The sequence below is a fragment of the Zalophus californianus genome, chromosome 11 (assembly GCF_009762305.2).
Source record: "Zalophus californianus isolate mZalCal1 chromosome 11, mZalCal1.pri.v2, whole genome shotgun sequence".
Taxonomy (NCBI): Eukaryota; Metazoa; Chordata; class Mammalia; order Carnivora; family Otariidae; genus Zalophus; species Zalophus californianus.
This window is the reverse complement of record NC_045605.1, coordinates 67,560,448-67,796,557: the sequence shown is the minus strand read 5'-3', so window position 1 is coordinate 67,796,557 and position 236,110 is coordinate 67,560,448. Positions and strand designations below refer to the sequence as shown.

Genomic DNA, 236,110 nt, shown 5'->3' with positions numbered 1-236,110 from the left:
ATATGGAAATGGTTCAAGGAACTCACCTTCTAGTTATCTCTTGCCCTACAAATGTCTTCTTTCAGGAGACCTTTCAGGAGAGTCCAAGCCTAAAATATCTGTGGAGGGTGCGGACAGTTTGATGGGTGTTGAGTAAGAGAGAAGTAAGTTATGCTGAATCACACTGTATAATTTCATGGACCAGGCACAGAGTTGAGTTGAGCCTTGACGTATAGGAAAAACTTTCCTGCAGAGGAAAGGAGGGGTCATTCCAGCTTTAAGAAACAAGGTAAGAGGTTCCTAGACCTAAGTGTAGATATATGTTGCATATGTGTAGCATTGGAGAGATAACCTGATTGGAGATGTGCATGGAAAATTTAGGGAACCATGCAGAGCATCTTTAGAACTTGGAATGGCTTTAGAATTCTAGTCCACCATTCCCTGAACTACATTTCTTAGTACACTTGTATCCCACTAAATAGTAATAAATGTCTCCCAATTAAAAAAAATTAAGAACTGTGCTCAAATCCACATGGTGAATACTGTTCAACAAGTGTTTATGGCAGGATGTCTCAAAGTCTTCATTAAGCAAATATGCTTTATGAATCTCTGAAGGGAGATGCAGTATCCAATATTTCTCTACCTTATTTGGCCATGGAGTCCTATTTTCAAGAAGATTCAAGCAACATAGTCAAGATACAATGTTCCATAAAGTACAGACAGTAAGATGTTGATCTAATCCAACTCTCTTACTTTTCAAATGTGGCATGAGGGAAAGAAGTGTATCCTTGGGGCACCTGGGTGGCTCAGCTAGTTAAGCATCTGCCTTTGGCTCAGGTCATGATCCAGCGTCCTGGGTTCAACCCCCACATCGGGCTCCCTGCTCAGTGGGGAGTCTGCTTCTCCTTCTCCCTCTGCTCCTCCCCCTGCTCGTGCTCTCTTGCTCTTTCTCAAGTAAAAAATAAAATCTTAAAAAAAACAAGTGCATCCTTAAGGTCATAGATTAAGTCAGAGTCTGTGCTGGTACTAGAATCCAGGTCTCCAGACTCTGGATGAGGACAAATTGTGGTGGGTCTTGGTTGCTGTGTATATCAGTTGGGGAAAACTTTAGGTACTGTAACAAACAACGCCAAAATTTCAGTGTGTTAGCTCAACAGAAGTTTATTTTTTATTCATGTGGTAGTCCAGTATGGGAGTTTGTGGTCAGTGGGTAGTTTGCTTCCCTGGGGCTAACTGGAAACTCAGGATCCTAGAAGAAATGGTGTGGCTCTATTACCCCTGGGGTTGCAGACTGGACAGAGAAGCCCCACCTGCTCTTTAAAGGCCCTGACCCAAGAGGAAAGATAGTGCAGTAGTTCAGAGTATGGTCTCTGGATTAGATTTCCTGGGCTGGAATCCCACCTCTGACTTACTGGCAGTTTTCTTCTGTATTATTCAACTATTCAGACCCTCAGTTTCTTCATCTGTAAAATGGAAACAATAGAAGAACTTACCTTATAGGATTGTTATGTGCAGTAATGAGTTAATGTTTGTCACTTATTTATACCTTGCACATAGTATGTACTTATAAGTGTTTTCTTTTCCTTTAAAAAAAAGATTTATTTATTTATTTTGAGAGAGAGAGAGAGAGAGAACGAATGGGAGAGGGAGGGGCAGAGGGAGAGGATCTTTCAAGCAGTCTCTCTACTGAGTGAGAAGCCGGATGCGGGGCTCAGTCCCACGACCCTGAGATCATGACCTGAGCCAAAACCCAGAGTCAGATGCTTAACTGACTGAGCCACCCAGGTGCCCCTGCTTATAAGTGTTTTTTAAATAATGTAAACAATAACAACCATCATAGTATAAAAAAATGTACTCCTGCTCTATACTTGGCGGCAAAGAGAGCTGGGCAGCTGTTTCCTAGTGGCAACTCCACACTCTCAAAGGGGAAAGAGGATTTTTTAAATTTTTGTTAGAGAGCTAGTCACCTTTGCCAATCCAAACATTAGAATTTAAATCTGAACGGATAACTAATGGAAATTCTGAAGGTTTTGAGCAGAGAGGTGAAATAATAAACCACTCCAGATAGTTCCTTCCTATCTCAAATATCTATCTGATTTAGTAAAATTTGAGTTGGTAAAGATAAAATTATGGATATCATCCTAGACAGTGAATATGTCTGAGAATATGTGAACTTTCAACTATTACAAGGAGTTAAAAATAAAACAGGGGGCACCTGGGTGACTCAGTCAGTTAAGGGCCTGGCTCTTGGTTTCGGCTCAGGTCAAGATCTAGGGATGTGGGATCAAGCCGCCCCGAAGATTGCTCTCTTTTAGGCTTCAGTCAGCCTTAGAAACAGAGGTGACTTATAGCTCTGCTTGGCAATCAACATCTTCCCAGGGAAAGACTTGACTTTTCCTCTGAATATTTTTTAAAAATCTAAGGCTAATTATGTTTAATGCACTGGTACAATTTGGTTATTGGTTTATTGGATATTATCTAATTGATAGGATTTCTTCCTATTTTGTAGACTGAAATCTCTTTAACATGATAATTATTACTGGATAATACAGTATTCAATTTATTCTGCAGGTAATCATGCTGTAATATCAGGCATTGCTTTTTGCGATCAATGGAGATTATTTTTTTCATTATAACAGAAAGAAATACTAATTTTAGGAGCCACAGTAGAAAGATAATGTCCAGTGGAGCCATTATTGGTTTAGGCACCTGATTTCAGATCACTAGCTAGTACTGTTTGCTGAATCACAATAGAGTCAGGTGCCAAAGCCATTTGTGTAGATAAAGATACTGATGTAAAATACACACCTAACCTGAGGGAATTACTGAATGAGCCACATGCTTTCCATATATCAGCTGAAATACAGAATTGGTCCCGCTGTCTTCTTGGTCTGTAGATAATTAGATTGGGAAAAAGTCTTCATAGACTCATCTGATATCCAATATCCGGTGTCTAAGTTTAGTATATGATCACTTGTCACGTCCCCAAATCACTAATGGACATGTATGGGAAGGTGTTAGTCCTTTTGCGGACATGATATTTATTATTTTAAAAATTGCAAAGAGAACTGGCTTATGAGAGTCAATTCAGCAAATACTTTCTGAGCACCTACTTTTTCTGCTGATTATAAGCAAAAGCCCTCACTGCAATGGATGTGCTTCCTCTGGAAATGAGGGGCAGTGAGGGAGAAAGATAGAATTTAAGTGGTATGCTTATCAGGTCCCCTTACACGCAGTAAAATTTTTAAAATGCTGCCTTAGAATTCAGTTGTATTGGGCACTTGGGTGGCTCAGTTGGTTAAACGACTGTCTTCGGCTCAGGTCATGATCCTGGAGTCCCGGGATCGAGTCCTGCATCGGGCTCCCTGCTCAGCAGGGAGTCCGCTTCTCCCTCTGACCCTCTTCTCTCTCGTGCTATCTCTCATTCTCTCTCTCTCAAATAAATAAATAAAATCTTTAAAAAAAAAGAATTCTGTTGTATTATGAATGTGTTTATATTTGTGGCTTTTTATTGACCTCTAGTTGTTTAATTCCTCCAACATTGTTCTTTTTTTTTTTCTCAAGTTTTTCTTGGCTCTTCTCAGTTTTTGCTTCTTTATATACATTTTAGAAATGGCCTGTCAGTTTTCCCTAATAAAACATTGGTGACACCTTGGTCAGGATTGGATGCAATTTACAGATCAATTTGGAGAGTATCGGTGTCTTTAAAATGTTAAGTTCTCCATTCATGAAAATGATATATCCCTCCATTTATTTAGATTTAGTTTCATTTCTCTCAAAAACATTTTGTGGTCTTCAGTGTAGAGGTCTTGCACACCTTTCATTATACTTATTACTAGATACTTGATGTTTCTCGATGTTACTTTTGGTAGGCTAAAAAATGGTCCCCCCAATGATGTCAGGTCCTAATCCCCACAGATGTGACCTTATTTGGAAAAAAGGTCTTCATAGATGTGATTAGGTGAAGGATCTTGAGGTGAGGAGATTGTTCTGGACTATCTGGATGGGCCAGAAATGCCATCACAGGTATCATTATATGAGAGGCAGAGGGAGGTTTGACGAGGCACACAGAAGAGAAGGTCATAGGAAGATGGGAGTCAGAGAGATCTGAAGATGCTGGCCTTGAAGATGGGAGCGACATCACCAATTGTCCAAAAATGCCAACAGCATCCAGCAGCTGGAAGAGGCGAGGACAGATTCTCTTCTAGAGCTTCTGGAAAGAATGCAGTCCTGCTGACATCTTGATTTTGTCCCAGTGAAATGGAGTTCGGACTTCTGGCCTCCAGAACTGTGAGAGAATGAACTTTTGTTATTTTAAGACACTTCTTCTGGAGTTGGTGTCTCTAGGTTAAAGAGGCCCCGAGGTCCTTGCTGCCTCCATGTTTCTGTCCTCTCCTGCATCTTTGTCTAGCAGTTCTTGGTTCTTCACAATCTTAAGTAGGTTTAAAATTTTTTACAAATCCATGGGCACCTGGGTTGCTCAGTCAGTTAAGTGTCTGAGTCTTGATTTCAGCTCAGGTCATGATCTCAGGGTTGTGAGATCAAGCCCCCCATTGGGCTCCATGCTGGGCATGGAGTCTGCTTAAAGATGCTCTCTTTCCCTCTCCCTCTGCCCCCTTGCACGCACTCTCTCGCCAAAAAAAAATTTTTTTTTGTTTACAAATCCAGCTTTTAAATATGTTCTCAGCAGAAGTGTGGTTTTATTATCTAGTCCCACACTAACCTCACCTGCCATTTTCTTGTGCGTATTATAATTTTTAAAAGTTTATTCATTTCTTGGATTGTTTCTAACTTCCCTATATTACTCTCTTTCACTTCCTTTGTTCTTCCTCCTGTTTCTTTGTTTTATCACAGTCTGTTATGTTAAAACATAAGCTTTCTCCAAATGTCTGGTGAGATTGTTTTTTTAAAAAATATGTATTTTTAAAACAAGGCACTAAATGTAGTGGAGATGCGTGTGTGCATGTGTGTTTGTGTGTGTGTGTGAGAGAGAGATATTGTTAGTAGGCTTCTTCACTGATCAGGGGTAACCTGGCAATTTTCTTGAGGGGACATCAGAATGGCAGTATATGTAGGTTTTCCCTTGAGCGGGGCTACACTCCTGGCTTCCAATGTCCTGAGAAGTCTCACCATTCAGTTTAATGACTTTTCACTTATTTTTTCAATATTCAGTCCATTTCTTCCCCACTTTTTTGAGTTGTTCCTGAGTTTAGATTACCTGAACCGGGAGGTAGAGTCTGACCAGTTCAATTTTAGGTGTCCATTTTCCAATCAGCTGTGATGGGGCACCTGGTCACATAGCATATAGGGCTGCCACTTTGTACTGAGCCTACTATTCATAAGGCACATTTTACATCTTGGCTTGCTTTCCTTGGAGCACTTTTGAAAGTTCTGAAATCTTTATGTTTCCAGAGAAACCACTCCTCTTGACTTGGGTGAGTGAGGAAATAATCAAGTTCTTTTTTTTTTTTTAAGATTTTTATTTTTTTATTTGACACAGAGAGAGAGAACACAAGCAGGGGGAGTGGCAGGCAGAGGGAGAGGGAGAAGCAGGCTTCTGCCGAGCGGGGAGCCTGATGCGGGGCTCGATCCCAGGACCCTGGGATCATGACCTGAGCTGAAGGCAGGTGCCCAACCACTGAGCTACCAGGTGCCCCGATCAAGCTCTTTTGGATCATCAGCTTCTTTTCTTCACAGACTTAGAAGTTTTCTTAAGGCCAACCTGGGACACCTTCCAGGTGATGCGATGTCCATCTGCTCATGGTGGTTAGTACCTGGGCTCTCTCAAAGCAACATCATCTGTGGCATAGGCAGGGGCAATAAGATTAGGGCAGAAACTTGCTTCATTCTTTGGGTGAATTCTGTTCCAAATTTTCATGAGGAGACTTGGGGAAAAGGAGGATCCTGCTATCTGTGCATATTCCTTGGTAGCAACTTGGTAGACTGGAACAAGAGGGAATCTACTTTAATCAAAGAAACTTCAGTTTGAAATGGAGCCACTCACTAGCTGTATGACCTAGGACATGTTTTTAAACTTGGGGTTTCAGGGGCGCCTGGGTGGCTTAGTGGTTAAGCGTCTGCCTTCGGCTCAGGTCATGGTCCCGGGGTCCTGGGAACGAGCCCCGCGTCGGGCTCCCGGCTCCGCGGGGAGCCCGCTTCTCCCTCTCCCACTCCCCCTGCTTGTGTTCCCTCTCTCGCTGTGTCTCTGTCTGTCAAATAAATGAATAAAATCTTAAAATAAATAAATAAATAAACTTGGGGTTTCCCCTTTCTTGAAAAGGGGAATAATAAAGAAACTTTGTTCTGCTCATCTGCTGTGAAAACAGTAATGCACCAAACACCTGTAGTTATTCCTTACACTCTTATCTTACAGAATTCCAGTGACTTGAAGGCATCTGCAAAGTTTTCGCCCTAGCAGGAGACCCAGCTTGATTCTGCATCCTCTTCTGCTGAGGACCTTGCTAGATGGGGATATAGTGTCCAGGAACTTGGGTCAATGTTGAAGTATCATCCATAAAAGAGCTGAAATGGATGGTCTGAAAGAAGGGCTAGAGAGACATCAGCTTACAGGAAAAGCAAATTAAAAGCTAGGCAGTCAATCTGTCAATTCAAAGGAGCTGGGTCAAAAGTAAGAGGCTCGGTTGTGTACAAACTGGACTAAAACTTGAAAAATCAATCATGAGCAAAACTTTGAAGTGGCCTTGGGAGGCAGAGTCTGGAGTAATTCCCAGAACCAGGAGGTACGGCTCCTCTGCTCTAGGCAGCACACAGATTAAGGGCTGAAAGCCCAGGCCCCAAAATAAGACAGCTTTATGATTTTTATTTTTTCTATTTATTTCAGTGAAAAATCTAACATCTACATAAGCCTAAGAAGTGAAAAGTAAAAGCCTAGATCTCTCTTCCCCCTTTTGAATCCTATTTCTATGCATTTACGTCTACAAAATATTTTTTTTACATAAATGAGATCAACCTGTACATAGCATTATTTTTTCATCTAATAATATTCATGACCTTAACAAATATTAATTGTGCACTATTTTAGGTGAAAGAGATGTAGAATACAACAGAAGTCCATTTTTCCATATTGATCTGTGTCATTTAACACTAGCAAAGTTATTCTACTGTTTAAGGGATATTTATTGTTTCTCTTAGTCTGAGTCTCACCTTTTCATTTCAAATGGTGTCTTTCAAACCACAGCTTTCAACTTTGATTAAGTTCAATTTGTCATTTTTTTTCCTTTTATGATTACTGCGCTTTTGGTGTTTTAAGGAAACCTTTCCCTATTCCGAGGCTGTAAAGATTTTATCATGTTCTCTTTCAGAAGTGTAATGGTCTAGGCTTTATGTTTTCTCTCTCTCTGAGTAGGACTTGGCCTGGTCTGAATCACAGAGATTGGTCCAGCAATGGGCAGCCACAGCTCAGACTACTGCATGAGAGGCTCCTTACCTTTTGGGGTGGTGAATTCTGTGGAATAAATCCTGAGCTGCCGTTGGCTGTCTTTGCTGCCCGAGAACGAAGCCTATGTGGAGGAAAGCAGAGACAAGAGATGGGAAGAGGCAGGTCCCTGATAACATTGTTTGAATACCTGGATCCCATTGTACCTGAAGCTATATATCCTTGCATCAGCTACAGGATAAACCTGTATTTCGACCTCGGGCAGTTTGAGTTGTATTTATTTCAACTTTGAAATAAATTGAAATTTGAAAAACAGTTGAATTTTAGGAGACTAATCTAACAAAGTAAGGATAACTAATCTAATCAGTCTTTTATAGATGGACATTTAGGTTGCTCCACATTTGAGCTGTTAAGTCTCTAACTTTCTGGGGCCAAGGGGAGAAGGAGAATGGATGAAGAATTTACAGAAATGGAAAGGCTTTGTTTTGAGGGAGATATGGTGAATTTCAAAAGAAGAACAAAGTCAGCAATGGGCTACTTTGAACCTGCATAGCTTAGCCAAGGAGAGGGAACTGTTTCATTAGACTCTCCATTAGAGGGCTGCAGTCCTCTGCCTGGGGCAGAGGAATGGCCTGGAAGAGATGGGGCCTCCTGCCTCAGCACCAGTGCCGGGGAGGGGAGAAGGCAGGGGCAAATGGCTGTTGCCATTGTGAGTGCTCCTGCGCTGGGCTCTGATCCAGCCAATGCCATGCTCATGATCATGGTCCTGGTTCCTGCCCTCTCCACAGATCTCTTCCTATCACACACTGCCCTCTCTGGAGGGGACCGTAGACCCTGAAACCTGGGGTCTTTCTGTGACCTTGATATAATCTTTTTCTTTTAAAGATTTTATTTTTTTAAGCAATCTCTACACCCAACATGGAACTTGAACCCACAACCCTGAGATCAAGAGTCGCCTGCTCTCCTGACTGAGCCAGCCAGGTACCCCTCTCTTGATATAATCTTGGATGTAAATAATCATTTGAATTACTTTCAAGTTTGCAAGGCAAAATATCCGACAAAGGCATCACCATCATCATTACCAAGGCTTATTTGAAAAGTGAGACTATATTGGAGATAGGAAAATACTTCAGCATATACTGTGGAGTCAGAATGATTTCAACGACTCTACTGGATTTAAACCTTGGGCAAGTTGCTTCCTCTGCCTCAGTTTCTTAATCTATAAAATGGGGATAGCAAACAATTGCTTCATGTACTGTAAGGATTAAATGAGATGATTTTTGGCAGCATGACACATGGAACAGAGCTAGTGAATGGTAATAGTCATCATTAATAAACAAAGGCTCAGAAAAGTAGAGACATGCCCGAGTTCTCCTATGTAGGGAGAGTCCTGAACAGTCCTGAATGCATGACTTCTGCCTCTTGTCCTTTCCACTGCACTACACAGCTTCTGAAATGACTCTTTTAAAAGGACACAGGGGGCAGACACAGAATAGTCTCTCAGCCAGGGAGGGGAGATTGTGGAGATAACAGGATGTTCCCTAATTCCTTTCCCTTCAGCACTGGACAATTTTCCTTTCTCAAACCTTCTCTGAATCCTGGTCTATGTAGAATGAGGTCCTCGCAGGAACTGATGCCGGCCACCTCCATTTTCCCATTGTGTGGAAAATGTCTCCAGAGTGTCCAGCTCCCCAGAGCTCCCGGCCCAGGCTCCCCCTAGTGGCTGCTGCGAGGCAGGCCCAGTCCCCAATGGGCCGGGAGGCCTTGGGGCCCATGGAAGAGAGAAATCATTTTCTAAGCTCAACACCCTTCGCAGAACATACCCAGCTGTGATGCAGTGCTTCCCCAGGGGGAGGGTACACTCACCTGTTGCTCTCGGATTCCAGAGCTAAGGGGATAAACAGTGATAGGGGACTGAGCTGAGGTCTTCCTGGAGACACATAGCTGAGGACCAGGGCAGAGGAGGACAAAGCCTTTGTGACCCCTCCAAATCTCACATGGCTCACCCATATTGCTCAGGGTCTCCATGCCTCACCAATCGTCTTAAGGGACATTCGCATCCAATCTGGACCTGCCCCTGGGGGACTGGCTCCAGAGCCCCGTCCTGCCTTTGCCTTTTCTAGGTCAGCATTCAAGCAAACTCCTGTCCTTGAGAACCGTGTCTCTAACACTCAATTTTGGTGGAAACCTGTGCTATTTGATCCCCGAGAACACCCCTGTGAGCTTGGTTCTTCCATTATCCCTGTCTTCGAGATGAGGAGACTGTGATTCAGAAGCCCTCCCTCTCCTGCCAAGGATCACACACCCAGGGAATGGAAAAGCTGATGTTCGAGCGCAGCGCTGACAACTTCAAAGACTGTTCTCTCTCCACCAGGCTACCCTGCACTGAACACAGTAATTATTTGTTACCTACAGACGCTATCAATCACAGAACTGAATAAAAAGCTTGGAATCGCGGCAGAGAGGAAAAGCCTTATTATCCACAGTTCTACTTGTGTCTCCTTTCCCTGCTCTTGCCCATCTTCCTCCCTCTCTCTGGTTTGTTCTACACGCCTTCTTTTTATCTAAGAACTGCTGCCAAGCCACAATTTCCTGTGTTTTGTCTTGTTATCCAGGGACGAGAGTAGTGTCTGCTGGCCTGATCCGTGACTTGGGGCCATAATTACTTCTGGACTGTTTGGGTCCAAAGGGCTTGCTAAACATCTCAAAGAAATGCCACAGTTTTCCGGTTCTTTCATCTCCCCGGTAGAAGTTAAATAGAAGAGGATTAACGTGATTGGAACACTGTTAAATATCCTATTCTGAGGGACAAATATATATACATTTATTCCTCATCACAACTATCAGTACTTCCACTAGTACAGATGAGAAAACTGAAGATCTTAGAGGTAAAATGGTCTGCCCAGGTCACATCTCTGGGATAGAAAGCGCTGAGATTTGAACCGAATCTGTCTGAATACCAGTCTATAATCTCTCTTATACCACACCTTCTTGTTAAAATATTTTTTTTTCTTAAGTCAACTCCAATGAGATGTAATTAACTTACAATAAAATATCCTCATTTTAAATGTACAGTTTGATGAGTTTTGACAAATGGATATACCTTGTAACTGCTACCATATCAAAATAAAAAAAATATTCCCATTATCCTAAAACGTTCCCTTGTGCCCCATTGTGGTCATTTCCACCCCCAGCACAGGTAACCATTAGCCTGCTTTCTGTCACTCTAGATGAGGTCTTTTCTAGAACTTCATGTAAGTGGAATCATACAATATTGATACTTCAACACATGAATTTTGGGAGGGCATAGACCTTCAGTTCAGAGCAGTGTTTAGTTATAAATTAATTCTTAAAAATAGGCTATAGGTCTATTCAAATTTTCTATTTCTTCTTGGGTCAGTTTTGGTAAGTTGCATTCTTTTAGGGCATCTGTCCACTTCATACATAAGTTGTCGAACTTGTTGATACTATGTTGTTCATAATCTTTCCTTATTATCTTTTTAATAGTTGCAATATCTATAGTGATGTTCCCTCTTTCATTCTTGAATTGGCACTTTGTATCTACTCTTTTTTATTCTTGGGAAGTCTAGCTGGAGTTTTTTCAATTCTATTGATCATTTCAGAGAACCAGTTGTTATTTTCATTGGTTTTGTTTGTTGTTTATCTGTTCTAAATTTTACCATTTTCTCTTGGTTTTACTATTTCTTTCCTTCTGCATTTTTTGGACTTAATTTACTCTTCTCTTTCTAGCTTCTTAAGGTGGAAGCCTAGAAAATTTACGTTTTGTTTGCTTGATCTTTCATCTCCATTATTGTGTAAATATTTTCCCCACTATTGCTCATTCTCCTATTATTTTGGAACATGTCTTGTTTTGTCTACTCTAATATCTGTTTTGATGGATTTAATAGATAGAACTATACTTTATTCTTCTTTGCATCCTGCACAAATATTAATGTAATGTTCTGCATGTAGTAGGTACTTAATAAATAATTATTAAAATAAATAATATTTCAGTGTGTTTCCAAGCACCAGATACAAATGGGTGGAGGACAGGGCATATAAGAGGGTTTGGGCTTAATATTACTGTTTGATCATCAAAAGTCAGCCCAAACATCTCTTCTTGGAAGCAGACTCTACTGGTGGAGAGCATTATTCTCTCATTCAGTTTTCTTTATTGTATCATAATATTTAAAATGTTAGTTTATAAGTCTGTCTCCTACTCTAGTCTTAATTTTTTGACAGCAGGGCCCCTGTCTTGTTCCTCTGGGCCTAGCACAGTGCCTGACATATAGAAATCACTCAATAAGTGTTTATTGGGTAAATGAGAGAACAAAAGGCCTTCCTCTGCCTCCGGAGTCTGGTGAAACATGCAGAACATATGTAACAATCTGTGCATTCTGCTGTGCTATATTTCAGAGGATAAGCATGCAGGCCTATTGTATTTTTGAAATGCATTTTAAATGGAAAAACATTCAGCATATGTTGTAAGTTACTGCTCTCACTCAGAGCAGGGTCCGGAATCAATCAATGCCTGGGACCCAACAGCAAGTGGACACCACCACCGCCCCCCTTTCATTGGTCTGGATAGAAAAGAACTGGCTGAAACTAAATGAAGCTCTCCTGTCTTTTTTTTTTTTTAATTTTAAAAAAATTTTTTATTGTTATGTTAATCACCATACATTACATCATTAGCTTTTGATGTAGTGTTCCATGATTCATTGTTTGTGCATAACACCCAGTGCTCCACGCAGAATGTGCCCTCTTTAATACCCATCACCAGGCTAACCCATCCCCCCACCCCCCTCCCCTCTAGAACCCTCAGTTTGTTTTTCAGAGTCCATCGTCTCTCATGGTTCGTCTCCCCCTCCAACTTACTCCCCTTCATTCTTCCCCTCCTGCTATCTTCTTCTTCTTCTTTTTTCTTAACATATATTGCATTATTTGTTTCAGAGGTACAGATCTGTGATTCAACAGTCTTGCACAATTCACAGCGCTCACCATAGCACATACCCTCCCCAATGTCTATCACCCAGCCACCCCCTCCCTCCCACCCCCCACCACTCCAGCAACCCTCAGTTTGTTTCCTGAGATTAAGAATTCCTCATATCAGTGAGGTCATATGATACATGTCTTTCTCTGATTGACTTATTTCACTCAGCATAACACCCTCCAGTTCCATCCACGTCGTTGCAAATGGCAAGATCTCATTCCTTTTGATGGCTGCATGATATTCCATTGTGTATATATACCACCTCTTCTTTATCCATTCATCTGTCGATGGACATCTTGACTCTTTCCACAGTTTGGCTATTGTGGACATTGCTGCTATAAACATTGGGATGCACGTACCCCTTCGGATCCCTACATTTGTATCTTTGGGGTAAATACCCAGTAGTGCAATTGCTGGATCGTAGGGAAGCTCTGTTTTCAACTGTTTGAGGAACCTCCATACTGTTTTCCAGAGTGGCTGCACCAGCTTGCATTCCCACCAACAGTGTAGGAGTTTCCCCTTTCTCCGCATCCCCGCCAACATCTGTCGTTTCCTGACTTGTTAATTTTAGCCATTCTGACGGGTGTGAGGTGGTATCTCATTGAGGTTTTGATTTGGATTTCCCTGATGCCAAGCGATGTTGAAGCTCTCCTGTCTTTGTTCCCAGAGGTGAGGACTGTTTCACAAAAAAAGGAGGGTCTGCATCTCCATTATCTCAGAAATACTGAATCCAGAGCAATTACATAATAGGAGATGCCCCTCAACTCCAGCCAGATCAATGTGCTCCCCTTCTGGGGCTGCTGTCACAGTGCCCTTCCCAAAGCTCTCAACTTCATAATCTTGCACGTGCTTAGTTCTTGTTTTCCAAGCTCCTTCCCACCCATTACCTTCTCCAACCATCACAACAGCTGCTATATGTTCTGGAGGGCACTGAATAAAGGAAAAAGATCCAGCTGGAGCCAGACAGCACTGATTCAGCTTCTGCTCAACCACTTACTGATGGGTGGCAATGGGCAAATATCTTTATCTCATCAAGCCTCGGTTTTCTCACTTGTGAAATGGTGGTGATAACACTCACCTCACAGGCTTGTGGTGCTTGGAGCTAATTCGTACAACCCATATGTTTGGCACCTGTTAGGTGCTTGATGGATGGTAGTTATTATTTTCGTGTTTGCAAATGTTGTAATTATTTTGGGTTCTTGTGGCAATTCAGGGTGAGATTAAACCAGGTGCAGTAAAGCAATGCAAATGGACATCATATTGCTGCCAGTTTACTGCCTCCCAGAACAACAACTTCTATGGGCAAGAACAGAAGGAACTTAAACAAAAACAAAAAACCTTCCTCCAAATTAAATGGAACAGAGGGAGGCCCTGTAACTTAAATAATGCTGGAGGGCTGCTCAATCCATCCTGGAAGCTGTATAGACCCTGTACTTAAAAGTGATTGCTTTGGAGAATTTGGTATTAATCGGTTTCTATGAGTATCATTTTTTTAAAAAAGATTTTATTTTTTTGAGAGAGAGCACGAGCGAGAGAGCAGAAGCAGGGGGAGCAGCAGAGGGAGCAGCAGAGAGAGAGGGAGAAGCAGGGAGCCCGATGTGGGGCTTGATCTCAGGGCCCTGGGATCATGACCTGAGCTGAAGGCAGATGCTTAACTGACTAAGCACCCAGATACCCCTCTATGAGTATCATTTAACAAAAATTGAACTGGCATCTCCTCTGTGCTAGATGCTATGGTTAGGGAGATAAATGAATGAATAAATCAGTAACTGAATGAACCTTCACTCTCCAACAGAAGGCCATACAAAGAGCACAGATGGACTCACTAACTTTGTCCAGGTGAATTGGGGAAGGGTCTACAGAAGAGTTTTGGAGGATAGGTGGGTTTTTCTCAGATGATGCTATCACTGAGTCTTAATGGCCTGATGAGATTTTACGAAGGTCGGCTATGGGGAACAATGAAGTTGCAGGGATTAGCTGGGCATGATAGTGGAATGTTTGCTCTAGATTAAACAGAAATGAGTGAGAATCCATGCTCTGTCATTGTTGAGCTGGGAAACCTTGGAGAAGTTGGCTCAGTGCTCGTGTTTACTCAACTTAAACTGGAGATACTAGTAATGCCTACTTTGGGGATTTTAAGAGATTAATAATTTCCCATCTTTCCCATATAGGGTTGAGCTAATTGAAAGGGCAGAAATTAGATAGGCAAATATCAAATGCTGCTTTATACTAATAAAACTGTATTCAAAAACTTGGATGTTTAGAAATGAAGGGCTTCCTAATACTGTGTCCCAACATTAAACATATTCACTAGGCACAGGCAGAAAAGGAAACTACCAGACCTTCTCCTATGACAGATCTGCTCCACTAAGCTTACTCTGAGGCTTCCCAAGCAGACCAAAATACATCCTTTCTTTAGGAAGGCAGATCAAAGTGTGGTCTTGGATGTGGCTGAGCCATGTGTGTCTAGTTCCTTTTTCCCCAACCCGCCAATGGGATGAGTGACTTTCCCCAGGGAGATGAGGGAGTGAGCAAGAGGCCGTAAGTTTTATTCTAATGGAGATCCTTCCACATGAAAACATGAAGCCACAGAAGGGGAGGCTGCCTCCAACCCCTATGGCAAAGTGTTATTGTGAGGATGAGCATGACATAGTATCTACAAAATACTAAACACAATGCCTGGCATACAGTAAGCACTCAACAAATGTTAGCCTTTATGATTGTTGTGATGGCAGCAGATTAGCAGGGTCATGCATATTTTCTGGTATTCTTCCATTAAAATATCCATGGAGATATGCAAAAAGACAAACATTGGAAGCTAAAGAGAAGACCATATGCCAATATCTGAGGGAGAATTTCCCCGTTGTACTGTTCATAAAGATACACATCTGGACTACACTCTCCTTTAGAAAACATGGAACCTCCTTTGGGGAAGGAGTCTAAACTGACCCCAAATATCAATAAACACCACGCAGCTACACCCCTCCTGCATTTGGGGATTATCTTTTGACCTTGATAAATGTGGTCCTCTCCTCTCATTTCCATAAATTTCACCCCACACATATCCAAAAGCCACAATTCTCAGGATGTGTGATATATTTCTTCCTAAAATGAGTAGTTATCCAAGAAAAAACATTCTGGTAGAAATGGTAGAGTTTGGGGAACAGTGTGGTAGGTAGAGCTGGGGTAGTGGTGGAGGCAAAGGCAGGATAAAGGATATAGTCTTTTATGCTCTGACAAAATAATTAATGGGAGCATCTGACCCAAACATCAGGGAGAGAGGAGAGCTCACCTCGGTCCTGCTCGGTCAATGAGAGGCTCACCTCCCCAGCCCCGGACTAGGGGCTGTGTACATCTATCCCTGTTTTAAGTCTAGATCTTAGGGCGCCTGGGTGGCTCAGTTGGTTAAGCGACTGCCTTCGGCTCAGGTCATGATCCTGGAGTCCCGGGATCGAGTCCCGCATCGGGCTCCCTGCTCGGCGGGGAGTCTGCTTCTCCCTCGGACCCTCCCCCCTCTTGTGTTCTCTCTCTCTCTCTCTCATTCTCTCTGTCTCAAATAAATAAATAAAATCTTTAAAAAAAAAGTCTAGATCTTAAAGAGGAACACTCTAGCACTCACGTGCATATGGAGAGAAATCAAGGAGATTCCATGGTTCCCACCTGTTGGCAAAGATTGGGCCTTGTCTAAGGATAAGACAACAGTAAAAAAGGAATCCTATACAAATTATTATAGCATAAAAGACATGGAAAATTATTCTCTAGGCACAGAGGAAAATCATAACTCTAAAAATTACTTACTACAGGAGTTGGAAAAGGTTTTGAAAGACATTCCTTTATTATTTTCAGTAAGATCCAAGAAGTCATGGTCTCTCTGAAAAGAGATAAGTGAGTTTTATCAGCAATGGTTGGGGATAAAAAGGGAGCTTGCAAGTCAACTCCAAAAGTGAGACTAAGAATAATATCAGTGTTGGACATAATTTTATAAAATCAAATCATTCCTGAAGAAAAGATGAGAACAAATGAAACAAAAATAAGAATCTAACTTTTTTTTTAAAAAGATTTTATTTATTTATTTGACAGAGAGAGAGAGAGAAGAGCAGGGGGAGAGGGAGAAACAGGCTCTCCACTGAGCAGGGAGCCCGATGCAGGCCTCGATCCCAGGACCCTGAGATCATGACCTGAGCCGAAGGCAGACATTTAACTGACTGAGCCACCCAGGTGGCCCAAGAACCTAACTTTTAAAAAAAAATTTTTATTGTTATGTTAATCACCATACATAACATCATTAGTTTTGGATGTAGTGTTCCATGATTCACTGTTTGTGCATAACACCCAGTGCTCCATGCAGAACGTGCCCTCTTTAATACCCATCACCAGGCTAACCCATCCCCCCACCCCCCTCCCCTCTAGAACCCTCAGTTGGTTTTTCAGAGTCCATCGTCTCTCATGGTTGGTCTCCCCCTCCGATTCCCCCCCTCATTCTTTCCCTCCTGCTATCTTCTTCTTTTTTTCTTAACATATATTGCATTATTTGTTTCAGAGGTACAGATCTGTGAAGAATCTAACTTTTAATCAAGAAGCTATTCTTCAGTGGGAAGACAGACAAGTGATTGGAGATCAACATGGTTTGGTATGTTCCAGGTGACATTAATATTCATTCTTGATGATATTTTTTGAATTTTAAGGAAAACAAAAAAAATTCTGTAAGAATACATGCAAAATAAACAAATAAAACAAAACCCCAGATTATCTACAAAGGAACCAAAAGCAGATTTCTCTTTGGCGGCACTGATTAACTTAAGAAAATTGAGCAATGTCTGCATAGTTTTAAAGGGAAAAATGTTAACCACGTTTTTGTCAGAGAAACCAAGTGAGAGATGAATCTAAAATAATCCAAGAATGTTAAATTGTTGTACAATAGGATAGGTGGTAAGCATTAAAAACAAAGTTGAACATAAAACACTGAGCATAAAAACTTGACTTGTCAGTTAGGGTCCTGTCGGGAAGCAGTAACCATCTAGGCATTTCAAACAGAGGGAATTTAATACAGGTGATTTGTTTCTTAGGGGATGGTCTTCTTGAAGACGCAAATAGGCCACTACTTCTCAAACTTTAATGAGTATTCAAATCACCTGGGATCTTTTTCAATGCAAATTCAAATTCAATAGGTTTGGAGTAGAGCCTGAGATTCTGCTTTTTTAAGAAGTTCCCAAAGTCAGTGCTGCTGGCCCATTAACCACTTTATGAATAGCAAGGAAACAGGGGAAGCTGAGGCAACCAGAGATTAGGAATAGCAGGAAGACATACTTTTCCTTAGAACTGAAAGGAAAACTGGGAGGAGACAATGCTTCCAAAGCCTCGAACTTTGTACCATCAAGGGCTAGCTAGCAACCTGGTCAGGCCTTCCTGATGGGAGCTAGGATCAAGGGGGAGGGGTTATCTGGCAGGATCTGAAGTTACAGTGGAGATGCAGCTGCTGCTGGAGACCCAGCTGGAGGCAGAGAGATAGGAAATAAATGCCCTGGCTTATGCCCTCCTTCTAGCCTCTGATCTTCTGCAAGCTTTTTCTACTAGCTTGAAGTACCTTCCCCAGTATGGCATGCAGCCTCACTGGCTCTCAGCTTCTCCCTCTGGGTCACTGTTAAATTTCCCATTCCTTTAATGTCCTGAACAATTAAGTTTGATTTCATCTTGGTTCCAACTTCTACCTCCAAACTGGTGCAAGTCAAACATATCACAAAGGGTTCTTTAGGGTATAGGATCTACCCTCTTAGAAAGAGTTGGAGAGGTGGTGTAGGGAATGAATGTGAGGGAAATAGCAAATATAGTTGTTATTAATAACAAATGTAGTTTTTCTTTTATGCTTATTATGCTATGTGGCTCCTATCCTTCAGGGCCTTGAACACACCAAGCTCTCTCCCACTTCAAGGTCTCTGTAAAGGCTGATCCCTTACCATGGAATGCTTTTCCCCATCTGTGGCTGGTTAACTCTTGCTCACCATTTAGATCTTAGCTCAAATGTCTCTTATTAACAGAAAGCTCCCTAACACTCCAGACTAGGTAAGATATGCCTGAAGTAATTCCTCATAACATCTTTTCCTTGCTTTTCAACTTCAGCATGATATTATATAGTTCTCTGATTATAATCTGTGTTCCTTTCCCCCACTAGGCCATAAGTTTCATGAGGGCAAAACTTGTCAACATTGTTAAATGCTGTATTTCCCATGCCTGGGAAACTAGAGTAATAAATGGGTGTACCTTTCCATTGCATTTCTATGAAAAAGCGAGCTGGGTGTTTTGGTGGCTAAAGGGCAAGTTCCTGCTTTTAATATTTGCATGTGAATATTGAAATAACGTAAAAAAAAGAATGTGATTTTTGGAAGGCACTTTGCCTTAGTAATGAGCTGGTTAATCAGGAGCTGATATTCTAAACTTTCATATGTTGAATCGTGAGTGTACCTACCTAAAGCTGGTGGATAATAGCAATGGATGATTGCAATTTGGATAATGGATAAAATGGATGAGAGCAATTTACCATTTGAACACTTACTCAGTACCAGACACTGTGCTGCTCTGTAGACATTATCTCATTTAATCTTCACAACCACCTGTGAAGTTGTTACTACTCCCATTTCACTAATGAGGATATTAAAACTCCGGGAGGCTGAATGATGTCCCATAGCTCATAAGTAGAAGAATAAGGATTAAGACCCATGTCTTTTTGTATTAATCAACCAATATAATTAACTTTTACAACTTCTATATAACTAGTTTTAGGCTTAATTTAGTAGGCATATTTCTCCCTTTTTTCTAATTCAAGGGAAAAAAGGGAAATGACCTAAGTTATGAGTACAATAGAGTCTTCGGGAACTTTATTGCTTGGATGAGAAAGGTAAGTGATGAAGGCACCTGTTTGTGCAGAGTATGGCAGCCTCCAAGGAATCCAGTGTGGGGTACATAGGTCTCCCACCTGCAAAGAGTCAAGAGAAATCTTGGGAAGTTCAGTTCAAATTGGAACCATGAAATATCTTGGCAGATTGAATTCAGTGGTGTGCCAGCTCATAAGAACTGACTGTTAAATTTTGAGGAACTTTGTGAGCTGATTATTAGCTGTAGCCTTTATTAAAAATTAAATTTTATAAAGTTATAATTTAAAACTATATTAACAATGAAGATAATATAAACTTGAAACTCAACACTTCCTAATTATTTTACTACAATTTTCTATTATCTATGCTTTTGAATTATTTGTATCTATTGAAACAGAATGGTAAAAATACATGTAGTGATGTGCCACTCTGCCTCTCTTCCTAACTCTGTGTTCAGTGATATTATGGAGGTCTCTTGCAGTGGCCTATTGTGGAGTATTTACACCATGAAAGTCAACAAATGGTACAAATCAGCTTCTGCCCTCCTGAAATCTGGTTGTCAAACATTTATGAGGACACTATTGCTTTAATCCCTGGGAAAAGGGCAAAGTTCAAAGCCAATGTCTAAAGCAAAAGAACAGTAATGATTAAAACTGCAGTTGCCTGGAAAAAGAAATCAAGAAAACAGTCCTATTTACAATTGCTCCAAAAATAATGAAGTACCTAGGAATATACTAAACCAAGAAGGTGAAAGACCTGTACTCTGAAAACTATAAAAAACTATGAAAGAGAATAAAAACACAAACAAATGGAAAGATATTCTATGCTCATGGATTGGGAGAAAAAAAATATTGTTAAAATGTCCATACTACCAAAAGCAGTCTATAGATTTAATGCAATTCCTATCAAGACCAACAGCATTTTTCACAGAACTAGAACAAATAATCCTAACATTTGTATGGAATCACAAAAGACCCTGAATAGTCAAAACAATCTTGAAAAAGAACAAACCTGGGAGTATCACAATTCCAGGTTTCAAGATATACTACAAAGTTGTAGTAATCAAAACAGTATGGTACTGGCACAAAAACAGACACAGAGGTCAATGGAACAGAATGGAAAGCCCAGAAATAAACCCACAATTATATGGTCAATTAATCTTTGACAAAGGAGGCAAGAATATCTTTTCAACAAATGGTTTTGGGAAAACTGGACAGCTACATGCAAAACAATGAAACTGAACCACTTTCTAACACCGCCTACAAAAATAAGCTCAAAATGGATGAAAGACCAAAATGTGAGACCTGAAACCATACAAATCCTACAAGAGAACACAGGCAATAATTTCTCTGACATCACCATAGCAACACTTTTCTAAGGCAAGGGAAACAGAAACAAAAATAAACCATTAGGGTTACATCAAAATAAAAAGATTTTTCACAGCAAAGAAAACCATCAACAAAACAAAAAGGCAGCCTACTGAATGGGAGAAGATATTTGCAAATGATACATTGGGTAAAGGGTTACTATACAAAATATATAAAATATAAAAACTTATGCAACTCAACACCAAAAAACCAAATAATCCAATTAAAAATGGGTAGAAGACATGAACAGACATTTCTCCAAAGAAGACATACAGATGACCAACAGACACATGAAAAGATACTGCCATCACTAAGCATCAGGGAAATGTGAATCAAAACCACAATGAGATATCACCTCACACCTGTCAGAATGGCTGAAATAAAAAAGATAAGAAACAACAAGTGTCAGCAAAGATGTGGAGAAAAAGAAACCCCCATGCACTGTTGGTCATAATGCAGCCACTACGGAAAGCAGATATGGAGGTTCCTCAAAAAATTAAAAATAGAATTACCATATGATCCAGTAATTCCACTACTGGGTATTTACTCAAATAATACAAAAACACGAATTCAAAAGGCTCTATGCACCCCTATGTTTATTGCAGCATTATTTACAATAGCAGCCCAAGTGTCCATCAACAGATGAACAGATAAAGAAAATATGGTGCATATATATACAGTGGAATATTATTCAGCCACAAAAAGAATGAAACCTTGCCATTTGCAACAACATGGGATGGATCTAGAGGGTATAATGCTAAGTGAGACAGGTCAGTGAGAGAAAGACAGATATATGATTTCATTCACATGTGGAATTTAAGAAATAAAACACATGAACAAAGAAAAAAAGAGACAAAAAAAATCCAGATTCTTAACTATAGAGAACAGCCTGGTGGTTACCAGAGGGGATGTGGAGAGGGAATGGGTGAAATATATGAAGGGGCATTAAGAGCACACTTAATTGTTGAATCACTGTACTCTACAGTTAAAACTAATACAACACTGTATGTTCATTATACTGAAATTTAAAAAGAAACAAACAAAACTGCAGTTGCCTGTGGTTGCTCCCCTCTGTTACTTGGGATAACTAGCCCTCAGAAGGCTGAGGAATGGGGTTTTAGTATTTTACCAACAGAAATGTTTGGTATAGATGTCCTGATGAGAATGCAGTTATGAAGTAGAAATTATACACTCTTAATACAAACTCAATTGGTAAAAAATGTTTAGGGGCTGGAGAAATCTCATATTAAGTAGTTATAGATGGGATGATGGGATTCGTTTTTTATTAGACCTGATTAAACTTAGAGGTAATGTGTGAAGTTTAATCTGTGTTTACAAATTTTACACTTGTCACATCCTGCCGCTATCTGGCTATAGTCCTGTTGTCCATGACTATGAAGGGTATAAGTTGTTCATGTTTATCCTCCTGCTTCCTGTCTTTTACTAGTCAACATTTACCCCGCTGGAAGTTCGCTTTCCCTCACTTCTGGGTTGCATTATCAGGCTTTCTGGCTGCTGTGGGCAGTCAGATCCCATAGCCTGTGGAGTGGCATTTCATCTGAGTGTGCAGGTTGTGGGAGGAGCCATAGACTCTAGGTAAGTGGCTGGCCAGCCCCAAGCAGCAGATCCACAAGGTCCTGCCTGAAGTTCTTTGGCTGGCGTGGTGAGTGAAGCAGAGCAGATGTCTGGGAGCCCAGGAGACAGGTGAGACTGAGATACTATAAGGACGTACAAAACTAGGTCAGTTTATAGGGCTACTACTAGTATCTACATCATGGGGCTTAGTGTGTGGATTAAATACATTACTAATTGTGAAATGCTTAACAAAGTGCCTGGTACAGAGTGAGGTCTCAGATACTATTAGCTAAAATGCAATCCAATTTATCATCTTTTTCTCCATAGGCACTGATCTTTGTGAAATGCTCAGAGAAGTCCTCTCCACTCAGCCATGATAAAAATAGCATCCATCTGGATTTTATTTTGGCACACGAAGTGAGGTCAGAATCATGCTTTATGTTTTTCCAAATGACTTGACACCAGTCCAAACACCACGCACTGAATATTCTGTATATCTCCCTTTGCTTTGAAATTTGATTTGTAATATATTAAATTCGTATATTTATTTTCTAATTTACTAATTTTTAATTTTTTTCTATTGACATGTCTATACATTCTGTTGTACTATTTTAAGGATTGTAGCTTTATGATAATGTATTGTAGGACATGATCCCATTTCTGCACTTCTTTTTTTAAAAAGGATTTTCCCAGCTATTTTCACATGTTTATAATTTTAGATGAAGTTAAGAATCATTTTTTCAAATTCCTTCTTCCAAAAAAATCCTGCTGGGATTTTGATTGTGAATACATTGAATTTATGGTTTAAGTTAGGGAAAATTTATGATGATAAGATTTACTTTAAAGAAACCAAAATATTGCTCTACATTTATTCCAGACATAATGTTTCTTAGTAGAATCTTGTGGTTTCCTATAAATCCCAAACATTTTTTATTACATTATTCCTGGATAATTTATAATTTTCTGTAGTTGTGAATGGAATGTTTTCTTCTATCATATATTTAACTTGATTATTTGTTTGTATATCAAAAATTTATTAACTTTTAGTTATTGGTTTTTAAGCAGCTTTACTGAGCTAAATTTATAATATTGTTGAATTCACCTATTTCAAGTGTGCATTTCAATGATTTTTAGTAATATTGCTGAGTGACGCCACTGTTGCCATAAATTAGATACATTCCTTTTTCCAATAAGATCTCACATGCCAATTCACAGTTAATCCCAGCTCCCATCCTCAGTCCCAGGTGAACAGTAATCTACTTTCTGGCCTTATAAATTTTCTGGATAATTCATATAAATGGAAATATGTAGTCTCTTATGTCTGGCTTTCTTTCATTTAGCATAATTTTTTTCAAGGTTCGTTTATGATGTTGCCTGTGTTATTGTTTTTTTTTTTTTTTTTCCTGCTGAATAGTATTCCACTGTGTATTTATATCACATTTTCTCTATCCATTCACCAACAATGGATATTTAGGTTGTTTTCAGTTTTGTGCTATTATGAATAATGCTACTATGAACATTTGCATGAAGTCTTTGTGCGGCCATATGTTTTTATTTATTTTAGGTAGATAACAAAGGAGTGGAATTGTTGGGTTGTATGGTAATTTCATGTTTGACTTTTTGAAAAGTTGCCAAACTGTTTTCCAAAGTGACTACGCTATTTTATATGCCCACTAGCAATGTATGAACGTTCTCTATTGACTTTAAAATATTTATCTTGTATGTGACTACCTTATTGAATAATCTTTTACTTCCTGATAGTTTTTCTCTTGGCATTTGTATTAGTATATACTCTCAATTGCAAGTGAGAATTGCAGTTCATCATTCAGCATTCCAACTCAAACTAGCTTAAGGAAAAAAAAGAAATGTATTGGTTTATGTAAATAAGGACAAACGAAGTGATCATATACAATTAGAATTCAGAGACTTAAAAGATAATGAAAAGATCTCTCTCTCTCCCCCCTATCCTTTTTAAATATTTATCAGTCTTGAATATCTTGATGGATGCTGAATGGCGATACAGTTTTCCTCCTTTGATTTCTTTCTAACGGATTATGTTAATCAAGCTCTTGCTAGCATACCATCCTTGATTCTCTAGAAGCAACCCCAATTGATCATATTGTATTATTATTTTATATATTCCTTCATTTTATTTGCTAATACTTTGTTTAGAATTTTTCTTTTTAAATAAACAGGCAATCTTGATCTTCTTTGTTTTGTACTATCTTTAACCAATTCGGTTATTACAATGTTTGCTAATAAGATGAATTGGAGAGTTCTCTATATATTTATGTGGCTTGAAATAATTTGAATTAAAACATAATTTGAATAGAATTGTTATAATTTGTTTGCTCAGTTCTAAACCCATTTGGACTTAGCGCCATTTTCAATTGGTAGATTTCTTGTAATTTTTCAACTGCTTTTAAAATTTATAATTTGAATATGAATTTACGTCTGAATCTCACTGGATTTCCAAAATTGATTTTCTACAGGGGATTTTAATAGAACCCAGAGCTTCACAATACAATATTAAATTATCCAGGATATAATCTTAAATTACTTAACATACAAAGCACCAGACAAACGTGGTCAATTCTCAAGAGAAAAGGCAACAACAGATGCTAATCCCAACATGTTTAAGCAGCCATTATAACTATGCTACATTAGGTAAAGGTAAACATTCTTGAAATGAATAGAAAGGTAAATTGAATATTCAGTCTTTTATTTTTAAAGATTTTATTTATTTATTTGACAGAGAGATAGAGAGCACAAGTAGGCAGAGCAGCAGACAGAGGGAGAGGGAGAAGCAGGCTCTCCACTGAGCAGGGAGCCTGATGCAGGGCTAGATCCCAGGACCCCAGGATCATGACCTGAGCCGAAGGCAGATGCTTAACCAACTGAGCCACCCAAGTGCCCCTTGAATATTCATTCTTGAAGTGAATAGAAAGGTAAAAGTCTCAGACAGAGAAATAGAAACTGCAAGAAGGACCAGTTGGGAATTTTAAAACTGAAAAGTATAATATCTAAAATAAAAAATTCACTGGATGAGAAGATGACAGAGGAAAGAGTCTGTGAATATGAAGATGGAGCAATAGAAATTATCCAGTTTAAAAAACAAGAAAAAAAGATTGACAGAAAACAGAACAGAACTTCAGGCACCTGTGGGATGATATCAAAAGGTCTAATATTTATGTCATTGGATTGCCGAAAGAGAGGAGAAACGATGGGTTCAGAAAAAGTATTTGAAGAGATAATGGTGAAAAACTACCTAGGCTTGGTGAAAGACATAAATTTGTATTTCAAGAAGATCACTGAGGGGTGCCTGTGTGGCTTAGTCAGTTAAGCGTCTGCCTTTGGCTCAGGTCATGATTCCAGGGCCCTGGGATTGAGCCCTGCATTAGGCTCCCAGCTCAGTGGGGAATCTGCTTCTCCCTCTCCTTCTGCCTGCCATTCCCCTTGCTTGTGCTCTCTCTCTCTCTCTCTCTCTCTCTCTGTTAAATAAATGAATAAAATCTTGAAAAAAAAGATCACTGAATCCCAAACAAGATAAACTGAAATAACCATGCCCATATATCCATCATAGCAAGACTTCTGAAAACCAAAGAAAAAGAAAATATCTTGAAAGCAACCAAAGAAAAGTGACATATTTCAAACAAGGGAATAATAATCTTTAAGACTGTGGATTTCTTACCAGAAAACTTGAAAGCCAAAAAACAGTGGAATGAAATCTTTAAGGAAAGAAAGCTGTCAATCCAAATTCTATATCCGGTAGATATTCATTAAGGAGGAAGGTGAAAGAAGATATTCTCACTTGAATAAAAACTAAGAAAATGGATTCATCACTACTAGACCTGGTCTTAAAGAAGTGTCAAGGAAGTTCTTCAGGTTAAAGGAAAATGACACCAGAGAGATCCTTGGAACTTCAGGAATTAAGGGAGAGTAACAGAAATGGCAAATATGGTAAATATCTCAATATATGGACTAGATGATTTTTCTTTCTGTAAGTATTTTTTTTTTTCTTCTCTTAAATTTTTAAAAAAATGTCTGGCTGCTGAAATTAAATATTATAAAATTGTCAGTGCATCTAGATGTAATACATATGACAACCGTAAACAAGATAGAAAGGTAATGGTTGTAAGACATCTACATTTTACTTGATATGGTGAAATATGTATTCTAAGGAGCCTATGAAGTTAGTCATGTACATTGTAATCCCTAGAGCAACCACTAAATGTGAACTTATTTATTCCTGGAAACATTCATTGGCCTGAAATCTACCCTGTTAAAAGCCACTCCAACAATCTTCGAATTAGTGTTTGCATGGTGTATATTTTTCCAACTTTTAATTTCTAACTTCTTTTCTTTAAAGATTTTATTTATTTATTCATAAGAGACAGAGAGAGAGAGGCAGAGGGAGAAGCAGGCTCCCCGCTGAGCAGGGAGCCCGATGCGGGACTCGATCCCAGGACCCCGGGACCACGACCCGAGCCGAAGGCAGATGCCCAACCATCTGAGCCACCCAGGCACCCTAAACTCTAACTTCTATTATCTCTTTATATTTGAAGTGAGTTTCTCAGAGGCAGCACATAGCTGGATTTCACATGTTTTTATCCAAATTGATAATTTTTGCCCCTTAATTAGGACAATTAGACCATTTACATTTAATATGATTACTCATACAGATAGGTTTAAGCCTATTATCTTCCCTTTTTTCCCCTATCTCTACCATCTATGCTTTGTTACCTTTCTTCTTTTGTGCTAACTTCTTTTGGATTAATTGAATATATTTTTGTAATTTCATTTTATCTCCTATGTTAGAATATTAGCTATGACCCTTTATTGTTTTAGAGATTGCTTTAGGGTTTATAATAGACATCTTTAACATCATATTCTAGCTTCAAGTGATGTTATACCATTTCATATATAGAAAAATAACATTTCAAAATAAGCTTCCACTTCTTTCCTTCTAAGCTTTGTGCTATTTTTGTCATATCTTCTACTTTTACATATGTTGTTAAACTTTCATTAAATAGTGATGGCTTTTGTCTAAACAGTCAATTACCTTTACAGGCATTCATATTAAGAAAAGAATCTTATATATCTGTGTATGTAGTTACCATTTGCAATACTCTTGCTTCCTTTGTGTACATCTGTATTTTCATCGGATATCTCTTTGCTTCTGCCTGAAGGGTGTTTAAAAATATTTCTTGTAGTGTGGGTCTGCTAGTAGAGAATTTTTTCAGCTTTTCAATATCTGAAAAGAATCTATTTCACTTTCATTTTTGAAGGATGTTTTTGCTGGGTATAAAATTCTAGGCTGACAGTTTATTTTCTTTCAACATTTTAAAGATATTATTTGTTGTTTTCTCACTTAACATTGTTCCTAGCAAGTTAGCTTTGTTTCCACATAAGTTATATATTGTTCTGTTTTATTTATTATTTTTTTTAAACTGCTGCTTTTAAGTTATTTAGTTTTATCACTGGTCTTGAACAATTTGATCATGATGGGCTTTGGTATAGTTTTCTTCATATTTCTTGTGTTTGGAGTTTGTTGAAATTCTTGTCTCTGTGGACTTAGAGTTTTCATCAAATTTTGAAAAATTATGGCCATTATTTCTTTAAATATTTTTCTACTATCACATTTTCTCTCTTTCAGGGACTCTAATTACAAGCACAGTAGCAACTTACAGTTTTCCCATAGCTCAATAAAAATTTTTTCTTTCTCTGTTTCTTCTTTTGGATACTTTTTATTGTTCTATCTTCAGGTCACTGGCTTTTTCCTCTGCAAAATCTAATTTGCTATTATTTCTATCCAGTGTATTTTCTATCACGCATGTTGCAATTTTCTTCTCTAGAAGTTTTATTTGGTTCTTTTTTTTAATCTTTATATTTCCATTTAATTTTTCTTAACATGAAGAATATAGCTGTAGTAACTATTAACATTTGCTAATTATAATATTTGTGTCAGTTCTGGTTGGTTTCTATTAACTTATTAATTTCTCATTACAGGTCTTATTTTCTTTCTCTTTTATATCTGGGAACTTTTGGTTGGATTCTACACATTATGAATTTTTCCTTAATGCATGTTGAATTTTTTTATTCTTCCCCTTTGTTCTGGGGCATGCTTAAGATACTTGAAACAATTAGATCCTTTCAGGTATTGCTTTTAAAATTTATTAGGCAAAACTGAAGTAGTGCACAGTAGAAGACTAATAATTCCCCACTATTGAGATAAGAGACTTTTGTATACTTTATCTCACATTCTGAGAATCGTAAAGTCTCCCAGGTTAGGTGCTGGGATCAGGCACCATTCCTAGCTATAAGTTAGCACTGGCTACTGTTATTTCTAAATCTTTTAGGAAGTTCTTTCCCCAGCCATGGCTAGTTTTGTCACACAGGTGTGCTTATACTCAGCTGAAAACTCAAGGGAACCCTCTGCAGATCCCTGCTGTTCTCTTTCTGTGATACTCCATTTTCTCTTTACTCTGTCCCACAGATGCAAGCCACCTTAGTTTCCCCAGGCTCTCAGCTAAATATTCTTAACACAATGATTATTTCCTTTTGATGAACTGACCCCTTTAGTCCCTCTTTATCCATGGCAATAGTCTGTGTTCTAAATCTTGATATCATTACTGATATGTCAGCTTTCTTAGTATTCTACTCAATGCCCTGAATTGTGAGGGTTTTCATGCTGGCTGGCAGGAAAATGAACTATTCCTGGCTTTCTGTGAGCTTTGGGGATTGATCTCTCTGCTCTTTTTGGTTGATTCTTTCCCCAGCTTTTGGGTAGATTCCTCACAAGCACAAATGTACTCAGCTGAAGACTTAAGAGGCTCTGATGATCTCTGGAGCTCACTCTTGGTGTGTCTTTCTCTTCTCTGGTTCCTTGTTTTGTGTGCTCTAGCCACTCAGCCTCCCTTTCTCCCAGCTCTCTCTTCTCAACTCACAGAGTCTGCTAACCTCCACCTTAATTCTCCTTTCCTCTGTTGTGGCCTGGAAATTCCCTCCAAGCCATAATCTGTGGCAACTGTTGGGCTCCTTTTCTATGTTCCCCTTCTCTCTGGTGTCACTGTCCAGAACTAATGTCCAATGTAGAAAACCATTGTTTATTATTTTGTCCTTTTTTTTTTTTTTTGGTTGTTTCAGATGTAAGGGCAAATCCAATTTTCTGTTACTCCATATTGGCCCTAAGTGGAAATTTTTATCTTTAATAACTTTAGAAGTATCTGTTTTATGGATACACCATATCTAAGGTTTTTGTATTCTAGGCGGTGCATACTATTGTTCAATTATGATGATTTATGTTTTCGAGTGTTTAGTATTGTTATTTTTTATTAGGAGCTCATCTTCAGTTGTGGTTTTTCTTTTCTTTGGGTCAGAATCTTGTGCAGCCTGCATTGAGAGCATCTCTCTCCAGATAGTTTTGTGTTCCCTTCTACCAGATTATGTTAACTTCTCAACTCCACAGCATTCCCACAGATAAAAACCCATTAAAGATGGACTCACAAAATATGCAAAATAATCATTTGTAGACATTGGACATCATCGGTGTCCTCAGATCACGTGGAGAATGTAGAGTCAAAGTCCAAACCCATGTATGGTGTGGGCCTACATTTTTGCATTGCCAAGAGAAACTTTTTCTTTTTTCCATCCAGAGCCTAAGACAACACAGACAAACTTTCTTATGATCTTTGCATGCTGATATTTTGTTTTGTTTTGTTTTGTTTGCTAGAAGGTGGATATTTTATTTATAACTCCTAGTATTAATGGGGTTTTTCTGTCCTCACAGAAAGTTAAAACCCAAATCCCTAGATTACTAAAAATAACATCTCTTTCCTTCCTCTAAAACCTTTGCATAGTCAGTTCCCATATTTATTATTCCAATTTGCAGTTTCCTAAGATGTAGAAATTTCTCTTTATTTCTTATAGTGTTAGCTATTTAAAAAATATACATTTGAAACTATTTTATAGTGTTAACTACACACACACAGACACACACACTTTCCAGATAACTATATATTTTCTATAGATAACTGTATTTCTTATCTTTTTTCCAGATAACTATATTATATATTTTGATTGCTAGTTATTGGCAAAACTTATTGACTTATTGAGGCTTCCAGGCTTAAATAATTTGAAGTTAAAGAACAAGTATCTAAATACAGGTAAGAGAAAGGATATTAATAAAGATATTGCTAGAAATTAAAGGAAATGGTGATTGGGTAATGGTACCAGGGAATGAAAAAAGCAAGAACAGAAGAATGGGGTCAAGCAGATGAGGATATAGGTGTAGTAAACCTAATAATCACCATTTATTGGGTGCCGACTATGTGCAGGGCACTTTACATGTGGTGTCTTACTGACACTTCCTTTAGGGAAGATAATGGTAACCCCAGGGTCCAGAGAAGGGAACTGGAGCCCAGGGAACCACAATGTAAGAGAGCTGATTTTAATTGGATCCATTTGCTTTTTCTATTAAACTGTGCTGCCTCTCAGGTGTGTAGAGCACATTGGATTCTTGTGAGAAAGAAGAATAAAGGTAAGATTATTATATTCTCTTTGAATGAACATTTTGTTCCTAATCTTACTGTAATTTTGTAATAAGAGTATGCTACTATACATAATACACATACATATATAGTTGACCCTTGAACAACACAAGTTTGAATTGCGTGGGTCCACTTATATGCAGATTTTTTCGATAAATATAGTACTATAAATGTATTTTTCTTCCTTATGATTTTCTTTTTTTTTTTTTTTAAAGATTTTATTTATTTATTTGACAGAGAGAGAGACACAGCGAGAGAGGGAACACAAGCAGGGGGAGTGGGAGAGGGAGAAGCAGGCTTCCCGCCGAGCAGGGAGCCTGATGTGGGGCTCGATCCCAGGACCCTGAGATCATGACCTGAGCTGAAGGCAGACGCTTCACGACTGAGCCACCCAGATGCCCCCTTATGATTTTCTTAATAACATTTCCCTTTCTCTAGCTTACTTTAAGAATACAATATATAATACATAAAACATAAAAAATATGTGTTAATTGATAGCTTATGTTATTGGTAAGGCTTCAGTCAATAGTAGGGTATTAGTAGTTAAGTTTTGGGGGAGCCAAAAGTAACATGCATTATTCAAGAGGGGTCAGTCCCCCAACCCCTGCATTATTCAAGAATCAACACTACATATATATGTATATACGTGTTCACATACATATATACATAGATACTTATTATTTATATGATAATAATGATAATTTTATCTGTATCTATATCTCTATATCTCCAAAGCAGGATTTTTCATGGTGATCCAGGCAACATTGTGCTATCATGTCTGTCTGATTTTGTTAGTGGGAGTCAGCTGGATGCCAGGCCTGAGCACTCTTGAGTAGGGCTCAGCAGAATTTTTAAAGGGCTAGATAGTAAATATTTTTGGCTTTTTGGCCCATGTGTTCTTTTGTCACAGCTACTCAATTCTGTTGTAGCATGAAAGTAGCTATAAACAATAGCCAGATGAATGGGTATAGTCATCTTCCAATTATATTTTATTTACAAACTAGACCATGGGCCAGATTTGGGTCTATGGGCTGTAGTTTGCTGACCCTTGCTCATAAGTCTATTCCATGATGAAATGCCATGATCACATACATGCATTAATAAACCAAGGCTTCCATTGCACACATGAAACTCTCAGAGGCTGAGTCAGGTAGAGAGAATGTAGATGGCAACTGTTGGAGCTCCCAGAGAGTTGAAAGAAAGTGAGATGGAACTCTGACACACCAGAGTTGTTGTCTTATCATAGCCTGACTGCAGAGAGAAGGTGAAAAATATTGGTATTGGCCAGGGAGCTTTTCATAAAGATAATGATAATATTCCATAGACTTTTGGAATCATCCTTGTCATCCCAGAGCCTGGTGGGCCTGGTAGAATGACAAAGTGAGATTATAGTTTATATTTATTATATGTTAGAAAAGTGTGTAAGTTTTAAAGTCTTTTTTTAATAGTTAGACTTAGTTTTAATATTAATAGTTAGCTTAGTAATTTTATAAAAAGACAAGGTGGCTAGGCCGAAGAGTGATTTTCTAGTTATGATAAATTCACTTTTGAATGTCACTGATCTTAGTTTCATCAGGGGTGTAACAGGCTGGGCTGAATTCAAATTGGGATCCACTGACCTGACTTGGCTGCTCAAGAATCTAGGACTCTGAGAAGAGATGGGTCCAGAATAATCCTGTTCTAAGCAACAAGGTTAAATGGAGTCACTGTGCATATAGTATACCATTTACAGAGAGCAGTGTGAATTTTAGTTTGCTTCCAGTTTGGACCCGGACTTTCTTATACAGCTTTTTTGTTTCCTTCCTAGAGTTTCTAATTACCTGTCTTTGTGTTTCTAATTTCTATTTTTGTGTTGACATGAGGATAATGTGCCTTTATCTTAGAATACAATCTATCTAGCTTCCATTTTTAAATAAAAATTTCTATTTAATTTTTTGAATATGGGATACATTCCCACAAGCCAAAGATCAGGAATTCTAAAACAATCCCCTTCCCAGTTCATTCTTATATTTGCTCAGTTCCCACAATAGGTAGCTACTTTAATTAGTTTCTTAATAATCCTTTCATTGAATTTTTCTTTGTACTTAAGCTGGAGCACCTAATTATTTTTTTTTCTTTTCCCCTTTATTACACAAGGGACAACATAAATATTTTTCTGCATCTTACTCTTTACTTAACAGTATATCTTGGCGATCCTTTTGTGTTAATCCATAAAGAGCTTTATCATGTGTTTTTACAGCTGTACAGTTTTCCATTGTATAAATAATCATGATATATTTAATTCTCAGTTTATTGACATTCTAATCTTTGGCTAATGCTGATAATGTTGCAACGAATAACCCTGTCTGTTTGTCATTTTACATGTGCCTAAGCACATGATAAATTCCTAAGAGTGAATTTCTGGAGCAAAGGTTGTGTCCATTTGAATTCTCATAATTATAGGCAATTTGTCCTCTCTACGGGTCGTACCATTTAAAATTTCTGGTAGTAATATATGAAAATACACATTTCTTCAGCAGCATCACACTATTCTAAAATCTTCTGGATTTTTGCTAGTGTGATGGGTGAGAAATAGTATCTAAGTATAGGTTTAATATACATTCCTTTTATTATGAGATGCTCAAGTTGAGCATCTTCTCATGTGTTTTGTGAACCCCTTATATATTTTTTCTGTGAATTTTTATGTCCCTTAAAAAATTTTTTTATTAGAGTTTAGCCTCTTTCTTGTCTATATCTGGATATTTTATATTCTAGAGAGATTAGCCTTCTGCTCTCATGAATTGCAAATATTTTCCTGATTTGTCATCTATGTTTTTTTTAATTTAAATTTGATTAGCCAACATATAGTACATCATTAGTTTTAGATGTAGTGCTCAATAATTCATCAGTTGTGTATAACACCCAGTGCTTATCACATCATGTGCCCTCTTTAATACCCATCACCCAGTTGCCCCATTCCCTCACCCACCTCTCCTTCCATAACTCTCAGTTTGTTTCCCAGAGTCAAGAGTCTCTCATGGTTTTTCTCCCTCTCTGATTTCTTCCCATTCAGTTTTTCCTCCCTTCCCCTATGATCCTCTGCACTATTTCTTATATTCCACATATGAGTGAAATCATATGATAATTGTCTTTCTCTGATAGACTTATTTCACTTAGCACGATACCTTCCAGTTCCATCCATGTCAATGTAAATGGTAGGTATTCATCGTTTCTGATGGCTGAGTCATATTCCATTGTATATATAAACCACATCTTCTTTATCCATTCATCTGTTGAAGGACATCTTGGCTCCTTCCACAGTTTGGCTATTGTGGACGTTGTTGCTATGAGCATTGGGGTGCAGGTGCCCCTTCATTTCACTACATCTGTATCTTTGGGGTAAATACCCAGTAGTGCAATTGCTGGTTTGCAGGGTAGCTCTATTTTTAACTTCTTGAGGAAACTCCATACTGTTTTCCAGATTGGCTATACTAGTTTGCTTTCCCACCAACAGTGTAAGAGGGTTCCCCTTTCACCACATTCTCACCAACATTTGTTGTTTCCTCTCTTGTTAATTTTAGCCATTCTGACAGGTGTGAGGTGGTATCTCATTGTGGTTTTGATTTGTGTTTCCCTGATGACAAGGGATGTTGAGCATTTTTTTAAATGTGTTTGTTGACCATTTTTATGTCTTCTTTGGAGAAATGTCTGTTCATGTCTTCTGCCCATTTCTTGACTGGATTGTTTGTTTTTTGTGTGTTGAGTTTGATAAGTTCTTTATAGATCTTGGATACCAGCCCTTTATCTGATATGTCATTTGGTACAAGTGTAAGTCAGATCGATTCCTTAATTTCTCTTTCTTCAGTCACATTGTTAGTGTATAGAAATGCAACTGATTTGTGTGCATTAATTTTATACCCTACCACATTGCTAAATTGCTGTATGAGTTCTAGCAATTTTGGGGTGGAGTCTTTTGAGTTTTCCACATAAAGTATCATGTCATCTACAAAGAGTGAGAGTTTGACTTCTTCTTTGCCAATTTGAATGCCTTTTGTTTCTTTTTGTTGTCTGATTGCTACGCCTAGGACTTCTAGTATTATGTTGAACAATAGTGGTGAGAGTGGGCATCCCCATTGTGTTCCTGACCTTAGGGGAAAGGCTCTCAGTTTTTTCCCATTTAGAATATTTGCTGCGGGCTTTACATAGGTGGCTTTTATGATATTGAGGTATGTTCCCTCTATCCCTATACTTTGAAGAGTTTTAATTAAGAAAAGATGCTGTATTTTGTCAAATGTTTTTTCTACATTAATTGAGAGAATCATATAGTTCTTGTGTTTTCTTTTATTAATGTGATCTGTCACGTTGATTGATTTGTGAATATTGAACCACCCTTGTATCCCAGGAATAAATCCCACTTGATTGTGCTGAATAATCCTTTTAATGTACTGTTGGATCCTATTGGCTAGTATGTTGGTGAGTATTTTGGCATCCATGCTCATCAGGAATATTGGTCTGTAATTTTCCTTTTTGTTGGGGTCTTTGTCTGGTTTGGGGATCAAGGTAATGGCTTCATAGAACGAGTTTGGAAGTTTTCCTTCTATTTCAATTTTTTGAAACAGCTTCGGTAGAATAGGTATTGTTTCTTTTTAAATTTTTGGTAGAATTCCCCTGGGAAGCCATCTGGCCCTGGACTCTTGTTTTTTGGGAGGTTTTTGATTACTGCTTCAATTTCCTTGCTGGTTATTGGTCTGTTCAGATTTTCTATTTCTTCCTGTTTCAGTTTTGGTAGTTTTAAGTTTCCAGGAATGCATCAATTTCTTCCAGATTGCCTAATCTGTTGGCATGATTGCTCATAAAATGTTAAAATTGTCTGTATTTCCTTGGTTTTGGTCGTGATCTCTCCCCTTTCATACATGATTTTATTAATTTGGGTCCTTTCTCTTTTCTTTTTGATAAGTCTGGCTAGAGGTTTATTGATCTTTTTAATTCCTTCAAAGAACCAGCTTCTAGTTTCACTGATCTGTTCTGCTGTTGTCCTGGTTTCAATTTCATTGATTTCTGCTCTAATCTTTATTATTTCTCTTCTCCTGCTGGGTTTAGGCTTTATTTCCTGTTCTTTCTCCAGCTCCTTTAGGTGTAAGGTTAGCTTGTGTATTTGAGATTTTTCTAATTTTTTGAGAGAGGCTTGTATTGCAATGTAGTTCCCTCTTAGGACTGCCTTTGCTGTATCCCAAAGGTTTTGAACAGATGTGTTTTCATTCTCATTAGTTTCCATGAATTTTTAAAATTCTTCTTTAATTTCCTGGTTGACCCACTCATTCTTTAGTAGGATGCTCTTTAACCTCCAAGTGTTTGAGTTCCTTCCAAATTTCCTCTTGTGATTGAGTTCAAGTTTCAAAGCATTGTGGTGTGAGAATATGCAGGGAATAGTCCCACGTATTTGTTGTTGGTTGAGACCTCATTTGTGACCCAGTATGTGATCTATTCTGGAGAAAGTTCCATGTGCACTCGAAAAGAATGAGTATTCTGTAGCTTTAGGATGGAATGTTCTGTGTATATCTGTGAAGTCCATCTGGTCCAGTGTGTCATTCAAAGCCCTTGTTTTTTGTTGATCTTCTGCTTATATGATCTGTCCATTGCTGTGAGTGGGGTGTTGAAGTCCCCTACTATTAATGTAGTATTATCAATGTTTTTCTTTACTTTGGCTATTAATTGGTTTGTATAATTGGCTGCTCTCATGTTGGGGGCATAAATATTTACAATTATTAGATCTTCTGGTTGGATAGACCCTTTAGGTATGATATAGTGTCCCTCTTCATCTCTTACTACAGTTTTTCGTTTAAAATCTAATTTGTCTGATATGAAGATTGCTACCCCAGCTTTCTTTTGAAGTCCATTAGCGTGGTAAATTGTTCTCCACCCCCTCACTTTCAGTCTGGAAGTTACTTTAGGTCTAAAATGAGTCTCTTGTAGACCAATCTGATATCCTGTGTCTTTTGATTGGAGCATTTAGCCCATTTACATTCAGAGTAACTATTGAAAGATATTAATTTAATGCCATTGTATTGCCTGTCAACTCTCTGTTTCTGTATATGGTCTCTGTTTCTTTCTGGTCTATATTACTCTTGGGCTCTGTCTTTGCTTACAGGAACCCCTTAATATTTCTTGCAGGGCTAGCTTGTTGGTCACAAATTCTTTCAGTTTCTGTCTATCCTGGAAGCTCTTTATATCTCCTTCCATTCTGAATGACAGCCTTGCTGGATAAAGAATTCTTGGCTACATGTTCTTCTCATTTAGTACCCTGAATATATCATGCCAGCCCTTTCTGGCCTGCCAGGTTTCTGTGGGTAAGTCTGATGTTAGTCTGATGTTCCTCTGTCTGTAGTTTAGGTGCCCCTTGTCTCAAGCTGCTTTCAGGGTTTTCTCTTTGTCTCTGAAATTTGCAAGCTTCACTATTATATGTTGAGGTGTTGATCTATTTTTATTGATTTGGGAGGGGTCCTCTCTACCTCTTGGACGTGAATGCTTGTTTTCTTCCCCAGATTAAGGAAGTTCTCAGCTATGATTTGCTCAAATATACCTTCTGGCCCTCTTTCTCTCTCTCTTCACCCTCAGGCACCCCAATAATTCTGATGTTGGTATGTTTCATGGCATCACTGATTTCTCAAAGCCTCTCTTCATGAGCTATTAGTTGTTTTTCTCTCTTTTCCTCAACTTCCTTCCTTTCCATCAACCTGTCTTCTAGATCACTTACTCTCTTTTCTGCCTCATTCACCCTAACTGTTAGAGCATCCAATGTAGACTGCATCTCAGTTATAGCATTTTTAATTATGGCCTGATTAGATCTCATTTCTGTACTAAGAGATTCTTTCGTATCTTTTATGCTTTTTTTCAAGCCCAGCTATTATCTTTATATTTGCTATCCTGAATTCCACCTCTGACATTCTACTTATATCCATATTGATTAGATCTGTGGCAGAGAACATTACCTCTGGTTCTTTATCTTGTTGTGAATTCCTCCTTCTAGCCGCTTTGCCCAGAGAAGAATGGATTAGTGAGTGAGCAGAATCAAAAATATCAACCACGACCCAAGCAAAATACACACTAGACAAATCCAAAGAGGTCAGAAACCAAAGCAGAAAAGCAAACAAAAACAAAACAAAACCAAAAAAAAAGTGGGGGGGGAGAGAAGAGAGGATATAATCTTACAGTGTGGATAAAATAGGGTGATCCACTTGTTCCTGAGTGAATTTTGTCTGTGTGTTAGAAGATGCTAAATCCCAAAATTGCAAAGAAAGGAAAACTTATATATATATGTTTTATATATACATATATAAGTTTTATATCTATCTACACAAAAATAAAATTGAACAGAGTGAAAGGAAGCCAAAACTGAAGCGTATATCTATAAAATGGTAGATGTAAAAATAAAAGTTAAAAAGCAACTTAAAAACAAAGAGTTGATAAAATAAGAAACTAGTTGAAAGGGGAAAAAAGAAAAAAAGAAATGGAAAATTTTAGACTGAAAGATAAATGAATCATGAGAAAAAAACCTTGAGTTCTATATACTGTTTTTCCCCTAGCGCTGGAGTTTTACAGTCTTGTGGGATCCGTAAACTTGTGCACCTGTTCTTCCAGTTGGTTTTTCTGGGGGAGGGGTCTGCTGTGCAGCTTCTCAGGCACCTTTGCCTGGGAGGAGTTGCACTGCCCCTTGTCAGGGGACTGGGCTCAGTGTAAGCTGGTCCTCTGTGTGGCTTTTATTCCCTGAAGGCTTTCCACACCTCTTTAGAGGATCAAAATAAAAATGGCCCTGCCCCAATCTCCAGCCCCAGAGCCAAAAGATCGAGGTCCCCTAACTTCAGGGAACCTTCTGGGACAAACAGTCTTCACCTTTGTGTGTGCCAAACTCTGCAGACTCCTGTGATGCATGCCCACAGCCATCCTCCCAGAAGGAGTCCGAGTGTCACTCCTTACTGCCCTTTGTAGGGCCCTGGTGCTGACAGCAGTTGCAGGATGGTGTGCGTACCCGCTCTGCCAATCCCGGGGGATGGCAGACAGTCCCTGAATTCCAGTCTGCTTCTGGATGCTCAGGCAGAGAATGGTCACTGGATTTGGCCTGGCTCGCGGTTTATGGCGAACCAAGCTGAGAGTCCCCTCGTGGTATAACCAGTTTCCTCAATCCACTGCTTGGGCACTCCACCGGCTCAGACACCCCTGTTAGTTCTGTAACTCCTGGGGTCCTGAGACCACACTGACACACCATTCATCTGCCCATTTCATCCCCTGAGCCCCTTTCAGACAGATGTCTCTCGCTGGAGCAGATTTCCAAGGGTTCCGATTTTGCCCTCCAGAGCTGTATCATTTTCCAGTGGCCAGCTTAGGGAGGCTTCCTCCCCCCTCCATTTATCTTCCAATATCTCCCATCAGACTCACTTCTCTGCACCTCCAACCTTGCAAAAAGCAATTGCTTTTCAACTTGTACAGCTCCAGATATTTTTTTCTTACATCTCAGGCTGAATTCATGGGTGTTCAGGATGGTTTGCTAGTTATCTAACTAAATTCAAGGGACCAGGTGAAACAAGGCCCCCTATTCTTCCACCATCTTGCCCTTGTCATTTATCTTTTGCTATTTTGATTATTTAGTAAGTTAAATTTGACTTTCGTTATAGTAATTCTTTTCTTGCTTTAGAGTAGTTTGTTGTTGTTGTTTGTTAGTTTTTACTGTAGTCAAATTTAACAATCTTTATTTCTGGCTTTTAGATTTTATGCTTTAATTAGAAAGGCCTTCCCCATTCCAAGATCCTAAAAAAAAAAATCACAGTTTTTTCCTACAACTTTATGATTATTTTATTATCTGATCTTTTGGAATTTATTCTGGAATATAGTGTGAGATATGGATCTAACTACAGTCTATTCTTACTACTCACAGATACAGTATATACAAATTCACTTCCTTTTTAAAATTCATTTGTAACCCCAAATTAATACTTGCAGTGCCTTTGTTGTCATTTGCTGACAAGTATTATAAAAAATCTGAGTTGCCTGACACATGCATGTTCCCAGCTGAGGCTGAACAAGGTGACACTCAGCCGTCGTATTTCAGCTTTTGAACTGTGAACAAGTGTCCTTCTTGTGGTCTATTTAGTGCTACAATTTTTACATCTCTGCACTGTTTGTTGGTAAATTTTGCAGTTTAAAATGGCCCCCAAGTATAGCACTGAAGTGCTGTCTAGTGTTTTCAAGCCTAGAAGGCTATGATGTGCCTTATGGAGAAATATGTGTGTTAGATAAGCTTTGTTCAGGCAAGAGCTACCGTGCTGTTAGCCATGAGACCATGAGTAGACACTGTGTATTAACAAGGTGTCTTTAAACAGAGACACCTAAAACAAGATGTGTATTGATCAGTTGATAAAAACGTTGTGACCAGAGGCTTGCAGAAACCTAACCCTTTATTTCTCCCAGTGAAAATGTTTCAGTATTCACTAATTTAGTGTTTGCAGCGTCTTTATAGAATAGCACTACTGCTAATGAGAATTAACTATATGTGGATTTTCCAGATGACTACTAACTGCCCCAACACCTCCACTGGATAGTTCATTTTTCCTTACTGGTTTGATATGTCACCTTTATTGTGCATCAGAGGTTCATTTCTTGCTCTGTTCTGTTGGTCAGTCTGTGAGTTCATGTACCAAGACCACATTAGGCTTCGTTAAAAACCTAGCATAACTCCTGCCTCATTTCTTTTCCAGGATATGTTTGTTTCTGTCTTTCACATAAACTTTTAGGGTCTCTTTATCTGATTCTGAAAAACTTATTGAAAGTTTTGTTGAGTTAATTTACAAGTTAGCTCAGGGATGATTGACATCTTTATGATATTGAGTCTTGCCACTCACTTAGGCAAATATTTTATTTCCTTTAGGAGATTTTTAAAGTTTTCTTCATATAGGCATTACATGTTTCTTTATTATTTTTTTATTTTTACTACTATTCTTTCACTGAGATTGTCAATCTCAGAAATCTATGGAAGATGGGAAAAAGTATGTTCTGAGCCTAATTGATGTAAATATTTTCACATAATTATTTAAAGAGAGAGAAACATAAATAACAAATCAATTTTGGAATGATGTGGGGAGATTAATGAAAATGTAGGAAAGGCTTTATGGATCATTTTACTTATTTTAGCAAATACTTCCAGGGCTTTACTATATGTGTCAGGCTGTCCTGAGTACTTTAGAATTATTAATCCATTGAGTCTTACAACAACTCCATAAAAATGGGTATATTATCATTATCACCCCCATTTTACCAATGAAGAAACTAAAGTGGACAGAAACTTGAGGTTGAGCTGGTTGAGGGGGCAACTGGGTTCAGGCACAGCCAACTGACCTTCAGGGCCATGCTCTTCACCAGATGCCTCACTGCATTATATGGAGAAACAGTTGGAATGGGGACTGGATCATTATGGCCCCAAATATTGAAATACCAATGTATAGAGGTAACTTCCAGAACAAATTTGATATGATTCTTCAGAACTTGAGAGGACCTCATGGTATCATTGACACTGTGGAGACTAGAATAGAATATGGTGACAGAAGAGTCACCTTTATTTCAGGAGACAGCAGGGATAGAATGTGGGTCATCTGGGTGAGAATCAGCGAGCCTGGGAGTGGTGAGGATATCTGTGGGAGTCTGTGGCTGGCCACATGGCCATGGGGAGACATTGAATGATGCCATTTGACCCAACCAACAGAAAGGACACAAGTGGCACATGTAGCCAAGATAGGGAGGGAATCACCTCTCTGCATCCTTTCCCACAACCTCACATTCAGCTGCCAGCAGGATGACTGACAAGCAGATTTGTGAATGAATTCATCTCCAAGAATTCTAAGAAATTCAACTGTTTCTTATTCTGATCAATGAGGCGAGATTGGCTGGCTTAATGGGACTGGGAGGAAGCCATGTTATATATAGCCATAACGCTGTAAAAATGATTTGGTCAAGTGACCATGTTATCTCACTTCATTAGAGATTAGGGTAGTCAGATGTGTACCCTAAAATTCAGGGTGAAAGATTCTAAATAGATAAAAAGCAACATAGGCATGAATGTATAAATTCAAACTGTGAAAAAGAAAAAAATACAGGGAGGTTATGAAGAGATGAAGAAGATAATTGATGTTAATTATGTGCCAACTGTGCCTGTCTGCTTTACACACATGTTGTGGCTCAGGAATAGACCATTAAGACAATGAAGCATAATAGAAAGTCTAGAAACAGACTCTTGTATTTATGGAAATTTAATTTATGACAAACATAGCATAGCACATCAAAGAATAGTGATAGGAACACTGGGTCTCCACTTAAAAAAGTTAGAGCTGAAGTTACAAACTAAAATAGGTTCCAGATGGAATATAGAGTTAAACATAAAAATTAAATGTTAGAAGAAAAGAATAAGAATATTTTATCATCATGAGTAGGAAAGGACACAAAATTCAGAAGCCATATGTAGAAAGAAACTGATGGATTTGATTATGTCAAATTTTAAAAAACTTTGGAGTAACAAAACATATCAAAAAAACAGCCTAGGTGAAACGTTTTGCCACATTTATAATAATATTCAGTGTTCCTAAAAATCAATAACTAAAAGACAGAGAACCCAATAGAAAACATGGGCAAAGAAAATGAGCTGGTGATTCATGGAAAAATACAAATGGACAGTAATCAATGGATAGAAGCGCAATGTCCCAGTAGACCAGGAAGCACGAATTAAATGAATAATGAAATATTATTTTTTTACCTATATGTTTAAATGACTTTAAAACTCATAACACCCATTATTGGCAAGGGTATTGGGGAGCAGGTGCTCTCAAATGATGATAGAGTGAATTAAATTGATGCAGAATTTTTGGAGTGAAATGTTCTTTCTCTCAGACATAACAATTCAACCTTAGAATATTCATCCAAATGGAGGAGCCCAGTGATAGGAGTCTGACCTTGCCTTTGGGAGCAAGGTAGCCTGGGGTCCAAATCATTGCCTGTTCGCTTATTCCCTGCTGAGTTTTTTGGCGAGTCATTCAGTCTCTTTCTCAGTTTTGTCATCTAAAAAATGGGAATGATAACAATAGCACCAAGCTCAAATGGCCGTTGTGGGTATTAAGTCTGTTAATGCATATGAAGTGCTTATATTACCATAGTTAGCCCCCAATTGTGATAACTATTGTTATATAAACACAATGGAGCCAGGACCTTCACAACAGTATTATTCATAAAGGTAAAAAAATTGGAATAACCAAAATGGTTGCTTTAATGGGAGAAAGGTTGAATAAATACTAGTGAAGACCTGTAGGCATTAGAAGAACAAAGAAGCTGGTTATTCATTAGTTAAATCTTTCTTTACTGAGTGTGTGACAGGTACTGTTCTTACTTATGTGACAGGTACAGTTCCAGCGCTGGAGATCCAGTAGTGGATGGAACAAAGTCTTCTACTGAAAAGGAAAATGCTCTGGGGAGTGTTGTTCAGAAGGCAGCTGCAGAACCATGTGCTTAGAATGAATCTATTAATGATCAAAACTAATAACCATACAAAAGTCGACAGATACGTGGAATGCTGAGAAAATATTTGGAAAGATACTCAACACACTGCTACATCTGATTCCATCTTTTCACATCTCCAAAATGGGGATGTGTCTTACAATTGACGGCATTTCAGCTAGCATAAAATAGGGCACGAGCAAGGGTTATTTTGGAGGCAGGACCTAAGGCTGGGTAAAGATGATAAGAGACTTCTGTATTTATTCTATATCCTTTTATATTGTTTGAAACTTTACTAAGAGAGTGCGTGTGTGACTTACTTGTGTAGGAAAGCAACAACAACAAACCTGTTGGGGTTTGAGGAGGGCAGTCCAGACCAGGTAAAGTGTTGCAATACCATCCCGATGCTCAGATGAACAACCTTACCTTGCAAATCTTACCTGAACTCCCTCTCTTCCTACCTTGGCCTGTGGGCCTTATACTTCGGCTTTAGGCAATGTTCTTCTGGTTATAAGTAACCCAAACCCACTCATATTAGCGTAACCAAAGAAAACGGGGAGAGGGATTATTATAAGAATAGGTGGAGAATCTAATCCTTGAAGAATCCAAGGATGTAACCAAGCCTGAACAAAGATGCCTTTAGGAGCCAGGCTCAGGGTCTTTCAGGGGCTCTTGCTCTCTCTGTTCACTGGTCAGTTCATTTCCCTCCTTCTCTCTCCACAGAGAGGGGTTTTAGGCTTTCCTATCTACAGGATAGAAGACGAATTCCCCATGGCTGCCAAATTACATCTCTTTAATTCAAATGATGACCTGGTACGTCTACCATCTCTGGACCCCAAATCTAAACTCCTGTGAGAGAGAATCTCATTACTCAGTTTGGGTCAGGTGTCCACTTATGATCAATTATCTCGGGGGTGGGGAGCAAGGGCTATGTTCAGATAATATTATAGCCAAGGGCTACTTTTGTGGCCAAAGGACTGCAGCTTCTCTGGAAGGCAGATTATGGGCAGAGCAGAGGACTTCACCATTATAGCTCATTGATGTCATTTCCATGCCATCATATTTCCTTGATTCTTTCTGTTCTGGTCCTAAAAGGCTTATAAGGTTTTGGTGCCCTGAGGTACCAACAAAGTCAGGATGCTGTTTCCCTCCCTAGATGCTACTGTTTCTCCCCAAAATGGTCCCTTCCTTGTAAGATTCTTAGCCTGGCGTCTTGGCTTTGGGAGAGACTGCTAGTTTTACTTTCAGGGGACTTAATTAGGTAAGACTTCACTAACAAAGCCAGTGACCTATTGGTTTGTCTCTTAGCCTTTGGATATGGAATGGTCATTTTGCAAACAGCTTCCAATATCTCCATTCCCCCATATCCTAGCCTAATGGTGCTGGGATAACACAGTCTTTTCTCAACAGCCCGAGTTACTACGGAGAAGTCTGTTCAAGTGCTACCATTCACTGGTACCAATGCCACGGAGTAGGGGGCGGATATCAGGCCACAGGGCTCCCTTCCCTGAGCTGGAGAATTTCTCCAGATGACTGGTACCAGAGATATTTTGGGGTACACACAGAAGTCTCTAGGCTTGAGCTTCTCTTTTAGTGTGGTGACAAGAAATTTTCTTGTGAGCTGCTCTCTGAGGGTGACTGCGAACATCCTAGGTTTCTAATTTTAAATGGAAAGTAACATCCATCATCATCATCATCATTCTAAAAGCCCGAGCGAGTTGTAATGTGGAATTTTAGTGACTCACCTGGTCTCTGGAGTGCGTGTTAAAGGATACAAGGAAGTCCTTGAAGAAAATGAAAATGCATTGGGTTTGAGTCCTTAGGGACAGCTGCAGGGTGGGGCAGGGGAAAGGAGGGGTGGAGGGGGGGGTTGGGCCAATTCCCTTCAAGTCATTTTCTTTAGAAAATAGAAAGTGGAACCGAATCTAAAGATCAGCTGAAGAAGTGGGACTCCTTGATGAGATTCTTTTAATGAACTCATATCCGCAGCGGTGCTGGAAGTGGCCTGTACCATTCAAGGCCTGGGCAGCTGTAGGAAAGAACTGGACAAGCCAGTTCCTGTCTCTATTTTCAATTTGAGCAAAGGCGGAGACTTTGCTGGTCCTCTGCAAAGCATCCTTGGACCAATGGCGCTCCATGCATTTTTCTGAGACTTTGGATCATTTGCAGTTTGCTCCATAACTCCCACACATTTGCCTCTTCGTGTCCCAAAGCTCTCACTGCTGCAACGTTCCCATAGGAATGTGGCCCCCTGCCAAGCGACCTCATGAACATTCCATTCATCTCCTTGGCTGGGAGGCAGCAAGGAAGCCAAATTGGCTGGTTGTTTAACCGTTTGGGTCCCAAACTCACCCTGAAATGAATGGTCAAGCTTGTTGGCCTCTTCCTACAATCATACAGAAACACAGAAGATAAAACAAAAGAGAAGTATTTATTTATTCTTATGGTCCCATCTGAAAAACAGCTATTTTTAAAGGTAGCCTAATGAAAACCACATTCTCTGGTTCTCCTTGTTGTGAAATCATCTTCCACCAGAAAGGCATTTTGAAGTAATGAGGCTTTGTGAGGTGTGACTAAAAACAACGTGACTAATTTTTTTTTTAAAGCCAACACAGCAGAATAGAGCCATCTAAATAAAGGTTGTTGCCTTCCAAGTAATCTCAGTGGGGCATTATCCTGCAATTCCAAGATGCTCAGACATGTATAAAATTCCTTTTAAGGAATTACTGGCTGAGTCTTGCTCTCACTGTTTTGTTTTCTGTTTATCATTTGTTCAGCATGTATTAGACACCTCCTGTGTACCAAGCACTCTGCCAGGCCCCGGGGACAGAATGATGAGATGCACTCTCATTGAGTGTTGGATAGGAGAAGGTCCTCAGGGACCAGAGGAAAAAGTTAGCTTGACCCAGGTTTGAATCCCGGGTTAGCCTGCTGCGAGTTGTGTAACCTCAAGCAACCTTCCTAAACTCATTGCATCAGTATCCTTGTTTCTAAAATGAAGACCGTAAAACCTACTTCTTAAGATTGCTTTGAAGGGAAAATCAGATGAAATGTGTAAGTAACCCTAACACGAGGCCAATGCAGAGTAATTGCTCAGCAAATGAGAGCTCTTGTGATTATAACTGTTTGAATGATATAGTTAGTTGGACCATCTTTCTTCGGGCTAGACCCTGAATGCAGTTTTTGAAAAATCAACCATTTTATCATCATGTATGTGGGTAACACAAGGTACAAAACTCAAGAGTGTACAGAAATGACATAAACTTCTTCTTGAGCCTCTGGCCCTGGTTCTCCTCCCAGAGATGATCAATACGACCAGGATCTTGTGTATTTCCAGATTTAACTGTTAACTATATTTCTTGGGCACTATTTCACAATAACACTTATTGCTTATTCTTGGTGAATCACTTTAGAAAAATTTTTTAATTACTTTTTTGTTTTTTTTCAATTAATCAATACATAATGTGTTATTGGTTTCAGAGGCAGAGGTCAGTGATTCATCAGTCTTACGTAACACTCAGTGCTCATTACATCACGTGCCCTCCTTAAAGTCCATCACCCACTTACCCCCTCCCTCCACCCCTTTCCCTCCAACAACCCTCAGTTTGTTTTCTGATTAAGAGTCTCTTATGGTTTGTCTCCCTCTCTGGTTTTGTCTTGTTTTATTTTTTCTTCTCTTCCCCTATGATCCTCTGTTTTATTTCTTAAATTCCACATATCAGTGAGATCATATGATAATTATCTTTCTCTGATTGACTTATTTCGCTTAGCATAATACCCTCTAGCTCCATCCATGTTGTTGCAAATGGCAAGATTTTTTTTTGATGGCTACATAATATTCCTTTGTATATCTATATCCCACATCTTCTTTATCCATTCATCTGTCAATGGACATCTGGGCTCTTTCCACAGTTTGGCTATTGTGGACATTGTAAAAACATTGGGGTGCAGGTGCCCCTTCAGATTATCACTTTTTTTTTTTAATGATTATATGCCATTCTATTGACTGGATGTGGTATCCTAATTGATTTAGCTAGTCCCCCATCAATGAACACTTGTGTCTAATCTTTGGCCATGGCAACAATGCAGCCAAGACCATCCGTGTGCCTAGCTCTGACTAAGGATGATAAACCAAAGGCATGCAAAAGGCTCCTAAGGCAATATCATCAGAATAAAGTACCTGATTGGAGGCAGGTAATGCTGATCTGATTGGACACATTCTGGATCGTTTTCTCAAAAAAAACTTACTCTTTTAATTCCTAGAATATTTATACCACTCCCCAAATGCTACCTGTTCGAAAAGTGCAGAGTCTTCATAATATTATAAGAACGGTGGTATTTTAGCTCAGACGGGATTGTCTTAAGCCCCTTCTCCCCCCAAGATATATAATACAGGGACAAGTTTTTCTTTGGTTGACACCAACAGGTCAAGGATGCAGAGATTCCAGACAGCCAGTCTAGGAGCAGCTGTTAGGAAGATTCACACTCTAAATTTGCTGCCACAGCTTGAGACGGTGAAATGTATTAAAATGTACCACATCAGTTAACATGGCCTCAATGAGATGAAGGCTGCCAATTTGGAAGTAGGGCAAATGTTCTCTGGCGGCCATCTTTGCTGATGCTCAGGCCCACACAGGCTCTGTGTGGAGTTGAATCAGAGAGAACCTATATGTGAGGTTCTGGCACAATCCATGCACAACTAAGACTCAGGGATTAGTTTTCCTGGGTGGGTAATTATTTCTGAATCATGAGAAAGCACACAAGGAAAGGAGGCAGGGGAATGGAAGTCTTTCTAAGAAGTCTCCACCGTCAGAGGCGCGGATCCTCAAATGAGCTCCATGCAAATGAAAACCGGTCCCAGCGACATCTCGAGCCAAAGAAAATTCTTGGTTGGGGTTGAAAAAAATGTCAGATAAATAGTTTTTCCTTGCTTCTCAGCAGGCCCCAGCTATCACTGCAATCCAGATCTGGCCTCTGAGCAGTTCTGGCAGGTTTATCTTGGACCAGCTGCTGTGATGAAATCGCAGTAATTCCAGGTTTCCCTCAAATCCAGACTGAGCCAAAGGCAATCCGGGCTTCTAGCATCCGGTTTACTTCATTGCCCTCTCTCCAGTCCCTCCTCCACTTTCAAGCTTCTGATTTTTTTTTTTTTAACTTAATTTCTTAAAAAATTTTGAAGTAATCTCTACAATCAACCTGGGGCTTGAACCCACAGCCCTGAGATCAAGAGTCACCTGATCCACCAGCTGTGCCACCTGGGCACCCTGCTTCTGATTTTTTTTTTTAAGCCAAGATAAGGGTGGTAGAGGAAACCTTCCAGGGCAGCCTGGAAATCTAGAAATGTTTATTTCAGATTAATTCAAGAAACCTCTATTGAGTGAGTCTACTTAGGTGGGCTATGTGGTATGGGGCTGACTACTATGGATTGTATATCTGACAATATGCCAGGCTTCCTACACAAAAGATCCCACTTAATCCACCTAGCGCTATGAGCTAGGAACTATTATCCCTATTTTACTAAAGAGAAAATTGGGTCTTAGAAAGGTTGAGTCTCTTACCTTAGGACTCACAGCTGAATTTGAACCTGTGACCTGAATCTCAGGCGTCTGCTGATTCTTGCTAGGCTATAGCACTGGCTGTGGGCAAGAAGGTCTTATTTAGAGTCCAGGAAAAGAGACTGGGACAAGAAAAACTAAGGCAAACAAAAGGGAGGAAACAGACCCAGATGAGAGAAGGTAGAGGTAGATGGGTACAGTATATGGAAAAAATGACAGGCTTAGGAAGGACTGCTTATTGAATTTCTTTTTCTCTTAAGCTTTTATTTATTTATTTGAGAGAGAGAGAGAGAGAGAGCAAGAGAGAGCACAAGCAGGGGAGAGGGAGGGAGAAGCAGACTTCCCGCTGAGCAGGGAGCCCGATGCGGGGCTCGATCCCACAACTTGAGCCAAAGCAGATGCTTAACCGACTGAGCCACCGAGATGCCCCTTTATTGAATTTCTTATAATTTCTTTGAAACAGCCTTCCTGGGCTAGATGGCTCACTGCCTGTCCCCTAAATTCTGGGCTCCCAGGAGGATGGCAGCAAATCTGGTTTAGGGCAAAAAGCATCCTCAACTCAGACAGGGAGATGGACTCTGAGCAGAGTGCACCTCAGCAACACCCAGCAACTTGTGTTGGTGACAAAGAGGAGGGTGGATTCATAGTGGAGCTGGGGGATCCTGAACCACATGATGTGTCAAGAAGGACACTTCTGAGCGAAGCTGGTTAATAAATGACTTTCTTTTTCACCTGTGGCAACTTCGAACATGTTCTCTGGATCATGCTGAGGCAGCTCCAGAAGGCTGCTGGTAACAAAGGTCTAACATTCAAAATGGAGGAATTGCTGGATTCCAGAAATGGAATGACCTGAGGAAAATTCATTATCTAAAAAGTAAAGAGAGAAGAAGAGTCCCACTTCCCTGATGGTGAGTTCTTCCTGGCAAAGTCTCCAGCCAAGGGAGAGGAGATATTTTAATCTCTTGATTATTTTGTTAGAAACTTAATGTGAGGTATTAGAAGTCAGAAGAAAATAATAAAACTGCCCAAGTTTGCATGTCCTGGTAGGGGAGGGGCAATCTCCACTGCGTAGAGCAAAAAAGACAAGGAGAGACAAACAAAAATCGGACTTATGATAACTTTTGGGATTTACATATCCATATACTGGCTTAATATTATGTTTTTTTTTTTTTAATTAGTAAACTAGAGCATTTAGTAGGTTGAGAGGCACAGAGAATACAGTTGGTAGAAAGAAGGTGGTCTCTGACTTAGGTATACGTGAATTTGTTCTTGGGTCTGACACCCATGAACTGTGAGACTTTGGGCAAGTCAGTCCTTGTCCCTAAGCATTCCTATCTGCCAAACAGGTTACAAAAATTATCCCGAGCCCCGGCATGAATGTTCTATATTTCCAAAATGTCTAGCATGTTATGTGTGCTGAGTAAATGTTGGTTGAAAATAACAAGAATAGTACTATTTAATAATGATGATGATGATGATGATAGTGATAACTACAAGGTATCAGATGATAAGCTCAAGGGCAGAGGCTCTGCCTTGGTCACCGCTGTATCTCCAGCACGCTACCAACCACGTGGCACGTAGAAGGCAACCCCTATGTTTGTTGCATTAAACCAAGCTGGTTGGTTGAGCACCATCTACATGCATGGTTTTGAACCCTCTTGGAATTATAGCAGTGAGTGAGATGCAGGACAAAGTCCAATAGACAAGGATTCAAGTCATGGAGTTCTCAATTTTGGTGATTTTCACCTGCAAATTCGAGAAAAGAGTATCCCCCAGGGTCAGAGAGAGTTGGTCACCTCCCCAGCCACCCTCTCCTTTTTCCTCGCAGACAGAATCCCGGTTGTACTTAGGGCTCCAGGCCCCCTCTCCATAATTCAGGGAGGAGCAATCCTCACTCTTCAGGCCAGTCTTTCTGGTGATCTCATTCCCTTTGCCTGTGAGTCGTGGCTTCAGGGTGGCCACGAGGCTCTGTCCTGGCCAAGGAGACACGGGGAGGGAACGTCACTAAAGGATGCCAGGAAGAAGAAGACACATAGGATAAACAAACTCTCACCCCCCCTCCCCCCAAAAAAACACCAAAAAAACCTGTCCGCCCTCCACTGGCTATCGCTGAGGCTGCCTATGAAGCCTGGAACGGAAGCAGCCATTGAAAGCCCATGTGGAGAAACACCGACCCCCTGATGGGGGGCCGAGCCTAATGCGGGAAGGAACCTGGGTTGCTGACGACATCATGGAGCCACTGAATTAACCAGCGCTGGACTTCTTGTTACGTAGATGAGTTTTCCTTATGGTTTAGTCCAGTCAGGTCAGAACTTGTACTTTTTTGTAGGTGAATGCCACCTAGATAACACACTCCTTCCTGGCCTTGTTAATGTTGATTCCCCTCACTTCCTCTTCCGGGAAACAGGACATGCATCCGCCAGGAATATTGTCGGAGCGATTCCTGCCTTGTGTGGGGAAATGCAGCAGGTCCCTTCCAACCCTGGAATTCTCTGTTCCTGTGCTCTGCAGAGAGGAACTCTGCACAGCCTCTGGAGGGAGTTTCTCAGGGAGATGGCAGGCAGTGGGGGGGCAGGAGGAGTGCGGGGTTTGGAGGCAGACATCCTGAGGCGCATCCTGGTGATTCCATTACCAGTCCTGCAGCTCTGGCTGCATCACGTAAGCTCTCAGAAACTCAGTTTTCTTACCTGCAAAATGGGGATAAAATTAGCCCCTACCTCAGGATGAGGATTAAATGAGAAAACCATCAAAGTGCCTTTCCTCGTGAACTCCTATTTATAGATAATTACTTTCAAGAAAAAGCCAAAACAAAGAGCAGAAACGAAAGGCTTTTGTTTACCTCACTGGAAACAGAGAAGTGAAATATAAACACATTTGTTGGGAAACAATTTGAGGAAAATGATGGTCTTCTCCAGGCAAGATTTCATGCTCTTTCCCCCACCAGCTTTTCCAACAAACACCACTCTTGCTCAGTGCTTCTAAAGAGCAGTACAGCTGAGAGCAGACGAGAAAGAGGAATCCCTGGACAGTGGCCTGCAGCCCCACTGCTACCAACTATTAATAGCCCATAAACCTCTGGAGTGGAGCCCCGGCCCCTGCCACCCCCCGGGACAGCAGAGGGGTCAGAGCGCTGCCTGATACGGTCTCAGAACCCTGGTGACCCCTGGGATTCTCCCAGTTAAGGGACTTTTCTCCTGCTGGGCTGGGCCTGGCTGGGCTTCCTCCTGCAGAGACCCCAGCCTGAACTGCTAGTCAGGTTCACATGCAGCAAGCATGAACTGACCTCCTTCTGGGTCCCCAGGCCACATACTACCTGCCTTGACACACATGATCTCATTGTACCCTCACAGCAATGGGCACGGCTATCCTCTGGAAATAGAACCCAGCTCTGAAAGGGGTCACGGCCTGTTCAAGGTCATTCAGAGGGGAAATCTGGTTCTCAAACCCAATTCACCTATCTCCATGCCAGGACTCTCACATTTGTGTTACACTGTGAAGCCTAGTGGACTTCTGGGTCTTCAACAAGACCATCCAAATCCCCTGGTCATGCTGGCAAGGAGGGTGATGGGGGGTAAACTGAGTCGGAGAGCAAGGGCAAAGCCGGCCTGGCCCCTGGACTCTGGACTGGAGAAGCTGACCTGGCGCGGCCCTGGTGGCTAGGGAGCCACGGGCTCAGAGAGCAGGTGGGGCCCCTCCTTCCCTCTCTGATCCTATCCCTTCCCCACTTAGACAACTTTAGAGACCCTCTCCGGTCCCTGAATGGGGGACAGTGATAGTCCCTTAGCTTGACGTTTGGGGTCCTTCATGACCGAACTCCTGCTCTTCTTTCAACGTTTACTCCTTTTCTGTACCTTCTGTTCCCACCCACACCTATTGCCAGGGGCCAGGATAGCATTTTGAGGGCAAGGATCGAATCTTAGGCCTTTTGGGGCCCCCAGGTCCTGGCCCAGCATCCAGAGCAGCTGTGATGCCCAGGAACTGCCAGAAGAACTGCCTCTTGTCAACTGGGTCCAGAGAGCTGGAACAGGAGAGATGGGGCATAGGACGTAGGGCAAGGAGGCCACACACAGAGGAAGGTCCAGACTGCCCCTTCTGACTCCAGGGCTGAGTTCAAGAGATCCTGGGCCTGGGATGCTTGATCTTCTCTCCTTCAAGTTAAGTTCTAGCGCCTGGAGTTTGGTGCTGTCGAGGGCATTAGGTCCAGGCTGTTTCCAGGAGTCCTTCTCCAAAGAGTTGGGCACAAATAATAGACTGTGAGTGTCCGTCTTCCCGGGTGCGGATGCCAGTGCATCCTACTGAGGAATGAGAGCACAAGCAGTTCCTGAGTGCTGGCAAGGAGCCAGGAATCATTCTGGGAGCCGGTGGCCCAAGAAGCACACCCAGAGAGGAACCAATCTAACTCAGATGTCATTTTTCCCCGACAAAGAGTAGGAAGGGGCTTCTTTTCTTTCCATGACCATGGTCCTCAGAGTCTGGGGGCCTGGATGTTTGTGTTCTCAGTTCCAACCATGTGTGTTCCCTCCTGCTCTGGGTTGGGCAAGAGATAGCTCTTCGCCGGGGCCTCTGGTAGGAGAAGTCATTTCTCCACTGTGGCTTCTCTGTGGTTGCAGCCTCGGGGAGCGCTAAGAGCCATGGCATGGCCATTGGATCAAGCTACGCCCTCGGTGGCGTACTCTCTTCCATGGTCCCTGTGCTCTTTCTGAGTCCTCTGGGAGGCTATTATCACTCTTATTCTGCAGGTGAGAGAAGACAGAAGGAGCCTCAGGGAGAAGCCGGAGCTGAATCGGGAACCGCAGGCTCTGTCCAGAGCTGCTACTTTGGTACTTGTGTCCCTCATCCAACTAATGAGGAGTTGGCTCCTCACCCAGAGGACAGTAAAAGCTCCAGGCTTTGCCCTCCATGCCTGGCCCAACCGCCAGGGTACCTGGAAGCCACTGGTTGCCCTTTGAAAAAGCATGTGGTCACTGAGACATGATGAGCCAGCTGCCAGGGGACCTGGGGCTTTGGCTGGTACATGCTTTGGACGACGGACAGTCCTGTTCCACCCCAGGCTGAGTCATCTGCAGACAGTCACATCGGGTCACTCTACGGCCTCATGTTACTTGATTTATAGCATTTCTGGGGTTCTTGTGGACCTTCCCAAACCTCCTTTGGGGGACCAGTTTCATAGGCAACCCCTACTGAGCTCACTTGCTTTTTCACTTTTATTTCCACCGCTCCTCATTATGGCTGTGCCATTTCCTCCCATAACCTGTGTCCCTAAGAAAGGAAAGAGCTCCTATTTCAGGAGAATACCTCATATGCCAGGCATGGTGACATATCATCTCTTTGAATTTAATCCTTATAACAAGCCTCTGAGAGTTCATTCCCGTTTTTACAGTTCAGGATGATAAGACAGAAGGATTTAGTACCTTTCCTTATACAGCTAGTAAGGGGCAAAGCCAGAATTTGAACCTGGCCTTCTAACCCCACCTATACTTTCCCATATACCCACAGTCCCCTAAGGAGGTTGGCTGCTACTCTGGTGGCTACTCAAGCTCAAACTCAAGCTTGACCTCTGCTATGGCTCCAGATTGGCTCTACTGAGCTTCCAGACTCTTCTGCCCCAGGTGCTCTGCTCAGTCCTTCTTCCTAGTGATTTTATTTGCTGAGAATCCTAGGCTCTGAGAGCTGAACAGGCCTTCAGAAGTCAACCAGTGCCCCCTCCCCTGGAGCCTGAACCTCTTGCCTGATCCTCACAGCTTCCTTGGAGGTAGGCAGGACAGGTATTGTTTCCTTCTTTTTTGAGTAAGAAAATGTTTTCAGAGAGGGCATGTGGGGTATTCTCCATTTGCCCCTGCAGTCCTGCTTTCAAACTTTCCCTACCCTTCTCTGTGCTCCAGGAGGCTGCAACAGCTGGCCTCCCTTGGCCTCTGGGCAGGAGGCTGGAAGACTGGAGACTAGAGTAGAAAGGAGGTTGTTCATGCTCTCTTGCTTCCTCCCTGCCTGGCCTCAGTTTGCTGGTGGTAAGTAGATTCCTTCACCAAAAGCCAGAGCTCCTGTCCAGCGGCCCCTTCCTTGCAGCTATCAGTCTCACTGGGTCCCCACAAGACCCCTGTGCCCCTGGCCCTGGCATGGTACCGGCTGCCCAGGGCTGCTGGTCTCCAGCATGTCACCACCCCTCAGTGATTCCCTCAGGCCTGCCCCCAACTTTGAAAATCATTCCTTCATTAAATTCCCATGAACCATCTCATTGTTAATCTTGCTCACTCCTTTGGAGTGGTCCATCCATTTCCTGCAGGAACTCACCTGAGACAGAGGTGAAGTGACTCACCCAAAGTCTCTTGGCCACTGAGAGGTGGAGTTGGTTTTTGAACACGGGGCTCAGGACTGCTTATACCTGGGCCAGCCATGCTCTCCAGCCTGAACCCTCTCTGCCCAAGACCGAGCACAGGTCTCCTGCGTGCATTCCTGGGGTATACCATTGCCTACTCTGGGTTACTTTTTGGGGACTGATTACCCTTGGCTCTTCTTAGGTCAACATTACTGAATGCAAGAATACCCCTGGGTCAAGACCCTTCACTTTTCCCCCTGGTTGGCCCCACCTTCTCAAGGGCTATCATTGCTGACCCAGATATAGTTCAGTCCTTTAGCCTAGGAGTCAGAGCCCAGCCCTTAAGGGCCTTTCCTGGCCCGGGTCTCAGCCCTTTAAGGATTTCCCTGAAGCTTTGAATCTGCCAAGCTCCTGGTCACTAGCTAGGCAGGGGGTCAGAACCATCCCTCTCTGCCTGATGTTGGATATTAGCCACCACGATTGTCTCTTCCCAGGCCCACCCCACCTAAATCTTGTCTGAGCTTCTGAAGCCACAGTGCTTGCTGCCTCTGACCACCATTCATGGTTGGGCTACTGATCGCCAGAACCCTGCTGTCATCCACAGTGGCGAAGTTCTGGGAACTCTGTCTCCTTGAGGAGGACCACAAACAATGGCCAGATTTTGGAGCAGATACCGACATCCTTTACTCCTGACCACTAGTGAAGGGAGCCCTGTCTGGGCATGCTGTCAGAATCTCAGTCAGGCCGTGTGGACTCATAATCAGTAACAATTCCGTGGGGAAATAAGAGTGCCAGGAAGGGAAACTGAGGCAGAACTCGGGTGTGTTGGAGGAATGGTGATCGGCCACTGCTCAGATCACAGCCTCTTAGGCCTTGGCCACTAGGCATGAGTAAAATAATGTCACTGGGGCGCTGAGGGTGCCCCCTGTGGGCCCTGGGCCTGAAGGAGGCTGAGCGTGTGCGTGGAGGCCTCCTTGTCTGAGGTGCACATGGTCCAGGGGTGTGTTTGCACGTGTGGGAGCACAGCAGTGGCCTACAGGGACTGGTGGGCCTGCCCACCTGGTTTTTTGCCCATTTCTCTTGTTCCCCTATGCAGGGGTAATCCCTCCCTTCTCTTTCCCCGCTGGTCTATCATGAAGCTTTTAAAAAAAAAAACTTATTTATTTATTTATTTATTTATTTATTTATTTATGCATGCCCCCAACATGGGACTCAAACCCATGACCCGAGATCAAGACCTGAACTGATATCAAGAGTCAGACACTGAACCAACTGAACCACCCAGGCGCCCCTATCAATGGGGCTTTTATATTCATATCTCCCTCATCAAATGTCATCCTGGAAGGATCCTACTGCCTCCTCATCGAGCCCCGTCTTGAGTTGCAATAATTCCGACTTAGTCTAGTAGATAGAGCATGAGTGTGACATATTTCTATCCCCTTTGGGGACATCCCTAGGGAGCTGCTGGGCATTTGATTTAAATCCTGACCCTGCAACCCCTGGCTCCCCTGGGCTGGAAGGGCAGTGGGCAGGGCTGCCCCAAGGAATGGGCAAGAACTTGACCTGCAGAAGGAGCGACTCTGCCCATGGGCCACATTTGGGCCAGGACCCACGTGGGTCTTGCATGGGTCATGAACAAGCCGAAGACTCCATTGTCCCACAAGAGCTAGAAGCAGTGTGGCTAGTGCAAAGCACATGCGCTGGAGAGCAGTGCAGACCTGAGCTCTACTACTTTGGGCTGTGCAACCTGGGGCAGCTCATTGACATCTGCAAAATGTGATGCTAATTACCCCTCCCTTATGGGCTCGTGAAGATTAGCAGAAATGCTTATAGACAGAGTGGGTGTCAAGCATGTTAGCAACTTGAATATCATCCCACAGAAGCAGAGGGCAGTGAGGTCAGAGGCCCCTAGGGCCACCTTAGCTTAGCCACCAAGGGGCTCTGTGGCCCTGGGCGGGGCTGTCCACCTGCGAGCCAGCAGGGCTGGATGCGGTGATTTCTCGGTGCCCTGGCTGCAGCGGGCCAGGGTCCCGGGCAGCAGGCTTGGAGATGCAGGGAGGCCGCACGAGGCAGACAGGGGCACAATGGCAGGAGCACCTGTGAGCGAATGAGATACACCTGTCGGGAGCACAGATCACAGGACCAACAGCTGTGAGGGACAGCCCCTATGAGGAGGCAGCTGCGGTGAGGCCGGGGAGAGAAGCCAACCTGCCAGGCGCCTGCCAGAAGGACTCAACCCTCTCACCGGAGCGCCGAGACGCCCTGGATGGATGGAAGCAAGGTACCGGTCCTTGTGTCCCTGGGGTGGGGAGGCTTCCTTGTCTGAGGTCGCTGGTGCAGTGGGAGCACCTGGGGGAGGTTGGGGAGAAGAGGGGAATCAGCGCCAGGTCCGGAGGGAGATCTGGGTGGGCGTCCAACACCCTCAGCAACAGCCTTGCCCTCCTCTGGCCATTTCTAGAGGAGAGACTTGGTGTGCTGGCTTCCCGGTCTCGGGGCTGGCCTGGCCTGGCCTTCTGCGGCAGAGGAGAATCAGTGTCTGTCCGTGAATACTCGCCCTCTGCACGGGGCTGCCAGAAATTCTGGAGGCAAAAGCTGAGGAATTCGAAGCATTTATGACTTAGCGGGATTGTTCCCAAACTGCAGGCTTCTCTAAAGAGCCTTCTGGATTTCATTGTGGTTGCTTCTCAGCTCTTAGATCCTGGCCAAGGGCTCCCTGGGTCTCACTTTTCAGGGCTGGCCTCTGGCTGTAGGGTCTGGGCCTCTGTAAGGTTGGCTGAGTAATGCGTGGGTGTTTGCAAACCTTGCTGCCTGCCCCAAGGTAAAAAGCACAGAAACTGAAGTTAGCAGTTCTAGCCCTTTCTTGGCCACACCACTTAACTTCTCCGGGTTTTTTGCTCATCTCTCACATGGCTCGCTACCCCTGAGAACTTTGGGTAGTGTCTTTTCTAGAGGAGCAAAATCTGAGTAGAATAACATGCTTTTTTCTAGTAGCTGTTTCTCTCGACTTTGAATGGTAGCTACTATGTTCTTACAGATTCTGCCTGTTACCCTTATCCCCAGTTGCAGCTAATTGGCCCAGGGGTGAGCATCTGACCCACACAGGGCTAGCATTCAGGCTCTTATTTGGAGCCCCACGTTGGTATCCTAAGCTATAAATACTGTGCACAATGGCCAATAGCTTTCTTTTCTACATTTTCACTTCCCTCCACTCCACTGCAGACATCAATGGCCAGGAAGAGTGCTGGATTTGCTGGATTGATTAGTAATGTCTGCCACAGGTGTGTGAGGAGCACAGTAAGCATGCCGCTATTTGCCAACTCTGGTCCTGTGCTTGGAGCAATAACAGCAGTGAGAATTCATATGTGACACGAACTCTCAGCTTTACCCAATGTCCACAGCAACACTCTCGTTCGGTCCCCTCAACAAGCACTGGGTGATACAATGGTCCTGCTCAGGCTGGGATGGTCACTGTCAGAGTTGGAGCACAGCTTCAAGCCCGAAGAGGGTGAGGGGGGAAGGAGACACCTGAGTCAGGCAAGCAGAACCAAACCCCATACTTAACATGTGATAGGACCCCCTTATTATCTCACTACAAAGAAAGAGGCTCAGAGAGGTAAAGTGACTTGCCCAATAACACACAGCTAGCAAGTGCCAGGCCTTGAGCCCAGGTGCTATGTTCTAAGTAGAAGTTTCCAGGGCTTCTGACTGTACCTAAAACATGTGCTTCTGCACTCTCACGTGGGTCCATCCTGGGGCAATATAACTTGATTCCCTGACACTTCGGGGAAAATGTCGAAGAAGATGGCTGCTCAGTGGCTTGCTTGCTTTTCCCTGGAATTCCATTTCGAAATCTCTCATGGAGTTATTGTAAATATGCATGGTCGTGGCACCTTCAGCTTACAACCAGCACTCACACAGAGGCCAGCGTGAGTAATCCTGGTTGTGAATGGAGGAAGCAGAGACTTTCGGTGGAGGGGCATAGGCCAGGCCGACAGAACTGTGCGCTCTATGCAGGGTGGCCGGGCCCGGCCTGGATGGTGTGCCAGGATGGCTGTCACCACGCTGCTTTGGTTGCCTGCGGCTGGGTCCACACGCATTCCCTGAAGCAGATGCAGGAGCCACCCCCTGACCACGGGGTGGGTGGGGGGGACAGGGAAGGGAGGGAGGTTGGAAAGGGTGGAGAGAGGGCTCACGGGCAGCAGCTTGGCAGCCCTGGAGAGGCTTGGTTGCTAAAGACCCAGAGTCTAGCTGGAGCACCTGGGCACCTTGATGGCAGCGCCCTCCTCCCTGGCTCTTTTGTCCAGCTCACAGGCTGAGCACCTGCCTCCATCCCTGCCCTGCACTGCGGTTCTCCACCCCACCCCACCCCACCCCACGGTGGGGCTCCGAGACCAGCTTGTCCGTCCCCTCTGTGAACGATGCCCTCTGATCTCAAGCCTTGCTTACTGCCCGGGCTCAGCCCTATCTGCCGGAGTCCTCCTGCCTGAACCGTGTCCAGCCCATGGGAGCCTCACCTGTGAGACATCAGCGGTTCTGGCTGCTCTCCTGGGCACAGCAGTGCTCAGCTGCCCTAGCCCCCAGGCCCCTTCCCTCCCTCCAGACACAAGCCTCATGCTCAGCCTGTCCCCGGCTTTCTGCCCAAGGCCAGACAGCCCCCCAAATCCCCACTCCAGGGCAGAGGCAGGCCATTTCTTTGCTGGAGAGAAAATGAGGCTCCCTCAGCCATTAACACCTGCGCCCCTTCACAGAGCACCCCAAATAACCAGGTGTTTGGCAAGAAAAGACACAGAACGGACCTTCAAAAGAACACCTTTAGAGTTTTGTTAAATCCTTCTTCTTTCAGAGTTTCCTACAGTTAGTTAAGGAACGCTGCACCATTCCCCCCTCTGCCAACCAACTAGATAAATACATGAAACAAAGTCAAGAGGAAACACAGTATTTGAGATGTGAAAAGGAACACTGATCCACAGTTGGAGTCAAACTCCACTGATCTTGCTCTTGACCCCCATCTCTAGCCTTTGTGGCCCCAGAAATCTAGGATGCTAGGAATATGGAGGCAGCAGGGAATTGTGGGAGAATAAAGCCTTCAGAGTCAGAACCAAGTTTGAGTCCCAGCTAGTGAACTTCCGTTTTCTCTTCTGTAAAATGGGGATAACAGCTGCCCCTCCCTGAGAGGGTGCTTGCCCAGTTTTCTGCAAAAGCCAGCCCTCTGCCTAGACACAGGGTGGCAACACAACAAGAGTTTGTCTCAAGTCTTTGCTTGACCTCTGGAGCTCATCTCTGACTCACGGCCTCCTGACCACAAAGGGGCTTGGAGCTGAGCTTTCCTGAGAGGGAGCATCCGTCCCCTGGCAACACCCTCACAGCGTTGGCAAAACATGGGTTGTACCTGACATGCAAAGAGGGTCTGAGCCCCCTAACTCCCTAGCAGGGACTGTGGCTGGAGGGGGTCACGCAGAAGCCTGGGAGGAGATGTAGCCCGGTTCTGTGTGGGGTCTGAATCGGGGGGTCAGAGGACAGTAGCAGGGTTTGGAAGTCACTCGACTGTAGGCACATGGGGACGAGGCCATGCCTGTTTTGTTATCTGCAGTATTCTGCACCTCGCACAGTGTCTGGTGGCGCAGGCAATATTTAAATCTTTATTGAACAAATGAATAAATGAATGACAGCCTTATCAGTCAGAGCCTAGTTGCCTCAGGAATTCCTTCTAGAGACAAGGCAAAGGAGAACAGCTCCTGGCAGGAAACAGAGGTCCTCTGGCAAACAGACGGGTCTGTCTGGATGCAGGGAGTTAGTGATTGGTCAGGCAGCATAGAAGCGGGTTCTAGAGGCCTTGAGCAGGGCAAAGGAATTCTGGTCTATGGACAGGCAAACCGCTGAGGGGACCGAGGAAGACCTACTGAGTTCAAGAGGTTAGAACCTGAACGCTAGAGCCTGGCTGGCCGGGTTCATGGCCCAGCTCTGGCACCCGTGGGGCACATGACCTGTATCAAGTACTGAATCTCTGGGCCTTTAGTTTTCCCTTTGTAAAATGAGGATGGTAATAGGATGTACCTCACAGTCTTGCAGAGGGGACTCAATGGGATTATTTGTAGAAAGTCCACCCTGTAAGCGTGCAATAAGTACCACTGTTAGTATTATTGGAGAGGGGAGTGAGATGATCTGAGCTGGTTTTCAAGACCTGGAGGCAGGGAACGGGTGCAGGATGGATAAGCTCAAAGGGAGACTGGTTAAGAGGTCATTGCAAAATCCAGGCATGAGGGGATGAAGCCTAAATTAGGGGAATACTCGGGGTTTGAAGAGGAGAGCAATGCAAAACAGGTGGTTCATGAAGAAGCAATCGATAGAACGGATTGGCTGTGGTTGGGGTTGGGAAGATCAGGGGAGGAGAAGCAGAAAACTCAGAACTCCTTTGTGTATCTGAGAGCACCTGGGAAGGAGATGGCACCTCTGGAAGAGATAAGGGATGTCTAGAGAAGGGGCAGGTATGGGGGGGGGGGGCAGGTAAAGATTCAGTGTGGGTGTGCGGAGGGGAGATGTGAAGCTGGAAATGCCCAACCGGCTGGGTGACTATGTCGGGGCTGGGGAGGAGACAGGCCATAGTGGAAGCCAGGCAGAGACATAAGAAGTATGGAGGAGGGTGCCTGGGTGGCTCAGTTGGTTAAGCGACTGCCTTCGGCTCGGGTCATGATCCTGGAGTCCTGGGATCGAGTCCCACATCGGGCTCCCTGCTCGGCGGGGAGTCTGCTTCTCCCTCTGACCCTCTTCCCTCTTGTGCTCTCTATCTCTCATTCTCTCTCTAATAAATAAAATAAAATCTTTAAAAAAAAAAAAAAAGTATGGAGGATGCCCCTAGGCAGCATTCACATTTGTGGAGCCGGAGAGATGGAAAAAAGCCCAGCTAGGAGCCAAAAGAGCAACAGAGAGCGGGAGAGAAGCAGAAAAGTATAGTCTGTGCGACCTTTGTAGCTGAGTTCCTGGAAGGAGGTAACGGCCAGCAAGGTCAGAGGCTGCAGGGCCAAGAGAAGAGGTGTCGCGGCCAGCCCTGGGTGTGAAGAGCTGACCACGCAGAGAGCAATTTCAGCCGCTGAAAAACTAGTAGTGGATTCTCGGGGTTCATAAAAGGAAGGGGGAAGGGAGGAAGTGGAACCAGCTTGGATCTGTATCCCTCCAGGAGTGTCCCAGAGAAGACGTGAACCGGGGCAGACGGTGGAATTGCCTGGAGAACTGGCTCAAGTGCCGGTTGATTTTCGCTGTAGGAATCTGCATGGTTTGGAGCGAAAGCCCAGATGCTGGAGGAGAAGGGGGGCTAGGCCTGGAGGAGGGGCAGCAGCCTGAGAACTGGGACGGGAAGACGTGAGAGGCAGTGAGATGTTGGGATGCTCTGAAAAACACAGGAAGAAAACGGCTTTGATTTCTCAGTAAAGGAAGAGGTGAAGACCTCGTGCAGGGAGGAAGTAGGAGGAGGGGTCTGGGGAGAAGGTAGGGAGTGGGTGTTTGGGGGAGGTGAAGGGAATCCATGAGAGAGACAGAGGACTCAGAGAAGGCAAGGAGCATCTAATGGCAATTGCGTAGTCTGCTGGTATGTGTCCATTCTGTGATTTGCTGCAGCAATTCTATGCTGGGGAACAAGAATAAAAATGTCCACTAGTGGAGCTGACCAGAAGGTGATTTGGAGAGGCAAGGAAGCTTTGAGTGCAAGGACAGAGTTCAAATGATTGGCAATGGAGCCCGGCCTGGACTTTGGGGGACTGACTGGCTGTTTGCAGAATAAAGACAATGATTTCTCAGCAACAAGTATGACTTTAGACAAATGACCCTAAATCTCCATTTGGCTTTAGGGTGAGTTGTGTGTTCTCTTGTAGCAACAAATCTGTCTGGAACATGAAATTACTGATCCTGGGGGCAGACGCCCCTAAAGATTATATGGCAGCTGGGGCTGGGTTATTTTCTGGGAGAATCTACCTAGGGCTACTCAGAGTTATCTGGTCCTGTCTTGTCATGTCGCTGAATTATTTTAAATGAGCTGCATCTGTCGCCCACCTCCATTGGGATGGAGGAATCCATGTGGGAAGGGACCCTGTACATCCCGATTCCATTTTGTGCATGGAAAGGGGCTGAACTCAGAACAAGGATTCTACACATATTCCCCGACTTGATTGCATTCTGATCCTGTGCAGTTTGGGGCCTGGCCCAGGGAGTTGACTGGGATTCCTATTGTCCTCTGGTGTTTGGTGTCCCACTCAACAATGCCAGGGCATACTCCTCGTGCGGGGATGGGAATCCTCGTGAAAAGAACCAGAGAGAAAGCTCTCTATCTTACTGACAAATAGCACCGAAGGCATGCAGGTCAGGAAGCCATTTAATCTGGATGGGTGAATTTTATGAATGAAATAAATTTGGCAGGTCCCCTGATCAGGGTGGTTGCTGGTGAGCTTGGTCTCTCACAGGCAATGACAGACCTGGTTATGGGTCTGGAAAACAAGTAATTCCAAAATGTGAGAGAGGGATATTATGGGAATGAGCTGCAAGAACTGAAGATGCAAGAAGTCGAGGCTCAGGGATAGCACATAGAAAGCCACCACCCACGAGTGCACCGCATTAACTGCAGACTCAGAGCGTGGATGAGATGAGGGTTCTGTGGCCTCGGGAACCTAGCTTAGCGCATGCTCCCTGGTCACCATTGTTATTGTCCATTATTTCAAGCCAACTGCCCCCAGTTCCATGAGAATTTGTATTCTCCAATATCATGACAAATGAGGAAAGACGGGGTAACCTCTGAAGTTTTGGAGTGGAAAAAGGCTTCCAGAAGCTGCTTTTCAGAAACACTGGCAAGTGTTTGCCAAGGGCGGGCCCTGTGTTTCTGTGGGCAGTTGGCGAGGCCATTGTCAGGGTTTCCGGAAAGACATGTGAGAGCCTCAGAGTCGCGCAGTCCCAACCCTGTCTCCCATACCAGGCCAATGTGTAACAGATTAAATGTTTATCTATTGTCCTGTCTTTCTCGATAAAACATGGCAGTCTTTAAAACGGCTGTCTTAATGACGTTTGTGTGTCTTGGAATGTGGCCCTGGGCTAGCAAATCGCATCTGAAGATGTGAAAACATGAAAATCGATAACAAGAAATGAAAAGGCTGTTTCACTGATAAAACCTCATTTATCTTAATCTGAGGGGCTTCTCAGAATTTCCTAAGTGCCCTTTGAAATGCCAGCGTCAAAGCCAGGGCCCACGTGCACTACGCGCCAAGGCCTGGGTTGCTCAGGCCACAAAAGCCTCCTGAGAAGTGTCCTTCGGGGGCAGGTACCCAAGGCACTGGTTTCCCGCCAAACTGCTCCCCAGCGGGGGTTTCCAGGGCTATTTCCGGGATTTCAAAACTCCCAGTGAAAATAACGTACCATAGGAATGAAAGGTATTTCACAAGACCCTAACCGTGAAGCCTAAGTGATCCACTTCTGGTGGCTTTATATAACGTGGTGGGCACGCTAACAGTAATTCATGCTGACTAATGTGAACTGGGAAAATGAAATTATTATTCCACCTCCAGGAAGCCTATACCTTGTCCTGCCCCCAGGCTGGATGACCGCATTCCTGCCTCCCCCGGTCCCCTTCCACTTCCCTCTCCCTCCCCACCCCGTCCCTCACTGAATCCGCACAGGGACCAAACAGCAACAGTCCTCTGTGGTGACAAGGTTGGGGGCACTGGGCCCCAGGGATCTGCTTTCTGGCTGTTAAGTCCTTCCGTTTGCTTCATGCACACAGCCCCATCCTGTCTTCTGGTTCCGGAGCAAAATGCAGGAGGCTTGGAGATGGCTTAGGTCCTCCTGCCCTGCCAGTAGCCCCAGGAGGGTGAGCCTTTCCTAAGCACACCCAGGCTTCCAGCTCGGGCTGGAGACCAGACTGGGGCTGGGCAGGGGCTCCATCCCCTCTCCTGGTCTCCTTTGTTCTCCAACTGTCATCCTGGTTTGCAGATGGAAGGCCAGTCTCAGACCCCCTACGCTGACTGCTTTCTCCAGTTTTCTCACACACGGGCCAGAAGGCTTTTATGTATACATTGCTTGCCATTTTTCTGATAAAATCCACAGGCCTCTGCTACCTCCAGTCTGGTACCTCTTCTCCCTGCCTCATTCCTTGTCCTCTAGCCATCCTGGCATTCTGCAGTTTCCTCCAGGGAGCCAAGTCTTATCCTGGCTTGGGATCCTCACCTGAGCCGTCGTTCCCTTGAACGGCGAGCTCTTCTCTTGTGTAGGTGTCCCTTGAAAGCCTCACTTTGCCAGAGACCTCTCCTGACCTCAAAACCTGAATGAGACCTCTTTCATAGACTTTTGTATTTGTTCTCAGCGGCCATCACCATTTGTAGGTACCGCTGATCTGTGATGATTTTTTGTGCATCTCTCTGAGTGAGCTCCGCAAGGGAGCCTCCTTCACCACTTGGGCACAGAACGACTAAGACGTCATAGAGGCCCACTGGCTAAATTTTATGAACCGAGGAGTTCCACAGAGCACTCATTCTGCAAATTTCTCAGGGGGCAAACAGGTCCCAGGGTCAGATGCAATCCGGATGTGCCCTAGTCTGTCTCCCTGTAGAGGGTCATAATATACGTCCATGCAGGAAACTGAGATGCGCTCCAATTAGAACACAAAAAGCCAAAGATAAAACCAAAGCTGTAGAAAGCGAGTTTACTTTTCTTTAGCCTCACATTTCCCAAACGTATTTGAATGTGACATTTTTTTCACTTAATATCTACTAACATCCTGCAAATGTACTTTAAGACATGCTTCACTGGTGGCTTTGGACTTGGGAAGTCCGAAACTCCAGATTGTCAGGCTTGGGTGTGGGGGCTGCTCATCCTGCGCTGAGCACCCTCATGGATGCCCAGGCAAGTATTCGCGTCCGCACTCACCACCCTAGTAAAGCAGGGGGTGCGAGCAAATTGTGGAGCTAGCCTGGGCTTAGATTTTTCAGGGAAAAGAGAGGAAAAAACAATCTAAATTTGGTATTTGCAGATATAACTTGGTGTTTGCAGATACGGTCTTTGGAGTTATAACAGTGAGAAACCTGCACATACGAACTTGTCTTTTGCTGAGACTTGAATCTGCAGGTGTTGGGAAGCTGGTGGGTGGACACGGGTCCCTTAGTGGCTGAGAGAGTCTACCTCCTACATGGCATTTCATTTCAATTCAGTTCTCCTGTTCTTAGTATTCTCTTGAATTTTCCAATAGACCTAAATGAATTTTATGGGGGGGGGGCGGTGATTGCATGCCATATTAGCATGAGTGGAGGCTTCAGGACCTATCCCTCTTGAATAGCTAGGATGTTTTATGTAGGTAGGGTTCCTGAGGTGGAGCTGTAGTAGATGCAGTGGGTCTCAAAGTATTTTTGATCAGCCCCTACTTAGGGCAAAACTGCTTGACCTACAGACTCCATCTAGTCTCATTTTCCAGTGGAAAAATAAATTAGTGATAATTTGGGGGAAGTGGATTATGTATACATTTGCTTTAGCACTGGAGTATGGACAATTCATATTTGGACCACAATGTATACATGTCTTAGAGTCTGGTTATCGGACAATTATAGTTCCAGAAGACTTTTGATGCAAATAACTTTCAGTACGCTATGTAGGGTTAACCAAGCAACCCACAACAAAATAAACTGATAATGATAAAGCCAAGCTAACAGTAATTCATAATTAGAAAGGACTGACTGTAGCCATTGCAAATCGCAACCAACTCAAGGCCACACTGATGAAGTGCTGATAAAGAGCCTTCTCCCAGATTTTGGGCACATCAACTCTGGGTCTGCACACGGGAAATGGAAGTTTTCTGATAGAACAGAGGAGCATTGCTAGGCTTGTAGCAGAATCCACACAGTATTTAGTAACCATTAGTACTTTCTTAGTCGACTACAAATTAGTAGCCGTAGTTATATGTACAAATGAAAACTTAATCAAACGGTACACATTCAGCATAATAATCTAAAGGACGCCTTTCAAAAAAAAAAAAAAATTCAGAGGCCGCCTGGGAATGTCTCTGGTAACATACCCCTAACCCCCAACTACTACCCACTAGATCACAGTTTCAACTTTTGAGATCACTGTCTAGGCAGCATTCCCTCCTTCCCGGGGAGGGCTTTCATTTCCTAGCTCAAGCAGACCAGAGGTGTGCATTTGGATTTATAAAGTATTCATAGTCTCACTTGAAGAAGTTTTACTATCCAGTGTAAATCTCCAAGATACAACATTAAGTGAAAAGAGCAATGTGCATGGCAGTATATATAATAGGCTATTTATGTAAAAAAAAGATTTTATATGTGTGTTAATGCTTTATGTGGCCTGAGAATCTCTGGAAATGAATATGCAAAACGGATTCAAATAGTTGCCTCTGCGGAGGGTTATTGGCTGCTAGGGGAGGGGAGGGAGGGAGGCAGACCGGTTTTTTTACTAGATACCCATTCATGCTTTTTGAATTTTGTACCACTTATATATGAACTATTAAAAATATCAATGAATGTAAAAAAATAAAAATATCAATGAATGTAGAAAAGGCACAATAACAACAGAAAACCCAGTAAGCCCACAGAGACTTGATTCTTGGTTTCTTTTTCTTTCTTTCTTTTTTTTTTTTTAAGAGGTGAGGCTGAAGTTTGGTTTCTTTATTGTTCTGATGCCTTTCTCCACCTCCAAAAACACCGTTGTGTATTAAGCAGGAGATTCTAGAATCTAAAGGAAAATCTCCAGGCGAGGGGAGATGACAGACCCAGGCCCTAGGCCTCTGGACTGAGGCAGAGACCTCTGTCTGGTTATTTAAAACCTTCCCAGTGTTCTGATGTGTTTCCATTACCATATAAACGCAAAATACAAAAGGGGTGCTCTTAATGAGGCCCCTTGTACTTCGTACATTTGCAGCTTGAATGTAAAGAAAAAAGGACAACAAAGGAGACAAAATTCGCACAGCAAAGCATGTTTAAATGAATGCATTCCTCTTATTTCATCCCGCTTTCGGACTGCTCAAAGAGACAAAGCAATGGTTTATCTTGATTTGCTATCAGGAATTTAAATGAGCGCAAACAGAAATATTACACTATTTAGTGTTTCCTAATGAGAAAAATGTAATATTGCGTTAATCATGTAAAAAGAATTGTGTTCTTTTACATAAATTGGCACAAGAGAGTGCATTGTCTTCCTATCTTAAAAGCTCATTATATGCTGAGTAACAATTATTTCTTAGAGCAAAATATCCCCAGAAATATGCGGTCTATCTAAACTTTATGGGTTCGGAGTTACAGCAGGTAGACAGAGCAGGAAATGTTTCGAAGCTGGAAGGAAATGTTTTGGACCATATGGGAGGCCTAACTTGGCAGGGTGGGCGGTGATGGTGATAGAGATCAAAATTAATTCCTCTAACTGGAGGTGGCTTTGGGCAATGATCTGAAAGTAGTGACAAAGCAGGCACAGACTTCGGGTGGGTATCTAGGCTGGTGTCCATCTGGCATATTTAGGAAAATTCTATAATGAAGTTGTAGTAACAGAACGGTTATTATTTACCCCAAGGCCTTAGGCAATTTAAGGGCAACTGTTAAGTACCATAAGCCCCATCTCTCTGTCTGGGCGTATCCCCCCCCATGTCAGGTGTGCAAATGCTTCCCCACGCCTCCTGTCCTTCTGGGTCCTCCCATTTCAGCCCCTTTCCTATTCCCAAGGAACACAGCAGCCTGGGACAAGCAGAGCCCTGTATTTCAAAGCTGGGTTCACGGAGAGGGGATACAAGTAACCACAAACCCACGAGTAAACCCACGCAAGGAGACTGCTCGACTTGGGTCTAAATGACTTACATTTTTCCTCGCCTGAATTAGCCGGTAACTGCATGTGGGCAGACTTAGCCAGAAATGGTCTAAATGATCAATTAGAAGGCAAAAAGGAGTTCCTTTCTTTAAAGTTCAAGGGTGCCTGTTGAAGAGCCCTACTTCCTAAGCCCTGCTCATATGGGCCTGCACCCAGCTCTCCATGGTGCCTGAGTATATTGTACATTTGCCTAATGATAATGAATTGAGTACTTATTTTGCAGGAAAATATAGGGCACTCCCATTACATGCAATCAAGCAAAAAGGCTGCAGAATGTGCCACTCCATTAATTTTAAACAGAATTCTTCCCAAATGTCACTCTGAAACCAGAGTATGGGGTTATTACAAATCTGAAGGAATTAAGAGTAATTTTCATTTGTACAAAGTAGTTGAGGGACAGGACTCCTACCACACACACACACACACACGCACACGCACACACACACTTAATTGAGTTAAATTGGATTAGCTGATGTCTGTGTGAGTCACTAAGCCCCGACCCAGCCCGCCTAGTGGTGAGATGGGGGGGCGGGGGCTCTGCCGTCTTTGAGAGCGCAGGTGCACACCCCACCCCCCACAACTATAGAGCGTGCAGCGTAATGTGATGGGCTCGTTATTAACAAACATGTTCAAGGAAGAAAAATGCCAGCCTCTGGCAACTCACTGAACCTCTCTGAGCCTCAGTTTCATTGTCTATAAAAGGGGATTATACTACCTGCTTTAGTGGGAGTCATGAGTACGTCGGAGAGCTTAGCGTGGTGCCCGGCACGTAGTTTGCGACCATTAAATGGTAACTATTACCTTTATTTTCATTTTCTGAGGGGAGTCTCTTGTGCCTAAACTGGTTCCCAAATCACACTGAGGAAATCTGAACCTGGCCCCAGGGTGGGAGCGATGGTCCGTCAGTCCCCAGGGCCTGGGAGGTGCGAGTCAGCCCACTGAGTTACTGAACCTTTCCTTCCTAACTCCAGCCTTGCTGTCCCTGGGCGGGAGCTGGGTCGGCGGGAGAGCACAGAGCTGGACACGGGAAGAAGCAGGCGAGGGCGGTGGGGGAGCGGGCCGGTGTGCCCCTCACTCCATGTTCCGGTACTTGGTGAAGAGGTTGTACAACACTCGGAGTGTGGATTTCAGGTCACAGTTGACAATGTCTGCATAGAAAACAAAAACGCACGTGGCTTCAGTGGGGCCACACAGCCCCCTTCCTTCTACCACCCACCTCGTGTGTCCGGCATGGCCCTGGGGCGGGTGTCCCGCCCCCTCACCCCCAGGACATCATCTGGTGCTCCTGAAGAGCTCCCAGTGCTGCTGGGAGAGAAGAGCCTCCCCCACCAGACAACCAGAGGCGGGGGGGGGGGGGGGGGCGCTGAAGGCTGGGCAGCGTGTACAGTAAGAATTCGGAGCAGGGGGCAGCAAGGCGCCGAGGTGCTGGGTGCAGGGGGTCTCACCTCTCACTGAAATAAAGCAGACCCTGGAGCCTCCAGGTTTTGCTCTGGAGACATCTCCAGGTGGGGGGGCCCCCTGCCCTGTCTCCTGAGTCTCACTTGTGTCCGGGGCTCCTCTGCCTTCAGCCTCTGCCACTGAGCCAGCTAGGAGTGGTGGGGAGCAGCGGGGGCGGGGGGCTGGGGCTACAGCGGGGGGCACCAGGTGGGGAGTTAGGATGGAGCTGCCTCTCCTACCTAAGGAAGGGAGGGCCCTAGGGGCACAGAAGCCCACCTGGCAGACAGTACTCAGTAAACAGGTGGCATCAGGGGACAGACTGCTTCCGGTGGAGGACAGAGCAAGGCAGCTGGGTTTGAGGCTGGGAGTTTGTGTTTTCAGGAGAGTTCTGCCATGGGTTCCCCAGCTTTTATACAACCATTTCCTCCCTCCCTCCCTTCTATTTACTGGTCACCTTCTCTGGTTGCCCCTTGAGCCCTCTGCCAGCTCCTCTGCCCTACAAGGCCCCCCCTCCCTAGTCTTGTCCCCCCACACTCACTCCCTTGGAGAGCTGTCCGTGGAGAGAACATAAGAATCCTGTCTACTACTTAGGAGTGCGTATTTAGGTAAAAAATAAGGAAAAGTGAAAGAAAAAGAAGCAAAAGGCAAAAGCCCAATGACCATAAAAGTCAGGACAGCGGTTACATTTAGGGAGAAGGCTGAGGATTATGTAGCTGGAAGGAGCACCTGGGAGCTGGATGGTGGTTACACCGTGGCTTGTGGGATGGTACTTCACGGACCTGTACAGTTATGTCTTATGTACCTTTCTGTATATGTGATGTTTTGCACAGTAAGAATTTATTAAAAACCTGTGTAGAAGGTCAGATGAAGTAAATGTTGTAAGAGAAAATAATACTCTGGGATTCAGAGGTGGGAGAGCTCCCGCAGAGCCACTGGGAAGGAAGGGATTGGGGAAGATGTTGGAACTCTAGCCACGCCCTGGTCAACAGGAACAGGGGCTCTTGGAGATCAGGCAGAGCGGGAGGCCGGTGGCTCTGATAGGCTGGGTTGTGACCCCCAGGTTGGCTGACAGAGCCAGGCACGCTCAAGGCCCCGGGGCCCAGGCTCTGCAAAGATCAACACTGACTGGGCCACAAGCTGAGGGTCCAGGGCCTAGGGTTCCTCTGACCACTGCCCTCACCTCCCGCCCCCCTTGCCCGCCCAGCCTCACCCCAGCTGAAACCAACCCTGTTCCACCCCAGCTGGGCTCGGACCCTGCTCCAAGCTCTCCTGCTGATGGATGCGCTCATGGCCTTCCCGGGACCACTTGGGAAGCCTGGAGCTCAGCTTCCCTTTCTGCTCCCATGTCGGTTCAGGCACATAATGTATTTTTTCAGGCACATACTGAGCCTCTGTCGATAGGAGACCCTATCTGGTGGCTCCGCCCTGCTACCTTGCCCTGCCCATCCAAGGCACTCTCCCTAGGTGGAGTCCTTTGCCCGGTAGGCTGATTCTTGCTTATCCCTGACTGCTTGCTGTTAAGTAGTTCTTAAATTCCACTCAAGTCAAACGTTAAGAAGTTAGGGAAGGAATTGTTGGAAAGGAGAGAGGGACAGAGGTGAGCTCAGCAAGGGAGTGAGCATGAAGGGGAAGGTAGGGACCATGGCAACAGGCTCCTAACTGGGCTCCTCAGAGCCTCTTGCCCTCTCCAATCCATGCAACCCACTGTAGTTAGACTATTTAGTCTTTGGGTATGGTTGTGCAGGATGTACACTGCACAACCTTAGGGCACGTCGTTCACGTTTCCAGGGCATCATTACCATAGACCACAACATAAATGGTGCCCCTTGAAGTTGTACAGCTCATGACTTGTATGGCCATACACCCATTTCACTTAAGCTAAGGTTCAAAATCCTAAATCATGAATTTGCAAGGCATGATGTGAACCCGGCCCACCTTTCTAGTCTCCCTTCATGCCACACTCCCCCTCATTCACTCTGCACAGGTCACACGGACCTCCTTTCCTTCCTTCCCAATGGCTGCACTTCTCCATCATCTTGGCCTCTGCACACGCTGTGTGCCTGGATTACCCTGCCCAGATCGTTAACTCCTCATCTTTTGGCAGACCTCAGCTCAAAGCACCACCTTCTTAGGGAAGCCTTCTGGGCCCCTGGCCTGGGTAACGGTACCCTGCTTTATGATCTCAAAGCCCCCCTGCTCTTCCTTCATGGCACTCATTCCAGTTCTAAATTGGTGATTTGTGTGCCCATTGGATCCAGTCTGCCTCTTCCCTGGACGGCGTGTGACTTGATCACAGACAGCCAGTCTTGCTTGCTCCAGCACCTAGCCTAGTACCTGGCATGCACAGACCTCAAGAGGTATGAATAGATAGCTAGATGAATGAATGATTGCCCAGTGTCATGCGAGCCAAGGAAGAAAATTCCAGGAAGAGGAGATAGCCAACAGGGCTACATGCTCCTAAGAGGGGAAGACTGGAAAGAGTTCCCAGGGGACACGGCTCCAACTGGTGGTGTGGGAGAGAGCAAAGCCATGTGCAGGGAGAGGCAAAGTACCACCCACAGAATGGGCAGATGCGGAATGGAGGCAGTGGGCCTGGGCACAAAGGAGGAACTTGCAGGCCTGATGGAGGACAGATAGGGATGGAGGCAGGAGGACTTGTTTTCCCCTTGTAAGGACAGGTGAGTTGTGAGGTTTCTGGAGAAGGAAAATGTCCAATATGATGGGAGAATGTCTCAAACTGACCATTTAATTTTAAGGCCCACTAAGGTTTGAAGCCCATCTTCATAATAGCTGTGTAACCCAGTTAAGTCATTTAACTTCTCTGAATCAGTTTTCTCACTGGTAAAATTGGGTTTTACGAAAAACATCTAGAACACGTTAAGGGCTCCCTAAATGGTCATTCCCTTCCCCTTTCCCATCTTTGCCTGTTAACAGAGCCGCTGTGTACAGCTGTACAGTCTGTGTACTGCACAACTCCGGTGGGGGGGGCATGCACATAGACTATGCCCTAGGAAACCTGACTTCCTTCTTCCTACAGGCCATCACCTTGTCAAGAAAGCCAACTGTCACACAGTTCCAAGCGGGTCAGTAGACGGGCTTTCTCAGCCAGGAGAGGGGCTCTGGATTCCTGGGAATGAACTGTGACTCCATGCTATATAAACAGAGTCTCTTGAAAGCCCTGGCCTAATAAACTATGTGATTAGTAACTCGGTCCTGCTCTGATGGCCTCTGCGTGCTGGCCCAGGGCCCCTCTCTGGCAGCAGTCTGGATGCTGGGGCTCCTATTTAGAAACTACCAGAGCAGAGTCTGGCTAGCTCGCTGTGAGCAGGGGAGAGACCAGTCGGACCCCAGGCTACTCCAGGGAGAAAAGAGCCTCCGGCCAAGGGGAAAAGATTCCATGTTTGCTCCTCTTGCCTGGTGGTATGAGTGCCTCTTCCTGTTCATTAAATGACCATCCCAAATGAGTTCATGGCTCTCAAACTGATGCAGAAGTCAAAGGAAGGGGAAGGGGAAGGGAACTCTTCACAGTGGAAACTCAGTCTTTACCCAGAGGGACAGGGCCCTGGATGGCCATGCCCTCCATGGACCTCCTCCCAGTCTGGGGCAGTCGCTGAGCCCCTTTCTCTGATGCTTCCCTGCTGGGTCCCCAGATCCCTTGAGCAAGGTAGGGAGGACAGCGGGCAGCTCAGTGCCACCAGGTGGTGGGGGCTGAAATAAGTTGGGCAGTCGCAGGCCAGCTCCTCAGGGTGGGTCTGGCCCCCTCCCGATGCAGCTAGCTGATCCTGGGTCTCTACCTGGCTTACCTTGCTTCTCCCTATTCCCCCACTGGGCTAGGACCCATCCTCTGGAGATGGGTCATATTGGTGTTGGCCTGCTACCCTATCTGGGGAATCTTGCTATTTTCTGTACATGTTAAAAAAAAAAAAAAAAAACTGAAAGGTGATAAACATCCAGAAAAGTTCATGAAACATATATGGGCAGTTTTCAATGCTTGAAAGAGAACCCCGAGGTAACCAGCACCCAAGAGAGAAGCAGGACGTTGTGAGAACCCTTGAAATGCCCCCTCTCTCTCCGCATTCCGGTCACAAACCTCTCGCACCCAGCAAAGATAACCACTATCTGGATTTTGTATTTTATTATATTTTGAAAAGATTTTATTTATTTGACAGAGAAAGGGGAGAGAGAGAGCACAAGCAGGGGGAGCGGCAGGCAGAGGGAAAAGCAGGCTCCCTCCTGAGCAGGGAGCCCGATGCGGGGCTCCATCCCAGGACCCCGGGATCATGACCTGAGCCAAAGGCAGACACTTAACTGACTGAGCCACCCAGGCGCCCCAACATATGTACCTTTAAAGAACAGATTTTAGTTTTGCCTGTTTTCATGCTTTATATCAGTGTGATCATGCTATGTGTATTCTTTTGTGATTTTCTTACTCCAAATTATGTTTATAGGATTCATCTATGTCGTGTGAGCTGTTCACTTTTGTAAACAACTTTGAGGTGTCCATGTCTTATTGAGATAGAACTATAATTATCCAGCTCTATTTTTCTAGTTCTTCAGGAATAAGTGCTTCTCCATTTGTCGTCGATTTATGGTCCATCTTCAGTGCCTTGAAGTGGTCGTGTTGGATCCTCGTGTCCGGTTTTATACTTGCTTTTTTTGTGTGGAAAAGAATCACTGACTTCATGCTGCAGTACCTAGAAGTCCTTTCCCCGACTTCTCAGTTCATTTTTTGTCATTGCTGGGTATTAATCCATGGTCTGATGATACTCCAACACATCTAGTCTGTTAGGATGTGCAGTCCCGGCTCGGCTACCGTGGCTAGTCTTGGGCTAGTTTCCTGGTGTATGGACACGTAACCTATAAGCAAGGTTACTGCATCAGATGGTGTATTAGTTTCCTGCTGCTGTTAACAAATTATCATGGGTTTGGTGGCTTAACACAACCCTAATTTGTTATCTTAGAGTTCTAAAGGTCACAGTCTGAAGTGGGCTGCACTGGGATAAAATCAAGGCATCCGCAGGGCTGTAATCTCTTCTGGAGACTCCAGGGAGCATCAGTTTTCTTGCCTTTTGTAGCTGCTAAGGGCTAGCTTCTAGAAGCCTGCATTCTTTGGCTGGTAATCCCTTCTATCCGCAAAGCCAGTGATGGCTGAGTCTTTCTCATGCTGCATCACGCCGACACTGAGTCTTGTGCTTCCCTTGTGATTATGCCGGAACTCTCCAGATGCTCTAAGATCCTCATCTTAATCACATTTGCAAAGTCCCTTTTGCCGTGTAAGGTCACATGTTATCAGGTTCTGGGGATGAGGATGGGAGCATTTTGGGGGCCATCCTTCTGCCTACCATAGAAGGTAGTGCAAATCCTCAACTGTATTACGTAAAGACAAACTACTCTTCAAAAATGGTCATAGTTATATTAACACCAGCAGTTTCTGTTGCTCCATATCATTGCTAACACTTGATATCATCAGTTTTAAATTTTTGCCACTGTCTGGTCTGCACACTATTCTCCTCACCTCAGTGAATGGGGGAAAGAAATGGAATTTTTAGCATTGCTTAAAATCTGGCCCCAACTTTTCAACTTTTTAAATTGTAGATATTCCATCAGCCTGCTGGCTGATAGACAGGCTCCATTCCTGGCGAGTACTGGATTTCTCCTGAGTCTGCACTTGGCTATAATGCCGGAGTCTTAACCATATTCAGCGAGGAGTCTACTTGAATAATAATGGGGTAGGCGTGTGCACTGGAAGACAGGCGGGGTGATGTCCTAAATAAAAAGCCACCAGCTTTATGCCAGGATTTCAAGTGCTTCATTAGCCATGAACGTGGTGCTAACATTTGGGCTACTAAAAGTTGATGAAGCCTGGGCAGCCCAAGTCATCTGGGATGCACACCCAGCTCCCAGGAGATTTCAAGGTACGATGGAACTTTGAATGTCAAACAGCATGGCAGAGAATGCACTTTCCTGAGCTTAAAATCCTTTGCCATGAAAAACGCCTCCACCACAGCCAATCTGATTTTGAGACACCCTCAAAGAATTACCCACATTGGCATCTTTTGTAAAGTCTGCAGCATTTACTACCAAATCTCACTTTCCAGGTAGAAGCGCAGAAACCAGAGGGGATGCTGGGGTATATACCTCTTACCAAGCACAATTTCACAACATGCCGGTTCAGTTCTCCTTTACGCACTGGAAATTTTCAGCATGGGCATGATGCCCAGTGTAACAACAAATAAAACAGATGTGTTTTTCCATTGCCATGGGTCAGGAAGTTTCATATTAAGCAGTTCAGTCAGTAATTGTACAAGAAATGTCCTCTGAATCCTGAAATATCCCTATAGGTCAATTGATCCTGGGAGAACGGTCTGTTCTGAGGGAAATAAACGTCTGACAGTGGACGTATGGGGGGGAGTACTTCTGGTCCGTGACCAGGAAGTTTCATATTAAGTGGCTCAAGAATGTGGAAACAGAAACACTGGCCAGAACTCTCCCGCTGTCTCTTACTCTGAAGCGGGGTGTTTGTCATCTGGCCGTAGGGCTCCAAGTCCATTCCTGATGGCATCAGGATGGCCATAGTGACCTTGCCCCAGAGGGCCCCTAGAAGGACACCAACCTTGCTAGAGGCCCTCGGCAGTGACCAGGTGCTTAGAACAGGTGACAGCAAGTGAGAATAAGGGATTGGCTTTCGTTGGCTAGAGCCAAGTTATCGAGGTCTGTGACGAGGCATGACACGGGGACCCAGCCCGTCTTGTCACGATCCACCTCCCTCCTCTGGTTTTCCTGCTTTCCCCTCCAGCTTCAAGTAAAAGCATTCCCACAAGATACCGTCCTTAACCTCCTCCTTCTCTCTGCATGCTTTCCTGTTGTTGGGCTTCCACTGAAAGGAAGATTTCCAATTGCATAACCGCAGCCCTGATCTTTTCCCCAAACTCTGGTTCTGCTTGGTCAAGGCCTCGGCTTCCTAAAGCTGACATCCTTATGTCCCCTACCAAGCTTGCTTTTCTTCCCGGGTTCCCCAATGCTGCTGACAGTGCCCCACAGCTAAATATCTGTTCTTCACACTGCCTTCCAAAGGATCTCTCTGGAACAGAGCTCTGATCATGTTACTTGCCTGCTTAAGAACCTTCCATGTCGGGTGCCTGGGTGGCTCAGTTGGTTAAGCGGCTGCCTTCGGCTCAGGTCATGACCTCAGGGCCCTGGGATCAAGCCCCGAGTCGGGCTCCCTGCTCAGCGGGGAACCTTCTTCTCCCTCTCCTTCTGCCACTACCCCCCCACTCATGCTCACTCGCTCTCTCTCTCTCGATCTCTCAAACAAAATTCTTAAAAAAAAGAAAAAAGAAGCTTCCATGTCTCCTACTGCCTAGAGAATAAAGTCCAAACTTTCTGCCTTGGTATCAAGTCCCTCTGGGACCTAAACCAGCTTGCTTCATCCTCACCAAGCACTATTCAATTTGTACTCTTAATATGCCAGCCAGATAGGTAACTGCTTACATTCCTTATCAGGTGCCAGGTGCTATGCACCAGACACCATCACACTGAATCCTGTCATGTGCATGTCTCTCGGAGTTCCATTTTTATAGACATGAAAAGTAGGCTCCGAGATGGTGGGTAAGTTGCTGGAGGCCACACAGCTGGTAGGGTGGGGACTGGATCCAGGGCCGTCAGGAGCTTAACCACACCCTCTGCTGTCTCACACGCAGAGCCCCGCCCCCTTTCCCAGGCAGGACTTGTGCTCACACTGTCCTCCTGTTTAGGGTGCTGGCTCCTCCCTCCCAATCGCCAAATACAAAAGCCCTGCCTGATCTTCCTGGTTTATCCCCGGGGCTGCCGTCTCCATCAAACAGTCCTCTGCCCAGACCAAAGTGATGTCCCCTCCATTCTCTCGCTCTCAGCGCTACCTCTTTCAATGGCAGCTGTCACCACTGTCATTCTGTTGTGGTTACTGGGGTCATCTTTTCTCTCCCCTGAGGGTGGCAAGTGCCTTGAGGTCAGGAACAGCCCACCCCTCTTGGCATATCACCACTGATGGGGCTGTGTGCCCCTAGACAGCGCATGCCCCCTCAATGTGGAGGTGTGGGAGGTGCAGCAATGGGGAGGGAACACACCCCATCCCTACTTGTCCACTTTCCCTTAAACAACTAGGAAAATGCAAGCAAAAGGGCCCACGGCTGGAAAACAGAATATTATCTGCTACACAGTGTTGACTCACCAGTGCTGATAAAATGGAATATTTCAGTCAGTAAGTCAATAATTGTCCGTACCAAGAAGACTCCCAGGAGAGACAAGGCTCACATATGCACAAATGCACACAGCTCCAAGTGTGAGCATGGGAGCGCTGCTTGAGCAGTCTGTTCCTTGTGCATTTTTATTGTCTTATATTTGCAATCCGAACCCAGCAAATCAGGCCTCCTCTTTGGGCAGAGTTGGAGTGAGCAAAGAACAATTATGCTCCGAGCAGAGCTGCCGGTGAGGACTCCTGCATCTCCCCCTGCCTGGCCGGTATACAGCTATGTGACAGGTCAGCACCCTGTCCAGGGACAGAAGAATCTGGAAACTGGGTACAGGGCAGTTCCTGTGGCCCCTCTGCTCAGGCCTTCCTCCGCGATCCCATGAGTGGGATCTTTACTTGCAGTTCACAAAGGATCTCTAGGACTGAGCAGCTTCACTCTGTTCCACCTTCCCCGACACACGGCAAAGAAGATTTCAGAGAAGAAACCCTTGCCCTGATGTTAAACATGAGGCTTGCCCGGTGCCCTGAACATCCATGTGCAGGGACAGGGTCTCTCAGTCCTGTCACAAACCCAGGAAAGAGCAAAGTACCTTCCGGCCGTGGCTTTGGCTTTTCCAATCCCCCATCTTGCATGAGCTCAAAGGCAAAGGAGACATTCAAGACCTGGAAAGAGAAATGTGCCAGTGTCATTGTGCCCGGATTCCTGGATGCTTGGGGCTCCTGGCCCCTGACCGTGGGAAGCGAAGGAGCCAGCACTACAGCCAGAGGGGCAGAGGCTGAGTAAAAACGGGGCCCTAATGTGAAGGAGAAACAAAGCTACCAAGATGGGCAGGCTGTGCGGAGTACAGGCTGGCTGGACCCAGCTGGCTGTTGGTGAAACGTTCCCAGAGAAGTTCAAGATCTTCTTCCTGGCCTACTGTGTTCCCGTGTCAACTACCAGGACTTTAAACTTAGGGATATGAGTGTGCACAATTGAAAGGATCAGATGGCAGGATATGTTCAAGAGGCAGGGAGCGGTTTCTGCTTTGGACCAGATGTCCTTTGTCCAGCGGGCAGGCTGGGGCAGCCCGTGAGAGGCATCAGAAGTAGGCTGAGGGTGAGCCTCAGGTCTGGCCATCCTTGCGGCCACCTTCCTTGTCCTGTCTGGGGAGAGATGAGGCTGGCCTGTGTACCTGGCAGGAGCGTGCGGCCAGGGGGCCAGGACCGGATGGCAAAGGGAAGGGAGAGCTGTTCACGATGCTCAGGGGTCTGCAGGTGGCTCCTTCCCAGCTGAGCTGTCCATCAGAACAGGCCCCACATCCCACTGCCGAAGACTCGGGGCAGCTGGGGAGCCCTTGCCTTTTCCCTGCATAGCCCCAGCAGAGGTGTGGGTGGGTGAAGTTGGTGGGACACATGGGCTGGGGTCCTCCCTTGATGTCCCCTCCCCTTACCTTCTGTTCAAAGCTGTCCGGGGTCAGGAAGAAGCTGTGCAGGGGCACGAAGTAGCCCTCCAGGAGCCCCATGAGCAGCACCAGGTACACCCCATCTGCAAACTGGAGGGAGTAGGCCAGGTGAAGGCGCTGGGCCCCAGAGACCCCTCAGGCAAGCCCTATCCAGGGGGCTCATCAGTCGCCATGTCAGTGCCCCGAAGGCTACATCCCCAGGCAGGCTGCTGGCCTGGGGGTGAGGGGCGGTGGCCTGAGGCAGGAAGGTCCGCTTTGCAGCAGGCCCGCCCCACGTCTGGCTGGTCCCGCACAGGAGCCACCACCCACGGTCTTGGTTTCAGCTGATCCAGCATGTATTGACACTGACCATGTACCCAGCCCTGATGTGGCATGGAGACCAGAGGGACAGGGGAGGCATGGCCCCTGCCCTTGAGGAGCTCCAGTTGGGTGGGGAGATGGATGTGGAGGAAAGTCAGCAGCTACTCTGATGGAGGGAAGCACACTGGCCTGTGTGACAGTGACAAAGGTTCCTCACCCCACTGAGGACAACAGGGAAGGCTTCTGGAGGTGGCTCTGCCCGAATGGAGAGCTGAGGGGTGAGCAGGAGTAGCTAAGGTGGGGCAGAGGGAGGCCGGAAAGGGGGTCCAAGGCCTATGGCACAGTGACAGAGAAAGAAGTCTAGTGTCCTGTAGGCCTGGGCAGTCTCCTGTCTCACCTCTTACTTTATTACTGTTTGAGAGACAGCATGGTGTAGCTGCTGCGAATGTGGGCTCTGGAGCTAGGCCTCCAGCTGTCCTACTTTCTAGCTGGGTGACGAGAAAGTTATGTAACTTGTCTGTGCCTCACTTTTCTCATCTGTGAAGTGGGGATGATGATAGTATAGTAACTACTCTATAGGGTTATCGGGATGATAGACCAATTAATATGTGCAGAGTGCCTAGAACACCATCTGGCATTTAGGCAACACTTACTAAATCTTAACTATTGCTATTACTATCTGGGAAGACAGCAAAGCAATCAGGATACAACTCCCTGGCTCTTGTTGACAAAGCATAACTGTGTGCTGAAGGCCACAGCAAGAGGCTTAGAGCCTGGTCCCTTCCATCAAGGGCAGTTGGGAACCTGGTCTGAGGGACAGTAGATTCCTGGGCTGAGTGGGAGGTGCAGGTCTTCTGACCGGGGGCGGGGGCAAGGAGAGTGTATGCTGGGCAATTGGGGTGGGCTTTGTGGAGACAGTGGGGGCCTGTGGGCTGGGAGACATTTGGGATGAGTTGGTATTTCCAGAGGTGGAGGATGGCCTGAACAAAGATCTAGAGGTCAGATGCATACTTGAAATTCGAGAACGTTTTAAAGGAGGTGGGGCCCCCAAATCTTTGTGGGCATAAATCCCAGTTGCTAAAGAGTTCTTAAGAAGTCAAAGTTCTTGGAATCAACTCAAGGAACTTAAAACAAGACAGAATTGCCTAGAACGTGGGCTGGACCCACTGTCTGAACTCTGCTGGGTGACCCGGCTGGTGGGCCTGTGACTCAGCCTTCATGATGGGTGTACTGCCTGGCCTTGAACTTGACTTAGGAGCAGCTTCCTCCCTTCATCCATCCAGCTGGACTTCAATTCCAGTGGGGAGAGCCCAAGCCTGACTCATTCCAGGAGTCAAGGAGAGCAGACCCCAGCATCTGTGTCAGAATCAAGGCCCTCCCACGGAAGGAGTCAACTGGGCCTCTTTTTGGTGGTGGCTGGAAGGGACTGGGAATAAAAGAATCCAATCTGTCTACTCAGGGGAGGACCCTGGGTTAGGGTCAGGGTTACTCAGAACTCTGAGTGCCACTGACCCGGACCATTCCCATCCCTGACCGCTGGTTCTGATGACTTGGTAGTTGAACCTGCAGACCAACCCCAATCATGCCTGGCAGAGGCTCCCTCTCCCACCACTCCTTACCCATGAAAACTGAAGTGGGAATCCCAGAACTCATGCTAGCTCTCTCGAGGGCACCTCACTTTTCCAAAGGGTTCCCTGTCTCCCAAATGAGTAGATAAAGCTCACTTTATAGAGTACAGAGTGCAGACACTGAACAGTCAGGGAGAGCTCAGTCACAGACCTGGGAATTGCTTAAACATAACAGGAGATGCCCACATCCTCAAAAGAAAACCACACTTACGAAGTTCATCGCGGATGAAAGGGGGTTGGGAAACAGGGTGCATTATACAGTCTTAAAGTATCTCCTGATAATGATTAGTTATAAGGGTGGGGGAAGCTTTACAGTAGAGGAATCTGGTGGAGACTAACCAAGTGACCAAAGTTACTGTCACCAGTAATGGGCCTAATGGACAAAGTGCCTGAGAAGAGCACAGTGTTACTGGGGTTGGAACCATCATTGAAAATGCATAACTTGAATCTAATCATGAGCGGAAATAATTGAGAGACATCCTAGGAACCTAATGACCTGCACTCTTCAAAAATGTCAATGTCACGTGAAAAAAAATGGCTGAGGATTTGCTCCATATTAAAAAGAGACTAAAGGGACAGGACCATTAGAAGCAGCCTGAGAATATTACGACACCTGTGTTTCTTTGACTTAGATGATGTTGTCAAAAGTAGTCAAATAGGGGCGCCTGGGTGGCTCAGTCGGTTAAGCGACTGCCTTTGGCTCAGGTCATGATCCCAGGGTCCTGGGATCGAGCCCCACTTCGGGCTCCCTGCTCAGCAGAAAGCCTGCTTCTCCCTTTCCCTCTGCCTGCCCCTCTGCCTACCTGCGCCCTCTGCCTCTCTGTCAAATAAATAAATAAAAAATATCTTAAAAAAAAAAATAGTCAAATATCCATGATTTTATGTGGTTTGACTTAAATAGATTAACATCTTGATGTTACAGTTGCTTGAATCTGGTAATTGTAATGTGATTATTTAAGAGCATACTTGTTCTTAGAGATGTTTGCTGAGGTATTTAGGGGTGGAGGGGAGAAATAGACCCTGAATGTGGTCAGATGCTAATAATTGGTGTATGTAGGTGAAGAGTATATGGATACTCGTGAGAATATTCTTGCAACTTTTCAAAATAAAAAATTAGAAAAAAAATCAGCATTCCAGGCAGTTCACCCCTCTGGGAAGAACAGAATGCCCCTCCCTCCTGGGAGAGCTTCAGGATCAGTATGGATCGGTATGGAAAGCCATCCCAGCTGTGTGGGGGTGCGGTACTTGGAACAGTGGCTGCACTCAGGGCTGTCACCCACCTGGGTTTCCAGTTCTGTGACCTCCAGGTTCAGTTTATTCAGGTGCTTGTTCACAAAAGTGATGAGTGTCTAAAAGAGAACCACACGCCAGGCATGAAGATGGAGACTCCTGCCAGTGTCAGACCCTGAAGGCCACCTCTGTGACTCTACTGTGGGGACAAGGGCCAGTGTGATAACACAGGATGAGGCCCAGCTGAGGGTGCTAGCAGGGGTCACTGCTGAGCTGAGAAGGAGCAGCCTATGAGGCTCTTCTGCAAAGCTCCTTGAGTTCCCAGGAAAGGAGAGCCCCCAGGGTTTGTGATCCCATGTACTATGTGACTCGAATAGCCAGGTTCAGGCTATGAAAGGGGCTGGAAGTCCCGAGAGGGCAGAATGATAGGTGCAATGTCCTAGTCCAGGCTTGGGGGTGGTGGTCAGAGAAGAAATGACCTCCCTGGGTCCCTCCTTCCAGACCTTCCCAGGGGCAGGTACCTGTGGCCTGGGGAGGAGGGAGGTTTGAGGGAGGAGGCCTGGTTGGCCAAGGGTTCAGTGTGGATGGGAAGGCAGGGTGCTCATAGTCTCAGAACCCCCAGGAGACACTGTCCTCCTGATAGGAGGAGGGGGTGGATAAGGTATCCAGTGGGAGCGAGAATGTAAAGTGTACATCACTTACTCAGGGTGGGAAAGCCCCACCTTTGCCCCATGACCACCAGCAGAGAGCTGGTGAGGACACCAGTTTCAGGAAGCGCGCAAGCTACCGGCGTGGGTTCTTAATGTTTGGCTGCATCTCGCTCCCCTCCCTCCCAGGCACCCCTTGCTCACCTTTTTCACTACATTGAGTTTGTCTGGAGCGTGGTCGAACAAGGTGTCAAAGGCATCACGTTCTGGAGAAACAGGAAAAGGTAAAGTGGAGCAAAGACGAGCCTCCTGGTGGGGAAGCCCCCCCCCCCCGCCCCCAACCCGGGGCCCAGCCAAGGTGGCCATACCATCAGCTACAGGTGGGAATTCTTCAGTACATGAAACAATGCTGGAACTCTGGAAGTGGGGCTTGGGGCAGAGATTCTGGATTGATTCTTAGCTTAGGGGCTTTCTCTGTTTCTCTCTCTCTCTCTCTCTCTCTCTCTCTCTCTCTCTCTCTGTCCACTTTCTACATTAACCCTCTTCTGGGCTGGGGTTGGGGGGCTCTGTCGGACAGTTTGACTTGGCGACTGGTCCTTTCTCTTCACTATTTATATCCATTACATCATGGTTTAGTCGCGGGTCTAAAGTGTTTCTGAAGCTTTTTGGAGGCAGAATGTTTTCCAAATGTCAAATCACCTCACCCCCTAATTTTCAAAACCAGGATAGCCATGGCAAACCTCATGGTAGAGTGCACGGATGATGGGATTGGGAGCCTGGGAGCTCTGGGATAGAATGTATGCTCTTGCTCTTGAGTGATCTAGTCACTTCAACCCTTGCGCCTCAGTTTCTTCTTCTGTCAAATGCCATCTGAAAACAAAACCTCCCCCAGGAGTGTTATGAGGATGAAAGACAAGAATGTGTGTGCATGTGTTCTGTAAACTTTGAAGCGTCTGCTGATCTGAGTTTATTAGCATATTTCAAACATTATCCATAGTACATATGGGATCGTTGAAAGTAGCAAAGCTGTGCCCCCTGCTCCGTTTTCCCTGCTGTAGCCACCAGGCTCTTCAAACTCAGGTGAATTAATGGATAGGATTGGAGGCAGGGAATGGAAGAATGTCCAGGAGGGACGTGGGCCTGGGAAGCTTGGTGGTCCTGGGGACTGCCTTCTCCTGCTCTCGCGCCGATGGGTAAATCTAGGCCTGCCAGAGGGGTGACTGAGGTCTCGAACGTTCACAGACTGTATAAACAAACGCAAAGTTCTGGGAAACTGGAGCAGTAGGACGTGTGATGAGGACTGAGGGGGAGAGCGGACTGTCCCGAGTGTGTACGTCCACCTCTTTACTTCCACCACACACTTAGAGCACGACTGTCCTGCCGTTGTCCAGGGCCCATCCTGAGCCCGGCAACGCCAGTGGTCTGGTGACTGACGAGAGGACTGTGCCACTGCGGCTCGTTTTCCTCTTCCCACCAGTAAGCCAACCCTCCCTACTAAGCCGCCCTGTCACCAGGCTGGTGCAGACACACATGCAGGAAGCAGGCCGAGTGCCTGTTCTTCCCAGCTGCTGCAGAATTAACTAGACCCCTGTGGCAGCCACCAGCACCAGAGGATAATCTTATGCAACTCACCATGCCTTCCGGAGAGAGCCCTGCAGGAAAAGAAGAAAGAAAACAGTATGAGTCTTCTCTCTCTGCCCTTCACTGAAGAGCCCACAAAGCTTCTTTCCTTGGCATTTTATTCTGCACTAAATCTCCAGTTGTCTGTCACCTTTCCCCCATGACCACCTGTTTTTTCCCTCTGCTCTGCAGATATGCCGGTGTTCGCACAAAGCCTGGTATAAATGATACTTACAGGACTATTTCTTGCTCTACGTAAAATCCCACTGTTGCTTACAGTTGAGAAGGAATATCGGACTTGGGGCTGCAACATTCCCAACCGTTGCACTGCCTGGGCTGCTGTGGGCATCTGCTTAGGGCCATCGGCTTTGTCTTTCTCCTGTTTAGTCTGTGATTCCCGCCAAACTGCACCTGCCTTTGACTCAAAATCGGTTTCTCAAATAGGGCAGGAATTGGAACCGTACTCATACCAGTGAAGCAGCAAAGTACTAACAGCACAAGCATTAGAACAGACTACTTAGGTTTAAATCCCACAGAGCCACTTGCTTGCTGTGTGATCTTGGGCAAGCTACAGGATCTCTCTGGGCTCCAGGTCTCTTATCTCTAAGACAAGGATGATAATGGTAAATATCTCCCGAGGATGTTGTGAGCATTACATGATTTAATATGTAGAAAGATTTTAGTGTAATTCCTAGTATATAGTAAGTGATCAATACATTTTTTCCCTATATGTTTTTGGTTCTTATCATATTGGTTTATTGCAACTGTGCATCTATCACGTACTAAATGATAACTTGGGGGTAGTGTCCTGGAAAGAATAATGAACGTGGAGTTAACTGTTGGAGAGCCCAAGGACAGCTGCTTCTCCACCTTTGGGTTGGGGGTCTTAGGAGGTGTAGGCATTGCTTTGTGTATTTATTAGGAGTACCAATAGATATAAAAGTGCTTCATAAACTGTTATGTGTTGCCATTGTTAGGAGTTGACCTCCACCTTCATTGTCTGTGTGGCAAGATGGCGGAGGGAGACCACAGGAAGCATGACAGGCAGCTGACTGATTACTCTGCAAACCTAAACTTCATGTCCCCTGGTTCAGGAGTTTCTCACAGGCCACGTTCCTCTCAGGTATGTTTTTTCTCTTCTCCAGAATGTGAAACAGCAGGCATGGACAAGCCCAGCAAAGGGCGGGGGTGTGGGGCAGGGCTGAGCCAGGGGACATGAAGGACATGTCACAGACCCAGGCCAGGGAAGTAGTGTGCCTTGTGGATCAGGTGCCCTCTTGATTTCCAAGACTAGCCCCCAGAGTGACCATGGAGGCTGCCGGACAGGCTCTCTGCGGGCCATAAACTGGGCATCTTGGGAAGGGCCACTGCCCATCTCTGCCCTACCCTGGTCCTGTTGAAGCCACAGGCACATTGTGGTTCAGACAGGCAACACCGGGGACCTCCCTCAGCCACCACTGGGGAAGCAAGCTGCCTAGAGATTGGGCAAGGCTTGGAAGGCATGGATCAGCTGTGAATCCTCACCACCACTCTGGTTAGGCAAACGCTCCCCACCTCAGAGATACAGAAACCAGGGTCTGAGCAAGTGGCAGAGCCTGGATTTGAACTCAAGTCAGGCTGGCTTAGAGGTCCCTGCTCTTTCCGCTTCGCTCTTGTTCAAGGGAACATAGAGGAAAGTTGGGGCAGCAGGGGATGCTGAAAATGTCCTTTGCCTGTGGCCGGGGCTCAGGCCTGCCCGATGATCTCAAGACACTTGTCCCCAGCGTTCTGCTTTTTCTACCTCAGAACAAACTTCGTTTCCCCATGGCAAACCTCTTACATATTCTGAGATTCCAACTGCTTAACGGAAATGAAAAAAACACCAAACACCAACCCACCACTCTGAGGTAGAAAAGGGCTTTCTGGGTCATGGCACGTGACCAAATACATCAGATTCAGAAAAGGAAGAAAAACGTCCTTTTGAAGGTTCACACTTTAAATTCAACCCCATGTTTATGGCATGACGATTTCATGCTGGTTGGCTTTTTGGGGCATACTTTTTTCCTGGAGTGCCACAAAATTAGAATTTTTCAATCACGGCTAATTCTCTCTCCCCACGTCCCCACCCAAGTTTGTATCTTAAGCATTGAGAGGCATGTTTTGAATGCATGGAAAAGGCTAAACTATAATCATTGGCTGAAGTCTAATCCCTCTTGCAATCCCAATAAATGAAAACTAAATATCAGCAAATGGATGAATTTCGGAGAAACATCTGTGTTCCATTAGAGAATCGCTGGCAACAATGGTGTTGACATACTCTGTGTTACCAGTTATTTCCTCTTGGATTTGCCGAGACTGGAGGATTCCTTCTCGTTTCTGAAACGGGGGTGGGGAGGCAGGCGGGGAGGAGGAGAGAAAAATATGCTTTAGAAAAATACAAAAAACTGATTAGCATTCCTGATATTGAGAAAGTCACTGGTGTTTAAGAAATGAAACCCAGAGAGGAGATCGCGCCAGAAGCAAAACGAGGCCCCTGATTTCCTGGGACCGGACCATACCATTCATGCTTAAGGGCAATTAGTGTTTATTCCAAGCAAGTTGGCTGTTTCTTGGACGGTGAAATCTTTTCTTTCTTTATTGGAAGACATTTTTGCTGGAAGCAAACTGCCTCCTGGAGTAATCCACAGTAAACCGAATGGAAATGAAGGCCAGGGTGTGTCTGCCCTCCAGCTGGGGCCACAGAGGGTAGGGAAGAAACACATTTAGCGGTGGGGCTGGGGGAGAGGACAGAGGCCAACTGGGAGAATTTAAACAGAGGGAGAGTTTTCGGTTTTGTTTTTGTTTTTAAGGGATAAACAGGGGAGCTTTTCTGTGAGCTGTATGCTCCTGAGGTAACTGGCTTATTCTCTGACAAAAGAGCACTAAGCACTCTGGAGGCCCTCATGCCTAACCCCCACTCATCCGTTCATCCGTCGGTCTGTCCATCCATCATCTGTCCACCTCCTCCCATCAATTTATCTTCTTTCTTTATTTCATGAGTCAGTGTCTTCTCTGTACAAGAACCTATGCTGGACTGAGAGCAAACACTGTGGAACGTCTGACCTAACTTCTGTAGGTGAGAAAGATTTCCAAGAAGCAGTCCGGGTTTATGTCTGATGGCACCGCTCGATTACTACAGCAGGATTCCCCTTTGACTCTCAGAAGTGCCATGTGTCATCAATTATGCGGTCATCCCAGGCAGACAGGACGTGCTGCATGTGGGACAGAAGCAGGCACTTTTGTGGGGATGGTCGGGGACCCCTTCCAAGGGGAGGGTGTCCTTGAGCTGGAACTTGGCAGGACACAGAGGATTTGGCTGGACACAGAGAGGATATTCCAACAGAAGGGATGGCTCCAGCGAAAAGGCAGGTCAGGAGAGCACAGATGTGTCTGGGAGGCTGTTTGGAGGGCTGGTGGCTGCCCTTGGTCGGTGGAGAGTCAACTGCATGCCGGTCTGGAGTTTAAATCTCATTGTGTGGGGATGGGAGCCAGTGAAGGAGTGCTGGGGCTCAGGAAGACCTTCTGATAGGTGTGGGGAGGGAGATCCATTTCATCAGGTCTCTACAGTCCATTCCCAGACACCTAAATGACAGTAGTTTGGGGATGGCAAGCGGTCGGCAGGGCAAGTTCATCTACATAGGCAGAGAAGAGTGTCCAGACGGAGCCTCCAAGCCTTAGCTGAAACCTGCCTTCTTGCCCTCCTGCCCAAACTTCCAGAACCTTCTCTTCTATTCCCAGTAGCCACAGAAACGAGAGTCCTTGCAAAATGCTTTTATGGAAGGAAAGGTAGAGCTGGATAAAGGCCAAGAGTATATTTGCACTAGATTAGGAAGAACAGATTATCAAAGTAAAAAAGGAAGTAAAAAAGAAAAATAAGGATATCATGTAAAAGGGATCCAGTAAGGATAAATCAAGACTTTTTCCCAGTTCAGCTTCAACATGTGTATAATTTTCACATGGGGCTAATGGAATTTGTGTCCTTGTCTTGTGAGGCTCTTCACAGACATAAAAACTCATCTTCAACTTCTTGCAGAATTCGTTGCTTTTGTATAGAAAGGAAATCTGGGTTAAATAACCCCTCATGCAGCATCCAGATTCACCTTGATCTATTATTTGTTGCCTCGAGAACTCTCTCTGGTTTAGTCAGTGTCTTCTGACTAATTCTGAGTCCTGCTTCTGTTCCTGTTTAAGTTGACAAAGCAAAATGCCCCATAAAACCTGACATGCCCAGGTGCCATTCTGTGTTACTTTGTCCTCTTTTACCCTCATGCTAACAAAATGGTCCACAGAGAAATGAAACCGACAACAGCTTTATGACGACCTGTAACTGAGCTCAAAATAAGGCATGAAACATGGGCTTGCAGTGACCACTGTTTCCAGAGGATTCTACCCCCTAATCTTGAATCAGAGTCTTAAAAAATATAATGAAATGAACTTATACGTTATTGACTGGTGAAAACAACACAGTAGGGATGGTTTGGATTCACTGGTGAGAAGCTGTTACCAGGATGCTCTGGGCTGGTCACATATCCACGACAGACATAAAATGCTTGCCACAGTTGCGTGCTCAATACAGGAGACCAGTTCATTCCTTTTAGCTGCACTTAGCCTCTGAACCACACCGGATCTCACCTACTCTGACCCTCCCTTCACCCTCTCTCGGCTCCTTAGGTGTAGTCTTATCTCCTGGCAGGCAGGGCCAAGATGACCATTCCTATTCTATCCCCTTGATGTTTAGCAAGTTAAGTCCTCAGAAGGTATGGAAGAAATCCTTTATTACCAGGGCATGGCCGAGCAGCTGATCGAAGAGCACCCTCACAACCTCCTCCCCTTCACTAACATCTGATCCCTGAAAGCTCAGCTTTTGTCCTGGAGACTTGGCCTGGCGGGGTCAGGCAAAGCCTACCAGCCCTCAGGACTCTTCCTCACCAAGGGATGGTAGAGCTGCGATGTTGTTCTCTTCTCCAGAGCCCTGGCTAACCAGAGAGCTACTTATTAGGAGAGTTCTCCCTTGCAGCATGTTTACTTGAAAAGAACAGAAATAAGCAAACAGAATGCTGACCTTTCCTAAATGGGCACAAAGTTGGAAAATGAAATTGAATTTGAGTATGTAATGGGGTTAGGAGCAGAGTGAGAGAGTCACAGGGAAAGAGCACACCCTCATTGTGGAAATTATACAGCCATATGTGAATGGAAATTCCATCCAACAATCTGGAAAAGATGACCTGAGATCCCAGCCATGCTTCTGTGGGCAGGTGAAAAGCAGCACTGCCCTGAATACAGGCATGGCCAGTCAGGGGCTCTCTCTCAAACACACATGCACCTGTGCACACAGCCCTTCACACGCACAGGTGTCTGTCTCTTCCCAGTATCTGTGCATTTGTTTAACCAAAAAATGATTCTCCGTGGCTTGCAGGGTTTACACACAGGGATACACCTTTTCCCCGACCCTACTGCACACACTTCACAGACATATACACCTCACACCCTCGAATATACAGTACACAGACACTCTCCTGACAACAACATGTAAACCCCAGGCATATGCCCCACACAAGGCTAGCCCATACTCAAGTATCCTTTGCACAATAACTGATTGCTGCCCACATGCATCAGGCAGTGCACTCACCTGCCTTCCAACACAGAGCATATCAAGGATACTCAGCATTCATTGCACTATCCTTGTAATACGCTCCCCAGGCTGCCTTAGCTCCCTTACGAACTCAGCCTCTATCCCTCTTTAAGGGCGCAGATGTTTGTCGTGCTGTCTTACCTGGACCACAACCACTTGGATGGAGACATGATCTGGGAGTCGGATTGGTGCCCGGAAATACTGGGACAGAGCAACCAGCAGATGCAAGATGGCTACCAGGCTCTTGGCATGAACAGCTGAAATAAAAGATGATTTAAAAATTAGAGACTCTTCTTCCAGATCCTAGGCAAATATAAGCAGATATTCAAAATGTAGCAGTACCACACCCAATATACCTTCTATCCCCCACACCCCCACATCCCCCCACTAAGGATCTCACAGGCCTCCCTGTTAGGCCCCCTCATTCTTGGCCAAGTCCCATGGAGCTGCTTCTTGGATCATGTTATTGTTGGATTTCCAATATAGTGCCTCTCCACTCTAATCCAAGTTTCCAGTAGGGCCCCTGACAACGCTGAATTCTGAGATCAGATCAGCCCTCTGCCACCCCCATGTTTTTGTTCATTTTATTCTAATAATCGTGAGCATGTCTGCTCTGCATCCTTTTTCCCTTCCCACTTGACTGTGAACTCTGGGTTATCACCACTCCTTGTGTCCCAAGGCTCTACCCAAAGCACGTCCTCAATAAATGAACATTGAGTCAGGAACCCTGGATCCTTTCCTTTGTTCAGGGCTTACAGTCCCTTGAGGAAGTCATGACATATCTAAAGGGCTTTGTTGCTCTTTTGAGTACTGTGTATGGTCAGCGTAGGCAGTGCCCCTTGGGAAATAGCTGGGAGAGGATGTTTATGACCCAACTAGCTTCTACAGCTACCGAGCAGCATGCTAGATGTTAAACCACTCGTACTAGAGAAGGGTGAGCAACCACTGAGTTGTAGTTTTTGCAGCAGCTGAGAGGAGAAAAATGCTGTGACATATTGGGTACACATCGGGTGGGGTCAGGCAGACTGGAGCTTTAGTTCTCAGCTGGTAAGCTCTGTATTGGTTTCCTGCCTACATGACCTTGGGGAGGCCACTGAAGGCCTCTGAGCCTCAATGTGCTCATCTTCATAAATGGGGATAACACTACCTGTGCAGAAATACAAGCTGTAAGAATTTCTAGAGATAATGAAAGCAAAGCTTCCAGCACATAGCAGGTACCTAGGAATGGTTGATATATATATATTTTTTATTATAACTTAGGAGAAAATACCTGGCACCTAGGCAATTAAGTCATGTCAACACTCTGCTCTTTCTTTCTCCTAAAAGGAAAAATTCACCAGATACTTTACCTGCCTTCACGGTCCTATCAGCCTCATGGGCTCCTCTTTACAGAGGGGCACTTAAGGAAAGAACAAAACATGCTCATTTTGTGTACTTAGCACAAACTGGGCCCATTATTAGGGTGTCGCTCTGTCTGCCCTGGGATTGATGAATCTGCTTCAGCAGAAGCTTTAAGAAATCACCAAGAAAAGGAAATGACTCAGACATTCCTTGGGAACTCATTAGAGTTACTTGTTATCACTGCTATTTCGAAGAAGGTTTTCCACTGAGCAACAGCTCCACACCAACATACAGCAGATGATCTGCTCCTAACTCAGCCTTCCAGAAGACACTTTTTAGTTCTGGGCTTTTGGACATCATCCAAAGTTTCACCCACAGCGACAGCCTCAAAAAAGGCTCCTCGCATGGGAGTGACCTACTGCCAAGGTGTGCTCACTGCTGGGCAGAGGCATCATTGGGTTTGCCCATCTGATCAGAACTGCCACACCATAGGTCCGGGCACCGAGGGCTGTAAGGACATTGGCTAACTCTCTCCCTTTTAATGACAAAACGTGATGCTAGAGAAGGTGTGGTCGAAAAGGTGGTTCGTACACACTGGTGACCTGAACTTCATCTTGACTGTCTCACTAAGCAACACAGAGCTATTTTATATGCACCATACAGATGCCAGTCTCTTCTGATGAGGGTTCTGTCCTCCTGGCAGTTTTTTCAAAAGAAGTAAATTACAGTTTCTCTCTCCCCACACACTACATGTGCAAAGATGTTAATTATTATGTGATTTATCATCATTAAAAAAATCTGGAAAACACCATGTCTAATAACCAGAGGCTAGTTTAGACCAGTGGTTTTCAAAAGAAAATTTTTATTATGCAGAGAAACCCTTTGTTTAAAAGCCATTAGGCAACACAGACAAGAAAAAAAGTACAAGTGCTCTGGTCCCCAAGTCCTGACTGCAGCCCACCCACAGCTGCCTCTCTCTTCAGTGATGTCTGAGTTCCTCCTAGCAAATCATTAGGTTGGGCCAAGCATGGTTTAATAATCACTGCTTTAATAAATTATGGTATACCCACATAATGGAATAGTTTCCATGCACTGAAGATCACTGTTGAAACAATGTAACTATAAATATTAATAATGTAATGTTAAACAGAAACAATAGAAACAATGTAAATATATACACTTAATGGACATACAGATACAATACATATACATATATGTATACATATACATACATATATGCACACACATACAGACATGTGCTTATGGCCAAGACTTGGAAAGGAACATTAAAATAAAAACGAAAACATGGTAGTTTCCTATTTCAAAAATTTCTTTAGGCTAAAGATACAACATCTTTTTCCATTAAGACAAATCCTAACAACCTTTGCATATTTGGGTACCCTCCTCATTGTCACCTCTGAGCATGTCTCCTGGTTTTCACCCCGATGCTAGACAGAATCTAGAACCACTGTGATCTTGTGCTCAAGTCAAGATGGCAATGTGCAGATCTAGAGTAGGGCCAAGGCTGTACTCTATAAACTGGGCACTTAGCCACTGTACCGAGAGCTGAAAAACAATTTCAGAGGAGCTGCTGAGTTAGAAATAGTCCTCCAAATAGGAGTTGTAGTGGAAATATAAATTGGTGTCATTTTTGGGGGAGGCAATTTGACAATATGTATTATGACCTTAGAAATGTACATATACTTTGGCCCTAAAATACCATTCCTGGGTATTTAGCCTGAAGAAGTAATTGTGGCTATGAGTGGAGAGAACTCATCAGGCTATATTGATAAGAGTGGGAAAAAAAAAAAGGAAAACAATCTCAAAAATCCATCATTAATTAAATAGCTTATGATATACCCATACAATGTCCTGTTACATAATGTTAAAAGTGACAGAGTACTTAATGATCTGTCAAGATATACATCTTCTAAACATATACAGACTGATTTCATCTTTATAAAAATAAAATATATTTACATAAGTATGTATACACACATTTATTTCTTACATACACACGCACAACTTGATGGAGCACACCACCAGGTGACAGTTCCCGTCTTTGGGTGGGCAGCTTAGAGGAACACCATGTGCAGGCTTAGTGCACAGGCTCCAGGACCAGACTCTCTGGCTCTCATTCCTGGCTCCATCACTTAACCACCTGTGTGACCTTGGACGACAATACTCCTTTAGCAAATATTACTGTGCTTAGTAATTGCCAGTCACTCTTCTAGATTTTGGGGATTTGCTAGTGAAGAGACAAAAATCCCTGACCTCATGAAGCTTACATAAATTGTTTCTTAACCTCTCTTGGCCTCTATTTTTCCATCTGTAAAATGGGCATAATAGAATTCTTTTTTAAGTTTTATTTTTATTTATTTGAGAGAGAGAGAGTGAGAGAGACAGCACAGAGGGGGTAGGGTCAGAGAGAGAAGCAGACTCCCTGCTGAGCAGGGAGCCCGATGTGGGACCTGATCCCGGGACTCTGGGATCATGACCTGAGCCGAAGGCAGTCGCTCAACCAACTGAGCCACCCAGGTGCCCGGGCATAAGAGAATTCTTACCTTAGATGAGTGTGGATTATAAGGATCAAAAGACGTAAACTGTTTAGAATAGTACAAAGCATACAGAAAGCACCATAAATATGTTAGATCTTCATACTTAAATTTCTTTTATCTTCACCTTATAAAATTTTAGTAATGAAAATTGTTGTGAATAGAACAGAAAGAAAAGATTTCCCTAAAGCACTAGGTGAAGAACCTTGGTAACTCACAGCTGTCCCTGACACCTTTATCCTGACTGGAAAGATGAAAAAATGTCAAACACCCAGTTAGGAGAACAGGAGGGACGGAACTTCTCCCTAGGAGTTAGGCCCACCACATTCCTTATGGAAGAAGCTACTGCTGCTTGTAAACAGGCATCACAGGGAGCTAGCCACTGAGATAATTATCCCTCTGACCTAGTAATTCATCTCAGTTTTGGAAATCTATCTGACAGGAATAATTTAAGAGAAGCAAAAAGAGACACAACCTAAGACATTCAACTTGGCCCTATCTGATAGGAGCCATAGGCGAACCAATGTCCTAATAGGATCAACGTCAACATAGGGTTTAAATTTACTATGGGATTATCTCCCCCAGAAACAGAAGCAAAAGTAAGTACAAAGACTACTTGGGAATATAGGAAGTGTGATCTAATATTAAGAGAAAGTAAAACACCAGAGTGTATGTGACTTCATCAAGTAAAAATAAGCATGGATATGGACAGTAGTGGGCAAAAAATGGAAACAGCTAGATGAGAGTGATAATACGGGGGATTATTTTCACATTTTCCTATAAGAAATGAAGGTAAATGCGAACCAAACAAATCATTAAAAGCCACTGAAGACAATGGTCCTGAAGTGGCTTTAAAAAGTTCCATTCTGCTGGGGCACCTGGGTGGCTCAATCAGTTTTAGTGTCCGATTCTTGGTTTCAGCTGAGGTCATGATCTCAGGGTTGTGAGACAGAGCCCGGGTGGGGCTCTGAGCTCAGCACTGAGTCTGCTGGAGATTCTCTCCCTCTGCCTCTCCCCCCACTCATGCGTGCGCTTGCGCGCGCTCTCTCTCAAATAAATAAATAAAAATCTTTTTTTTATTAGAGTGAGTGAAAGAGAACATGAGTGAGGGGGGAGAGACAGAGGGAGAAGCGGACTCCCCACTGAGCAAGGAGCCTGATGTGGGGCTCGATCCCAGGACCCCAGGATCATGACCTGAGCCAAAGGCAGATACTTAACTGACTAAGCCACCCAGGTGCCCACAAATAAATCTTAAAAAAAAAAAAAAAAAAAAAAAAGCCCCATTCTTCTATCTCAGTCTTTCCCAAACTGGATTCCCTGGTAAGTTAAAAGGTGTTTTGTTTTGTTTGGAGGGGTACATGGAGATGGTCCATATTCAGGGGGTAGGAAATAGGATGAAATGAAACTAAGAAGCGGTCTTCATCAGAAGACTTTAATTCTCACGACTGTTGTGGATTTCCAAAATGTAGATGCAGCTCCGGCACACGTAATCAGGTGCCCTCCCTTCCCCTCCCCCCAACACTATTAGCATTCCCAGACCCTGGGGCAGCGTCCAGGGCCAGGGCTTGGCCTCTCCTCCACCTGCTCTTGGGTGTTTCTGTCAGGCAGCAGATACCCCGTTCCAAGCACTGTGTGCTGTGCACGCAAAGATGTAATTATGCTGCAGGAGGCACCTGGTGTCTCGCCTCCAATATCAGATGCTAGAAACTCGCTGAAGAGGTTGTGTCTGGCAGCTACTGGGTCTCTAAGTTGAGGGGTAAAGATTTTCTTTTCTTTCCCAAGTTGGAAAGGCGTGTTTTGTTTTGTTTTTTGGTTTTGGTGGGGAGGGAAGGTGTCCACTGTAAGTTGTATAAACTGGATACGGGACGGTCTAGTACTTAACCCCGTGATACTTAACAGCAGAGAACACAATCTAGATCATTCTATTAATCTGAATTCTTCTTTTCATCTATCACAAAGAAGAAAACAACAGAGAAATCTGTTGCTGCCACTGGATTCACCTGATTTGCTGATTTAATGCGGATTCTGGTAGGGACTCATTGTGTCCACAGTAGACCGGCGGGCCCTTAAGGCAGCAAAGCAAAAGAATGGACAGTTTACACTTTCCCAGACCCTGGAGCTACACTAGCCATGCAACCTGAATTTGAAAATCCTGTTCCAGGGCCTGCAATCTCAGCCAGATCTTTGCTCCTTCTGGAAAATATGGGGCTGAGAGGAAGGGCATGGGTTTAAGAACAGAGCCAAGTCCTTGTACCCTTGCTCCTCAGCTGCCTGAACGTAGGGATCCCCACGTCCTGAAGGCTCTCTGAGTTGGAGACTTTCTCAAAAGGTTGTGCTGGGGCTCAGGAGGAGCTCAATCAGGAGGAGTCTCCTCCTCCTCATCTCCCATGAACTTGCTACAATCAGCCCTTCACAGGAGGGCACACCGGACTTTGTTCTTTTCCCAGCAGCACAGAGAAGTTCTCTAAGGACGGGCACATCTCGCTCAATGATAAATGGGTTTGCACCCCCCACCGTGGGCCTGCCAGCTTCCTGGATGGCCTCTTGGGGAAACCCTAGGGAGGGGACGACAGCCCCATCCTTCTTTGTAAAACTCACAGTCCACGTTCCACTTGATGCTCCTGGGAGGAAGTTTCAGGGTTTCATTGATCTTCTCCAGGACAGTCTGCAGCTTTTGCTTCTGAGCAATCTCTGACTGGGTGACTTCAGCAACGTTCAGCTTCTCACTCTCAAGCTTCTCTGGGGTGACAAGGGGGAAAGAGAGCCACTGTTATCTCCAGCCACAGACAACCCCAACTCACACGTACTCCTGCACTCACACATTCGCTCACTCCACAAGTGTATACTGAGCACCTGCTATGTGAGGGACACTGCCCTCCCCTCATCTGATGGTGGTACTGGTGAGACCAGTATTGTGAGTTTGTGACTGTGTCTTGAATGATAAGCTCCCAGGAGCACAGAAGTGGGGCATGTAACCCAGCTTGTCATAATTGAACCCTTTTCCACCATTCTGGATTTTTCCTTCTTTTCAACTCTGCCTTCTCCAAGCATACTCTGGGCCCCAACTAGAAAGCCTTGTGTGCCTCCCCTGGGTCTTTTGCACACTTCTGTCTTGTGTGTGTACGCATGTGTCATGCTGAATCACATTTATCTGTTCCAAGGACCTCTTTTCCTCTTAAACCCACCTGGAATGTAACTTATTTGATGTGTCCTGTTTCATGAATTCTAGGGCATACTTCCCCCCCGCCCCACCACCACATTTTAACAACACTGAAATCAGTGTCTTCAAATTGATGACATTCTATAGTTGTGGTCAGCTAGGTGGAAGACAGGAGTTCTCACTGTTTCCACGTGGGTGCCTTGGGTCCTAGCTCTTCACAGTGTGGCCACTTCTATGTCTCAATTAGCCTAGAAGAACACTTTCCAAAAGTAGGAAATAAAAATTCTAAGGAAAAAGAAAGTAAGTTACTAGTAATTTAAATGATTTTTCTTTTTTTGAGTGGTACTTGTAAAATGGTATGTTTTAAAATCAATTGTTCTTGCATGCAATGGCATAACCCCATAATACTTACAGGCAAAACACAGTCTAATCATTTCATTGGTCTAAATTTTTATCTGTTAGAACAACTTTTGGATTTCCGAATGGGAAGTGTTATCTGCTGTTGGATTCAGCTAATCTACTCTCCACAACTCATTCAGGATTGATAGACTTGACACTCTGAAATAGGTTAAAATGCCTTTTTCCTTCATTTTTAAGGACTACCCTCCAAAAGAATTAAATTTTATGTCAATGATCCCCTCATTGCTTACATTATTTTTTATTTTTCAGTAGTTGTGGCTTATTCGGTTAAATATGCACTGGGTAATTCTTTGAAGAAATTTCTGCAGGTTCTGTGGATTTAAGAATTCTTTTCTGCACCTGGATAGACTGAGCTCAAGTTCTTCTCATCTGTGAAGGCCCGAGTGTTCTCCTTCTCTTCTCTTTAGTTGCTTACGGCCATCATTCTTTATTTCTAAATGTCAGGGATCTAATAAGCCTATATTTAAATGTTCCTCTTGATTGTTTGAACTTGAAGAGACCGTGTGTGCTTTTTCCATTTTTAGGCTGTGAATTCTTGTCTTGGATCCTCTCCTACTGAAGAAATGACAAGTTGTTTGTATCTTATGTCGCAATCACAATTTTGGTAGTTTGGTAGAGGCTGCCCAAAGTGCTAGGTTAAGGAAACTTCTGAAACCTTCTCTTGGCTAAGAGAAAAAGATAACCAGCTTAGGATAGTGATAAGTGTCTTGGGAGAATGCTTGGGGTGGGGGTCAGGGGAGGAGTAGCAGCGTCAGAACCACTCTCCAGCCGGCTCTGTTGTGGTGTATCATTGCCTGTGATTTTTCATATTTATAACCTTCTGCTGGCATTGGACTTCTTAGGTCTCTGAGTCTGTTTTCTAGCTCACTAACTTTTTTTTTTGCATTGTTGTCCATTCTGTTCTTTTTTTTAAAAATTGGATTTAAGACATTACCTACTAGAACACTTATTTTTTCTGTTTTTGCCAATATTTTTTAATTGTCACAATACTAACATTATAATGCTTTCTTCTTAAAAACGTTCTGATTTTTAGCATCTGGCATTATTCAGGAGGAGACTTTTTATGGTTTGCTTATTTCTTTTGCATTACTAATTTTGGAGGAAATGTAATTCTGCTTTACTTTTTTTTCTACTTTAGTTATGCTTTGGGTTTATTTTTTTGCTTTTAATTTTTATTGGATATTTTACTTTAGGCACTGATGTTGGTATAACGTAGATTTGAGTAGATAGAATATCTGAAGTAACCTTTATTAATAGTTTTACATGTATCTTTTCATGTTCACACTCACAGAGTTTTCTCTCTTTCTCATTCTCTCTCCTTTAATGAAAGTGAGATTACCATGTATATATTTTTCTGCTACCTTTTTTTCCATTCAAACATATATCATGAGTATCTATGTCAATATATATGGATATAATTCATTTTTGGTGTGCCTTTTGACTGCCTTTACCCACTCTGCCCACCCCCCAACACCTTACCTCTGGTGACCACCACTCTCTTCTCTGTACCTATGAGCTTTTTTTTTTTTTTAAATAAAGATTCAACATATAAGTAAGATCATATCATATTTCACTTAGCATAGTGTCCTCAAAGTCCGTCTACATTGTTGTAAACGGCAAGATTTTATTCTTTCTTTACGATCAAATAATACTCCACTGTATAAATATACATATGCCATATCTTCTTTATCCATTCATCCGTTGATAGACACTTAAGTTGTCTTCATATCTTGGCTGTTGTAAATAATGCTGCAGTGAACATAGGGACGCACATAGCTTTCAAGTTAGCATTTTCATTTTCTTCTTTAGACAAATAACCAGAAGTAGAATCAGTGGATCATATGGTATTTTCATTTTTAATTTTTTAAAGAACCCCCATATTGTTTTCCACACTGGCTGCACCAATTTACATTCTTAGCAACAGTGCATGAAGGTTCCCTTTTCTCCACATCCTTGCCAATATTTGTTATTTCTTGTCATTCTGACACTAGCCATTCTGACTGGTGTTAGGTAGTATCTTATTGTGCTTTTGGTTTGCCTTTCTCTGACGATTACTGATGTTGTGCACCTTTTCATGTGTCTGTTAGCCATCTGAGTGTCTTCTTGGGAAAAGCGTCTATTCAGATCTTCTGTGCATTTTTAAATTAGATGTATTTGCACCCCCCCTTTTTTTTGCTATTCAGTTCCATGAGTGCTTTATATATTTGGATATTAACCCCTAGCAAACATTTCCCCCCATTTGGTAGGTTACCTTTTCATTTTATGGATGGTTTCCTTTGCTGTGCAGAAGCTTTTTATTTTGATGTAGTCCCACTTATTTTTGTTTGTGTTACCTTTGCTTTTTGTATCAAATCAAAAAAAAATCATCCCTGAGGCCAATGTCAAGGAGATTAATGCCTATGTTTTCTTGTAGGAGTTTTATGGTTTCAGGTCTTATGTTCAAGTCTCAAGACCCATTTTGAGTTAGTGTTTGTGTATGTTGTAAGATAGAGGTCCACTTTCATTCTTTTGCATATGGCTGTCCACTTTTCCCAATGCCATTTATTGAAGAAACTGTATATTCTTGGCTCCTTTGTCATGAATTAATTGGCCATATATGTGTGGCTTTATTTCCAGGCTCTCTATTCTGTTCCATTAACACATGTGTCTGTTTTTATGCCAATACCATACTATTTTGACTCTGGAGCTTTGTAATACAGTTTGAAGTCAGGGAGCATGGTGCCTCCAGCTTATTCTTTGTCAGGATTGTTTTGGCTTTTCGAGGTCTTGTGTCGTTCCATACAAATTTTAGGATCATTTGTTCTATTTTCTTTTTTTTCTGGACAATGTGTCTTTATTTTTATCTATTTATTTTCATTTGCATATAACTGACACAAAATGTTACAGTAGTTTCAGGTGTACAAAATAGTGATTCAACAAGTTTATTTACTATGCTATGTTCACTACAAATGTAGCTACCATTTGTCTTGATACATCTGCATTACAACATTTACTATATTCCTTATGCTGTGTCTTTTATTCCCATTTCTTATTTCATAAGTGGAAGCCAATTTCCCCCACTCCCCTAATTCTGTGAAAACTGCCACTGGAATCTCAATAGGGATTGCACTGAATCTGTAGATTGCTTTGGGTAGTATGGACATTTTAACAATATTAATTATTCTAATCCATGAACACAGAATATTTTACCATTTGTGATCTTCAATTTCTTTCAGCAATGTCTTATGGTTTTAAGTGTAAAGGTCTTTCACCTCCTTGGTTAAGTTTATTCCTTGGTATTTTATTCTTTTTGATATGGTTGTACATGGGATTGTTTTCTTAATTTCTTTCTGAGGGTGGGCATCCTTGTCTTGTTCCTTATCTTAGAGAAAAAGCTTCCGGCTTCTCACCATTGGGTATGTGGGCTTGTCATATAGAACTTTTATTATGTAGAGATGTGTCCTCTCTGTACCCACTCTGCTGAGAATTTTTATCATGAATGGATGTGGAATTTTGTCAAATGCTTTTTCTACATCTATTGAGATGATCATATAATTTTTATCCTTCATTTTACTAATGTGGCATATCACACTGATTGATTTGTGGATGTGAAACCATTCTTGCATCCTTGGAATAAATCCCACTTGATCATGGTGTATGATTCTTTTAATGTATTGTTGAATTCACTTTGTTAATATTTTGTTGAGGACATTTGTACCTATGTTCATTAGGGATATTGCTGCAATTTTCTTATGGTGTCCTTGTCTGGTTTTAGCACTGGAGTAACACTAGTTTTGTAAAATGAGTCTGGAAGTGTTCCCACCTCTTCTATTTTTGGGAAGAGTCTGAGAAGAATTGGTATTAATTTTTTTTTAAATGTTTGATAGAATTCACCAGTGAAGCCATCTGGTCCTGGGCTTTTGTTTGTTGGGGACTTTTTGGTTACTGATTCAGTCTCCTTACTAACAATCATTTGGTCAGATTTTCTATTTCTTCATGATCTAGTCTTGGTAGGTTGCATATTTCCAGGAATTTATCAATTTCTTCTAGGTTGTACAATTGTTGGTGTATAATTATTCATAGTAGTCTCTTATGATCCTTTGTATTTCTGTAGTACCAATTATAATGTCTCCTCTTTCTTTTCTGATTTTGAGTTCTCTCTCTGTGAGTCTAGCTAAAGTTTTGTCAATTCTGTTTATCTCTTAAAAAAATCCAGCTCTTAGTTTCATTGATCTTTTCTATTATCTTTTCAGTTTCTAAACATGACTCTGTATGATACATGTCTCACTCAGACATATGAGTATCTTTTTATGCCAGTACATATTGATATAACTCATTTAAAAATTTGCATAATATATTATGAGACTTATATCTTATTCGAACATTCCTCTCTAGATATATAGTCAGGTTATAAGCCACCTTTTTCTTATTTGTATTAAAGTTTCAGTAAACGTGTGTGTGTGCATGCGTGTGTTACCAGCTGATTATTGCTAGTAAAAAGAAAAGCTGCTGCCTTACAGATTTTCTTCTTAAATAGAATCATCTTACCAAATCTCCTTATTAGTCCTATTATTGTTTATTTGAGTCTCTGAGTATGGAAATAAGATAAAACATAGTTATCTCTATTTTGTAAGCTTATATCATTTATTTCAATTTCATGACATTTTAAAATAAAAGATTTGAGGACCTCTTCTATTTCTATCCCCTACTTTATTTTTAAAAATACTCAACCCCCCAAATTTAACAGATCCACTCAAATATCCCTGCAGTTAAATAGTAATTACACTCATTGTTGCTAAGTATTTAAAGATAATTTCTTTCTCAAGACTCCTGGTTTTTCTCTTTTGCTCTTTATTAGGCTAATTTCAGCTAGCTACATGAAGTTTTTCTATTGCTGAAATTTTATTCTTCCATGAAATTGTTTCTTTCATGTTTCTATAGTTCTGTAAATTGTTCATCATTAGTTTAACTTGTTATAAAGTAATAGGCATGATTTTGAAATAGGATGCTATTTAGAAAATTTCCTCAGGATTATTTTGTAAATCTTTCACTTGTTTTTGAATTTAGCATCCCAAAGTGCTTTTGGAGAGATTATTTTTAGAAAACAATGAAATAGTATTCAGAAACTTCTGAAGTATCAAAACAGAATAAACTCAATTACTCTGAATGGTAGAAAAACTGGGATGTTCTAGCAAACAGTTACTATATATATTATACTATATTAATGGAACCATCCTTCAGAGAATTAGAGTACATAAAATACTCTTTCCAGTATGAGTGATTCCTGAGTTATTACATTTGTGTTTTCCAAACATACAGAGAGGCTTTGTTAGAATTTTTTTTTTTTTTTTTGTATCATGGCCAGAGAATTTGGTCTGTATAACAATTTGTTAAGACACACTTTATGGACATAGTCAAATTTTGTAAGTGTTCCATATGCAGTTGAAAATAGGGGCGCCTGGGTGGCTCAGTCATTAAGCGTCTGCCTTTGGCTCAGGTCATGATCCCAGCGTCCTGGGATTGAGCCCCGCATCAGGCTCCCTGCTCCGCGGGAAGCCTGCTTCTCCCTCTCCCACTCCTCCTGCTTGTGTTCCCTCTCTCGCTGTCTCTCTCTCTGTCAAATAAATAAATAAAACCTTAAAAAAAAAAGAAAAGAATGCTCTAGTTTTGGTGTGGCTGGTTAATTGTATTCTCCAAATCTTCTCTGTCCTTATGAACCTTTTTCTTAATGTGTTTATTAACAGATATATGTTAAAAATCTAACACTGTGATGACAATTTATCATATCCTTGTAATTCTGATTCATTTTTATATAGTGATGCACAAAAAAATACATTTAGGTTTAAAATGTCCGTATTTTCCTAGTAGCTTTAGTCTCCTCAATATGTAGAGACTTTCTATAGTAATGCTTTTTGCTTTAAAGTCTGTTTTGTCAGATATTAAAATAGTTACCCCAGCTTTCTTTTAATTAGTATTACTCTAGTGTATGTAATTATTTCTATTCTTTAAACCACTCTAATGTGGGGTTTGAACTCACCACCCTGAGCTCAAGAGTCAAATGCTTAACTGAGCTATGCAGGTACCCCTAATTATTTCCATTCTTTTTTTTTTTAAGATTTTATTTATTTATTTATTGGAGAGAGAGAGAGAGAGAGACAGCATGAGAAGGGAGAGAGTCAGAGGGAGAAGTAGGCTCTCCGCTGAGCAGGGAGCCCGATGTGGGACTCGATCCCAGGACCCCGGGACCATGATCTGAGCCGAAGGCAGTCATTTAACCAACTGAGCCACCCAGGCGCCCCATTATTTCCATTCTTTAAAGCATTCTTTGTCCTCATAAATTAAGACTGTCTCTTGTAAATAGCATATAGCAAGATGTTGTTGGGCTATCTAGTCTGACAATCTTTATCTTTTAAATGGATAAAGTCAATTTATATTGAGTGGGTTCATCAATATACCTGGACTCACGTCTACCAACTTATTTTCAACTTTCTATTTGCTTTTCTGGTTTTTTATCCACGCTTCCATCCTCGCTTTCTTTTGGTTTAAGGTTTCTATTTTCTCTCATTTCATTTTTTCTCATTGCTAGTAGGGAGGTTATACACTCTGTTTTATTATTTTAGTGGCCACCCTAAAAGATTTATCATGTGTATTTAACTTAATAGAAATGATCCAGGCTTTCTCAGTCTCACTTATTGCACTTAGCCTGTTACTAAATAATACAGGACCTGAGCATACTTTGACTCTAATCATACTCTTCCTGACTTAAATGCTATAATTGTCTGGTATTCTATCTTATTTTTTTAAATAAACAAATTAGACATTATTTTGATTGTTTTATATTCATTTAATTATTGCTTCAATCTACCCCCCATGGTGATCTTTTTAATTGTAGATATAGGTTTTTATTTCATTTTATTAAAAAATTTTTTTGAGTATAGTTCACACATTACACTAGTTTCAGTAACAGCGCTATTACCATATCACTGACTATATTTCCTATACTGTACATTTTATTCCCATGATTTATTCATTCCATAATTGGAAACCGGTATCTCCCATTCTCCTTTGTCCATTTTGCCTATCCTCTACACCTTCCTTCTGGCAACCATGAGTTTGTTTGCTGTATTTATAGGTATGATTCTGCTTTTTGTTTATTCATTTGTTATGTTTTTTTTACATTCCACATAAGTGAAATCATATGATATTTGGCTTTCTCAGTCTGACTTACTGCACTTAGCCTAATACCCTCTAGGCCCATCCATGCTATCATAGATGGCAAGATCTCATTCTTTTGCATGGCTAATATTCATATATATATATGTATACACACACACACACACAACTTCTTTATCCATTCATCTATCAATGGGCACTTGGGTTCCATATCTTGACTATTACAAATAATGCTGCAAGAAACACTGGGGTGCACAGATCTTCAAATTAGTGTTTTTGTTTTCTTTGGATAAATACATATAGTGGAATTATTGGATGGTAGGGTATTCCTATTTTTAATTTTCTTTCATTATGTTATGTTAGTCACCATACATTACATCATTAGTTTTTGATGCAGTGTTCCATGATTCGTTGTTTGCATATAACACCCAGTGCTCCATTCAATACATGCCCACCTTAATACCCATCACTGGGCTAACCCATCCCCCTACCCCCCTCCTATTTTTGATTTTTTTGAGGAAACTCCATACTGTTTTCCACAGTGGCTGCACCAATTTATATTCCCACCAACAGTGCACAAGGGTTCCCTTTCTCTTTCCCAACACCAAAAGTTGTTGTTTCTTTTCTTTGATTTTAGCCATTCTAACTGGTGTAAGGTGATATCTCATTGTGGTTTTGATTTACATTTCCCTGATGGTTACTGATGTTGAGCATTTTATCATGTGTCTGTAGGCCATCTATATGTCATCTTTGGAAAAATGTTCTATTCAGGTCCTCTGCCCATTTTTAATTGGATTATTTGATATTTTGGTGTTGACTTGTATAAGTTCTTTATATAGTTTGTATATTAACCCCTTATCAGATATATCATTTTCAAATATCTTCTCCCATTCAGTATGTTGCCTTTTTGGGCTTTTGATCTTTTTTTTTTCTCATGCTTTTTATTTTGATGTAGTTCCCCCAGTTTATTTTTATTTCCCATATCTTAGGAGCCATATCTAGAAAAATGCTGCTATGGCCAATGTCAAAGAAATTACTGCTTATGTTCTCTTCTAAGATTTTTATGGTTTCGGGTCTTACATTTAGGCCTTTAATCCATTTTAAGTTTATTTTTGTGTATGGTGTAAGACAGTCGTCCAGCTTCATTCTTTTGCATGTTGCTGTCCAGTTTCCCCAACACCATTTGTTGATGAGACTATCTTTTCCCTGTTGTATATTCTTGCCTCCTTTGTCATACATTAATTGACTATATAGGCATGGTTTTATTTCTGAGCTCTTTATTCTACCCACCATGTGACCTTTGCTCATCTTTTTTTTTTTTAAGATTTTATTTATTTATTTGAGAGAGAGAGAGAGAGCAGGAACACAAGCAGGAGGAGTGGGAGAGGGAGAAGCAGGCTTCCCGCGGAGCAGGGAGCCTGATGTGGGGCTTGATCCCAGGACGCCAGGATCATGACCTGAGCCGAAGGCAGATGCTTAACGACTGAGCCACCCAGGCGCCCCTGCTCATCATTTTTTGTTGCATTTCAGATCTTTCTCTTGGGTTCATTTTTCTTGTTCCTGGAATACATCCTTTAGAGATACTTTTTAGTGAGGGTCTGTTAGAAGTAAACCCTCTCAATTTATGTTTGCTTAAAATGTCTTCATTTTCTTATTTTTAAAAATGTTTAAATTTAAATTCAAATTAATTACCATATAGTGTATTATTAGTTTCAGATGCAGAATTTAGTGATTCATCAGTTTCATCTATCAATGGGCACTTGGGTTCCATATCTTGACTATTACAAATAATGCTATTTGTAATAACACCCAGTGCTCATTATATCAAGTGCCCTCCTTAATGCCCATCACCCAGTTACCTCATCCCTCCACATACCTCCCCTCCAGCAAACCTCAGTTAGTTTCCTATAGTTCAGTCTCATTTTTTAAAAACAGCTTTTTTCTTTTTTTTCTGGGTAACCTACAACTTGACAATTTTTTTCTGAATTTTGAAGATTTCATTTCAATATCTTTTGGCTATTGTTGTTTCTGATGAAAGATAGCTTTCACTCTGCTGTTACTTTACAGGTAATCTATCTTTTCTCTCTGCTTTTAATCATTTCTTTGTCTTTAGTATTCTTAGGTTTCATTATAAAGTGTGTAGGTATAGATTTATTTATCCTCTTTGGGAGTCTGTAAGCTTCCTTAATCTGAGAATTCATATTATTCACCAATTCTAGAAAATTCCCATTCATTATATCTTTAAATATTGCCTATTCTTCATTTTCCTTACCTTCTCCTGCTAGGATTCCAATTAGCTATATGTTGGATTTTCTTAGAAAATCTCTCTCTTTTAATTCTCTTTCTTATTTTAGGCACTGTTGTCTCTCTAAATTGCCTTCTGGGTAATTTCTTCAGTGCCAACTTCCAGTTCACAAATTCTTCCTTTAGTTGTGTCTAATCCATTGAGTTTTCTAATGACTACTTTTTCTTTTTTCATTTCTAGAAGTTCTGTTTGGTTCTCTTTTACATTGACTTGTTCAACTTTGATAGCTACTTTTTAAAAAATGATTTAGAGAGAGCGAGCGAGTGAGCATGGGGGAGGGGCAGAGGGAGAGGGAGAGAGAATCTTAAGCAGACTCCATGCTGAGCACAGAGCCCAACTTGTAATTTGGCCTCACGACCCTGAGATCATGACCTGAGCTGACATTTAGTCAACTGAGCCCGCCAGGTGCCCCTTGATAGCTACTTTTTAAAAATCATCCTTTCAAAAGCCTTTTAAAATTTTTATTTTGACATATTTAAACATATTTTATATTCCAGGACTGATCAGTTGCTAATATATAGCATTTGTAGGATGAAATTACAGTTTATTATTCTGTTGATCTTTGCTCAAAGTGCCTTGCTTCTCATGTGTTTCCCGATTTCTGATTTTTAGCTTTTTTGGAATTTCGTCTTTGGGAGCTCTTTGTGAACTGGGTTTAAAGTTCATTCCTCTAAAAGGAAATATGTTTGCTTCTACCTTGGGAAGCACTAATAATCTGGAATAACTTTTAACTACATCTTAATCTTGGGCTGTTTTATCTTTTTTGACAATATAGCAAACTTTTATTTTTTATTTTAATTATTTTTATTTTTAATTGAAGTATAGTTGATATAAGGTTCAGGTGAACAACATAGTAATTCCATAATTATGTAGATTATGAAAAGCTCAGCATGTTGTGTATCTACCATCTGTCACTATATAAAGTCATTCCAATATTATTGACTATGTTTCCCTTGCTGTACCATTCAACCTCATGATTATGTATTTTATAACTAGAAGTTTGTACCTCTTAATCCCCTTCAACTATTTTTCCCATTCCCCCAAGCCCCCTCCCCTTTCGCAACCATCAGTTCTCTGTTTGTGATTCTGTTTTTGTTTATTTTTTAGATTCCACATATAAGTGAAATTATATGGTATTTGTCTTTCTCTGACTTATTTCACTTAGCATAATACTCTCTAGGCCCATCTATGTTGTCCCAAATGGCAAGACACTTAAGTTCTTTCCATAATTTGGCTATTGTAAGTAAAGTTGCAGTAAACATGGGGATGCATATAGTGTTTACATTTTCTTTGCATAAATATCCAATAGTGGAATTATTGGATAATAGGGTATTTCTATTTTTAATTTTTTGAGGATCCTCCATATTGTTTTTCACAGTGGATGTACCAGTTTGCTTTCCCACCAACAGTGCACAAGGGTTCTTATTTCTCCATGTCCTCACCAACACTTGTTTCTTGAGTTTTTGATTTTAGCCGTTCTGACAGTTGTGAGGCAGTATCTCATTGTCATTTTGATTTGCATTTCCCTGATGATAAGTGATTATGAGCATGTTTTCATGTGTCTGTTGGCCATCTGTATGTCTTCTTTGGAGAAATGTCTGTTCATGTCTTCTGCCCATTTTTTAATTAGAGCATTTGTTTTTGGGTGTTGAGTTGCTGAGTTCTTTATATATTTTATATATCTTTACATATTTTGGATACTAACCCTTTATCAGATGTGTCATTTGCAAATATGTTCTCCTATTCCATAGGCTGCCTTTTAGTTTTATTGATCGTTTCCTTTTCTGTGCAGAAGATTTTTATTTTGATGAAGAGCCAATAGTTTATTTTTGCTTTTGTTTCCCTTGCCTCGGGAGACGTACCTAGAAAACAGTTGTTATGGCTGATGTCAGAAAAATTACTGCCTGTGCTGTCTACTAGGATTTTTATGTTTTCAGGTCTCCTTATTTAGGTCTTTAATCCATTTTGAGTTTATTTTTGTATATAGTCTAAGAAAGTTTCATTCTTTTGCATGTTGCTGTCCAGTTTCCCCAACACTATTTGTTGAACAGACTGTCTTTTTCCCATTGGATATTCTTACCTACTTTGTTGAAGATTAACTGACCATATATTTGTGGGTTTATTTCTGGGTATTCTATTCTGTTCCATTGATCCATGTGCCTATTTTTGTGCCAGAAGCATATTGTTTTGATTATTACAGCTTTGTAATATAACTTGAAGTCTGGAATTGTAATGACTCCAGTTTTATTTTTCTTTCTCAAGACTGCTTCAGCTATTCAGGGTCATTTGTGGTTCCATACAAATTTTAGGATTGTCTTATTTCTGTGAAAAATGCTGTGGATATTTTGATAGGGATTGTATTAAGTCTGTAGATTGTTTTGTGTAGTATAGCTATTTTAACAATATTTGCTCTTCTAACCCATGAGCATGGAATATCTTTCCTTTTCTTCATGTTGTCTTCAATTTCTTTCACCAATGTTTTAGAGTTTTCAAAGAACAGGTCTTTCATCTCTTTGGTTAAATTTATTCCTAGGTATTATATTCTTTCTGGTGCAATTGTAAGTGGGATTATTTTCCTAATTTCTCTTTCTGCTGCTTCATTATCGGTGTATAGAAATGCAAGAGATTTCTGTATATTGATTTTGTATCCTATGACTTTACTGAATTCATTTATCAGCTCTCTATAGTTTTTTGGTGGAGTCTTTAGGGTTCTCTCTCTACTATATCATGCCATCTGCAAATAATGAAAGTTTTACTTCTTTGTTACCAATTTGGATGCATTTTATTTCCTTTTGTTATCTGATTGCTGTGGCTAGGATTCCAGTACTATGTTGAATAAAAGTGGTGAAAGTAAACATCCTTGTCTTGTTCCTGACCTTAGGCAAAAAGCTGTTTTTCTCCATTGAGTATGATATTTGTTGTGGGTTTTTCACATAAGGCTTTTATTGTGTTGAGGTATGTTCTCTCCAGATCTACTTTGTTGAGGGTTTTTATCATGACTGTATGTTGTACTTTAGTCAAATGCTTTTCTCCATCTATTGAAATGATCATATGGTTTTTATCCTTTCTCTTATTGATGCAGTGTATCACACCGATTGATTTGCAAATATTGAACTATCCCTGTATCTCAGGAATAAATCCCACTTGATTGTGGTGAATGATTTTTTTCATGTGTTGTTGGATTCAGTTTGCTAGTATTTTGTTGTGCATTTATGTTCATCAGAGATACTGGCCTGCAGTTCTCTTTTTCTGTGGTGTCTTTATCTGGTTTTGGTATTAGGGTAATGCTAGCCTCACAGCATGAATTTGGAAATTTTCCATCCTCTTTTATTTTTTGGAATAGTTTGGGAAGAATAGGCATTAACTCTTCTTTAAGTGTTTGGTAGAATTTGCCTGTGAAGCTGTCCAGTCCTGGGCTTTGGTTTGTTGGAAGTTTTTTGATTACTGAATCAATTTTATTGCTAGTAATCAGTCTGTTCAAATTTTCTATTTCTTCCTGCTTCAGTTTTGATAGGTTAAATGTTTCTAGGAATTTATCCATTTCTTCTAGGTTGTCCAATTTGTTGGCATAAGTTTTTATAATATTCTCTTATAGTCCTTTGTGTTTCTGTGGTGTCTGTTGTTATTTCTCCTCTCTCGTTTATGATTTTGTTTATTTGAGTCCTTTCTCTCCCTGTCTCTCTCTCTCTTTTTTGAGGAGGCTGGTTAGAGGTTTATTAATTTTGTTCATCTTTTCAAAAACATCAGTTCCTGATTTCATTCATCTGTTCTATTTTTTTGTTTGTTTGCTTGTTAGTTTTTAGTTTCTGTATCATTTATCTCTGCTTTAATCTTCATTTTTTTTTTTCTGCTGGTTTTGGGTTTTGTTTGTTATTCTTTTTCTAGGTCCTTTAGGTGTAAGTTTAGGTTATTTAAGATTTTTCATCCTTTTGAGTAGGCCTATATTGCTATAAATCGCCCTCTTAGAACCGCTTTTGTAGCATTTGAAAGATTTTGTACCACTGTGGTTTTTTTTCCATGTGGTTTTTTATTTCTTCTTGATTTCTTGGTTGACCGATTCATCATTTAGTAGCATGTTATTTAACCTCCATGTATTTGTGCTCTTTCAATCTTCTTGAATTTGTTGAGACTTGTTTTGTGGCCTAATATATGATCTATTCTGGAGAATGTTCCATGTACACTTGAAAAGAATGTGGATTATGCTGTTTTAGGATGGAATGTTCTGAATATATCAGTTAAATCCATCTGGTCCAGTGTGTCATTCAAAGCCATTGTTTCCTTGTTGATTTTCTGTTTGGATGATCTGTCCATTGATGTAAGTGGGATGTTAAAGTCCCCAACTATATTGTATTACTATTGATGGCTTCCTTTATGCTCATTATTAAATGTTTTATGTATTTGGGTGCTCCCATGTTGGGTGCATAAATATTTACAATTTTTATATGTTCTTGTTGGGTTGTCTTCTTTATTATTATATAGGGTCTTTCTTTATCTCTTGTTATAATCTTTGTTTTACGGTCTATTTTTTCTGATATGGGTATTGATCCCTGGCTTTCTTTTGACATCAATTTGCATGATAACCCCTCACTTTCAATCTGCAGATGTCTTTGGGTCTGCAATGAGTCTCTTGTAGGCAGCATATAGATGGGTTTCATTTTTTAATTCACCCCGTCACCCTATGTCTTTTGATTGGAACATTCAGTCTATTTACATTCAAAGTAATCATTGATAGATATGTTTTTTTTTGCCATTTTATTATTAGTTTTGTGGTGTTTTTTCTAGTTTTTCTTTGATCCTTTCTTTTCTTGCTCTCACGGTTTGTTCGCTTTCTTTGGTGACATTTGGATTCCCTTTTCTTTATTCTTTGCATATCTATTATTGGGCTTTTTTTTAAAGATTTTATTTATATGAGAGAGAAGGAGAGGGAAAGCACTGAGAGAGAATAAGAGGGAGAAGCAGACTCCCTGCTGAGCAGAGAGCCATATGTGGGGCTCGATCCCAAGACACTGAGATCATGACCTGAGCCAAAGGCAGCCACTTAACCAACTGAGCCACCCAGGTGCCCCAGCTATTACTGGTTTTTTGATTTGTGGTTACCATCAGAGTTGTATATAATATCTGCATACAGCAGTCTATATTAAGTTGATGGTTGCTTAAGTTTGAACCCATTCTTTACTCCCCCCCCCACATTTTACATATATAGTGTCATATTTTACATCCTTTTCTGAATCTTTTGACTGATTTTTACAGATACACCTATTTTTACTGCTTTTGTGCTTCCTACTTTTCTTACTCTTACTTATGGTCCTTCCTTTCCACTCAGAGTCCCTTTAACATTTCTTGTACGGTTGGTTTAGTGCTCATGAATTCCTTTAGTTTTTGTTTGTCTGGGAAACTCTTTATCTCTCCTTCTATTCTGAATGATAGCCTTGCTGGATAGAGTATTTTTTGCTGCAGATTTTTCACTTTCAGCACTTTGAACATATCATGCCACTCCCTTCTGGCCTACAAAGTGTCTGTTAAAAAATCTGCTGATAGCCTTATGAAGTTTCTTTGTATGTAACAGACTTTCTTCTTGCTACTTCAAAAATTTTTTATCACTATTTTTTGGCATTTTAATTACTATGTGTCTTGGTGTGGACCTCTTTGGGTTGATTTTGTTAGGGGACCTCTGTGCCTCCCGGATCTGAATATCTGTTTCCCTCCCCAGATTAGGGAAGTTTTCAGCTATTATTTCTTCAAATAAACTTTCTGCCCCCTTTTCTCTCTTCTTCTTCTGAGATACCTATAATGTGAATTTTATTATACTTGATGGAGTCATTGAATTCCCTAAATCTATTCTCATTTTGCATAATTTTTTTTTTCTCACTTGCTCAGCTTGATTAGTTTCCATTATACTGTCTTCCAGGTCATAATTTGTTTCTCTGCTTCCTCTAGCCTGCTGTTTATTCCATCAAGTGTATTTTAAATTTCATTTATTGTGTTCTTCATCTCTGGTTGTGTTTTTTTTTTTCTTTTTTGTCTCTTTATTAATGGTCTCACTGATATCCTCCACTCTTTTCTGGAGTCCAGTGAGAGTATCTTTATGATCACTAGTTTAAATTCTCTATCAGGCATATTACTTGTAGATACAAGTAATTTTGCTCAGGTCTCCTATTATGGTTTTGTCTCATTCTTTCCCTTGGGACACATTCCTCTGTTTCCTTATTTCCTTATTTTGTCTAACTCTCTGTTTCTGTGTGTTAGGAAAGCCAGCTAAATCTCCTGCTCTTGAAGGTAATGGCCTTTATGAAGAAGTCCTACAGTGCCCTGCAGTGTAGTGTCCTCTGTTGCCCAGGACTTGGTGCTTCAGGAAATGTCTTCTTTGTGTGTTGCGTGTGCCTTGCTGTTGTGTCCTGTTTTTGTTTTTTTTTTTCTCCCTTCAGTCTAGTCATCTGCAGAGGCTCTTTTTGCCTGTTGTGGGCAGTTTTTCATCCCCAGCCAAGTGGGGCATATTTAACAAGATGTGAGCTGGTCTGCTTTTGAAATGAGAACTGCCACCACTGTTACTGAGGCCCCGCAAAACATGGGTCAGGAGAGGTGGTATTGGCAGAGTTTGCACCAGTCTTCTTAGGAGGGGACCTGCAGCACCAGTACTGAGGCAAGTGTGACTGGGAAGGGTGGATCTGCTGAAATGTGGGGCATTGGCAGGGGGCAGACAGGGCTTGGTGGAAGCAAGTTAGGTAGTGAGTGTAGGTGCTGTGCTGTTTCCTGTAGGTGGCTGTGTGTTTATGCTGGGGGGCAGGGGAAGTAAGTGGTGGCTGCCAGCTCCTTTGTTCCTGGAGGGGTCTCCCTATGATCCCTGACTCTCTGGGCCATGCTCCAAGATGAGTAAATAACTTTCCCTCCTGTGTGCCCCAGGTGTTTTTCAAACTGTTATATCTCCATGGGCTATTTACCCTGCTTCCTCTTTCAGGGCTGGGACTCAGCTTCCTAATGCTCTCCAGACTCTCCTGGAATAGACCTTACTGATTTTTAAAATTTCAGGCTAGTTGTAAGAACTCATGAGATTTGGCTCCTTTTGCCTTCAACGCCAATACGGGGATTTGTCTTCCCATATGGACCCCCCAGTGTGATAGTCTGTTTCTTCACGCCCCTGGCTCTCTCCCAATTGCAGACGGCCACAGTCCATTTCACTCCCAAACTGTGTCTCTGCTTGTCCTACCTTCTTCAATGTGGTCTCTTCTCTACCTTTAGTGGAGTTTCTTCTGCCAGTCTTCAGGTCATCTTCTCAGTTATTTATGCTGATGGGAATGTTATCTAGTTGTATCCACAGGATGAGGAGAACTTAGGATCCTCCTACTCCACCACCATCTTTATAGTTCCTACTGTCTATGTTTTCTTTGAGGAGTTTTATGGTTTCATGTCTCACATTTAAGGCTTTAACCCATTTTGAATTTAGTTTTGTGTATGATGTTAGAAAGTGGTCCAGTTTCATTCTTTTTCATGTAGCTGTCCAATTTTCTCAGCACTGTTTATTGAAGACTGTCTTCTCCCCATTGTATATTCTTGCTTCCTTTGTCATAGATTGACTATATAAGTGGGGGTTTATTTCTGGGATTCCTATTCTGTTGCATTGATCTATGTGTCTATTTTTTGGCCAATACCATTATGTTTTGATTACTACAGCTTTTTAGTATACTTGAAATCTGGGATTGTGATACCTCCGGCTTTGTTCTTTCTAAAGACTGCTTTGGCATTTTGGGGTCTTTTGTGTTTCCACACAAATTTTAGGATTTTTTTCTTACTGTTTTGTGAAAAATATTGTTGGTATTTTGATAAGGATTGCACTAAATATGTAGATCACCCTGGGTAATATGGGCATTTTAACAATATTAATTTTTCCAGTCCATGAGTGTGAAATATCTTTTCATTTGTGTCATCTTCAATTTCTTCCAACAGTGTTTTATCATTTTCAGAGTCCAGGTCTTTTACCTCCTGGTTTCAGTTTATTCCTCAGTATTTTATTCTTCTAGGTGCAATTGAAAATGGAATTGTTTTCTTAATTTCGCTTTCTGCTACTTTGTTATTAGTGTATACAAACACAACAGATTTCCTTATATTGGTTTTGTATCCTGAGACTTTACTGAATTCATTTATTCCAGTAGTTTTTCTGGTGAATTCTTTAGGATTTTCTATGTATAATGTCATGTCGTTTGCCAACAGTGACATTTTTACTTCTTCCTTACAAATCTGAATGCCTTTTCTATTTCTTCTCTGATTGCTATGTCTAAAACTTCCACTTCTATAGTGGCAAGAGTGGAAATCCTTGTTTTGTTCCTGATTTTAGAGGAAAAGTTTTCAGTTTTCACCACTGAGTATGATGTTAGCTGAAGTTTTTCATATATGAAATTTATTATGTTGAGGTATGTTCCCTCTAAACCAATTTGTTGAATTTTTTTTTATGAATGGATGTTAAATTTTGTCAGATGCTTTTTCTGCATCTATTGAGATGATTATATGATTTTTATTCTTCAGTTTAATGTTGTATATTACATTGATTGATTTGTGGATATTGAGCCATCCTTGCATCCCTGGAATAAATCCCATGTGGTTGTCATGAATGATTCTTTTCTAATGTTCTGAGGAGGATTTTTGCACCTATGTTCATTAGGGATATTGGCCTGAAGTTTTCTAATTTTTGTAGTGTCTTTGTTTGGTGTTGGTACCAGGGTAATGCTGTCCTCCTCAGAATGTATGGGATGCTTTCCTTCCTCTTCTTTATGGAATAGTTTAATAGGTATTAATTCTTTACATGTTTGGTGGAATACACCTGTGAATTATTCTGGTCCTGGCCTTTGTTGAAACTGTTTTGATTACTGATTCAATTTCATTACAAGTAATTGGGTCTGTTTAGATTTTCTGTTTCTTCCTCATTCAGTTTTGGAAGGTTATATGTTTCTAGGAATTTATCCATTTCTTTTAGGGTGTCCAATTAGTTGGCATATAATTTTTCATAGTATCTTGTAATCCTTTGCATTTCTGTGGTGTTGTTACTTCCATCATTTTTTATTTTATTAACTTGGGTCCTCTTTTTTTCTTGATGAGTCTGGCTAAGGGTTTATCTATTTTATCTTTTCAAAAAACCAGCTTTTGGTTTTACTGCTCTTTTATATATATTTTTTTTGGTCTACTTCATTTATTTCTCCTCTGATTTTTATTATTTCCTTCTAACATTGGGCTTTGTTCTTTTTCTATTCCTTTAGGTGTAAGGTTAGGTTGTTTGAGGTTTTTTTTGTTTCTTGAGGCAGGCCTGTTTATTATTATAAATTTCTTAGGACTTCTTTCACTGTGTCCAAAAGATTTTGGACTGTTCTGTTTCCATTTTCATTTTTCTCCATGTATTTTTTGATTTCTTCTTTGGTTTCCTCATTGACTCATTGGTTGTTTAATAGCATACTGTTTAGCTTCCATGTGTTTGTATTTTTCCTTGTGATTGATTTCTAGTTTCACACTTGAGGTTAGAAGAGATGCACAGTATGGTTTCAAACTTTTTAAATTTACTGACACTTGTGGCCTAACATGTGATCTATCTTGGAGAATGTTTCATGTGCACTTGAAAAGAATGTGTATTCTGCTGTTTTTGTATATGTATGTATCTGTTAAGTCCACTTGGTCTAATGTTGTTCAAAAATACTGTTTCCTTATTTTTTTAAAAAAAAGATTTTATTTATTTATTTATTTATTTATTGGGGAGGGGTAGAGGGGGAGGGAGAGGAAGAGGGAAAGAATCTGGCCTAATGTTGTTCAAAAATACTGTTTCCTTATTTTTTTTAAGAAAGTTTGTTTGTTTGTTTATTTATTTGGGAGGGGGCAGAGGAGGAGGGAGAGGAAGAGGGAAAGAATCCCAAGCAGATTCTGCTCTGAGCACAGAGCCCAACATGGGGCTTGATCTCATGATCCTGAGATCATGACCTGACCCAAAACTAAGAGTTAGTTCTTAACTGACTGAGCCACCCAGGCACTCCAATACTGTTTCTTTATTGATTTGCTGCTTGGGTGATCTACCCATTGATGTAAGTGGGTTGTTAAAGTCTCCTACTATTATTATATCGCTGCCAAGTTTGCCCTTTATTTCTGTTAGTATTTGCATTGTATATTAGGTGCTCCAAAGTTGGGTCCATGGATAGTTACAGTTGTTATATCTTCTTGTTAGACTGATCCCTTTATCATTATATAATTCCCTTGTTTGCATCTTATTAAAGTCTGTTTTATTTTTTAAAATATTTATTTGAGAGAGAGAGAGTGCATGTGCACAAGCGGGGAAGGGGGAGGGACAGAGGGATAAGGAGAAGTAGACTCCCCGCCGAGCAGGGAGCCTGACGTGGGGCTCAATCCCAGGACCCCGAGATCATGACCTGAGCTGAAGGCAGACGCTTAACTGGCTGAGTCACCCAGGTGCCCCTTGAAGTCTGTTTTAAAGTCTACTTTGATGTTTATGTTGTCACTCTGGCTCCCCCCACTCCCCACCTTCTTTGTTAATTTGCATAAAATACCTTTTTCCATCCTTTCACTTTTAGTCCTTACGTGTCTTTAGGTCTGAGGCGAGTCTCTTGCAGGCAGTATATAGATTGGTCTTTTTTTTTTTAATTCATTCTGCCACCCTATGTCTTTCAATTGAAGCATTTAGACCATTTACATTCAAAGTAATCATTGAAAGTATGCACTAGTTTTCAGTTCGTTAATTGTCTTCTGGTGGTTTGTGTTTTCTGTTCCTTTCTTCTTTTGTTCTCTTTCCTTGTGATTGATGGCTTTCTGTAGTGTCATGCTTGGCTTTCTATTTTTTCTGTAACTATGATAGTTCCAGTTATGAACTTCATATATAACAATCTAAATATATGACAGTCTGTTAAATTGATGGTCACTTAAGTTCAAACATATAAAAAAAGAACTGCTTTTTACATTCCCCTCTACATTTTATGTATATGTTCTCACATTTACATTTTCTTATTCATAATTTTCTTCTAATTATGGCCTTTTCTTTTCCACATAAAGAAGTCCCTTTATTTGTCAGGGAATCTCTTTATCTGTTCTTCAATTCTGAATGATAATCTTGGCAGGTAGAGTATTCTTGGTTGTAGGCTTTTTCTTTTCTCACTTTGAATATAGCATGCCATTCCTGGCCTGCACACGTTCTGCTGAAAAATCAGCTGATAGCCTCTAATGGGGTTTCCCTTGCTGCATTTATTCATTTTTAAAAAAGATTTCTTTTTTTTTTTTTTTTAAGTAATCTCTACAACCACTGTGGGGCTTGAACTTAGAGCCCCGAGATCAAGGGTTACACACCCCACCAACTGAGCAAGCCAGGAGCCCCTCTAGTTGCTTTAAAAATTCTAATTATTACGTGTCATGGTGAGGACCTCCTTGGGTTCATCTTGTTTGGGGTTCTCTGTGCTTCCTGAACCTAGATGTCATTTCTTATCCAGGTTAGGAATGTTTTCAGCTATTATTTCTTAAAATAAGTTTTCTGTCCCTTTTTCCCCTCTCTTTTCCTTCTGGGACCCCTATAATGCAAATTGTATTGTGCTTGATGTTGTCCAAGAGATCCCTTTACCTATCCTTATTTAAAATTTTTCTCTTTTTTCTCCCTCCCTCCCTCCTACCCTTCTTTCTTCCTGTTCAGCTTGGGAGCATTCCATGACAGTGTTTGTCAGATCGCTGCCATTCTTCTGCATCTACTAATCTGCTCATTCCCTCTAATGTATTTTTCATTTCAGTTATTGTATTCTTCAACTCTGACCGGTTCTTTTTTATATTTTCTATCCCCTTGTTGATGTTTTCACTGAGTTCTTCCACTTTTCTCTGCATTCCAGTAAGCACCTTTTTTTAAAAATTTTATTATGTTACGTTAGTCACAGTACATCATTAGTTTTTGATGTAGTGTTCCATGATTCATTGTGTATAACACCCAGTGCTCCATGCAATACATGCCCTCCTTAATACCCATCACCAGGCTAGCCCATCCCCCCAACTCCCCTCCCCTCTAAAACCCTCGGTTTGTTTCTCAGAGTCCGTAGTCTGTCATGATTCGTCTCCCCATCCGAAATCCCCCCCTTCATTTTCCCTTCCTTCTCTTAATGCTATTCCTTAATAGGAGCTTAATATCCTCCATGCTATTCCTTATGTTCCACAAATTAGTGAAACCATATGATAATTGACTTTCTCTGCTTGACTTATTTCACTTAGCATAATCTCCTCCAGTCCCATCCATGTTGATGCAGAAGTTGGGTATTCATCCTTCCTGATGGCTGAGTAATATTCCACTGTATATATGGACCACATCTTCTTTATCCATTTGTCTGTTGAAGGGCATCTCAGCTCCTTCCACAGTTTGGTTATTGTGGACATTGCTGCTATGAACATTGGGGTGCATGTGGCCCTTCTTTTCACTACATCTGTACCATTGGGGTAAATACCCAGTAGTACAATTGCTGGGTCATAGGGTAGCTCTATTTTTAACTTTTTGAGGAAACTCCACACTGTTTTCCAAAGTGGCTGTACCAACTTGCATTACACCAACAGTGTAAGAGGGTTCCCCTTTCCCCAGAACCTCCAACATTTGTTGTTTCTTGCCTTGTCAATTTTTGCCATTCTAACTGGTGTAAGCACCTTTATGATCATTGCTTTAAACTCTATCAGGCACATTGTTTATATCCGTTACATTTAGTTCTTTTTCTGAGGTTTTGTTTTGTTCTTTCATTTGGACCATATTCTTCTGTCTCCTCAATTTGCTTGATTTTCTGTTTGTTTCTATGAATTAGAGCACTACCTCTCCTAAACTTGAAGGAATGGTCTTGTGTATATTCATTCCCAGTGTAGATTGTGTTTGCCTGGTGACTTTGGCTGGCTAGTTGGAGCTGTGCCTGCCATGGGCCATGAAGTGGGTATAGGCTGGAGTGGTCTTGGGGCTCAGAGTGTGCCCTGACAGGACGGCTGAAGTGGGCATAAGCTGGTTCAGTCCCTGGAGTCTCTGTGCAGTGGGCATCCTGGAAGAACAGTCAAAACTGAAGTGGGTGCAAGCTGGAATGTCCCAGGGCTCTCAACACAGAGGGTGGATTCTCAGGGCAGGTAGAACCAAGGTGGAGTGCAGCATGGGGGGTCCTGGGGTACTCCATGCATGGGATGCCCTGGCAGGGTGGCTGGAACCAAGGTAAACACAAGCTGGGAGTTCCCAGAGTGCTTTGCATATGGAGCACCCTGGAGGTTGGCTGGAGTTAAAGTAGGCATAAAGGTCCCAGAGTACTCTGTGCTGGGGGTACTCTAGCAAGCCATCTGAAGCTGAAGTGGCACAGGCCTGGAGTGTTCTGGGGTGCTGTATGCCTTAGATGATGACTAAAGCTGTAATGAGATGACCAGGGGTATCCTGTTGTGTGCTGTGCTGGAGCCACCTTAGTGGGACAGCTGGTATGGGCTAGGGGCCCATGGCTTGCTGAAGTGGTAAGCCAGCTAAGGCACCCAGACGCTGCTCCCATCCATGTTATCAAGGTGGAGGGGGAATGTAAACCATAGCTCTCACCAGCCCCTCCAACCCAGAGAGATTTTCAGGAACTTTTCAATTGTTTGGCAGAATTTTAGGGCTGGCTTTTAAATATTCCAGTTGCTCTTCTAAACTGAGTTTTGTTTTGTTTTTTCCCTTCTGTGCCCCTGGTTGTTGGGATTGGTGTGGGCTAGTGGCCTGGGGCTCACTGAGGTGGCAGGCTGGCTATAGTGCTTAGACCCTGTTCCTGTGTGCACTATCAAGGTGGAGGGGAGTGTAAACTATGGTGCTCATCAGCTCCTCTGACCGAGAGAGTTCCAGCAGCTCCCTTGCCATTTGGCAGGGCTCTAGGGCTGGTTCCTTTATATTCTAGTTGCCCTTTTAGGCCAGCTTTTTGTGTGTGTGTGTGTCCTGGGCAGATGAATCTGTTAGTACTTAGTACTATCCCTCCCCAATGCAATTCACAGCAGCAGGGGTGAGGTTCCCTTCATTGCCATGTCTCTGTCTTGCTGTTTTCTATGTGTCTATCTTTTGTTGTGCAGCTGTTCAGTCAGCCCTCAGTTCTTCAGGAGGAATCGCCCTATAAATAGGTATAGATTTGGTGAGTTGAGGATCTTCAAGGGGTCATCTTGGACCAGAACCTACCATCTCTGTTTTAAAGTCTATTTTGCTGATGTAAATATTGCTTTTTTGTTTTCACTTCCATTTGCATGGAATATCTTTTTCTGTGTGTATGTGTTCTTAGCTCTGAATTGAGTCTCTTGTAGGCAGCATATTAATGGGTCTTGTTTTTTACCTGTTCCTCCACCTCATGTTTTGGAGCAACTAGACCATTTACATTGGAAGTAGTTATTGATAGGTATGTACTTATTGCCATTTTGTTAATTGTCTTCTGGTTATTTTTGTAGGTTCTCTGTTCCTTCTTCTCTTGCTCTCTTGTCACTGATGACTTTAGTGTTATACTTGGATTCCTTTCTCTTTATCTTTTATCTGAGGGAGATTTTTGGCTGTTGGTTACCATGAAGTTTATATATAATATCTTAAGTATATAGCAGTCTACATTAAGGTGATGGTCATTTAAGTTTCAGTACTTTCTAAAAGAACTTCATTTTTACTCTTTTCCCTCCATGTTTTACGTATATGATGTCCTATTTTACATCTTTTTGAGTCCGTTAACTATTTTTTAAGATATAATTGGTTTTATAATTCTTGTCTTTTAATCTTCATACCAGCTTTACTCCCTTTAGTGTATGTTTACTTTTACTAGTGAAATTTTTTTTTCATAATTTTTAAAATTTCTAATTATGGCCTTTTCCACTTAAGGAAGTCCCTTTAACGTTTGTTGTAAGGCCAGCTTAGTTGTGATGAATTCCTTTAATGTCCGGGAAACTCTTTATCTCTACTTCTATTCTGAATGATAACTTTGCTGGGTAGAGTATTCTTGGTTGTAGGTTTTCTCTTTTCACCAATTTGAATATAGTATGCCACTCCCTTTGGGCATGAAAAGTTTTTGTTGGAAAATTAGCTGATAGCCTTATGGGTTTTCCCTTGTGTGTAACTGTTCACTTTTCTCTTGCTGCTTTTAAGATTCTCTCTTTATCTTTTTGTCATTTTAATTACTATGTGTTTTGGCGTAGACCTCCTTGGGTGCATTATGTTTGGTGTTCTCTGTGTTTTCTGGACCTGGATGTCTGTTTTCTTCCCCAGTTAGAGAAGTTTTCAGCTATTATTTATTGAAATCAGTTTTGCTCCCATGTTTCTCTTTTCTCCTTTTGGAACCCCTATCATGCAAATGTTATTATTCTTGATGAAGAGTTCTCTTAACATATCCTCATTTTCTACAATTCTTTTTGTCCTTTTGTTATTCATCTTGAGTGCTTTTTACTACCCTGTCTTCCAGATTACTGGTCTGTTTTTCTGCATCCTCTACTGTTGATTTCTTCTAAGGTGTTTTTCCTTTCAGTTATTATTCAGGTCTGCTTAGTTATTTTTCATATATTTTTTTGAAGTTCTTAATGAGTTCATTCACTCTTTTCTCAAGTCCAGTGAGTAGTTTAGGACCACTACTTTAAACTCTTTATCAGGTAGATTGCTTATCTCCATCTTGTTTAGCTGTTTTTTTTCCCCCCTCGGGTTTTTGTCTTTTTCTTTTGTTTGGATCATATTCCTCTTATTCTGTCTGACTCTCTGTGTTTCTTACTATGTAGTAGGTAGGTCAGGTATGTCTCCTGGTCTTGCAAATAGTGGTCTTCTGTAGAATGCATCCTGTGGTGTCCAGTAGCACAATCCCTCCAGTCACCAGAAACAAGTACTCCACAGGTGTCCTCCATGTGTGCTGTGTATGCCTCCTGTTGTGGTTGGGATGCAACCGCTATGGGCACATTGGTGGGCAACACTTGCCCCTGGCATGGATGGCTGCAACTACTGTGGGTATGATAGTGGGTGGGACTAGCTCCCCCATCCCTGGGGAAGGAGTTGCTCTAGAAAGGCACTGGTACTGTCTGGGGCTGCCCCATGGGCATGGTAGGAGCTGCTTTAGAGTTACAGGGTAGATGGATAGTGTCAGAACTCATTTCTACAACTGTCCAGCTAGCGAGGGTGAAGGAGGGCAAGAAAAATGATGCCTGTCAGCACCTCCATTCCCAGAGAAAGCTCCTGCAGATACCGACCCCACTCTGGCACATGTCCTAAAATTAGTTAATAATTCTCCTGGATGTACACCACAGGCAGTTTTCAAACTGCTATTTCTGTGCTGGGTCTCAGGTCAAGTGATACAGTGTGCTGGCCATTTAAGAGCAGAGACTTGGTTTGCTATCCCCACCCCCCAGAGTTAAGCCCCAGTGATTTTCAAAGCCAGCATTATGGGGACTTTATGATATAGGCCCCCAAGGCCAGAGGTGCCAGATTTGGGGCTTGATCTCCTTACTCCTCAGGGAGGACCTCTAGTGCCTATAATATCCCTCCCATGTTTCTTCCCCTCCTATCCTTCTCAATGTGGCCTTCTCTTTAAGCCTTTAGTTGTAGAGATCTGCTCTGCTACTCTCAGGTCATGTTTAGAGTGAGCTGTATTACATATTAGTTGTTATTTTAGTGCTTCTGTGGGAGGAGGTGAGCTCAGGATTCTTGTACTCTGCCATCTTCCTTCCCATCTTGGGGCTTTAACCCTAGCCCTAAATCTGTGTGGGTACAGACATCTGATAAAGAATTATCAAGGGCAGACCTGTTGTTGTTGTTCACACATATCCAAGGCTGAGACGTTTATCCTTACTGACTCTCTGGGGGACAAGATTTCCTAGTTTACCCACTGAAATTGTTGCCCTTCAGAAACCCCTGGCTTTATTCAGGGGTCTCTGATCTAACTCCATCCAGTCTTTTTCTCTTGACCCTGTAGGGGTGACCTATTAAACCTTGGGCTATAGGCCATTAGGAATTAATACTTCTCTTACTGGATTTATACTTCCTTCATTTTGGCTTCAGAACAATCTCCTTCCCTTTCACACCAGTTTAGCCATGCAATACAAAAAAACCTTTTTAAAGTCTTACCCAGATTTTTAAAGCACGCCAAGAGGATTTGTCTGAACATCTAGTTAGTCATAATGTTGAACAGTAAAATCTATTTTCTTCTTATTACACTAAGTAATATATCCAAAACATAATGGTAGTGAGAGCCATCATCTCTGTTCCTAAGACCATGTCTTTGATATGTCACTATTTAATATATTCACTGTTAGTTTTCATCTTTATCATAGCTAGGTAGTTTCCTCTTCTTACGGTGTCACTTGGGATAGCTGCTGAAATGTATCAAGGATTATTTGACATCTGATAGAATAATTCACATTTGCTACTGACATTTATATATATAACTCTTGTATTTTTTTAATGAGATTGATAATATACAAACATGGAAAAAATTCAAGCTGTGAAACTTAAGTCCCTTCTTCCCATTGTAGTCCCAAGTTCCCTGGTTCCATTCCCCTACAGAGACAGTTAATTGTGACTATTACCAAAGATGTTCTCTACATACTCAAGCATTAGATGTGTCCCTCAACTCAGACAAACAGTAAACTATATGCACAGTTCTGCACTTTGACTTAGTAAGAAATTTTAGAGAGCTTCTCTACTACTTATAAATAAAATAAAAAGACCGCCATCCAGCTTGAGGCCAGAAAATGCTTCCTCCATTTTAAGAATAGCAGTATACATTATCTGCAAGTATCCTAGAATCAACAACTATTTTAGTGGGAAGACCTTAGAGCATGCTGTCCAAAAGACCTTACTGCTATGACAGAGATATTCATTTCTGCACCATCCAAATGTAGTCACTAGACACATGTGGCTCTCAAGCACTTGAGGTGTAGCTGGTGTAAGTAAATACATTTTTACTTTTGATTACTTTTAATAGCTACATGTGGCTAGTGGTACTGTATTAGCTCAGCTGGAAGGTTGTAGAGGCCATCGTCCTGGTTTTACAGAAGAGTGATTTGAGCTGCAGAGAAATGCTTTAGTGGTAGAAGCAAGATTGGAACTTAGTTCTCCTGTCCTCTTCGTTCCTCCTCCAGTCTTTCACAGCTTCTACTTGCCTACATACTTTGGGGTGTGGGGAAGTGACTGTCAAAACCAGTATGATCAAACCCTTCAAGATGTTGCTCCTCCTGGGATTCACATAGTCATCCCCATTCAACATCACTGGTTTCCTTTAGCTGTTTATTCCTTACATCGCTAGGTTTTCTTGAAGCTTTTTCCCATCTATACAGCTCCCCCTCTAGCTTGATGTCATCATTACCTCACAAGGAGGTGCTTTGCTGGTATTTCCTCCACTTCCTCTACGGCTCCTAGATCACCTTCAAAAGCCCCATTTCTCATCATGTCACTTGGCTCACAAGCCATCAGCAGTTACCATTGCCTACCCACCCAATGCAGTCTAAAATTCTTTGTTCAAGATTCTCTATAATGCAGGCTCTTCTTCTTTCTCTAAATTTTTTTTTTAATTTAAATTCAACTAGCCAACATAGAGTACATCATTAGTTTCAGATGTAGTGTTCAGTGATTCATCAGTTGCATATAACACCCAGTGCTCATCACATCATGTGCCCTCCTTAACGCTCTCATTTTAGTATGGTTTTTAGATTTCTAGAAAAGCTGAAATTATACTTCAGACAGTTCCTGCATATCCTGAATCCAGTTTCACCCGTTGTTAACATCTTACATTACTATAGTACATTTGTCACAACTTCTGAACTGACATTTGTACAGGACTTTCTGTCCACACCTACTCATCATTGTCACCTTTAGCACCCCCTATTCTGTTCTAGGTTTTCAGACTTTCCTTGCTCTTCATGACCTTGACATTTTTGAGGCACACTGGGTTTTTCCTATGTTTTTCTCATGGTTAGACTGAGGTTATGGGCTCTGGGGAGGAAGACCACAGAAGTGAAGTGCCCTTTTCACTGCATCGTATCCAGGGTGTATGCTATCAACATGACTTATCATTGGTGATGTTGAGCTTGATCAGTTGGTCAAAGCAGGGTCTGTACCTTGTTTCTCTATTGCAAAGCTACTTGTCTCCCCCAGCTCCATACTATAATCACTGGAAGCCAGTCACTAAAATGCAGTCTACTCAAAGGGTGGGAGTTAACTTTTACTTCTTTGAGGGGGTTGTAAATACATGAATTATTTAGAATTATTCAGTGAGGAAGAGTTGTCCCTTTCCTCTCATTTATTTAGCTATTTATAACAATATGAACTTAAGGATATTGATTTTACACTTTGGACTACAATTCTACTGTCATTCATTATTGTGCTCAAATTACTCCATCATTAGCTACTGGGGCTATTTTAGGTTGGTCCTGAATACTTTCAGCATGCTGCCCCACAGATAAATAGGTTTTCTCAGCCCCTCTTTTTGGCACTGCAAGAGCCTCCAGTACTAAAGTTTGCCAATTCTCCACATACGCTGGTTTCTGTTATTGGAGAACGGTGCAAGAAATCAAGATCCGTGTCTCGTCTGTGTCAGCCACACGTCCCACACAACCAATCTTGATGATCACCTACCCATGTACTCCTTGTCTGCACAACACTCTCCCTGCACTCACCCTGAAATCAACAGGGGCCTACCAGCAACATTTTGTTGTGCTGACTAAAATGTTCTTTTCCTTCTACACCTGGCTGAAATTCTCCTTCCATAAGGCCCCATTCAAAATGCCCCCTCTTTCATGGCACCCTTCCACAACTACTCGATATCCTACAGCCCTCGCTACTATCAAGCACTGTGTTACATCCTATGTTACACTGCAACACATTTACTTTTATATCCCTAAACTCAGCAGTTAGCATGTAGCAAATGAAATGGTTGTTGCTTAATGACTATCAATTGACAAGTGTAAGGTCAGTGTAAGATGTATTCTCTAGCGTCTATCAGGGACAAAGACACAAACACACACTCTAAAGTGAAACAAAAAAACCCTCCTGCAGAACTTTATGTCCAAGGGACCCTTCTCCATCTCATGTTTGAAGATCTCCTGTTTCCCATATGCTACTGGGAAAATCAGAAGGAAGAGCCTCATGACTTTCATCCCTCAAAACAGGTGAGGACATGCACATGTTTAAAGATAAGAATCAGTTAAATACCCTAAGGAAACTCACAGAGCAATCCCAAGTCAGGAAAGCTTATGTTCACATGAAACGATTATCTTGTGCAAGCATTTTTCTAGAATCCTTCATCTCCTGCCTCTCCCGGTCCTATCTATCACCTAGGTGTTGGGGATGCAAATAGAGCAAGCTTTTGTCCTGAGGTGTGGGAAGGGCCGGAGCTGTTGGTGTGAGAGACTTGAGAGGGTGGGGTGGCATCATAAATGGGCAGGCCCAGGTGGCCAGCATCTGCATTTTCCCTGGCAGCAGCACCGAGGGTACAAACAGCCAGGCTCAGGAGGAGCAGCTCCTAAGGCAGATGTGTGCCCTCTCGTCTTCCTGGATGCTGTGGATGCCCCTTCCCAGGGCTCCCTGGCTCACCTGCAGATGGTGCCTAGCACACCATCAGTTTCCATCTCCAGACCTAAAGCTCTCCTGCCCAAGAGCTTCTCCGGCAGGAGTACAACCTGGAGGCCCTTAATTCTTACACAGGCAGTCCTCACCCAGCGGGTGACGGGAGGCAGAGGGCAAATGCCTCTGGTCCCTGTCCTGGGAAGGATGACTTGAGGTGTGTTGTCATCTGGTTTCTCAGAGGGAAAACTGCAGGACTGAGCGCTGGGTGCAAACAGAGCCGCCGTCCTTATGAATGCGCCCTCAAACGGGCCTACCTCTTCCCTTCTTACGTTTCCCACCTGATCATTCACTTTCTGAGATTCCCTCTCATATACACTTCCTCCACCCATGTCCTTGTCCCAGCATCTGCTTTCAGGAAAACCTAAATTTGGAAATGCTGCCAAGGCAAGACCCAGGGAACAGTGGCTGCTGGGTTAGGCAGCTCAGAAAGAAGGCCTGGGGTCTCTGAGAAAGGCAAGCAGAGCAGACCATGCTGCTGAGCAAGGAGCATCTGGCTGTGCAGTGGAGACCCAGGTATGACCCTGCCTTCACAGAGCTTGTGGTCAGAGAACTCCCAGCCAGTGCTGCTCACCTATTCAGGCTTTCACCAAGACCGTAAAATACACACAGCCTTTTGCCGAGAGATTCTTGCCTCCAGATCTTGGTCACGTCTAGGTTCTGAGTCCTTGCCCCATGAGGTCATCAACCTGGTTCCCTGGATTACAGATCCATATCCTGCTCCGGAGATGTGACTCGCTTGGCACATCCAGACTCCTGGACATGCCTGTGGTATTTCCATTTTCTTCTAAGTGCCAGTGTTTCATAGTTTCTTTCTTCTAAGTGCCAGTGTTTCATAGTTTCCTAAACCCAACCTCAGCCCCTCCTACTCCCATGCCCAGCCCCAGTACAATTTGAAAGTGTATTTCTGGGAATGATCATGCCTGGTTCATCTTCGAACTCCCAGGTCATAGTACCGTACCTACATATAGATGTTTATGTGTGCTACAAATAGCAAGTTAAAAAGTCTCTCTCTCATATGCCCAGATATTGATTCTAAATACCATTTTCTAACAAAAGAAATCAGAGCTCTGTGGAAAGTAAGTAAAACTTAAGATGAGTCCGGGACATCTCATGATGCCAGAAAGTAAGGATGTGCTAAGAACAAAAAACATGTGGTGGCATGTCCAAAGTGGCCAGGAGCCCACCTGCAAGAGTTCCCAATGGTCAAAGCTGGAGATATAGGAGCCAAAAAAAAAAAAAAAAGGTAATATTGGATTATAATCTAAAGTATAAAATAAATACCCTTGTGTCCATGCTAATATACTGAATAAATAAATGGGCAACTTTTCCTAACAAACAGAAGGATTCCAATTAACAAATGTGGAAGGAAGAGGTGCGCCTGGGTGGCTCAGTCAGTTAAGCATCCAACTCTTGATTTTGACTCAGATCATCATCTTGGGGTCATGAGATCAAGCCCTGCATCAGGCTCCATGGTGGGTGTGGAACCTGCTTGAGATTCTCTCTCTCCCTCTGCCCCTCACTTCTCCACTCTCCCGCACACGTGCTCTCTCTCCCTAAAAAAATGAATGAATGGATGAATGTAGAAGGAATGAAGAGAAAATAGAAAATCTCCACCGGACCAACCACAGTAATAATTGAGGCAGATATGCTCCAACAATTAAAATCAGTGGGGAAAATTTAAGGAAAAACAAGATATTTGCATAATCTTAAATTAGCTCCCCTGCCCCTAAATACATGAATCACTGAGAGAAAAATAGTAACTTCACAGTGAAGAACTCTGACAGACACCACCTTAACCAAGTGATCAGGGTTAACTCACCAGTAATAAGATATGCTAACCTCACGTACTCCCGATACAGTACATTGAGAAGGACCCGTCACGTCTGTGGTATTCTTCCCCTAAATATGTAACCTTCATCTAATCCTCAGAAAACATCAGACAGACCCAAGTTGGGAGCCAGTCTAAAAAAATAATCAGTCCTTTTTCAAAAGTGTCAAGGTCAAGAAAGACAGGAAAGGCAAAGACCGTCACAGGTTGGAGGGGACATGACTACTGAGCAAGGTGTGTGATCCTGGATTAGATTCTAGACCCGAAAAAGGACACAAATGTAAAAAACTGGTGAAATCAAATAAATTCTGTAACTTAATCATCGTGCTGAGGTTGATTTCTTAGTTTGGGTCCTTGTACTGGGGTCGGGTAAGATGTTAGCATAGAGGGAGCTAGGCCGGGGGATCAGGAACTCTGCATTCCCTCTACAACTCTAAGTCTAAAATTAGTTCAAAATAAAAGTTGAAAAAACAAAACAAAACAAAACCTACTGACAAATGGCCTATGAAGTGTTAAGACAAATTGTAAAATATAAAGAGGATCTGGAAGCTCTTAGAAGGCTACCAGGGCAGGAAGCAGCATGCCATGGAGAAAAGGATTTTCTGGAGCCAGAGAAGTTATGGTGGCAGCGGCGGGTCTGGAACGTTCCACCAACGTAGCATGGAGGGAGCCAGTACTTTCTAAGTGCTTCACACATCTTACCTGGTTGAGAAATGGGATGGTTTGACACATTGCACCTGGGAGTGCGGTTGTCACAATTTGTGACTAACAGAATATAAGCGATGAAAGAGAAGGAGCAAGAGAGGAGGACTCCTAGGTTTTTAATCTGAGCAACTGTCTGTGTGGTGGTGACACCATTCATTCCTCTGGAAAGGAGAATGGCTTTGCTGGGGAGGGGGAGGGGAGAGAAGCAGGTCAGTTTGGGGCAGGTTGGTTCCAAGGTGCCTGGGTGACACCCAGGTGGGCATGCCTGGAAGGCAGAGGAGTACCTTATGGCTTCAGAAAGTGATCCTCAGAGAGGTGATGCCTGGAACGCAGAAGTAGGTGGAACACCCAAGAAGAGGGTGTGAGATCAAGAGAGAGGGGAGGGGGCGACGCAGGGAAGACTGAGGAGTCCCCATCAGGATGCAGAGATGAAAAGTGTACCAAGAAGTCGGGGGAAGTGGGGTGTGTGGGAAGCCGAAGAGAACCAGGAGGGCATGAGAACCCGGGAGCCCCTGCGCTGGGGCAGGGGGATGAGACCTTCAGTAGTGTCAGAGGCCACAGCATAGGAGGTCATCGGAATCGACACTGGTGGCCTCAGAAGGGAAAGCTGGTGGAGAGGTTGGGGTGGGACCCAGCTTGTCCCTCAGGGGCGCACGTTCAGTGGTGGGAGAGTAGACAACAGTGCCAAATATTCTTTTGAGAAACTTTGCTGGGAAAGAGGAAGATAGCAAAATAGAGGGGAAGTCGAGGTTGGAGGGGTCACCCCAAACTCCATCTCCAGACTGACTCCTCCCAGGAGCTCCCGATGCATATTTTCACCTGCAAACTGGTTCTCTCCACCTGGTTATCCCGCCTGTAGCTTTTTAATATGTGCGCCCAGCCATCTACCTACAAAGGGTCTAAACTTAGGTTGACAAAAGCAGCATGACCTTTTCAACAGGAAGGTTGAGATCTGAAATAATAATCGAATGTGACTGCCCTGTGCCTGACTCAGGACTCCACGGACGTGATGCTAGGCGGTTCTGGAACCACGTGCAGAGGCAAGATTACCTCACGACCAAGTTCCATCACTCCATGACCACGTTCCACCCTTGCCCTGAAAGCCCCACACAGAGCATTTTGAGACACTTTTAGATCCTGACAGGAAATTTGCTTGGGGAGGTAAAAGCTGCAGTCACTGAGAGAGAGGCTCAGTTGAGGCTCTCAGCTTTTCCACACAGACATGTGCCAAAGCCTTTTCCTCCCTGTGTTGAGCTGCATTTACAAGCCTTTAAATATTCACACTGGCTAATACTGATGTTTGAGTACCATATCAGTTTAGCTTCCTAGAAATGACTAGATTTTATAACATTCATTCATTCAGTACACATTGATTAAGTGCCTGACCACATGTGGCAGGCAAACTGCAAGTCCTGGAGATGCCTGAATATATTAAGTACGATGTGGTGTTTCCTGCCCTTGAGGAGCCCACAGACATTTCCCTGAACAGCTACAAACAACATGGAATGTCATAGAATAAAGGCATGTATATTATATACACATCTGTATGTATGCGCGTGTATATCCGAGGGAACACAGAAGGTGCATGACCATCACTTCTAGATGTGATTGTTGGAGGTACGAGAGGCAGGCACGCTCTACGGACCCCAAGATTGGTTTGCCCTGCCGGAGTGGGGAAGAAGGGCCCGAGGCAGGAGGAACAGCATGGGCGGAAGTATAGAGATGTTAATAGGTGTGCGTGGTAACGTAGCAATGGTATTCACAAAAACACTAAAACCAGTACTCATGAAAAGGATGAAAGACTTTGACGGGGCACTCACTGCGCGTCAGGCATGATCCTAGGCACTTTACGTTGCACAAGCCATGCGTGTGAGGGAGTCCGGAGCTGAGGCTGAAAGATAGTTGGGGGTCGCTTGAGGAAATGTCTGAATGTGGTGCTACAGGGCCTACCTGGGTCCCCCTGGCAGGGGAGAGCAAGCACTGGAAAGACTAGACTTGGGTTTTGAGGAGCCTCCTCTGCTGGTGCCGTGGGCTGGGGGCAGTGAGCCAGGAGGCACAAATGTGAGGCTGGAAGCTGTTTCAGGAGTTCAGACAAGTGAAAATGGCAGGGAGGATGGATGCAGGAGACAATGTGGGCAAGAAGAAACGAGCCCTGGAGGCCCCCCACATATCTGGGGTCACAAAGAGGGCAAGAAACATCTTTGGAAAAGTAGATGAGCTCAGCGTGAGGTGCGCACAGCTGAGTGGGCAGCTAGGAATGGAAGTCTAGAACTTGGAGCGGAGGTTTGGACGAGAAAGAAAATGGGGAACAGTTGAGGAAAAGCCCAAATTCACTCAGGCTGAATTTGGCCTTTCAACACTAAGATCACCCCGGAATTTGCCTTTCTCCCCCTGGAGGCCTTATATTTCCACAGGAACACTGAAGGGGAACGTACCTTCCCAGAGACAACACCCCTAGACACGCAGAAGCCGAACATCACAGAGGCACATGTTCCCACATACTCGCACCTGACCTAGAGAGGGATACACGGAGGCACACACACAGGTCCACAGATCACAGAGGTATACATACATCCACACAAACACATACACATATTCATAGGTACACACACACACACATGCCCAGAGGTAACAGAGGTATATATAAACATGCACTTACCCCCCGACACACGTAAATAGACCTACAGAGGCCACACATGCCCAATCTTCTAGAGGGGGTAAGGCATGTTTTCCAGTATACAGTGGAGTCTTTTCATCTACCCAGCTGATGACCTTCAACTGGAGGGGGAGCAGCCCCATCTGGTCGTTGACCTCCCTCTGCAATTCATTCCGGCAGAACAGATTGCAGGAGGACATCTAAAGGCTCCACGGGTCTGTCATCCCACACTCTGCACAGTCCTAGTCCACTGCACATGAGCATCTGTAAGCTGAGCACAACTCCTAAGTAGGCATCTGTGAGCCATCCACCTGCCGGTCAAAGCTCTGCACTGCAACATTCAACCCCCTTCTCACCAAAGAGCTTCTGTAGGACTTGTCCGTCGTATAAATCTTCAGCCAGATCTTTCACGATGATTCTTTCTCCGACAAGCACATCATTAATCCAGTCAATTAATACCTACAGGGAGAGAGACCGAATAAGAGAAGAGTCATGGGTATTTTCTTAAAGATCAGCTTTCTTATCCCGGACAATTAAAATCTAAATGAACTTCAGATTTGGAAAGCAGCAGAACTGTCCATGTGACTCAGTAGATGGATACAAAGCAGTGTGAACTCTAGGGGCCCTGCTATTCTTCCGGTATAAGTGCTTCTAGTGCTGGTGACACCAGTGTCCCTGCTATTTTTTGGCCCCTTACCATTCCTTACCCCAATGGCAAGCGACATTCACACAGTGTTTGGGTGTGTGGCTAGTACCAGGCAATGGTATTGACTCTGGAGTTACACAAACTAGGGTTAGTGACTGACTGACTGATTTTTGTAGCTCTGTCATCTACGGACCTCTGTGTGTACCTGTGCCATTTAGGAATCTAAGACAGGCTAGTTTCTGCTCTGAGCCTCTGATGGCCCACCTCTAAAATGGAGGAGGAAAAGACCTCCCACTTGAGGTAGCAGAAAAGAATCACATATGGCAAGGGCCAAATGTTCAGTAAATCTTATGAATAAATATGAATATTATTATGAATAAATAAAGCTTTCCCCCATTATGACATTTGGCCCGGTGTTACTATCACTCCTATGTTCAGGAGGGGAGATCAGACACAGAAGTGAACGTATTTGCCAAGGTCATGTTGCTGACTATGGACAGAGACCAGAACCGAACTCTTGTCCGTCCCCTTTTAAGGGACTGTTCTCCTCCTGGCCCCAAACTACCTCTCGGTGGGGCCGGTGCAGTCTCCTCTCTTGGCTCTCTCTCAGCGGCTGTCATTACCTGAGCATGCCCTGCCTCAAGCACCGAGCAGAGCCATTCCACGGGCATCTCCTTTAGTTAATCTGCACAACACCCATGAGAGGGAGGGAGTATTCGTTTCATTTTTCAGGTAAGGAAACTGAAGCTTGTTCAAGTCTGTTGCCTTTTATTTTAAATTTTTTCAGGTCGTTTGTTTATTATTTTTATACAGTAAAATTAACTCATTTTAAAAGATACAGTTTGGTGAGTTTTGGTCATTGTACACAGTTGTGTAACCACCACCACCACAACCAAGATGCAGAGCTGTTCCCTCAGCAGAGGAAGGTTCCTTTGTGCTCAGTCAGTCCCCTTCCCTGAGGACCGGTGTCAGGCAACCACCATAATTTTGTAAAAATGGAATCACAAAGAACACCACCTTGTGTATTTGACTTCTTTGACTTAGCAGAAATAGATCGCCTCTATTACAGGGGCTGTAGCTGGGCTGGGTTTCCATACCTGGGGGAAGCCCGGGCCTTCACAGCACATTGTTCTATATTGTTCTACTGTTGGTAGGAGCTTCCCTCCTTACCCTTCCCCCCTCCCACCATCCAGCCATCCCCCACACATCCCCTACCCACCCACCCAGCATTTATGAATATGGGCTCCATGTCATATTCTGTGCTGGATCCTGGGGTACAATGATGAAAAAAGAGGCGGTCTCTAACCCTGAGAAGCTCATCATTTAGGGAAGGAGACAGAGAGGTGTCTGAGTAGTGGTAACTAGTCATCAGGTGGTGACTCTAAAGGGACAATCTAAGGTGGAACAGGCAGCTAGAGCATGAGACCTCAACCACCACCCTCAGGAGCATGGGCCTCAACCTTCAGTTGGCAGGAATCTACACTCATGGTTTTGAACAGGAAAATGAGAGATCTGATGCACATTTTGGACGAAGCACTTTGGCGTCCAGTGCCTTTTTGTCCTGTTTTGACTGCAGCTTGGAGAAGCTAATGAAGAAAAACACAGGATGGGGAATCCAAAGGGGGATGGCATGAACATTTTTTAGGGGATGACCACATGCCAGCCCCTCTGGCAGGCACAACGTACATGATGTAATTCAATCCTATCTACTTCTGTTTGAATTCCATCTCTACTCAGCTGGGACCATAAACAAACCACTGGCTTTTCTAAGACTCACTTTCCTCACCTGTAAGTGGGGATCACATGAAGTCCTACTTTGCAGGGTGCCTTTGAGGGCCCTTGAGAAAAGCAGAAAGACTGTGTGAACCTGAAGATCGTGGCAAATGTGAGCTCATCTGCACTAACTTCTCTGGCACTTATGATCCACACCATTCCTTGCGCAGCTGCCATGTGCCATTTTTGTTAAATTTGAGATGTCCACCTATGGGACCACGAGCTGCCTGTCCAGAGCAGGTGGTCTACAGACGCCTGTTGAGCCCAGGGTGGGGTGGGGCAGCTGACACCCCTCCTGATTTCTTCTTACCTTCATCAGTTCTTGCAGTTTGGGGTCGCTGCGGGAGTTTGGGTCCACCATTGTTCGCACTTCATTCTCCTCTTTAAAAGGAAAAGGCAGTCAGTGGGGGTGGCTCCACCGGAAGGCATTAGGCTAACCCAGAGAACAAGAGACCCAGTTACCCAGCATGGTGTCCTCTGGGTCCAGCTCGAAGGGGATCGGGCTGAGAGGCAGGTTGATGGCGTTCATGCCTTCCTCCTGAAGCTCCGATACTGCAAGAAGACAGGCAGAGTCACACTGCAGCCCACTGGTGACGGGGAGGCGCGCTGTTACAAATGTGTTTGGGGTGGACATTAATACAGCCACTAAGGTTAGCTTATAGCTGTTACTCAGCCTGCAACAGATTCCCTGCCTCTCCTCACGAACAGGACCAAGTAGTCCCCTTCAGGTCACCTCTTCCGACGATCACCTCACTCCCTTTCCTCGGGGAAACAGGCCTCTGTCTGCTCCCAGACACGATCTCAGGATAACCGCAAGTGAGGTGGGCACTCACATCTTTCTGAGGTCTCTGCCTGTCACCTCCTGCCTGCCCCTCCTTCCAGGGCTTTCTATCTGGTGCACAGTGGGTGCCCGGTAACTCTTTGGGGGAACAAGGTCACCAAGTCAAGGCCACATTTATGTTGTAAGCCATTTCCACCCTTGGTGCAAGCCTCCTTTGGCTTCTCTCCTTATTTGGCTTCCCTGAGTATTTTTCTGATTATCCTACCTTCTCTTTTCCCTCCACCCCACCCAGCCGCTGCTCCAGAACACCTCAGTCTGGCCTCTTTCTGGGCTCTGGTCCTGTCCCTCAGCTCTAATGAGTAGGGGCCCTGGGGGCCAGGCATCTCTGTGCTTAGGCCCATTTCCTCAGCTGAATGTCAAGAGTTCGACTGGATGGATGGCCAGTGAGTCCTTTTCAGTTTTCAAATCCTAGAAATCTATTCCACTTTCCTCAAGGAAAACAAAAAGAGGTCAATGGCCACTCAAGCCTTCCAGCCTGCTCCCCGCCATACGCACCCCCCCCATGAAGCCTCAGGGAAAAACAAATCCCTACCACAAAAACCACTGTGTGATGGGCATTCGATGAGCACTGACCTTGGATCACCCCCCCACCCCTAAAATCAGTGACTGAAATCTCCTCACCTCTATTTACTTCCAGTTTGGAGAATTACTTTTCACCAATTAAGCACAGAAAGGCCATTTGCTCTGAAGGCACTGGTCACCAAAGGGCTCTCAAAGAGCTAATATGGCAGCAGCGATCAGCCTTAATAAAAGCAATGTCCCATCTTTCCATTTGATTTTTTTTTTTTTTATGGAATCTGGCCTCCCTGACTGCCAGCATATAGTTGCAAGAACTCTTAAGCACAAGGCAGTCACTTACAAAGAGTTCTTTCATATTAGCAAACTCACTGATGTTTGCAGTTGGGACTGGGGACGAGATTGCCTAACAAAGAGAGTGAAACATACTCTACCCTAAAGAGACACAACTTGCATTATGAAGCTGGTATTTAGTCCCGTTGCTGTGGGCTCTTGACATTCATATGGGATATCAGCCAGTCACGGTCTTGAATCTGCAAATTCACAGACACCCACCACTCTATATAATTCCCCTCATAAAACATAACTGAAAAACATAAGCCACACCTTCAAGGCTAAAATGATCCTGATAAGCCTAGGATCACGTTTGCTTTCTAGTGAAAAACAAGGGACTCCTGCAGTTCCGTGAGACTCTTACAATTTCTTCTGATATTCCTCCTAAGACTGGCAGTTCGCTTTCTTTTCCAGGCTGTTTCTCACAAAGAAGCAAGATTTCCACCACTGAACAAGCATTACCGTGCAAGCACTGGGCAGCGGAAGTCAAGTCACGCTTAAATGGTGGTGCGAGGCTGGGTGTACTGGCCAGTGAAGACACTAGCTCCCGCCCAGGACCTTCTCTACCTACGTCCCCACCCCCCAAGTCCCCCCTCCCCCCAGGTCTGCACTGTCAGTACAGTAGCTACCAGCCACATGTGGCTATTCACATTTAAATGAATTAAAAATTCGGTCTCTTAGTTGTACCAGTCACACTGCAAGTGCTCAGTGGCCCACACGTGGCTACTGGCTAACATGCTGGACACCACAAATGTAATGATGTCCAACATTACAGGAAACTCAGTCGGATGGTGGTGCCCTAGTTGACCCTATATCTCCAGACAAGGCCTCACCCCGAACTCCAGGCTTACCCGATGTCTCCTCTTTGGTCTATTAATAGAGATCTCAAATGTATACATCCACAACAGAATGACTGTCTACACCCTCACCCCCACCCCTACCATAACAACACTTAAACAAGACCGTCATTCCCCTGTTCTTCTCTTCTTCAGTCAATGGCATCACCATTTATACAATGGTTCAAGCCAAAATCCAAAAAATCATCCTTAACTTCCCCTTCCTCATGTCTTGCATCTAATACATTGGCAAGTCTTGTGGGCTCCACCTCTAGACCAGGATCCAATGCCAACCACTTCTCACCATCTCCACCACCCCATCCTGGTTCAGACCACCAGTATCTTTCACCTGGACAACCAGAACCACCTTCTAACTGGTCTACTGCTTTCTGATGCATTTTCCCCACTCCCGTCTACTTCCTACAGCACAGTCAGAATGATGTATAAGGATGTAAATAGCATCATACAATCTTCTGCTTTAAGCACTCCCGTGGCTTCCCATCATACTCAGAATAAAGCTCCAACTCCTTACTAATACCCACAATGCCCTCTGATGAAGCCCCCTGCTCCCTCTCATGTTTTATTTTCTGCAGAGCACTCATCACAGTCTGAAATAATAATCATCCATGTCTGTTGTCTGCTTGCCCCCACCCCCCACCAGAAAATAAACTGTGAGAAGGCTGGTACTTTTTCTCTTTTGTTCACTATTAGATCCTCAAAGAGGAGCCAGAGTGCCTACATTCAAATCCATGATCTACTAGCTCCGTGACCTTGGGCAAGTTCATTAACTTCTTATACTTCAGTTTCCCCATCTGCAAAATGGGAGTGATAATATTACCCACCTCCTAGGGTTGTTGAGAAGGTTAAATGAGTTAATATATGTCAAGCACTTGGAAGAGTGCCTGGTACTTGGTAAGAATTGTGTAAATACATTATGTGGGGGCATCGGAGTGGCTTAGTCAGTTGAGCGTCTGAATCACGATTTCTGCTCAGGTCATGATCTCAGGGTCGTGAGATGGAGCCGCGCGTGGGGCTCTGCGCTCAGGGGGGAGTCTGCTTCTCTCTCTTTCTACCCCTCTGCCCCTCCCCCTGCTCACATGCACACGCTCTCTCTAAAATAAATAATCTTTAAAAAATTAAAAAAAAACTACTTGTTGAGCAAATGAATAACCCAAACTGTTAAGACCACCGTTTGTACAGGTTATGAATTGAGCCAGAATTTGCCAGAGCAGTGTAGAGAATGCAAAGAAGGATTCTAGATTGTTCTCAGGGAAAAAAAAAAAAATGTGTGCACATGTGTGTGCATATATGTGTGCTTATATTTTGTAAGGAGAGAAAAGCCACATCTGTTCTAAGACTGTTGTACAGCCTGAGCTAATGTGTGAATATAGAGATATTTACACCTCCAAAATGGGACTAGAAATGTAATATTTGCAGCAAGGACTCCTAAAGGTGGGTCTGAACAGGATCTTTTTTATGTGTACATCATCGTTAAAATGTTTTCAGATGAAAATATCCCCAGTCAGAAACACTCCCCTCTGCCCTGCCTCTTTAATTCACTCACAGAGACATAACAAACCCTAGAAGAAAGGCTGAGATATGTTTGCAATTGGAAATGTTTATTTTTTTTTTTTCAGGAAATGATTTGGTACAGGAACATCATTCCCATCCCATTAACTGCTGACTCTGAGCCAACTGTTTGTAAAAGTGAATATGCAAACTGCCCGGTTCAGGCCTAGCCCCCGCCCCATGGGGCCACATTAGTGGCCACTTTCCCAAAACAGCCCGCTTGCTTTGGAGACTTCATTTCTATTAAACCCAAGCAGGACCCAGCAGAAGCCCCTCGCCAATCCCTGTACTCTGAAAGAGAAAAGAGCTGCAATTGAATTTTCTCGGCACAGAATAGGAATATGATGTTTATCCCTTGAACCTCCTCTAACAATCTGAAACTAGGGCTGAATGTGCAGCCCTTGGTGTCTCGCGGCGCCATTAGTCATAACTTAATAAACAGATTAAATGCCCAGCTGAAGGTCGAGCTCGAGAAAGCAGGGTGATTGCCTCAACTCCTGCCTGAAGTGCTCGCCGTCAGAGAGGGGGCTTTGGCTTTTCCGGGAAAGGCAGGCTGACTCTGGGTCCAGTGGTGCCGCAGAAAAAGTATACGAATGGGCTCTGGAGTTTAGAAGAGCTGGATTTGAATCCTACTTCTATTTTTAGGTGGGACCTTACATAAGCAATCTAACCTCCCTGAAATTCAGTATAAAACAATTCTCTATGAAATAATGTTGTAGCTGACACTGCTGGTCTCCTTGCTAATATTTATTTTACTCTTTTTCCCTGCTGAGAGAACCCTCGTTTTATTCCAGGGTACACTTCCCCTCCTAAGTTCCAGGGGAGATCCTGACTGGTTTAGGCTAATCACGATAATCTTAATTCCCTTGGTAGTGACTGACTCCAAGCATTGCCATGTGATACAACGAGTTGTGAGAAAACTTCTAGAAGCTTCTAACAATAGTTTTCCTCCATTTTAAAGAGAGGCCCAAAGAAGAGAAGGTATTTTTCTCCTTCTCATCATTATTATATCAGGATGCTATGACTGGATTTGCTGCAGCCATTTTGTGAGCTAGCCCAAATCCAAAGAAGAAACTAATACGCTAAGATTGGCAGAGAAGAAAGAAAGGGGTTCTTGTTGATACTGTTAAGCCACCATCCCTGGAGCCACTCTAGCTTTGTGTGTCTTGTTATAAGAGATATATAATAAGCTCCCTTATTGTTTAAGCCGGTAGAGTTGGCATTTTCTGGGGCTTGGAGCTCAAACTCCCTAATTAATACACAGGACACCAGGATTATAAAGTTGATAGATGAATAGCATAGGTCTACAATGAATGGTAATTTTCCTTTCCTTTTTTCCATGAGAAACAGAAGAGCTGCAGGCATCTCTTATACTTCAGAATAATACAGGGATTCAAAGAATACCACAGAGAAAACAACTATGGAGAGAAGAATGGACAGAGGTTTCCAAAATTACAAAAGGGTCCATTTATGCAAAGCCAGTAATTTCATTCGTTCAACCAGTAAACATTACTAGGCACCTCTTCTGAAGCAGACCTTGTGCCGGCATTGGGAATATAGGCCTGGGAATTTGACAGGGATCTGCCTTAATCTGTTCACAGATGGTGGGAGGGGCAGACACACAAACAACATGCAGGATGCTGCACAGAGAGGTGAGAGCCACGTGACTACAGGGCTGAGGGAGCTCAGGCAGAATGAGGGGAGCTCTGGATGGAAGACTGGGGAGTATTCCCCCCTAGAAAGGGGGAATTTGAGTTGGACTTTGAAAAATAGAAATTTTCATTTAACACAGGTACCCACAAAAGGCACATCTTGTGTAAAAAAAAATCAAGGTATGTAAAAACCGGGCAGGTGTTGAGAGTGGTGATTATGCCTGAGCACTGGGAATGGGGGAAGGGGGGGGCGCAGAGGGGAAGAGAGGGGAAGGAACAGAGGAGCAAATAGGTAGGCGAGGCCCAGAGTGTCGGGGGTCATGAATTCCTCTGTTCCCCAGCATTCCCTGTACCGTGCTCCCTGTGTCTACAGACAAAACAGCAACCTAAACAAACCAAACATACCAAGGAAGCAAAAGAATAGCTAGGATGTTTGTTCTTTCTCCTTCAGTGCAAGTGGGCACCAGTGAGATATTTGGGCTGCTCTAGATCCTTCTCAGGACTCTGATGATTAATCTCTGGTCCTTCTGAAAGCTCCAAAAGCTCCCTTAATTCCTAAACGGGTCAAGGGCCCCCACAGACGTTCTTGGCAGCAAGACAACTAACTCGATAATGGTCTGGTCAGCAAGCCCCAACAATTTTTGTCTATGTGAAAAATCAACCTGAAAGAACATCAGTCAAAAAACTATAGTTAACGTCATACTTAATGGTGAGAAAATGAATGCTTTCCCCCTAAGACTGGGAACAAGGCAAAGATGTCTCCTCTCACCATGCCTATTCAAAATCATATTGAAAATTCTAGTTAGTACCACAACACAAGAAAAGGAAATAAAAGGTATAGAAATTGGAAGCAGGGCGCCTGGGTGGCTCAGTTGGTTAAGCGTCTGCCTTAGGCTCAGGGCATGATCCTGGAGTCCCAGGATGGATGGAGCCCCAGGTCAGGCTCCCTGCTTGGTGGGGAGTCTGTTTCTCCCTCTGCCCCTTACCCTGCTTGTGTTCTCTCTCTCTCCCTCACTCTCTCTCTCTCAAATAAATGAATAAAATCTAAAAAAAAAAATTGGGAGCGAGGAAACAGAACTATCTTTGCAGATGACACGGTTATCTATGTAGATCCCAACTAATTGACCAAAACAAACAGAACAAAAAACTCCAAACTCCTAGAACTAGTAAGCAATTAGAGCAAGGTTGCAGATACAAGGTAAATAAATGTACAAGTCAATTTGCCTTCCTTTATGCCAGCAATGAATGATTGGAATTTGAAATTAGAAATACAATATTATTTACAGTAGCACCAAAGATGCAATACTTAGGTATAAATCTAACAAAACACGTATAGAATCGATATGCAGAAAATGATAAAACTCTGATATAAGAAATCAAAGATTTAGATAAGTGAAGAGACATTCAGTATTCATGAATTACAAGACTTGATATTGTTAAGATGTCAATTCTTCCCAACTTCCTCTATAGATTAAATGCAATCCCACTCAAAATCACAGCAAGTTATTTTGTAGTTATCAACAAACTGATTCTCAAGTTTACACAGAGGGACAAAAGACTCAGAGTAGCCGAAACAATGTTGAAGAAAAATGACCAAAGTTGGAGGACTGACACTACAAACTTTAAGACTTACTATAAAGCTACAGTAATCAATATAGTGTGGCATTGGTGGAAGAGTGGACACACTGATCACTGGGACAGAATAGAGAACCCAGAAATAGATCCACACAAGCACATTCAACTGATCTTTGACAAGAGCGAAGGCAATTCAATACAGAACGGATAGTCTTATCAACATATGGTATGAGAACAACTGGACATCTACATGTAAAAAATGAATCTAGACACAAACCATACACTTTCTGCAAAATTTAACTCAAAATGATCACAGGCCACAGAATAAAACACAACACTATAAACTTTCTAGAAAAAAATATAAGAGAAAACCCAGGTGACGCAGGGTTTGGCAGTAACTTTTAACACAAAGGACAATCCACAAAAGAAATTGATAAGCTGGATTTCATTAAAATTTCTACTCTGCAAAAGATATTATTAAGAGAATGAAAAACCAAGCCATAGACTGAGAGAAAATATTTGCAAAACATATGTTGGATAAAAGACTTACACGCAAAACATCCAAAAACCTTTAAAAATGGAATAAGAAAACAAACCAACTACAAAATGGGCAGATCTAAACAGACATGTCACCAAAGAAGGTGTACAAATGGCAAAAAAGAATATGAAAAGAGGTTCAACAGCGTTTGCCATTAGGGAATGACAAAACAATGAGATACCACCCCATTTGTTAGCATGGTTAAAATCCCCAAAACTTGACAACACCAAATGCTGACAAGGATGTGAAGCCACAAGAATTCTCATTCACTGATGGTGGGAATGCAAAATGATATAGCCATCATGGAAGACCACGTGATAGTTTCTTACAAAGCTATAGTTTTACCATATAATTCAGCAATTGTGTTCCTAGTATTCACTTGATTTGAAAACATACATTCACACAACATCCTGCATGTGAATGTTTATAGCAGTTTTATTCATAATTGCCAAAAACTTGAAGCAACCAAGATATACATGAGTAGGCAAATGGATCAATTGTGGTATATCCATATATGGTGAAATATTATTTGGTGATTTTTAAAAATGGGCAGAAAGCCATGAAGAGACATGGAAGAACTTTAAATGTATAATTCCTAAGTTGAAGAGGCTAGTCTGAAAAGGTGACACATGTATGATTCCACTATATGACGTTCAGAAAAGGTAAGACTAAAACAGTAAAAAGATCAGTGGTTGTCAGGGGTTTGAAGGAAGGTTTGAACAGATAAGTACTGAACATGTTTAAGAAGGTGAAACTACTCTGTGTGATACTGTAATGGTATATACATGATTTCATGCATTTGCCAAGCCCACAGAATTTTATAGCACTGGGAGTAAACCTCCATGTAAGCAAATTAAAAAAAATCATTTAGGGGGTTGGCGGCTCCAAGGGTGGGATGCAGACTGTGATAACTGAACCTAACAGAATTGCAAATGTACGAGACAATCTCACTGGAAGGGGTGAGGGGGATGGTGCTGACTTAAGTATTGTTGGAAATGAGGGGTGTCTATGAAACCCAAGTCAAAAGGAACCGCACATAAGCATGGACTCTAGTTGATAAAGTTATTTGCTATGGGGGTGCAGGTCCACAATTCTGATGCCGCTATACAAGCACACTGGAATTGAACAATTAAGTAAACGGTTGGTGGATGGTCAAAGCCAGGTTTCTCACTATGGGAGTGGGAGGTTACAGACAAGCCGGGGAAAAGGCTAGGATGTTCTATGTGGTAATGGATTAGAGGTGGAGATATCAGTAAGCACTCATGTTTAGCTTAATATAGATACAGATGATTACAAATGGAAATACTGTGAGGTGGGAGGGCAGCTGACCCTGAACAACACAGGTTTGAACTGCATGGCTCCACTTTATTGCATTTTGTTTTTGAGCGGACAGCAAAAGCCACAAGGCATTTATTTACAAGTGCTCACCCCAGTCCCTGCCAAATCAAAGGCAAAGCTGGTAAAGAGGTTGCGCACCTTCTGCCCTCTGAATAGCTGGAGAGCTGCCCCTGCCGCCGCCCCCCCCCCCCCCCCGCCAAGGCTGTCAGAAGTCCCTAGGGGCCCTAGACCTGGGCAGGGCTACAGGTCACCCATATGCCACCAGAATGGTCGGGTCCAGCACCCAGGGCTGGCCAGCAGGAGGCTGAGCTGAAGTGGAAGAACGTATCTAGAGGCCAGAGGCGGCACTGTGCTCAGAGCCCCATGCCCGTGGTACCCCTGCACTGAATTGTTCAGGCTCCAGGGAGGCACCAGGATGGCCACAGACCTTGGACCCTCTTGGGCTGGGTAGGGACCCCTCTTCCATGGCAGCACCCCAGCCCCTCGGCCTCCTGGGGGCTGGGGTACTCACTGGTAGCCACAGCTGCCAATGGCCCCAGGCCAGTGGTACACCTCCAGGCATGTGGAGCAGCTGTACTGTGCCTCCAGGCTGTTGTCACACCCACAGGTGTGCCTGGTGGCTGCCACTGCTGAGCTGAAGCCACTAGGCTGCAGAACATCACCATCTTGGGGCACCAGGTCTACTACCACCTCCCCCGTCCCTGTCCCAGCCCAGCGCGCCTATATGTGGATTTTTTTTTCAATAAATATACCTAGAGTACTGCAAATGTATGTTCTCTTCCTTATGATTCTTTTTTTTTTAAAGATTTTATTTATTTATATATTTGACCGAGAGACACAGCAAGAGAGGGAACACAAGCAGGGGGAGTGGGAGAGGGAGAAGCAGGCTTCCCACTGAGCAGGGAGCCCAATGCGGGGCTCGATCCCAGGACCCTGGGATCATAACGTGAGCTGAAGGCAGACGCTTAACAACTGAGCCACCCAGGCGCCCCTTCCTTATGATTTTCTTAATAACATTTTCTATTCTCTATGTTACTTTACTGTAAGAATACAGTATATAATACATAGAACATAGACTATGCGTTAGTTGACCGTTTATGTTATTGTGAAGGCTTCCAGTCAACAGTAGGCTATCAGTAGTTAAGTTTTGGGGAGGTCAAGAGTTATACAGAGATTTTCTTAATTGTGAGGCGGTCAGTGCCCTTAACCCCCTGCATTGTTCAAGGGTCAACTGTACATACATGGGTTAGTTTCTTACTCTATTAGCTGAGAAGTCCTAAAAGTAATGACATTCCAGTAGCAATGAACACACCTGGCACCAGATCTTGGTTTCTAGTGATTCTCCAATAAAAGGAACCAGAGCTTGTTGTAAAGATGGCTGATTCTAGGACTGGAAAGGGAATCTGCAAGATGAGTCTGGAACCAGAAAGGAAAGAAGCTGGAACAATCTGAGCAGCAAAATAAATAAAGTAATATTGGATTATAACCCAAAGCACAAAATAAATATCCATGAGTCCATACTGATATAAATGACTAGATTAATTAATAAATGGGGAAAAGAAATCTCCTTTGTAGAATTCCAAATAATTTACATAGCTCCTGTGTCCTCAGAGAAGGAAAGCATAACCCTTTACCCCTTAAATGCGGGCCTTCCTTCCAAACAGTACAATAGGGAAAGGAGGAAAAGAGTAACTTTACAGTGTAGAAACCTGACAAACACTAGCTAAGCCAGGTGATCAAGGTCAACATCACAGTCATAACTCATGGCATTTGAGGTGATGTGGTGAAAATAGCATTTACCTCTGTGCTCTTCCTTTCCAAACCCATGAGCCCAGGAGAAAAAACATCAGACAGACTTCAATAGATGGGCATCCTAAAATATGCTTGACTAGTACTCCCTCAAAACTGTCAAGGTCATCAAAAACAAGTCTGAGAAACAGTCACAACCAAGAGGAGCCTAAGGAAGCACGACGACTAAATGTACTGTGGTGTCCTGGATGGGATCCTGGATCAACAAAGGACATTAGATAAAAACTAAAGAAATCTGAATAAATTATATAGTTTGGTTAATAATAATATATCAATTCTGGTTCATGAATTTTAAATGTACCCTACTAATGTAAGATGTTAATAAGAGGGGAAACTGGGTGTAGGTTATGGGGGAATTCTTTGTACTACCTTTGTAATTTTTCTGTACATGTAAAATTACTGTAAAAATAATCTATTAAAAAATCAACCCGAATTTGCTATTTTTCCAACCAAACATAGTGTTCACTGGGGGGAAATCCATGATTTTATGGGATACATAGGTTTCCTTCATCACCAAGGAGACGGTGGTAATTTATCCAATAGTAGCTGAGCCCTACAGAAGCATCTGTAAGCACAAAGCACAAAGACCACTTCAAAGTCCTACAAGTGCAAGATGGACTCATTCCCAAGTGGGAACTGAAGTTTCCAAGAAGAAAGGACATAGTTTATGTGTTTATTTCCAGGGCTGAGAAGACGATCTTCCTCATAACTTAAGGATGCCTCGCAAGGCCATTTCTGCTTTCCCACCGGTATAACCGTCACTGAAAGTACACTGGTCTCTTTAATGATTTTAATGATTTTCTCTGGAACTTCTCTGGAAAGTATGTGTTTATCTAGGGTCCCTGATGGGGGTTTTCATACCATGGGCCTTTGTATTATTTTACTATTGCTGTGGTAACAAATGACAAAAACTGGGTGGCTTGAAACAACATAGACTTATCCTTAGAGTTCTATAGGTTGTAAGTCCAACATGGGTCTCTCTGGGCTAAAATCAAGGTGTTGGGAGGGCTGCGTTCCTTTCTGGAGGCCCGAAGGGAGAGTGTGTTTTCTTGCCCTTTCCAGCTTCCAGAGGCCACTTGTATCCCGTGGCTTGTGGCCCCCTTCCTCCATTTTCAAAGCTGGAAATGGGGGGCTAGGGGCCACAACCTTCTCACATTGCATTACGGAGCTGCTGCTTCTGCTTCCCTCTTCCACTTTTAAGTACCTCGTGATTACACCACGCCCATCTGGACAATCCGGGACAATCTCTCTATTTGAGGGTTGACTAGCAACCAAAATTCCACCTGCAATCTTAATTTCCCCTTGCCATGTAGGATAACATATTCACAGATTCCAGAGATTGGGCTATGGTCATCTTTGGGGGGGACCATTATTCTGCCTACAACAGCTTTCTTGGTTAAGGGGACAAGTTCTGTTCTTAATACTCACCCTTGGGTACGACATATGGGTTCACTTTTCCTTTATGTGAGATTGCCAAAAGAAAATGCAAAATTCGAAACCTTTCCATCCCAGCCCTTAAACTGGAGGAGTTTTATTACTTTTAACTAAAAGGATACTTGTTTCAGCAGCCATAATATAAAGCATCGGGGAAACATGGGAGCCAGCCCGTGGTGGCCTCAGCAGACTGTCAGGGTCTCAACACACTCCCCTCTACTTGACAGAACGATTTAGTCACCAGGGTCTGAAATCCGGCCCTTGGAGCATAGCCAAAAAAAGGAACTTAGAGGCTGGTGTTGTGATGGGGGCTGACAGGGAGATCTATAGTCTTTACGAGTCTTAGAGTTTCCACCAGAGTCTTTGTTTTGGTCAGTTTTATAGTCTCTGCAGAATTGGAAGGCTGCCAAGCAAATGGCCCCTGGACATTTATTCATTCTTCAGCCCAGCACGTGATTCAGCCGCCCTCCAATTACTAGTAAACAAGGAGGGAGATGGATGCACCATTGGCTGGCTTTGGGCAGTCAAAGCAATCTCAACTGAAACATTGGTGGAGGTCTCAAGTAAGTCATGGGAATTTAAACACTGAACAGGCACAGAGGGTCCTGGGGAACAATACATCATTGTTCTTTGTCTTTTGCCATGCTATGTCCTGTTATCTCTTTATATTGAGAACCAGAACCATTTCCTTGGTCTTAAAGGAGACCTACTCCTACTTAAGCAGAAGGTGGTGTGGATGTGCCAGCCTGGGAGTTGATAAGCTCTAAGCTGTGGTGCATGTGTGTACTCCTGTGTGCATTCATACACCTAAACCCCTACAACAGCCTTCGGGAGACCACAGAACTTGATCTGGCATATTGCCTAATTACGTGCAAAGTATGGGTACAATGAGCAACCCAGGACAGCCAGGGTGGAACCAGCATGCCTACTAGCTCTTTCCTTCCTAAACACATATGGGCACCTCTGGTGCCAGGCACTGGGCCAGGGGCTATGGATACAAAGATAAACAATTACTTCCCTTCTAGGGTCAATAGGTTCCTGAAGGGCAGTTACCTTTAGGGGTCTGTAGAGCCCAGTGCAGGACCAGGCACACAAGAAGCATTCAGTAAGTGTTGGGAGGATACTTTATTTGGGGGCAGGAGGGGAAAGACACATACACAAACTGCAATGCAATATGAGTAAGGGCCCCCATGTGGTTCTGAACCAAGTCCTGAGGGCAGAGTGTCCTTCCAGAGTGGAGGGAGCAACAGAGGAGTGTGTGGGAGATGGAGGGGCCACGGGAGGGCAGGAGAGCCCCAGGACGTATTTCGGCCTCTGTGCCTCACTTGCTTCCCTCTTTGTGCACCACCTGAGTGAAGTTTCCTTTCCTCATTTCAATTCTCTGTGGCTCTTGGACCTTCATGTTGGTATCTTTTTTATTTATGAATCCTGAACAGCCAGTCGTTTGTTTTTGCAGTGGCTCAGTGCTGCTTAACAAGCACCACATCAACTACTGGTCCACTTGAATTCCCAAGTGGTGGCCTCCATGGAAACGAGCTCTGGGTGTGGCCGGCGAGCGAACATGGCATTGCTGTGTCCTGACTGGCTCAGTTCTCTGGTGGGCTAATTCTGGATTTGTCTACAGGTCAGTCAGTCAGGGGTTTATCCTGAAGGAGCACGGTGTGTGGGGACTCTCTCTCAAATGAACAATACTGATGACTCTCTCTCAAATGAATAATAACAATGACCACTGCCCTTCCTTTGTACCAGGCATAGAAACATGGCACTTTTTTTTTAACACATATTAATGTATTTAATCTCCGCAACCATCCAATGAGTAGGTACTGTTATTATCCCCATTATACAGATGAGGAAAATGAGACCCAGGGAAGTGTGTAACCTGACCAAGGCCACACAGCTAGAAAGCGGAACTCAGGGGTCTCGGGCTAGCTGGCTGCAGAGTTCACATCCCTAACACTACACTATAGGTTGTCCCACTTTTATGTAATGGCATTTATTTATTTATTTATTTATTTATTTATTTATTTATTTATTTAATGAAAACACATGGTCACTTCTGCAATTCCACGTAAAGCTAGGAGAAAGTTTCATGGCAGATCATCTTGAATATACTAAGCCCTACAGGTTGTCTGGTCATCTTACAGAGGAGGCTCAGCCTCTGTGAAAACAGATTAGAAAGGAGGTGATAAATGAGCGGTATTTTTCTTTTGTTTTAAATAATGGGTTGATTTATTTCTGACTATAAAAGAAAAACAGGCTCATTGAAGGAACTTTGCAAATATGAAACGAAGAGAGAAAATAATCCTACTGTTTAGAGATAAACCCTGTTAACACATTATATTTTGTTACCAGGTTTTCTATGTTTCTCTCACACACACACAGCACATGGCTCGATAGCCTTCTATCACAGAATCTCATTATCTTCCCATATGCTGTCAAAAATATCACTTTAAACAGTGTTCTCAATTTCTATCGAAGGGCCACACATGTATTACTTAACCATTCCATAACTGTTGGACATTTAGGTGCTTTCCAATCGTGGGGGGAGCTGGCTGCGTGGGAAAGGGTGAGTCATTCCCCAGCTATGAAGGGTGAGTGGGCCTCCAGCGGCGGGACCAGCCAGTGCAGAATGTGGTGCCTGTGGGGAACTAGGTGCGTGGCCCATGTGAGTCAGGCCACAAGCTATTCTCTCTCTTTCATGGGTAAGGAAGCTCAAGTTCAGAGTTTCAGAGACTTGCCTGAAAAGTTTCCTAGAAAATGCTTCGAACAGCTAGTCATCCTCTTTCCCCTGTGTCTTGGTTTGGAGTCTCCTGAAAGCAGGAAGGAACCCCAGAGAAGGGGTGAGGGGCAAGGGGAATGACATAGAGACAGGGGAATGAAGGGCGCATATGTTCCTGAGCTGCTTACCCGCGGGAACGGAGCCCCATCCCCTGTGTGGGCTCTCTGAGGAACCTGTAGGCTGTCTCCAGGAGACCTCCTCCGTAGTTGAGGTTCCCCAGTTGAGGGTGCTAGCTTTCCACACCTCAGGCTGTGCTGGCTGCTGGCTGAGGGGCTTCAGAAGCCACAGCCCTGAGACGGAAAAGTGGACGTGCCAGGTCATGGTGGGGTCTGCTGTGTGCACCAGTCATTACAGCCGGGCTGAAACAAGAGGTGGCCTTAGAGCTCACGGTCACGTACACCCAGAATCTCAGTGGGCCAAGGGCCAGCACAGGTGTGGCTCTAGGTGACGGGGGGAGCACCAGGAGGGAGGAGGAAGGGCTTCATGAAGACAGTGGTGCCAGACCCTTTTGTGGACAGACCTCTGTTCTTCTTTCCATATCACTTCCCGGCATTTGTAACCACACATCCATGTGCGTATCTGTAGAACACCTGGCTCGCCCATTCTCTTGAGTGCTTTGAGAGGACGGGGGGCCTTGCCCACCACTGTGCTGCCAGCACCTGGCATGCAACGAGCACTTACTGCGCACTTACCCAGTGAACGACTAGTACGGCAATGCTGGCCCCTGGGAAGTCTGCCCTTCCAGCAGAGTCCCACGGCCAAATCAGCCTCTTTATGATTTTCTGCAATACAGCCAGACATTCATACTGGGTACGTCTGGGCTTTAAGAAGAGAAGGATACGGAGCTGGACGCGGCAAGGGAAGGAGCAGAGAAGGCATGTGCGCATTGGTTCTGAGTGTGAGGGTCCCAGATGTTGAGTGGGAGGCATTTTTGCTTATCACCGAGACCTCCTCGGCATCAGTGACTAAGTCCCATCCCCAGCTGGAAATCCGATACCATCACACCAGAAGTGGCAAAAGGCTGCTGGTTGTTGTGCATCACAAGGACCATTGTGGCTTCCTGGTTTTTGGGGTTTTTTTTTTCCCCCCGAAACCAACAATCCATGTTGACAGCAAATCTGCACAGAGAACCTATTACAAGAAATTGTAGCAAATCAGAGATGCTTTCACTGTCTATCTGGCAGGCTGCTGATTGCATGCCTGACACTTCCACGGTAGCTCCCTTTTGTGCAACCCTCCATTTGATTCAATTCTACAGGTAATTATTGAGACTTGACGACGGGCAACACAATGTGTTAGAGCCTCCCTCCAGTGCATCTTCCAGGCCCAGAGCATCATTTAACTTATAGACAAAATAAATATGCACAACTGAAGCACAGAGTGGAGGAGGCTACAATAAATGGTCAAGACCATTTCAAAGAATATAACATTCTACCCATGGGACCCAGTGTGGGACAGCAGGTACCACCCACTCATTCATCGGTTGAAATAGGCATTCAATGGCATTGCCAGCAGCTTTCCTGGGCCAGGCACCATCTGGGTCCTAGGGTCAGAGGGATGAATAAAACCCAGCCCCAGAGTATAGCCTCGCACTCTGTGGGTTCGACAGGAGTATCACTTAACTCATCTGGCAGTGCAAGTCAGTGAGGGCTTCGCAAAGGCGATGCTTCATTTTCTTAAGGAGAACTAGGGGTTTAGTAGGTGAAGAGGGAGCAAGGTGGATCAAAGAGCTGGAGACAGGAGAGTAAGCACGTTTTCAAGAAGATTGCTGGGGAGTAATGTGTCTGTGGGGTGTTAAGAGAGTTAAGCCAAGGGCCAGAACATACAAAATGTGGATTTCATCCTGAAGGCAATGGGGAGCCATAGAGGGATAAGAAAAGCAGAGTTTTTGCAAGTTTGCAGGATGGCTGTGGAAAGTTCCCAAGTGGGCCTATCTAAGCACAAGTCTTCCTGGGACGTACCGCCGTCAGGCAGTCTGAGCTGGCCTGAGCTCTGGAGGCAGACAGACCTCGGCTCCACCCCAACTCTGTCTCTTATTTAACTTTCCTTCCCCCCGGAAAATGGGAACCGTAACACTTAGCTCACAAATTTGTAGTGAAGCTTCGATGACATAACAACACACATCAAATGCCCAGCATTGCGCGACACGTCTCAGTGCGCGTTTGGTGCCTCCCGACCTCTTCCCAGCGTGCAGGGGATGTGAGGGAGCACGGGAGAGAAGGACTGCTCAGCGATGGGCTGCGGAAATAGGAATGATTTTGGCAGGAGCTCAAAATGAAGTTGGAGGGGATTTTAAGAAATTATGATGTATCCCCTTGTCGTGGGTTTCAAACAGATGAAGAGAGACAGCAATGTGAAAGAGGGAGGAGAAGGCCCATGAGTGCTTTATAGTGCAGAAGGGTGCTTTGGAGGAAAGGCATAGTGAAGGTGCCCAGGCACGTTGGAGAAGGAATATCTCAGGGGTGTTATGGAGCCTGGAACATGGACACTTAGGAAAAGGGAGGGCTCTCTGGTGATGGCAGTGGGGGTGACAGCCACGGTGTCCCTAATGGGCAGTAATACTGCTGATAGCAGTGACTATGGGTTGGATAAATTTTCAGAGGTGGAAAAGAACAGTGCTCAGTACCCACAGCATCTGGATTGTGGCCTCTAAATAATAATTCTATTTCCCCCTAGAAGGAGTCAGGGCTCCTTGGAGAAATGGTTGAGTCTAGATCTGAGGCAGAAAATATGTAAGATGAGCCTGGAACATCTTATTTTCAGAAACCCATAAGCTACGAATTTCCACTAGGTAGGGCTAAAGACAGAAAAAAATGGAGTGCCAATAAGGATAATAACGGCAATGGATCGAAATGCATCAAGTATACTTAAATCCATGAGTTAATAATACTAGAAAAAAGGGCGCCTGGGTGGCTCAGTTGGTTAAGTGACTGCCTTCGGCTCAGTTCATGATCCTGGAGTCCCGGGATCGAGTCCCACATCGGGGTCCCTGCTCAGCAGGGAGTCTGCTTCTCCCTCTGACCCTCTTCCCTCTCGTGCTGTCTCTCATTCTCTCTCTCTCAAATAAATAAATAAAACCTTTAAAAAATAATAATACTAGGGAAAAAAAAACAAAACACCACACGACACCTCTCAAGTCACCTCTGGAGGAGGTTAGGAAACCCACTCATTTTAAAAACTCGTGAGTAAAGGGAAAAACAACCTAACATTAAATGATGATACAATAAATGAATTAGAATATAACCATTTGGAAACCCCTGAAGAATTAATGTACCTGGGCAATGGTGGCCAATGGCTCCCCACAAATGAGACACAACCTAATGTACAATGTCTCCCCTTCCCCTGACCCCCAAAGAGACACACCACCATCAGTCCTAGATCTACCTACCAATCTTCAGGAAATGCAGGGGTCAGAGGAACATGTTAACTGACACCATCAAGATGCAATTGGCAAGACCTAGTCTGTGGGAAACTCCATAGGTTTCTTCAATACCAAGGAATAAAAGAGATGTGAGAGAATATCCACCCAATCGCAATGCATGAGTCTTATTTCACTCTTGATTCTAACAAACTGTAAACATAATAAATAAATGAAACAGTCAAAAGGATGCGCCAGGATAGCTGAGGATGTTAGGGAAGTATTAAGTTCTTGTCTGCGTGTAATATAATTCTATGTTTAAAAAGAATCCTTATCTTTAAGAGCTACAAATGAGAAATATGTACTGAAATGATTTATGTGGGATTCACTGCAAGGGAATCTTCTGGTGAGGGCTGAGGGTCAGATGGGGGTAGACATGAAACAAGGTCGACCGTGGACTAATCATTGTTCGAGCCGGTGGTGGGTTTCCTAGGGTGTGCTACACTATTCCTTCTACTTTTGTATATGTATATTAAGAAGTTCTTGTTTGTGTTTTTGTCATGGTACTTAAGAACGAGATTCTGGGTGTAGGGAGCAGAAGGAACCCACAGGCTTGTTTTGTAAAATAAAGAGGCAGATCGGGGCAGACAACCGATAAGAAGGTCAGTCTAGAAAACAATGCAACTAATGTGGCAAGCAGAGATTAATATTCTCCATATATAATGACTTCATTATAAAAATCCATAATAACAGTCTATCAAAGCCCCCAAGGAAAGTTAATTAATTACAGTAAGTGGCAATTTATATGAAGAAAAAATATGTAAATATAACTAGGAAATATTGAGGGAAACATTCACCCCTATGGGTTTGCAAAGAGAAGTGCGGAAACAATGGAACCTGTCAGGGGCCTCCCAGGACCCCTTCCACACCTTCCTTCCTTCTATGCCTGCTCCCCCCACCACCCCAATCAATCAAAGGGCCAACACCAGCTCTTCTTAGGACCCCGGGGGTCAGCTGTAACCTCCAGATCCCTCAAAACCTCCTGCTTTCCCTCCAGAGTTGCTATTCTCTCTGGCTGAGACTGTCAACACAAATGCTTCCCAGAGGGTACAAATGAGCGACTCTGGGGGTGTAGACATTCATCAGTTGGGCTGTTAATCTGTGACAAAAGAGTCCAGGGAGGAGCCACATCTCCCCTATCCATCTTCAGGGGAGCCGAGAAGGCTCACTCACCAGGGCCATCCCTTGGCTCTCCATGTGGCCAAAAGGTGCTCGTGGCTACTCTTTTCACTCCTTTATTAATTGTGGTCTTTTCAGAACCTGGATCAAGGAGCCCACATTGTCCAATTCATGAGGAGGCATTTCAGCCCAGCCAAAACCCAAACATGTGACTTGTCAAACCACGTTTAATCTTGGTGGAAACTGAGTGGGAAGTCTTGCCAAGAACTTGCATGCACATCAGTCAAACCCATGTCAGTCCCTGTCTTAATAGATTTATCCCAAACTATTTGGGGAATTGGAAAGGCCCATTAGGCATTATTGATTATGAGCTCGTCAAGTAAGATATCTGTCCTATTCATATTACTGCCACTCATGAGAACTACAACACCCTCTCCACTCCAGCTATGGAGTAGAGCGGGCTGTTAGGTCTTAGGACAAGCATTTAGCAGTCTAATTGCTCACAGAGGCCAAAAGCTTCTTTCTCCATGTTCAGAACGCACACTTAGATTATCCTCAGGCAAGAGCAGAGGACGTAAATCTTTCACTCCTTTGTTCACTTTTTGTTCATTTCTTTGTCCACCCTCATCTCATCCCCCCACCCCTAAACATCTCTCACACACACCCTCCCTCCATAGTTATCTCTAACAACAGAGCGAGGCTGATGCAGGGCAGGTTAATATAAACAACCTTCAGAGGTAAAAGGAGGGGGCACCTACCATCTCAGAAGCCCCAACACCAGATTGGAGCCAGGAGCTGGCCAGGGCACCCCCAAGAGAGAATCACCCCCACGGCCGCATGTGCAACTTTGTCCAGGCTCTGACGTACCTTTAGGGCAGAGTGCCCCACAGCCCATGGTCCGGGGTTTCAGCCACAAGCATGGTACCTTCCTCCCAGAGCTGACCACTCCCTGCGATGGCCCCACACCCCTCTGTTGTCAGGCCAATTTTCAGAGGTTTGGAGGTCTGCGGAGCTATAGGATCTTTTCAACTGTTTCCTGAGGAGAATGCTGCCGGCTTGATACAACTCTCAGCTCAGTGCATCAGTTGAAAACAAGTGGCTGCCTATATAATTTAATATCATGCCACATGAGACTCATAGACTTGCTGCAAAGCAAGCAGGATTCCGCCTCTCGCCTCTTGGCAACTGGAAATCCAGAGGGCCTGCTTGTTTCGGCTCGCCTGGCTTTACACCCCGAGCTACCTGTCAGAGCTGGGCGCATGCAGAGGCCGGGCTCCATATTTTCCAGGGGTCACCCCTGCAGAGAACTGAGTCTCATCTGGGGTGATCTGGAATTTCTTAGTCCAGCCACAGATTCCAGGTCAGAAGCATCTCCTTAGGCAGAGGCAGGTTGAGGGTACAGCTGGGTGAACCCAGGCCACCCTGGACACAGAGCGGCCATGCTGTGCCCTCAGCCTTTTCTCAGTTGTTGTGGGGGACCCGTCCTTTCAGGAGAGGGAAACTAAACTTGTAGTTAGATAATGAAGGTGTGAGGGTACCTACATATTTCTTCTAGGCATGAACTTATCATCTTAGGCAAGTGTTAAGAACAAGAAGAAAACTCTCTTGTATTTGAGTATTGGTTGCTGTGGTCCTTTGAGTTTGTTGGCTGGTTGGTCTAATGCAAAGCGCCGCTGGGGTAGGCAGGCCCTGGTGCTGTGCACCTGTTTCCCTTGCAGATGAAGCAGGGAGGTGTCCCCACACTGGCACTGGGCTAAATGGATTCCGCAGATGCCAGGACCAGTTCATCTGTGCCCTGGTGGAGTTCTGCAGAGACATGGGCCTGGATCCCAAGATGCTGGATCCTGGGGGGACTTGGCAGGGATGCCCATCACTGTGGTCGGCCCTCCAGGACCCTTGCCCTAGGGGAGGGGAGAGACTCAGCAGGGAGACAGAGAGGGCCTTACTGAGCATCCACCCTGGGCTGGAAGGAGGCACCACAGCCAATCAAGCAGGGGATTCTTAACTTCCTGCTCCATTGAACCCCAAAGACCAAGGTATGGATCATGCTGGGAGACAGTGCTGCAGAGCTGTGCTCAAGGATGTTCAAAGCTCAGGAGGGCCAGACACCTGAAAAAGGCTGCAGGTGCATTTTCCAAGTCAAGGTGCTTTGTGCTCCTAAATGGAGGGAACTGGGCTCAAAGAACTGGCCCAGACCCTACTTTGTGGTCCCCTCTAGCAGGCTGGCAGCTCCAGATGGTGGAGGAAGTGTTGTTTGGGGGTCACAGGGAATAGGAAGCTATCTGGGGTACTTTTCCCTTTTGGAAAAGACTAATCCTCTAAGGTCCTACAGACCACTTAAAAGCTCTGGAAGGAGAAATCCTGGGATGGAATTACCAGGCTACCCATAATCATTTGAAAAATGGGGCCTTTTACAACCACCAGCTTTATGATTATCCTTTAAGAAGCACCATATTCATCAAAGAGCCCAAACCCAAAAGGCACAAAGTATGCAAATTTAGCTAACATTTTTGGATTCATAATGATCACGTGGCTGGCATTCAGTTGACCTTGCACATATTATCTCATTTAGTCTTTGGGATGCAGAATTTGTAATAGTAAATTTATGTCATACCTGCTGCCTAACACATCAGAGTATGTAAAAGAGAAGTCTAGAAATAGCACTGCAGGACTGGACTAAAAGGTTTTGATTCACAGCAAAGGAAATTTAATTAAAGCATGTAATGTCAATTACTGTCGTTCATAATCATGTTATACCTCCCAAGAAATAATACAGATATAAAAGTCTAGAGTTACCTGCCTGTTTGATGTAAATAGGATAAAATTATCTAAGTTCTGAAAATATCCAGATATCAGAAGAGAAAAAAAAAAAAAGGACTTCTACCTAGTGTCATGTGTCATCAAATTTCATTAGGTAGGGACATGAGTATCCAGTCACAAAAGAGCCCATCTCTCCTCTGAGAGCAGGTCATAAAATTTTTCAAAGGTGCCTGGAAATCTGGGGTTTAACATGATCATGATTTTTTTTTAGCTTCTGTAAACAGATGCCCCTGCTCATTTTGACAAGGCCAGGAGAGGCTGAGTGGTTGCTCTGGACCCGTCCCCACCACTTTTGGACTCAACATGGTGATGAGTACCAGACCCTTTCATGGGGGTAGCATCTAAATTCCAGTGGAGGGCAGCAATCATAGGGAAGCACCAGGGCAGAGGGCATCCGTGGGCATCTAACACCCCACCATTTCATTCCCTTGTCCTTCAGTCACTTGTGGTAGATCCTGAGCCAAAGAGTGGGCTTACTCCAAGGAGCAAGAAAGCAATAAGGTCTCTGCATTCTTAGGATCACAGTGCAGTGGGGGAGATGGACACTGATTTTAAAAATGTACAAATTCATAATTACAAGGCAAGCTCCACTGAGTCCTAGTTTCTGCATATCTGAAGTGGGTATTATAGGGTGTCTATCCCAGGGGATTGTGGCAAAGATGAAATGGGTCAAAACCTGCAAAGCCCTTGGCTTAATACATATTAAGATAAATTCCATTGCTATTACTATGACTATTCTCATTACTAAGGGGCCTTACCAGTTACCTAGCTGCGTGACCTTGGGTCAGTTTCCTAACTTCCTCATGTTTCACGTCTCCCATTCGTAAAATGGAGTAACAGTAATTCCTAACAAAAAAGATTAAATGAGTTAATAGGTAGAAAATGTTTGGGAAAGTGCAGCAAGAGTAAACTCACAGTAAGAGTTTGATAAATGTTAGTTGCTAGTGGTGACGTCAGCTCATAATATGCTTACAGTCCATCGCAGGATTTCTCAACAGAAGCACTATTGATGTTGTGGACTGGATAATTCTTTGTTTTAGGGGGCGGTCCTGTGCATTGTTTTTAGTAGTATCCCTGGCCTCTACCTGCCAAACGCCTGGAGTATCCACCCACCCCTGCCCTAGTCATGACAATCAAAAATGTCTCAAGACATTGCCTAATGCCACCTAGGAGGAAAATCGCCCCTATAGAGAACTAATGTTCCAGCTGGGAAGTGTAATGTACCAGGAAGAAGGGAAACAGTGAAGATCTAGAATCTGTGGTCATGAGGAAACGAGCAACAGGAGGTCAAGGAGGGAGCCTGTCAACAGAAAGCCAGCGAAGGCAGCTTAAAAGAGGGGCCATAAACACTGCTTCATGACCATTTTGAATCCATGTTCCTTTTGATAAACATAAAATCACTTTATTGAGATTTGAGACTTCAAAACAAATTAAAAATCATGACTAAACCCAAATAAAAGCAGTTTATCAAATATAATTTTCCATTATATACGGTTACCTTCTTTCACCAAAATCCTGCTAGAGGTTCTTGGCTAAGTGTTACCCAACACTGATTTAGGGAAGGGACCAGGGAAATGGAACCTTCAAGGTCACCCCTGAAGAACTTTGGAGCAACGATCACTGACATCTGTGGAGGTGAATCCAAATTTTAACCAAGAAGCAACAAGTGAATCTGCCTTCAAAGAGGTATATACAATGTCTGGTCCACCCTGACTCCCAGCTGCTGCATCCCATCTCTTCCCCATGACTGGGACCATTGGACCCTCATTGGTAACTCACTCCTGCCTCAGTTTTCAGGATCCAACTTGACTTGAGGCTGTCCTGGGCTCCACAGTATCATCATTTGACCCCAATACAGGGCTTCATTCCAATACTAAAGGCAGTCCCATTGCATTACCCAAGTTCTTACTGTTGACCTTCTGCCTTGATCCCCTGTCCCAGAATCTGCTTAGCACACCACCCCAAGCCCTGCACAAGTACCCCCACCTAGAGTCAGACTGCTTGGGGCTGTCACCTGCTTTTCTGCACATCTGAGCATCTTCCCTTCAAACTCTTGCTGCTGGACTCAGTCTGTCCAATGGGAGAGCCACTGTTTCATTGTGGACCCTTCACTGATGCTGCTGTGTTGGAGGGGTGATCAGAGATCGCTGTACCCCACGGTGGCCAGACTGTATCTTCACTGTGAGCATGTGGATCAGCAATCTGAGTGCAATCCTATCACTGAGGAAAGAGTCAGATCCACGTCCCATCCCTCCCTGCCTTTCCCCTTCTGTTGTTGGTAACTGGCTATGCCCCAATATAACCAACAGAATCACATTCTCTGCGTCTGGTTATCGCTGTTGTGTGGTAGATGAATCAGACGGCAGTTCTGCACGTGTGACTCGGTGATAATGTATACACGTGATAAATGGAGCACCTGCCGTTTGCTAGACACCCTATCAGGTGAGGGGAGGACAGGAAAACGAATACTGACTGAAGGTTTATTCTGTACTATACATTCATTTATGTGCTTTACATAGAACTATTTAATTTTAACTCACAGCTGTCCTAAGAGGTAGACATTGTCAAGAACGTGTCCCGTATGAGGAAGGGGCAGTAAGGCGTCTGAAAGGTGGTCCTGCTGAATTCAAAACTCATGCCCGTTCCCTGATGACCAGGGGTGGTCTTTATGATGGATAACTAGAACCCTACAGGGATTCTATTTTCTTTCTTTCAACTTTTATTTATTTTTTTTAAGACTGTATTTATTTATTTGAGAGAGAGAGAGCGAGAGAAAGTACAAGCAGGGCAGAGAGAGAGAAGCAGGCTCCCCGCTGAGCAGGGGGCTTGATCCCAGGACCCTGGGATCATGACCTGAGCTGAAGGCAGATGCTTAACTTCCCAACCTAACCCTGAGCCACCCAGGCACCTCTCTTTCACCTTTTATAAATTTTCATAATATACATGGGATCCACTTTCAGAGCTAGCGACTGAACTCAGAGCACTCACACCAACTGTCCTCAGTCTCTCCCTCCAATTTGTTTCTGCTATGAAAATTCAGGTGGCAAGCACTTTACTCGAGGTCACAGAGAAAATGAGCTGCGGAATCCCACACTCTCAAGGGGTCTGCATGTAAGTACTTAACGGCTACAGGAGCCGCTGCCCCAATGACAAGGTACCAGTGGGACCTGGATTTCCCAGAGGAAATCAATGTACCCCAACAGATAGGGACCTGTCTGCAGAGCCTGGGGTTTAGCAGTGTGCTCTGGCCTCTCTCTTCCTGCTGGGGACAAGAGGCATGCCAGAGATCCAAGAGTCGGCCACGCAGCGCTGGCCGCATGTTTTAGGAGGCCCATGGGGTTTGGTATTTGCAAGTTTCACATTTGCACAATGAACCCTCTCCCTGCCCCTCCTCCTTTTAACAGATTAGCATTTGAGGCATTAAAAATACCACAAAAAGTAGACACTAGAGATTGTATTCGCTTTTCCCTTCAGCGGGGGTAACTAGATTGCTCTTTATGTGGATGGCTCTTGATTTTATGGTTGAGTATGTACTGCTACATTTGAGGATTTGAGTAACACACGGAAGGAAGCTCACCACCTGTTAGAACCAGGCACCTGGGCATTCATTGGTCCCATTCAGGACACAAGGAACAGAGACAGAGGACAGAGCATTCTCCAGACGAAGAATACAGCACCACACCAGAAGCAGCTACCCATCCTGAATGGAGATCTATCTAAAGATGCAGCCACCACTCACCCTGAGACAATTTACAGAAGACCGGAGTCTGAGCCCTGTTCTGACTCTTCTGATTATTTCTGTGGAAAATCTGGCTACATTTAGACTGTCTGCACCCACAGTAATGCAGCAATCTGCCAGACATCACAGAATACACTTTTACTACAGGAAACTGAGGAACTATACAATTTAAACTTTTATCTGATCCTTATAATTAGACAAAACTAGCTTTCACGTGACCACAATCAGTACTGCCAATATATTTAACATTTATGTATATTTTAAAATTTTAACATTTTAAAATGTATCTTCCCTCACCACAAAGCGAACATATTTGGTGTTTTAATGATAAAATATTTTGTTTATCTTAGACTATTTTATGTAATCATCATACAATTGTTGGCACTTTGGGATGTTTCACTGTAGGTGAGATATTTATATCACATAATTGTTGGTGATTTGGGTTGTTTTGGTCTAGCTTAAATATATATATATGTCTATATATTTAATTTATATATATATATAAATTTAACTTGTATTAAAATAAATATTTATTTAACTAATTAACCAATATTTTTTCCTTAGGACATAGTTCCAAAAGTGGATTTGTTGGGTCGGAGTGGTGGATTGTTTTTGTGATGTTACATATCATCACACTGCTCTCTAGGAGGAAAAAGGAAAGAGAACTTTTAATGCCTTCTGCAATGTATGCATCCACAAAGCCCTGCCCATGTTATATTTTATAGCTTTTGTTTATTTTTGATAATGTGATAGGTGTGATACAGTAAGTCAAAGTTGTGTTAACCTGAATTTATTAAAATCCCTTGCTGGGATTTGTTTGCAGTGAATGTTTCGCTTGTGTGAATTGTCTACTCATATCTTTGACCATCTGTTCAATGAAGTCTTGATTGTGCCCTTTAAGCTTTATATAAAACTCTGAAGTGTCTGGGTATTAAGTTTTTAGCTGTTATGTTTATTGCAACTATTTCCCCAATCTGTTGCTTCTCTTTTCATCTTTTCGTTTTGTTGATTTTCTTTGTAAAAAAAAAAAAAAAAGTGTTTTCTCTTTTAAATGCAGTTGAACCCATCAAACTTGTCACCGATAATTTCTTCAATTGCTTCAATAGTCAGAAAATTGTCTTTTCTCAACAATTGGGATAAGTATACCATTAAAAAAAAAAACTCAGCTCTTTAAACCATCTGGCATTTGTTGTGGTATAGGGATACAGTGACCATATTTTCTGAATCAAAAATTGGAGCATGTGATCTGACAAGTGCCAGTATTCTTATGGGCAGAATGGGACAGAATATTTGAAATCGAGACTGTCCTGGAAAATTGAGGACATATGGCCCCCGTATGTATGGAGCAAGCTGTTACTTTAAAGGTGCAGTGCCAGGCCCTCTTTTCTCAGCTCCTGTCAACTCTAAGCAACAGAGATTTCTAGCCGGAGGCTCACCTCACCTGAGTCCTGAGCCCAGCCTTACTAGGGCTCGCAGGATGTCCGTAGGGTCAGTCCCACAAGAAAAAAAAGGATCCAGAATGGGTTCTGTTTCTAACCCCTACTGTTGTCCCTCTAGATCCATCTCTTCGTTCCTCCCCCTGCTTCCTGCCCAGGAGTGGCTGCATTAATGGGCACGCTTGCCTTCTGACTTCAGCTGAAGTTCAATCAATGGGAAGAGCTCCAAGAAGACCAGGAGAGAGAGAGAGGAACTTGGGGTATTTATTTCCTGATTCCCTTGTTGTGGAGTCACCACGACCCAAGGACATAGGCTCTGTCTGCTGGGTGGCCCCCCCTCATCCTCCTCATACCATTTTTCCTGTCTCTGGATTTCAGTAACGACTCAGGCCTTGACAGCTCTGCCAGACCCTTCCATGGAGGAAAGGATCTCTCAGTTCCCCCCACTGACTACAGGATGGCTCCACTGTGGACAGACCACAGGTACTGCAACCCAGCCGCTCACACCATCTTGCAATCCTGAAGCTCCCATCTTGGTTGTACCCCATCTCAGCTGCTTTCCCTTCCCCCAGGCCAGGGCCAAGGTCTTGGAATGCCTCAAGGTTCACCTATGCTGGCAACAGCGAGTGACTTCTTTCTTTAGGAGCAACCAGAATGCCAGAGACTATATCATGCCTTTGGGATATTCTGGACTGAGTGTCATTATACATAAAGATGGGATCAGTCATCACAAGCACTGGCTGATAATTATTAGAGCTTCCTATTCCTGGGCCCCCACACCTTCATTAGTGGAGTCTCATTTCTTCTTGGCCCTTGAACCTGGGCTCACGGTGCTGTCTGGAGTACCCTGCCATGCCTCCTTTTCCTGCTTTAGCCTCCTTTTCCTGCTTTAACCACAGCACTGCCTGATGCCCTACTGCACGTTCCCACTGACAACGTGGACTCCACTTCTGCCAAGTCTGCACCACTTGGGGGCAACACCGATACGCCCACTCTCCAGGGAAACCAGAGCAGAGAGAAGGTGAGGAACAGGAAATTCAAACCTGCCTCCCTGTAGCTGCCCCACAGGGCTGGAAGTAACAAGCCCTACATTCAGCTCGATGAGCACCCATGAAGCCAGGCTCAGCACTATCAAACCAGGCTGAAAAGGATGAGGCCAACGGGAATGCGATCAGAGACAGCAAACTTAGGGCAGAGACAACAAGCAAATGGTGATCCACGTGCATGAGAAGATTTGGTAAGGCTCTGAAGGAGAAACGGGGTTTAAGCTATAACTTGAACACAGAGGAGAGGAAGTGTGCCCGGAAACAAGATCTTTGGGACAGAAATCAGCAGCCGCGGTGACTATATTAAATCACTGTTGGCGGAGGGCATAGGGGAGGGAAAGCCAAGATTAAACTACACTTGCTCCCATATGACAGCCACTAGGCTGCATCTCTGATTCCTCGGGGCCCAGAACAGGGTTGAGTAAGAGCGGCATCAATAAATGCTATTTGAATAAAGAAATGAACAAATGCACTTAACTCTGTTATGGCCAAAAGCCAAGGGTTCAGCTCTCTCTCTTTGAATCCTCCATCTGCAGGGGTAAAGTGTCACCCAAGAGAGGAAACAGTTTGGGGTAGACATGTTTAAAGAAGTTAAGTCAACAAACAACATGGACCAGTTGGATACAACCGTCCAATGGCTAGGGAACCTGCCTTTATTTCACTGAGGCAGCTCCAGGGCAGGCTCTTGTCCCCTCGGGTCTTCAGACTCAAGCTTGGCCTCTGGTTTCTCGGGGAGCCTGGTGAGTAGGCTCATTAGAGCTCAGGTGCCAGGCTGCACTATCGAGAGTTCTGACCGGCATAGCTATGTACAACTGAGTGGTACGGGCTTTCTGTCTTGGGCCTGAGGCTTCTGTCCTGCACAGCGGCTATTCCTTTCTCCCTTTTTAAAGCAGTTTCAAGCTCCTAGTGTTATATTTGTTGGTTTCGAGAACACAGTGTTTTCCCCTGCATTTCCTATTCCTGTCTGGGGCTCCATGTACCTTTTCTTCAGACACTGACCATCCACCATCCTGGGTGAGAGTCTCAACGTCTTCCTATTAATACCACACTAATACAATACAATAGCTTACGTTTGCCTGATGGTTTACAAAGCTTGCCCACACGTCTTCCTTAATTCCATAACCCTGCTAACTAGATATCATTTTCATCAACTGGCACTGAGACTCGATTGTGCCGGGTCCCCCAGCAGCAGCACCAGGCACTACCCGAGGTCTAGGACTCCTTATCTTCATTCACAGTTGGTGCCTCTTTATTTCTTCTGACCCAAGGATCAAGCAGAGCTGATGCCCTCCTGTCTCTCTGTTATTGAGCCGGTCCATGCATCAAATAAGGGCACCACTAGCCTACAAGGGGTGAGGCTCCTTCCAACTCTGAGGCTCTCTAGGATTCGATCATCTCACAACCCTTCAACCTGCTGGCAATTTTCCACAAAGTAAGCTTCCCTCCGCGAGCCCTCCCCCCCCCCGCCCCACCATTTACCACACTCTATGCTTGACGCTCGGCTACGGCTGTCTTGTGTTTGAAGCCAGGCAGTGAACTGGAGAGCCGTTGCATATCTCCAAGTTCCTACAGAGTTCTGGAAAACTATCACATTGCACAAATGGAAGAGCTAACAGCAGCAGAGGAAAAATGACCAAAATGTAACCGTTTTGTGTCCCCCCTGCCTCCCTCAGTGGATTGGGTCGGTGACCTCTGAGTCACAAAAGGCTTTCAACTTGTTCTGATTTACATCTACAGGAAACAGAGTTTATGTCTTACATTTTTCTTTAAAAATTTTTTTTTCATTCCCAAACCACAATTTATATCCTTCTATATGGAAATTCTTGATAAACCTCAGGACAAAAATATACATACATAATAGCTTTTCAGCTTTATGGTGTGGATTAACCAAAACCACTCATTTCAACAAGAGCCTGGAGGCTTTCAGCCAATTACCTTCAGAATGTATTCTGTGAGATTTAGCTGGGCGGTCCTCTCCTCATCAATTAAGTCATGGGAAAAGGCTCGGGATCACCAATGATCTCACTTCGACAGTGAGCTGCAAGGAAAAGCATTTAAAAACAACAAAAAAAAGTTTTCTACCAGAGTTTGGAGGCAAGAAGCTATTTTCATTATTTTTGGCATCTGAAGTATGGCAGATGGTCTAATCTTTTACATCTCTATATTCTGAACTCGATTCCAGAGGAAAAATAAAGAACCGCAATTTAGCAGAGGTCAAGGAAGACAAAGTTTGTAACTGCATCCCCCCACCTCCACTCCCCAAGGCTAGGCCCCTATGGACCACAGCCATTGCTCCTTGGTTGCAAATGACAGACTCCCCCCACCCCCGCCTTTTATCCCCTCTTCAAGTTAATTAATTAAAGGCGATTAAAAAAATAAATACTGTGGTAGGCAGAATGCTAAAATGGTCCCTCAAGATTCTCTATCCTAATGCTAGCACTGTAAGTATGATGAGATGTTATGCTCTGATAATGTTAGATTACAAGGCAAAAGGAATTTTGCAGATATAATTAAGTTCCTGGTTAGTGGATTTCGAGTCAATCAATAGATTATCCAGGCAAGCCTAGAGCCTAACCTAATCACACAAACCCTTTAAAAGGACAGAGTTTTCTCCTGCTGGTAGCAGAAGAGGAAGTCAGAGAGCTGTGGGTGTGATTGGATGTGGAAGGGGCCACATGGCAAGGAGTTGAGAGGGGCCTCTTGGAGCTGAGAGCAGTCCCTGCCAAAAGCCAACAAGGAAATAGGGACTCAATCTTACAACTGCAAAGAATTGAAGATTGCCAACAAGCTAGAAGGAGTCTGGAAGCGAATTCTTCCCCAGGGCCTCCAGACAAGAGGCCAGTATCGCCAATACCTTAATTTCAGTCTTGTGAGACCCTGAGCAGAGAACCCAGCCCACCCGGACTTCTGACCTACAGGACTGTGAGATAATAAACGGGTGTGGCCTGAAGCTGAGAAATTTGTGACAATTCGTCCTGCAGGAGGAAAAAACAGATCCTCAGACAAGTCAATGAGCAAAACAAATACAAATATAGTCAGGACACAATGGGAAGGAGAGAATCCCCCCCAGCCAGCAAAACCTTCTCCTCCCCTTTCAGGGACACCTGGGCTCTCTCCCCTCAGCCTCTTTCTTCCCTATTTTTTTTTTTTTAAGATTTTATTTATTTATTTTGAGGGGAGAGAGAAAGCACGCACGCACACAAACACACACACATATACACACACCCCCATGAGTGAGCATGGGGAGGGGCAGAGGTAGAGGGGAGAGAGAGAATCTTAAGCAGACTCCCTGCTGAGCACAGAGCCCAACTCGGGGCTTGATCTCAAGACCCTGAGATCATGACCTGAGCCAAAATCAAGAGTCGGATGCTTAACCCACTGAGCCACCCAGGCGCCCCAGCCTAGCTTCTCTTTTGATCTTGACCAGCTTCCTGTGCTTACACGGGATGAACATGGCTGTCAGCCCCAAGCCTGACTGACCCCACACGGCCAGAACCTATCAGCAACCAAGAAAGTCACTATGTCCTTCATTCAGATTCCTGAGAGAAGCTAGTCGCTGTTCATTCATTCATTCAGCAAGTAATAACTGAGCACACACAACGTATGAAGGATCATTCTAGGTGCTGTGGGGATGCAACAATGAACAAAATTAATTGCTCACAGGGGGTTCAGTGAAGAGGAGAGACAATGAAAAGGCAAGCAAATACATATGTTTTGCCAGCAATGGTAGGTTATAAAGGAAAACAGATCAAGGCCACAGGATAAAGGGAAACCGGAAGTGCCGTTTGTAAATAGGTGGTAAGGCCTGGTGGGAAGGGGTGGGCATTCAAACAGAGATTTGAGTGAAGGAGCAGGATATACAAATACACAGCAGAAGGAGCATTCCGGAAGAGGGAACAGAAAGTGAAAAGGCTATGGGATGGAAACTGCCTTGGCACGTGTAAAGAGCAAGGAGGCCTGTGGAGCTGGTGTGGAGGAAGCAAGGGGAAATCACAGGAAATGAAGTGGGAGCGATGGCGTGGGCCAACACAAGTAGGGTCTAGAGGCTGTGACAGGGACCTTGGAAAACCGCTAGAGTTGACTGCAAGGCAGTGATGGGGACTGGCTGCTCTGGGGTCAGAGACCCAAACAAGGTCTAAAGCATGGCCTCTCAAGCCTGCTCCTTCAGCTAGGTCTCTGGGGGCTGCCATCCCCAAAGAAGGCAAGTCAGGTAGACAATGACTTCATGCCCCCAGGATAGCTAAGACCAACCCTGGTTAATCCAATCATGTTTCAACCACTTCCTAAAGGGGGAAGCCTGAGACCAAATCAAGAGTGAAGTCCACAGGCAGTGATGGTAAATGCAGTGATGAGGGTCTGTACGAAAGGCTGCTCCCGGCACAGACAGCAGGGATCTCCTTTCCCTTTCTCCGGCCATGAAGGAGAATCAGCAGAGTTGTCCCATTCCCCATCCATCCTCATGTCCCAGGAGAGTAAAGTGCATTAGGACACATTCAGCTCAGAAATCAGCAGTTACTGTCCATAAAGTCCCCCTGGGACCAGAACTAGTGGGGGTCTCCTCTGCCACACCCCCAAACCTGTCCACTCTCCGTCCTAAACACAGTCTTACCCATGCAGCCCCTCTCTTTCATGAGGCCCTCCCGGAGGCATGAGCCCCTCGGGCTCCACAGTGCCTACCCCAGCTGCATTCTTCCTCAATCGTCCTGTGAACTGGCTGAGCCAATCCCTAACCTCAAACTCCACTTCTCTCCCTTTTCTTCCCGTGCTGGTCCACGCTTTCCTAGACCGGATTCAACAGACATTTTGGAGCACCAGCCTCCTGACACCGTGCAAGGCAGGAGGGATTCAAGCTCTGGCTTCAAAATCTGATTCTGCTACTGACTAGCCGCCTCCACTGGGGCAAATAACTCCATCTTCTGAGCCTCTTCTAGAAAATGGAGACACCTACCTTGAAAGGGTTTTCAGGGGTTAAGGATAATGTAAGTAAAGTCTGTAGCATGAAGCTGGACACAGAGTAGGCCCTTAGTGGATACCTGCTGAATAAGTGAATAAATTAATGAATGAGAAAGTTTGAAGTATATCTGATGATTGGATATTGATGAAGAAACTATGACGAATGCGTCAGCAGAGATCATGCTGCTGTCCTTCCCTCTTTTCTTCTCTTTGCCTCCCTGGCACACATTTCCCACACAGGCTGCCCAAATCCAATTCTGGGCTTCGGCTTCCATGTCTTCTCCACATGTTCTATTCACAGCAGATGAATGGTCTCCTCCTTCCCGAAGGATCTTGGATGCCAAGCATGGCCTTGATGCTCCTTTATTTTTAAATATACCCACCTTGCTCTACATCCACCATTCAAGACTACTCTTCCAATTCAGTTTGATTTCCTGTGAGCAGACCTTCACGGAGCACCTACTGTGTGCAAGGCAATGTGGATATAGAAATAAAAAGGCCATAGTTTCCACACAGAGCTCATATTCTAGTGGGGGAGCCCACCAAGATGGCCAGTTCATACAGTACCACGATGACAGCAGTAGAAATACGTCCATGGGGCAGTGGCAGTATGAGGGCTGATTAGTCTCTGGAGAGGCCTGGGGGTGTGCGGGGGAGGTTGGGAAGAGATGGTTTCTTGGAGGGAAGGACCCAGGAGGTGAGCTTTGAGAATGTATAGGCTCTCGCCTGGCAGAGGAGGAGAGAGGATACCCTTCCTCTACCTCACTTCTTCCTTCCCAGGGACCTTTTACCTTTCTTATTCCTCTAGAAGAGTGTTGTTTATCAAGCAATCTGAAGAAAAGGACCAGTTTCTTTCTTTCTTTCTTTTTTAAATTTCCAAATCATTGTAGACTGATATTTGGCAATATATGATGAAATAAATGACCAGAAAATGTTGAAATAACAAAGCATACACAAATACACGCACATTGATCACGTGCCCAGATGCTGCAGCAACGTTGAATCACTATGAAAGTTTCTGTGGTGGTGATGGTAGCACGATAGCGGGAATATGATTAATGCTACTAAACTGTGCCCTTAAACAACGGCCAAAATGGTAAGATTTATGTTGTTATATTTTACCACACAAAAAAGTCTCACTTTCATTTTTATAACATCCCAGAGGAAACTTTGGAGTTACATTTAAATCATTTTTTCTTTTTTTTTTTGCTTTCAATCGTGTGAAACTATGATTTATAAGAAGAAATATATATTTGGTCTTCATCCCCATTTCTGGCACAGAGCTCCTAAACCCTTGGAATTTCCTAAGTGATAAGAGCAAAGTTCCGATTTTTTTTTTTTTAAGATTTTAATTTATTTATTTGACAGAGAGAGACACAGTGAGAGAGGGAACACAAGCAGGGGGAGTGGGAGAGGGAGAAGCAGGCTTCCCGCTGAGCAGGGAGCCCGATGTGGGGCTCGATCCCAGGATCGAGCCGAAGGCAGACGCTTAACGACTAAGCCACCCAGGCGCCCCAAAGTTCTGATAATCTTAACAAGCCCCTTTCAACCACACCTGAATTTATATTAATGAAGGGACTTCTGGAAAGCCCCCAAGGATGGGGGCTGGTTGCCAGGGGAATCAACCTGATTAGAGGTTGGCACTTAACCCTACCCCATGACCTCTGGGAGTGGGGAGGATCTGGTGGTTGAATCAATCACCAGTGGTCAATGATTTAATCAACAGTGCCTTTGTAATAAAATCTCCAAAATCCCCCAAAAAGGAGAGCTTCCAGTTGAGAGAACTTCCGGCGGGTAAACACAGGGAAGTACTGGGAGAGTAGTGTGCGCAGAGAGGGTGTGGAAGCTCTTGGCCCCTTCCCCTCACACCTTGCCCTATGCATCTCTTTCATCTGGCTGGTCCTGGGTTGTTTTTTTTTATTTTTTCTTATGATTTTTATTTATTTGAGAGAGAGAGAGAGAGAGAGCACAAGCAGGGGGGCGGGAGGGGCAGAGGCAGAGGGAGAAGCAGACGCTCTGCTGAGCATGGAGCCTGACACAGGGCTCGATCCCAGGACCCTGGGATCATGACCTGAGCTGGAGGCAGCCACTTAACGGACTGAGCCACCCAGGCGCCCCTCTGGGTTATATTCTTAATAAACCAGTAATCTAGTAAGTAAACTGTTTTTCCAATTTCTGTGAGCCACCCTAACAATTAACTGAACTTGAGGAAGGGATCATGGGAGCCTTCAATCTATAGTCGTTTAGTCAGAAACACAGGTGGCATCTACAGTGGGGGTAGGTGGTGGGGAACAGTCTTGTAGGACTGAGTTGTTTTTTTTTTTTTTTTTTTTTCTTTTAGGACTAAGCTTTTAACCTGCAGGATCTGATGCTATCTCCAGGTAAACAGTGTTACAACCGAGCTGAATTGTAGGACATCCGGCCAGTGTCCACTAAGAATATAAAAACTGTCACTAATACTTTTAATCGTTTTTTTCTTTTAAAATAGTTTGCATTTCCATCTTTTCCTTCCCAACCTAACCCTGTATGTCTTCAAATCAGGTTCTGGTTCCTTCAACAGTCTGTCCAATGCCTCCCTGGCTCCATCCTCCCACTCAAAAATGTCTTCTATATAAGGAAGCTAAACGAATCTTCTTAAAACACTGTTTCATCGTATTCTCACTCAAAAATATTCAGTGGCTCCCTGGGGCCTCTGGCAACAATTTTAATTTTCCCCACCTAACTTTAGCAGAAGCCTCTGACTATATCACTCATTACTTGCTTTGTACTAACATGACATTTCTATTCCAGGCAGTCAAAGATTCTCCCAGGCCACTTGTCCCGCCTACTCTGGCCCACACTCATCTCTCCATCCCCGGAACTCCTGCCGTCCAACATCAGTGAAACCTGGATGAGAGATGGTTACTGAATGCACAGAGGAGGGGAATGGGCTCTAGCTGCATGGTGTGTGGTTTCAATCAGTCTGAGAGCAGGGACCACTTCTGCTCATGCTCTCCATTGACTCCTGAACCTAGTGCCATAAAAGAGGTGATTAAGTGATTTTTGATGGGCTGCCAGGTTTGTCAGGCTTATGGTTAGCCTAAGAGAATATGCCTCTATCAGCTCAATCATCCCACTGAATTAAGTCTAGCAAATAATAATATCTTCCTAAAATGTGCATTATCCCTAATCCTGGGCAGAGGAAGATAAAGTTACCTGCTTTGCCAGTGAAAATGCGGAGATACAGCCAGGAGAGAAGTCAGTTGCTCAAGGTCACACAAGTGGTAAGGGGAGAGCAGGATTTGAAACATAATGTCTAAATCCAAACTCCACCTGTTTCCACTACACACCCCAACTTATGAAATGGCAACTCTTCTCCAGGCTCCAGATCCGTCCCATTCATCATGCCTGATGGCCTGTGAGACTGCAAACACCCAACATGGCGGCTCAAACCCTCTGCTAATGCCATGGGCTTGCCCACCCAGAGCCCATGCGCCCTGACACTGGCTCTTACCGCCCAAATGAACACTTTTCAGTCCTGGGACTCATGCCCATCTTCTCGGAAGCAGACTGCTAGGCACCAGCCAGTCATCTGGGTGTTTGGTTTCCCATCTGTGTTTAATGAGAAGGATGTTTTCAGAAGTGGCCTTTGGTAGGGTCCACCCTCTTCATTTCTTCCCATGTTGCGGGATGAGGGCCTTGGCGAGTAAGAGGAGATGGGGACAGAGGATGGGAACTAAGGGAATAGGTAACACTTTTTGGGAAGCAGAAATTAAAGGGAGAGCCAGTGGGGAAAATGGAACAAGGCTTCGGGGCAGGGGGGAGCCGTGGGTGACACCTGTCACAGCCGAGGAAGAAGAGCTCGAAGCCTACAAGAAGTGGACGGTTGAAGAGAGACCCTGTGAAATGAAGAAGGAAAACTGGGGCATTGGAGGGTCACAGGTAACCTTCGACGGAGCAACTTCGATAGCGGCAGAAGCCAGACTGCAGTTTGATGCATTTGGGGAAACAAAAAAGCAGCACTACCTATGAGTTTTCCCGACATTTGGTGAAGAAGGGAAGAGAAGGAGCTGACGGAGGAGCAGGGCCAGGGGTGGCACTGAGGGCTGGGGTTATGTTAGAAGCCAGGGCCTTGTCCCGAGTCACTTAGACAGATTAAGTGATTATCTCCAGCAGTTCTTGGCAGGCCCTCGGCAGGCTCAGGATAAAGGCCATGTGAATTGATTCAGGCTGAGGATTGCTCAGTTGGAGCAGAGGAAGAACAAGCGGAGTGGGGGTGGGGCGGGGGAAGGGGAGGATGCTGGAGAATGTGGCTAGAATCATCCATGACCCACCAGGCTGGGGTGGGAGGGGACGGAGGATCTGGGAGAACAGAGGGTCAGGAGCTGGAGGTCCTTACGTGAATGACGGAGCGGTAGAAACAGGACATGGAAGGGTGCAGCCAGGGAAGGGAAGTTCAGAGGGCAAGTGTTGGTGATTCCAGATAGGAGCCTGGCGGCAAAGTCATGTGCAGGAGTAGACAGCACGGTCATGGGAGCAGAGAAGACAGAGGAACTACATGGCTGGGGGACAGACCAGTAGGGGACTACTGAGTGCACCAGGGAGGAAGGAAGGTGTGACAACGCCACGTGCCCAAGTCCTCAGTGAGTGCGATGCAGCCCCCAGGACTTTGTAACAGATGGCGGTAGGCTAACCAGGCACCTCCGCTTAAAAAGAGGACAGGCAGGGCGCCTGGGTGGCTCAGTCGTTAAGCGTCTGCCTTCGGCTCAGGTCATGATCCCAGGGTCCTGGGATGGAGCCCCGCATCGGGCTCCCTGCTCGGCGGGAAGCTTGCTTCTCCCTCTCCCACTCCCCCTGCTTGTGTTCCCTCTCCCGCTGTGTCTTTCTCTGTCAAATAAATAAATAAACAAACAAAGAAAATCTTAAAAAAAAAAAAAGAGAGAGGAGTGGCTTCCAAGGGGTCCTGGAGGACAATGAACTGCAAGTGTGCATGGAAAACCAGAGAAGCCCGGGAAGAAAGCGATGTCCCAGAGACAGGCCAGGGTTTCCAGGGAAAGCTTGTGAGGAATGGGTTAAGGGGTTATGGGTGTCTGATGTTGGGGGGTTTCTTGACAGTAAAGCCAGGACTCCAGAGGGAGAGCCTGGTGGAAGAGATGACTAGACGGGCCTGGCAGGAGAAAGGGGGAGCTGAGCCGGACGGGAACAAGAAGAGAAAAACACAAATAATCAGAAGAGTGGGCCCCATCTTGTGTCGGGCCCCACATAGAGGGAACACAAGCCAGTAGACCACTCTGAGAAGTGGCGTCCATTTTCCAGAGGCCCCTTGCTACCCGAGTGGCTAATTCTGGCCTTTACTGCCTCCAGACCTGCAAGCAGATGCCCTGTCACCAGACTGGTTCCAGCAAGTGCCACAGAGAAGGACAAGGGGCAAAAGTCAACGTGGGCCTGGCAGCCGTGCACCGAACTGAGGTACAAGGAGAGGGAGTGAGCAAAAACAAAAGGACTTCATTAAACCTAGTTTATTACTTTGGTTGGGGAATATTCCTCTGAGGGTTTAAAAAGGCATAAATGCCTTTATAATCCTAAAAAGCATGCCATAAAGGAAAGCACAGGCCTGTCCCAACAAGCTCCCTCTCTGTGCCTGGCCCATTCTGGGTAACCAGCTCGTCTGTAAAGCTCACAAATACATTCTGGGGAATAACGAGGGCCTAGTTTTAATTAATCTGGCCCAACCCTCAGCTGAGATAGCAATCAAAGCAACGGGAATGCAGAATTTATCCGCGCTCCTCGGGCTGCAAAATGCCCCCCACTTCTCTCCTGCAGGGAACGTAGGGCTGCAGAAGGGCTCCATGGCAGCGTGTCGGCCTTGCCCCCTGCCTTTCAAAACAGGATGGAAAAACTGCTTACGTGGTCTGATATTTTCACTGGAGGGCAGTTGGAAAATCAGAATTTGAGGGCAGCCTGCACACGAGTCTCGAGGCCAACTGTGGCTTTACGAAACCGTAGAGCAGAGGGTGATGGTGCTCAGACCCGCGCCATCGAGGTAAGGCAAGCTAGCTTTCGGCCCGCCTCCCATTTCTCTCTTTATTTTTATCTGCGGGATCAGCAGTGCTGGAGAGAAAAGAGGAGGCCTGGTAACAACAGCTTACCCGTCATTCTTGGTTACTTACATCTGTGGTCAATTTTCCACACTTTATTCCATAAAAGGTAAACGAGGCACGGTGCTTGCAACAGGATAATCTAAACAATATGAACCATGTTACTGTTCAAGACCATCTGGTTGATCATGCTCAGCCCCAGACTTTTAACTCCTTGAGGTAAGAAAGATGCCAAGCCCGGGGTGGCAAGGCCCTCCTCTGGTCTTTTCCTCCAGAATCTTTTCCTCCCTCCTCAGGTCAATTAAAACAAGGATCTCTACGGTTTCTGCCAGCCCTAATATTCTAGGCTGGCTGCCGGTGAAACTGTGTGCTTTGTGAATGAGCAACTCGCAAAAGGCTTCTACCAAATGCTTCTTCTCCTCTTTCTCTTTAAAAGGAAACATTAAAAGCTTAAAAAAAAAAAAAAAAAGCCCTACACACAACCAAAACTAAACACTCTCAAGTGCTGGGGTTGTTTCCTTCATTTCTGACTCTCCTACTTAAGGCCGAGGGATCATTTACATAATTTTAATTTTAAAAAGCAACTGACACCAGTGAAGACACAGTAAAAGCCCACGCTTTGCTTTTATTTGGGCTTACACGTTTTCTGGCCATCTGTTATTCAAGAAAGTTGCAAACTCAAATAAGAGATGGGAAAAAATTGGAAATTAGATGGTGTTTTTCATCCATTGGGTGGGGAGCTAATGATAAGAGATTCCGGGAAAGTTTCAAATGGGTAAGGTCATCACAAAAATGAGACTTGGCCTCCCTCGTAAGGTGCAGCTTTTCCACCTGCAGAAGGAATTCAGCATTTGACCCAGAGGTTCAAGGGCATTTTTTTTTAAAGATTTATTTATTTATTTGAGAGAGTGAGAATGAGAAAGAGAGAGAGTACATGAGGTGGGGGAGGGTTAGAGGGAGAAGTAGGCTCCTCGCTGAGCAGGGAGCCCGATGCGGGACTCGATCCTGGGACTCCAGGATCATGACCTGAGCCGAAGGCAGCCGCTTAACCAACTGAGCCACCCAGGCACCTGGTTCAAGGGCATTTTATTCTTCAAGTGGATCATTAAGAACTCTAGCTTTCCCTAGCAACCTTGAAGGGTATTAAAACCATCAAAACAATTCAATTTCATACACCTTTTAATATTTTAAACTCTGCCTTGCAGTATTCTAGCATGGAAGCACCTTGCAGCATCACGACTACAACAGAGCCCTCATTTCTGACCACGATCTCCTTTTGCATGTAGCTACAGATCAGACATAAGCAGTCAATTTTCTGGAAAAAGGTTTCAGAGGTCCGAGTAGAAAAGCTCAAACACAACGGCCATGCCAGCCTTCAACAATAATGTCTAAAACCAACAATGCTAGAACTACTACGAATTCCCTCTTCAAACAACATTCTGGAAAATCTTGATATGAATAGAAGACATAAAAGCCCAAGGGATAGCCAAGTTGGCAAAACATACACAGGATAGAATGTGGCTCTTAGTGCATCCAACCACTTCCCATCTCATGGCCAGGATGAAGCAGTTGTGTTATTTTTTTGCTTTGTTCTGTTGACCTGTCAAACCATCTGCAACATCCCTCCTTCCTCCCTCATCCACCTTGCAGGCTGGCTCCTCTGGATGCAGAGTACTGAGCTGAAGGAGTTAACGGTCACCCGGGCAGCCCTTGGGAGACAAGGCTTCATATCCCATGATCATAAATCTCTTTCAAGGCAAGTTGGAATCGGGACTCGATTCTACAACAGCTCCTAAAACTCAGCATTCATCTTCAATTAGATCAAATGACATTCACATCTATTTATACTCTCTTCATTTCCCAACACATTTATCTCATGAAATGACAACTGGAGAACACTCCTGTCCTAAACATGCACAGTATTTTTAAAAAGAGTTACTGAACAAGGTTGAATAATTAGTCAATAGGCCTCTTACTGGAATTCACTTCTAATATAAATTCTTAAACATCTGTGAGCAATGTTTTTAAAGCAACAGGCGAGAAAGAAAACGAGGAAGGAAAAAAAACAACAAAAAAAGCAACCCACGACCTAATTACTTGCCCTCAGTAGTAATTCCACAACCCAAAGCAAAGTAGGAAACATTTCATGGCAGTGCACAAGAGATTTTACTATGATTGGATACTGATCACACTACAGTTCCTTCGCAGAATCCTTTCCCTTCCACCTCTTTTATGATTTGGGTCAAAAGGCAGGAGACCGGGATGTAAACTAGTCCCTGGACCCCTATGAGGGCCAGGGCTGTAGCCGTAACAGGGTAGCCAACAACTTATTCCCAGCTGGGTTTGGAGGAGCACTTGGGTTCAGAACCCATAGCAGAAGAGGAGGAAAAGTCCCCGTGGGCGAGTAAGGCACTGTGATGGAGCGCTGATAGCAGAGAGAGTCACAAGAGTCAGGGAGGTCGGGAGAGGGTGAGGTGGGGCACGGGGTGGCACGGGGTGTTGGGACACAGGCACGGTGAGGCCCAGGTGGGCAGAGGGTCAATGTTTGGGAGGTCTAACGGGTGGTAAGGCCCCGGTGGGTGGGGCTGGGGGTGTGTCGGTGCAAGTGAGAGCACCCAGGGTTTTAAAGGAACTGGGATGTCGGGGGAAGTGAGCGAAGCTACCTCCGAACCGGTCGTGGACTGGCACGAGCAGAATCATTGGATTCTGAAAACGCTCGCTGGATTCCAAACTGCTGAGTTCTTCTCTATTAAAAACAAAATGGGTCCTGCGGCCAGGAGGTGGGTCTCAGCCTTCTGGCGGGGATCTGGAGGTGGGGGCTGAGCACACGGGGTGTTTTGTGGCTCAAACCCTGTGACTGAGAGGATGCAGGCAGGGGCACAGTCCAAATACTTAACAATGGGCAGAATCCAGGCACTGTCCTGTCCGTTGTGGGAGCAGATCTGGAGGCACCTGCTGTTGCCAGACTGGGGGGGTTGGGGTGGGCAGCAGGGCTGGGGAGGGGCAAGGTAGCCTGCAGGAGGCGAGGGGGCACTGGCCGGATGGGAGATCAGCTATTTACCAACCAGGGCAAAAATAAACTTCCGTGAGTCAGCCTGGGGAGTGGGGCAGACAGGTTATTCCTGCCTCCCACTTGGCCGCTTTTCCACATGTGTGTGAAAGGGATATTGCTTAAGAAAGGAAAATCAGGCTGAGGGTGGAGCCAGGGGGAGCTTGTTTTTGTCAAATTTCTCAATAAAAGTTTGCTTTGCCGATAAAAGTTTGCGTCTGTAATAGTAGGAATTGTGTCTCTTTGTTCTTGTGCGGAGAAGGTCTTGAACTTCTCCAACCTGTCAGGCAGGTTCCAGTTTCTTTAAGGAGGCGATCAGGAGGGAGTTTTTGAAGAACACTTCGGGGAAACTAGCCCAAGTGCTCTGTTTATAACTGTCCTCTGTCACCACCACACAGTTTTTGTCTTTAAAGAAAGATACCATGGAAAGAAGAGTGAAATGTGCAGTTCTAGGGAATCCGTGGAACCTCACGAGGAGCAGGGAGTCCTGCGGCTGAGGAGTCAGGACTCCCTGCAGCAAGCGTGGGGTCAGACTCTGGAAGGCAAGGAGCCCCAGCCTGAAGGTTTTCTGCTGGAGGTCGCCTGGGCCACTGAGCCCTGAGCGTCTGGGAGGGGCAAGGTGAAGAAAAGAGGAGACACTCACCCTCATTAGGAAGGAAGCTGGCTCCTACCAGCTCTCCATTATTAAATTGTTAAGAATTCATGGGGCTGGTGGTTAGAAACAGCCATGATTAAAATTTAAAACATAAACTTATAATTAAATACATTATGCTTAAAAACAGAGGTAATAAATACTCAGACTCATCACTTATTTTATCCACGCCCTTGAGATTACATTTGCAGTCTCTATATGGTAGAAATACCACATAATGGTGTGCTATTGTCCCCTCTCTCTCCAATTCCACGTTCAAGGATCTCACAGAATTGGCCACGGTGGGGGTATGTGCACTTTGGAAATCAACAAACAAGTCAGTGCTTGATTTCTTGTTTTGTCAATTATCTAGAGTTAAGGAAGTGATGGAAGAAATGTCAATAATGCATAAACTTAAAAGTGAGTGACATCTAAAGTCATTACATTGTGAATAGTGTTCTTTAAAAAAAAAAAAAAAGAGGAAAACACTCTCCTAGTATTCGAAAACTCTTATCTGATTCAGCAAAGATGTTCATGGCGTTGGTGAATGAGTAAGTTCTGACATACTTAATGCTGAAGCGGAAAGAGGTTTCAGTTTAATGAATACGCACAAGGGTGAAAAATAGGTTAGCAAATCACATTATCTGATTTAATAATGTGTGTATTGGGAATGATGTATTTAATAATGAATGTATTGGGAAAGAGTTAGTGGATTGGGATGAAATTCTACTGAAATGGTTGAATTGCACCCACAAGTCAGCTGTGAACACAAGAGCTCAAAAAAAAAAAAAAAAAAAAAATTCTGTGGCAACCAACTGGCTTATGGAGTTTACAAGGAAGTATTGGACATCTTATTATTATTTGTGAATTTTGTGCTACAGATCCTTCATATCAGAAAAATTTACATTTGTATATGCATTTACACACACACTTTTTTTCCTGGAGAGCTGGTTGTTAAGTATTTACCAGCACCCAACCGAATGAGGGTGTCTGCAAACACCTCCCCCACTTGGGGAGGGGTTTTGTTCTCCCCATTCCCACTGTCACAGGGTTAAAGGGTTAGCACTTTTCCCAAACTCTGAACCTGATTCTGGATTAATACATGTCACACTCTCCCTACCAATCCACATAATTTACTCCTCCCCCAAATTCCTGAAGCTCCCACGTGAGTTTTTTACTCACATGGTACTTCGTAAATGCGACCTCTGCACGGGCTTTTCAATTTATAACATTTTTATTTATGCCCCCTCTCGTTTTAGCACAAGGTCAGCCTCAGAGACTTTTTCCATGCCTTTTAAAGGTGCCTGCAGGGCATAGGTGCTCAGAAATGTACTCATTCAGTTAGTCAATAGGTCAACATACGCTCATGGACTCTGACCTCTGCACTAGACACTTGGTCAAGCCAGAGATTTGGAGACACGTGAACAGCTTGCCTGTCCTCAAGGATCTCACAGCCTCCCGATGATGATGATGACGGAAATGGTTATGTGAGGGTGGTCAGGCTTTGCTAAGGACCAAATATGCACCAGGTGCTATATGTAGGACTTTGCATATAATGTCTAGACATACCAGTATTTGTGGACATGTGGCTGACTAGCCAAAGATGTTACCTGGAGATTGTACCTTGGTTATCAGAGTTCCCGGGACCCAGCTCTGTCCTGTCTTAGTAATGCCAAATGCCCACGAATGAGTGACTGGCCTCATATTAGCATCTAGTTATCCACCCCCTCAGTTTCTTTCCTTCCTCCCGCTCACCTTACTAACCTTCCTTCCTTTCCATTGAGGGGCGGTCTACGGAAAAGGAAACTGTGGTGACCCGAACCTGGTATACGCAAGCAGGACTGCTTTCCTAAGGTTCGTAATCCGGCCGAGCCTAATGCACACGGCCTGACACTCCACCCGTGCTTACGTCTCTGCTCACCTTCCGTGCCACTCTGCAAATTTCCCAATGCCCTCAGAGAGAGCACTTGGTACCCTTGCAAAGGGCCACTCGCCCACTAAAGGAGGTCACACAGGCGGGTGGTGAGCCCTGTCCTAAGACTTCTCGCAGGAGGAGGGAGTACTGAAGAAGGTGGGCAAGAGGTGGGAATGGCAGCCACACATGGCTTACCTCCTCCCGCTCTCGTCACTCTTCGAGCTTCTGGGGCACACACCGAGACTGGACCCAGTCCTGGTCCCTGGAAACCAGCCTCAGGTCTCCTCCCATCGCCCCTGGACAACCTGATGGAGTTCTACTTCTCACCCCTGTCACTCACCTTTTCTCAAGAGAACACAGTTCACAACGTGGCAGCTGTATTTGAGGTTTTCACCTAAAACCTTACAAGCTCAGTTCACCCACAGATGCTTCACTCTGACTTTATTCGGCCCACTGGGCGATCCACATCAGTTTCCAGAGAATTCTTTCTTATGCCCTCACGCTCCAAAACTTGCTTGTTGAAAATGTGTCTCTTAGGGTAGAAACCATTTCTAGAGCAGATTAAACCCTCCCCTGCTCTCTTCAATAGAAAAGACTGCACAGAACGTAGTAACCTTTGCTTCTAGTACTGCAAGGCCATCTGTCCTGCTGGTAATTGTGGATTTGGGCTAAAACAACCACGGGTTCATGGTGATAGTTTCATTTTTCTATTTGGGGGGAGGGATTTGACCAGGGTCAGGAGGACTGGTCAGACTTCAGCAGGCAGGGAGAGGAGAGGAGAGGAGGAGAGGAGAAGAGTGGGCAGCAGATCCCATATCTGATTCTACGACACCAAACTGTGAACCAACTTCATTATCTATTTACTCACTAGTTTAGTTATCTATTTCGGCTTGGTTAGCTAATTTAGCAAGGAGTTATAAACAATATTCCATACAAATGACACATTTCTTTTAGAATAATTGCATTTCCTTTCTTAGTTCTTATTTTCTTCCCACTGTATCAGTTAAGGAAAAGCTTGGTTTATTAGTCTGATTTGCATTTCATTTCTGATCCTATTTTTATTTCCTTTTCACGCTGTGCTTTTGCTGATTCTTTTCTAAATTTCAAATTCTTTAAAATGAGACTTTAAAGACTTTTTGTAAATGTCTAAATGAATCATACCTATTCCCACATATCATGTTTCCCTTTCTCCATCCGGGCCCCAGAGAGAGAATATCGGTTTCTCTCCAATTACAGAGCACCCCCTAGTCTAAGCTACAACCTCTCACCTGCACTGCTGAAAGAGACCCCGATTTCATCAGCCTGTACCTACGCTGCCCAGCTCCACAAGCCACACAGTGGCCAAGTGATGTTGTGGCAAGGCCACCCAGTGGTCAGAGCTTGGGCTCTGGAGGCTCAAGACAACCTGGTTATGTACTGGCCCCTTTACAAATGTACTTGTGACTCTAGGCTAGTTGCTTAACCTCTCTGGGACTTGGTTTCCTCAACTGGAAAATGTGCATATTAAAAGTACCTACATCATAAGGATGTTCTCTGCATTAAGTAAGATAACATATGTATTTTGCTTGCAGCAATACTAGGCACATATATTGGCTTAGAAAAATCTCTTAAAATGGACATCAGATTGCTTAAAGCTGGTTAAAAATCCAAATGCCCAATCCAGCACCATAAGGGCACTTTGGATCTGGACCTGCCTCAACCCACGTCAATTCCCCCCAACTTATTTACCATGCTCTACTTATACACTGGCCTGTGGTTGTTTCTCAAACCCACAGAGCTCTTTCACACCTCAGGGCCTTTGTACATGCTCTTCCCTCTACCTGGCTTCTTCATTCAGATGAATGTAACGTAACCCATCCTTCAGCTCTCGCCTTAAATGTCACTTCCCAATCTGACCGAGGCCCCGCCCAGCCAGCCAGGTTAAATTTCGTCCATAGCCTTCTCTTTCCTTTGTAGGACTTAGCACAATTTCTTATGACATCTTTATTTGGTGGTATGCTTATTTAATACCAATCTCCCCTACTGGACTGTGGACACCACGAAGCCAGAGGCCATGTTTATTTTGTTCAACCCTGAATCTCCCACCTGTGGCACATGGGAGGGAGGGCTTAACTCAGCAGTTACCTGTTGAGTGAGTGGGAACAAGGGACTGAATTCAATCGGGAAGATGAGTATAGTCCTTTATGGAAACTCTTTTGCCTGTTTCTCCAAATGGCTTATACTAGTTTACAAAAGCTCTAAATCCTGACCATGGCCAGAGATTTTGTTAGTTTTCCTGGTAATAGAGTTAAGAATCACTAATATATCAAGACACTTGTTCAGTAAGTATCTCTGAATGCCACATACTTAGCGCCATATACTGGCCTGCGTCTGCTGAACAAAAGAAATAAGAGACCTGAAATCCACCTTCACTCCTGTCCCTACAGGGACCCTAGACACAGGAGAGGTACATAATAACACAGAAGATAATTAGATGATACGACAAGACTGTGAATAATTATTTGCCAAAAAGAATGACATGCTCAAGGAATACATTAAGATGAGAGCAGAAAGAAATCCCTTGGAAAATCACAAAGACAGGAACTTTGGGTGGGTCCTCAGGGTGAATGAGAGGTGAGGGGGAAAAGGGCATTCTCTGCAAGAGAAACTCATAGTTAGGAGGAGGGAATGTGGTCACTGTACTGGGGCCAGGCCGCACCGACCTGGTGCTTCAAGCCGGGGAGTACAACAGGGGGAGGCTGAGGGGTGGGAGAGAACCCTGAAGAATCCTGGGAAGAGGGGCTATGAAAGCCGCGTTCTTTTCAATAGCCAATATCGTGTTCATCTTGCCACACAGCATTTTGCCCTGTGTTTCACAAGAGAGGTTTACATTTGACGGTGCTTACTGAACTAATTATGCTGAATAAAAATATAAAAAAGTTCTGTCCCCTCCATACATTTCTAAAAGAAGCCCCTCTTGGGTTCTCCAGAGAACATCTATAAATTTCCAAATAACAGTTACATAAAAGGTTTCAAAATACAGACAAGATTATATATTATGTAAGTCATATTAGGGAGTAAATAAGATCTTGATCTAAAACACCTGAGGACAACACTGAGTGAGAGAGAATGCTAGGACTACCTTATACAAGAATATAGTTTAATAAACCATAAATAATTTCCTATAGACAAAGGGGAAATGTTTAAAAAATAAACAAGCATGAGCTATTTTACAAAGACAGAAACAGCACTAGATGGGGGAAATCATTAGGGCAGTTCAACACTTTCATGTAAAAAAATCAATTTTTAAATCTAAGAATTCTATTGGTGGATGCTGAGAAGTATTCAATGTTAATTATTTAAAAGTCTTCAAAATAGGAAGAGGAGATGGATACCTTAAGACAAAAAAAGGTCACAGATTTAAATCTGAGTTTCAATATTATTCTTTTGCAAAGAAAAAAAAAGATTTATTTACTTGAGGGAGAGAGCGCACAAGCCGATGGGGCAGAGGGAGAGGGAGAAAGAATCCTCAAGCAGACTCTGCACCAAGCGCTGAGCCCGACAGGGGGCTCCCTCGCACGACCCTGAGGTCACAGCCTGCACCAAAACCCAAGAGTCGGACACTTAACCGACTGTGCCACCCAGGCGCCCCTCACTATTATTCTTCATGTGGAAATTGTAGATTAGTGCTGTGCCTTAACACTTTCTGCAATGATGGAGTATTTATTTGGGCCATCCCACGCAGTCATAACAAGTCATGTGTGTCTATTGCGCACTCAGATGTGGCTAATGTGACAGAGGAACTGAATTTTTTACTTTATTTAACTTTTAATTTATTTAAATTTAAATGGCCACGAGCAGCCATAGCTGCAAACACAGGCAGAAGCCTAAGATGCCCTTCTCAGCACTCCCATTGGAGGTAATATTAGAAAATATTGCAAGACAAGATGGAAAAGAACGGGAGAATAAATATAGGAAGGCAGAATTAGAAATATCACATTTTTGCAGGTGATACGAGAGAGCAAATAGAGAATGCAAGATCAACCAAATGTACACCATTGATGTAAAGCTAGAAAAGGCAATGAAAACTGGTGCTATGCCCAACACTGAAACAAAGGAAATACTTGAGAATTTATGTATCTAGGTGAAGAAGATATCTAGTGAAGTAAAAATGATAAAAATCATAGTAGGAAAAATAAAATACCTAAACAAAGTTATATCCACTGCTCCTCACTTAGAAAATTTAGAGTAATATCACTAACATTAGTCCATAAAAAAATAGAGTAATGTAAGAACAACTGAATTCCTCCCAGAATGTTCTAGAATGTAATAAATCACTAGCAAAATTAGTAAGGAAAAATAAATACATAATACTAAAGAAAATTGTTGGAGAGTATAATAATTAAATTTAAGGATATATTATAAAGTGATCTTCATTAAGACTGAATTTTGCTGGATCAAAGCCAGGACAGAGACTAATCAAACAGTGATTCCAGAGATGGATTTAAACACCGATAAGTCCTTGGGATACAGCAAACAAAACAAAGAATCACAGTGACGGATGAAGGAATCGCTCTTTAATAAATGTTAATGGAACAATCTGGTATCACTATGAAGAAAAGTAGATCGTATTCATAACTCGCCAAACACAATACTTTCCAAATTGGTCAATGAACTAATTAAACACAGCACTGAAAAAAAAATTGTGTATTTATGTCGGCTGTAGCATAGAGAGAAATCCATGCCTACTGAAAAACAAAATAGTATCCTAAGACTAGAGAAAGGTGAATTCAAATATTTTAAAGTCTCCTTAAAGTCTCCTTAATAAAACGTAACAAATACAGAGGGGGCAAAAGGAAGTTCGAAGTTATGACACAGACAATGGGTAAATATTTAAGATCCAAAAGTAGGAATGAAATCTTACATTGTGATATAAACATACACTGCCATCAGCAATGAGAGCACACTTGACGGAGAGCTAAGGGACAGAGGAAAAAGAGAGAGAGAGAGAAGGAATGTTAGTAAGTCACAGCCCTATCCAAGACACTTTATGTATCTGCACATGCACACTGGGAACCACACCAGATAAACCAGCACCTGGGACGGGGTTCAGTCTCACTACTAAAGAAATAGGAATCAAAACAACTGAATACCTACTTAAAAACAATATAAGAGACAACGATTAGGCAACATTGGCAGAGCTGACGGGAACACGCGTACTTAGCCACTGCTGGGGCCACTGCAAATGACCCCAGGGTTTCCGCAGGCTGTCTGACATCATGGAACAAGAACCATAAACCTTTGGATTCTTAATTCCTCTTGGGGACTACATCCCAAGGAAATACACAAGAGGAAAAGAGAGACAAAAAAAAAAAAGAAAGAAAAGTAAGAAATGTGAACAAAGTTTCTAACAGCAGATTAAGAAGAACCAATATCAAATCGGTTTAAACATCCAACCATAGGGGAGCAGGGTACGTAAATTTGGTGTAGCGATTCACTGCGATTCTATGAAGTTATTAAACACTGTAAGTGAGTAGTAGATCTATGGATGGAGAGGTAAATATGGAACAATTTTTTTTTTTAAGATTTTATTTATTTATTTGACAGAGAGAGAGAGACAGCGAGAGAAGGAACACAAGCGGGGGGTGGGGGGCACGGTGGGAGAGGGAGAAGCAGGCTTCCCGCCGAGCAGGGAGCGTGATGCAGGGCTTGATCCCAGGACCCCAGGATCATGACCCGGGCTGAAGGCAGATGCTTAACGACTGAGCCACCCAGGTGCCCCAATATGGAACAATTTTAAGGTTAAAAAAAAAACAAAAAAAACAAAAAAACAAGCCTAAGACTCCTAAATGGGAAAGCACTACAAAACATCTCCAATTAGACACAGAAGATGGCAATTTGACAGCTGTGGGTCAAAGCCCTTCCCTGGCTAGAATACCCTCCAAAGCAGGGAGAAGTCAGGTTAAAGCTGCAGCATCTGGGGACACCTGGGTGGCTCGGTCGGTTAAGCATCTGCCTTCAACTCAGATCATGATCTCAGGGTCCTGGGATCAAGCCCCACATGGGGCTCCCTGCTCAGCAGGGAGTCTGCTTCTCCCTCTCCTTCTGCCTGCCACTTCCCCAGCTTGTGCTCTCTCTCTGACAAATAAATAAATAAAACCTTAAAAAAAAAAAAAAAAGCTGCAGCATCTGGCTTGCATGGTCACCGGGTAAGGCTTTGAATTCTATCAACAGATCATGAACCGCTCAATCAAGAATGCTCCAGGCCTGACCTGTTCCAATATTTCTAGAGGGTAGATAGTTTAGCTCCAAAAGAACATAACCAGAAAAAGATAAGATCAGTCCCAATATTTTTAGAATGCATCCTTTTGGTTTTTCCAATTATCTTGTGGATTAAGGAAAGGAGTGTCCAAATTCTATTTGTGCAATTCCAGTTCAAGAATTTAAACCATTGTTTTCCATTGAAATACATAAATGAGTAAAAACACTGCAATTAGGGCATTGAGAGTCTGACGTATCACTGCCCTTGTAATCATCCCCAGCCTGCCCACAAAGGACAGCCTCGGCAGTTAGGTGTCAGCAGGTGGGCAGCTGAGATACGCCCTGGTAGGTATCCTAAGACCATGTGAAGTCCATTTCAGCAAAGCTGTTCTGTAATTACCGCAAAGGTAGGAGATCTTAAAAAGCACATTAAAGAAAAAAAAATCTGTTGTTAGATCTGGTATTTAGACTCTCAGAGAAAGAATCTGATATATGTAGTTGGAATCACTGCCCCATACATTCTCTCTAGGAAAGTTCATTCATTCTCATGGCTTAATACTCCAACCCGCACCCCGAAGTCCAGTCCCATGTCTTTGCCTAGATTTTACTAATTGGACATAATGTAAACACTTGTATTTAGGGCTGAGATGTCCGTAATCCTTGTTACCATGCTTGGATTTCCTCATCGGGGCCACTCTCTGTAGTTGGGTCTGATCCTCAGACCTCTTGCCTGTCCCACGTCAAGGAACGCATAATGGCAAACACCTGCGTCCATCAAGCTACGACACTGAGTAAATTCAGAATAGTACCACTTCTCGGACCTGCTACAGACTGAAAAATACTAAACGTCCCAAACAGGTTGATGTGAATTGTCAGACAGCTGACAGTTGCTTGGGTGACCATTGAAGGAAACAGGAATTTATGACCTCTGACAGCTAATTCCTTCCAGCCTTGCTGGGAGGCAGTGGGTGGTGTGAAGAACACAGGCTCTGGACCTGAACGCTGGTTATGCGGCTTACTTAGCTGTGTGACCATGAACAAAATGTTTCACTGGGCCTCAGTGGCTTCCATCTATCAACTGGGAATAATAGACTGGGTGATTTAAGACCTATAAAGTGCTTAGAACAGTGCCTGATACATAGTATGCCCTTAACAAATGTCAGCTATTATCATCACCCTCATCATTGCTAAAAACAAGCCTTTGGGCTCTGGATCTGAGCCCACAGAACAATCATTGCTGCAAGTAGAAAGGATGGACAAGTAGAAGCAAAAATGGAAAAAAAAGATCTGGAGTAGACAGAGTCACTGGAGTGGTGGCACACCAGCCCGCAGATCCAGAAACTTCTACCTGCAGAGCCTCTCCTGCTGCCTTGGGTTCTGAGCACTTTCCACATTCCTTCCTCCTTAAGGTCCAGTTGCCGTGTGGTGGCTGCTCAGCTTGTAGTCTCTGGCTTTTCTCTTTTTTCAGAGTTCTTATCAATGTGCATCCTTAAAATAAACCCCCATTCCTTGAGATCATTTGAATAGGACTCTTTGCCTCTCTGAAACAAGATCAACTTGCTATGGCCTTTGTTTTCTAGGTGAAAAGTACAGCACCAAGAACATAATCAATAATATTGTGATACCGTTGTGTGGTGACAGATGGTGACCATGCTTACTCTGGTGAGCATGGAGTGATGTGGGGAATGGTTGGTTCACTATGGGGTACACCTGAAACTAACATAACATCGTATGTCAGCTATACGTCAATTATTAAAAGAGAGAGAGAGAGAGAGAGGATATTTAAAAAGAAGAAAAGAAAAAGATGCGAAGAAGCCCTGAAGCAGAGGAAATTCACTGCAAAGCCAGCCGGCCCCTGGGCTCCTGCCTCCCAGCACAGCGTCTTTCTGGCTGAACTTCCTCCTGGCTTGGGAAACTGTCTTATGGACTGCTGCTTTAAGTGCGCTGGCCTCTCTACATGAGACTTGCCCCGCCTCTCAGGGCTTGGTAGCGACAATCATGGCCAGGGTTCTTCCTGCCACGGTATATTTCTCTCCATTTAAAAACTAAATAACAGAAACCAATGGGCGTTGCATGGGCTTCAGATGTTTCTTTGCATGCCCTGGCTGTGCCGGATTCACTGTGACTGGAACCCTTACAGGGAAGGCTGAAAGGGACTAAGAATTTAGCTCTGCAGTCATTTCCTTGGGTCTCTGAAAAGCCCTCCCTCTCTCTTAATTAGCAGGCTCGGCTTCCTCCTGGCCCTGCTTTTTCTCCTATACAGTTGCAAAATCCAGTTTAACCCAGTCTGTAGACCCTCCCTTTTCCCCAGCCAGGAGAATTTGTCAACTTCCCTGCTCAAATTTCACCCAGTAATTCCTTCCCCAATGTGCACCCTTCCCCCCTGTTCTGTAATTACCGCAAAGGTAGGAGATCTTAAAAGCCGCCCCCTCATCCCCGTCTTAGATCCTCAAAGACCTGTTATTTCCCCCATCTTCTCCTAATTTTTTATTCTTATTTGGACTTTTTGGCTCCCAGCCCTTGAGGACCCTTTCTTTTTTCTGCCTCAAAGAGTGTCTGGTAATACGGTATTCAGTACTCTCTTGATTTTGGGCTGCGATCCAATCCCAAATTGCCTTCCCTCAGTTATACTTTATCTTTTTTATTAAGTCTCTCTGTACTGTTCAACACCATGCAGACTGGTGTCTTTGGTCTTCGCCTCTTACCTTCCACAAAAATTGGGTAGAATTTGCTTCTTCCAGCTTTCTTCAACTATAGATCACTCCAAAAGAACCCCTTGGTTGGACAGGACACCAAAAGCACAGGAAACAGAAGCAAAAGTAGACAAATTGGACCATGTCAGAATTTAAAACTTCCGTGCATCAAAGGACACAACCAAGAAGAGTGAAAATACAACCCATGGAATGGGAGAAAATATTTGCAAACTGTATATCTGATAAGGGGTTAGTATCCAGAATATATAAAGAGCTACCATAATTCAACAACAATAACAAAAAACCACCCTACCTGACTAAAAAAAGGGTAAAGGACTTGAATAGATATTTCTCCAGAGAAGACACCCAAATGGCCAATAAGCACGTGAAAAGATACTGAAGTTACTAGTTATCAGGGAAATGAAAATCAAAGCCATGATAAGATACCACCTCACACTCGCTGGAATGGCTACTCTCCAAAAACCAGAAAACCAGTGTTGATAAGGACATGGAGAAACTGGAACTCTTGCACACTGCTGGTGGCAAAGCAAAATGTTACAGCCACTGTGGAAAAGAGTATGGCAGTTCCTCAAAAAAATTAAAAATAGAATGATCATATGATCCAGCAATTCCACAAATATACCTCAAAGAACTGAAAGCAGGGACTCAAACAGATACACCTATGTTCACAACAGCATTACAACAGCCAAAATGTGGGAGCAACCCATATGTTGACTGGCAGATAAGTGGATAAACAAAAACGTGGCCTATGCATATAATGGAATATTAGTCAGCCTTAAAAAAGAAGCAAGCATGGATACACCTCGAGGCCATTATGCTGGGTGAAATAAGCCGGTCACAAAAAGACAAATACAAGATACTGAGAGTCATCAAAATCACAGGGACAGAAAGCAGGATGGCAGTTTCCATGGTCTGGGGGTGGCAGGGTTAATGTGAACTTGCTGTTTAATGAGTGTAGAGTTTCAGTTATGCAAGATGAAAGGAGCTGTGGAGATGAGTTGCACAACAACGTGAATGTGCTTGACACTACCGAACTGTACAATTAAACATGGTTAAGTTGGTAAATTTTATGCTATGTGTATTTTACCACAATTAAAACAACAACAACAAAAGAACCTCCCTGGTCACAGCCTGGTTACTTCACTAATTCACTTACTAATTTGGGCAAGTTATTCATTCTCTCCGTGGTTCGATGTCCTTACCTGTAAATGGGATTTGTTCGTACCTACCTCCCAGGCCATTGTGAGGATTAAGTAAATTACTGCACCTGAAGTGTTTATAAGAGTACCTGGCACAAAGCATTCTTCAATAAACGTCAGTTATCACAGCAGTAATAATTATTATGATTACAGCATGCCAGGCGCTCCTGGAAGCATTTTCCTGTTAGCACATTTAGTCTTCAACAACCCCCAAGAAAGCTGAAGTGTCACAGGTGAGGAAACAGAGGCTCAGAGAGGTGAAGGGACCTGCCTGGGTCCCAAAGCCAGCAGGTGGCAGGATGAAGATTTGGTTAGGCCCCAACGAAGTGCAATTGCCTTACGGAGAAGAAGCAATCATCGTGCCGGCTGCAGATCAAGTCAGAACCAGAGCTTATGTCCCAACCATGAACCAGGGCTGGGGGAGGCTGTGGTAGGGACGGCTGAGAAGCTCGGCTCTACTCCAGGCCCACAACCCACCAGCTGAAGAATCCCAACTGTCTTTCATGGTCCTCCCACAGCCATCCCGCCCCCCAGGGATGAGACCAGCTGGACCTAACAAAGAGAAAACAAGACCAAAGTGGGAAGCTGGTCCCAGAGGTCACCACAGCCCCCAAACACATGGAAGCACAAGATCCAGAGGGGAGACCCCTGAGGCCTGTTGTGGTCAGGGTTTGCCGGGGCAGCCTCGCCAAGCCCACACTGAGGGAACAAACCCATGCCACCCAGCCAGAGACTGGAAGCAACCGTCATGAACAGAAGCCCAGGTAGGTGGCCCGCGCTCCACTTTGGCCTCTATTTGGGCCCATGCCGACTTCCTTGGAGAACTTCTGACAGTGGGGCAGGAATTCAGTTCCTGATTTTCCTCAGGGCCCAGAAGACTGTGCCAGCAGGAACTTTACGATGACTTGCACTTTGATTTTTTTTTTTTGTTTTCTTTCAAGTAAATGTTTTCTCCTCTCCACCTCGACTCTGAGTCTTGTGAAACACCCAAGCTGGCCCTGAGTGGCCTATGGTCACTTCCCAACAGAACCTGGTAACGCTGGGGTGTTGAAGCCAGAGGAAAGGGTGCTGCCTGGCCAGAGATGCACCCAAGCCAGAAGGGTATCTGCTGGCTCCGGCCTTCTGAGGAGACTCAGGTCAAGCTATAAGCAAGAAGGAAGCCTAGGCGCCGGGGGGCCCTTAAGGCAAAAAAGATCCAGAAACAGGATTTTGACATTTGGGAAAGTTTTTTTTTTCCCCTCCCAGCATTGGGAGGGGCTCTGTAAACACAAACTGAACTTGGGTCCTTCTCTGTGGAAAAAAAGCTTATTAAATAAATCCTCTCTCTCAGAGTGAAATATCCTCCTCTCCTACCAATTGTTTTTTATATTAGGCAAGTAATACAAACTCAATGTAGAAAATAAATTAGGAAACACAGACGGAAAAATTAAAATCACTCCAAACCCTACCTTCCAGATTTAATCACTGTCAACATTTTAGGTATACATTCCCAGATTTTGCTCAATGCAAAATAATATATATATAATATAATCATTCCGTGTCAATAATATACAACTGCATTGTATTTTTAATGACATTATAAAGTATATTACTACCTGCTATACCATAGGATTGGTGTCCAATCATATATGATGTCCACTGATTTCTTAAGAATAAACCCATAAAAGTGGAACTGCTGAATCAAAATGTTTTTATAATATGCATAAATCTCCCTAATTGGTCTGTTTCATTGATATACAAGTTTCCTTAAAGTGACAGATGTTTGCACTGTGCTTATAATCTGAACCAGCCCCTGCTTTTCTCAAATACAGTTCTCCATTATAAGTAGTTCCAAAATAGAACTCCTTAAACTCCTTGTCTATGAGCTCAGAAATGACTCGGTGGCATTTAAAAAAAATACACAATTCTATTTGACTTTAGTAATCAGCTAAACAGAGATCCACATGACAGATGTACCAGGATATTTGGCACACAAAATATATTTGTGCAAAATCAGACTTAACTACCCACTGTCTGATCGGCCCTCCTCCTCTGCCCCTTTCTTCTTCCCTTCTCCTTCTTCCTTCCTTCAGTCCCTCCCTCCCTTTCTTTTCCCATCCATCCAGTCATCTGTCCGTCCATCCAGCCAGCCATCCGTCCATCCATCCATCCGTCCATCTGTCCGTCCGTCCATCCATCCATCCGTCCATCCATCCATCCGTCCATCTGTCCGTCCATCCATCCATCCATCCGTCCATCTGTCTGTCCGTCCATCCATCCATCCATCCATCGTTGTCCTTCTCCCTTTCAAGATCACTTCCCTTCTTTCATTTCCAGAATGGAAATTCCCTCTCTCCCTTTCTGTTCTTCCTTCCTCCTTATCTTCTTTCCCTTCCTGAGGCAGTAGGGAACCTCCTGGAAGCAGACAACACCAGAGCCGGGGTGAAGGTCCCAGCTGCACTGGGAGCTGTGTAAACTGTCTGTGAAATCCTCAGTTTTTGGTATTCATTATTTAAGTTCTGTGGAAACGAGCGAGCTTTGAAGTCTACTGACTCATCCTCCTCTTTAACTTCTTATTTCCTGTAAATGATCCATTAGTTTTTGGCAAGGTTCACGTCACACAGCATTCCCATCAGAAGGGGCTGCTCCACAGCCCCGCACAATTTTAAGACTGCCTTGTGCCTTGGAACTGGAAGCAAGATGGGGCTGTGTAGACCCTGCTTTCTTAAAAGTTGCTTCCACCAGCCCTAATGCTGCCCTTGAATCAATAATGTGAAGCACATGCTCCATCTGCCTGCTGAAGGGTGACAGAGCCATTTATGTTCATAAGGGCCGAATTTATTCTACAGATGAAAATCTTTCTAAAGCTAGTCACACAGGCCAGTCGATCAGTTTCGCCAAGGGGAAAAATTCCCCCCTCAGTCATTCCACTTTAGACCCCCTTGCCAAAAGCAGCCTGTTCGGCGTGGCATTAAGATGTTGAAAGGGGAAACAAATGGACATTATAAACAGTTCTCCTAAGTTCCCAAACTTTCTGCCCCTAATAAGGCATGCATAGATTAGCGCCAACAGCGGAATGCGAGAGGCCAAGAGCCTCTCCGCAAAGATCCAGGAAGCTCTGCAGGACTCTCATGGATTTCAGAGACCTAATAAATCAGAAGCTTCTTCTTTAAGAAAAAAAATTAATGGGGGGGGGGGCCCAAGAAGCACTATTATCAGCAAAATGCTAGATTTCTCGCTCTTTTTTGTCCCCTGGCTGAATGGGAGCAGAAAGATATCCCTTTGATATGAGAGCAAATAAAAGTTTGAATTATTGACTGCTCATGCTAATGCTGAATTTTACTAGCACCATATTTCACAATGAAATTATTCTAACATCTATGCCTCAAATTAAGATCTGTGATAATATACACTGCAGTCCAGAAAACGTCTTCGGTTCAGATGATGTAAAGGCTGATCCCCCTTGGGAGTCCAACACTGGCTGTTGCTTCCCATCGGCTAAAACTCTCCTCATCCCTCCAAATAAATTTCAGTATTGATGACATCAGGGAGCGCTGCCAGGTTAGCAGAGTACATCTGGGGTGGGGGTGGGGGTGGGGTGGAGGTGGGGGTGGGGGTGGGGAGGGCAAGACCACTTAATCGTCAAAGGGGTTGGTATGTCTTAAAGGCAGCGTTGTCAAAATACGGCTTTCCCCTATGATTCACCGAAGCCAAGGCCTAGGAGAAAGCTGAGCCTATAGCACACAAAACTTGACTCTTCCCACTGCACTGTGCTGGAAACCTGGTTTCTAGTTTCTCATTCCATCTCTGCTCCAGGGGCCCCAGGGGCCTGTTGGGAGTATTCAGAGATTTCCAGGGCTCCCATGCCCACCCATATCAGAGCAGCAAACAGCTCACTCGTCAGAAGTAAATCCGCCCCCAAGTGGTGAGGTCCTCGGCACTGCCCTTCCGGCCCTCCACACTTCACCCCATCAGTGGGGAGGAGGACGAAAAGCAGGGAGCGAGGCCAGCCCCTGCCAGTGTCCAGGCAGGCTCCTGGGTCCAGTCTCAGGCTCTGAAAAGAACACGGCCCTTGAATCTGAGTATTTGTTCCTCTGATGTAAGTGGAAGGTATCTTCTTCTCCCAAAGCCTTCACGTAGCAGAGCTGGAGGCTCCTCAGCGTCCCTCGGGGAGGCTAACCCCCAGCCCCCAGCACCTCTCCGCCCCACACACGGAGCCACCGGCCAAACAACGTTAGGAATCCAATTCCATTTTTTTAAATTCCTTCTCACAATTCCTTTCACTTCCTATGACAACAAGATCAAATGTTTGGAAGGACCCGTTTGAATCTATTTTCACTTTCCAAGCACAAACTAGGCGACCAAAAAGAGAAAAAAAGAAAAGGAAATTCTCTGCAGCCACAAGACAAGTCCGGCTTTCTCCCCAGCTGCCAAATTGGAGCATTATGCACACGGAAAGGTCACCGTGCAACCAAACTGTCTCCAAATGCTGCTATGTGCTCTCATTTCATCTTGCGATTCCTTCAGCTCCACATTTTAATCTCAGGTTTAGAACCTTCAATTCCTCCAGAGGCACTAAAACACAAAAGAATTTAGAGCGGTATTGAAGGCTACCTCGAAGCAAAAGAGCAGGAGTTTCGGGCCTCTTAAGATATAAATTGTAACATGTAAACCACTCAAACACCTCGGAGTCCGCATGAAACACAGCAAACTGACTCTGTTGAATCTCTGACCAGAGAAGTAGGCTGCTGTAAAATGTAAATAATTCTTCACTTGCATCTCTAGCTTTTCTGTTTTAATTTTAAAACTGGAGTATAATCATCTCTTCTTTACTAGAGTCGCAAACACTGCCAAAGGGAAAATAAACCACTACTTTTGGGATGAAGTTGATGACAAAGGTTTGACAAAGAAAAATAATTAATAGCTCCGTGCTGGCACGGGTGAGTCTCGCGCGCAGGGAAGTGAACTTGGCTGAGGGTGTGCCAGGCAGGGCTGCCGAGTGGCCCGGCCAAGGGCACCGTGTACACCCGGTCCTGGGAACCGCAGTGGCCTATACTGGGACTGAGGCTATCATGTGGGACAAAAGTCCAAATGGTTTTTGCACATCCTCATTTAGTCATGGCTCGTGCAGAAATTGCTTTGCTCTCCGGTTACAAATTCTCTTTTGTTTAAGAAAGCTGTCCGTGGACGATTAATGTCTTTCAGCTGGGGGCTCAAGTGTTCTCCAAGTTTGGTTCTGGGCTTTACCATTTAGGATTCTCATCCTTAGAAATGATGCAAGAGCCTTTGGGACAGGGAGCCACCTGATGGGCACCTTGCGGGAGCATAATCATAATTGAGGGGCCCAAACAGAGGAGCTGCGGGAGGATCACGTGCAGCTGGGTCAAAACCCTGAGGAGGAGGAGTCTGTCTCTTAAAACATGGGAGTTTACATGGGTTGGAAGAACAAATATTGTTAAAATGTCTGTACTACCCAAAGCAACCTACACACTTAATGCAATCTGCATTAAAATAGCAACAGCATTTTCACAGAACTAGAACAAACCATCCTGAAATGTGTATGGAGCCACAGAAGACCCTGAATAGCCAAAGCAATCTTGAAAGAGAAAAACGAAACCGGAGGTACCACAATGTCAGACTTCAAGTTACACTACAAAGCTGTAGTAATCAAAACAGCATGGTACTGGCACAAAAACAGACACATAGATCAATGGAACAGAATAGAAAATCCAGAAACAAACCCACAAATATATGGTCAATTGATCTTCAACAAAGCAGGAAAGAATAAACAATGAGAAAAAGACAACAGTCTGTTCAACAAATGGTGTTGGGAAAACTGGACAGCGACATGCAAAAGAATGAAACAGGACACTTTCTTACGCAAACATAAACTCAAAAATGGATGAAAGACCTAAATAGGAGACCTGAACATAAAAATCCTAGAACAGAGCACAGGCAGTAATGTCTCTGACATGGGCTGTAGCAACACTTTTCTAGATGTGTCTCCTAAGGCAAGAGAAACAAAAGCAAAAATATTCAGGACTACATCAAAATAAAAAGCTTCTGAACAGCAAAGGACACAATCCACAAAACTAAAAGGCAGCCTACTGAACGGGAGAAGATATTTGCAAATGACATATCTACTAAAAGGTTAGTATCCAAAATATATAAAGAACGGATATAACTCAAGACCCCAAAAACAATCCAATTAAAAAATAGGCAGAAGGCATGAACAGACATTTCTCCAAAGAAGATAGGCAGATGGCCAACAGACACATGAAAAGATGCTCAACAGCACTCATCATCAGGGAAATGCAAATCAAAACTACAATGAGGTATCACCTCACACCTGTCAGAGTAGCTAAAATCAAAAACACAGGAAACACAAAGTGTTGGCAAGGATGCGGAGACATAAGAACCCTCATGCGCTGTTGGAGGGAAGGCAAACTGGTGCAGCCACTCTGGAAAACAGTATGGAGGCTCCTCAAAAAATTAAAAATAGAACTGTCCTATGATGCAGGAATCACATCACTAGGTATTTACCCAAAGAATATGAAAATGCTAATTCAAAGGGATACATGCACCCCAATGTTTATTTTTTGTACCCCAATGTTTATAGCAGTATTGTTTACAATAGCCAGGAAATGGAAGCAGGGCAAGTATCCACTGACTGATGAATGGATAAAGGAGAGGTGGTACACACACACACACACACACACACACACACACACACACACACACACACACACACACACACACACAGGAATATTATTCAGCCATAAAAAAGAATGAAATCTTGCCATTTGCAATGACATGGTTGGATCTAGATAGTGTTATGCTAAGCAAAATAAGTCAGGGAAAGACCAATACCATATGATTTCATTCATGTGGAATTTAAGAAACAAAACAAATGAGCAAAAGGGGGGGAAGAGAGAGAGAGAGAGACAAACCAAGGAACAGACTCAACTATAGAGAACAAACGGATGGTGACCAGAGGGGAGGTGGGGGGGGATGGGCAAAACAGGTGATGGGGATTAAGGAGGGCACTTGTCCTTGATGAGCACCAGGTGATGAAAACAAAAACTTAAAGGGTGAGTTTAGAGGATCCATCATAACTTTGCTTTTTAAACTTTTTTGTTAAAGTATAAAAGTCCTTTGAGTATAAACAGTGTTACATTCTAACAGTATTCCCCTGTATTCTCAGTCGTCTATCCTGAAGACTAGGAAGTTCATGGCCCCAGAACAGTAAGACATCATTCTTTTTATCATTAATGATGGATTTACTTGTAATGTCTATACATTTCTGTCTTGTGTGATTATCCCTTCCCCTCCTCTCGTCATGTTTTAAGATTAACAAATATTTTAGATCCTTTTGGGGTGTGTTTAGGGGATTGAGAAGGGGTCAGGTCTTGAAGCCTTAACAAATCAATGTGCCGAGCCTCAGTTTCTTTGTCTATGAAGTGGAGCTAATATCTCTGTGGCAGAATGGGCAGGCATGATGCCGGTCTAATTCCCTTGGATGACCCAAGGCCAATGCCTGGCATGGGCAGAGGTTTCCATCCCAACGTTGGCATGGAGTAGGCACTCAATACACGAGACCTATTGTTAGTACTACTACTGTTAATAATATCAGCCACAAGAACAACATAATAGATGTTATTGACCCCAGAGAGCAATTTCTCATTCAAGCTTCATTATCTCAAATTAACTCGGCTATTTTATCCCCCCTCCTCACAGAATTCAAAAAAAGCCTGGAAATTTTAGCCCCAATGTCTCAGTGATAATCTCGGCTTTTAGGAATAGCCATTAAGAGTTTCTGATCCAGGGAAAACGATTAATGATGAAGTGGAAGCAGAAATTGGGAAATGTGAAAGAAGTGCAGGTCTGCTTGTGGCTATAACAAGATCATTTGCTTCTGCAAACATTATTTCTTAGCTATCAGTATCTTTTGTCCCAATTTCTGCAGGCAGAGACCTCTGGGAGAAAGAGCTCGACCGGGGCCCACACATGTTTTCAGAACAGGCTGGTACATCCTGTCCTTGGTACAGAGCCTGGCACATCAGTAGCAAAACAGACCTCTCTTTTGACACACTTTCTTCGTGGATTCTGTCGGACCCAAGGCTTGCTGCAGAAGCCACTCCTGAGGCTTCCTCTCGGGCAGGGCTTATGAACTACTTCCCAGAGCCCCCTGCTGGCCCTTTCCATGTTCACACTGCGTTCTCACACCCCTTTGGGGCAGGGAGAAAGCACCTTTCCACCCAAAGGGCTCACCACTGGTATCTGTCATCCACTGGGGTAGCTCACATTTTGAGAACAAAAGCAACATGATCTGCATTAAGGCAAGTACAGATACAGCACCTCTCTACAATGCCTGTCATTGGTTAAGCATCTCTTGGGCACCTACTGTGTGCGAGGCCCCACCATGGGCATGAGGAAGAAGGATTATGGTTCCGTTGCTGCTCTCAAGAAGCTTCCAGTCTGGAGGAAGAGGCAGAGATGTGACCCAAGAAGGACACTCTAAAAAGAGATGTTCCAACTTCTGTGGAGGCCCTGGCGACAGTGCTAGTTGCCTTAGGGAAAGTGGGAGAGGCATCAGGGAGGAGGTACATGTTTAAATGGACCTTAGAGTCTTTTCTTAGAGACCGGGAATTAGTGGGGCAGAGAAAAGAGGGAAGGCATTCCAGGTAGAAGAAGGAACATGACTCAAAGTCTAGACCTCTTCAGGACGTGGAGAAGCTGGGGTGCTCGAAGCAGGGCAAGGAGACCGGGGACGTGGGCGGGCAGGACAGAGGGCCTGGGCGGCCACACCCAGGCGCGTGGACTTCATCTTCCCCATTGTGATTTTCCAAACTGTGCTTGAGGCTTCCCACAGACATTTGGTTCTCATTTCATGGATGCTGAGGCTAAGAGGCTAGTACAGTAGCCATCCATGACCCAATGACTTCAAATTTCTGTGCTCAATCCATCTAAGCAGGAGAAAAACACCAAATTCCAATAAAGGGACATCTTGCAGAATCCCTATGAAACACCGGGAACCCTGAAAACGGACAAGATCATCAACAACAAGGGAAGTCTGAGAACTTGTCAAGAGGAACCTAAGGAGGTGGGACAATTAAATGTAACACGCTGTCCTGGATAGAATCCTGGAACGGAAAACGCGCATCATTAGGTAAACACACACACACAAAAAAATCTGAATTTTTTCTATTTTTAGACCTTAGTTAAGGGTTACGTATCAATACTGGTTCACTACTTGTAACAAATGTGCGCCCTAATGTAAGATGTTAACAGTAGAAGAAAACAGGCGCAGGGCATAGGGGAACTCTGCACTATCCTCACAATTTCTCTGTAAATCTAAAACTATTTGAAAAAATAAAATGTAATTTAAAAAAAATTCTGTGTTCATACCTTGTGACATAGGATTTCTGCAACAAGCCCATGAGCTAGGTACTATCAGCGTCCCCATTTTACAGAAGAGGAAACTGAGGCACAGGGTGCTCAGACAACTAAGTGGTAGAGCCTAGATTTGAACCTAGTCTGTCTGAGGCCAGAGTCCACACACTTAATATGCGTCCTGCCTTTTAGTTTTATAGGCTGTTATTTCATTGACCAAGAAGATTCTCTAGTGATTTTGCTAAATATTATGATTGTTCTTAAACATTCGAAACCACAACTATAGATGGGGTGGGTAGCAGGAGGGACTAGGTCAGAGGTAGGGTTTGGAGCGAATGTTCTGGCAGCCGCAGTGTGAAGGAAGGGTTGGTACAGGCACTGAGCCTCTGTGGCTGTGATTTTTCTAACAATGTCTCCAAAAGGAAGAGGAGAACCAACTGGAGAGAATGAATTTCCCTAAAAGGATAAAGCAAAAAGCCCTTGCATATGAACCCTTTGTATCCAGCCCCAACCAATCAACCTGCAGGCATTGCTAAGCCCCTAAATGTGTGCCTGGCCCAGGGCCTGCCTCTGGGCTCTCTGACAGCACCTGATGGTTACCAAAGGGAAAATAAGCACAGCCTGAGTACCGGAGCTGGCCAGGCCCAGAGCCCATGCCGGGGGAGGGGCCAAGTCTCAGAGCGAATACTTCCTGTGGGCTGGTGGGCTGGGGTGCTTCATGGAGGAGGCAGCCTGGGGACTGGGCCCTGAAGACTGGGAAAAGGCAGATGGAGGGACTTTGCGGGGGGCGGGGGGAGGGGGCAGTGCAAGGCAACCCCAGCCTCCTTGCAGGTCCTTGTTCCTGGGTCACCTAGCCTGAGGGTACTGGAGCTGAGAGCCCCATCTCTTACCTTGAGCTCTGTAGCTCCCCCTGCCCTTCTAGATCCATGAAAAGCAGGAGCCACTTTGCCAGTGTGCTTGAAGGTTGTAACGTGCCACCTAGAGGCACATAGGGAATTTGGTACCCCTAGAGGTTACAGAAAACACCAGCAAGTCTCCTAGCTGGTCAATTCCCCCAAAGCACAGATGCCAAGCAATAGACAGTGAACGAAACAGCGATTTAAAAATTCGTGGGTCGGGGCGCCTGAGTGGCTCAGTCGCTAAGCGTCTGCCTTCGGCTCAGTTCATGGTCCCAGGGTCCTGGGATCGAGCCCCACATCGGGCTCCCTGCTCAGCGGGAAGCCTGCTTCTCCCTCTCCCACTCCCCCTGCTTGTCTTCCCTCTCTCGCTGTCTCTCTCTGTCAAAAAATAAAATCTTTAAAAAAATTAAAAAAAATAAAAATTCATGGGTCATAGGTCATATTGGAGTGTACTAACCTGGAGGTTAGAGTATCTGGTGTAAAATCCTTGTATCCGTTTCCTATTGCTGCTGTACCAAATCACCACATATTTCGTGGCTAAAAACAACACAGATTTCTTGTCGTACAAGTCCGGCAGTCAGAAATCGAAATGGGTCTCACTGGGCTAAAATCAAGATGTTGGCAGGGCTGCATTCCCTGCTGGAGGCTCTCGGGGAGAACCCATTGCCTCACCTCTTCCAGCTTCCAGTGGCCTCCAGCATTTCTGGTTCTTGGCCCCTACGCCATCTTCGAAGCCGGTAATGTTGCATCTCTCTGACCTTCCATGGTCATGTCTACCTCGGACTCTCTTCTGCCTCCCTCTTTCACTTTTAAGGACCCACGCGATTACATTGGCCCCATCTGGATAATCCCGGACGCTCTCCCTATTTTAAGGTCAGCTGGTTAGCAATCCTAATCCCACCCGCAACCCCAGTTCTCCCTTGCCATGCAAGCTAACATATGTACAGGTTCCGGAGACTAGGACATGGACATACTGGGGGTGCCATCAGTCAGCCTATCACAAACTTCATCCTTTAAGGTCAAACTCTAGGAGGTTAACCATTTTTCTCCACAACAGGAAATAATAATTACTACTTATCAAGCACCTACTGTGTACCAGGCACACCACTAGGCACCTTACATACATCATCTCATTTCATTGTAGTTTATGTTCAATGAGGCAGGCTCTGTTAATTAAAACCAGATTGTGCTGCTCACCTGCTAAAATCCTCTAATGGCTCCCCATAAGTCCTTGGGGAGAACTCACAGCATTTTCTGATGGCCCTGTGAGGCCCTGGGGACAGCCTGGGCCCAACTCCCAGCCCCATCTCCCGCCAGCCTCCCCTCGACCTCCATGTTTCAGCTATTGTGGGCCTCCTTCAAGTTCCTTGAACTTCTGTGGTTGTACCTGCTGACCCCTCCTTCTGCAACATTCACCCCCAAGATCTTCACATTGCTGGCCCTCTCGCAGGGGTGTTCAGATCTCTATCCTATTCAGTCCTATACTCTCAACTCCTAAGATAGCACTTGGCACACAGTAGGCACTCAATACATATTTATTAAGTGAACAAATCTGAACTACGTAGATGAGGAAATGAAGTTTCCAGAGCTAATCAGCTAGGATTCCAACGCAGACCATGTTCTACACCTAGCTTCTCAAGGAACCACCCCCCAAGCTTCCCATCAGAAACTCACGGTTTAGGGGGACGTGCAGGGCTGGAAAGCCCGGGACCAGCTCTCAAGCAGTCTCCCACTCAGTGAAACAGTACCACAGGCCCGCTGACCAGGCTGCCATGTCCCAATCAATCAGTGAGCATGACTGAGTATGGTCTGTGTGTTTGGCCAGGAAGGCAATGAGACAAGGAGAGACATGGTCACTGCAAACCAGAAATTCCTAATCAGGTGAAGGAAGCCAATCCAAAACATGAAACAATCAGATATACCAGAAGGCATACGATCCAGGGTTCACTGCTATGACAGGAAGGGCTGCAGGGCCAGACACGGGACGGCACAATGGGGTCCACAGAGGCTGGGTTTAACTGGCAGTGCTGGGCAAGTGGGGGGTGGGGGGTAGACAGGAGTGCATGAGCAAAGGCGCAGACCTTCGTATGGCCCCACATGTGTGAAGACAATCAGCAGAAGGTGCACGTGAGGAAGCAAAGGAAAATAATTCAGACACCGGAGGTCTTAAAAGCTGGACTGAGGAATTTAGAAGGATGGGGAGTCCTGGCAGACCCTGGAGCAGGATAGAAGCCCATATTTTAGGCAGATTTATTTTAGCAGTGGGAGGTCGCATGGACTGGACAGCAGGAAGACCTGTTCTCTACGAGGTGGCTCGGGTGCCGAAAGGCCTCCAACCACCAACACCACTCCACACCGCAAAGCCTTCTGCTGCGGCTCTGCTCCCTTGGATTTAGCACTGCCCTCATGCTAAGGGCCTTCAAGGGGGCTAAGAGGTGCATACCCTGAGTGAGGATGATGCAGGCAGAAGCCAACACTCCAGGCTGTGAGCACGTCCTGCTGCGGATCATGTGGGCAGTTGGGAACATCTGCAAGGGGATGAAAGCAACCAAGAGGGAATGGTGGGAATGGTGACCTGCACCTGGAGCCGAAACAAGCCCTGAAGTGAATAGTTACAGTTTCCTGATTTTAGAAAACAACTTGAAAAGCTGGCTGGAGGGGCACCTGGGTGGCTTGGCCCATTAAGCGTCCAACTCTTGATTTTGGCTCAGGTCATGATCTCAGGGTCATGAGACCGAGCCCTGAGTGGGGCTCCACACTGGGCATGGAGCCTGCTTAATATGACTCTCCCTCTCCCTCCCCCTCCCTCTGTCCTGCTGGCCCCCCTCACTCTTGCTCTCTCTCTCAAAAAAAAAAAAAAAGAAAAGAAAAGAAAAGAAAAGCTGACTGGAAAGAATTTTTGATTCACCAAGCATGTTCTAAATGAAACCTTTAAAAATATCCCTTAGAGGAGACAAGCTCTGCAACTCCAAAGAATAACAGCCCGTACTTCTACAGCCTTCCCCTAGCATCCGTTCCACCTGCAATGCCTGACAGATTCACCATTTTTCCTGAAGATACCCAATGCAGAATTGAGGCTTCAGAAATCAGCCTTAAAAAAAAAAAAAAAGACAAAAGATGGTTCCAACCTCCAAAGGAGCTGACCCTTCCATAGTCTAATCATCAGCTGCATACATTTTAAACATCAGAATTTTCGGTTCACTTTGCTGTCATTTGTGGGGAGTCCAAACAGATGTCGTCAGGTTTCTCTGTGGGTGACAGCAATAGCAGTCTTGAGTGCCATTATTTTAATGCATGGCAGGGAAGGCCCCTGCATCATGGGCTCCAGAGACTGAAATCCCAACCCAGCTAACCACACTGAAGAGCTCTTTGAAAATTCCTTACGGGGGACTCTGAAGAACCAAATACGGGACATCAGCAATGAGCCAGCAAGCCAGCAATAATCGGGAGAGTATTATAACAGCACCAATATCGGAAGACTTTTGTCCCTTCTCAACATAGTCCTTTGTACCCCTGCCACAGGTAGCAGCAACAGGAGGACATAATGCCGCAGGTGTGAAAGGCCCCGCCAGGCCCACCGGCCACTCCCCCGAGCCCCACCACGGGTGCCTGAGTCGGGGGCAAGCTGAGCACACAGCAGGGGCAGAGCATGGAATTGGACGGGAAACTGAAGTTTTGATTTCAGACCAGAGTAGACTGCCACACCTACATAATGACCTAAATGAGACTGCCCTGCCAGCTGGAAGAGAATGGAAAGTCATGCAATCCACCTAAGATATCACAGAGCATATTTTAAGGCTGTGCCTGCAAAATAAAAAGCTTTTTCGTGGTTGAATGCCTCTAGTAGTCCGCCTATTTAATCAATTTGTTGTAAAAATCAAAACAACGCGGCGCCTAGCTGGCTCAGTCGTTAAGCGTCTGCCTTCGGGCTCAGGTCATGATCCCAGCATCCTGGGATCGAGCCCCGCATCGGGCTCCCTACTTGGCAGGAAGCCTGCTTCTCCCTCTCCCACTCCCCCTGCTTGTGTTCCTTCTCTCGTTGTGTCTCTCTCTGTCAAATAAATAAATAAAATCTTTAAAAGACAATAAAAAAAATTTTTTTAAATAAAAAATAAAAATAATAAAAATAAAAACAACAATAGAATATCATCTGGGGGGTAGCAAATTAACAAAGAGAAAAACACAATGCCCAGTTTCGATGAGAGTGAAGTAAAACAAGTCTCTATATACTTCTGGTATATTTTAGTCCATTCAGGCTGCGATAACAACACACCCAAGACTGGGTGGCTTAGAAGCAACAGAAATTTATAGGTCACAGTTCTAGAGGCTGGAAGTCCAAGATCAAGGCACCAGCAAGGTCAAGTTCACTGGTGAGGGCCTTCTTCCTGGTTCCTAGCTCTTCCCTTCTCCCTGTGTCCTCACACGATGGAAGTGGCTAGGGATCTTTCTGGAGCCTCTTATTAGGGACTAATCCCATTCATCCACCCTCATGACATAAGCACCTCCCTAAGTTCCCATCTACTAATAACATTGCATCAGACATTAGGGGTTCAACACATGTATTTTCGGAGGACACCAACATTCAGACCCTAGCATGGTACAGATTTTCTTGGGCAGTGCCTCTCAAACTGTGGTGTGCATGCAAGTCACATGGGGATCTACTTAAAATCCAGATTCTGATTCAGTAGGTCTAGGGAAAGGCCCAAGAATCTGCCTTTCTCAGGAGCTACCCTGCTATGCCGGTGCAGGGATTCCAGCCTGAAAAGCATGGTCCTAGAGAAAACTTAGCAATGTATATCAAAAGCCTTAAAATCTCCATAACTTTTGACACACTAATTCCCCATTAATGATATATTCTAGGAACTAATAAGGAATACGTAAGAAGAAAATGCACTGGGGCGCCTGGGTGACTTGGCTGGTTGAGCAACTGACTCTTGGTTTCAGCGCAGGTCATGATCTCAGGGTTGTGGAATCCAGCCCCGCATCGGGCTCTGCAACTTAGCTGAGAGTCTGCTTGAGATTCTCTCTCTCCCTCTCCCTCTGCCGCTCCCCACCGTAAGTAAATAAATCTTGAAAAATAAAAGAAAATGCACCCAAAGATGTCTATCCCGATGTTAAAGTTAAAGTAAAAACTTGATAAAACCTAAATATTTGACAACAGGGAAGTTCCTAAATAAATCATGGTCAAGTCATTGGGTGAAAAAACCAGTATCAAGTTCTTATAAAATGTTTCATGCTATGGAAAAATATGCATGACATGCAAAGTAAAACAATCAAAATACAAATGGGGTATGTGGTAGGTGATGGTCAGTTTTATGTGTCAACGGGGCTAGCTTATAGTACCCAGTTATCGAATCAAACACCAGATGCTGCTGTGAAGGTGTTCTGTACATGTAGTCAACATCTACAACTGGCTGACTTTGAGTAAAGGAGAGTACACTCTGCAGTGTAGGTGGGCCTCATCTAATCAGCTGCAGGCCTTACAAGCGAAAACTGAGATTTCCCTGACAATGGAATTTGGCCTCAAGACTGCAGCCTTAACTCCCACTTGAGTTCCCAAGTTGCTGCCTCAGATTTCAGGCATGCCAGCCTTTAGGCTCATGTGAACCAACCCCTTAAAGTATCTCTCTTTATACATGTGTTTGTGCATGTGTGTATCTGTATCTCTTAATACGCATATGTATATGAGCATGTAAGTGTATGTGTATAAATACATATACATATATATATATATCCCCAATTGGTTCTGTTTCTCTGGAGACCCCTCACTGATAAACAGTATGATTCCAGTTTTGTAAAAACAAAGCTAAAAACATACATATGTAGAAATTACATTGAAAGAGCTGGGTCCCAGAACTGAATCTATAGCATGATTCTAATTTTATTAAAATAGTAGGTATACGAGGGGTGCCTGGGTGGCTCAGTCAGTTAAAATAGTAGGTATATGAACAATGCAAGCAAAGAAAACATATCCAAATATTAAGAGTGAAAAAGACTAGGGTTTATTTTAATGTGTCTCTATGCTTAATATTTTTTCCTAATTTTTTTACTCTAAGCATGTGTTCCTTATGTAATCAGGGAAAACATAATTACTATATGGTTTGCCAGAGACACTGTGCAATTTTAAGTGGCCATCTTCACCTGCTACTCAAGTCAAACATTTTATTCTTGGCCTTTCCTCCAGGTCTGTCCCAGCCCCACTTTCTAGGGCGTCCCATTCTGCTTCCCGCCCCTTCCTTTACTCTCTCGAAGGAAAAACCCATTAAATGGGTGAGGCAGTAACTTTTATCATCCCTGTTTCATAAATGAGGAGACTGAGGCTAAGAGGGGCTGAGTGGTTGGTACCAGTGGGTACCAGGTGCCCACTGGTAGCTGACGCAGCCTTGAGCCTCTCCTTCGCAAACCGTAAAACAAGGCACAGGTGAGTGATTCTCCATACTCTCCCGCGCAGACCGTGTTGAGCACCGTGACAATTACATTATGGGGTCTTCTCCCCGGCCTTCCACAGCCTTCCTCAGTGGCTGCAGACAACGGAATCATTAAGCTCCAGAGAAGATGAGGATGGCAGGGTCAGATGCCAGGACCAAAGTGGCTCCGGGCTCTGCCACATGTCCAAAGCATTTGATGACTCAAGCTCCACAGCTGGAAGCAAGTGGGGCCACCCACAGGGTCCCAAATGGAGCCAAGTTCAGTGCTCTCTTTCCACTCTCAGCAGCTTCTCCAGTCCCCACCTAATTACAGGCATAAGGCCCTGGCCAGCTGCTATCCCTGTACCCATGAAGGGATGGCCCCACGGCAGAAGACTTAGGATCCAAGAGCATTTCTCCCTGCCGGCAAATTGGAGGTCTTGGATTGGCTTCCAGCGCCAAGGGCTTTCCCTCTTTATCCTCCTGGGTCTGCCCAGATGGAGCACATTCCTGAAGCCCTTTAGGACTGGACCCCGATGCCCTCCTTGGCACGTCCAGGAAACTGGGCCCTGCTGTACCAGCATCTCTGCAACAAATGGGCTGATCTCCCCCAAATTATAAGCCCTGCACCCCCAAGCACCAGTGCCCCCCGAGTATCCTGCTATAACCTGCAACCCCAAGACCCAAGGGTAATCCAGGCTGGAATAATACCCAGTGTTTGCTGAACAAATGAATAAACACACTGCACATAGGCCATAACTGAGATCCTGGCAAATCTCCTAAGCATTTTCCCAATTAAAAAAAAAAAAAAAAAAGAGCCATATTAAATCATACGCTAGTTGGGCAGCCACCTGGGATGCAAGTTTATAAGAAATGCTACAACTCCCTGGAATAAATTAGAAACATGGTAACAGTTAAGTCAGGTTTCCACATTCTGCTTCTCCCACAGCTGGTAAAATAGAAATTGGTCCCACTTCTGTCAAAGAAGATAGTGTATTTGGTGGGAGGGGATAAAAAAGGCAGACTCCATTCTGAAATTTATGTTGAGTGAACATGTTTGCAAGCTGCAAGGTGTAACTAAAGGCCACACAGGGCCACCAACCCCGAAACCAGCCGGCTGACAGCAACCTAAAGTCAGCAGGTCCAGATCACCTGAAATTTTGAAATCACACTAACCCTAGACATTGGGAGCCATTTTGTGGGAATGAATAATGTGTTTGAGTAACTAAATTTTAACTCCTTTACTGTATTTTCCAAGATCTTATTTAGTTCAGAAACTCACATGAAATAAACACATGTAATCCCCTAGTTTAAATATAAACAGGCTTACTAGCTTTATTTATATAAATCACAGTTTCTCCCCATCCCCACTGCATAAACGCTGACACCGTACTTCAAGTATTTGGCTGATACTCTCTGGGTCCCACCACATCCCAATCCCTCCGGCATAGCTGAAATGCTCAGAGCACTGGCTGGGCACTGGAAGGGGAGGGCAGTCCTATCCTCAGCATGTGGAAGCCTCCGGGAATCAGCATCCTTGAAGGTCGTGTGGTATCCTACCATCCACTAGCGCACGAATCAGGGCACCTGCTCCACGTTCTGGTGACCTCAAAACCAAGGCCTCTGGCTGCTCATGACAAAACTGTAAAAGCCAGAGGATTCCTCCTGCCCCTCCTCCCTCAATTATGATTAACAGAAATAGCAGAGGAGGGGGACGAGGGGGGAAAGCAGAAGGCAGAATGGAGTAGAGGTTTCACAGTGAAGCCCTGGAAAAGAAAGGGAGAGAAGGGAAACAGAAAAGACGACCACACCTTAGAGCTGCCCCATACTGGTCTCTGTGTGGAGGGAGGGAAGTGAGGAGCTGAGACTTGTGCTATTGGGCTTGATGACCTGTACTTTAGCACAAAGATTTAACGGGCAGAGTTAACCACAGGCTATAGAGAGGGATTGAGAAGTACCTTCTCATCTGCCAAGCACATTATAGAAAAGTTACCAGAAGCATCAGAAAAAGGTGTTCAGGTTTCTGGGACTGGGTTGAGGTCTGGAATGGCGACTCAGCCACTGAATCACGAGATCAGAAAGGTATTAAGCTTTCAGATAGAAGGCCAGACCCAGGAGGAAAATGAGCTCGTTCTTATGCATACACGTGCATTACGTGCAGCAAAGTGGAACGGAACAGCTCCACACTTCACATGTACTGAGCGCTCATTATGCGCCAGGCACCGACAGGTACTCATTATCTGACGTCACAAGAAAGGTACCGTTAGTATTTCCTCTGTAGAGAGAGTGGGAAGCTGAGGCACGATGAGGTCAGGTCATTTTCTGTTTTCCAAAAGTGACACAGGTAGTAAGTAACCGAGTTCAAAATGGAAATGAATGGCACAGTACCCATCAAAATTAGTCAGTATGAACTGAGCTCTTCCCATGTGAGCTATCCATCTGCCACTCCACATCCCCTCTCTGCCATGGTTGGGTTCAGTCCGGGGATGCGGTAGAACGTTCACTCCCGGGCCTCTCCCTGCTGGGCCATGAACCGGCAGGGACTGTTTCACTCTCCTCCAGCCACAGCTCTGTCCCCAGCAGCGGGTCAGCATCCCGTTCCCTTGTCCCAGAAGGCCTCAGGGTAGTCTGCGTTCCCTGCTGTTGTCAGTCCTGGGGTGTCTCACCCTCACTGGTTCCCTTCAACCCCACCCACAGCTTTGTAAAGGTCCCTTCATTCCCACACTGCTCCGAGAGTGGGCCAACTCTTCCCACCAGGACCTCGGCTGACACCCGAGGCTCTAGGCACTTCACACACATTTCTTTTTAAAATTGTATTTATTTATTTGTCAGAGAGAGAGAGAGAGAGAGAGAGAGAGCACAAGCAGGGGGAGCGGCAGGCAGAGGGAGAAGCAAGCTCCCTGCTGAGCAGGGAGCCCAATGAGGGGCTCGATCCCAGGACCCTGGGATCATAACCCGAGCCAAAGGCAGACGCTTAACGACTGAGCCACCCAGGCGCCCCAGCACTTTACACGCATTTTTATTCCTGACGTCAATCCTAGCAGGTGAAATTGTCCTTATCCTATAGCTAGTGAACTCAAGAATTACGATGGGTTCACTAAGGGCCCCAGGCCACATAGTTCACTCCATGGCAAGGCTGGATTAGGCACAGGGGGTCATACCCCTGAGAGACTATTCTCCTTTATGACTGTGCGATATTGTCCTCTAACCAGAGATGTGTATAATATCTCCACATACGGGGCTGCCTTGATCGTGGTCTATTTAGTAAGAGGAAGAAACACTTTTAGTGCCATTAAAGACTGGATGTGGGATCATGGTTTCCCAACCCTATTGCTCCCCAAAGGTTATTGATCTACCATTGGACATGAAGGAGGGCTGGTAGGCGAAGAACTACATTTCAAAAACCAACCCTTACAAAGTATGAGATATCACTCCCATTTCACAAATGATCTGTGCTTCAGGACAATGATCCCCAGCTTCAGGGATCCCCAAGATTCATGACCAATGTGAACATCAATGCCACAGAAACTGGCCTGGCTCCAGCATTTTCCATGGTCTGTTGTATGCTGCAAAGAACTATTTTGCAAGGGGTTAGGAGGAGCTTCTTGAAAAATAGGATCCCACAGGCAAAAGAAGTTTGGAAAAAACTGAATACTGTATCTTACTTTGCTGCTGCTTTGGAAAATCAGAGAGTGTAGTAAGCTTTGATAGGTAAAAATGAAGCTCTTTTAACCTAGCTTTTCTGAACTAATTTGAACATAGTGTGCTTTTTTTGTGGACACTTATTAATAGCTTTCCTACATATAAAATTAGATAAACTTTCTTTCTAAATTCCATTAATATCCACATATTTTAGCTAGTTTAATTATTTTGCCTATAAGGTCACTATAGGTTCCAATTATGCAATTATGGTCTTTTGCATTGCCTAAAAATATCTACTGAGCCAGGGAGGGGACCCGAGACTTGTCAAGGGGGAAACAGGCTGCAGGGAAATACCTTGGTCCCACCATTACCACTACACTCTGCCATCGGCATATACTTTGAAAGGGCACACTTCGGGGCATACAGAGATATCCCTGCCTTATGGATAAATACCATGTTATTATGTTATTAAAAAGCAAACAAGTCCTCAACAAGTCCCTTTGGGGGAAACACAGGTGAGCATTTAGTGCTAGACTCCAGCCCAAACTGCCCTCGTCACTCCTCAGGCCTTGCTTGGACCACACTGCTAATATACACAGGAATATGGTTAAATGTTTGAGTTCAGGCATCTAGAATTTCCCCCAAATCATCCAGATTTCAAAAGGTCTTCCTATTTTGCTCATAATTAATAAAAGTACATCAGAAATTCCAATGGATCAGTAGTTTCAAAAACTGATTCATTCAAGCTAGCATGCAATACTTCCTTCCTAAATAGGTCCAAAAAAAAAAAAGGAGAAAGAGAGAAAGAAAATAGAGAAAACATAGCCGAGTACATATTGGCAATACTCAAGAATTAAGTCCCTGTGTTCGTCCATGTGCACTGTTACAACAATACACCATAGCCTGGGTGGCTTCAAAACAACAGAAATACATTTCTCACAGTTCTGGAGGCTAGGAAGTTCAAGATCGAGGTACCACCATGGGTATGTCTGGTGAGAACCTGCTTCCTGGTTCATAGCCAGCACCCCATTGCTATGTCCTCCCATGGTGGAAGGGCCAAGGGCTCTCTCTGGAGCCTCTTTTATAAAGGCACTCATTTCCCCCAAATGATCTCCCAAAGGCCCCAGAGACTAACGCCATCACTTGGGGGTTAGGATTTCAACATATGAATTTGGGGCGTGGGGGTGGAACACAAATATTCAGACCATATACTTGCTACAATATTGGTACGTGGTATCAGGTATGAATTCAGATGGGTTTTTCTAAAGATGAGGACCACCATTAAGATCATATAAAAGCATCCCCCAATTCTGGCAGCAGAGAAAAGGGGAGGGACCTCAATAATGGAGATACCATACGTCAACAGATACAGACTACAGGTTTACTTGGCTTCCAATCTAAAGTAGTGTGAAATCTGTGCCAAGTCATAATATTTTATTCTAGTGCTCAACTGGGTATAAAATCAAAGAGTAAATATAAATGGCTTCAAGTGTGGAAAATGTTCAACCTCATCAGTAATCAAAGAAACTCAAAATAATTAAGATTGTTCCCTTAATTAAATGATAATATTGAATGCAGAAAAGGATGTAGTTAACAGGCACACTTGCAGACTACTCTGGAAAGCACATATCGGCACATCCCTTTTAGAAAGTAATTTGGGGGGGCCCTGGGTGGTTCAGTCGGTTGGACATCTCACTCTTGACTTCGGCTAAGGTCATGATCGCATGGTTGTGGGATCAAGCCCTGCATTGGGTTCCTCACTCAACGCAGAGCCTGCTGGAGATTCTCTCCCTCTTCCCCCTCCCCTGCTCTTTCTCTAATAAATAAATAACATCTTTAAAAAAAAAAAAGTAATTTGGTAATATCTAACAAGAAATTTAAAAGGCTTTATATTGTTTGATCCAGTCATTCCATTCTAGGAAATCTACCCTATGGAAATAATGTTAAATACGGAAAAATAATTATACTAAAACTATTCACCATCATATTTTTATCATGGCAATTAACTGGAAACATACCAAACTCCATGAAAAAGGGACTAGGTTAGTAATCTACGGTACATCTTCCAGATGGAATATTATTATTGTCATTAAAGATTATACTCAAATTGCGACGCCTGGGTGGCTCAGTCAGTTAAGCAACTGACTTTGGCTCAGGTCATGATCCCAGGATCCTAGGATTGAGCCCCACATTGGGTTCCCTGCTCATAGGGGAGCCTGCTTCTCCCTCTCCAGCTCCCCCTGCTTGTGTTCCCTCTCTCGCTGTCTCTCTCTGTCAAATAAATAAATAAAATCTTTAAAAACAACAAAAAAAATTTTTTTAAAGATTATACTCAAGAATAGTTTACAGTAACATTGTAATGAGAAGTGTAGTGAGCAAAAGAAATGTGTATACAGACTAAAAATAAACAAAAAAAACATAGAAAAATACTGGAAATAAGTATGTTAAAATGTAAACAGTGTTTGTCCAGGTCAGTGCTGCTTAGAGTATGATTCATAGACCAGCATGAGTCTGTGAACCATGTGTCACTTCACAAAACAAGAAAATAATTGAGAAACTTTTTAGCGATTTGCTATTACTGTGACATCCAAGCACAAGCTCCAAGGAATCGTATAGGTAAACAGGGTACAGACCAGCTTGAGTGTTGTCAAATTTAAACAGAGTTACAGGTTACATGAGCTACACAGTAGTCACACACAGGAGGATACCACAGTCCATAAAGTACAGAAAACAAAAAAGAATCAGCCTTTATCTAGAACACTGGTCAGGTGGTAGTACTGTAGACAAATACTTTGACCTTCCTCTTCTATATTTTTCAATTTTTTAAATAATGCTATGTTGCTATTATAAGAAAAACCAACATTTTTTTTAATGCAAGCAAAAAGAAGAAAATAAATGTCAATTAACTGCCATATCTTCGGAAAATGGTCTTATAGAAACGTACAAACATAAACCGAGAAGCAGGATGATATAGTGGTTAAGAAAGTAGCTTTTAGAGCTGACAACCTGGGTCTTAATCCTGGCTCCGTTATTTACTAACTAGGGGCCAGCTCTTCAACCTCTCCGTGCCTCAGTATATTCATGCATAAGATGGGGACAATAACAATAGAACCTACCGCATAGCCACTCATGGGGTTTGGCAGGATTAAATGAGTCAACATACATAAAGCCCTACAACACAGTAAGCTCTACATAAAAGTTCACTATTATTATTACAGATCATGGGCAGGGGTGAGAGCCACAGCCGGACCACGTTTCCTAGTTTTTTATTTGCAAAATTGTCAAGAGGAATGTAGCAGTGGCACTAAATAGCAAGTAGTATTAAGTGCTTTAGGTGTGCTGGCTTCCATGCTAAGCACTGGACATGAATTACCTCATTAATTACGAGCAACCCTAAAGATCAATACTAAATTCTTCTTTCCCATTTTGTTGGGGAGAAACTGAGGTTCAGAGAAATGAAGTGACTCGCCCAGGGTCACCACACTATTAGGTCTGTCTCCCTCCAGGGTGGTGGGCTAGGCATAGGAAGACAGGAGTCCCTAGAGGCTAGACAACGAGCCCCTTGAGAGCAGACCTGCCCTGTGCCTTCTTCCCAGGGAGAGCCAGGGTCACCAGCCTGTTCAAAAGATCTGGCGCAGAGAAAAAAAAAATAGGGCCCTCACTGCATCCCCCTCACCCAGCCAGCAAACAACAACTGGCCTTCCTCCACCGTCTGGTCGGTCTGGATGGGGTGTTGCTCTCAGGGAGTGATTTAAGCCCTGAGGAAGGCAGCTCTTGGAATGTAGCAGGAGGATGTAGGGGCTCATGAGTCATTCCTCTCCCCTCCTCGCCTGTGGCCCTGGACACAATTTATTATCTTCGTCATCGGGTTTTCTGTTCCTGGTTGGCTGGGGGTTGGTGGAGCAGTCATCCCTAAAAGGAAATCAGTTTGTTGGAGGCAGAAAGAAGGACACTGGCGGCACCCAGCTGTTTCTGGGCCTGGAGGAATTCAAGGAGGAGCCGAAAGGCCTGGGCCAGGCTGGTGGACACTTAGCAAGACCCCGGCTTCAGATATCCACTTGAAGATGCTCTTGTGGGACTTTCTCCTCCAGTGAGAAATCTCGACCTCCACAGCAAAAAGAAAGGCCATTCCAGAAAAGCATGAGGCCGATGTATCCTGAAAGTTAGAGAGAGAACAGAAGTCCTTCCCTCAGAGAATGGGGGGCAGAGGGGCCTGGGAGTGGAGAGACAGTTAAGCACACACAGATTTTGCCTTGAAATCTAGAACATTCTGTCTGTACCAAGCACTGAGGACAGGAGCCCGAGAATTTGATGCCTAAAAATGTGTGGGCAAAAAGCATTCCCAGTAAAATGAAAGATCAGGCTGACTTTTCACTTCCACCCTCTCTTTCAAAACTGAACTCTTCACAAGAAATATGAGTTTTAAAGCTTGGGTAGCACTTTTCTTCCCTAGCAATTCCTTTTTTGATAATATCCAACAAAATTCAGGCCTAACAAATTTTTGACTCAGCAATTCCATCTCTAAGAATTTATTATCAGATAAACAGATACAGTATGACTTTATTTGTTTGCAAGCATGCTTAATGCAGCACTGTTTGGAGCAGCAAAACACCACAAAAACTTTAAATGCGCATCAATAGAGAAATGGTTAAATTTAACTATGGCACACCCAGGCAATGCATACAGTTGTTTTAAAAATGAGGTAAATCCATATGTGAAAGACATGTGCATACCTTGGAGATATTGCAGGTTTGGTTCCGGACCACTGCAATAAAAGCAATTATCACAATAGAGTGAGTAAAATGAAATGTTTGTTTTCCCAGTACATATAAAAATTATGTTTATACTATATTATAATCTATGAAGTGTGCAATAGCATTATGTCTTTAAAAATGCATACACCTTAATTAAAAATATTTTATTGCCAGAAAATGTTAACCATCACCTGAGCTTTCAGCAAGTCGTAATCACTGATCAGACAGCACCGTAACAAAAAATGACAAAGTTTGAAATATCGCGAGGATTACCAAAATGTGACACAGAGACATGAAGTGAGCAAATGTTGTTGGAAAAATGGCACCAACAGACTTGCCTGAGGCAGGGTTGCCACTAAACTTTCAATTTGTACAAAAAACGTGCAACATTTGTGACGCGTGATAAAGCGAAGTGTAATAAAACGAGGTATGCCTGTACGCAAGATGGGTAAATAGGTAAGTGGAAAAGTATAAACTGTCAAACACCCTTTACAGTGGCATTCCAATTGTATAGAAAGACAAGTGTGTATGCTTGCACAACAGAGCATTCCTGACACACTATTATTACATTATTATATACTATTATTATTATTACTGTTATTACAGGCTATACCAGTCTATCTAAAACCTGACTATAGGAAATTAGAAAGGAGCCCTTACTTTTCAGTTTATATTTCTGGCCTCTTTGAATTTTTTTACTATAAACATAAACATGTTTAGCTAGTTTAATGAAAATAGGAGCAATAATATTAACTGGCTAAACATAAGAGGCAAGTTCCATGAGAGCAAAGACAGGTCTTTCTCTAGGGCCTTGACAGTGTCTGCCAGGGGCTCAGATTTCTAGAATGCCCACAGAGAGCTGGGCCCTACTTTAAACATTTTGTAAGTATCTACTCCTTTCATCTCCATGACAACCCCGGGGTGTGGGAGGAGTACCATCCCATTTTACAGATGAGGAAGCCCAGGCTCAGAGAGGATGATGAACTTGTCCCAGGTCACACAGCCAGTGTGTGGTGGGACCAGTCTGGTGCACTCCAGAGCCCAGAAACCTCCCTCCCAGGCTGCCCCTCAATAAACGGTTGAACAAATGGAAAACCAGAAAAACTGCCAATATCTTTTAAGACTAGAGAAACTAAATTATTAAACAGTCACTCTTGTTATGGTTCATTCATCGTTATTATCATTACTGATGAATGAAACATAAACACTATGCAGAAAAGCCAGCTGTGTTACAGTGGGCAAAGCACTGGACTTGAGCTTGAAGAAATTAACTCAAATCCTTGCTCTACCACTTAGTACCTGAGACCTTGAGCAAGTCACTTCACCTGAGCCTCTGTTTGCTCATCTGTAGAGTGGGGATGACAGAACCTCCCGGGGTTACTGCAGGGATTAAATGTTTCATCACATACGAATGCCCCTGTGTGCTTAACACATGTTGCATACATGTAAAAATAGGAAAAGATGCTGAGGATGAAATAAACTATGCTCACAGCATCACCAGGCCGACCTCCCTCTTTCTCAGCCTGCTGAGTTTGAAAAGTGAACTGACAATTTATATTCATATATACTCCAATGATCTGAGGAGGAAATCAGGGTTTTTAATTGTTCTGATCCTGCCTCTAGAATATTGATTTAGGACATTTAATACCATCTCCAAATGCCAAGCTTAATTTGCATCAGGTCAGAAGCTGGGCTGCGGAGCCCTGGCTGTTGATTTTAGGCAGGGACTTGGGAGGGCCCGCAGCTCACCTTCCTCCTGGCCCACAGCCAGCCGAGAGCTGGCTTCACCTGGGACTCAGAGAACTGGCCGACTGAGAAGGCCGAGTCTTTGATGGATTTTCTCTGTTTAATTAAAGTGCAGCTGGGGCCCGGGGCCGTGCTGTACCTTGCAGCGAGATATTTGTCGCGGGCTGCACAGCTAGCCTGTGTGGAGGCTGCTGGGCCAGGGCAAAGCCCACCCTCGGCCTGGGGAATCCCCCTCACCCAGGGAGCCTGTGCATCTGCCTTTTGGAGGCCCCAGGTTTGTCTTCAGGAGCTCAGTTCTCTGGGCACTAAACACTGCCTCTGGGAGAATCTCAGAATTCAAACACGGGCCAATGATGCCCAGAGCCCCTGACGGCCTGCTTTAGAAAATCTTCCAGGCTGCTCAGCTGTTCTTTTTTTTTTTTTTTAATTTGTCAGAAAGAGAAAGAGAGAGAGCACGCAAGCAGGGGGGAGTGACAGGCAGAGGGAGAAGCAGGCTCCCCGCTGAGCAAGGAGTCCGATGCGATGCAGGGCTCGATCCCAGGACCCCAGAACCATGACCTGAGCTGAAGGCAGATGCCTAACTGACTGAGCCACTCAGGCATCCCTGCTCAACTGCTCTTAACGAACATGTTCTGTGCCCTGAGCCCAACCTCATCACTTCATTTACAAACTAGGGGGCTACAGAAAGCCCATTCATTAAAGTTTTCTTTTTTATTATAATTATTACAGGAAATTTCAAATATACCCCAAAGTGAGAGACTAGTACAACAAACCTCCATGTATCCATCATCGTTCTGCAATAATGAGCAATTCGTGGTCCCTTGTTGCTACACCTCAACCCCTGCATTATCCAAAGCAACTTCCAGATGTTTTATCATGCCAACCACTACACATTTCATTATGTACCTGGAAAAGATAAGGACTTCCTTCTTTTTTAACATGACCACGACGCTATTCTCACACCCTACAAGTTAATAATGATTCCTTCATGTCATCCATTGCCGGTGAGTGGTTACTTTTTCCTGATTGTCCCATAAATCACTTGTAGAAGTTGATTTTTCTGAAGCAGGATCCAAACAAGTTTCTAGCTGGGGTTTGGGGGCGTGGACTTTCTCATCTTCTCTCACCTTCCCTTCAAACCCTGCTGGGCTCAGTCGTTTCATGTGAAGGTGCTAGAAGCCCAGAGACGCCACCTGCTTGCACCGGGAGGCATACCCAAGCGTTTGGTTTTAGCCTCCTCACCTGGAAAATGGGAATAATCATAATCCCCTATCTCATGGGGGTAATTATGAGGATTCAATGAAATAGAACATGTAAAATGTAGAGAACAGAGCCTGGCACTGAAAGACAATGACTTTGATAGAATTTGATAGAATTCCCAAGCCCAGCATCTGGGTGGGAAGAACACGGAGTAAAAAGTGGTATAACTCTCCACACTTTTCTCTGACTCTGAGCTGTTGTTCACAGTGAAGTGGTAGAATGTTCTAGTTAAGAGCAAGTCTCTGGAGCCAGACTGCCCCAGTTTAAATCCTAGGTCTTCCACTTGCTAGTGATGGCAAAACGATGCGTGTATTTGCCAGAATTCATTTCCTTTTCCTCTGGGCCGACAACTATGTCTCTTTGCCTCTCTTGCACTGAAGTGCGGCCACAAAACTGAGCTCTAGCCAGTGGTAAATGGGCAGAAGTGATATGCATCAAGTCAGTGCCTGCCAGGTAAGAACCTCCCACTGAAGTCCTGCTCTCTTTCTCACCAGGCCCCCTTGATTGACTGGTGAGGACTCAAAGAACATGGAAGAAGGAAGCCTGGTAAGATGAAAGGTACCTGGATCCCTGAATGACCATGTGGAAGGCAATCCAATCAAGGGGGCTGGAGTTGGGGGGCTGGCTGGCTGAGTTAGTAGAGCATACGACTCCTGATCTCGGGCTCATGAGTTCAAGCCCCACACTGAGTATAGAGACCACTTAAAAAAAAAAAAAAAAGGATGCCATGGAGTTCTGCTATAAGCAGGAAATAAACTTTTATTATGATAAGCTTCTGAGAATCTAGGGTATATCTGTTATAGCAGCGTGTTACCTTAACTAGTACATGAGCCTTGACCTTGGGCAAGTGACCTGGCCTCCCTGTCCTTCACTTTCCCCATTTGTAAAGGGGCAAAGCTGCTAATACCTATTTCACGGGGTTGTTAGAAAGATCAAACATTAATATATCTGAAGCATCTACTATATTGCCTGGCCCATAGAGCATCATAAGCGCTTGCCCCTGATGCCCTAATGGTATTATCATTGTTTTTAGTATTATTATTTGAAATGTAATAGTATACCATCAGGAATTTCCCACATTTACAATTTGGGCCTAAAGTTTTATTCCAATCAATTTCCAATTTAATAATGACAGCAGTGGTTAAACAGGATTATGACCATTTGCTTAAAAGGAAGTATTTCAGGAATACAGTCATTCTGCAAGATGAATAGCACCTCATACATGATGCGACAAGTCTCTGACACTCCCTGCCAACATTAAAAAAAAATGGGAGGATGAGACTTTCTTGGCGTGTACCTTTCTGGGTGAGCAGCCAGAGTCCTCTTCATGCTTAGGACTGGGGAGATGTGCAATGAACTCTATGGGTGCATGGTTACCCAAGAAGATCTACAAATGTCCAAAAAGCACATGAAAAGATGGTCAACATCACGACCTTTCAGGGAAATGCAAATGAGAACCACAGTGAGCTACACTTCACACCACCATGATGGCTACCATCAAAAAAGAAAGACAGTAACAAGTGTTGGTGGGGATGTGGAGACATGCCCTGATGGTGGGAGTAGTAAATGGTGCAGCCCCCTTGGAAAGCAGCCTGGCAGTTCTTTAAAACAGCCTGGCAGTTCTTTAAAATGTGAAACATATTCTCTTGTACTCGAGAGAAATGAAAACATATATCCACACAAAAACTTGTACCTGAAAATTGATAGCTACATTATTCATTACAGCAAAAAGTGCAAATAATCAAAATGTCCATCAATTGATGCATGGATAAACAAAATGTGGTATCATCCATCGAACAGGCTGTTTTTCAGCCATGAAAAGGAGCTAAGTCCTGATATATGCTACAACATGGATGAACCTTGAAAATACTACCCTAAGGGGCACCTGGGGGGCTCAGTCGTTAAACGTCTGCCTTCAGCTCAGGTCATGATCCCAGGGTCCTGGGATCGAGTCCCTCATCAGGCTCCCTGCTCAGCAGACAGTCTGCTTCTCCCTCTCCCTCCGCCCCTCCCCCTGCTTGTGCACTCACTCTCTCTCTGGCAAATAAAATCCTTTAAAAAAAAAAAAAGAAAAAAGAAAATACTACCCTAAGTGAAAAAAGCCAATTGCAAAAAACCACATATTGATTGTATGACTCCATTTATACGGAATGTCCAGAATAGGCAAATCTGGAGAGAGAATATAGATTAGTGGCTCCTGGGGGCGGGGGTGGGGGCGGGTAGGAGAATAGGGAGGGAAGGTAGGGTGACTGCTAATGGGCACAAGGTCTCTTTTTAGGGTGACGAAAATGTTCTAGAATTGTGTCAATGGTTGCACAACTGTGAATATACTAAAAACCAGAGAATTACACTGTTTAAATGGGTGAACTGTACCTCAATAAAGCTGCAATCCTAAAAAAAAAATAAATATAAAAAAGGTACCCATTCCTTCACAGAGATCAAACCACCTCTCCTCTGGACTTGAGCTGCCATCAGAAAACAGAGCACAACCCCACTTCATCTGGAGCCTTTGAGAACGATATGGCCTGGGTTAAAATCCAGCTTCACCTCTGTGTACAAGGACTAATGCTGTGACATAAACATGCTAATGAGTCTAAAGCTCAGGAGAGAGGTCACGGCGGGGAAATGGAGCTTGGGGGCTTACCAACACATCCAGGTAGGAGGTGAAACTGTCATCCACACTCCCACGAACACAGATAACCCAATGATACCACTCCCCCTCCCCCAAACACAACTGCCTGACCCCAGAGATACAAACAGGGTTGGTTCTCCAAGCCTTCCCCCTTTAAGGACATAAGCTAGACCATGAATCACACTTCCCCAAACCAGTCATACTAAACAGGCTAGGTAGCTGGGAGCCCAAATCACTTAAATTGGTGTCATATCATTCGAAAAGCTGACATTCAGGTCTTACAAATTGAACGACAATTGCTATCTATCCAATTCATGGCTCTGGACTCCTGTTTCCCACCTGCTCCAACACCAATTTAAGCAATTCTGAACTTTGATCTCCACAGCAGAATGTCTCCGATTTATTGAAGTGTCAGGTCCCAATTGTGCTAACATCCACCCCTGGCAGGGCCATTACCAGGTGTGAAATCTGGGTGCCCATCACCCCGGCCACGTTGAGCACAGCGACAACCACTAGGAACAAAATCAATCTGCCTCTCCATAGTCATCGTGGGAGCCTTGTAATTTACCATAATGACAGGCATGGAGGAAAAGGAGGCAGAGAGATCGTTCTGTTCTCCAGGCCCTTGGACGTGTGCTGGAGGGGCTGCGGAGTCCACCAGGACAGGCCTTGCAACTGTCCGCCAAGAGGCAGCTACTACTTACTACTTGCAAAGGGCTATTTCGGCACTTGCCTGTGTCCTGGGTTGCTTTAAAATGCAACTTGGGTTTTGCAAACAGCATCAAAACCGTTGGCTCCTGCTGCCCCTGCTTCTCCCAGCTGTCACTAGTAAACTACCTGTCATCTACAGGTCGGCCCCGCCAGGGCTGGGAGTCAGGGACAGCTCAGGCTGACAGTAAATAGGAAAACCCCTCTCCACTAAGAGGAAAGTTGATTTCCAAGCCGGGAGTGTAGGGGGGTGGCGGCAATGAGTGAGGCGAGACCCAGGGTTCCTGTGTGAGCACTGGCAGACCTGTCAACAACCTCCAGTTGTGGGGTCAGGATGAGTCCACACTGAGGCTGTAGGCTGCCCCTGCCCCTCACCTGCTCGGCTAGGGTCCTGACCTGCCTGCTAACTTCTGCCGGTGTCGGCCCCGAGGCCCCTGAAGCTGAGACCCCAGCCTGGACCTGGATAAGCCCTTCAGATTCAGAACTCAGGCACTCAACAGATGCCAAGAACCTCAGGACCCTGTCACCTCAACACCTGGCCCTAATAAACCTGTATTGCCCCGTCCCCTCAACTTGGAGATTGGGGCCGCAGACCCTCTTCCTGAACCCCTCTCTAATTTTGTCTCTCCACAGGGGCTCCCACACACCCTACGGCCAAAGCCATGTTGTCTAAGACAAAATCTGCTTTAGAAAGAATTGTTTTGGGTTGAAAAGTCAATGTCATACTGCAATTGGCAGATTAATGGTTCTCCTGATGAGTATATTCTCGGAAGTGCAGAGCCTGCTCCGTGGAGCACCCTGGTGTTTTGGGGAGCCCTGCGGCCTGGGTTTGGGTCACCGAGGGAGCAGAAACAGGCCAGCAACCTCGCTTTTTTTGTAGTCCCACATCATCATCATCCCCAGGAGACCCACCGCGTTTACGACACCTGTGTCAGACTGGGTTTTCACAGAATAGAAGAGGGGAGGGGCCTCTGGATTTTAAAAGAGATAGGGAAATGAGTGAAGGGAGTGGAGTATGATTCAAGGATGAATAAATGCCCTGACACACCACTCCCAGGGAGGGAGTCTGTCTCCACAAGCAACGCCCCAGAAACACTCCCTGGGGTGCTGGGTGTGATAATTACATGCTCCAACTGCTCAGATCCACTCTTAGCAGATGAAATGAGACACCTGACTGCTGACTCCTAATGCAGGTTGAGGAAACTGAGCCCTGGAGGCATTGGCCCAGCCCACTCTTGTCAAAAATCCATCGGAAACTCAGAAAGCTCCTGAATCCTATCCCTTCTCTTGTCAGCCTGGGGCAGGGAGGGGTTTCTTCCTCTGGCTTCAAGACCCAGCTTGCAAGCACCATGTGTCCTAAGGAGCCCTCAACCCTGGCAACCTTAATTTATCCACCGTAGCCCTCAGTTCACTGTCTTGTCATGACCTCCCCCATTTGTGGTTACCAAGTGTGGGGCAAGTCCAAGAATTCAGCAATTGGGGGGTGGGGAGGGAGAGATCAAGACAAGGAGGGACTTCTTGACCAAACCTTCACTGGGTCTCACACGAAGTGGTGAGAACTCAGTGGGGCAGGGGGAGGCTGTGACTTCAAGGATGACCATTCCCAGGGCACCTCGGGCCTTGTTAGAAGAGCAGGCACTTGGGACGATAAACCTTCCATGGATGGAAGGATGGCCGGCCCCAAGAGGATGTTCCGAAATCACGATCTGCCTGTTCTAGAGCTCACTATGAACGTGTTACTGACCAGGAGGGAAGTCTGCACTCGCCTGACCCATCACCGTCCCACCCCACCCCACCCCACAACTCAGTGACCTGGTCCTGTTAGCCAGGACCAGACAGAAATTTCCAGCCTAACAATGTTGGTTTTACCTTCAAACAGCCTACTGGGAAGACCACCCGGACCCAAAAGCCGGAATCTCTCTTTGTTTATCAGTGATAAACAATCAGTGTTAAGCAAGCCAAAAGTCACCCTTTGACCCTATAACTGTACTTCTGGGGCTCCATTCAAAGAAAATTATTCTTCATTTTTAAAAAAGTTTTAGGCAGCATCATTTCTAGAAAAAAAAAAGAGGATCGAAAGAAATGGGTAAGTGAGCAAGAGGACATTCACTCAAGGAATATTATGCACCTATAAAAAGTATGTTTGGTAAGATTTACAACACAAAATATATTGTGTTGTAAATCTTATGATAAAATATGTAAATCTTATATGAAAATATATATTCATTTTCATAATAAATGAAAAATAGAGATACAGAATTTTTATCTATGTAATATACATGGTATACTTACAATTATAAAAAAGAAAAAAGTTATAAGGAAGAAAAAGAATAGACTGAAGTAAATCAAAATTCTAACAGTGATTGCCTTTGGGAGGTGCAATTCGCAGGGCTGTCTTCTATTTTCCCATAAATCCCCAAAGCATGAGTTAATTTTATAATGGAAAAAAACCCACTTTTATTAAAAAATTAGATGCTAAGCAATTTGGTTCATTCTTCCTTCCCCCAAGAGTGTGCGGTAGTAGAGAATATTTCTGTTTCAACTGATGAAGTTCACCGCTTCTTCCGTCCATGGCCTAACTTCTCCCTAAGGCTGGTTTGAAGGGAACACGGGGTCTCTAGCCACAAAAACAGTTTTTCTAAGGCTTTGGCAGCCTGGTGTGTTCACAGCAAATAGAACTATCACTTAGTAAATGCTAGTGGAACCAGATTTTCGGCAAGGCCCATAGCAATCCGCACTCCGTGCAAACGCGTGTCTCCAGGCCGGGGCCCAGGTGAAACAGCTACAATTCACGGCTTGTGCACTGAGCCACGCTCTCCTTTTAGTAGGTCCTTCTTCCGGGTGGGTCGGAGTGGGGGGTGTTGCGGTGATGGAGCTCCCTCGATAAGGAGTAATGACGGTGGCCCTGCTCTGGCTGGTTTTGGATTTCCCTGGTTTGGCACCTAGTGGGTAATGGAGCTGAGCAGCGCAGGAAGGGCTAGGCAGGCGGGGGAGGGCAACCAGCAGGCTCTGAGGGAATTACAGCAATTCTGAATCTCTTGCAGAGTTTTGGTCTGCACCTTTCTTTTGTCTCCCCCAGACCTTGCCCAGAGGCTGTTTCACCTCAGCCCTCCATCACTTTAGCTCCATCAGGAAAACATGCAACGCCATTTTCACAGAGCAAGCTTTTCTGGATGAAAACAAAAATGCAGGCCTCTACACTCAGATGGGTCTCCACCCTTGAAGACCTGCCTCCACTGTACCATCACTGCCTATAGATTCCAGGACCCAAATTTCTAGTCTTCAGGGCCTTAGCGTGCTTGTCAAAGAGTGGAGCTAAGTGATAATGTCCCTCCACAAAGGGTAAAGAGATTCCTGGTGGGAGAAGGCAGTTTCATCTCTCTCTCACACACACACACGCACACACGTGCACACGCACGCACACGCACACACACGCATGCACGCACAGCCAGAAGTTGAGGCCTGGATGAAAGCAGGGGACCAGGACTGTCATTCAAGGTTAGGCAGAGTTTGAAGTAAGCTGGGGACACCCTCAGGAGGAGTCAGATGCCCACTGATGATTCAGGCAGTTAGTTGGCCATTTTGTAGGGCACTCGTTGAGTACCTGGAACCATGCAAGGCACGTGCGGTGCAAATATGAGCAGGACGGACAGAACTACTGCCCTGCCAGACACCACAGGGAAAAGGAGGGCAGGGACAAGGTCCAGGGCCTAAGCTGGATGAGGCCTCCTTGCCTGGGGGCTCCAGTCCTCAGACAAAACCTTCATAGGGACTTCTTCCTGATTTCAGGCTGCAGAACACACTGAACACTTAATAGAATGTTTATGCCCTTTTTAAAGTATTTTATTTTGGGGGCACCTGGGTGGCTCAGTCAGTTAAGCGTCTGCCTTCGGCTCAGGTCATGATCCCAGGGTCCTGGGATCAAGCCCCGCATCAGGCTCCCTGCTCCGCGGGAAGCCTGCTTCTCCCTCTCCCACTCCCCCTGCTTGTGTTCCCTCTCTCCCTGTGTCTCTTTCTGTCAAATAAATACATAAAATCTTAAAAAAAAAAAAAAAAGGAATAACTTAAAAATATATTTTATTTTTAAGAGTTTTTTTTAATTACTTAAATTGTTGTAGAGGTTTTCCCAAATGTGTTCTTTTTTCCATGACAGGGAATAGTGATTTTGGATGCTTACGCATGTTTACATGAGGATTTCATCTCTTCTGTACTAATGGCTAAAACATAATTACGAACTGCGCTTGTTAACCAAAGAGAGATATTCCACGAGACAAGGGCTCCTAATATGGAGGTGTCCTTGGGCCGGGGCCCGCTTATCCGGGTGCCCATCTCCTCCTCCCGACACTGAGGTGCCTTCATTAGCGGACGAAAGAAAGAGGTCTTTGTGCTGATGTCATTCCCAGACCACCCTACACAGACAATTAAACTGAATTTGAGAGAAGCCTGGTGAAATGCGAGCTCGGAAATCACAGAACACCAGAGCTGCAAGGGCCCTCAGAGGTTCTGTAGCTTAATCCACGGACAGGAGAAATGGACAAAGAGGAAGAAGCCTAAGATCACACAACCCGTTAGCAGGGCACTATGTTCACCAAGGTAAATACGGGGAAATTCTTCACATGGAAACTCCAGTATCATCATGTGTTAAATATCACGCGGGCAGGGGGGCTATGGGAAGGGGGGCCCTCAGCGTGGCGTGTGACACGCACTCCCACAGATGGCCGCAGGGCAACGTGGCCAGTGCCACAACAGAGCCACGGACAAAGGGGCATGGGACCCCAGGGAAGGACGCACCTCACTTCCTGAGGGAGCGAGGAAGGCATCCAGCAGAAGGGGATATCTGACCCGGATTTTAATGACTGAATAGGAGTCTGGTGTATAGGGAAAGGAAGAAGGTCATTCCAGAAATATGGAACAGCACGTACAGAGGTTAACACATGCGAAAGAACGTGACGTGTTTGGGGAATAAAGAGCGGTTGGGTGAGGCTAAAATGGAGGCTTCCTGAAAGGGAAACAGAGGCAAGACCAGAAGGGGGGACTAAGGAGCAGCTGAAGAGGTCTTGAACGCCCTGAGGGGGCATTATCTTGTTGTTAAAAAAAAAACAACAGGGCGCCTGGGTGGCGCAGTTGGTTAAGCGACTGCCTTCGGGTCAGGTCATGATCCTGGAGTCCTGGGATCGAGTCCCGCATCGGGCTCCCTGCTCGGCGGGGAGTCTGCTTCTCCCTCTGACCCTCTTCCCTCTCGTGCTCTCCCTCATTTTCTCTCTCTCAAATAAATAAAATCTTAAAAAAAAACAAAACAACAACAACGGTATATTGGCAAAATAATGAAGGGTGGATTGAACAGAAAAGGACCAGAGACAGGGAGACCAGTGGGGTGGATATTTGCAATATTGCAGGTGGAAAATAAAAATGGTAAAATTTAAAAAAAAAGAAAAGAAAAAGAAAAAGAATCTTGAAAAGGACAAAGAGCACTTCTGGGGCCTGACCCGAGGCAGGGATGCAAGGCAGAATCCACAGGCCTCCCGGACAGACGGCTGTGTGCGGGGACAGGAGAGAGCAAGGGGTGGACAAGCCACTGCCCCGGGGCTGTCGTGAGCCCACCATCTGTTTTCTTGCAGCCCCACTGCTAAGGATGGTTTTCACATTTTAAAGGACTGAAAAAGAATGAGAATATTTTGTGACACATGAAAGTGACATGAAATTCAAATGTTAGGGTCCAGTTGGAGCAGAGCCATGTATATTCCTTCACCTCCGTCTACGGTAACAAGGGCAGAACCGAGCACAGGCTGGGGGGCCAGCAAAGTCTGCGATATTTGCTATTTGCCCTTTAAGAAGAGGTTGCCAAGACAGAGGAAGACCGCGGCCCCGGGCAACGGGCGGGATGGTGGAAGAAGAGACGCACACCGGGGCAAGTGGCACGGGTAGTAATGCCCTCGAGGGCGTGTGGAGTTGGATGGGGACACCCCCAGGAGATGGGTGCCCTACAGGTGAAAGATCCAGACTGAAGACATGGATCTGAGAAGCATCAAAGGGCAGATGGTCATTGAAGCCATGGGAGTGGGTGAGATAATCCGTGGGAGAGGGGGAAAAAAACACCCCAAAACAGAGAGCAAAGCCGGGTAGTCAGAACCCCAGGAAATGCTGCTGAGGCGGCAAACAGGCAAGAAAAACCCAAGAAGGAGTCTGAGAAAGACTAGTCAGAGACACAGGGAACAATTTCGGTGTGGATAAGGTCAAGGGAGAAGATGTCTTGAGGAAACGAGAGAGCTGAAGAAATGTCAAATGCCACCAAGAGCCCAAGCGGAATGAGGATGGAAAAGGAGACCGTGGGTCCTGAGAGCCCTCAGCCAGCAAAGCCTGCACTGTGGGAACAGGCAGATGCGCTCCCACTTTCCTCCCTCCCACGGCCACTCCTGCTCAGCCTCTCTCCATGGGTCCTCTATGTTCGAAAGCCTCAGGGCGCAGGCCCTGGACCTCTTCTACTTTCCAACCCAGACACCCCCCCCCCGCCCCCGAACCGGGCTCTCGGAACCCACTGTGAATTCAGCATGGCCGCTGCAAAGTCCAGCAGGCCCCTCTATTGAACCGGCCCCACCCTCTCTCTCCCCAAACCAGCTCACCCAGAGACTTCTCCAGCTCAGTGAAAGCACTCTCTCTTCAGCTGTTCAAACCCAAATCCCTGGAGTCATCCTGATTCTCCTCTCATCTTCCATCCAACCATCCAGCAAATCCTACCCACCACATCTTCAAACTACACCCAGGATTCAGCGCCCACCCCTCCACTCCAGGCCACGGCCGCTCTCCCCTGCCTCCTAGCTCATGTCCCTGCTTCCACCTCTGCCCTGCCCCATCCCCTGCAGTCATGCAGCACTTCACCAGAGCCATCCTGCTGAAACACAAGTGAAGTCATGTTATTCCTCCACGCGAAGCCCCTGAAACCTTCCCATCTCACTCTATGAGTAAAGGCTCCAGGCATACGATGGCCTCCAGCGCCCTACACAACACGCACCTACCCTCCGGGGTAGGGGATTAGGGATTAGGGATCAGGGATTAGCCTGAGACCTCACCACCTTCCACAACCATGCTCACTCTCTCCTTCAGTCACAGCGACCTCCTTGCTGGCCCTCCACATATCAGGTCCACTCCTGCCTCAGGGCCTTTGCATTTGCCATTCCCTCTGCCTGTAATGCTCTTCTTCAAGATTACACATATGGCTCTCTCCCTCACCTCCCTCAGATCTTTCAGAAATACCCTTCTCAGGGAAGTCTTTTCTAGCCATCGCATTTTACAGTGCCAACCATCTCTCAACCCTCAACACTCCGGGTTCCCTTGTCCTGCTTTATTTTGCTCTAAAGCACCTGTCACTACTCTAATACAACACACATGATCTACCAATTGATCTTGTTTATTATCTGTCTCCACTGCTAGAATGTCAGCTCCATGCGGGCAGAGATTTTTGTCTGGTTTTTTCCCCCGCCATATCCAAGCACAGGGCCTGGTACATGGTAGGCACTCAGTAGATGATTCCCGAAAGAATGAGGCTAATGGGTCAAGAAATGATGAGGAGATAAGCAAGGGAAAGCCATTAAGGCAATTCTTTCAAGATCTGCCATCGAGTATTAAGAAGAAACCAGTATCAGGAGATCTTCTCCAAATGGGAAAGACTCAAGCGTATTTACAGAATGTTGGGGGGTAGAGCGGCATGAAAGAGACTGAGGACATGAGAGCAAGGGTATTTGGCTATGCCGAGTCTGGGAGGGAGCAAAATGAATGGCCTCACAAACAAGGGGACAAGGGACCTCTTTGGAAGAGACTAGGGCAGGCAAGGAGCATGAAAGGAGGTGTAGATCTGGGGGAACAAAGGGAAATTGAACAAGTTCATACCTAGTATTCAGTTTTCTATCTCAAGGTGTGGGGAAGAGTTTGAGTGGTGAGGGTTTGAGGCGGCACTTTGGAAAATGAGAATGCATGCTGATTCGGGGAGAAGAGGATTGCTCAGCAGGGCTGGGGGTTCCCCCACTCCCAAAACCATAAATATGTTGCAGAGTTTGGGGATCTTCCCCAGTTACACTGGAAGGCCAATGAGAGCCAAAGGGGTAAGTCCTAGTATTATTTTAAAATTATTAAGTTAAAGCCCTTATTGGACACTTTGGACATCGAACAAAATGTAAAACTCTAAGCGGTAATAAATACAAGGGTAAGTGATAGGAATAATCATTGCTGCTGACCCAACTTAGGGCACCTCCAGCTGGCAAATGCAATGCAAGATGGTGTCCCTGGAAAGAGCAAGTCTTGAGGACAGATCTGGAGAAAGAAAGACGAACAGTGACCCTTTGGCCAAGGACTCTGAAAGGCTACTCTAAGGAGCCGCACAAGAGGGCTGTGTACAGCGTAAAGGAAGGCTGGAACTGCAAAAGAGAAGATCCACAGAGAAAAACAAAACCCACTTAACTACAACTCCTGAAAACGGGCCCAGATATTCTGAAATGCTGAAATATGGGGCACCTGGGTGGCTCAGTTGGTTAAGCGTCTGACTCCAGATTTCAGCTCTGGCCACTATCCCTGCATTGTGGCATCGAGCTCCGCCTGGGGCTCCGCAGTCAGCACAAGTCTGCTGGAGATTCTCTCCCTCTGCCCCTCTCCCCACATGCTCATGCTTGCACTCTCTCTCTCTCTCAAATGGATAAATAAAATCTTCTAAAAAATGCTGAAATATGACATTATGAAAATAGGAGTATCTGATGTGCAAGGAAAGATCCCTAATTTCCAAAGGGACCAAAGCAGGGTCATAAGAGCTTCATAGTCATGAGCTACTAGGCTATCTGCAGAACCTGTAGAATCTTCTGCAGTCCATAATGAAAAGACGATTTCAAATTTTAAGGACTACGTCACCTTGAGCTATCAACTTTAATAGCTACTATTCATTATTCATACCATGCTATGCACATTACATGCTTTATTCCCATTTTATAGATGAAGAAACAGAGGCTTAGAAAGATAAGAAAGTTGTCCTAAGTCATAGCAATTGATAAGGGGCTGGACCAGAAATCAAAGCCAAAGGTGTCTGGTCCCAAAGACCATGCTTTTAACCTGTCTTTTCTCTTCCTAAGGTTATTTTTCCTTATTGAAAACACAGGAGTGATGACTACTTTTAATGTATTCTTATGAGACGTGTAAGTCATTCTACGATGTATGTAGTAGGTATTTGTAGGAAGACATATTTTTATATGAAATTATTGACTAAATATTCTAACATGTATTATGTCTTTCCAATGTTTGTGTTCTACAGTGGGACACAACAGGTGTCAAGTGAATGAATGGCAGTCCCTGGGCCCAGGAGAATTCAATGCTCAAGGTCACATTAGTGACCTTGAGGAATCATGTTTTCGAACATTAGTAGGGGGAAAGTAGGAGAAAGCAGTTTCTGCAAAGCACACAGCTGTGAGTTTTTGCAAGATCCAGAGCAAGATCTAGCCTTACTGTTACTGAAGTGATGATTAGTGGACCCTTGACAAGTAAAACATTGATCACTGAGACCAACCAAGAGCAGGTGATTTCAGACCAACCCAGCTGCCTTCTTTGGGCTCGCAGAACTACCACCTACAGTGGCAAGCAGGTAGGGCTGGGTGGTGGTGGGCCCCTTTAGAAAAAGCAAACTCACCATTTACATCCCCTGGATTAGTTAAGAGTCTGAATGACAGAATCAGGACTTAACAGTTAAGTAGAGCAAGGATAAAAATAAGATTTTGCACCTGGTTTCAAAAACCCAATTGAGTAAATCTGAGATAGGTAAGGGAATGGTTCAGGAGCCACAAACATGAAAATGTTTTTGAATAAGCTGGCAGCCAACTCACTGAGAGCTAACAGTGTGATAGAATAAAGAAAAGCGACCCTGGCTGCATTACTAGAACCTGGTGTCTGGGCTAGAAGCAAGAAGTGTTCTAACCTGGGTGGGCTGGACTAGACCACCACACTACTATGGGGGCTTCTGGGCAGCTCACTTTGAAAGGGTCTGCTGGTTTTCATTTCCCCCACTATGATCGTTGCACTGCTCTGTGTCCCGAGGGAGCTGACCCCTACATATGGCATTGTCCATACACCCTTGCCCCGGTGACTTCCCCCTGGGTCCAGCCAACTAGAAACACCCACAAGAGACTCAGGGCAAGGAAAGAGAAGACAGAGAATATCTCTTGTGCCAATGTCTCCTTGCTCCATCCCCACGTTACTGATAGTCACTGTCTCTCCATAGCTGCAGATCCTGTCAGGCAGCCCCCCCTTCCATAGCTCCAGGTCTCTGTGGGTTCCAGGTGGCTCCCCGAGTCCCGTCAGGTCTAGAGGCGGTAACAGCTTCCACCTGTCTGTCGCTAGCCCTTAGGTTCCCTATCAACCTTTCGGGCTTCGCTTACCCCTGCCCTCACCTCTGAAAATAGTCCCTTCACGACAGTATTTTCAAAATCCCAGTTGAGTTGACCTTCTGTTTCCTGCAGGGCTCCCAAATGAAACTAAAGGGATAGGAAGCCAGCGGGCCATAAAATAATGCCTATGAGGACTGACTTTAAGAACAGAGGATGTTTGTACTGCTGAAGGGAAGACTCCAGGAAACAGGCTAATCCACTTGAAAAAAGTGAAGGGCTACCATCAGACTCATTCTTCTGGCTCCAGAGATTCTGGCTTCTGGCTCTAGAGATTCTCTATCTCTAGACAGAGACCAATTCTGTATTTTTACAACAAACTTTTCTAAAGAGTTGGCAAAGGTGGGCTGAGCACCAGGTAGGTCATGAGCTTCAGAAACTCAGTTGTTTAGTCTTAGCTAGAGAGCCCATACCAGGAATACAGTAGGAAAAAGAAGGGTAATGAAGGGCTTTCCAAGCCAGGATTTCATGATTTGCTACCAGCTATACACTCCTCAGACAGTGGTTTACCGAAATAACCAAACCGGGAAAAAACATTTCTAGAGCTGTGTTTCGCTGCTTCTCACTTCAACACAGAAAGTAGAAGTTTAGTCCTTTGTGTTAAGTTTGATAACTCTCAGCACGGAAGTTCTTTTTTACGCTTTAAGGTAACTCAGAAACACGGAATTACTTGACACCACAGTATCACAGCCTTCAAAAGCACTATTCCCAAACCACGAAGCAGTCTGTGAAAAATTTTAACCAAGCAACTTCTATCTACACATCACTAGAGCTTCTTCTGAACTGTCACTTCATTTTTCAAACCAAAAGCCAAGATGGGAAAATCTGCCAATGAGACAAAGTGTTTTACATGCAAATTGTCCTGGAAAAAAAATAAGATCACTTCCATTCACCCTGGTGGGGAAAAGAAAATGTTTCTTACAAAGAGCCCTCAGCTCCTGAGTTCACAGAAAGGTCACGGCGCGATGCTAAGTGTGTCTAATCCAGGTTTTCCCCTTGAGTGCGAATTTGTCATTTATTACAGGGCCCGACCGCTAGGAAAGCCACTCATTCATTCAACAAACATTAATAGCGCCCTACTGAACCCTGGGGGCGGATGCAAGATCCAGGGGCCAACGCTGCTTCTGGGGTTCCGTGGGTCCAGGAAACGAGCTGATCTCAAAGGCCAACGAAGGCGGCGAGCGAGAGTGCGGCGCCCAGGAAAAGTTTCCGCAGGAACTTGGGGAACGCCAGCCTTCGGGCGCCGCGAGGGCGGGGGCGCGGGCCTCCGGGAGGACACCGCCTCCGCTTGGGGGCCCGGCCGCCTCCCCGGGCCCCGCGGCGCTCGCCCCCAGCCCAGCGCGGGCGTCGCCGGGTCCCAGGCCGCCGCACCCGGGCGCCGCCAGGTCCTGGCGAGCAGCACCCCACCCCGGCCACCCCGAGCTGGGCAGCGGCGACGACCCGCGGGGCGCGCTCGGCCCCGACCCCGCGTTCCGGGCAGCGCGCGCCCGCGCCGCCGCGCGCCTCCACCGCGTCGGGCACCCGCGGCGCGCTCCCGCCTGGCCCTGGAGCCCTGGCCCTGCGGGGCGCTGGGCCCGGCCGCACTCACCCTCCTTGGCTTTCTTCCTCCGGGCCAGCGTCCCTCCGAGTTTCCCCAAGAAGGAGTCATCTTTCTTCCGGGACGGGGGCGACTTGGGAGTGGGGGACTTGGGGACAGAGGGCGACTTCTGCGGGGACGTGGCCATGGCGGCGGAGCGGGCAGCCGCGCGCGGGCCGGCCGGGACGCGGAGCTGGCGCTGGGCGGGTGCGGCGGGACTGAGGCTGCGGCTTTCCAAACGGAAGCGGAATTATTCCAAGCATTTGAGGCAGCTCACGCTCGCCTTTCCCTTCCCTCTCTCCCTCCCTCGCGCCGCCCTCCGCCCTGGAAGGAGCTGCGCGCTCGGGGCCCTAGCCGTTGGGGCCTGCGCCCGCGCCGCTTGCCTGCCCGGAGCAGAGAGAGTGCCCCAGATCTGCCCTTTGCGGGACGTGCGGCCTTGTCTGTGTGTGTGAGACCCTCCTGCCTGGGAGCGCTCCGGCCTGGAGGCCACATTTTCCCCAGGCTCTGCACCCAACACAGATCCTGGTACAAATCCGGGGTTCAGTGACTGCTGAAGCGAGGCGACCTGCTAGTCTGTCTCCCAGTGTCTTCCCCCCCCGCCCCGGGCTGGTGGGTGAGGAGCTTGCTCTTCCCCTGCATTTCTACCTGTACAGTTATTAGGCCATGTCTTGTGTCCAAAAAGAGCATGAGTCCACTCCGGGAAGAGAGAGTGAACCAAAATGTGTTTAGGCATATCCATGTTGCTACACTTATCTACGGCAGTCAACCTCCTCTTTACCCCCATCCCAGGGTGAGAAGTTTGAAGTGCACGAGAGCAGGGCTGAGACTTCTTACAAAATACCCGTTTCTAGAAGCTCAGTGGCTTGTACAAAGGAGGATCACACAAACGTTAGTGGAAACATGAACGG

The 236,110-nt window shown here is 44.2% G+C and overlaps 1 protein-coding gene across 1 annotated transcript; it reads right to left on the bottom strand.

The window, feature by feature from the left end:
* Positions 1-68,039: 68,039 nt before the first annotated feature.
* On the bottom strand, positions 68,040-235,507 carry PARVA (parvin alpha). Its single transcript, XM_027579312.2, has 13 exons — positions 235,215-235,507; positions 136,681-136,770; positions 136,529-136,599; positions 134,156-134,258; positions 97,615-97,755; positions 91,262-91,377; positions 87,767-87,825; positions 85,483-85,502; positions 84,055-84,116; positions 83,254-83,322; positions 80,034-80,135; positions 79,194-79,266; positions 68,040-70,084 (listed from the first exon to the last, which is right to left on the bottom strand). Exons 1-13 carry the CDS (start codon positions 235,348-235,350, stop codon positions 70,008-70,010), a joined length of 1,119 nt encoding a protein of 372 aa, XP_027435113.1. The 5' UTR covers positions 235,351-235,507; the 3' UTR covers positions 68,040-70,007.
* Between the last annotated feature and the right edge of the window lie 603 nt (positions 235,508-236,110).

What these genes read in the sequence shown, in the direction of transcription:
- PARVA (XM_027579312.2), bottom strand. Translation starts at nt 235,350, where the DNA reads ATGGCCACGTCCCCGCAGAAGTCGCCCTCTGTCCCCAAGTCCCCCACT. An exon ending in CCCAGAGGACACCATGCTGG is followed by an intron (nt 136,600 to 136,680) that starts GTAACTGGGTCT and finishes TTCCTTTTAAAG; the next exon opens with AGGAGAATGAAGTGCGAACA. An exon ending in CATCAAGTGGAACGTGGACT is followed by an intron (nt 91,378 to 97,614) that starts GTGAGTTTTACA and finishes CTTTTATTTCAG; the next exon opens with CTGTTCATGCCAAGAGCCTG.